At 46.8% G+C, this 258,155-nt stretch overlaps 4 protein-coding genes across 7 annotated transcripts in view; 3 read left to right on the plus strand and 1 right to left on the minus strand.

Annotated features, from left to right (window-relative positions):
- The first annotated feature begins 29,456 nt into the window (after positions 1 to 29,456).
- Positions 29,457 to 106,551, plus strand: limd1a (LIM domains containing 1a). Its single transcript, XM_078199715.1, has 8 exons — positions 29,457 to 31,380; positions 56,894 to 56,995; positions 75,380 to 75,447; positions 77,392 to 77,454; positions 80,381 to 80,511; positions 96,986 to 97,037; positions 99,626 to 99,694; positions 103,034 to 106,551. Exons 1-8 carry the CDS (start codon positions 30,432 to 30,434, stop codon positions 103,166 to 103,168), a joined length of 1,569 nt encoding a protein of 522 aa, XP_078055841.1. The 5' UTR covers positions 29,457 to 30,431; the 3' UTR covers positions 103,169 to 106,551.
- Positions 106,552 to 117,010: 10,459 nt separating this feature from the next.
- Positions 117,011 to 170,474, plus strand: sacm1lb (SAC1 like phosphatidylinositide phosphatase b). 2 transcript variants are annotated; one of them, XM_078199581.1, is made up of 21 exons: positions 117,013 to 117,090; positions 133,831 to 133,928; positions 139,990 to 140,064; positions 142,503 to 142,630; positions 144,353 to 144,502; positions 146,626 to 146,685; positions 147,964 to 147,997; positions 151,218 to 151,319; positions 153,263 to 153,348; positions 155,805 to 155,891; positions 156,595 to 156,627; positions 156,817 to 156,885; positions 156,982 to 157,061; positions 159,888 to 159,986; positions 160,132 to 160,270; positions 162,240 to 162,309; positions 162,857 to 162,929; positions 164,802 to 164,895; positions 165,873 to 165,965; positions 166,527 to 166,584; positions 168,969 to 170,474. In XM_078199581.1, exons 1-21 carry the CDS (start codon positions 117,059 to 117,061, stop codon positions 169,103 to 169,105), a joined length of 1,797 nt encoding a protein of 598 aa, XP_078055707.1. In that variant the 5' UTR covers positions 117,013 to 117,058; the 3' UTR covers positions 169,106 to 170,474. The 2 variants fall into 2 exon arrangements, with proteins under 2 accessions (XP_078055717.1, XP_078055707.1); XM_078199591.1 differs by lacking the exon at positions 156,595 to 156,627 and having other exon boundaries at positions 117,011 to 117,090.
- Positions 170,475 to 174,801: 4,327 nt separating this feature from the next.
- Positions 174,802 to 186,631, plus strand: snrpd1 (small nuclear ribonucleoprotein D1 polypeptide). Its single transcript, XM_078229312.1, has 4 exons — positions 174,802 to 174,903; positions 183,160 to 183,236; positions 184,622 to 184,813; positions 186,448 to 186,631. Exons 1-4 carry the CDS (start codon positions 174,890 to 174,892, stop codon positions 186,522 to 186,524), a joined length of 360 nt encoding a protein of 119 aa, XP_078085438.1. The 5' UTR covers positions 174,802 to 174,889; the 3' UTR covers positions 186,525 to 186,631.
- A 12,446-nt stretch (positions 186,632 to 199,077) lies between these two features.
- slc6a20 (solute carrier family 6 member 20) overlaps positions 199,078 to 258,155 on the minus strand; it is a 60,459-nt gene continuing 1,381 nt past the window's right edge. Inside the window, exons 2-12 of one of the 3 annotated variants that reach the window (XR_013495647.1) lie at positions 236,067 to 236,207; positions 235,873 to 235,964; positions 234,522 to 234,749; positions 232,245 to 232,355; positions 227,497 to 227,738; positions 220,197 to 220,359; positions 218,637 to 218,844; positions 210,588 to 210,747; positions 209,788 to 209,883; positions 203,208 to 203,373; positions 199,078 to 201,182 (exon numbers count right to left, since the gene is read on the minus strand). Coding sequence is in view for 1 of the 3 variants with exons in the window: in XM_078199698.1 (XP_078055824.1) it covers positions 201,045 to 201,182; positions 203,208 to 203,373; positions 210,588 to 210,747; positions 218,637 to 218,844; positions 220,197 to 220,359; positions 227,497 to 227,738; positions 232,245 to 232,355; positions 234,522 to 234,749; positions 235,873 to 235,964; positions 236,067 to 236,207 (1,649 nt within the window). In the remaining 2 variants the exon portion in view is untranslated. Of the gene's footprint in view, positions 201,183 to 203,207; positions 203,374 to 209,555; positions 209,690 to 209,787; positions 209,884 to 210,587; positions 210,748 to 218,636; positions 218,845 to 220,196; positions 220,360 to 227,496; positions 227,739 to 232,244; positions 232,356 to 234,521; positions 234,750 to 235,872; positions 235,965 to 236,066; positions 236,208 to 258,155 lie in introns of those variants that run through there. The other 2 variants (XR_013495650.1, XM_078199698.1) reach the window with 2 other exon arrangements.

Here is a 258,155-nt window from a genome sequence, read left to right on the forward strand (position 1 = left end):
CGGAATCGAACGCTTGGACGCAGTATCTGAGTGGAGAAGTGGCTGGTGCTCACAGAGTTTGGACGATGCTGTACGAGGTTTTTGCATCTTGCAACACAATCTTCAGAACATGCAATGGTCCCGTTTAGATGGGAGTGTTTGTGCTCATCACTCTCGGAGAATGAGACACCTACAATCCAGTGCAGTTTGCCATGCTGATTTGTTCTTCAAGGTTAACCAGCAGTGCTTTAAGTTGTCTATTTTTAGCATTTCCTCAGTGCGTATTCCTGGTAATTGAGTTGCAGTGTGCATTAATCGCTGTTAGAAATTTCTCATCACGAAAGCCCCTGTTTCATTTGCTTTCTTTATCCCTCCCTTCCCCCCACTCTATACCATATCTTCAACAATCTGGCTCCATGCTTAATTTAGTAAAACTGCAGAATTGCTGCAAAGCCTTGAATCCCCAATAACCCAAGCTGTGCACAAGTTAGAAACATAGAAACCCTGCAATGCAGAAGGAGGCCATTCAGCCCATTGAGTCTGCACCGACCACAATCCCACCCAGGTCCTATTCCCATAATCGCACACATTTACCCCACATTTACCCTCTAACCTCTGCCTCTAAGGGGCAATTTAGCATGACTAATGCATCTGACCAACATGTTTTTCGGACTGTGGGAGGAAACCAGAGCACCCGTAGGAAACCCATGCAGACACAGGGAGAACGTGCAGACTCCACACAGGCAGTGACCCGAGGCTGGAATTGAACCCGGGTCCCTGGAGCGGAGAGGCAGCAGTGCTAACCACTGTGCCACTGTGGGGTGGAGCTAAGTTTTTAATGAACGAATCTGCAAACTGGGATGAAATGTAAACGCTGAGTGAAGCAGTTTGAAGATGTGACAAATGTATGTAAACTTGGGGTAATTAATTTTACATTGGTGGAAATAAAGGATAGAACATAGCAGCTTCCACTGTTATTCAGTCAGACCACAGCTAAAATTCTACATCAACTCCTACACAATGTTACTTTAGCCCTTTACAGAGGAGCCTCCGACATGGCCTTTGTTGCAAGAACTGGACCGTGTATCAGTGACCGGTAACGCTAAAGAACTTCCAGCAGGAATTCCTCAGCCGCTTCCTCCCAACTCAGTGGCTAGACCATCAAACAAACGCTTGTGTCCTTCAAGCCAGCTCCACAAGTATTTGGGCATAACTCCTGCAAAGACAACTCTGATGGACTGCAGCACGGTGGTTAGCGCTGCTGCCTCACAGCACCAGAGACCTGGGTTCGATTCCCGGCTTGGGTCACTGTCTGTGTGGAGTCTGCATGTTCTCCCCGTGTCTGCGTGGGTTTCCTCCGGGTGCTCTGGTTTCCTCCCACACTCTGTGCAGGTTAAGTGCATTGGCCATGCTAAATTTCCCCTTCGTGTCCTGGGATGTGTACGTTAGAGGTATTAGCGGGGTAAATATGCTGGGTTACGGGGATAGGGCCTGGGTGGGATTGTTGTTAATGCAGACTCGATGGGCCAGTTGGCCTCCTGCACTGTGGGGTTTCTATGAGTTCTATGATTGGACACTGTCTCTACGGCCTTGTGTTCTCAACTTTCAAATGGCCGACAATGCGGGGAGAACAAAGAAAATATTTCAAAGACGTACTGGAGTTCTTGACGTGACAATGATTGTGTGGAGTTTTCTATCAACCCTTCAAAATGACAACAACTTGTTCATCAAGCTGCATCACGCTTTCAGTCAGTGCCTCCTAATGATGAGGCAGAGCAGCCACAGAGAAGGAAGGAAAAGAATGTTTTGTTTAAATGTTTATTAATCACAAGCTGTCTTACATTAACACTGCAATGAAGTTACTGTGAAAATCCCCTAGTCGCCACACTCCGGCGCCTGTTCGGGTACACCGAGGGAGAATTTAGCATAGCCAATGCACCTAACCACCACATCCTTCAGACTGTGGGAGGAAACCAGAGCACCCGCAGGAAACCCATGCAGACACGGGGAGAATGTGCAAACTCCACACAGACAGTGACCCAAGCCGGGAATCGAACCTGGGTCCCTGGCGCTGAGGCAGCACTGCTGGCAACTGTGCCACTGTGCTGATCCTGCATGCTGAATCCCATGACCTCCTGGGACATTGTGTCCAATGTACCCAAGGTGTCAAGAACCTTCAGTCACATGAAGAATTGAATAGTTGCAACTTTGCAATCTGCAGAAGCACATTCCAGATTGCAGGAAATTTTGAAAGATCAAAACAAATGCGTTATCTTCACAATTACTTATTTTGAAACCCTAAGGGTGCAGGTCAACCAATTCTCCAGTAATAATAACTAGGTTTCTCACTCTCTCTCTTGGTTCCCCACAATTTCCCAAATGTTCTTTGTATTTTTGACAGGAAGATCTTGGTCATTTCCTTATTTGCCAGTAATATTTCTCCCCTCTCTGCCTCGATCCATCAATAGGAAGTCTCACACCACCAGGTTAAAGTCCAACAGGTTTTATTTGGAATCACGAGCTTTCGGAGCGCTGCCCCTTCATCAGGTGCGTGGAGAGATAGGTTCGCAAACGCGGCATATATAGACAAAGACACAATTACAAGATAATTACATATTGGAATGTGATTATCTAATTATCTTGCAATTGTGTCTTTGTCTATATATGCCGTGTTTGTGAACCCACCTCTCCACTCACCTGATGAAGGAGCAGCGCTCCGAAAGCTCGTGATTCCAAATAAACCTGTTGGACTTTAACCTGGTGTTGTGAGACTTCTTATTCTGCCCAACCCAGTCCAACACCAGCATCTCCACATCATAGATCCATCAAGATAAATTAAGGCATTGATGAGGAAAAGCTTTCATCTTTGCCTAAATTAGGATTAAAGATATTTAAAAATTGCTTGGGTGTTGATCCCTGGAGTGGTTTTAATTTCTTCAGCCCTACAATAATTAAAGAAAACAATGATGTTTAAGGAAGCGGTTGCGGATGTGCAGTTGAATTTAATTATTTGAACAATGGAACTTTGCACGGTAGAAAGTGCTTGTTAGTTTTTGGGACAAGGCCAGAGGGCCCAGCCTTACAGCATAGGTGCGTTTTCTCTGTCAGAAGCAGATTTTATTGAATGCAGTGTCTGGAGTTTAATATTTGCATGTGCTGCTGAACCATTTAAAATACGTATTACCAGCACATGGAAGAATGTGCTAAACTGATGAGAATATTATACCTTCAACTAATGACTAGGGGTGCCACAAATAATGCAGAAGTATTGCATAACTACTTGTCTCTGTTTTACTAGTCCGATTACGCTAAATGCCATTTTAATGGGATGGCAGTGACATAGTGGTATTGTTGCTGGACTAATAATCCAGAGACCCAGGGTAGTGCTCTATGCGGGTTCGAATCCCGCCACGGCAGGTGATGAAATTTGAATTCAATAAAAATCTGGAATTAAAAGTCGAATGACGACCATGAAACCATTGTCGATTGTCATATAAACCCATCGCTAATGTCTTTTTAGGAAAGGAAATCTGCTGTCCTTACCTGGTCTGGACTACGTGTGACTCCAGAGCCACAGCAATATGGTTGACTCTCAACTACCCTCAGGCAACTAGGGATGGGCAATAAATGCTGGCGCAGCCAGCGACGCCCACATCCCACGAACGATTAAAAAAAAATGTTTAATTTGGTGTTAATATAACATGATGTTTTTACTAGTGTAAAATAAATAACACTTAGCTGGAAATGGTTATCACACCCTGCCACCTTAGGCTCACAGTGAGGGGCAATCTGTTCCTTGATGCAGAGCTTGATACATACACAGGAAAATCTGCTACCACCTTAGGCCAACTCACCAAACGCGAATGAGCTGACCCTTAGGATCAAAAGAAATGGTACCGGAGTGAGGTGACTTCTTGCGAGCTGTCCCGAGCATACCCGCTAATAGGAACATAGGAATTAGGAGCAGAAGTCGGTAAACTCAGCCCTTCGAGCCTGCTCCACCATTCAATCAGATCATGGCTGATCTCTCCCCGGTCTCAAATCCACCTCCCCACCTGTTTTCCATGTCCCTTTAATCCTTTTTTAAAATTAGAAATATATCTATCTCCTTCTTGAATCCATTCAATGATTCAGACTCCAACGCGCGATGGGGCAGTGAGTTCCACAAATTCACCACCCTCTGCGAGAAGTAGTTCCTCCTCATCTCAGTTTTAAATCTACCGCCTCTCAACCTATACCTGTGACCTCTTGTTCGAGATTGCCCCACAAGGGGAAACATTCGGTCTACATTTACTTTATCAATCCCTTTTAAAATTTTATATTCCATCTTTAAATTTATTTCCATCTTTACTCCTGTTCACCCTCCTTTCCTTCTCCCCATGTACTCTATGAAAGGTATGTTTTGTCCATGTAGCACGCAAGAAACAATACTTTTCACTGTATCTCAATACATGTGACCATAATAAATCAAATCAGGATGGTTTGTATGACTTGTGTACGCAGCATGTTGTTGTTTGGATGTGAGACTATAATTATCAGGAAAATAAGCGCAACAATTGCCATCGCTGTGGTATGCAGTGCATTCTGGGTATATCCTGACAGGACAATATTCCGAGTCTGGCAGTCCTTTCAGAGGCCGTGTTCCCAAGTGTGTTGGCACTAATCAAACATCGGCAGTTTCAGTGGCTCAGGCATGTCCGCAAGATAGAAAACGGTTGCGTATCCACGGACTTCCTGCAAGGTGAGTTAGCCGTCGTCAGTGGAGTGTCCAAGGTGCCACTTCAAGGATGCTTGCAAATGGGACAGGAAGGCCCTAACCATCGACCATCACACCGGGGAGTCACTGGTTGATAAAAAAGGGAAATGGCGACGCCTCCTGTGGTTGGATGTGTGTCACCCCAATGACCAGTGAGCGGTTCAGCGAATGATGCCAATGCTAAAAACAACTCACAATGGCACGCGGCAACTTCACTGGCACTTTTGGCAGAAGCTGCATCTCAAGGATTGATCTTGCAGCCATCAGCAAAGGTAGGCCACGTCAACACACCCCACCTGAATGGATGTGTTTGTGCCCATCATCTGTTGCTGACAGAGGAAGCCAGAACTGAATCACAGAATTGTTTCAACACAGAAGGAGATCATTTGGCCCATTGTGTGTACCAACTCTCTGAGCAATGGACCTCGTGCCATTCCCCCACTTCCTCCTTGTACCTCCTCCTCTAGCTCTATATATTCTTCCTTTTCCTAAACATTCAAGAGCAAGGTGAATTCAATCGAACCATTCTCCAGTACACTCTTATGCAGTACATTCCCGATCCAACAACTCACTGTGTGAAGAGGTTTCACCTCCTCTCCCCATCGCTCCTTTTGCCTCTGCTTTCTGGCTCTCAATCCCAATGGGAACAGTTTCTCCCCACCCACTCTGCCCAGAGAATCCCTCACGGTTTTAGAATCCTCTGTCATGCCTCCCATCAACTTTCTGTTCCTCAAGGAAAATAGCTCCAGCTTCTCCAATCTATCCACGTAATTGACGTTCCTCAGCCCTGGCACCATTCCCGTGAATCTTTTCTGCACTCTCTCCACGTCTTCACATCCTTCTGTGTGGGAGACTCAGAACTGGACACAATATTCCAGCTAAGGATAAACCAGTGTTTACACCAGTTTAGCTTATTAGCCTTGGAATTCTGTTTTAACTAAAGCAGATAATAAAAATGCAGCTTCACTGGAGGATGAGGTTAAAAAGAATGTCAATGTAGGTAAGGTAGAGTAACTGACAATTAGCGGCACGGTGGCACAGTGGTTAGCACTGCTGCCTCATAGCGCCAGGGTCCCGGGTTCGATTCCCGGCTTGGGTCACTGTCTGTGTGGAGTTTGCACGTTCTCCTAGTTTCTGCGTGGGTTTCCTCCGGATGCTCCGGTTTCCTCCCACAGTCTGAAAGACGTGCGGGTTAGGTTGATTGGTTATGGAAAATTGCCCCTTAGTGTCCAGGGAATGGGTCGGTTAGAGGAATTAAATATGTGGAATTATGGGGCCTGAGTGGGATTGTTGTCGATGCAGGCTCGATGGGCTGAATGGCCTCCTTCTGCACTATAGGGATTCTATGATTCTACTCTATGAATGAAAAAGAGAAAACTACATGGTCCAGATGGTACGCCTACTCAAAATAACTAGGGAGAAGGTGACAGAGGCACGAGTTTTTATATACAAGTTCCACAGAATGGGGGTAACGTCAAAGGGTTGGTGAACATCTATTGGTGGACCCATGTACAGAAAAGGAGTTGGAAGTATAGATTGATCAGTTTAATATGTCAGTAATAAATTCCAATATTTGTCCGATGCCAAACAAATGTGCAGCGAGAGACAGAAATGTATATTTTTAAATATCTTCACCAATTCTTTGACGAGGTAACGGGTAGAATGGACAAGTGTAATTCAGTCGTTGGGATGTACTTCAATGAGATGCGACAAAGCCAGCTTGTGAAGGTGGGAGACAAATTCCTGAGCGGATAGCAAATTGGCTAAAACGTGGGAGGGAGAGAGTAGGAGTAAAGGATAATTATTCAGATTGGAGAAAGGGAGAAAGTGCGACTGGACCCACTGTTTTTCATCATTTACAAAAATGATTTTGGGAGTAAGTACCTCGATATTAACTCTGAGTTAGAGTTAACACTGAGTGCAACATTATACAAGAACACAACACACACTGGGGGAACAACACCTCATCTTCTGATTAGGCACTTTGCAGCCTTTTGGAGTGAAGGTTGAGTTCAACAACTTCAGAGCTGGAACTCTCTCCTCCACCTTCACTCCATTTCCATTAATTTTATTTCATTTTGTTTCATCCTATTCACTCATTTTATCATCTCTCGTTCTCACCTCCATTTTTCCACTTTCCAATCCAGGTCTCCTACTTGCCCACTACCTTCCCGCCCCCCTCCTCTCTCTCTCTCTCTCTCTATCTCTCTCTCTCTCTCTCTCTCTCTCTCTCTCCCCCCCCCCCCCCCCCCCCCCCCCCCCGCTCCCTTAAAGGGCAACTGCCACATTCCTCAGGGAGTCCTTTAACAATCTGCAACTCTGTTCTGCAATTCACATCTTCTGATCTCTTAATGGACATTAAAGCACCTCTCTCAATCATCTTCATCCTAATTTACATTCCCCTTGTACCATTCCACCCCCCCCGCCCCCCACCCCCATCTCCACTGATTCTCTTTGCTCTCTGTTCTGACAAAGGGTCACCCAGACTCGAAATCTTGGCTCTACTCTCTCCCCACAGATGCTGTCAGATCTGCTGAGGTTTTCCAGCATTTTCTGTTTTTGTTTCAGATTCCAGCATCCGCAGTATTTTCCTTTTATACAAGAAGACATGAAAGAACCCGCGGACGGTGCAGTTCAGTGACATATGAACTTTGCCTGAGATAGACGTGATGGGAATACATTTCGATAAGAAAAACGGAAAATAAGGAACTGAAAGGGGCAGAAAAGCAAAGGAATCTAAGAATACAGGTGAATGAACCATTAAAAATAGTATCGCAGGTCAGTGAAGCAAGTAAAAATGGCAACACAGTATAGACTTCAAATAAGGAGGTCTTGTGGTGCGGTGGGTGGTGTCTCTGCCTCTGAACCAGAGCTCCAGGTTCAAGTTCCGCTCCAGGACTTAAAGCAGCCAAACACATTGATTATCCATCTGTAAATCCTTCCAAAACACACCAATGGGCAGGCGATAAGAATGGAAGAGATTCCTGGTCAGCCCTGTGGTGGGAAGAAAGTGCAACCTCCACCATCGCTATCCATTGCTCCCGGCTACAACATGCTTGTAAAAGTTTATGTTGCCACGGAAACCCGGACTCCTTGGGGGGTGGGGGGGAGAGGTGATTGGCTGGTTGGCTCAGTTGGCTGGAAGACCAGGATGGATTGGATTAGTGCCAACCGTGTAGGGATACAATCCCCGTTCTGGCCGGGATGGATTCAGGAGCTGCCTCCTTGCCCTAACTGTGGTGAAGGTTGTGGTGCTGTGGGTTGGACCTGCCTTTGGACAGAGAATGCAAGAAGAAGAACTCAAATGAGTGAGGATTAGCTGAGCTTGCATAGGATCCTATTCTATTTGAAAAGATCAGCCATAGTCTTATTGAATGGCGGAGCAGGCTTGAGGGGCCAGGTCCTTATGTTCTTATTCGACTCACCGTTTGGGCACTGTACAGATTTCTGCTCTCCATGGATGCTCTGGAGAAAGATTTACAACAGTGGAATCAGAACTGAGAGATTATAGCTATTGTGAAAGATTGATAAGATAGACTTGGAGGTGTGATGATACTGTGTTATTCTGATACATTTTATGTTTAAGGTGGGGTTGCTTTAACAGGTAGTCGAGTCAATTTGTCTGGTAAACATGCTGCTCGAATGCTGGATAATAACTGATTTTAGCTAGGAATGTGTTACTTTGTAGAGTTAATGGACATTTTGTTTACTTCTGTTCTTCTGGGATTTTAGACTAAGCATGTAGAGTCATGTGAGTTTTTGATTAGCTTGATTGACAGGGACAAAGTCATGTGGTTAATGGGAGGAGCTAAACTTGCAAGAAAAAGCAGTTTCATTTTTATTTTAAAGTAAAGAACAGTTGCTGCCTGGAGCTGATAGAATAAGTGTCTCTCTGTTTTCTCTCTCTCTCTTTCTCTCTCTCCAGAAGCTTTCTGAAAGCTTCAAGACCATTAACCTAAGTCACAAGCAAGAATGCCTGTGCTTTGCTAACTAATTTTAAAGAGGAGTTTAAGTCTATAAGAGAAATATTGCTTGATTGGAACCAATAGTGATAGGTTAGCAGTTATGAATTGTATCTTGCCATGTTTAAGCATTCTTCAATTGTCAAAAGTTAAACTGATTCATTTGTTATAGTTAAACGGTGTTGTTAAATAAAGTTTTATTTTGATTTTTAAAAACTCTAGTTTGTCAGTAGAAGCTGGTCTGGAGTGAAGCATCTTATCCTCACACTAATGCCAAAATGAAAAATTGTTTGGGTCTAGTCTGGCTTCATAATACACCTTGGGGGTTCTGATCTGGTCCCTCACAGAGGTGACCCAATGGAGGTCTTTGAAATAATGGAGTTGGGAAGGTTAGATGTGGAGGGAATGTTTCCTCAGGTGGAAAATCCCAAACTAGGGACCATAAACACAAGATCATTACTCATCTTTCCGATAGGGAATTGAGGAGAGATTTCTTTACTCGGAGAGTGGTTAGAAACTGGAATTCACTATTGTAGGAAGTGTCTGAGGCAAAAAGTTTAGATGTTTTCAAAAGGAAACTAGACAAGTATATGAAACAAAAGGAAATAGAAATATAATCTGATCAGCTGAGATGAGGCAGATGAAATGTGAGGAGAGTTGTGTGGAGTAGGGGCACTAGCTGGGCCGAATGGCCTGTTTCTGTGTCATCTATTCTATAACATAAACATAATATATTATTCACTTCTTAATATTTAGGTACCTGTCCCTCTAAGGGGAACAAAATCTAATTGCGGTTAAAAGATCTATTATTTTACCCAGTATTTATTTATAAGGCTTTAAATTTATACTATTTTTAAGTGTGATGTAGAAATTGGAGTATAAGCAACCTGGACCATCTGTCTTAGAATCCCTACAGTACAGAAGGAGGCTATTCGGCCCATCGAGTCTGCACTGACCACAATCCCACCCAGGCTCCACTCACGCAACCCATACATTTACCCTGCTGATCCCCTGGCACTAGGGACAATTTAGCAATGGCGAATCAACCTAACCCGCATCTTTGGACTGTGAGAGGAAACCGGAGCACCCGGAAGAAACCCACGCAGACACGGTGAGAAAGTGCAAACTCCACATAGACAGTCACCCGAGACTGGAATTGAATCTGGGTCCCTGGCGCTGTGAGGCAGCAGTGCTGACCACTCTCTGTGTGTGACATTCCATGATGTGGAGATGCTGGCGTTGGACTGGGGTAAACACAGTAAGAAGTTTAACAACACCAGGTTAAAGTCCAACAGGTTTATTTGGTAGCAAAAGCCACACAAGCTTTCGGAGCTCTAAGCCCCTTCAGGTGAGTGGGAATTCTGTTCACAAACAGAGCATATAAAGACACAAACTCAATTTACATGAATAATGGTTGGAACTTTAACCTGGTGTTGTTAACCAGGACTTTAACCTGGTGTTGTTAAACTTCTTACTGTGACATTCCACACATTGCAAAGAGAATTACAGGAAGAGTCAGTTTTGAGCTGATGCATACACGCTTCTCAATACACTGGGTCAATGAACAGATCATATGTGCAGAGACTGAGCCCCAGAACCACCCACAAGCGTTATTCCCTGATTTATTCAATCAAATGGAAACACACACATTAAAAGGAATCGCAGTTCAGCAGCCAGTGTTCATGATTGCATTCTCTGTCTCGAAACAAAACTGCTCTTTAATCTTGAACTGAATTCTTGTTTTTCTTTTAGTCCCATCTGATTGCAATGAGCACCACTCCCTATGAGCTGGCATGTGATGTACTGTGTTTAAAAAAATAGACTCTTACAGAGAAAAGGACATCTTGAGATCAGAATCCAGGATTTGACACAATAGGAATTAATCTCTGTTGAAGTTCTCCCATAAAGATAGCATCAGGACCACACAAATCCCCAATGTTATGGTGTAAATACCTACAACATTCATAGAAACATAAAAGCTAGAAGCAGGAATAGGCCATTCGGCCCTTCGAGTCTGCTCCACCATTCATTTTGATCATGGCTGATCATCGAATTCAATATCCTGATTTCCCCCCCTATCCCTTGATCCCTTTAGCCCCAAGAGCTATATCTAATTTCTTCTTGAAATCAGACAACATTTTGGCCTCAACTACATTCTATGGGAGTGAATTCCACACATTCACCACCCTCTGGGTGAAGAAATTTCTCCTCACCTCAGTTCTAAAAGGTTTACCCCTTATCCTCAAACTGTGACCCCTAGTTCTGGACTCCCCCACCATCGGGAACATTCTTTCTGAATCTACCCTGTCTAACCCTGTTAGAATTTTATAAGTTTCTATGAGATCCCCTCTCACTCTTCTAAACTCCAGTGAATATAATCCTAACTGTCTTTTCTCATATGGCAGTCCTGCCATCCCAGGAATCAGCCGGGTAAACCTGCACTGCACTCCCTCTATAACAAGGACATCCTTCCATCATATTTCTTGCTCCACTATTTTAATGTTTGAAAGACGTGCTGTTAGGGTATATTGGCCGTGCTAAATTCTCCCTCAGTGTACCCGAACAGGCACCGGAGTGTGGCGACTAGGGGAATTTCACAGTAACTTCATTGCAGCGTTAATGTAAGCCTACTTGTGACACTAATAAATAAACTTTAAACTAATGGAACAGTTCAAGATGGGGAGAAACTAGCTGCTCACATGTTAAATGTCCCTATTATAATATTGCCAATATTCATTTCTACTGCATAATTATTTACATCAGTAACTAGTAATAACAGCACTGGAGAAACTTGCTTGTAATAATTCAGTTTCTGTATCAAAATGCATGAGGTCTGTGTCATTTTTTGTGCACATGTAACTACAAGTTTAAAAGTTATTGTGCATACCAGGAGCGGCGGCGCAGTCAGACTTTCCAATATTCTAAACACTATTCATCAAATCAAACCCACATATTAACCGACTTGGCTCTTTCGACCTCTCTCTCTGTCTACTCTCTAAACATCTCCTGTTCGGAAGCTGAAGGCATGTCTAGTGTTCCCATGGCTGGAGACAGTGGGCGAGACAGCAGCATTGTGGTAATGTTGTTGGACGGACGAGTAATCCAGTGGCCCAGACGAATCTTCTGGAGGCAGGAGTTCAAATCCCGTCACAGCAATAAGTGTGTTTTAAATTCAATTAATTGACCTGGAATATAAAGCTAGTCTCAGTAATCGTAGCCATGTGACTATCATTGAATGTTGTAAAAGAAAAAACCCATCTGGTTCACTAATGCCCTTCAGGAAGGAAATCTGCCGTCCTTACCTGGTCTGGCCTACTGGTGAGTCCGATGGTTGACTTTTGGCTGCCCTCTGAAATGGCCGAGGAAGCCAATCGGGAAATTAGGGATGGGCAACAAATGCTGCCCTTGCTGGTGACGCCCACATCCCAGGGACAGAGGCACCCAGGAAGTTACCCAAGTGTGCTTCAAATATGACCCAACATTTTTTTGTTATTCAGTCATGGGTCGTGGGCGTCCCTGACTGGCCAGCATTTATCTATCTGTAACCCCCACAACTTGCCTGGGCAAAATCTCACTAACTGTCCTGGCTGGAGACAATACAGATCTCTTTAACTTGTGCTTAACCCTCTCTCCGCTCACATTGTCTGTACCTTTAAGACTTGATTACCTTCAAAGACTCACATTCCAACCATTATCTTGTAAATTGAGTCTGTGCCTGTATATGCCCTGTTTGTGAACTCAAGTCCTGACTCACCTGATAAAGGAGCAGCGCTCCGAAAGCTTGTGCTGCCAAATAAACCTGTTGGACGTTAACCTGGTGTTGTGAGACTTCTTACTGTGCCCACCCCAGTCCAACGCCGGCATCTCCACATCACGGCATTTATTGCCCATCCCTAGTTGCCCTTGTTCAGAGGGCAATTGAGAGTCATTGCTGTGGCTCTGGAGTCACATGTAGGCCAGACCGGGTAAGGACGGCAGATTTCCTTCCCTAAAGAATAGTAGTGAACCAGATGGGTTTTTCCGACAATCGACAATGGTTTCATGGTCATCAGTAAATTCTTAATTCCAGATTTTTTTATTGAATTCAAATCAGCTGCCGTGGCGGGATTTGAACCTGGGTCCCCCAGAACATGAGACGAGTTTCTGGTTTAATAGTCTAGTGATAATACCACTAGGCCATTGCCTACCCCAGGGTGAAAGGGCAGACTATATAAACCGAATGGGAATCGTGTCTCTAATTACAGTTGGGACGGTTGGATAGAATTGAGGAGTGAGAGCCTCGGTCGATGTTTGTTTTAGCCCCTCCCCTCCCAACCTCTGGAATTCTGGCGAGCAGTACCATTCCAACTTCCCAATATCCTGACATCAACTGTTCCAGCTGGATTAGAATGAGGAATCGTACAAACCTACACTGTGAACCACAGATGAGATTCTTTCCTGAGTGGGTTAGTGATTCGTGAACAAGTCTCCTGGAGTTTGTTTGACCACCACCGCAAAGTTTAACCCCTCCACTACCAACACTCCCTCCACTTTAACCCTCGTCACTTCTAGTCAGTAAGACCGGGACCTTTTACTCTGCTACTTCCCGCTCCCTTTGCCCAGAACCTGCATCCTTCTCCCAATTCTCTCCAAGTGCTTGCTCTCAACTCATCTTTAACCACGAGACTAGCCACCTAATCCCTTAATGTCACACCAAACCGCTGACCAGCCATCTTCCTCTCTCCGTTCCCATGTTGGCTGAATGGTTTGCCGGCATTATTCTGATATCCTCTTACCAAACCACTGCCATCTGCTCTCCCCAGGTGACTCCCCTTCCCCAACAAAATAACTCGCAATCCCGCCGTCCTTCCAACGTCACCCTCTCTGTATTCACCAATGTATCAACTGCTTGACTACGTTCTTGAGCATTGATGATGGTTTTGTTTCAATAGAAAGCATAAGACGATACTGCACAGCTGCAAAGTGACTCATACAAATATAATTACAGACAGATGTCAGACTGAGCACCGCCTCCTGGAATGTGCTATAACTTCTCAACTTGCACTTACACGTGTAAAAGAAAATTGACACAGACCTCACACATTTTGAACCATAATTGCTACAATCCGATTTCTCTGGTGCTCTTCGCACGGTGGCACAGTGGTTAGCACTGCTGCCTCACAGCGCCAGGGACCCGGGTTCAATTCCGGCCTCAGGTCACTGTCTGTGTGGAGTTTGCACATTCTCCCCGTGTCTACATGGGTTCCCTCCGGGTGCTCCGGTTTCCTCCCACAGTCCAAAGATGTGCGGGTTAGGTGGATTGGCCATGCTAAATTGACCCTAGTGTCAGAGGGATTAGCAGGGTAAATATGTGGGGTTACGGGAATAGGGATCTGGGTGGGATTGTGGTCGGTGCAGACTCGATGGGCCAAATGGCCTCCTTCTGCACTGTAGGGATTCTATGATTCTCAATGAAGAGTGCAGGTTGTCCGTGAAAGAGCAGATGGATTTTGCGACCTTATCCAAGCTTAGAATTTCAGTGGGGCAAGCAATAATCTTATGTAAAAGTTCTGCCATGAATGGAATTTCTGATCCTACACCCTCTGATGCTGTGAATAGATCAATGTTTCTGTAATCCGCTCTCTCTGTTTATATCTGTGTGTGTCTGGAACTTCATACTGTCACCAGGTGAAGTTTTGCAGTGGGAACTGAATTGTAAAAGTGATTGAATTTGCTTTACTTTGGCAGAGGGCAGATCTTTTAACATCTTAGTCTACATGTTGTGTAAATCCAGTTCTCCATGTGCAGGGTAGGTGCTCCCAATCTTGTCAGTTTGGCATTCCTTGATAATGTTCTGATCTTTCCTGAATGTATTAGCAAGAAAGCTTCAAAGGCACACATACAGAGTTCCCCTTAATATTTAAGCCATTGTTGGTTCTGCTGTCAGGTTATTAGAGTTACTTCAGCGTCTTCTTCTTAGGCAGTCCCCGGGGATCGAGGCTGACTCATTTCCATTCCCGTTCGCTGAGTTTGGAGATGGTCGATAAATCAAATGTAATCCGCAGACTCTGCCACATGTGGGGCAGGTTGTGCTGAAGGGTCGGGTGGATGAATTGTTTTGGAGGTTTGTGTGCACCCTCCATTGCCTCGATGTCACCTCTGCATATTCCCGACCAAGTCTCTCTGTGTGCTCAGTACCTTCTCCAATGAACCTTCTCCGGGCTGCTTGGTGACAACCAGGGGTCTCCCATGAGTCAGTGGGGCTTTTTGACTTCTACAGGGATGCTTTGAGGACATCCCTAAATCATTTCCGTTATTCTCCCAGGAGTCTTCTGCTGCGACCAAGTTCCAAAGAGAGCAATTGTTTCAAGGCTCAGGTATCGGACATACGAACAAGATGTCCCACCCTGCGATTTGATTTGATTTATTATTGTCACATGTATTGGGATGCAGTGAAAAGTGTTGTTTCTTGCGTGCTATACAGACAAAGCATACCGTTCATTGAGTACATAGGGGTGAAGGAAAGGAGAGTGTGCAGAATGTAGTGTTACAGATATAGCTAGGGTGTAGAGAAAGATCAACTTAATGCGAGGTAGGTCCGTTCAAAAGTCTGATGGCAGCAGGGAAGAAGCTGTTCTTGAATCGATTGGTATGTGATCTCAGACTTTTGTATCTTTTTCCCAATGGAAAAAGGTGGAAGAAAGAATGTTTGGAGTGCGTGGGGTCCTTAATTATGCTGGCTGCTTTGCCGAGGCAGCGGGAAGTGTAGACAAAGTCAATGGATGGGAGGCTGGTTTGTGTGATGGATTGGGCTACATTCACGACCCTTTGTAGTTTATTGCGGTCTTGGGCAGAGCAGGAGCCATACCAAGCTGTGATACAACCGGAAAGGATGCTTTCAATGGGGCATCTGTAAAAATTGATAAGAGTCGTAGCGGACATACTGGATTTGCGTGATTAATGCCTTGAAGCTGGACAAGTTAGCTCAGGAGAGGATGCTGTTGGAGCACCTTTCTTCCACTGGGTTTGGAGGATCTTTGTGAAGGTATCACTGGTGACATTCCCTCCAATGCTTTGAGTAAAGTGCGACTGTCTAAAAGCTCCAGTCAGTGTCAATTCTCATTTAGCTCCAACACAAGACTAGCGCGACAATCCAATACGAAATGTTCCCATGAAATATTATTGTAAAGATACACTTGAGTAGGGAACCTCTATCCACAGTCAAAACAATTCCCCTTCTGAAGTTGAGTTTTAATGAAGTGAAAGGAATAAAATAAACTAGTTTAACATTGTGTCTGCCTCCTCAAATTGCTGCATTTAATGGAGCAGCTAACACAACACTAACGATAAATTCACCAAGAACAATAAAAAAACACATTCTTAGATACAATAGGCCAACTTTATAGAGTGTCATGTTTGAAAGCTAACACCATAAGACGTAGGAGCAGATGCTCCGTCATTCAATTAGATCATGATTGACCTGATATGATAATAGAGTTACAGAGTCATAGAGCAATACAGCACGGAAACAGGCCCTTCGGCCCAACCGGTCCATGCCGCCCTCCCAGTTAGTCCCAATTGCTCGTGTTTGGCCCATATCTCTCTAATCCTATAGAGCCATTGAGCATCCTCGACTCCACTTCCCGCCTATCCCCATAATCCTGGAATTCCTTACTGATTAAAAATCTGTCTGTCTCAGCCTTGAACACACTTAGCAGCCCAGCCTCTACAGCCCTCTGTGGGAAAGAATTCCACAGATACCCTCTGAGAATAGAAATTCCTCCTCATCTCTATTAAATGGGTGACCCCCCCACTCGCCTTACTCTGAGATTATGCCCTCTGGTCCCAGAAAGAAAATTGACAACAATAGATAAATATAATAGGAACATTTAAAAAGCTTTTGGATAAGTACATGGATGGGAAGGGATTGGAGGGATATGGACCAATTGTGGGCAATTAAGTGGAGGCGATGCCCTAGTGGTATTGGTGCTAGATTATTAATCTAGAAACTCAACTAATGTTCTAGGGACCCGGGTTTTTTATTGAATTCAAATTCCACCAGCTGCCGTGGTGGGTTTTGAATTCAATAAAAAAATCTGGAATTAAGGATCTACTGATGACCATGAAACCATTGTCGATTGATAGAAAAACCCATCTGGTTCACGAATGTCCTTCAGGGAAGGAAATCTGCCACCCTTACCTGGTCTGGCCTACATGTGACTCCAGAGCCACAGCAATGTGGTTGACTCTCAACTGCCCTCCAAAGGCAACTAGGAATGGGCAATAAATGCTGTCCAGCCAGCGATGCCCATGTCCCACGAATGAATAAGAAAAATAGGGACTATCTGGGAGGGCAGCATGGACTGGATGGTCGGACGGCCTGTTTCTGTGCTCTATGACTCGATACCAAATATTAAAGCAAAAAAAAACGTTCCTATAGCTATATGAAAACATATGTCAGAGAGAGTCAACTTTAGAAATGCCAGGAATGTTTCTATGCAAATTGTTCTAGAGAGCGGTTTGTTATCTATTGAAGGTTTCTGAAAGTGTATCTGAAAGTTACTCACATAACAAAAAGAGTTACAATGTTCAACGCAAAAAGCTTTTCCATTTCCACATGATGACCACTGGACGTCTCAAAATGCCATACAGCCAATGAAGACATTTGGGAGCGTAGTCACTGTTTTAATCGAGGAAATACAGCAGCCAATTTGTGCACAGCAAGCTCCCACAAACAGCAATGTGACAATGACCCAGATAATCTGTATTTTTCAGTGATGTTGCTTGAAGGATAAGTATTGACCAGGACACCGGAGATAACTCCACTGCTCTGATTCGAAATGGTGCCTTGGGATCTTTTCCAACCAGCTGAGAGGACAGAGGGGGCCTGGGTTTAATGTCTCATCTGAAAGATGGCACCTATGACAGTGCCGCATTCCCCTCAGTACTGCACTGGAGTGTCAGCCCTGACACTCAGACCCTGGAGAAGGACATAAAAAAGGACCAATGGCGAGGTTTTCCAGCCCCTCCCACCAGCAGGATCTCCCAGTCCTGCCAAAGAAAATCCCCCATGGCGGGTTCTCCAGTGGCACAGCCAGCGAGAAACTCAAATGGCTCCCTTCAAGAGAAGCGGTGGGGGGGTGGGCGGGGGGGGCTGTGTGGGGGAGGGGGGTGGGGGGGCGGGAGGGGGGGGGGCAAGGGTGAAAATATATTTTAAGATTGGGGGATGTATTGTAAAAAGAAATAGACTGCTTGATCCAGAGGCACGATTGCGACCAACTGAGGTATGGCTGACCCACAATGCCATTAGACATGTCATTTACATAACGCAGGCTATAACTTGTGTGCTTCTAACTGGATCTGAGCTCAAATATGCAACTTTTGCTTTTAAGACCTGTCATTGGTTTCTTTGTTGATGTCAGGTTTGTCTCTATAGTTTAACTTTAAAGTTTATTTATTAGTGCCACAAGTAAGCTTACATTAACACTGCAATGAAATTACTGTGAAAATCTCCTAGTCACCCCACTCCGGCCTCTGTTCGGGTACACTAAGAGGCAATTTAACCTGGCCAATTCACCTAACCCGCACATCTTTGGAGTGTGGGAGGAAACCGGAGCACCCGAAGGAAACCCACGCAGACACGGGGAGAAGGTGCAAACTCCGCACAGACAGTGACCCAAGCCAGGAATCGAACCCGGACCCCTGGTGCTGTGAGGCAGCAGTGCTGACCACTGTGCCGCCGTGCCGCCCATGCAAACTGTGCATGGAAAATTAGGCCTTTTTTTCACAATTTTCAGTAGAAATTGAAAGAGTCTGCCCAAAATAAGCCTCGATTTCTCTTCTGGCATATTCTAAGTGGCATCTAATTTGCATCTTTTTTGTTGAGTGTGAGTTACTTTTTAGAAGTTATTTTTTGGCTGTTTGATTTTCAGGTTGGACATGTTTACATGTCTTCTTGCTGCTTTGTTGTGGAATTTGTCCTGCAGTTTGATTAGGTAAGTGTTCACTCCATCAGGGCCTTCACCCAATATTGCATTACCACTTCTTCCTATGGATAAAGTCACCATCAAATAAACACCACTGGACCATGTGCAGGGTTCGATTCCCACTCCAGCTGAGTTAGATTCAGGGCCTGTCTCCTCACCCTGCCCGATAGAAAAATTATCATTCTGGCTGTAGGATGGAAAATAATCGCCAAGAACTTGCCTTCTGGCGGAGAACTGAGGAAGAAAATGTCTGTTCGTCAATGTGGAATAACTGAAACCAGTTAAATTGGGAATATTGGGACAGGAGGAGGCCATTCTGGTCCTCAAAGCTGTTCTGCCATTCAGTGAGATTGTGGCCAACCTGTGACCCAACTCCATGTACCCACTTTGCCCCTTCGTACCCTTGGTGAACAAAAATCTATTAATCTCAGATTTTAAATTCTCGTATCAATTGGCAATTGTGGAAGAGAGTTCCTATCTCCCTTGTGTGTAGAAGTAATGTCTGGCTCTACACTTTAGACTATTGGCGAGGTTTTTCAGTCCCTCCCACCAGTGGGATCTTCCTGTCCTGCTGAAGACGATCTCCCATGGCACAGCCAGCAAGCCACACAAATGGCCCTTGACTTTGGTGGGTCCCTTCAAAAGAAACGTGGGAGAGGGAAAACTGTCAGGGTGAAATTAAATATTTTTTGAATTGGAGGATGCATTGTAGGAAGAAATAAACTGCCGCAGACATTCATAGGAATCATAGAATCCCTGCAGTGCAAAAGGAGGCCATTCAGCCTGCACTGACTCTCTGACAGAGTATCTTTATCCCAGCCCACCCCCTCACCCTATCCCCGTAACCGTATCAATTTATCTCACTAATCCCCCCTAAGCTACACATCTTTGGACAATAAGGGGCAATCCACCTAACCCGCACATCTTTGGACTGTGGGAGGAAACCGGAGCACCCGGAGGAAACCCACATAGACACAGGAAGAATGTGCAAACTCCGCACAGACAGTGACCCACACCGGGAATCGAACCCGGATCCCTGGCGCTGTGAGGCAGCAGCGCTAACCACTGTGCCACCGTGCCGCCCCCAATTCACACGTTGAATGTGAATTTTCTCTTCAGCCAATGAAACATAGAAAGGACTGGAATTGTTCTCCTTAAAGCAGACATGGCTAAGAGATTTGATGAGTTTCAAATCATGAAGGGTTTAGTTACCAAATGCACCATCTAATAGAGTGATAGCAACTGATCTAACCGTAGTTTTCACAAGGAACATAAGAAATAGAAGCAACAATAGACCAGACGGCCTGTCGAACCTGCTCCGACAATACAATCATGGCAGATCTTGGGCTTCATGTCCACTTTGCTGTCTGTTTCCCATATCCCTTAATTCCCTGAGAGACCAAAAACTTGTCTATCCCAGTCTTAAATACATTCAACCACGAAGCATCAACAACACTCTGGGGTAGGGAATTCCAAGGATTCGCAACCTGCTTGGCGAAGAAATTACTCCCCATCTCAGTCCTAGCTTGGGTCCCTTATCCTGAGACAGTGCTGCACCAACCCACCTCGCGCCCCCCCCCCCCCCCCAAGAGGTACAGAGGGAGTGGGTCTAACTGCACTGCCGTGCGAAAGAGCAGTACATACAGAATGTGTTCAGTGGCCACCTCTTGTCTGTACCATCCTCTGATTCTATGGAGCTGAGATCTATTTTTAAACAGAGAGCAAGTCAGATGGGCTGGAGATGGGAAGACAATGCAGTTCTTGTTGTGTTTTTTAAAAGCAGGTTTTGATCTGAGCTTGGAAGAGCCTCAGATTAAAAGAAGCTCCCGGATCATTTAGCATGAATGTTGCTGTTGTTTATTTTGAATGATATTACACACACATGACTGAGGGCAGAAATAGGCGTGTAGGGCTCGATGTGTCTTTTCTTCTCTGTTCTTCAAAGCATTTTTGGGTTGAATGCTGGAATGTCTTTAGAGCCTCTCGCTGGGGTGTAGTAATAGACAGCAGTGTCTGAGAAATCAGCCTGGCTCCCCCGATCTCTCATCCAGCCTGGCGTATAGCTATCGCACGCCTTCCTTTGGCTTTATAGAATGGGGCATGATACAGCTTTTCAGATCACGCCCAGGTCCATTTTTATAAATCACAGCTACAGCCCAGGTGTATTTCTAACCACAGTAAGAAGTTTAACAACACCAGGTTAAAGTCCAACAGGTTTATTTGGTAGCAAAAGCCACACAAGCTTTCGGAGCTCCAAGCCCCTTCTTCAGGTGAATGGGAATTCTGTTCACAAACAGAGCATATAAAGACACAGACTCAATTTACATGAATAATGGTTAGAATGCGAATACTTACAGCTAATCAAGTCTTTAAGTATTTCTAACCAAACAGAGTTCCCTTTGCCGGCTCTATGACCTTTCTTTTTATTCATGTCTGAGGAGAAATTGTGGACTCGCATTTATTTATACCCCCCCCCCCCCCATCCCTGTTCCAGTGGGGGTGATGATATGAAATCCTGTTCCATTTGTACCCTATTTACAGGGTGGCTGGTCATTCACCCCAGCTAGTCTCCCGCAAATTCTTATTAACGCTGCTTAAAGGAACAGCCTGACGTACTCTTCAACAACAAGAATGTTGATTTGATTCGATTTATTGTTGTCATGTGTATTGGGATACAGTGAAAAGTATTGTATCTCGCGCACTACACAAAGCATACCATTCATTGAGTACACAGGGGAGAAGGAAAGGAGAGAGTGCAGAATGTAGTGTTACACTCATAGCTAGGGTGTAGAGAAAGATCAACTTAATGCGAGGTAGGTCCATTCAAAAGTCTGGCAGCAGCAGGGAAGAAGCTGTTCTTGAGTCGGTTGGTACGTGACCTCAGGCTTTTGTATCTTTTTCCCGATGGAAGAAGGTGGAAGAGAGAATGTTTGGGGTGCGTGGGGTCAGTGATTATGCTGGCTGCTTTTTCGAGGCAACAGGAAGCGTAGATGGAAACACCTTTTACCGTAATGAAACGTGCCAACGTGCTTCACAGGAGTCTTATGCAGTAAAGTATGACACTGAACCATGTGAGGAGACATTAGGCCAAAGGGGTAGATTTTAAGTAGTGCCTTCAAGTAGGAAATCGAGGTAGTGAGTCAGGAGGGGATTCCAGAGGTTGGGACCCAGGTAACTGCAGAGCACGGCCATCAGTGGTGGGGTGATTAAAATCAGGAATGTGCGAGAGGCCAGAATTAGAGGAGCGCAGAGATCTCAGAAGATTGTGGGGTTGGAGGAAATGGCAGCGATCGGGAGCAGCGAGGCTGTGGAGTGATTTGAAAACACGGATGAGAATTTTAAAATCAAGATGTTGTTACAACACAAATTTCCTGCTTGCAGCACGTGGGTTTACTCCCCGTGAGAATCTTAGCTGCTTTGCTGACAATCAAACATCAGTCAATCAGTGTGGTGGCACAGTGGTTAGCACTGCTGCCTCACAGCGTCAGGGACCCAGGTTCGATTCCCGCCTCGGGTCACTTCTGTGCAGAGTCTGCATGTTTTTCTTGTGTCTGCGTGGGTTTCCTCCGGGTGCTCCGGTTTCCTCCCACAGTCCAAAGATGTGCAGGTTAGGTTGATTGGCCATGCAAATTAACCCTAGTGTCAGGGGAATTAGCAGGGTAAATATGAGGGGTTACGGGAATAGAATCTGGGTGGGATGGGCCGAATGGCCTCTTTCTGCGCTGTAGGGATTCTAAGATTCTAAGATGTTCAGTGCAGACTCGAAATAGATCATAGAATCATAGAAACCCTACAGTGCAGAAAGAGGCCATCTGGCCCATTGAGTCTGCACCGACCACAATCCCACCCAGGCCCTAACCCCATATCCCTACATATCTACCCACTAATCCCTCTAACCTACACATCTCAGGACACTAAGGGGCAATTTTAGCATGGCCAATCAACCTAACCTGCACATCTTTGGACTGTGGGAGGAAACCGGAGCTCCCGGAGGAAACCCACACAGACACAAGGAGAATGTGCAAACTCCACACAGACAGTGACCCAAGCCGGGAATCGAACCCAGGCCCCTGGAGCTGTGAAGCAGCAGTGCTAACCACTGTGCTACCGTGCCGCCCCGATGGGCCGAATGATGACCCTTCATCAGAGCAAATGACTCTGCTGACAAAGGGTCATGATGTGGACACAGGGTCATCCAGACTTGAAACTTTGGCTCTATTCTCTCTCCACAGACGCTGTCAGTCCTGCTGAGATTTTCCAGCATTTTCTGTTTTTGTTTCCGATTCCAGCATCTGTGGTGATTTGCTTTTTAACTGATGCGCCCGAACCCTGACTGACCTAATTAACACTGGCCTAACACTGATTGGCTTAATTAACACTGGTTAATTTAAGAGCGAATTGGCATTGGTTCTATTCTGAAGCTCCCCTGCGTGTTTCCCCTGCCTCAGCAGCGCCCATTTCTGCCAGCGGGGGTACGGCCTGCCCACTTTTCCAAGGCCCACGTACTGGACCTCCTGTGGCTGTGTCCCATTCACTGCCCAGAGGGGGGGTGGGGGGAGGGAGGGGGCAGGACCCTCAGGTGGTCCCGACGCCTGAAAACATGTCGAGTGGAGAACCCAACCCGTGAAACAAATGAGAGCGCAGCAGAAAATCAGGCTTAACCCCACCCCCCCCCCCCCCCCCCGTATAAAAATCATAGAATCCCTACAGTGCACAAGGAGACCATTCAGCCCATTGAACCTGCACCGGCAACAATTCCACCCAGCCTCTATCCACATAACCCTATGCATTTACCCTCCTAGTCCCCCTGGTAGTAAGGGGCAATTTAGCATAGTCAATTCACCTAATCCACACATCTTTGGACTGTGGGGAGAAACCAGAGCACCCGGAGGAACCTGTGATGACTTCAGCCAGGCTAATGAGGTTGGCTTGCTAGAGTATGAACTGCCTGATGAGTCCTAATTGATGGTTAAATCAGGGAGCCTCATGCTCCCTATTTAAAGCAGGTGTGTCAGACTCCCAGGTTGCATTCAGCAGGGAGCAACTGGAGAGCTGGTTTCTCTTTAACCTGTGCTTAATGCTCCCCCCACCGACATTGTCTGTATCTTTAAGACCTGGCTGGCTTTAGGGATTCGCATTCTAATCAGTATTCTGCAACTTGATTTTGTGTCTCTGTGCACTGTTTGAGAGCAGGTTTCCACTCCATCTGACGAAGGAGCAGCGCTCCGAAAGCTTATGGTATTTGCTACCAAATAAACCTGTTGGACTTTAACCTGGTGTTGTGAGACTTCTTACTGTGTTCACCCCAGTCCAACGCCGGCGCCTCCACATGTACAGATGTCTTGTGTAAATAAAGTAACTTGGTGATGGGACTTTCGCCTCCGTGGAGTTATTACAAAACACACACGGAGAGAACATGCAGACTCCACACAGACAGTGACCCAAGCCAGGAATTGAACCTGAGTCCCTGGTGCTGTGAGGCAGCAATGCTAATCACTGTGCCATTTTGCTGCCTCGGTTTATAATCCCAGGAGTATATCCAAATGCACCTGCTGGGATTGACTGCAGTCTTACAGCCAGTCCAGTCTGACTAGTCTCAATTGAACAGATCCCTCCAGCCTGTGGGTCTCCCACTCAGTGAGTTCAGTTAAAATTACAACCCTGTTTCCTCAGGTCTTAGCACAGTGCAACTGTAAGTGTACAATATAGAATATCTTATAACCTGAAGCATGCAGGCTACACAACGTGGTAATACACAGAATCGCAGAAGAGGCCCTTTGTCCCATTGAGTTTACACAGCAATGTGGTTGACTTTTAACTGCCCTCTGAAATAACCTAGCAAGACATTCAGTTTAGGGGCAATTAGGGATAGGTAACAATTGCTGGCCTTGCTCGTGACGCCCACATCTCCTGAAAGAATTAATGAAAAAAACATGACTGTTTGGCGGGGGAGAGGACACTGGATTTCAGTCCAAAATAAAACTACATGTACGTTAGGAAAAATACTGGAAATGGTCCCAGAAATACAGTTGGACCACATAAGCTCAGAGGATGTAATAAATAATGATCGTATAGACAGAGGTGCTTACAGATGTTACTTGATCCTCATCTAAATCCAAAATGATCTCAAGTGTGTTCCTCCCGATTATACTGAAAATCCTGTTCCGATATTTATATTCTATGCTTCATAAATACGCAAGCCGTCAGAACTGACCAAACTCATTGTGTTTCAAATTCTTTCCACTGAAATGGGAAATGGTAACGCGCTGGATTTAGATGAGCTCAAGTATGGGGAGGGAGGGAGACCGACCAGACTGCTACCTCCTTCACTGGGCTGCAAGAATACCGAGCAAGACAGTTCTCTTGTCCACATTTCAGGGATTTCTCACACTGTTACTATCCCAGTTTGCGTTAGGATGGTGGAATTTGAATTCAATAAAATATTAAATTTGAAATCAATAAAAATATCTGGAATTAGGAATGAATTAAGAATCTACCGCAGTCATTGTCAATTGTCGGGAAACCTATCTGGTTCACTAATGTCCTTTCGGGAAGGAAATCTGCCGCCCTTAACCGGTCTGGCCTACATGTGACTCCAGAGCCACAGCAATGTGGTTGACTCTCAACTGCCCTCTAAGGGCAACTAGGGATGGGCAATAAATGCTGGCCAGCGACGCCCATGTCCCACAAATGAATAAAAAAAATCAAATGCCTTTCTGCTTAAAGATATGGGAGTTTGAGATGAAACCTCTTGACTGTTGAATGTCATAACTTGTTCTCTCGCTGTGTGTATATAGGATATCGAAGGTCAGCAACAAGGGATGGGCAATAAATGCTGGCCAGCATTATCTCCCATCATTATTGCTCTGTGTCCTTGCATCTTCTGTGATTTACTCCTCTACCTCCACCCACTACAGTGGAGGTCTGTAACACGCATCCATTAGTGTAATAGCACCTCTATTGTTCCACAATTCTAACCCTTCCTTTGACCCCTTAACTACATCATCTCTCTGCAATGCTAGAATAATTTCATTGACCTGTACTACCACCCCCTCTTCTCTCTGTCCCGATCTTTCCTGAGCATCTTGTAACCAGAAATATTAAGTTCCCAACCCTCCCTGTCTTTAAGCTAAGTCTCTGTTATTGCCACTGTATCATCTTCTCATGTGAGCCCGTAGCTCACCAACTTTAATGATCATGTTCTGTGCAGTTGCACACATGTACTCTAAATGTATTGTATTCTGTTTCCGATTTGCCCCTGGTCTGATCTGTCCTATTGTAACAGAAAAGGACTGCAGATGGTGAACTGGATGATATGTGGTTTCATGAGCTTAATGACATACAATGCAAAGAATGTTAGTCTGTTGCCATGATGAAGCTGTGTCACTTTTAGGTCACAAACTCTAATTACTGTTCAGCAGATAAGAATATAAGAAATAGGAGCGGGAGTGGGCCGTTTGATTCCTTGGAACCTTCAACAAGATCAGCATCGGCCTGACTTGGCCACGTCTCCTGCTGCCTACTCCCAAAACCCCTCGACTCCCGAATAAATCAAAACAATCTGTCATAGCTTTGAGCAGATTCAGTGACCCAGCCGCCACTCAGCTGGCAAATTTCACAGATTCACAATACTCTGGGAGAAGAAATTCCTCCTCATCTCCGTCTTAAATGGGAGACCCCTTACTCTGAAACTGTGCCCCCCTAGGTCTGGACTCCCCGCAGGAAATGCAAAATGAAGTCAGTTAGAGTTTAATGATGGTTTAGAAGATGTTTGTTAACTTTAGACCCGGATCAATCACAACTTTGTTATTTTGAAAATTGCTTGACATCTGTGATAAAGTGTGACTTCTGTTGTGTGACATTTAGAGTATTCTGGACAGGTGAAGATAAACAGGTGTTCTATAAATACCTCCCACATATTTCTCACGTTGCTTTTCATAGTGAGTCATGAAGACTGTTCCTGCCAAAAATATCCAGGAAAGTTTCAAATTCGTGGCATCGTATCCTGGAATCTTTACCAGCACATTTCTGTTTGAATCCTGCTGCTATATTCATTATTATATCAAGATCATAGAATTCCTACAGTGCAGAAGAAGGCCATTCGGCCCATCGAGTCTGCACTGACTTTTCGAAAAAGCATTTTACCCAGGCCCTATCCCCGTAACCTCACATATTTACCCTGCTGATCCCCCTGACCTACACATCTTGGGACACTAAGGGGCAATTTAGCATGGCCAATCAACCTAACCCGCACATCTTTTGGACTGTGGGAGGAAACCGGAACACCCGGAGTAAACCCACGCAGACACAGGGAGAACACGCAAACTCCACACAGTTAGTGACCCAAGCCGGGAATCGAACCCAGGTCCCTGGCGCTGTGAGGCAGCTGTGCTAACCACTGTGACACCGTGCTGATAAGTGCAAGAGATATCTTGCATTTATCATGATTGGTGGAGGGGAGTTAGCTGCACTAACTGGATGAATCCTGGACTTTGACAGAATGGGAGTGGAGCGGGAGGGTGGGGGGTGGGGAGGGGGTAGATTTTACCTGTGTTGGAAAAATGGGGTTTTGTGATACATTTGGTCTGGCTTTGCAGTAGAGATGCAGCAGACAGACAGGAGAGGGGGAGCCAAGATTTGGCTGAACTGTGAGGGTAGTGTAGCCGGAAACTGCAAAATAAGACCATAAAACCATAAGACATAGGAGCAGAATTAGGCCAATCAGCCCATTCAATCATGGCTGATATTTTTCTCATCCCCATTCTCCTGCCTTTTCCCCATAACTCCTGATTCCCTTATTAATCAAGAACCTATCTATCCCTGTCTTAAAGACACTCAATGACTTACTATTTGTAATCATGAGGTGATCGTCCGACATCTGTAATCAGTCCTGGTATCTCTGTATACTTACTGACCGTTGACGAACTGTCTCTCGAGGGTTTTGGAGATCGGGGATTTTGGACTTGGGGACTTAATTTTGAGATTCGACTAGAAATCACACTTGACGCACTTTATCCTTCGCTCTAGATTGGCAATCCTGCCCAAAATAGCCACAAGGATGCGCATGAGTGGTTTAGAACACACTAGTAAAGTAAGGGATGTATGGCATTGACATTAAGACAAAATGTCGGAATGCTTTCAGCCATGGCTCAGGGGCTATCACTCTTACCTCCAAGGCAGAGGTTAACATTGCAAAGCAGAGACCCGAGCTGACACTCCAATGCGGTGCAGTGGGAGTGCTGCACTGTCAGAGTTACCAACTTCTGATTGAGAAGTTGTACAAAAGTACTCTCTCGGCTGGATGTAACAGATCCCAAGATGCTATTTTGAAAAAGAGCTGGGGAGTTCGAACCCAGTGTTCTGACCAATATTTACCCCTCAACCAACAACACATGAAAAAAAACGCAGATTACAGCACCTTTTATTTATATAGCACCTTTAACATGACAAAACATCTCGGGCATTTCACAGGAGCGATATAAAGTAAAAGTGAGGGTTTATCTGGTCGTGGGAGCTTGCTGGGTTCCACGTTTCCTACACTGCAACATTGATTCCACTTCAAAAGTACTTCATTGGTTTTAATCTACACTTCCTGCTGCCTTGGGCAAAGCAGCCAGCATAATTAAGGACCCCACGTACCCTGGACATTCTCTCTTCCACCTTCTTCCGTCAGGAAAAAGATACAAAAGTTTGAGGTCACGTACCGACCGACTCAAGAACAGCTTCTTCCCTGCTGCTGTCAGACTTTTGAATGGACCTACCTCGCATTAAGTTGATCTTTCTCTACACCCTAGCTATGACCGTAACACTACATTCTGCACTCTCTCCTTTCCTTCTCTACATACGATATGCTTTGTCTGTACAGCGCGCAAGAAACAAGACTTTTCACTGTATGTTAATACATCTGACAATAATAAATCAAATTAAAAATCAAATCAGGAGGTGGCCCTCAGTGGCACAGTGGTTAGCACTGGGTGGCATAGTGGTTAGGACTGGGTGGCACAGTGGTTAGGACTGGGTGGCACAGTGGTTAGGACTGGGCTGCATGGTGGCACAGTGGTTAGCATTGCTGCCTCATAGAGCCAGAGACTTGGGTTCAATTCTGACTTTGCATGATTGTCTGTGCGGAGTTTGCACGTTCTCCCCGTGTCTGCATGGGTTTCCTCTGGGTGCTCCAGTTCCCTCCCACACTCCACAGATGTGCAGGTTAGGTGGATGGGCCATGGTAAATTGTCCCGGGATGTGTAGGTTAGGGGGATTAGTGAAGTAAATATGTGTGGTTATGGTGGTAGGGGGTGGGCCTGGGTGAGATGCTCTGTCAGAGAGCGGGTGCAGACGCAATGGGCCAAATGGCCTCCTTCTGTACTATTGGTGTCCTATGATTAAAGTGCTTCGGAACATACTAAGGTTGTGAAAGGCACTATATAAACACAAGTCTTTACTGTGCACTGCATTTTACAGGCCACTGGAAGTGTGCCTGTTCTCACGTCATGAACAAATGAAGGAGGTAGTGAATGTGGGGCATGTACCCTTTGCAAAAATGTACAATTTCCATATCTACCTCCCATTTAATGTTAACTAAAGAAGGCTTCAGTAATAAAGCTTTAAGTCAGGACTTAACGACCTTGATGAAACAAGCGGTGCCCTTTTCTGATCCCCAACATGAGTGGTTTGTATCAGAAACCATTCAGACAGAGAGAGGGTGCCTGCGCCTTTAAGAGCTCCGGGTTCGGCGCATTGATCTCCGGCTGTTTCCCAGTGAAGCATCTCCCCGCCTCTGTGCCCCTCCGCCACAGTCTGAACTCTTTCCAGCGGAGTCCCGGCTGGGGTCTCGTCCCGGGAAATCGCTGCTCCCAGTCCCGGGGAATCGGCTGCGAGGGGCTGAGCCTCCAAACCGCGGCCGCAGCTCTGTCCGGACACCGGGACAGGGAGACGGAAAACTTCCTGCAAACTTTCTGAAAAGTTTTTGAAAAGTTGGAAAACTTCCGCATTGCGGATCGGTGGGAGCTGGGAGAGGCGAGGAAAGTGCTGGAGAGGATAGCCCGGAGGGACAGGAGAGGCAGCAGCCCCCCCTCGGCGGGACTGGAAAACCTGCAAAGGGATCTCCCTCTCTCTCTCTCATCCTGGATTCTGGGAATGAGCCAGTGTACAGTTGGACATGGATAAGTTTGGGATTGGATTTTGGGCTGGCGAACTCTGAATTAAATCCCTCTCTCCAGTGAGCAGCCACTGGGATCTTGCTGTGCAGGGGATTTCTGACATTGGGATCTTGCTGTGTGGGAGATTCTGACACTTAGATCTTGCTGTGCAGGGGATTCTGATACTTGGATCCTGCTGTGCGGGGGATTCTGACACTTGGATCCTGCTGTGCAGGGGATTCTGACACTTGGATCTTGCTGTGCAGGGGATTCTGACACTTGGATCTTGCTGTGCAGGGGATTCTGACACTTGGATCTTGCTGTGCGGGGGATTCTGACACTTGGATATTGCTGTGCGGGGGATTCTGACACTGGAATCTTGCTGTGCAGGAGATTCTGACACTGGGATCTTGCTGTGCGGGGGATTCTGACACTGGGATCTTGCTGTGTGGGGGATTCTGACACTGGGATCTTGCTGTGCGAGGGATTCTGACACTGGGGTCTTGCTGTGCGGGGGATTCTGACACTGGGGTCTTCCCGTGCAGGGATTCTGACACTGTGGGATCTTCCCGTGCAGGGATTCTGACACTGTGGGATCTTGCTCTGCTGGGATTCTGAGACGTGCTTGGCCATGGATAAGTACGAGGATCTGGGGCTCGAAGCCAGCAAGTTCATTGAGGATCTCAACATGTACGAGGCTTCCAGGGACGGGCTTTTCCGAGTGAACAGGGAGGCTTGCAAACCCGAATTCGAGGAGACCCGCCGGGTTTTCGCCTCCAAGATGAACAAGATCCACCTGCAGAGGCAGCAGGAGGAGATGCTGCTAATGGGGGGCGCGGGGGGCCGGCTGAACGGAGGCGGCGGGTTCCCCGTCCCGCCCCCCGACAGCCCCGAGCGGGGATCCCGCCCCCACAAGCGGCTGAGCGGCGAAGTGGCCGCCAAACCCCCTGAACCCCCCCGAGCCTCCCAGCATCGCTACTCTGGGCTGGAGCAACCCCCTGGGGCTAGCCCGCCGGCCGCTCAGCCCGTCTATCCGCAGACTAGCCCCAGGTCCAGCCCCTGTGATCACCCCTCTTACAGCCCCCCCAGGGCGAGTGGGGACCCCCAGCCAGGGTATGGGCAGTTCCCCACCAAGACCACCCCCCCAGACAGCCCCCTCCCCAGCCCTGCTGCTCCCCACCCCAACGGGTACCGCGTCCCGGCCACATTTCCTGCTGCCCCCTCCCCGCCGCCACCTCCCTCCGTCCCTGCTGCTGGTACAGAGCCAGTGAATTGGGCGGGATCGCTGCCTGCCCTGGGGGAGACCCAGGCCACCCAGAACCCCAGAGGCAGCGGGCAGCCAGTGCCCGACTCCCCCCGGCTCCCCACCAACCCGGGGCAAAGCCAGCAGCTCCCCCGGGCGGCCTTCCCGCACGATCCGGACTGCAACCCGCCGGAGACCTCCTCCAGGGTCCGCCTGCCCTGCCAGACCCTCCATGCACAGCCGGAGAGCGGAGCGTCCCGGGCAGAGTTAAAATTGGAAGCTCTCACCCAGAGACTGGAGCACGAGATGGAGGCCAAGCCAAAGGCCGAGTATTTTGGTAAGATTCTGCATTGATTATTTTATTATGTGAAACACTGCACCCCTTTGTCGTCCTGCCCCGCCCCCCCTTGCTGCCCCCCTTGCTGCCCTGCCCCGCCCCCTTGCTGTCCTGCCCCGCCCCCCTTGCTGCCCTGCCCCGCCCCCCTTGCTGCCCTGCCCCGCCCCCCTTGCTGCCCTGCCCCGCCCCCCTTGCTGCCCTGCCCCGCCCCCCTTGCTGCCCTGAACCGCCCCCCTTGCTGCCCTGCCCTGCCCCCCTTGCTGCCCTGCCCGCCCCCCCTTGCTGCCCTGCCCCGCCCCCCTTGCTGCCCTGCCCTGCGTCCCTTGCCTCGCCTCCCCATGCCCCCCTGCCCCGCCTCCCCTTGGCCCCTGCCCTTGCCCCCCTGCCCCGCCCCCCCTGCCCCACCCCCACTTGCCCCCTGCCCCACCCCCCTTGCCCCCTGCCATGCCCCCCTGCCCCACCCCCACTGCCCCGCCGCCCCTTGCCCCCTGCCCCGCCCCCCCTTGCCCCTCTGCCCTGCCCACCTTGCCGCCCTGCCCTGCCCCCCTTGCTGCCCTGCCCCGCCCCCTTACCCCCTGCCCCGCCCCCTTGCCCCCCGCCTTGCCCCCCTGCCCCGCCCCCTTGCCCCCCTGCCCCGCCCCCCCTTGCCGCCCTGCCCCGCCCCCCCCTTGCCGCCCTGCCCCGCCCCCCCTTGCCGCCCTGCCCCGCCCCCCCTTGCCGCCCTGCCCCGCCCCCCCTTGCCACCCTGCCCCGCCCCCCTTGCCGCCCTGCCCCGCCCCCCCTTGCCGCCCTGCCCCGCCCCCCCTTGCTGCCCAGCCCCGCCCCCCCTTGCCGCCCTGCCCCGCCCCCCCTTGCCTCCCTGCCCCGCCTCCCTTGCCACCCTACACAACCCCCCCTTGCCGCCCAGCCCCGCACCCCCTTGCCACCCTGCCCGCCCCCCCTTGCCGCCCTGCCCCGCCCCCCCCTTGCCGCCCTGCCCCGCCCCCCCTTGCCGCCCTGCCCCGCCCCCCCTTGCCGCCCTGCCCTGCCCCGTCCCCCTTGCCACCCTACACAACCCCCCCCTTGCCGCCCTGCCCCACCCCCCCTTCCCCCCTTGGTGCCCTGCCCCGCCCCTTGCCGCCCTGCCCCGCCCCCTTGCCGCCCTGCCCCGCCCCCTTGCCACCCTGACCCGCCCACCTTGCCACCCTGCCCCGCCCCCTTGCCGCCCTGCCCCGCCCTCCCTTGCCACCCTGCCCCGCCCCCCGGCCGCCCTGCCCTGCCCTCCCTTGCCACCCTGCCCCGCCCCCCCTTGCCGCCCTGCCCCACTCCCCCTTGCCGCCCTGCCCCGCCCTGTTGCCCCCTGTCCCCCCCTTGCCGCCCTGCCCCGCCCACCTTGCCACCCTGCCCCGCCCCCTCGCCACCCTGCCCCGCCGCCCCTTGCCACCCTGCCCCGCCCCTGGCCGCCCTGCCCTGCCCTCCCTTGCCACCCTGCCCCGCCCCCCCTTGCCGCCCTGCCCCGCCCACCTTGCCACCCTGCCCCGCCCACCTCGCCACCCTGCCCCGCCGCCCTGGCCGCCATGCCCGCCCCCCTTGCCACCCTGCACTGCCCCCTTGCCATCCTGCCCTGCCCCCCGCCCCCCCTTGCCGCCCTGCCCCGCCCCCCCTTGCCGCCCTGCCCCACCCCCTTTGCCGCCCTGCCCTGCCCCCCCCTTGCCGCCCTGCCCCGCCCCCCCTTGCCGCCCTGCCCCACCCCCTTTGCCGTCCTGCCCCGCCCCCCCTTGCCACCCTGCCCCACCCCCTTGCCGCCTTGCCCTGCCCCCCCTTGCTGCCCTTCCCCGCCCCCTTGCCGCCCTGCCCCGCTCCCCCTTGCCCCCCCTTGCTGCCCTGCCCCCGCTTGCCGCCATGCCCCGTCCCCCCTTGCCGCCCTGCCCCCGTTGCCCCCTGCCCCGCCCCCTTGCTCCCCTGCCCCGCCCCCCCATTGCCCCCCCTTGCTGCCCTGCCCCCCCTTGCCATCCTGCCCCGATCCTCCCATGCCGCCCTGCCCCGCCCCCCTTGCCGCCCTGCCCTGCCCCCCTTGCCGCCCTGCCCCGTCCCCCTTGCTGCCCTGGCCGCCCTGCCCTGCCCCCCCTAGCCGCCCTGCCCCGATCCTCCCATGCCGCCCTTCCCCGCCCCCCCTTGCCGCCCTTCCCCGCCCCCCTTGCCGCCCTGCCCCGCCCCCTTGCCCCCCTGCCCCCCTTGCCGCCATGCCCCGCCCCCTTGCTGCCCTGCCCCGCCCCGTTGCCCCCTGCCCCGCCCCCCTGCTCCCCTGCCCCACCCCCTTTGCCACCATGCCCCGCCCCCTTGCCATCCTGCCCCGATCCTCCAATGCCGCCCTGCCCCGCCCACCTCGCCACCCTGGCCGCCCTGGCCGCCCTGCCCGCCCCCCCTTGCCATCCTGCCCTGCCCCCCGTGCCCCCTTGCCGCCCTGCCCGCCCCCCCTTGCCATCCTGCCCTGCCCCCCGTGCCCCCTTGCCGCCCTGCCCCGCCCACCCTTGCCGCCCTGCCCCACCCCCTTTGCCGCCCTGCCCTGCCCCTCCCTTGCCGTCCTGCCCCGCCCCCTAGCCGTCCTGCCCCGCCCCCCCTTGCCACCCTGCCCCACCCCCTTGACGCCCTGCCCCGCCCCTCCTTGCTGCCCTTCCCCGCCCCCCCTTGCCGCCCTTCCCCGCCCCCCCTTGCCGCCCTTCCCCGCCCCCCCTTGCCGCCCTTCCCCGCCCCCCTTGCCCCCCCCTTGCTGCCCTGCCCCAGCTTGCCGCCCTGCCCCGCCCCCCTTGCTCCCCTGCCCCACCCCCTTGCTCCCCTGCCCCGCCCCCCTTTGCCGCCATGCCCCGCCCCCCTTGCCATCCTGCCCCGATCCGCCCATGCCGCCCTGCCCCGCCCTCCTTGCTCCCCTGCCCCACCCACCTCGCCACCCTGCCCCGCCCCCCTTGCCGCCCTGGCCGCCCTGGCCGCCCTGCCCGCGCCCCCTTGCCACCCTGCCCTGCAACCCTTGCCGCCCTGCCCCGCCCCCCCTTGCCACCCTGCCCCACCCCCTTTGCCGCCCTGCCCTGCCCCTCCCTTGCCGTCCTGCCCCGCCCCCTAGCCGTCCTGCCCCGCCCCCTAGCTGTCCTGCCCCGCCCCCTAGCCGTCCTGCCCCGCCCTCTTGCCATCCTGCCCCCCTTTAACGACCTGCCCCGCCCCCTTGCCACCCTGCCCCGCCCCCATTGCCACCCTGCCCCCCCTTGCCGCCCTGCCCCGCCCCTTTGCCCAGCTCCCAGTTTGCTTTGTACATGTGAATTTCAGCTTAGTTTTGGTAGTTGATTTATTCCCAGAAATACACGATGCCCTCAAGATTTGTCAAAATGCGCTGGAAAACATTTCAACATGAAACTTGCCGAAAGTGCAATCAGATTCGACTTTATCTGCGGGTAGTGTGTGTTCCATTTCTTGATGCTCTTTGAGCGAATTTGATTCTTAATTAGATTTGTTATTGTCACATGTACTAGTACGCAGTGAAAGTATTGTTTCTTGTGCGCTATACAGACAAAGCATACCGTTCATAGAGAAAGAAAGGAGAGAGTGCAGATCCACAGTACTTGCTGGAAGGCCCCACTGTTGACTGTGTGGCCAATCACCCCATTGAAACCAGTGCTGTACCTGTCTTTGATTTGATTTATTATTGTCACGTATTAATATACAGAGAAAAGTATTGTTTTTTGCACATTATACAGACAGAGCATACTGTTCATAGAGAAAGAAAGGAGAGGGTGCAGGATGTCGTGTTACAGTCATAGCGAGGGTGTAGAGAAAGATCAACTTAATAATTAAAGCATTGTTAGAGAGTTTAAGAGTTAGAGTAGAGATTTAACAGCATAGAACAAGAGTAACAGATAGAGTTAGTGGGTATGCTGGGCACAGCTCGTAAGAAGTTGCCACGTTCCGGCGCCATCTTGGATCGTCAATAAATGCGTTCTGAGTACCAGATTTTTTTAAGTGCAGTTGTCCCAGTGGAAGAGTATATTTACTAAGCCGATTTTGTTAAAATTGGCTGCTCTACAGGACTGTTGGGTAAAAGTCACCTGAATTTGGGGAACCCAGTTGTGAATGGACAGAGTGGATAGTCAGAAGCTTTTTCCCAGGGTGGAAGAGTCAATTATGCGGGGGCAAAGGTTTAAGGAGCGAGGGGCGAGGTTTACAGGAGATGTATGAGGCAGATCTTTTACACAGAGGGTGGTGGGTGGCTGGAACTCGCTGCCGGGGGAGGTAGTGGAAGCAGATACGGTAGTGAGTTTTAAGGGGCGTCTGGACAAATACATGAAAAGGATGGGAATAGAGGGATATGGTCCCCGGAAGGGCAGGAGGTTTTAGTTCAGTCGGGCAGCATGATCGGTGCAGGCTTGGAGGGCCGAAGGGCCTGTTCCTGTTCTGTAATTTTCTTTGTTCCTTGAAAGATCAAATGGACAGACACATGTAAACCTCATTCTCAGAGGCTTACACTATTTATTGATTCGAATATATTTCCATTTCCTTGCAATGTTAGGATCTGAGACCCACTCCAGGTCCGACCCTCTGATTAGGTCCAGACCATCGATTTTTGATTCCTCCGTAAGTGTTTCCTGGCTAAAGCGGCCAGTCAGAAACAACTGTCTTTTCCTCTTCCGCCATTATGAGGTTTCTCTCTTGCGTTAGGGGCCTAGCTACATCTGAGGAGTAATCCTGCACAACATGTTTTACTCTTGTGGCTCTGACCGTGACCTTTATGCTTTGAAAATGTTGCTCACGAGGGGATTGTGTGTCACGGAGTGTCCAGGTGTTTCTCAGTAAAACGAGAAAGGATCAGGTAAAAATGAAGAAACATATCCTTGATTTTTACCTTGTAGGTTTGCAGAGGTCCCTCAGTGGTCTTGTAAAGGAATTCCGGGCATTCCCACCACGTCCGTGCATAATGTGGAGCTTTGTAAATCCCATTTAAAGATCGACAGGTCCTGATGTTCTGATTTAGGATTCATCCACCAACCAGGCAACCACCCAGTTAGTGTCTGCGTGGGTTTCCTCCGGGTGCTCTGGTTTCCTCCCACAGTCCAAAGATAGGCGGCCCAGTGGTTATCACTGCTGCCTCACAGCGTCAGGGACCCGGGTTCAATTCCCGGCTTGGGGTGGCTGTCTGTGTGGAGTTTGCACATTCTACCCGTGTCTGCGTGGGTTTCCTCCGGGTGCTCCGGTTTCCTCCCACAATCTTTGGATTGTGGGAGGAAAGGGTTAGGTGGATTGGCCATGCTAAATTGTCCCTTACCGTCAGTTAGCTAGGGTGGGATTGTGGTCGGTGCAGGCTCGATGGGCTGAATGGCCTCCTTCTGCACTGTAGGATTCTGTGTGCGGGTTAGGTAGATTAGCCATGCTAAATTGACCCTTAGTGTTAGGGGGATTAACAGGGTGGATGTGTGGGGTTGCGGGAATAGGGCCTGGGTGGGATTGTGGTCGGTACAGACTCGACGGGCCGAATGGCCATCTTCTGTATTGTAGGAATTCTATGAACTCTGAAAACATACAAACATATGAATCAGAAGCAGGAGTAGGCCACTCAGCCCCTTGGTGCAGCCCTACAATTTGATTCTAACTGTAACTCCACATTCCTGTCTATCCTTATTAACCTTTCCCCCCCCCCTTTGCTGATCAAGAATCTATCTAGCTCTGCCTTAAAATCATTTCAATATTCCTGCTTCCACCACCTTTTGAGGAAGAGAGTTCCAAAGATTCATGACCCTCTGTGAGAGAGAGAATTTCTCTTCATCTCTGTTGTAAAGGATGGACCCCTTATTTTCAAATAGTCCTTTCAACAAGGGAGATTCCAAGCAGTACAAATCGGCAAATGGGAAGTAGCGGTCAGCTGGGACTGAACCTCCTAGGTTGGGTTGCGAGAGTTCAGGGACACATGGATCCTCCTCTTCTAACCTATTGCCACCTCTCACCTGGTTGCCAACCTGGCTTAGTGGAGAAACATACAGCCTTATTTTTTCATGGGATGTGGCCTTCACTGGCCAGACCAGCATTTGTGGCCATGCCCATTTGCCCTTGAGAAGATGATGGTGAGATTTGCCATCTTGAACCACTACAGTTCATCTGGTATCTGTAGTGGTTTGGTACATCTGAGTGTCTTGCCAGGCCATTTCAGAGGACAGTTAAGAGTCGTCCACATTTGATTTTGATTTATTATTGTCACATGTATTAACATACAGCGAAAAGTATTGTTTCTTGTGCGCTATACAGATAAAACACACCGTTCATAGAGAAGGAAAGGAGAGAGTGCAGAATGTAGTGTTACAGTCAAAGCTAGGGTCTAGAGAAAGATCAACTCAATGCAAGGTAAATCCATTCAGAAGTCTGACAGCAGCAGGAAAGAAGCTGTTCTTGAGTTGGTTGGTACGTGATCTCAGACTTTTGTATCTTTTTCCCGACGGAAGAAGGTGGAAGAGAGAATGTCCGGGTGTGTGGGGTCCTTAATTATGCTGGCTGTTTTTCCGAGGCAGCGGGAAGTGTAGACAGAGTCAATGGATGGGAGGCTGGTTTGCGTGATGGATTGGGCTACATTCACAGCCTTTTGTAGTTCCTTGCGGTCTTGGGCAGAGCAGGAGCCATACCAAGCTGTGATACAACCAGAAAGAATGCTTTCTATGGTGCATCTGTAAAAGTTGGTGGGAGTCGGAGCTGACATGCCAAATTTCCTTTGTCTTCTGAGAAAGTAGAGGCGTCGGTGGGTTTTCTTAACTATAGTGTCAGCATGAGGGGGACCAGGACAGGTTGTTGGTGATCTGGACACCTAAAAACCTGAAGCTCTCGACCCTTTCTACTTCGTCCCCATTGATGTAGACATTGCTGTGGGTCTGGAGTCACATGTAGGCCAGACCAGGTAAGAATGGCAGATCTCCTTCCCTAAAGGACATTAGTGAACCAGATGGGTTTTACTGACAATTAATGTTAGATTCATTGCACCATTACTCCGACTAGCTTCTAGGTTTATCAATTTGGAATTTGAGTTCTGTCAGCTGCCATGGTGGGATTTGAACCTTTGTCCCCAGAGCCAGGGTCTCTGCATTTAGTCCAGTGGCATTATCACTTTGATTTGATTTACTATTGTCACATGTATTAGTAGACAGTGAAAAGTATTGTTTCTTGCGTGCTATACAGACAAAACATACCATTCATAGAGTACATAGGGGAGAAGGAAAGGAGAGGGTGCAGAATGTAGCCTTACAGTCACAGGGTGTAGAGAAAGTTCAGCTTAATATAAGATAGGTCCATTCAAAAGTCTGATGGCAGCAGGGAAGAAGCTGTTCTTGAGTCGGTTGGTACGTGACCTCAGACTTTTGTATCTTTTTCATGACGGAAGAAGGTGGAAGAGAGAATGTCCGGGGTGCCTTTGATTATGCTGGCTGCTTTTCCGAGGCAGCGGGAAGTGTAGACAATGGATTGGACGCTGGTTTGCGTGATGGGCTGGGCTATGTTCACAACCTTTTGTAGTTTCTTGTGGTCTTGAGCAGGGCAGCAGCCATACCAAGCTGTGATACAACCAGAAAGAATGCTTTCTACGGTGCATCTGTAAAAGTTGGTGAGAGTCATAGCTAACGTGCCTTAGTCTTCTGAGAGAGTAGAGGCGTTGGTGGGGCTTTCATAACTATAGCGTTGGCATGGAGGGACCAGGACAGGTTGTTGCTGATCTGAACACCTAGAAACCTGAAGCTCCCGACCATTTCCGCTTCATCCCCGTTGATGTAGACGGGCATGTTCTCCACTATGCTGCCTGAAGTCGATGACTATCTCCTTCGTTTTACTGACATTGAGGGAGAGATTATTATCTCCTAGGTTGGGTTGCGAGAGATCGGGGGCACATGGATTATCCATGAGATGATTGGCCTGCTACAGCCATCAGTGCCTTCCTTTGTACGAGGTATGACGCTCGCCAGATCTCCCCCGATTCCCGTTGTTAAGGTTCCTGGATGTCACATTCGGTCACCTGCTGCCTTGACACCAAGACCAATGGATTGCAAGGGGAGGATCAGTTGATCTGGAACACAGTCATTCGGCAGAGGTTTGGATTTGGGTAGACCACTCGCACTCCTTTATATTAGAGTCAGTCCATTCATTGAATTTCATTTCATTGAGAGCTTAATTAAAGTATTAAACAGTAGCTTCTGGGTTTCCTGTTGGTCATCCCTCTAGATTATCCTATCTTCTGAAAGGCACTGATAAATAATGTAATCGTGTGCAATGGATATTGCATAAGTTCCAATTGCACTCAGCACTATGTGTCATTGTTAACTGTCCCAGTTATGCTGCTTTTTATCTAGCTATTGGATAATAAGGGTGCACTGATTGTTGTGGGCCTGATGTCAGAATGCTAGAGAGTCTCGTGATGTTGAATCTAGTACAGATGGAGAATTTCTAACACACTCTTTCTGCCTCTGGAATAGGTCACTGCTTCGTCCTGAGGTATATCCTCTGGTGTTTGGCTCTACAGAGACTAACATCTCTCCAGTGCCCATGGGTGGGTGGCACGGTGGCACAGTGGTTAGCACTGCTACCTCACAGCACCACGGACCCGGGTTCGATTCCAGCCTTGGGTGACTGTGCGGAGTCTGCACATTCTCCCCGTGTCTGCGTGGGTTTTCTGCGGGTGCTCCGGTCTCCTCCCACACTCCAAAGGTGTGCAGGTTAGGTGGATTAGCCATGCTAAATGTGTGAGGTTACAGGGACAGAGCAGGGGAGAGGGCCTGGATTAGATAGTCGGAGAGTGGGTGCAGACCCGATGGGCTGAATGGCCTCTTCTGCACTGTTGAGATTCTATGATCCTTTGTGACCATTGTTCGTACGTGAGCTTCAACAGTGGTTGTTTTGACTGGTTGGTTGGAGGGGGAACCCTAATCATACCTAACCCTGTCTTTGCTTGTGTTTACATTTATGCTACTTTTGCCCAAACAGCGATCAGTTATGTTAACCTAGCCTGGTGTTAAACCTGGGCTATCCTGCCTTGGTGCTCGCTGCTACACTGCCTGATTGTACTCTTAACACTGCCCTTTAACCTCAAGAAGACTGGAGCTTGAGCGTATTACCACAGCTGACACTGCAGTAATGAGGAAGTTCTATTGTGTTGGGTGTGCAGTTATCTCGGAATGGATACCTGTTTACTCGGGTGGGTGTTAAAGATCCCATGGTATGATTGAGGACGGACTATCGTATTCTTCCTTTTGATTTATTATTGTCACATGTATTAGTATAAAGTGAAAAGTATTGTTTCTTGCGCGATATACAGACAAAGCATACCGTTCATAGAGTACATAGGGAGAAGGAAACGAGAGAGTGCAGAATGCAGTGTTACAGTCATAGCTAGGGTGTAGAGAAAGATCAACCTAATGTGAGGTAGGTCTATTCTGGAGTCTGATGGCAGCAGGGAAGAAGCTGTTCTTCTATTGGCCAGCTTTCTGGTCTATATTTATCCAAAATCATGTGAACTTGCCATCCATTTTCTGTTTGTGAGACTTTGTTGTGCGAACCATTTTGTACAAGCTCATTTGAATGATTTTGACTAAAAGCCTATGCTAATAGTTGTATCAGTTGTCCTTTCATAACTTGGATTGGGTCTTGAGAGGATGTTTTGAGATTATAACATGAGGTAAAGGTTGAAGATCTGTCACTGGTGGTGGTTGTGGTGGTGGAGATATTGAATTAAGAATGTCCCACAATGACAATATTCAATATATGTTTGCATTGTGTGATTTTTCTTTCTACATCTTATCAGAACCCACTTCACCAAAATACAACTACTGGGGGCAGAGCAGTGTGGTGGGGAGAAACGCAAAATTTTCTTTCCATGCTCATAGAATCCCTACAGTACAGAAAGAGGCCATTTGGCCCATCGAGCCTGCACCAATAGGAATCCCACCCTATCCCTGTAACCCCACATATTTACCCTGCTAATCATCCCCAAAACTAGGGTCAATTTAGCATGGCCAACGCACCTCACCCGCACATCTTTGGACTGTGGGAGGAAACCGGAGCACTCGGAGGAAACCCACGCAGATACGGGGAGAACGTGCAAACTCCACACAGACAGTGACCCGAGACCGGAATTGAACCCAGGTCCCTGGCGCTGCGAGGCAGCAGTGCGAACCACTGTGCCACCACTGTTGCCACATGGGCTGTGATACTGATCACTGGCCATATGTTCCAAGGCTGGGACGGAGATTGAGCAACAGAAGAGATAAACTGTATAATCGATCAAAGCGCTCGGATCCTGATATAATTGAATTTTTGTGCACCCTTGGTTTAGTTTGATTGGGACTTTTGGAGGATGGTTTTGTTCATGTCGCTGTCCATAGATTGAAGAGGCGAATAGCGCTGATTTCTGTCTTGAGGACATTGGGGAAGCCTTAAATACCCAATTAAATCCACAACATTGTGCAATTTTTGTAGCGCCTTTAGCATCGCGGAATGTGCTTCACAGGACCATCGTTAAATTTAGACCCTGAGTCACAAAGAGATATGAGCACAGGGGACCAAAACCCTGGCCAAAGAGCGGATTTTAATGAGCATTTTGAAATGAGGTGAGAAGTAGAAATAGAATTGGCGTGTTTGTTGCTTTGTTGATGCAGGAGCACATTCATCAAGATTGTTGTTGACAGGAACTCGCTTTTAACCCAGTTTCTTGCTGGGCGAGTTTCCATCATTGGGCATGGTTCCATTATATTCATAGAATCATAGAATCCGACAGTGCAGAAGGAGGCCATTCGGCCCATCGAGTCTGCACTGACCACGATCCCACCCAGGCCCTCCCTATCCCCGTAACCCCACATATTTATCCCGCCAATCCCTCTAACCTACACATCCCGGGACACTAAGGGGCAATTTAGCATGCCCAATGCACCTAACCCGCATATCTTTTGGACTGTGGGAGGAAACCAGAGCACCCAGAGGAAACCCACACAGACACGGGGAGAATGTGCAGACTCCACACAGATACTGACCCAAACTGGGAATCGAACCCAGGTCCCTGGCGCTGAGAGGCAGCAATGCTGACCACTGTGCCACCGTGCCGCCCATGGCCAGCATTTGTTGCCCAGCCCTAATTGCTCTTAAATTGAATGCAGAGGGATGTTGCTGTGGGACTGGAACCGCATAGGGTCACATATAAACCATACCGGGTAAGGATGGCAGGTTTCCTTCCCTAAAGGGAACCAGGTGGGTTTTACTGAGGCTAGCGTTACATTCCAGATTTATACATTGAATTTAAATTCCGTCAGCTGTCGGGGTGGGAATTGAACCCACGTCTCCTGGGCATTAGCTAGTTTACTCGTCCAGTGACATTGCCACCATCTCCCCCGCAGCTATTGCATCGCTCAGCGAAAAGAAGTGAGAGGTATTTGCCTTTGGTGAGCATTTCCAATGGCGAGAATGGGAGTTGGTGCTTCACTGAAGTACACAACCATTGTAGACAGCCCCAAATCCAAGAATTTTGCTTCCTCCAAACTCCATTTGGGATTATTACCCCCACATTGATTGAAATAAAAAATGTTCCACCCACCCTGTTCCTTTAAGACCCTCCTTGGAAAAGAAAACTAGTTTCTCTGAATAATCGGTGCAATTATCCCCTGATTGGCTATAGTTTATTTGTTGTCTGTTATCTATCCGTGTGAAACGTCTCCGGTTGTATCGCTACGTAAACAGCTCTTTTTAAGTGAAAATTGTTCTGAGTCTGAGCCATGTTCCAGCCCAATCCTGTGGAGTTAAAGATCCGTGAGGTACGATGTCCGATTTGGAGTTTTGTTAAAACACATGTTTAAGAAAAGTGTAATGGTGCACCATACGCAGAGGGTGACCTCGTTAATTCAGCAATTAGCAGAGTTAATGCTGTGACCATAAGACGTAGGAGCAGAAATAAGCCTTTCGGCCCATTGAGTCTGTCCCACCATTCAATGAGATCATGATCGCTCTGATATTCCTCAACTCCACTTTCCCGCCTTATCCCCATAACCCTCGATTCCCTGACTGATTAAAAATCTGCCGATCTCGACCTTGAATATACTTAACGACCCAGCCTCTACAGCCCTCTGCGGTAACGAATTCCATAGATTCACTCCCCTCTGAGAGAAGAAATTCCTCCTCATCTCTGTGTTAAATGGATCCCCCCTTACTCTGGTCCTAGACTCTCCACAAGGAGAAACAACCTCTCAGCATTTATCCTGTCAAACCGCCTGAAAATCTTGGGAGCAATTCTCCCAAAAAAATTTCTGTGTTGAATTTGCATAAAAACCAGGAGTTCCAAACCGAATCTCCCACTCTGTGCATTGCAGAGGTCACTAGCGGGAATTGCAAAGAAAATGAGGGGACGGGGTCTATTCCCATTGGAGAGGCCGGCAGCACAGCGCTGAGCGCGTCACTATGCCGAGCTCAGTGCATGCGCAATAGCTCCGCACTGCTGGCCTCCCGATCGCTGCTCAGCCCCGCGACCCCCGCATCGCCAGCCATGTGAACCCCCCCTCCTCACATGGTCCAATCGCTAACGCCCCTGGATGTGTCTGGGCCAACCTCAATTGCCTGGTTGCCTGGTGGGCAGTGCCAAGGTGCCTCCTGGGCATTGGCACTTTGCCCCTTGGATAGTGCTAGGGGGCTAGGCTGGCAATGCCCAAGTGCCCAACCTTCTGGGGGGCCTTGATTGCACCCCCCCCCCCTCTTCACTCCAGTGGGATTGGGTCACCAGCTCCTATTTAGTGGGGTGCTATTGTAAAGCCCACTGGAGCGAACCACTCTTGGCAGGGGGAGGGGGTAGAGGGGAGGAGAGACACTGGCGGGCCCGGAGACTTCAGTCCCTGGCTCACGAGTAAGATTATAATTATATTATAATGAGAATTAACATAATTTATGCAGCTCTGCACGGGAAATCCGGCTGCCAGAGGCTCACGGAGGCCATGGCGCCCAGCGGGGAGTCCACGAAACGGCCTTTGTTTGAGTCTTCCGGCCTGCGGTGGTACAAAAACAGCACAGGAGGATGGGTGGAACCTCCCCCCCCCCCCCCCGTTTATATGTTTCAATAAGGTCGCCTCGTTCTTCTAAACTCCAATGAGTACAGGCTCAACCTCCTCCGAGAAGGTGGAGATGCCGGTGTTGGACTGGGGTGGGCACAGTAAGAAGTCTCACAACATCGGGTTAAAGTCCAGCAGGTTTATTTGGTAGCACGAGCTATCGGAGCGCTGAGTGGCACTCACCTGGTGAAGGAGCAGCGCTCCGAAAGCTCGTGATACCAAATAAACCTGTTGGACTTTAGCCTGATGTTGTGAGACTTCTTACTGTCCCCTCATAAGAAAATCCCTCCATACCCGGGATCACCCGAGCGAACCTTCACTGGATTGCTCCGATGCCAGGATATCTTTCCTTAGATAAGGGACCAAAACTGTTCACAGTATTCCAGGTGTGGTCTAATTAGTGCCTTGTATAGTTTTAGCAAGACTCTCCTATTTTTATACTTCATTCTCTTTAAGCTAAATGCCAACATGCCTTCGCTATGACCTGCTGAACTTGCATGCTAACTTTTTGTGGAACAATTGCTATCAATATGTCAGGTATTGGAATCCATATTGGGAAATGAAGAGTGAGATTGCGACACTGCACGCACCCACATTCGAATATGCAGCACCGTGCTCTGTACGTAGGGTATATGCAGCACCGTGCTCCGTACGTAGGGAATATGCAGCACCGTGCTCTGTACATAGGGAATATGCAGCACCGTGTTCTGTACATAGGGAATATGCAGCACCGTGCTCTGTACGTAGGGAATATGCAGCACCGTGCTCTGTACGTAGGGAATATGCAGCACTGTGCTCTGTACGTAGGGAATATGCAGCACCGTGTTGTGTACGTAGGGAATATGCAGCACCGTGCTCTGTACGTAGGGAATATGCAGCACCGTGTTCTGTACGTAGGGAATATGCAGCACCGTGTTCTGTACGTAGGGAATATGCAGCACCGTGTTCTGTACGTAGGGAATATGCAGCACCGTGTTCTGTACGTAGGGAATATGCAGCACCGTGTTCTGTACATAGGGAATATGCAGCACCGTGTTCTGTACGTAGGGTATATGCAGCACTGTGCTCTGTACGTAGGGAATATGCAGCACCGTGCTCTGTACGTAGGGTATATGCAGCACCGTGCTCTGTATGTAGGGTATATGCAGCACCGTGTTCTGTACGTAGGGAATATGCAGCACCGTGCTCTGTACGTAGGGTATATGCAGCACCGTGCTCTGCATGTAGGGAATATGCAGCACCGTGCTCTGTACATAGGGAATATGCAGCACCGTGCTCTGTACGTAGGGAATATGCAGCACCGTGTTCTGTACGTAGGGAATATGCAGCACCGTGCTCTGTACGTAGGGTATATGCAGCACCGTGCTCTGTACGTAGGGAATTTGCAGCACCGTGCTCGGTACGTAGGGAATATGCAGCACCGTGTTCTGTACATAGGGAATATGCAGCACCGTGCTCTGTACGTAGGGTATATGCAGCACCGTGCTCTGTACGTAGGGAATATGCAGCACCGTGCTCTGTACGTAGGGGTATATGCAGCACCGTGCTCTGTACGTAGGGAATCTGCAGCACCGTGCTCTGTACGTAGGGAATATGCAGCACCGTGTTCTGTACGTAGGGAATATGCAGCACCGTGCTCTGTACGTAGGGAATATGCAGCACCGTGCTCTGTACGTAGGGGTATATGCAGCACCGTGCTCTGTACGTAGGGAATATGCAGCACCGTGTTCTGTACGTAGGGCATATGCAGCACCGTGCTCTGTACGTAGGGAATATGCAGCACCGTGTTCTGTACGTAGGGAATATGCAGCACCGTGCTCCGTACGCAGGGTATATGCAGCACCGTGCTCTGTACGTAGGGTATATGCAGCACCGTGCTCTGTACATAGGGAATATGCAGCACCGTGCTCCGTACGCAGGGAATATGCAGCACCGTGCTCTGTACGTAGGGCATATGCAGCACAGTGTTCTGTACATAGAGAATATGCAGCACCGTGTTCTGTACATAGGGAATATGCAGCACCGTGTTCCGTACGTAGGGAATATGCAGCACCGTGTTCTGTACATAGGGAATATGCAGCACCGTGTTCTGTACGTAGGGAATATGCAGCACCGTGTTCTGTACGTAGGGAATATGCAGCACCGTGCTCTGTACGTAGGGAATATGCAGCACCGTGCTCTGTACGTAGGGGTATATGCAGCACCGTGCTCTGTACGTAGGGAATATGCAGCACCGTGTTCTGTACGTAGGGCATATGCAGCACCGTGCTCTGTACGTAGGGAATATGCAGCACCGTGTTCTGTACGTAGGGAATATGCAGCACCGTGCTCCGTACGCAGGGTATATGCAGCACCGTGCTCTGTACGTAGGGCATATGCAGCACCGTGCTCTGTACGTAGGGAATATGCAGCACCGTGTTCTGTACGTAGGGAATATGCAGCACCGTGCTCCGTACGCAGGGTATATGCAGCACCGTGCTCTGTACGTAGGGTATATGCAGCACCGTGCTCTGTACGTAGGGGAATATGCAGCACCGTGCTCTGTACATAGGGAATATGCAGCACCGTGTTCTGTACATAGGGAATATGCAGCACCGTGTTCTGTACATAGGGAATATGCAGCACCGTGTTCCGTACGTAGGGAATATGCAGCACCGTGTTCTGTACATAGGGAATATGCAGCACCGTGTTCTGTACGTAGGGAATATGCAGCACCGTGTTCTGTATGTAGGGAATATGCAGCACCGTGCTCTGTACGCAGGGTATATGCAGCACCGTGCTCCGTACGTAGGGAATATGCAGCACCGTGTTCTGTACATAGGGAATATGCAGCACCGTGCTCTGTACGTAGGGAATATGCAGCACCGTGTTCTGTACGTAGGGAATATGCAGCACCGTGTTCTGTACATAGGGAATATGCAGCACCGTGTTCTGTACGTAGGGAATATGCAGCACCGTGCTCTGTACATAGGGAATATGCAGCACCGTGTTCTGTACGTAGGGAATATGCAGCACCGTGCTCTGTACGTAGGGAATATGCAGCACCGTGTTCTGTACGTAGGGAATATGCAGCACCGTGTTCTGTACGTAGGGAATATGCAGCACCGTGCTCTGTACGTAGGGCATATGCAGCACAGTGTTCTGTACATAGGGAATATGCAGCACCGTGTTCTGTACATAGGGAATATGCAGCACCGTGTTCCGTACGTAGGGAATATGCAGCACCGTGTTCTGTACATAGGGAATATGCAGCACCGTGTTCTGTACGTAGGGAATATGCAGCACCGTGTTCTGTACATAGGGAATATGCAGCACCGTGCTCTGTACGTAGGGAATATGCAGCACCGTGCTCTGTACGTAGGGAATATGCAGCACCGTGTTCTGTACGTAGGGAATATGCAGCACCGTGTTCTGTACATAGGGAATATGCAGCACCGTGTTCTGTACGTAGGGAATATGCAGCACCGTGTTCTGTACGTAGGGCATATGCAGCACAGTGTTCTGTACATAGGGAATATGCAGCACCGTGTTCTGTACATAGGGAATATGCAGCACCGTGTTCCGTACGTAGGGAATATGCAGCACCGTGTTCTGTACATAGGGAATATGCAGCACCGTGTTCTGTACGTAGGGAATATGCAGCACCGTGTTCTGTATGTAGGGAATATGCAGCACCGTGCTCTGTGCGCAGGGTATATGCAGCACCGTGCTCCGTACGTAGGGAATATGCAGCACCGTGTTCTGTACATAGGGAATATGCAGCACCGTTCTCTGTACGTAGGGAATATGCAGCACCGTGTTCTGTACGTAGGGAATATGCAGCACCGTGTTCTGTACATAGGGAATATGCAGCACCGTGTTCTGTACGTAGGGAATATGCAGCACCGTGTTCTGTACGTAGGGAATATGCAGCACCGTGTTCTGTACGTAGGGAATATGCAGCACCGTGTTCTGTACATAGGGAATATGCAGCACCGTGTTCTGTACGTAGGGAATATGCAGCACCGTGTTCTGTACGTAGGGAATATGCAGCACCGTGCTCTGTACATAGGGAATATGCAGCACCGTGTTCTGTACGTAGGGAATATGCAGCACCGTGCTCTGTACGTAGGGAATATGCAGCACCGTGTTCTGTACGTAGGGAATATGCAGCACCGTGCTCTGTATGGAATTCGTACAGAATTGCAAGTACCAGTTAGACATGAGTTAACTTGGAAGGAATTTTGGCCACGCCATCAGCACAAGTTGCTCCTTTGGCTTTTACAGCCACCGGTGTCTGAAGTTGTTCCGTGGAGTGGAACCCGTGGTGAATTAGCAGTGGGAACAACAGCAAAGGGAAATCTTTCTTCAGGCGTTAGTTTTGCAGTGGGTTGGAATGTGACGCCTAGGTTATGATTCACTGAAACCAGACAGAACGTACAGGAGCAACATCACTGCAGGAGCCGGAAGGAATGTCTTGTTGTCTTCTGACTGACGAGATACATTTCTTCCTTGGTGTAGATGTGGAGGTGCCATAGGCCCAGCCAGGTGTTTGATTTGATTTGATTTGATTTATTATTGTCACATGGATTGGGATACAGTGAAAAGTATTGTTTCTTGCGCGCTATACAGACAAAGCATACCATTCATAGAGAAGGAAAGGAGAGAGTGCAGAATGTAGTGTTACATCATAGCTAGGGTGTAGAGAAAGATCAACTTAATGCAAGGTAGGTCCATTCAAAAGTCTGACGGCAGCAGGGAAGAAGCTGTTCTTGAGTCGGTTGGTGCGTGACCTCAGACTTTTGTATCTTTTTCCCGACGGAAGAAGGTGGAAGAGAGAATGTCCAGGGTGCGTGGAGTCCTTAATTATGCTGGCTGCTTTGTCGAGGCAGCGGGAAGTGTAGACAGAGTCAATGGATGGGAGGCTGGTTTGCGTGATGGATTGGGCTACACTCACGACCTTTTGTAGTTCCTTGCGGTCTCGGGCAGAGCGGAAGCCATACCAAGCTGTGATACAACCAGAAAGAATGCTTTCTATGGTGCATCCGTAAAATTGGTGAGAGTCATAGCTGACATGCCAAATTTCCTTAGTCTTCTGAGAAAGTAGAGGCATTGGTGGGTTTTCTTAACTATACGTCGGCATGGGGGGACCAGGACAGGTTGTAGATGATCTGGACACCTAAAAACTGAAGCTCTCCACCCTTTCTCATTGGCCAATGGTGTGACAGAGCTGCTATTATATCACAGTCAAAACTATGTGTAAAAATGATACAGTTACATCACTGATCACACAGTTAACTCTTCCGTCTTAATTATGGCCAAGTAAAAATATTTTGCAAGATATTTTAACTACATGCGCAAATGCTCCCAGATGCCAGACCCTCGAGAAAATCTCTGCCTGGGGAAGGGGACAGCCACGTCGAAGGAATGGGGATCATAGGATTTAAAAGACCAGAGCCCTGGTCCGGGAAATCCACTCTGACCATCCCCTTACATTTCTATCTGGATATTATATTATTTAAGGCCCATGCAGATTCTGTTGGAGGCTTTCTGGTATTAGGGTGTTCAGAACCCAAACGGTTAATGTGGGACTGGAGAAACAGTCCCACCCACATTATGATGTGGAGAGTCATCTGGGGGCAGGAGAGTGCAGTGGTGAGTCTGGTAGAAGTCAGCATGAAGATGGTACCTAGTCAGGATAAACAGTTATTGTTCAATCACACGCACTTCTCGACCTCTTCATGAGAAAAAATACAACCGTACAACATGGTGGCAGCAGGTGAAGGACCCCAAAATCCCCAAGAATGACGAGGTTAGCACTGCTGCCTCACCGCGCCAGGGTTCAATTCCTGCCTTGGGTCACTGTCTGAGTGGGTTTCCTCCGGGTGCTCCAGTTCCCTCCCACACTCCGAAGATGTGCGGGTTAGGTTGATTGGCCATGCAAACTTGCCCCTTAGTGTCCAAAGATAGATGAGTTAGGTGGATTATGGGGATAGGACGGGGTTAGGCCTGGGTAAGATGCCCTTTTGGAGAGTTGGTGCAGACTCGATGGGCTGAATGGCCTCCTTCTGCACTGTCAGGATTCAGTGATTCTAAGTAAAGATACTGCAGTCTGACCTAAGAGAAGAAGACCTCGAACAAACACACAGCTGGCGATTGCCTAACAAGCTCCATTGCAGGTGGGGAGGCGGAAAAAATATCCTTTGTGCAATGTCAAAGAACTCCTCCAGAGCTAGTGGAGGACCATTGCGAGACCTGATCAAAAGCAGAGTCAAAGGACCTTGCCAGATTGCAAACTCGTGAGCAAACTCCAAAGGAAAAGACTGAAAGACGCTGTTACTTGAGGTGCAGGCTTGGAGGGCCGAAGGGCCTGTTCCTGTACAGGCAGCCCTGGCAGACTTGATTGTTTTAAGGTGCGAGGCTTGAGGAACGCTCCAGTCTGGATCCAGAGTTTGTGCCATAACACACGGTGACCGTGTGTGAACAAAAAAAAAAAGATTTTTTTGAACGTGAGGTAGGAGCAAAAAATTGGCTTCAACTCAATTCTCCAAACAGCAACTAGCTGGCCGGAACAATTCATTCAAAAGATTTTCTCCAGAATCGTTGATGTTTAAAATGGCTCCATAAACGTGACAGGAACTCACCATTTAAAAAAAATTAAAGCCATACTCCCTGTGCTAAAAACAGCCTTGGATGATGAATTCACATTACCGGACTAATTAAGGCAGATGGAACGACCAGACCAGGCATAGAATTGGGCATCGTGGAGAAGAAGATTGTTAAAATATATGGTAGCATCAAGCTTGAATTAGAAAACAGACTGAACAAGTGAATACACTATTATATTCAGTAGGTCCAATAGTTGATAACATAACTGCCAGACAAGGAGTAAATGAATCTTCTGATAACTCTGAGGAGGTCATGAATCCCTTGGACATCAACTTTAACCAAAGAAGCAATAGCATTTGGGAGTGAGCAAAATGCAGCAAGTTCCAAAAGCTGAGGGACCCTGTTGCCTGTTGCATAAGTGAGTTATACAGATTGGCTGAAGGCTGTGACTATGGTGACCTTAAGTTGGAGCTCATAAGAAATAGTCTATGGTCATCTGGGACTATGGTGACTTTATTAGCACTGAGTCAGGACTGTATCCTGTCTATATGTATAGATGATGTGGAGATGCCGGCGTTGGACTGGGGTGGGCACAGTAAGAAGCCTCACAACACCAGGTTAAAGTCCAACAGGTTTATTTGGAGTCACTTCCTTTCGGAGCGCTGCTCCTTCATCAGGTGAGTGGACCTCACTCGTGATTCCAAATAAACCTGTTGGACTTTAACCTGGGGTTGTGAGATTTCTAACTATATGTGTAGAGTTATGTGTTATTAATCAATTATTGTCCAACCATATAAGACTCAGTCTTGGATAACATACAGAACAACCGTATAGCAGAAATGGGTCTTGAATGAGCTTTCATTTCCTGTCACTAAGCTGGTGCGTTCACAGTGAGACCTGGTTGACAGAACAAAGAATGAACTCGCATCTACATGGAGCCTTTCCCACGTTCAGCTTGTTCCACTTGGTGACCAACAAATTACCTACCGTCCCCAGTTCCTACTGGTGATTGGTCAGGTTATGTGGGTCCAGGTGCCAATTGTTTGAGAGTTCTTACAAACAGGGAAGGAGATGAAACAAAGCCTCCCATCATTGATGGCAGTGCCCTCGCCAGTCCAGCCTCTTCAATATCGGATTCCTCCTGTCTCTCTCTCCATCTTGAGCCCCGTTCCAAACCAACTCTTCGGCTTGGCCTTTCTTTGGTCACCTTTTTTGATAGCTCAATGCATTTTAGAACAAAGAACAGTACAGCACAGGAACAGGCTCTTCGGCCCTCCAAGCCTGCACCGATCGCGTTATCCTTTCGAGACTAACCGCTTATATCCCTCTATTCCCCGTTTGTTCATATGCCTATCAAGATAAGTCTTAAATGTCACAAACGTAACTGCCTCAACCACCTCACCTGGCAGTGCATTCCAGGCCCCCACCACCCTCTGTGTAAAAAAACTACCCCGCAAATCTCCATTACTTTTCCCCCCTTATCTTGAACTTGTACCCCTTTGTAATTGTCATTTCTGCCCTGGGGCAAAGCTTCCAACTGTTCACCCTATCCATACCCCTCATAATTTTATAAACTTCTGTCAGGTCTCCCCTCAGCCTCCGTCTTTCCAGGGAGAACAACCCCAGTTGATTCAATCTCTCCTCATAGCTAAATGTCAGATTTCTCAGTGTGAGGTGTCTTGGCATGTTGTCCTTAAAGGAGCTACAGGTTGCGAAAACCTTTCTCCTTGGCGCTCAGCAGTGAGTGACTCCAGCCATCCGGTTTAACTTCATGGTCAGATAAAACCGTAAGAAATGGGGGCAGGGGGGGACCAACTGATGGTGATGTGGGTGTGTGGAGGGTGGGTTGGATGTTGGCCTTTCGGTGGCTGGCCACGTCTGCCTATGCGGATTTGGCCCTGTTTCTTTATCCTTCCCTTCTTGGATGTGGCAGGGGTTCCTGTTCGTTTCCAGCTTCTCGACTTCAATCTCAAACTTTCTGCTTTCTTTTTATTTAAGATTGAACTTTTTATTAGATCTTTCATTTGACAGTTTCTCCAAATAATCTTGTGCATCCTGGATTTTAAGTGGCCATGACTTCGGATGCCCGGGCCCTGAGCTCCGGAATTGTCTCCCGAAACTCCTTACCCTCTCTATCTTCCCTTGTTTTAAAATACTTAACCCCCACCCAAAGGGGAAAGACAGTAAAGCGGGGCAATAAGAATACTGGTCCGAACTGGGTTTTTTTTCCCTTCTGGGTATCTCTCGCACAAAGTTTTTGGTCACCCTTATGTGGTTCAATATTGAATTCTATTTGAAAATGCTCCCATGGTGTCTTGAGATGATTACTACTCGAAAGGTGCTATATGAATGCAGGTTGTTGCAGTATACAAAGTGCAGTCACAGACCAATAGAGAAGCAATCGGTCGATGAAGGCTCAGTGTTTCTGCGGAGGAATTCTGGATTTCTGATCGGAAGGTGGTGGCCTTGTACAAACCCACTTTAAAAAAACCTCCACACCAAATTACTTGAGTTTCAATGAAAGTTACATCACAGTGGCAGTGGTTAGCACTGCTGCTTCACAGCGCCAGGGACCCGGGCTCGATTCCCGGCTTGGGTCACTGTCTGTGCGGAGTCTGCACGTTCTCCCCGTGTCAGCGTGGGTTCCTCCGGGTGCTCCGGTTTCCTCCCACAGTTCGAATGGCATGTTGGTTAGCTGCATTGGCCATGCTAAATTCTCCCTCAGTGTACCCGAACAGGCGCCAGAATGTGGCGACTAGGGGGATTTTCACAGTAACTTCATTGCAGTGTTAATGTAAGCCTACTTGTGACATTAATGAATAAACTTTACAACATTAAAAACTTTGTATTTCCTGGTCAAATGTTTGAGGATAAGATCACCATAGGGTTGTAAACTGAGAATATTCCCTTAAAAGTAAGAACATGGATTGTAAACTTTAAATTGGCAGTCAGGATGTTTGTCTTAACCTAAAGCTAGTGTAAATAACTCTTTGCGGGTTTGATTAGCTGTTTTATGAATTTCAAGCTTGCAGTCAGCAGACCCTTGCAGGCAGAGTGGGACAGTTGTGTGGAGTTCCTTCCAATTAAATCATTTTTATTGGTTTGTGATCTATTCTGGTTGATGTTTGTCACCTGTACCGGGGTCTTTGCTTTTTGAGCCGCGCTGTGTTTGAACAGATGAGTAAACACAGCAGGTTTGCTGGGATTAAGAACAAAGCCCTTTTTTGTGGACATATTAGGTAATGTGTGAGCAACACAGCACCCTCTGTGTCTCGGGATAGATTTATGCGCAAGGGTCTGATTTCCTCTGCCGTTGAACTATTTAACACGTTCCCATAAGGTTTAATTCTGCAACGTTACCAGTGAGTGTATTTTAAATTGGTTTGCGATGGATTTAAAAAGGTGCACAAAACAACTTTGCACAAACCCATTAACCATCAGAGCCCCGGAGGGAATTAAATCTCCAGAAGATCCAGTCCCTTCTGGGAGAATGTATGATCTAATTTAAATAAAATAATGCATGAAACATAGAAACCAGAAGCAGGAGTAGACCCTTCGAGCCTGCTCCGCCATTTATTCTCATCATGGCTGATCATCGAATTCAATATCCTGATCTCCCCCTCCCCCCCTCATATCCCTTAATCCTTTTAGGCCCAAGAGCTATATCTAATTTCTTCTTGAAATCAGACAACATTTTGGCCTCATCTACTTTCTGTGGGAGTGAATTCCACACATTCACCACTCTTTGTGTGAAGAAATTTCTCCTCACCTCAGTCCTAAAAGGTTTGTCTCTTACCCTCAAACTATGACCCCTGGGCTGCCTCACCATCGGGAACATTCTTTCTGAATCTACCCTGTTAGAATTTTATAAGTTTCTATGAGATCCTCCTCTAAGTTCCAGTGACTATAATCCTAACCGATTTAGTCTGTCCTCATAGAACAGACCTGCCATCCCAGGAATTAGCCTGGTAAACCTTCGCTGTACTCCCTCTGTAGCAAAGACTAATGTATCTGCCCTGAGCGGGAATAAATGAGAACATTTTATCGAGCGTTGTTTAGACAGGACTTGAATCATCCTTCAACTATTCGACCATGAATCAAACTCTGATCCATATGTGACCCTCTTTGTACCTAAAGGTCAGTTCATTTGGATGTTTGGCATTGGAGAGGTGTCTTGGGAAACCATGTTGAGCTGCATTATGGGGTCATGTTGAGCTGCATTATGGGGTCATGTTGAGCTGCATTATGGGGTCATGTTGAGCTGCATTATGGGGTCATGTTGAGCTGCATTATGGGGTCATGTTGAGCTGCGTTATGGGGTCATGTTGAGCTGCGTTATGCTGTTCCAATGTCTTGAGATTCACAACAGCGACTACTCCACAGCTATAAATGATAATGAGGATTTGCCCATATTTAACTAACTTATAGGTTAAAGTTTATTTATTATTGTCGCAAATAGACTTACATTAAGACGGCAATGAAGTTATTGTGAAATCCCCCAGTCGCCACACTCCAGCGCCTGTTCGGGTACACGGAGGGAGAATTTAGCATGACCAGTGCACCCAACCAGCACATCTTTCAGACTTTCGGATTTCAAACAATGACGAGACACAGTACAGGAATGAGATAGAGAATCTGATGAATTGGTGCGATGACCATAATCTCCCCTTCAATGTCATCAAAACGAAGGAGATTGTCATCGACTTCAGGAAGCGTAGTGGAGAACATGCCCCGTCTACATCAATGGGGATGAAATGGAAATGGTCGAGATCTCAAAGTTTTAGGTGTCCAGATCACCAACAACCTGTCCTGGTCCCTCTATACCGACACTATATTTAAGAAAGCCCACCAACGCCTCTACTTTCTCAGAAGACTTAGGAAATTTGACATGTAGCTACGACTCTCACCAACTTTTACAGATATACTTATCACAGCTTGGTGTGACTCCTGCTCTGCCCAAGACTGCAAGAAACTACAAAAGGTCATGAATGTAGCCCAATCCATCATGCAAACCAGCCTCCCATCCATTGACTCTGTCTACACTTCCTGTTGCCTCGGCAAAGCAGCCAGCATAATTAAGGACCCCACGCACCCCGGACATTCGCTCTTCCACCTTCTGTCGGGAAAAGATACAAAAGTCTGAGGTCACGTCCCAACTGACTCATGAACGGCTTCTTCCCTGCTGCTCTCAGACTTTTGAATGGACCTACCTTGTATTAAGTTGATCTTTCTCTAGCTATGACTGTAACACTACATTCTGCACTCTTTTCCTTCTCTATGAACGGTATGCTTTGTCTGTATAGTACGCAAGAAACAGTACTTTTCACTGTATACTAATACATGTGACAATAATAAATCAAATCGAATCTGTGGGAGGAAATTCCAAATAATCGCAGCCATATTTATGTATTTCTTTGTGTGAATTTTGTGCTGTTGGAGGTGAGGCGCATTGGAACTGGTGAATGGAACACATTATATTTTGGGTCTTGGTGTTGGGGGCTCCCTGTGGGGAGGTCTAGCCTTGTACTCGATCAAACTAATGGAATTCCGCCGTGCCTGGACTGAGCCAGATGTGTGCCAGAAGGGACGAGTGAATGAAGTTTTTAACAAATCTTTTTTTTCCCTCTAACCTGCTTGTGGAACACGCAAGCTGCTACTTGTTTTGAAATATTGTTGTAGAAAAGTATGTTGTCACTTCCCATGTGGTGCACATTCTCCGCTGCCCCCTTGAAGAGGAGCGTTTATTAAAGTTGGTTCTGCATAATGGATGGTTTTATGACTCCTCTACCTTCGTGGCGTTGACATTCCTGCCATTAACTGGGACAAGCGCAAACATTTCTGTCTTGTGTTTTTTGCAGGAACGTGTGTGAAGTGCAGCAAAGCGGTTTATGGAGCACAGCAGGCCTGTCAGGCCATGGGGAACCTGTACCACGATGCCTGCTTCACTTGTAGCGCCTGCAGTAAGTAATAACTCAGCACTGATATATTACTGGGAGTGAGCGCGCAGGCATGGGCAAAAAGACACGTTTGGAATCTGACCTTGGAATAACTGTCTCACAGCAGCATCTCGATTATGTGAACTTCTAAGAATCAGTGCAGTGCGGGGAAAGGCCATTTGGCCACACAAAGCTGTGCTGGATTTTTGGAGGATATACAAATATATTCAAATATCTGCCCAATTCCTTCTTGAAAGCTACTGTTGAATCTGAATCCACGGGCCTATCTGAATCCACGGGCCTATCTGAATCCACGGGCCTATCTGAATCCACGGGCCTGTCTGAATCCACGGGCCTGTCTGAATCCACGGGCCTGTCTGAATCCACGGGCCTGTCTGAATCCACGGGCCTGTCTGAATCCACGGGCCTGTCTGAATCCACGGGCCTGTCTGAATCCACGGGCCTGTCTGAATCCACGGGCCTGTCTGAATCCACGGGGCCTGTCTGAATCCACGGGCCTGTCTGAATCCACGGGCCTGTCTGAATCCACGGGCCTGTCTGAATCCACGGGCCTGTCTGAATCCACGGGCCTATCTGTATCCTATCAGGCCGCATGTTCCAAATCATAACTCCTCATGCACAAACCAACGTTTTCTCGTGTTGCCTCTGGTTCTTTTGCCAATCGCCTTAAATCTGTGCCCTCTGGTTCTCTTGTGCCAGTGGAAACGGTTCATCTTTCTTTACCTGAACCTTTCATGATTTTAAACACCTTTTGCTCGCATAGAATCACAGAGTGCAGAAGAGGCCCATCAGCCCATAGAGTCTGCACTGACACGTGAGAAACACCTGACCTCTCACCTAATTCCATTTACCAGCACTTGGCCCAATGCCCTGAATGTTATGATGCGCCAAGTGCTCATCCAGGTACTCCTTAAAGGATGTGAGGCAACCCGCCTCTCCCATCCTCTCAGGCAGCACATTCCAGACCATCACCACCCTCTGAGTAAGAATATTTTTCCTCACATCCCCGCTAAACCTCCTGCCCCTCACCTTGAACCTATGTCCCCTCATGACTGACTCTTCGCTTAGGGGGAACAGCTGCTCCTTATCTACCCGTCCATACCCCTCATAATCTTGAACACCTCGATCAGATCACCCCTCAGTCTTCTCTGCTCCAACGAAAACAACCCAAGCCTACTCAACCTCTCTTCATAACTTAAATGCTCCATCCCAGGCAGCATCCTGATGAATCTCCTCTGCACCTCCTCCAGTGCGTTCACATCCTTCTGATAATGTGGCGACCAGAACTGCACACAGTGCTCTAGCTGTGGCCTCATCAAAGTTCTATACAACTCCAACATGACTTTCCTGCTTTTGTAATCTATACCTTGATTGATAAAGGCAAGTGTCCCATATGCCTTTTTCACCACCCTGCTAACATGCCCTTGCGTCTTCAGAGATCTATGGACAAACTCGCCAGGGTCTCTTTGTTCCACAGAACTTCCTGGTGTCCTACCATTCATTGAATACTTCCTTGTCAAATTACTCCTTCCAAAGTGCATCACCTCACACTATTCAGTGTTAAATTCCATCTGCTACCTACTTGCCCATTTGACCATCCCGCCTATATCTTCCTTAAGCCCAAGAAACTCAGCCTCACTGTTAACCACCCGTCCAATCTTTGTGTCATCCGCAAACTTACTAATCCAACCCCCACATAGTCATCAATGTCATTTATATAAATGATGAATAATAGGCGTCCCAGCACAGATCCCTGTGGTACACCACTGGACACTGGCTTCCAGTCACTAACAAGAAGTCTCTCAACACCAGGTTAAAGTCCAACAGGTTTATTTGGTAGCACAAGCTTTCGGAGCACTGCCCCTTCATCAGGTGAGTGGGAGTTCTGTTCACAAACAGGGTATATCTATATATTTACAAGATAATGATTGGAATGCGAGTCTTTACAGGTAAAGACTCGCATTCCAATCATTATCTTGTAAATTGAGTTTGTGTCTTTATATGCCCAGTTTGCGAACACAACTCCCACTCACCTGATGAAGGAGCAGCGCTCCGAAAGCTCGTGCTACCAAATAAACCTGTTGGACTTTAACCTGGCGTTGTGAGACTTCTTACTGTGTTCACCCCAGTCCAACGCCGGCATCTCCACATCATTCCAGTCACTGAAGCAGCCTTCTGTCGGCACCTTTTGTCTCTTATAACCAAGCCAATTTTGAATCCACTTTATCAAACCATGTTCATTTGCCGCCTTTATAGGTCTCCCACGTGAAACCTTTCGTGTGCTGTCTCGCCTGCCTGCCCTTGCCCGCCCACACGTGTTTGCTCACCCACCCACTCACTTGGCCGAATATTTCCAGCACTTTCTGTGTTTATTTTTGATTTCCAACATCCAGAGAACTTTCCTCTTATTCTAGCTTTTTATGTTGGTCTAGCGTATCTTTCTGGCTGTTGTGCTTGATGCTTCTATTTATAAAACCCTGGATTCCAGATGCTGAGATTCTTCTGGTGGTAATACACACTCATCGAACACGGTGAATGTATCCACCGTGTGATATTGATGCAGAATTTGTACAGCTGCATAAGAAGGCCAAAGCATTGTTTAGCGTGCGGAAGGGATTTGCCAACCTGATACCCAGGATGAGGGCCTTCAGTTATGTGGGGAGGCTGGGATTAATGTCCATCGAACAGAGAAGGTAAAGAGGAGATTTAATGGAGGCGTTCAGAATCGTACAGGACTTGTGGACAGTAAATAAATAGAAATCTTTCTCGAGTCAGAGACACGGACACAGAAATAGAGAGATTGGCAAAAGCATCTGAGATAACGTGAATTCTCTTGATTCACTCAAGGGAGGGGGATGAAGATTTAAAAGTAACATTTAAAAGAGAAATACTTGAAGAGGAAAAAATCTTTGCGGGGCACTGGGGAAGGATCCAGGGAGTAGGATTACTTGGATAGCACCACCAAGGAGCCAGCATGGGGCACTACTGGCAGAATGGCCTCCCTTCGAGCTAGAAGTCCTATCCATATTGCCATATTCTCTCTAATATCATGTGTCTTCAGTTTTAAAGCTTATTTATTAATGTCACAAGTAACATTAACACTGCAGCGAAGTTTCTGTGAAAATCTCCTAGTTGCCACACTCCAGCACCTGTTCGGGTACACTGAGGGAGAATTCAGCATGGCCAGTGCACCCTAACCAGCACGTCTTTTGGACTGTGGGAGGAAACTGGAGCACCCAAAGGAAACCCCCGCACACACGGGGAGAACGTGCAAACTCTACACAGTGACCCAAGCCGGGAATCGAAACCGTGTCCCTGGTGCTGTGAAGCAGCAGTGCCAACCACTGTGCCACCGTGCTGCCGTCATCAAGTTTTGATGTGTTAAATACCTTTTGAAAATCTGTCAGCGCAACATCCACTGCGGTTCCTTTTGTCAACGCGTTCCACTGTTACCGCAAAAAAACTCTATTAGATTTCTCAGACACACCTTGTCTTTGCACATTTATGTTTAATGTCCTTAAATGATCCATGTCCTTTGCGATAATATTTTGCATTTATAGTGCCTGTAATCATAGAACCGCATGCCTTCTGAACATCGAATTCAACAACTTCAGATGATTAGCTCTACCCCACCTCCACCCCTTTTGTTTTAATTTGATTTAATTTTTTACTGTTCTCTACCTTTTATTTCTTTAGTGTCTTTCTTCATTTTTCTTCCCCTCCCCCCACTTTAACCCCCTTTCCTTACCTTTACTCCCCCTTTGCTTCCCCTTCCCCCCCTTTTCTAAATTTTACCTCTCCCCGCCCATTCCCTCCCTTCCCCCCACATCTTCATCTGTCACAGTTTACCCTCTGATTTCAGCTTCTCTGCCGTTTGGCCATTTACACCCTTTATTCTCTCTATGGGCTGCCATTAGCAGCCTTTCCCCTGGTTTCTGTGGCTATGACTAAATCTTTCATTCCCTCACCCTGCAGTATAAATATCTCCCACTTTCTCTGCCTTTTAGCTTTGACAAAGGGTCATCTGGACTCAAAACGTCAGCTCTTTTCTCTCATTACAGATGCTGCCAGACCTGCTGAGATTTTCCAGCATTTTCTCTTTTGGGGTTATAGAATCACAGAATTGTTACAGCACAGAAGGAGGCCATTTGGCCCATTGTGTCTGTGCTTGCTCTCTGAAGGAACAATTCCTTAGTGCCTTCTCCCTGTTATTTTCATTTTTGGATTACGATCCAATTCCCTTTTAAAAGCCTCGATTAATCCTGCCTCCACCACACTCTCAGGAAGCGCACTCCAATCCGAACCAGTTGCTCTGTGAAAAAGTTTCTCCTCATGTCTCCTTTTGTCAATTACCGTAAATCTGTAGCTTCTGATTCTCCATTCTTCCACCAATGGGAACAGCTTCTCCCTTTCTACTCTGTCCTGACCCCTCACGATTTTGCACACCTCCACCAAATCTCCTCCCTGTCTTCTCCTCTCCAATGAGAGCAGGTCCGGCTTCACGGACTTTTCTACCTAACTGAAGTTCCTCATCCCGGGAACCATTCTTGTGAATCCCGTCTCTCTAATGCCTTCACAGCCATCCTAAAGTGTCATGCTCAGAGCGGGATGCAATACTCCAGCTGAACCAGTGTTCTGTAGAGTTTAACATAACCTTCTTTCACATGTACCCTGAGCCCCTCCTGATAAAGCTCAGCACACTGTGTGCGTCGTCAGTCACTCCCTCAGCCTATCCTGCCACCTCCAATGATTTATATCAGGTCTCTCTGCTCCACAACTGAGAACAGAGAACGCTGGAACATCTCAGCAGGTCAGGCAGCATCTGTAGGGGGGAGAGAAACCGAGTTAATGTTTCGGTTCCACATGACTCTTCTTCAGAGCTGAAGAGAGGGAGAATTGAGTTGGATTATATACTGTGTAAGGGGGGCTGGAGCAAAGTTGAAGGTCAGTGGTTAGTGGGAGTTGGGAGAGAGTGCAACGTAGGTATAGCAAAACGTAAAAGCAAATGGCAGATGGCCAGGTGGGGAAGGGGGAAAGGATGGGGTTTGCATCGGGACAGAAAATGTTTGGGATATAAATATAATATCTATAATATAATATTTTATTATATTTTGGGATATAATATTTGGGCGGCACGGTAGCACAGCGGTTAGCACCGCTGCTTCACAGCATTCCCGGCTTGGGTCACTGTCTGTGTGGAGTTTGCACATTCTCCTCGTGTCTGCGTGGGTTTCCTCCGGGTGCTCCGGTTTCCTCCCACAGTCCAAAGATGTGCGGGTTAGGTTGATTGGCCATGCTAAATTGCCCCTTAGTGTCCTGAGATGCGTAGATTAGAAGGATTAGCGGGTAAATATGTAGGGCTATGGGGGTAGGGCCTGGGTGGGATTGTGGTCGGTGCAGACTCGATGGGCCTAATGGCCTCTTTCTGCACTGTAGGGTTTCTATGGTTTCTATGATTTCTAAACAAGATGGAGCAGATGGATCACTGTCTAAAATTGTTGAACTCGATCTGATGACCTGAGGGCTGTAAGGAAGTCTATTTATCGTATTCACTGCTCCCAATGCGGTCTCCTCTGCACTGTGAGACTAAATACAGACTGGGTGACCGCTTTGTGGAACACCTTCACTCAGTCTACAAGCATGACCCCAGCATTCCTATCACTTACCATTTCAGCTCAACATCTTGCACTTGTGTCTACATGTCCATCCTTGCCCTGCTGCAATGCTCCACTGAAACCCAACAGAAACTGGAGGAGCAATGGTGGTATGATGGTTAGCACTGCTGCCTCACAGCGCCCAGGACCCGTGTTCCATTCCGGCCTTGGGTCACCATCTGTGCAGAGTCTGCACGTTCTCCCCGTGTCTGCATGGGTTTCCTCCGGGTGCTCCTGTTTCCTCCCACAGTCTGAAAGACGTGCTGGTTAGATGCATTGGCCATCCTAAATTCTCCCTCAGTGTACCCGAACAGGCGCCGGAGTATGGCGACTAGGGGATTTTCATTGCAGTGTCAATGTAAGCCTACTTGTGACATAATAAATAAGTTTAAAAACACCTCATTTTCCGAGTAGGCACATAGCCACAACGGGAAATTGAAGTGGAGTTGCACACATAATGGTTACCATCAAATATATAGGGAGGAACTGTGGTGATGGGTGGTGTAGTGGTAATGTCACTGGGCTAGTAATCCAAAGGCCAAGGCTAGTGCTCTGGGTACAGGGGTTCAAATCCCACCAAGGCAGCTAGTGGAATTAAAATTCAATGAATAAAATCTGGATTGTGAAGCCGGTGTCAGGAATGGCGACCGTGCAACTGTCATTAGAATAAAAATCTAATCCTGCAGATGTTGGAAATCTGAAATAAAAGCAGAAAATGCTGGAAAAGCTGAGCAGGTCTGGAGAGGAAAGAAAACACAAGTTAATGTTTTGAATCCGTATGACTCTTCAGAGCTAAAGAGAAGGAGAAATGTAATGGATTTCAAACTATTTAGATGGGGGTGGAGCAATGTAGAAGGTCAGTGATTGGTGTGAGCTGGGAGAGTTTGGACAAAGATGTTTAGGGCACAAGATGAAGGAAGTGTTAATGGCAGTGTTGAGGACTAAAGAATGTGCTAATAGTGGCATAAAGATGGCAGAATATCTTCTCAGCAGAACAAAGGTCAGCGCTCTGTAAAAGCATCATCGATTGTTGTAAAAACCAATCCGAATCACTAAGGTCCTTTAGGGAAGGAAATCTGCCGTCCTTACCTGGTCTGGCCTACATATTTGATTTGATTTATTATTGTCACATGTATTGGTGTACAATAAGAAGTATTGTTTCTTGCGCGCTATACAGACAAAGCATACCGTTCATAGAGAAGGAAAGGAGAGAGTGCAGAATGTAGTGTTACAGTCATAGCTAGGGTCTAGAGAAAGATCAACTTAATGCGAGGTAGGTCCATTCAAAAGTCTGACAGCAGCAGGGAAGAAGCTGTTCTTAAGTTGGTTTGTACGTGACCTCAGACTTTTGTATCTTTTTTCCGATGGAAGAAGGTGGAAGAGAGAATGTCCGGGCGGCGTGGGGTCCTTAATTATGCTGGCTGCTTTTCCCGAGACAGCGGGAAGTGTAGACAGAGTCAATGGATGGGAGTCTGGTTTGTGTGATGGGTTGGGCTACATTCACGACCTTTTGTAGTTCCTTGCAGTCTTGGGCAGAGCAGGAGCCAAACCAAGCTGTGATACAACCAGAAAGAATGCTTTCTATGGTTTAAATGTGACTCCAGATTCACAGCAATGTAGCGGCTCTTAACTTCCCTCTGAAATAGCCGAGTAAGTTGCTCCATTCAAGGGCAATTGGGGATGGGCAACAGATACCAGCCTTGGCAGCGAAGTCCACGTCTCCATGAAAGAATAAAAAACATTGTCTCCAATTGCAGTAAGGTCGGTAACCAGAACACTCGGATTTCAGCTCATTTGAAAAAGAAGTAAGAAAGTAGATGATGAGGCTTTTTATAAATGCGAATGATCTAGAAATATGAATCCTATGTTCAAGAAACGTTGATTAATGTCTCTTGAACTTTTTGACCTTGTGACCTGAAAAGGCATTTGACAAGAGCGAATTGGGACAGTAGCACAGTGGTTAGCACTGCTGTCTCACAGCGACGGACCCGGGTTCGATTCCCGGCTTGGGTCACTGTCTGTGTGGAGTTCGCACATTTTCCCCGTGTCTGCATGGGTTTCCTCTGGGTGCTCTGGTTTCCTCCCACAGTCCGAAAGATGTGCGGGTTAGGTTGATTGGCCATGTTAAATTGCCCCTTAGTGTCAGGGAGATTAGCAGGGTAAATATGTGGGGTGACGGGGATAAGGCCTGGGTGGGATTGTTGTCAGTGCAGGCTCGATGGGCCGAATGGCCTCTTTCTGCACTGCAGGATTCTATGGTTCTGTGAAGGTCGCAGCAGATTTCTAGTTTAAACCAGTGGTGATTGGCTGCTAAGTCGTGTCATGCCAATAAAATCATGTCATGTTCGTAACTTTAAAACTATACTCAGTGTGGAATCTTTTAGAATGGATATATCTTTTTAAAAGGACATTGCTGGACAGATGGTCACTGAGAGCCATTTGATTCAATTGTGGATTCAAGCGCTGTCACACTGTCTGAAAAAGACAAAATGACACGCTCACTCCACTACCCATCTCCCGAAACCATCCAGAAGAGATCTGACCTTATTGGGTCTTTTCAGAAAGAATGGCAGTGATTGTCTCAGAGGTTTGGGGGTGAATGTCTGCAGATTCTACTGTTAATATTAAACGACAGCAAGAGCAGGTTGTGCTCTGGCCAAAGCACAGCTTTGATCAGTTCTGGTCATGAGATATACAGGAACTGTTCACTCACCATGAACGGTTTAGCAAAAGGGCATCGAAGAATTAACAAAAGTGCACTTTTCATTGTTCAAAAGAAGTGGTTCAGAAATGATCTTACTGGAGGATTCAGGATAGCAGCGAGTGGCATGCAAAAGATCGATTTGTTCTTGCGACTTTATTGTATTTAATCATATTTAAATGGTGGGCATTAACTAGGGATTCATCTGTGCCCCTATAAATAGGCATGATGTGGAGATGCCAGCGTTGGACTGGGGTGGGCACAGTTACAGATCTCAAGCACTGCTCCTTCATCAGATGAGTGATGAAGAACTCACCTGATGAAGGAGCAGCGCTCCGAAAGCTTGTGATTCCAAACAAACCTGTTGGACTTTAACCTGGTGTTGTGAGACCTCTATGAATAGGAGACAGGATCTACAGGCATTTAGAGAGGCAAGGACTAATTAGAGGCAGTCAGCATGGCTTTGTCAGTGGAAGATCGTGTCTCACAAATTTGATTGAGTTTTTTGAAGGGGTAAGCAAGAAGGCAGATGAGGGCAGTGCAATCGACGTTGCCTACATGGACTTTAGCAAGGCCTTTGACAAGGTACCGCATGGTAAGTTGTTGCATAAGATTAAATCTCACGGGATCCAGGGTGAGGTAGCTAAATGGATACAAAATTGGCTTGATGACAGAAGACAGAGGGTGGTTATAGAGGATTGTTTTTCAAACTGGAGGCCTGCGACCAGCGGTGTGCCTCAGTGATCGGTGCTGGATCCACTGTTATTTGTCATTTATATTAATTTGGATGAGAATTTAGGAGGCATGGTTAGTAAGTTTGCAGATGACACTAAGATTGGTGACATAGTGGACAGTGAAGGAGGTTATCTAAGATTGCAACGGGATCTTGATCAATTGGGCCAGTGGGCTGATGAATGGCAGATGGAGTTTAATTTAGATGAATGCAAGGTGATGCATTTTGGTCGATCAAATCAAGGCAGGAATTACTCAGTTAATGGTAGGGTGTTGGGGAGAGTTATAGAACAAAGCGATCTAGGGGCACAGGTTCATGGCTCCTTGAAAGTGGAGTCACAGGTGGACAGGGTGGTGAAGAAGGCATTCGGCATGCTTAGTTTCATTAGTCAGAACATTGAATACAGGAGTTGGGACGTCTTGTTGAAGTTGTACAAGACATTGGTAAGGGTACACTTGGAATTTCATGGAATCCCTACAGTACAGGAGGCCATTCAGCCCATTGAGTCTGTACCGACCACTACCTCACCCAGGCCCTATTCCCACAACCCCACGCATTTACCCTGCTAATCCCCCTGACACTAGGGTCAATTTAGCATGGCCAATAAAGCTAACCCACAGATCTTTGGAGTGTGGGAGGAAACTGGAGCACCCGGAGGAAACCCACGCAGACACGGGGAGAATGTGCAAACTCCACACAGACAGTGACCAAGACCTTAATTGAACCTGGGACCCTGGCACTGTGAGGCAGCAGTGCTAACCACTGTGCCACCGTGCCACCCGGAATACTGTGTACAGTTCTGGTCACCCTATTATTGAAAGGATATTATTAAACTAGAAAGAGTGCAGAAAAGATTTACTAGGATGCTACTGGGACTTGATGGTTTGAGTTATAAGGAAAGGCTGGATAGACTGGGACATTTTTCCCTGGAGCTTAGGGGTGATCTTATAGAGGTCTATAAAATAATGAGGGGCATAGATAAGGTAGATCTGCAACATCTTTACCCAACGGTAGGGGAGTCTAAAACTAGAGGGAATAGGTTTAAGGTGAGAGGGGAGAGATACAAAAGAGTCCAAAGGGGCAATTTTTTCACCTCCCCGATGGTGTAGTGGTATTAGCACTGGAATGTGATGGTTATTGGGCGAGCTGGTGTTGGCTGGGTTTTTTGTTTGGTGCGGGTTACAGGAGCTGGAGATTGCCAGAGGTTAATTTTTCCCAAACACTGGATGCATTGAACTACCCCTGTATGAGCAATCGAATACTGTTTATAAAGGTTTGCCAATGCAATTGAACACAACGTCTTTGTGAAGCAGCCGGGAGGGTTTGGTGTCATGAAAGATCTGGAACTAAAGACAGTCCACTGTTAGTTTTGGTCTCTCAGAAGCTATTTGTGTAACTGTGTCCCTGAGCTGACTCACTGAAGCAGCTTTGACTGGAGGGTTCAGACTTCCATTGGTGTTCTGATGTTCCTCGGGGTTTCTGTGACTCTTTATCACATACAGGAATGGGAATGACTGCGATAGTTAGGAATGCCAGAGCCTATCGATGTCTTCACTGACGGCCTGACTCCTTACCTCACTCCTCCTTGTTTACGCTCGGCTAATTACTGAGTTAAAACCTTGTCAATTATAAAGCAGCCTCTGCTGCTTGTCGTGAACTGCCCGAGGATTGAATAGTGCGAAATAATGTCATTGGGTGAGCGATCCAGCTGCCCAGGCTAATGCTGTGGGGGTCACAGGTTCAAATCCCACCATAGCAATTGGTGGAATTTAAATTCAATTTATAAATCTAGAATTTTGCAGCCAGTCAGAGTTATGATACAAGACCAGAATTTATTGCCCATCCCTAATTGTCCTTGAACCGAGTGTCCTGCTGGGCTATTTCAGAGGGCGGTTAACAGTCACCCACATTGCTGCGGCTCTGGAGTCACGTACAGGCCAGACCAGGTAAGGACGGCAGATTTCCTTCCCTAAAGGACATTAGTGAACCAGATGGGTCTTTACAGCAAGCCATACTGATTTTCAGTTCCAAATTTTATTAATTGAACTTAAAACTCCACCAGCTGGTGTGGTGGGATTTGAACCCATGTCCCCTAAAACGTTAGCCTGGGCCTCTCCGAGTTGGATGACATTGCTGCCACATCAGTTTCTCCCCTGAACCATATCTTGATGTATTTAATAGCGATAACCTGGTGAAGTCTTACTCTGTGGTAATGGGAGTCGTTACCCCTCTCTCATGCTAATCAACTGTGGACAGGGCCAGTGCAGTGTTCTGGGGTGACACAGTGGTTAGCACTGCTGCCTCACAACGCCAGGGACCTGGGTTCAATTCTGACCTTGGGTGACTGTGTGGAGTTTGCACGTTCTCCCCGTGTCTGCGTGAGTTTCCTCCGGGTGCTCCGGTTTCCTCCTACATTCCAAAGATGTGCAGATTAGGTTGATTGGCCATGCTAAATTGCTCCTTAGTAACCCAAGATGTGTAGGTTGGGATTAGTTGAGTAAATACATCAGGTTATCGCAATGTTAACCTGGGGGCAGTTCTGTTGGCCCAAATTAGGCAAATTGAGTTTAAAGTTTATTTATTAGTGTCACAATTAGGCTTACATTAACACTGCAATGAAGTTACTGTGAAAATCCCCTAGTCGCCACGCTCCGGCGCCTGATCGAATACACTGAGGGAGAATTTAGCTTGGCCAATGCACCTAACCAGCATGTCTTTCAGAGGAAACCCACGCAGACACAGGGAGAACATGCAGACTCTGCACAGACAGTGACCCCAAGCTGGGAATAGAACCCGGGTCCCTGGCGCTGTGAGGCAGCAGTGATAACCACTGTGCCGCCCTAGTCTTGAAGAGTTCGAGAATGGAACGTGAAAAGCACGAACGCGAATCGTTTTGGGCAGAACCCCAGAGTGTTTTTAAAATTCGTCGGTCTTTGACGCTGGGTCAGGTGATTGGTGCTGGAATCTGAGTGAAATCTAGCAGGAATTCCCCTCCCAGTCTGGGTCAGAGGGTTCGCACTATATTGACACTCTGAGCTGGTGTATGTTGGGAGTGCACTAGTGGACCTTAAGAAATTTGGGCTTCTGCCAGACAGACGAGGAAATTGTTTCAGTTTAGTTCAAGAATACAATGAATTAATCTCTTGAATCGTAGTGGAAGATTAACTCTATGGTCTGGAACAGAATGCGAGTAAAATAATCACAGCCAAGTTTGCTAGTCCACATATAAATTTGATATGTTTATCACACTTGCACGCTGAAACATGCTCTTTTACAAGTTTGGCAATGTTATGGTTTTACATTCCACACAGCTTGCATTTCTGCACTGTGTGTGTGTCTGTAGCCAGCTGTGCACTTTTTTTTTGAAACATCAACTCCCTCCCCCCAGCAAGTGTGGAATGTTCTGGAATGTTATCACAAAGGATGTGAAAGAGGTTGCTGCGGTTTGCTGCAACCGAGATTAGCGGTTCATTTTTTTGTGGTTTATAAATAGCAGTGACAGTTGGGAGCGAGATTTTGATGTGGAAAGCCTTGTTTGGGCTGAGTTTGGGGGAATGTATCATGTTTCTGTTGTAAAACATGTCCAGCATTTTCAGAATTGTGAGGTTATGAGCAATTGACTCCAGTGTTCAGATGGTGTTTAGCTGCACTGTTACAAACTGAAGAAAAACTCCCTTGCACTCTCTCTCTCTCTCACTCATACTCTCTCTCACACACTCTTTCTCTCGCACTCTCTCTCACACACTCTTTCTCTCGCACTCTTTCTCTCACACTCTCTCTCACACTCTTTCTCTCACACTCTTTCTCTCACACTCTTTCTCTCACACTCTTTCTCTCACACTCTTTCTCTCACACTCTTTCTCTCACATTCTTTCTCACACTCTTTCTCTCTCACACTCTCTTTCTCTCACACTCTTTCTCTCACACTCTCTTTCTCTCACACTCTCTTTCTCTCACACTCTCTTTCCCTCACACTCTCTCTCACTCTCTTTCTCTCACACTCTTTCTCTCACACTCTTTCTCTCACACTCTCTTTCTCTCACACTCTCTTTCCCTCACACACTCTTTCTCTCACACTCTCTCACACTCTCTCTCATACTCTCTCTCACTCTCTTTCTCTCACACTCTTTCTCTCACACTCTTTCTCTCACACTCTTTCACACTCTTTCTCACACACTCTTTCTCTCACACTCTCTTTCTCTCACACTCTCTCTCACACTCACTTTCTTTCACACTCTCTTTCTCTCTCACACTCTTTCACACACTCTTTCTCTCACACACTTTCTCTCACACACTCTTTCTCTCACACTCACTCTCTCATCCTCTGTCTCTCTCACTCTCTCTGTCTCTCTCTCACCCTCTCTGTGTCTCTCTCTCACCCTCTCTGTCTCTCTCTCACCCTCTCTGTCTCTCTCTCACCCTCTCTGTCTCTCTCTCACCCTCTCTGTCTCTCTCTCACCCTCTCTGTCTCTCTCTCTCCTTCTCACTCTCTCCCTCCCGTCCCCCCCCCCTCAAATTTGCTCCACACTTCTGTCTGTCTCACCCCTTGTGTACCCCTTGCCTGACCCACACTCCCAGTGTCCACATGTCACTTGTGCTCCCCATGCCCGCACGGCCCTCACTCCCTATGCGCCCCTCACTTGTACAGCCCTTGCCACTCACTCCCTGCACCCTTCACTACCCGTGTGTCGCCTGCATGCCCCTAGCTCCCCATGCCCATGTGTCCCCCCCCTCCCCCTGCGTGCTCTCCCCTCTCTCAGTATTGCTATCTGGTACAGCTGCAATGCAAGGAATTTGCTCTGGTGAATATTACCAAGCGTAAGCTGAGGCCTTGAAATAAAAACCCAAATTAAATTGTTAAAATACATACGCGATAGTTTGAGAGGGTCATTTTGATCAAGTGAGTGAGAATTGTTGAAGTCGAAGGTTCTGGTAACTGAGGACTCAAAAATGAAAACCTTTTGGTCTCACTGAGACCAATCTTCCATCACTATTAACCTTTATTATCAAAATGGGAATCCACATCTGCATCCACATCTTAAGTAAAGTTATTTATTAGTCACTAGTAAGGCTTACATTAACGCTGCAATGAAGTTACTGTGAAAATCCCCTAGTCGCCACACTCCGGCGCCTGTTCGGGTACACTGAAGGAGAATTTAGCACAGCCAATGCATCTAACCAGCACATTTTTCAGATTGTGGGAGGAAACTGGAGCACCCGGAGGAAACCCACACAGACCGTGCAAACTCCACACAGAGTGACCCAAGCTGGGAATCGAACCCGGGTCCCTGGCGCTGTGAGGCAGCAGTGCTAACCACTGTGCCACCGTGCCGCCCCAGTCTTACAGCGCACAGTCCCAACCCAGAAACCTCCAGATTCACTCCCTGGGTTGAGGCAGCGAGTTTTAAGCCCCCGCTGCTTGTTTCCCATTGGATAAATCCCCGTTTGCTCAGTTGGGGCGTTCACACTCCACGATGCCCACAGGACTTTTAATGATGATTTCCTGTGTCCTTCATGGTCGTAAAGCACCTTTTCACAAATCACTTTGAGCTGTGGGAGAGCCTGAGGGGTCAGATTGCCCAATCCCAGTTGTAAAGTAACAATGTAAAACCCCTCATGTACGTGGAAGTTTGTAGCAGAAAAAGTTAGCAAGAAGCATGACAAAAACAGAAGTCAAATTATATAGGTCGGAACTATTTTATTCATTCTTTGTGGTGTGGATGCCGCTGGTTGGGTCAGCATTTATTGCCCAGCCCCAATTGGGGTGGCACAGTGGTTAGCACTGCTGCCTCACAGCGCCAGGGTCCCGAGTTCAATTCCCGGCTTGGGTCACTGTCTGTGCGGAGTCTGTACATTCTCCCCGTGTCTGCATGGGTTTCCTCTGGGTGCTCTGGTTTCCTCCCACAGTCCGAAAGACGTGCTGGTTAGATGCATTGGCCATGCTAAATTCTCCCTCGGTGTACCCGAACAGGTGCCAGAGTGTGGCGATTAGGGGATCTTCACAGTAACTTCATTGCAGTGTTAATGTAAGCCGACTTGTGACACTAATAAATAAACTAATTGCCCTTGAACTGAGTGGCTTACTGGGCCATTTCAAAGTTAAGTTCACCCACATTGCTGTGGCTCTGGAGTCACGTGTAGGCCAGACCCGGTAAGGATGGCAGATTTCCTTCCCTCATGACAATTGATAGTTTCACGGTCACTGAGACCAGCTTTCAATTCCAGATTTATTAATTGAATTTATATTCTACCATCTGCACAAAGACACAAGATCTCTATTACCTGTCTATAAATTGAATCTGTTCGTGAATTTAACATAAATGTTTGGAAAAGTCCAGTTGGGAAAATTACAGAATATTTGGCACGGAACTAACATTTTCCGAGCCTTGTTTGCCATTGTGTGATGGATGCTTCTTTCAGAGAGAGTACTCTAATATTCACATTCCACATGTTCACAAGAATGATCTTAGTGGCATCTCATTTAACAATAATATATGATGGGTTTCTTGCAGCAAACATTTAATTCACTGATATTGACAGAATACTCTCTCGGCAGAAAGCTTTAGTTATAGTTGCTCGTGGAATGTCGGTGTCACTGTCTAGATCCAGCATTCATTGCTCTTGAGAAGGTGGGGGGGTAAGCTGTCTTCTCGAACCACTGCAGTCCACGTGGTGTAGGTGCACTGCGCTGTTAGGGAGGGAGTTCCAGGATTTTGACCCAGTGAAGGAACGGCTGATATATTTCCAAGTCAGCATGGTGTGTGGTTTGGAGGGGAACTCTCAGGTGGTGGTGTTCCCAGCTGACAATGAATCTGCGCTGCAATGAAAACTCTTAACTTAAAATAAAAGCAAGAATGAGACAAACTGCACAGAGTTTTTTGGAAGCGGTGACAAAGATAATTGATGAGGAAAGGGCTGTGGATGTAGTTTATATGGACTTTCGTAAGGCGTTTGACAGGGTCCCACGTGGCAGACTGGTACAAAAACTAAAATCGCATGGGATTTGGGGTGGGCTGGCTAGATGGATACGGAACTGGTTTGGTCACAGGAGACAGAGAGTAGCGGTGGAAGGGTGTTTTTCAGAACTGTAGCTAGTGGTGTTCCACAGGGATCGGTGCTGGGACCGCTGTTGTTTTTAGTATATATAAATGATCTGGAGGAAAGTGTGGGGGGTCTGATTAGTAAGTTTGCGGATGACACAAAAATTGGTGGAGTTGCTGATAGTGCCGGGGATTGTTGGAGGATACAACAGGATATAGATAAATTGGAGCCTTTGGCACAGAAACGGTAGATGGAGTTTAATCCGGACAAATTCAAGGTGATGCATTTTGGAGGATCAAATTTAGGTGTGAATTATACTGTAAATGGCAGAACCCTTAGGAACATTAACATACAGAGGGATCTGGGCATGCAGGTCCACAGTTCCCTATAGTGGCAACGCAGGTGGCCAAGGTGATTAAGAAGGCATATGGCATGCTTGCCTTCATCGACCGGGGTATTGAGTACAAAGGTTGGCAAATCATGTTGCAGCTATATAAAACCTTGTTTAGGCTGCATTTGGAGCATTGCGTGCAATTCTGGTCGCCACACTACCAGAAGGACGTGGAAGCTTTGGAGAGAGTGGAAAGGAGGTTCACCGGGATGTTGCCTGGCCTCGAGGCTGTTGACTACGAGGAGAGGTTGAATAAATTAGAATTGTTTTCACTGGAAACTTGGGGGCTGACGGGAGACCTGATAGAAATTATGAGAGACATAGACAGGGTGGTTAGTCAGAGGCTTTTTCCCAGGGTGGAAGTGTCAATTTACAGGGGGGCACAGGTTCGAGGTGAGAGGGAGAGTTTAAGGGAGATGTGCGGGGGAGGTTTTTCACTCAGAGAGTGGTGGGTGCCTGGAACGTGCTGCCAGAGGAGGTGATGGAAGCAGGTACATTAGCAACATTTAAGAGACATCTGGATTGGTGCATGAAGAGGGGAGGAATAGAAGGATATGACCTGAATAAGAGCAGCAGGTTTTATTTTGTTTAATTAGGGGCATCATGATTGGCACAGGCTTGAAGGGTAGAAGGGCCTATTCCTGTTCGGTTCTTTTTCCTTGCAGAGCCGGATATATTGATCATCAGTTGATTTCTTTCTAAAAAGGATGCCTAATCTGAAGGTTTTTAAATTAAATCAAGTTAAGATATGGTTGGCACTATCCTGATTTTCATCTCCACAAGCCACCAGTGTTACGTAGGAGAGCACATACTGCCAAAACCTGGATCAGATCCAAGCTCGGAGTAAACCCAACCCACCTCCTCCTTTCCCACCGATTTAGAAACCCGAATCTGCCATTTCTAATCAGGAGCCTGGTGTAGGGTGTTGGCTACAGTTTGGTGGGTTTGAAGAAGTCTTTGTGGTCATACGTTAAAGTTTTTTTAAAGTTCATTTATTAGTGTCACAAGTAAGGCTTACATTAACACTGCAATGAAGTTACTGTGAAAATCCCCTAGTCGCCACACTCCGGCGCCTGTTTGGATACACTGAGGGAGAATTTAGCACGGCCAATGCTCCTAACCAGCACGTCTTTCAGACTGTGGAGGAAACCAGAGAACCTGGAGGAAACCCACGCAGACACGGGGAGAATGTGCAGACTTGGCACAGATAGTCACGGTCAGCAGTCTCACAATACCAGGTTAAAGTCCAACAGGTTTATTTGGTAGCACGAGCTTTCGGAGCGCTGCTCCTTCACCTGATAAAGGGTCAGCGCTCCGAAAGCTTGCGCTACCAAATAAACCTGTTGGACTTCAACCTGGCGTTGTGAGACTACTTACTGTGCCCACCCCAGTCCAACGCCGGCAACTCCACATCACCCAGATAGTGACCCAATCTGGCCCATTGTGACCGAACCTGGGTCCCTGACGCTGTGAGGCAGCAGTGCTAACCACTGTGCCACCGCGCTGCCCGATCTACACAATCCAATCACTGTAGGTTAACTGTTAGTCTTCATTGGCTGTTGGAACTATTTACAAATATACAGTAAAGGGTACAAGCTAGGATTGGTCTCCGTGCTGGCTGGTACACAGGGCTCTGTCCAACGCTCAACTGACGCTGGGTCACATGCTCTCTTGCCTCACTACTGCACGCAGTCCCACATTAACCCTACATGTGCCAGACCCTGATACTGCAGAGCCCACCCTGGGAATGTTAGCCTATCTTTTCCTAACATGTTGGTGTGTCAACTGTATTTCCAGAACCTTCCATCTATTATATGCATGCGTGTTTTTTTTAAAATCACTGTTTTCTATTTTGCTGTTTCCATAGGTCGAAGATTGCGGGGGAAAGCTTTCTACTTTGTTAATGGAAGAGTTTACTGTGAGGAGGACTTTCTGGTGAGGCTCGTTTCCATGCAGTAGTTTTGGGGCTAACAGGGGTGTGCTGAATGGATCCCTCCCCAAGATGGACATTGAGGATCGGCGCATTGTACACCATGACCTCTGATTGACTTTTGAGAAAGTGTAGGACCCGGTGGTTCTGGGGAAAACAAAGGCTGAGTTTTAACTTGATTCACGGGTGATGGTGGGGTGGCACAGTGGTTAGCACTGCTGCCTCACAGCGCCAGGGACCCGGGTTCGATTCCAGGCTCGGGTCACTGTCTGTGCGGAGTCTGCACGTTCTCCCCCGTGTCTGTGTGGGTTTGCTCCGGTTTCCTCCCATAGTCTGAAAGACGTGCTGGTTAGGGTCCATTGACCATGTTAAATTCTCCCTCAGTGTATCCGAACAGGCCCCAAGTGTGGCGACTAGGGGATTTTCACAGTAACTTCATTGCAGTGTTAATGTAAGCCTACTTGTGACAATAATAAATCAGCTTTTAAAATTTAAACTTAAACTGGTTAGCACTGCTGCCTCACAGCGCCAGGGACCCGGGTTCAATTCCGGCCTCGGGTCACTGTCTGTGTGGAATTTGCATGTTCTCCCCATGTCTGCGTGGGTTCCCTCCGGGTGCTCCGCTTTCCTCCCACACTCCAAAGATGTGCGGGTTAGGGAGATTGATCATAGGAAATGTGTGGGGTTACAAGGATAAGGTGAGGGAGAGAGAGCCTGGGACCAGCACGTCTTTCAGACTATGGGAGGAAACCGGAGCACCCGGAGGAAACCCATGCAGACACGGGGAGAACGTGCAGACTCCCCACAGACAGTGACCCAAACCTGGAATCGAACCCGGGTCCCTGGCGCTGTGAGGCAGCAGTGCTAACCACACTTCTGTCCGAGGGCCGGTGCAGACTCGATAGGCCAAATGGCCTCCTACACTGCAGTGATTCTATTCTGTGGTGTCCAAACATGATGCTGGGTCACATTCCACCCACCGCCATCCTGGGTGAGGTCCTGAGATGGGTGGCTGGAGTATCTGCCTGCTTCAATGTGAAAATCCGTCAACATGCAGATGACCTTGATTGCATGTTTTAAATACAAACAGGCCAAGTGCTTGTATCCATTAGTGAGCCGTTTAAACCAGTGCCTCTTAAAGAAACCACTGGGGGTCAGTCAAAACAAGAAGAGAAGTCAGGGAATATGGAATTTTGGTCCTGGACTCTGGAATATCTGCGGAAAAGAGCCTGTCTGTCCAAGGGTCCGGCCTTCACCCAGACTTTGTCAGTCACTTTAACATTCAAACCATCCAATCTTCCCCCTCTGGCCCCCCCACCACCCCCTCAATTGGTGAGGTGCCTTAAGCTTGTTGCTGGCCCTTTAGATGAGGTGAACCCCCAGTAAAGGCTAGCTCTACCCACCCTATTGTGTTGTGTTCGGCTTGAGGTTAGAACTGGGTCGACGGGAGGAGATGGCCTCGTGGCATTATCGCTGGGCTATTAACCCAGAAACTCAGCCAATGTTCTGGGGACCCGGGTTCGAATCCCACCACGGCAGATGGTGGAATTTGAATTCAGTTAAAAAAATATATCTGGAATTAAGAATCTACTAATGACCATGAAACCATTGTTGATTGTCGGAAAAACCCATCTGGTTCACTGATGTCCTTTAGGGAAGGAAATCTGCCGTCCTTACCCGGTCTGGCCTACACGTGACTCCAGAGCCACAGCAATGTGGTTGACTCTCAACTGCCCTCGGGCAACTAGGGATGGGCAATAAATGATGGCCCAGCCAGCGACAGCCATGAATGAATAAAAAATATCTAATACCTTTCGATTAAAGAGATGGGAGTTTGAGATGAAACCTCTTGATTGTCTAATGTCATAGCTTGTTCTCTCGCTGTGTGGATATAGGATGTCGGAGGTCAGTAATTCCAACTCGTTTTCTCTCTCCATCCCACTCCACAGTACTCCGGCTTCCAGCAATCAGCTGACAAGTGTTTCACCTGTGGTCATCTCATAATGGACATGGTGAGTTGTGGACCATTGTTGTCTTCTGGGTAATATAATCCTGCTAACTCTGAGATGTGACAGTCCAGCTCTTGGAGACAATAGGCGGGACTTTCTGACCCAAAACCGGAAAATCCCGCCCAAGCTCAACGGACCTTTGCATGACCCGCGCCCCCACCCGCTGCAGTTCCCGTGGCGGGTGGGATGGGAAAATTCCACTTGTGTGTCTGAAAGTTGCAGTCTCAAGGTTGTAGCTACATTCCTTCCTCCGCTGCCTCCCTCCCACCCCCGCCCTGTGCTCCTTTATCTTGGGGCTGGGATATCTTGATGCGGAGCAGTTGTTACAGTGTGGCATTCCCTCCCCTTCTGCACCTCCTCACCCAGAAAACTGGCTCCGTTAACAAAGGAATTCTCTCGGGTGTTCCAAAATCATTTGTAAACAGAAAGCCGGGAGGATATTAACAAGGTCATCTTTCATTCCCAAGATCACTATGTGTTTTCTTTTCGGTTTTGAGTGTGGTTATTGGGATAAAGCAAGACTCGGCAACCTGCAGCTTTGGAGCTCAGCGTGACTCTTTAACAGCAGGGGTGGCACAGTGGTTAGCACTGTTGCCTCACCGCGCTAGGGACCTGGGTTCAATTCCAGCCGAGGGTGGCTGTCTGTGTGGAGTTTGCACATTCTCTTCGTGTCTGCATGGGTTTCCTCCAGGTGCCCCAGTTTCCTCCCACACTCCAAAGATGTGCAGGTTAGGTTGATTGGCCATGCTAAAATTGCCCTTAGTGTCCTGAGATGCGTAGGTTAGAGGGATTAGTGGGTAAATATATAGGGATATGGGGGTAGGGCCTGGGTGGGATTGTGGTTGGTGCAGAGTCGATGGGCCGAATGGCCTCTTTCTGTGCTGTAGGGTTTCTATGATTCTATGATACACTGAGGGAGAATTTAGCATGGCCAATGCACCTAACCAGCACATCTTTCAGACTGTGGGAGGAAACTGGTGCACCCAGAGGAAACCAAAGCAGACATGGGGAGTATGTGCAGACTCCACACAGACAATGATCCAAGCTGGGGATCGAACCTGGGTCCCTGGCACTGAGAGGCAGCAGTGCTAACCACTGTGCCACCGTGCCGTCCAATGCATGTATTTTATTTGTTTTGTTAGGGAATTATGCACTCTGTACCAGACACATCTGGCAAGTTGTCACATAAAGTCACAGACCAAAACAACTCTGACCCAGATCAGGAAGGCGGCATGGTGGCACAGTGATTAACACAGCTGCCTCACTGCGCCAGGGACTCGGGTTCGATTCCCGGCTTGGGTCACTGTGTGTGTGGAGTCTGCACATTCTCCCCGTGTCAGCGTGGGTTTCCTCCGGATGCTCTGGTTTCCTCTCTCAGTCCGAAAGACGTGCTGGTTAAGTGCATTGACCCGAACAGGCGCCAGATTGTGGTGACTAGGGGATTTTCACAGTAACTTCATTGCAGTGTTAATGTAAGCCTACTTGTGACTAATAATAAACCTTTCAGACCTCTCGGGTCCCTGTGCCTCCTCTGCTATTCAATAATCGTGGCTCCATTATCACCATGTACCCCAATTCCCTTGGTGCCCACAGATCTCGTGTTCTGTTGTTAATGTTCTCAATGGCCTGAGTTTACACAGCTTTCCGGGATAGAGGATCCCAAAGATTCACAACCCTCTGAAGAAATTTCACATCTTCAGAAAAAAGGACTGTCTGTCTAACTTTCTTTGAAACATACAATCCTCCCACACACTTTAATAAAAAGGCAAGGTAAATAGGTGATTAAATGCTGATGAGTTGGTCTGGATGCTCTCGTAGAGTAGATATAATTGCTTGCCTTGGCATTGATGAACATCTCACCCTCTTTGTGTTGGCTGCCTTTGTTCTTTTCTGGCTGTTAACAGAGAGATTTTTAAAAAATACATCAAAATCCACTTCCATATGCTAAAGGTACAAATATCTAACTTGGATCACTGAGGGGTATGATAGATCCCCATCCCCGACCTATAGGGCAGTGTGAAATCCCTGATAGAAAGGCTGACACCACTGTACCCAAGACGACCTCCAAATCATAGAATCCATATTGTGCAGAAGGAGGCCATTCAGCCCATCGAATCTGCACCGACCACAACCCCATCCAGGCCCTATCCCCACAACCCCACGCATTTACCCTAGCTAGTCTCCCTAACACTAAGGGGCAATTTAGCATGGCCAATCCACCTAACCAGCACATCTTTGGAGTGTGGGAGGAAACTGGGAGCACCCGGAGGAAACCCACGCAGACATGGGGGGGAAAACGTGCAGACTCTGCACAGACAATGACCCGAGGCCGGGAATCGAACCTGGGTCCCTGGCACTGTGAGGCAGCAGTGCTAACCACTGTGCCACCGTGAAATCTGTAATGTTTGGAAATTGTTTGCCTCCTGCCATCCTGTTCAGGATAAGGAGCCTGCGTAAAGTAAAGGGAGTTTAGACATGAACTGTGCTGCAGTCTGGTTGGTAGTAGATTTCCCAGTGTAGCCAAAGCCAGATCACTCGCCATATTCCCATAATGTGGAGATGCCGGCATTGGACTGGGGTAAACACAGTAAGAAGTCTCACAGCACCAGGTTAAAGTCCAACAGGTTTATTTGGAATCACGAGCTTTCGGAGCGCTGCTCCTTCATCAAGTGAGGTGTAGGCTGGGCCAGACATGATTGGGAGGCCAGCGATCGGGGGGCCAGCAGTGCGTGGCCACTGCGCACGTGCCAATCTCGGCACTGACAGATTGGTGCATGCGCAGTGCCCGCTCAGCGCTCTGCTGCCAGCTTGGATTCCCTTAAATTGAATTCATCATTGTAAAGGCTGCCTGCATCGGCCAGAATATGAAATGCCAGTTTTGGCACTGAGGGACTGCGCTCTGTTTCTCACCACGTGTTGTCTATGTTAGATTCTCCAGGCCTTGGGCAAGTCGTACCACCCTGGATGTTTCCGCTGTGTCATCTGCAATGAGTGTCTGGATGGGGTCCCATTCACAGTCGATACAGAGAACAAGATCTACTGCATCAGAGACTATCACAAGTAAGAGACGCACTGTTTCCCTGTGGAATAAATAACCTCTCTCGCCGTCTTGTCTTTCCTGCCCTCAGTGTTACACTAACAACAAATCAGTTAGTAAGGGGATGGGGGTTAGGTCTAAGTGGTACACTGGATATTTGCCCTTTCCATACACTTTAGGAAGTCTAGGATGGTTGCTGAAAACCAGCAGTTAACGCCAGGCTGTAGTAACTCTTTTTTCTTGATTCTTTCATTGGGATATGAGTATCACTGATGAAGCCCACATTTGTTGCCTGTAATGACTTCAATCAGGCCATTGAGGTTGGCCTATTGGAGTATGGACTCCCTGATTGAGGATCCAATTGATGGGTCAATCTTTGCCTTGTATTTAACCGGGAGTGTCAGTCCCTCTGGCACCCCCCGAGATAGGCTGCTAGCACCCTGTGTACTGCTGTTAGAGTTTGTAAATAAAGGGATTTTGGTGAAGGGACTTCTGCCTCTGCAGACTTATTACATTGCCCATTCTTAATTACCCTTGGGTATTTCAGAGGGCAGTTAAGAATCAACTGTATAGTTGTATGTCGAGAGTCACATGTAGGCCAGACCAAGATTTCCTCCCCTCAAGGGTCAATGGTGAACCAGATACGTTTTGTCTTACGACAGTCAATGATAGTTTCATGGTCACCCCTACTAAGACTAGCTTTATATTCCAGATTAATTAAATTTTAAATTTCACCAGTTGCCATGGTGGGATTTGAACCCATGTTCCCAGAGCTTTAGCCTAGCCTCTAGATGACTGCTCTGCTAACATTTCCCCCGATGTAAATTTGGATAAAACTTTAAGACCATAAGAAATAGGAACGGGTGTAGGCCATTCAGCCCTTTGAGCATGCTCTGTCATTCAATAAGATCATGGTTGAGTTGACACTCACCAAAGTCTAACTCCCTGCCTTCTCTCCATACCCGTAATTCCCCGACTGAATAAAAACCTCTCGATCTCAGCCTTGGGAATATTCAAGGACTGAGCCTCCACAGCTTCCTGGGGCAAAGAATTCCAAAAATTCACCATTCTGAGAGAAAGAATTCTTCCTCAAATCCGCCTTGAATGAGCCTCCCTTTTTTTCTGTTTTTGTTTTTCCCAGGAAGCTGAATTTTCCTTGGGGAAGATACAGCATTAACTCTGGGTGCTGTCTCTCAGGAAAGGAGTCTTTGTTTCAGCTTAATTATATAGATTAAAAATGATGGGCCAGAATTCTCCCAAAAAAATACGAAGTATCGAATTTGCGTGAAAACTGGAGTAAATCCCGCTGGTTATTTTCAGCAGGATTTTCAAACTGCATCACCCACACTCTGTGCATCACAGAGAGTCCTAGCGTGAATCACACTGGAAATCCGGGAGCGGGGCCTATTCCCGGTGGAGAGGCCGGCAGCATAGCGCTGAGCGAGCCACTGCACATGCACCGATCTGTCAGTGCTGAGATCGGCGCACATGCAGTGGCCCTGCACTGCTGGCCTCCGATCACTGGCCAACTCTGCGACCCTGCATCGCTGGCCACGTGATTACCGCCCCCCTCCCAAACCAAGTCCGGCCCAGCCTCCACCTCCCCCACAACCCCGATCAGCCCCGCCTACTGCACTCCCGATGGCTGGCATCCCTCCCTTCTCCACCAATCCCTTTGCAGACTGGCAGCGGGACCCACCACCCCCAATGATTAACCCATCTCCATGGCCCTGCCCCATGCCCGGTGGGCAGTGACAAGGTGCCTCCTAGGTATTGGCACTTTGCCCCTTGGGCAATGCCAGGGGGCCTAGGCTGGCGCTACCAAGATGGCAATGCCCAGGGAGCACCACAGCTCTCCGCCCGACCCCCTGGGAGGCCCTGAGGGCATTGGCACCTTGGCAGTGCCAGCCTGGACCCCCTGGCACTGCCCAAGTGGCAAAGTGCCAATACCCCCTTCAAGGGGTAAAGTGCTAATTGCTCCCCTTCATTACCCCCCTTCACTCCAGCGGGGTCAGGCTGCCAGCCCCCCAAAAGTAGGGAGCTACTGTAATCCCCACTGGAGTGAAACACTGTGGGGGGGAGGTGGAGGGGAGATGCTAGCGAACCCGGAGATTTCAGTCCTGGGTCCGCCAATCATATTTAAAATATAGGGTAATTAGTATTATCATAATTTATGCACCTCCCCGCTGATTTCTGGTGCAGATGTGACGCCGCCAGAAATCCGGCGTTGGGAGACGCTCGCGGGCTGGGACGCCTGGCGCGGACCCCGTGCATGGAGTACCGATTGAACCCCCCGGCCTGCTGCGCTAAGAGATTAGCGCTGTGTGATGGGAGAATCGCCCCCATGATTTGATTAAAAACAAACTTGTGGGTGAGATTGTGCTCGAGGTGTTTGTGGGTTCAGCCAGAGGCTCCCAGGTAATGGCAGTGTTGGGCAGGGTAGGTCAGGTGAAAACAATGTACAAAGTTCAGTCGTAGGGAGGGCTAGTCCGGAGCATAGAACAGTCACCCGAATAATCATTCAACCATCCTGTCAGTCGCTTTGAGCTCCTCTCTGTGTGTTCAGACTTGCAAATATCAACCCACACCTGAGCTGTGCTTGTTTTCTGTTTGTACTTTGCCAGTTTGACCCTTCAGCTTTTGAATGGTGCAGAGTCAGAAGAAAGACGCTCACTAAGTGACACAGTGGTTAGCACTGCTGCCTCACAGCGCCAGGGACCCGGGTTCAATTCCTGGCTTGGGTCACTGTGTGGAGTTTGCACATTCTCCCCATGTCTGCGTGGGTTTCCTCTGGTTTCCTCCCACTGTCTAAAAGATGTGCGGGTGAGGTGCATTGGCCATGATCAATGTGTGGAGTTACAGGGAAAGGGCCTGGGTAAGATACTCTGTCAGAATGCTGGGGCAGACTCGACGGGTTGAATGGCCTCCTCCTGCACTGTAGGGAGTCCGTGATTCTTAAAGAAGAAATCTCATGGCTTAGAGTCTCCATCTTGGGCACAGTTGGCCATCTGGGTGCGAATTAAACTGTTTCTCGGAAGTGAAGTTTTACTTCACGTATTTGCCTGAACGCGTATTTGCATAATGAGTAGACAGGAAATCATTTGCAAATCTGCTCAGCTGGCTAGTGTAATTAGAATGTATTCTTATCGAACATTGCAATGTATTGATTGACGTGTGTAAGAGTGGGTGACCTGGTGCCACTTCACCAATGCAGCTGAAATGGGTTTATAGCGTAAAGAGTAAGCATCTTTAGTAAATATTGAGTCCAACATGTGAATAATCTGATTTGAAGTCAATGAAAATGCATCTTTTAAAAAGGACTATATTTTTATTTGATTTATTATTGTCACACGTATTAGTATACAGTGAAAAGCATTGTTTCGTGCGCGCTACACAGACAAAGCATACCATTCATAGAGGAAGGAAGGCGAGAGTGCAGAATGTAATGTTACAGTCATAGCTAGGGTGTAGAGAAAGATCAACTTGATGCAAGGTAAGTCCATTCAAAAGTCTGACAGCAGCAGGGAAGAAGCTGTTCTTGACTCGGTTGGTACGTGACGTCAGACTTTTGTATCTTTTTCCTGACGGAAGAAGGTGGAAGCGAGAATGTTCGGGGTGCGTGGGGTCCTTAGTAATGCTGGCTGCTTTTCTGAGGCGGCAGTAAGTGTAGACAGAGTCAATGGATGGGAGACTGGTTTGTGTGATGGATTGGGCTACATTCACGACCTTTTGTAGTTCCTTGCGGTCTTGGGCAGAGCAGGAGCCATACCAAGCTCCATACAACCAGAAAGAATGCTTTCTATGGTGCATCTATAAAAGTTGGTGAGAGTCGTAGCTGACATGCCAAATTTCCTTAGTCTTTTGAGAAAGTAGAGGCGTTGGTGGGCTTTCTTAACTATAGTGTTGGCATGGGGGGGCCAGGACAGTTTGTTGGTGATCTGGACACCTAAAAACTTGATGATATATGGAACCATCTTGTAGGTGAATTGGTGTATGTTAGACAGCTCCTCACAAATTAAATATTTCTTTCATATCTTAAATTGTGCCAATTTTCTTAAAAAAACAAAAACTCCCGGCCTTGATTTAAAGAGCCCTGATCAGTGGGATGTTGCTACCTTGGGCTATTCTGATCTGGGTGTGTGGCCAGCTTTGTGGGTGGGGCTGGTCTTCCAGCATTGGAGATTGTGGAAATTCAGGTTTCCACTCAGCGTCTGCTGTGTTTAAAATTCTTTGCCCGCTGGTGGAGGCAGTGTTGATCTGTCCCCAAGTCGCGCACCCTGAACTGGGTCCAACTCACAAGTGAGCGTGCTGTGTGTGGAACGTTTTACCCGCATGGTGAATGACATTCCTCTGGACTCCTCGGAATGTCTAACTAATCATTGAATCCCTACAGTGCCAGAACAGGCCGTTTGGAGCATCGAGTCTGCACTGACTCTCGGACAGAGTATCTTACCCAGGCACTCACCCTATCCCCTAACCCCACACATTCACCATGGCTAATTCACCTGACCTACACATCTTGGGGGTCTAAGGGGCAATTTAGCGTGGCCAATCCACCTAACCAAAACTCCTGGAGGAAACCCACGAAGACACAGGGAGAACGTGCAGACTCCACACTGACAGTCACCTGAGGCCAGAATTGAACCCGGGTCCCTGGCGCTGTGAGGTGGCAGTGCTAACCACTGTGCTGCCCCTAAGAGGAACACATCAAAACATAGAAGCTAGAAGTGGGAGTATTCGGACCTTCCAGCCTGCTCTTCCATTCGTTTTACTCATGACTGACCATCAAATTTAATATCCTGATTTCCCCCCATATCCCTTGATCCCCTTAGCCCCAAGAGCTGTATCTAATTTCTTCTTGAAGTCAGACAATATTTTGGCCTCAACTACTTTCTGTGGGAGTGAATTCCACACATTCACCACCCTCTGGGTGAAAGAATTTCTCCTCACTTCAGTTCTAAAAGGTTCACCCCTTATCCTCAAACTATGACCCCTAGTTCTGGACTCCCCCACCATCGGGAACATTCTTTCTGAATCTATTCTCATTTCAAACCATCCCCCTTTCGGATGCCAATGTGGAATTCCTCTCCAGCATGTTCCATGGAGAAAAATAATCGGCTTTGCCTGCTGTGCATCATAGTTGTCAGGTTATGTTACGAGAGTTGGAGTTTCTATTCTACAGATCATTAACGAGAATCCTTGATGCCAGGCTCAGGACAGGGAGTGTGAATGATTTACCCTCCGAGCGAGTCCCAGCTTATTGCGCCTTTTCTTTTGTGCTGAGTTTAGTTTTAGGTTCTGCCATTAACGGAATCACTTCTTCCGTTTACTGCATTTCACAGAGAGTGGACTAGACAGTGGCGACAGCTCCTTACACAATTGCCTGCTTTCTAATACTAGTGTTTTTAAAATCGTTTGTGTGATGTTTGTGTCATCTGCATGTATACCCATCCCTAATTGCCCTTGAGAAGGTGGTGGTGAGCTGCCTTTCTGAACCGCTGCGGTCCCTGTGATGTAGGTACACCCACAGTGCTGTTAGGGAGGGAGCTCCAGGATTTTGACCCAGCGACAGTGAAGGAGTAGAGGGCTATGATGTTAGAATGTAACCGGTGACAACTTTATATTGGATGTAATGTGACCAATGATAACAAGCTGTAAGGCTCAGCTGACCCAGTAAACCATTAAACCAATTACAGAGTGATGTAATAGTCAGCTGACCAGCTGATTCGCTATAAATAAGGAACTATGTAGAATTGTGGGAAGCTTGGAGTGGCCCAGGGCGAGGCTCCAAGTTTGGAGTAATGATGTTTCTTTATTAAACCCTTTCTTTGATTTATAAGTTGGAGTAAGTTTTGTTGTATTTTCATTAGCTGCATTTTGAAGAGTTCCTTCTGAAGAAACATATGAGGAAATGGCGTGGAAAAGAAGTTGAGGCTGGCCTAGATCAGCCATGATGGTAGTGAATAGCGAGGCAGGCTTGAAGGGGCTGGTGGCCATTCCTGCTGCTATTCCTTGTGTTCTCGTCAGGATGGTGAGTGGCTTGGAGATGAACTTGCAGGCGATGGTGTTCCCATGAATCTGTTGCCCTTGTCCTTGAGGTCACAGGTTTGGAAGGTGTTGAAACAGCCTTGGTGAGCAGTGCATCTTGTAGATAGGACACACTGCTGCCACTGTGCATTAGTGATGGAGGGGGTGAATGTTGGAGTACTCATCAAGCAAGTTGCTTTGTCCTTTTTGGTGTCGCACTTCTTGAGTGTTGTTAGAACTGCATTCACTCAGGCAAGTGGAGAACATTGCACCACACTCCTGACTCGTGCCTTGCAGGTGGTTGACAGATCTTGGGAGGTCAGGAGGTGAATTACTCGCCACAGAATTCCCAGCCTCCAACCTGCTCTTGTAGCCACAGTATTTATATGGCTGGTCCAGTTCAATGTTTGGTCAATGGTAACCCCCAGGATGTTGACAGTGGGGGATTCAGTGAAGGTAATGCCATTGATTGTCCTGGGGAGATAGATATTCTGTTGTTGGAGATGGTCAGTGACTGGCATTGAGAATGTAACTTACAATTTGGGGCAGCATGGTAGCACAGTGGTCAGCACTGCTGCCTCACAGCGCCAGGGACCCGAGTTCGATTCCTGGCTTGGGTCACCGTCTGTGTGAAGTTTGCACTTTCTCCTCGTGTCTGTGTGGGTTTCCTCCGGGTGCACCGGTTTTCCTCACATTCTGAAAGATGTGCTGGTTAGGTGCATTGACCCGAATAGTGTGGTGAATAGGGGAATTTCACAATAACTTCATTGCAGTGTTAATGTAAGCCTTACTTGTGACTAATAAATAAACTTTACCTTATTTGTCAGCCCAAGCCTGGATATTGTCCAGGTATGCTGCATTTGGACATGCACTGTTCTATTCACTTTTTTAAAATTATAGAATCACACAATTCCCTCAAAAGTCTTCATTCTTCCACTTTTTCAGTTGAGTTAGGCAGCTGTGACTGTGCTGCTGCAGCTTGTGCCCAAGTCTAGCTGTTGACAACGTGGCAATCCGTAAAACTGATCAGAGAGGTGAGGTCAGGTCAGCCTCTCAAAGACGATTTATTTAAATACGTCCCAACTTTCAAATAAATTCAAGATGTGGAGATGCCGGTGTTGGACTGGGGTGGGCACAGTAAGAAATCTCACAACACCAGGTTAAAGTCCAACAGGTTTATTTGGAATCACGAGCTTTCGGAGCGCTGCCCCTTCAACAGGTGAGTGGAGAGTTGGATTCACAAACACGGCATATATAGACACAGAGCCAATTGCAAGATAATGGTTGGAATGCCAGTCTTTACAAGTAATCAAGTCTTTCCAGGTACAGACAATGTGAGTGGAGAGAGGGATAATCACAGGTTAAAGAGGTGTGAATTGTCTCAAGCCAGGGCAGTTAGTGAGATTTTGCAAACCCAGGCCTAACGGTGGGGGTTACAGATAGTGTGACATGAACCCAAGATCCCGGTTGAGGTCCTCCTCATGCGTGCGGAGTTTGGCTATCAGTTTCTGCTCGGTGATTCTGCGTTGTGTATCTTGAAGGCTGCCTCGGAGAACGCTTACCCGAAGATCAGAGGCTGAATGCCCGTGACTGCTGCAGTGTTCCCCGACTGGAAGGGAACACTCCTACCTGGTGATTGTTGCCATTTAACACTATTTAACATCCCTCTCTCCCTGACGATTTATTGAAAGTCACCCCATTCTTGAATTTAAAACAAAATGTTTTTGTTCTCTGTACATGCTGCCATTGGCTGTTCAGTTTATTGATTGCCCAACAGGAGTTGTTTGTTTTGCTGATCAGCCTCGGGTCCTCCCTCAGCATGTCTGCTGTCAGCAATTTGCAGCCAAGCTCAACGTGGCCCAAATATAATCCCAAAACTCCAGTGAGGCAAATCTCTCTCAAATTTATTCTCACTGACTACAGTGTGAGTACTGCAGTGTGCAGGGAGTGTTAAACATGTTTTACCTTGGAGTCTGAATGAGCTTCAGTACTCTAGACTGATTTACTCTTGAGCTGGAAGGAAGATATTTTTGTGCTTTGGTGTCTATCTCCTCTTTCAGTTCTCCATCCACCTGCCAGAGCTCCGAATTCTCTCTCCCCACCCTGTCACTCCCCACCCTGTCACTCCCCACCCTGTCACTCCCCACCCTGGCTCTCTTTCTTCCCCCCACCCCCCTTCCCCAATCATTCCATATTCCATACCCCACCCTGCTCTGTCTCTCTGGCTTTCTCTTTTTCCATTATGATCTCAATTTCTCTCTAGATATCTATCTCTCTCTCGTTTTCTCACGCTCTCTCCCACACGCTTGCTGTCTCCCACACGCTTGCTGTCTCCCACACGCCTGCTCTCTCCCGCACGCTTGCTCTCTCCCGCACGCTTGCTCTCTCCCGCACGCTCGCTCTCTCCCACACGCTCGCTCTCTCCCACACGCTCGCTCTCTCCCACGCGCTCGCTCTCTCCCACGCGCTCGCTCTCTCCCACGCGCTCGCTCTCTCCCACGCGCTCGCTCTCTCCCACGCGCTCGCTCTCTCCCACGCGCTCGCTCTCTCCCACGCGCTCGCTCTCTCCCACGCGCTCGCTCTCTCCCACGCGCTCGCTCTCTCCCACGCGCTCGCTCTCTCCCACGCGCTCGCTCTCTCCCACGCGCTCGCTCTCTCCCACGCGCTCGCTCTCTCCCACACGCTCGCTCTCTCCCACACGCTCGCTCTCTCCCACACGCTCGCTCTCTCCCACACGCTCGCTCTCTCCCACACGCTCGCTCTCTCACGCCCGCTCACTGTTTGTCTTCCACAGCCTCAGGACATCCAAATCCCATCATCGCCAGTGAACAATTTCTGGACTGTGGTCACTGTTGAAATGCAGGAAATATGGCAGCCAATCTTTGCACAGCAAGAACTCACAAAAAGTAGCCTGGCAGTGACTAACATCAGTAAGGTTGCTTGGGGTGTATCGATTGGCCTGGACGCTGGGGGGGGGGAGCACCCATCTCTTTCTCCAACAGGGCCTTGGGGCTTGGTTTAATGTCTAGTCTGAAAGTCAGGACAGGCGAAAGCAGCCTTTCCATCAGGGCTCTCCCTCCCTCCCCGCTCCCTCCCCGCTCCCTCCCTCCCCGCTCCCTCCCTCCCCGCTCCCTCCCTCCCCTCTCTCCCTCCTCCCCCGCTCCCTCCCCCCCGCTCCCTCCCCCCCCGCTCCCTCCCCCCCCGCTCCCTCCCTCCCCGCTCCCTCCCCGTTCCCTCCCTTCCTCCCCGCTCCCTCCCTCCCTCCCCGCTCCCTCCCTCCCTCCCCGCTCCCTCCCTCCCTCCCCGCTCCCTCCCTCCCCGCTCCCTCCCCCCCCCCCCCCCGCTCCCTCCCTCCCTCCCTCCCCGCTCCCTCCCCGCTCCCTCCCTCCCCGCTCCCTCCCTCCCCGCTCCCTCCCTCCCCGCTCCCACTCCAGTACAAGGTCTGGTTTATGATAAGCCACTGGGAGGAATGCAAGAACTGTCCAAGGTGCCTGTCTCGGAGCTGCTGTTGTTGATTTAAAACAGGGAACTGCTGATTTTAGTGTTTCTGTTCCCAGTTGCTCAACTGTGTGATTTATATTTTGCGAATTTGCTTCATGTTGTAAGTTGCTGCTGTGACTGTGCCATTAGTGAAGGAATTCTGCTAAACTCTGACTAAACTGGTGACCGTGGTTACGTGCTATTTGCTGGAAGTCTCGCCTTGCCTTCCCCACCATCTCCGAGTTTGGATTCTTCTCATGTTTTAGTTCCAAACTGATGGATTGCTTTTACTTGAGGGCGTTGGGATGTCAGTGACTTTCTGGGTCATTTTGCAGATACAAATAGACAGCTTTTTATTCCAGATTTATTTATTAATTGAATTTAGATTCCCCCAGCTGCCATGGTGGGATTTGAACTCCTGTCTTTGGAGCATTCGGTCCATGATTCTGGATTACTGGTGCAGTAACAATACTGCTAATGTCCCCTGTAATTTTTTAAAAATTCATTGTGGGACATGGGCGTCGCTGGCTGGCCAGCATTTATTGCCCATCCCTAGTTGCCCTTAGTGGGCAGTTAAGAATCAACCACATTGCTGTGGCTCTGGAGTCACATGTAGGCCAGACCGGGTAAGGATGGCAGATTTCCTTTCCTAAAGGACATTCGTGAACCAGATGGGTTTTTCTGACAATCGACAATGGTTTCAGGGTCATCAGTTGGTTTTTAATTCCAGGTATTTTTTATGGAATTCAAATTCCACCATCTGCCGTGGTGGGATTCGAACCCAGGTCCCCAGAACTTTAGCTGAGTTTCTGGGTTAATAGTCCAGTGATAATACCACTAGGCCATCACCTCCCCACAATGCAATAAGATTCAGGAAATCAGTCACCTCATCCAGTTAACCTCTCCCCTCTCCCTCCCTCCCCTCTCCCTCCCTCCCCTCTCCCTCCCCCCCTCTCTCTCCCTCCCCTCTCTCTCCCTCCCCTCTCTCTCCCTCCCCTCTCTCTCCCTCCCCTCTCCCTCCCTCCCCTCTCCCTCCCTCCCCTCTCCCTCCCTCCCCTCTCTCTCCCTCCCCTCTCCCTCCCTCCCCTCTCCCTCCCTCCCCTCTCTCTCCCTCCCCTCTCTCTCCCTCCCCTCTCTCTCCCTCCCCTCTCTCTCCCTCCCCTCTCTCTCCCTCCCCTCTCCCTCCCTCCCCTCTCCCTCCCTCCCCTCTCCCTCCCTCCCCTCTCTCTCCCTCCCCTCTCTCTCCCTCCCCTCTCTCTCCCTCCCCTCTCTCTCCCTCCCCTCTCTCTCCCTCCCCTCTCTCTCCCTCCCCTCTCCTCTTTCAGAAATCAGTCACCTCATCCAGACCCAAATGGCCAACAGCACCTCCCATACCTCCGAGCAGTGCTGTGGATACCCCCAAGGGAGGCATTGCTGTAATGGTTTTACCGCTGGACTCGCAATCCAAGAACCCCAGGATAGCTCTGGGACCCGGGTTCGAATCCCACCAGATGGTGAAATCTGAAGTCAATAAAAAAAATCTGTCAATTGTCATAAAAACCCATCTTGTTCACTCTTGTCCTTTGGGGAAGGAAATCTGCCATCCTTATCTGGTCTGCCCTACATGTGACTCCAGAGCCACAGCAATGTGGTTGACTCTTAAATGCCCCCTGAAATGGCCGAGCAAGCCACTCAGTTCAAGGGCAATTAGGGATGGGAAATAAATGCTGGCCCAGCCAGTGATGCCCACAGACCATGAATGAATAAAAAAACATCCAAACCATCTTGGTCCATCTTTGTTCATTACTGGGTCCATATTCTGGAATCCTTAATTTTATTCTTCTCATGTGGGCGTCGCTGAAATCTTGAACTGAATGAAACGGCCCAGCGAGCCAGAGGGCAGTTAAGAGTCAACCATCTAGAGATTTCTTTCCCTCAGTGATAACAAATGCCTTTTTGTGACAATTGATGATAATTTCATGGCCACCATTACTAGCTTTCAATTCCAGATTTTAATTATCGAATTTAAATTTCAAATTTATTTTCACTTGATTGAAACATCGAAGATCCTGAGTGGTGTTGACAGGGTGGATGTGGAGAGGATGTTGTTTGAGTTTTATACAGGGTGTTGGTGAGACCACATCTGGAGTATTGTGTCCAGTTTTAGTCTCCTTATTTGAGGAAGGATGTGGTGGCATTGGAGGCAGTTCAGAGGAGGTTCACCAGATTGATGCCGGGGATGGAAGGGTTGACATTTGAGGAGAGATTAAATGGTTTGGGCTTGTACTCGCTGGGGGTTAGAAGGATGAGAGGAGATCTGATCAAGATATATAAAATTTTAAAAGGGATTGATAAAGTAACTGTAGACCAGATGTTTCCTCTTATGGGGCAATCTTGAACAAGAGGTCACAGGTATAGGTTGAGAGGCGGTAGAGTTAAAACTGAGATGAGGAGGAACTTCTCACAGAGGGTGGTGAATTTGTGGAACTCGCTGCCCCATAGCACACTGGAGTCTGAATCATTGAATGTTTTCAAGAGGGAGATAGATATATTTCTAATAAATAAAAGGGATAAGTGGATATGGGGAATTGAGACCAGGAAGAAATCAGCCATAATCTGACGGAATGGCGGAGCAGGCTCGAAGGGATGAATTTGCCGACTTCTGCTCCTAATTCCTATGTTTCCTCTTGTGGGAGAATCTGGAACTGGGGGTCACTCTTCGAAAATAAGGGGTCACCCATTTGAGACAGAGATGAGGATGCTTTTTTTCTGAGTTGAGAGACTTGGGAATTCTCTTCCTCACAAGGTGGTTGAGGCAGAGTCTTTAAATATCTTGGTGGCAGAGGTAGACAGATTCTAGACGACTAAGGGGGTGAAAGGTTATCGGGGTCGGTAAGAATGTGGAGTTGGGGTTAGAATTGGATCAGCCACGATCTTATCGCGTGGCCTAACCCAGCTCCTAATGGGTAACTTCGTATTTGAACCCATGTCCGTGAGCATTAGCCTGGGCCTCTGGAGTGCTAACGCAGAGGTATTACCACCTAATATTACTGTGAAAGCGGAGAGTACTGTAACCTTATCGTCTTCCTCGGGCAGCTGTGGGTGGGCAACGTATGGGGTCTTGTCTCTTTCCCCAGAAAGGATTTAATCAAATGCCACCCACTTGGCAGCCACGAGCTCACTGCCAGGAATAGTCCCCAAGGCTGAATCCATCTGCTTTTACCTCCATCCATGTTTAATCTGGTACTCGAGGGAAGTTAAATCAATCTGGCCCCAGACCAGGAACCACAGTTTCTCCAGCTGATCCTACGTTCATTTTGATCAAAAGATTGGAAGATACACATTTTTTTAAAAACTAAAGAAGCCAGCAATGTCACCGATTGGTTGGAATTGGGATAATCTAGTTAAATAAAACCAAGTTTTCTCTCTGGTGGGAGCAGAACAAGATGGATAGGAAGTACTGGATTTTTGTTTGGTTAAATTAAACTGTTTTAAAATCTGACTCTGGGCCTGTTTGGGTGGTGTAACCGGGAGGGGTTTGGCCACATGGACAGAACTGGCCAGTGTGAAGCCAGGGGTTTGTGGGTCGGAGCTGTGAATGGACAGGAATAAAGTGTTTTTAATTAGTTACAAAGGCCAGGCCTGAACCAGAACACACGAGTCAGGAACAGGAGTAGACCCTTCGGCTCCTCGGGCCAATGTTTCAGCTCTGGATGACCCTTCATCAGAGTTGAAATCAAAAGAAAATAGGACAAGATTTATACTGTAAGGATGGTGGGTGGTGGGGGGCCGGGGAGGGGGAGTGAGGGGTTGGGGCAATTGATAAAGACGTCATGGACAAAAGGACAAAGGGAATGTAAATGGTGGTGATCATGGCTAGGAAGGGTGCTAATAGCGGCCATTAAGAGATCAGAATGTGTAAATAGCTGAACAAAGGTAAGCAGTGTGACAAAGGACAACCTGAGACGGGTAACAGATGGCCCCAGTGGATTGGGGGTGGTGGGGGGAGGGGGGGTGGTTGAGGGAGGAGACGAAGGGGGAGTGAAAAAGATGGAAGGTGAGATTTTTAAAAAGATGGAGAAAAGAAATGATGGAAGAAATGAAATTTTAAAAAAAATTAAAATGTAGAAATAAATAAGATAAAATGAATGGAAATGGGGTGAAGGTGGAGGAGAGAATTCATGCTCTGAAGTGGAATCTGAAACAAAAACGGAAAATGCTGGAAAATCTCAGCGACTGTGGCGAGAGAATGGAGTTTGTTCAGTTCTCTCTGAGCTCAGGAAGGGTCCGAGAGGCTGGAGTGAACCACAGGATTGGTGACCTTTGATGCCAATGTTATTCGGAATGAACAGAAGCCATTGCGGTGAGAGTATTTTACAACTTTCTCACCCCCAATGCTGCAACTTTGCAGCAAAGCGAAGGCTGGGTTATACCCCCAATGCACCAATCCCAGTGCTGCGTTTGTTCACCTCGATGCCAATATTTATCATTTGTAGCTCTAATCTAGGCTTTCACAGAGATTCTGCAGTGAGGGGCGTGGAACATCTAGTAACAGAATTCTAATTCACTCTGAGTCTGCATCAGGCAGAAATTAGTATTGCAAAGTTGTGAATAATATCTGACTCTTCCATGACAAAGCCACACCAACGCCCAACTTCAGCTGACTTTCTTGGGCTACGCTACATGTTTTAAGAACTAGGAGTAGGCCATCTGGCCCCCTCGAGCCTGTTCCACCATTCAATAAGATTATGGCTGATCTTTTCATGGACTCAGCTTCACTTACCCGCCCACTCACCATAACCCTTAATTCCTTTACGGCATGGTGGCACAGTGGTTAGCACTGCTGCTTCACAGCTCCAGGGACCTGGGTTCGATTCCCGGCTTGGGTCACTGTCTGTGTGGAGTTTGCACATTCTCCTCGTGTCTGCGTGGGTTTCCTCCGGGTGCTCCAGTTTCCTCCCACAGTCCAAAGATGTGCAGGTTAGGCTGATTGGCCAGGTTAAAAATTGCCCCTTAGAGTCCTGAGATGCGTAGGTTAGAGGGATTAGCGGGTAAATATGTGGGGATAGGGCCTGGGTGGGATTGTGGTCGGTGCAGACTCGATGGGCCGAATGGCCTCCTTCTGCACTGTAGGGTTTCTATGATTCTATGATTTACTGTTTTCTTGTTTTGTTAAACAGAAAATAAGCTTCAAATGTTTTATAAATCAATAGTGAATAGCGCGATAAACGTGAGGCTCAGTTTAACTGACTTGGACTTGGTGATAGGTGTTATGCCCGTTCTGGGTATTTATCGTGCTGGATTTGCTGATGCATCCTCTTTTAATCGAAGGAAAGTATTATAAATCAATTAAATTATAATTCTTTCCAAGATTAGCGCACGGTGGCACAATGGTTAGCGCTGCCATGGCAAAAAAAATTAGGTTAAGTTTTGAATATTTTGCCAGCATTTGCTAGCTGTGTGCAGTAGAATGGTCACTCCTGTGTCCGCCTCTCTGTCTCTCTAACTCTGGTGTGCTAATAGTATGTTAATTATATTGTTAGAATCATACAAGTACAGAAGGAGGCCATTCTGCCCATCGAGTCTGCACCGACCTCAATCCCGTGCACTTACCCTAGCTAATCCCCCTGACACTAAGGGGCAATTTACCATGGCCAATTCACCTAACCCGCACATCTTTCGGACTGTGGGAGGAAACTGGAGGAAACCCATGCAGACACGGGGAGAATGTGCAAACTCCACACAGACAGTGACCCAAGCCGGGAATTGAACCCGGGTTCCCTGGCGCTGTGAGGCAGCAGTGCTAACCACTGTGCCACCATGCCGCCCCACTTGTTTAGGATAAACAAGTGATGGGCATTGTTTAATTAGGTACCTGGGGCACACATTAACAGGGGACTGCCCCTCCAGGGGCTGTCACCAGCGCCCCCCCCCCCCCCCCCCCCCCCATTTAATTTGTGATTTATTGCTGTTCATTTACTCAAAAAGAGTGTAAATAGGGGATAGTTGGGACACTGAGTTTTAATTTGATTTATTATTGTCACATGTATTGGGATACAGTGAAAAGTATTGTTTCCTGCACGCTATACAGACAAAGCATACCGTTCATAGAATATATAGGGGAGAAGGAAAGGAGAGAGTGCAGAATGTAGTGTTATAGTCATAGGGTGTAGAGAAAGATCAGCTCACTGCGAGATAGGTCCATTCAAAAGTCTGACAGCAGCAGAGAAGATGTTGTTCTTGAGTCGGTTGGTGCGTGACCTCAGACTTTTGTATCTTTTTCCCGATGGAAGAAGGTGGAAGAGAGAATGTCCGGGGTGCGTGGGGTCCTTAATTATGCTGGCTGCTTTGCCAAGGCAGCGGGAAGCGTAGACAGAGTCAATGGATGGGAGCCAAAGAGAAAACACTGGAAAATCTCAGCCGGTCTGGCAGTATCTGTAAGGAGAGAAAAGAGCTGACGTTTTGAGTCCAGATGACCCTTTGTCAAAGCTAAAAGGCATAGAAAGTGGGAGATATTTATACTGCAGGGGGAGGGAATGAAAGATGAGTCATAGCCACAGAAACCAGAGGAAAGGCTGCTAATGGCAGCCCGTAGAGAGAATAAAGGGTGTGAATGGCCAAACGGCAGAGAAACTGAAATCAGAGGGTAAACTGTGACAGATGAAGATGTGGGGGGAGGGGGGAGATGGGGTCGGGGAGAGGTAAAATTGAGAAAAAGGGGGAGAAAAGATAAAGAAAGAGGGGATAAAATAGAGGAAAAGAGTGGTAGAGAACAGTAAAAAAAAATGAAAACAAAAGGGGTTGAGGTGGGGCCAATGAATGGTTTGAGTGCTGGGTGTGAGGAGAGGTGTGAGACTGAATGAACCCGCTCAGTAAAGCAAAGCTCTGTGTCTCGGTTTTGTCTTTGCCAATTGGTTTGGAATCTATGAATGTGGTTGTACTGTGGCTGTGTTTCATAGCCCAATGTGGATAAATATCTAACACCTTGTGTTTGTCTGCTTTCCCTTTCAGAGTGTTGGCCCCAAAATGTGCAGCGTGTGGTCAAGCCATCCTACCAGCAGAGGTCAGTACTGCACTGAAGAAGTGTTAAACTTGGTTTTGGCACAACGCGTAACTAAAGACAGTCAGTGAAGTTAGAGCAAGTTTATCGCCCCATTTCACTCACTATTCTTCCTCACTATAAAGGCGGCGCAGTGGTTAGCACTGCTGCCTCACAGCGCCAGGGACCTGGGTTCGATTCCCAGCTTGGGTCACTGTGCGGAGTCTGTACATTCTCCCCGTGTCTGCGTGGGTTTCCTCCGGGTGCTCCGGTTTCCTCCCACAGTCTGAAAGACGTGCTGGTTAGGTGGATTGGCCATGTTAAATTCTCCCTCAGTGTTACCCGAACAGGCGCCGGAGTGTGGCGACCAGGGGATTTTCACTGTAACTTCATTGCAGTGTTAATGTGAGCCTACTTGTGACACGAATAAATAAAGTAAACTGAAGCTTCATCTTCTCACCGTCTGCTGTAACCCCAAAATGGGCAAATACCTCAGTTGTCCGATACCAAGACAACACTTGGCTTGTCACACACTCTTATTGTAGGATGTTATCCTAATACGAGATCAAGCTGTTTGCAGACTTCACTTTGAGGCATTTTCCCACATTAACAGCAGCCATTTCTAATTCCTAACAACTGTTTGGCCCCTTGTTGAAGTGGCGACATTCCAGAGGTTCTCGAGCACAGGTTTGTGTGTTCCCAGAAATGTGTTGGGGAGGGGGGGGGGAGAATTAGCCCAATAATTCTGTGCGGGTCGAGCGTTAATTAAAATCCTGTTCCTGCGAATGACTGATGTTCCTCAGTTCCGTCTCTGAACTTCAAACCTTGGATCTGGCGCCTCTCAGTGGCTCGAGAGAGAAATGCACTGCTGAGCTCTGTGCATTTGAACACATTGGGATGTTTGTTGCATCCTTGCTTGGTGCAGTGCTGGCTAGCATCAGCAGAGAATATCACTAGCCATGATTATCCCACCAGAAAATAGTTCAAAAGGCTAATGGATGCTCAGAGACTAGAATATGGCTGCGGTGTGTGTAGGGTGGCGGGGTGGGGGGGGGGGGGGGAGGTATGGATATCCTGGTGAAACCACACCTGGAGTCACTATGGGAACCACAGCTTAAGAAAGCAATCTTGGCCTTTTAATTCAATTCTGGGATGTGGGCAAACATTGGCCAGGCCGACACTTATTTTCCATGCCGAATGGCCCTTGAGAGGGTGACAGAAGCTGCCTTCTTGAACTGCTGCAGCCCACGAGGAGTGTAGTTTACTTACTTTAGTTTAAAGTTTATTTATTAGTGTCACAAGTAGGCTGACATTAACACTGCAATGAAGTTACTGTGAAAATCCCCTAGTTGCCACACTCTGGCGCCTGTTCGGGTACACTGAGGGAGAATTTAGCACGGCCAATGCACCTAACGAGCACGTCTTTCGGACTATGGGAAGAAACCGGAGCATCCGGAGGAAACCCACGCAGACACGGGGAGAACGTGCAGACTCCGCACAGACAGTGACCCGAGCCGGGAATTGAACCCGGGTCCCTGGAGCTGTGAGGCGGCAGTGCTAACCACTGTGCCACCATGCCGCCCATAGTGTAGATTCACCAGAACAATACCTGGGCACCAAGTGTAACATCACGAGGAGGGATTACACAAATACAGGTTGTATTCTAGAAGATTAAAGAGAGATTTGGTTTAAGTTTTCAAGGTCTTGGGTAGATAGAGAGAAACTGTTCCTGCTCATTGGGGAGTCTAGGACCCGGGGTTGGGAGCAGGGGGCAGAATCTGAAAACTGGAGCCAGACCTTTCAGGAATGAAATGAGGAAACACTCCTACACAGACAGGGTGGGAGAAAGTTAGAACTCTCTTCCACATATTACAGTTCTTTTTTGTTCATTCGTGGGACGTGGGTGTCACTGACATTTATTGCCCATCCTTGGTTGCTCTTGAACTGAGTGGCTTGCTGGGATATTTCGGAGGGCAGTTGAGAGTCAACCACATTGCTGTGGCTCTGGAGTCACATGTAGGCCAGACCGGGTAAGGACGGCAGATTTCCTTCCCTAAAGGACATTAGTGAACCAGACGGGTTTTTCCGACAATCGACAATGGTTTCGTGGTCATCATTCGATTCTTAATTCCAGATACTGCTTTTATTTAATTCAAATTTCACCATCTGCCGTGGCGGGATTCGAACCCGGGTCCCCGGAGCATTAGCTGAGTTTCTAGATTAATCGTCTGGCGATAAGACCACGAGGCCATCGCCTGCCCAATTGATGCTGTTTCAATAGCTTATTTTAAACCTGAGATTGGTAGACTGATGTTAACTAAAGGGGATTCAGGATATGGGGCAAAGTTAAATTATATGGCGTTGGGTCACAGATCAGCCATGATTTCATTGCATGTTGGAACACTGAATGGCCTCCTGCTTTTCTTGTGCTTCCACTTTCCCCGGGATGTGAGCTCCAGGAGAGAGGACTGGGCATCCTGTCACAGAGCGCTGCCTAGAAGCTGATTCCCAATGCCTCCTTACTGGCCGGATTTGCTGTGTGATATAAGAAGTTTATAGAAGAGGAAATAATTGTTTGCAGATGTTTAACATCGATCCTTCTGTATCCACAGGGCTCTGACGAAACAATCCGTGTTGTTTCCATGGATAAAGATTACCATGTGGAATGCTATCAGTGTGAGGTATGTTCAGCAATTTAAAGTGGCGGGTAACTGGAGGATTAATTTAACTGTAAATCTAATATTAACAGATCCTAGCCTAGGAAGAACAGGTTTAACATAAAGGTATTTGAAGCTAGCAGTGCTTGCATAAAGCACAGCCCAGTCTTTCTGCCATTTCTTTGTGAGTTATGTGTCCGTGTGATTCCGGGGATTTGAATCTGAATGTTGTTACTGCCATCAGCTCCCATTGCAAACCATCTCCGTCCAATCCCAATCCTTCCTCACGATTTGATGCAAGGATTTGATTACTCTAGTCCAAATGCTCCGATCAGCTGAGGAACCAGTTGAGAGAAAGCGCTGGGCCACGTTTTCTGCGTTCCCTCATCCTAATCGATGGAAGTAGGAAGTGGGTAAAAACCAGGGGCTGAGTTCCACAATTCCGCAATCTCACGCTAAAGGAAGCAGCCTTTCTCCCACCAATTGCAGCAAGTGAATTGTTTGGATCCCAAATCCCATCAACGTCCATGGGAATTAGGTTGCTGGCATGTATGTTTGGAACATGGGAACAGGAGGAGACCATTCAGCCCTTCGAGTCCACTCTAGCATCCAGTTAGATCATGGCTGCCCCCCCCCCCCCCTACCTGAAACCTATTGAGTATTCCAGAGAACAGGGGTGTCTCGTACCCTTTGAGGAGGTAGTGGACCAAGTTTGATGAGCTTCACATCACATAGATGCCTGCTGTCAGCCAGGAAAATAGGGCCCTGCTCTTCACAGACAGAAAGAGCATATAGACACATTGAGCCTTTTTCAGATAAAGTAAATAAGTGACAACCATTTGCCACTCATTCCTCAGGGCAATGTCTTGATCAATCAGGGTCAAGCTGCCTGGTTTAAATTTCAAACAATGCATGGCAGTTAACTGTCAGTCAGCATCAACTGGTGCATTCTCCATACAACACCTCTACCAATCAGAGTCCACTTACCAACCAATCTGCACCCTCTTCTCAGACATTATAAATTGCTGTTTTCTCGCAAATTGTTCTGATGGGTGCAAGGCGGAAAGCTTCGACGTGCCTTTTTTTTCAGTAATACTCAGTGTTCTTTGTCAAACCAGTGCAGACTCTGGAACGGTCCTGGCAGATTGGAGGATGGAAAATGTAACCCCGCTATTTAAGAAAAGGAGGGAGGGAAAAAACAGGGAATTACAGACTGGTTAGCCCAGCAACAGTAGCAGAGAAAATGCTGGAGTCTATTATAAAGAATACAATAACAGGGCACTTAGAAAATATCAACAGAATTAGATAAAGTCAACATAGGTTTATGAAACCTCCTGGAGTTTTTTGAGGACGTAACTAGTCGAATAGATAAGGGTGAACCAGTAGATGTTGTAATATTTTGATTTTCAGAAAGCTTTTGATAAAGTTCCACATCAGAGGTTAGTGTGCAAAATTAAAGCACGGGGGTGGTAATATATGGGCATGGATTGAGAATTGGTTAGCAGACAGAAAACAAGAGAGTAGGGATAAATGGGTCTTTCAGAGTGTAAGGCTAGTGGGGTACCACAGGGACAAGTGCTTGGGCCCCAGCTATTCACAATCTTGTGTCAATGATTTGGATGAGGGAACCAAATATCATATTTCCCAAGCTTGCTGACGACACAAAGCCAAGTGCAGTTGTAAGTAGTGAGGAGCAAGTAAAAAGGTTTCAAGGTGATTTAGATGAGTTGAGTGAGTGGGATGCAGTATATCATGAATAAATGTGAAGTTATCCACTTTGATAGGAAAATCAGAATGGCAGAGTATTTTTTAAATGGTGATAGATTGGGGAATGTTGATGTACAAAGGGACCTGAGTGTCATTGTGCATCAGTCAGTGAAAGCAAGCATGCAGGCGCAGTCAGGAAGGCAAATAGTATGTTAACATCATTGCAAGAGGATTTGAGTACAGGAGCAAGGATGTCTTACTGCAGCCGTACAGGGCCTTGGTGAGACCACACCTGGAGTACTGTGCAGTTTTGGACTCCTTACCTAAGAAAGGATATACTTGCCAGCGAAGGTTCACCAGGCTGATTCCTGGGATGGCAGGATTGCCACATGAGGAGAGATTGGGCTTGTGTTCAGTGCAGTTTCACAGAAATCATAGAAACCCTACTGTGCAGAAGAAGGCCATTTGGCCCATCGAGTCTGCACCGACAACAATCCCACCCAGGCCCTTACCCCATAACCCCCACATATTTACCCTATTAATCCCTCTAACCTACACATCTTGGGACACTAAGGGGCAATTTAGCATAGCCAATCAACCTAACCTACATATCTTTGGAGTGAGGGAGGCACCCGGAGGAAACCCACACAGACATGGGGAGAATGTGCAGATTCTGCATAGACAGTGACCCGAGGTTGGAATTGAACTCAGATCCCTGGAGCTGTGAGGCAGCAGTGCTAACCACTGTGCCACCCCGAAAGAGAGGGGATCTCATTGAAAAGTATAACATTCTGATAGGGCTGGACAATTGCTACTTTCCTGCCCGCTCACAGACCCTTTAACTCCCTTGTTAGTCAACAATCTATCCACCTCTGTCTTAAAATGATTCAGTGACCCTGAGACGGCCTGGCAGGGGAGCTGAGGTTGAGTCTGTGTCTTTATAAGCTCTGTTTGTGAACAGAATTCCCACTCACCTGAAGAAGGGGCTTAGAGCTCCGAAAGCTTGTGTGGCTTTTGCTACCAAATAAACCTGTTGGACTTTAACCTGGTGTTGTTAAACTTCTTACTGTGTTCACCCCAGTCCAACGCCGGCATCTCCACATCAGGGGAGCTGAGAACAGAGGCATTTTCTCTGCAGAACTGGGCGCATCATCAGTGCCATTGACTGCGGCACGGTAGCACAGTGGTTAGCACTGCTGCTTCACAGCTCCAGGGTCCCGGGTTCGATTCCCGGCTCGGGTCACTGTCTGTGTGGAGTTTGCACATTCTCCTCGTGTCTGCGTGGGTTTCCTCCGGGTGCTCCGGTTTCCTCCCACAGTCCAAAGATGTGCGGGTCAGGTTGATTGGCCAGGTTAAAAAGAATTGCCCCTTAAAGTCCTGAGGTACGTATGTTAGAGGGATTAGCGGGTAAAATATGTGGGGGGAGGGCCTGGGTGGGATTGTGGTCGGTGCAGACTCGATGGGCCGAATGGCCTCCTTCTGCACTGTAGGGATTCTATGATTTCTATGACTGTTGAATTATTTCCCCCAGCAATCCATTTTGTTCTAATACATGAACGGTTCAGTTGGCCCCCTCCCCACATGAATTTCCTACCTGCTCCACTGTTTCTTCCCCCACAGTCTAACCTTGTGCTCATGTCCCCCCCTCGTTTCTAGGACTGTGGCATGGAGCTGAATGATGAAGAGGATCACCGTTGCTACCCACTGGATGGACACTTGCTCTGCCACGCTTGCCACCTGCAACACATTGACAGCGGGATCCCTGGCTCCGTCTACCAATCCAAATACTAGAGCCGGCAATAAGAGGCTCAATGCAAGTCTGCTTAGACTGACACTGAAGCATTGAAACTCCTAAGTGTGATCACTCGGAATGGCAGTGACGTTCTTACCCACTGAAGAGGAATAAATGAGAAGAGGACACCGGTTTTCAATAAGCAAAATCGCTCCAAATACACTTTGATAAGTTACAACATTAAAAAAAGAGACAGAAGAGTCTGGTCTGAGAACCCCCGTTTTATGGAACTTCAGTGTTACTAAAATGTAGACACCAAATTGTATTGAAGTTAGCTTTACATGAATGTTATAAAGGATGCACATTTTTTTTAAAAAGAGGTATCATGTATTGAAACAGGATTTGTCATGTAATTAGATTCCCGGAACAGGAAAGGGTCTATGTAGAATGCTCTGGTGCAGCATTAACATGATTTATGGGGAGATGGTGGTGCATTCGTGGTATTGTCACTGGGCTAGTTATCCAGAGACCCAGACGAGAGCTCTGGAGACGCGGGTTCAAACTCCAACACGGCAGCTGGTGGAATTTAATTGAATTAATTAAAAATCTGGAATTGAAACTTGGTTTCATGGGGCAACAGTCGTAACAACCCCACCTGGTTCACTAACGTCCTTTGGGGAAGGAAATCTGCCGTCCTTACCTGGTCTGGACTACATGTGACTCCAGAGCCACAGCAATGTGGTCGATTCTTAAACTGCCCTCTGAAATGGCTGAGTGAGGCACTCAGTTCAAGGGCAGTTAGGGATGGGCAATAAATCCTGGTCTTGCCTCTGATACCCATGTCCTACGAAATAATTTTTAAAAAGGCATGGTTGGTTGGCACATTGGTGATGTGTAACCCAGTTAGGGAAATGGATCTGCTCCAAGGATCCGCAGTTGTCCACACTGCTGTTTTCTGCTCTTTGACTAAGGTTGTTTGCCAGGCAAATGTATTTGTCACAAAAAAATTGTCAATCAGCTTTCCTGATTTTTTTGTGCCCCAATGTTGAAATCATAGAATCCCTACAGTGCAGAAGGAGGCCATTCGGCCCATCGAGTCTGCACTGACCACAATCCCACCTGTACCCGTAACCCCATGTATTTTACCCTTGCTAGTCCCCCCCCCTAACACTGCGGAGCAATTTAGCATGGTCAATCCACCTACCCTGCACACCTTTGGACTGCGGGAGGAAACTGGAGCACCCGGAGGAAACCCAGGCAGACACGGGGAGAACGTGCAAACTCCACGCAGTGACCCAAGCCGGGAAACGAACCCGGGTCCCTGGCGTTGTGAGTCAGCAGTGCTAACCATTGTGCCGCCGTGCCATCCCATATGGAGTCCAAACTTTAAAATCTGACTCCCGGTTTCCTCCCACCTTCCCCTGGAAATTTCTGTGGATTCCTTTAAGACTGTAACTGTGCATATAGCATAATAACTCACATTGTAGCTGATTTTAAATAAAAATATGACCGTTTTGGTCTTAGGAGAACTTTTTAAGTGTTGGGACAAACTCGAGAATGTGCCTCTTCTGGAATCACAGAACAGTTGCAGCACCGAAGGAGACCATTCGGCCCATTGTGACCATGACAGCCCTCTGCAAGAATTAGTTTATGATTGTCCATGGTTCTCAATGAGAAAGGTTTATCATAATTTGTGTTTTAATGTTCCATCATGTAAAATAAACTGACACATAATCTGAAATAAAGTAAACAAATTTCATTATAAATCACAAAAAAATTCTTAATTAAGAAACCATGTTGGAACGTACTTTAATTTTATTTTCACATATATCTCAATTGAATCAACAAACTAAAGCTAATCTGCCCCCAGTCCCTTCCAAAAGAATGTCTGACTTCAGATTTTTACCTTCTCTTCTGGTTGTGTACAAGAATGAGAAAATTGTGCTCTCGGAAACATCTTCCTTGTATCTATACAGTAAGAAGTCTCACAATAACAGGTTAAAGTCCAACAGGTTTATTTGGAATCACAAGCTTTTGGAGCACTGCTCCTTCATCGGGTGAAGTGAGTGACTCACCTGATGAAGGAGCAGCGCTCCGAAAGCTCGTGATGGGGTGGCACAGTGGTTAGCACCTCTGCCTCACAGCGCCAGGGACCCGGGTTCAATTCCGGCCTTGGGTGACTGTGTGGAGTTTGTACCTTCTGTCCAAGTTTGCGTGGGTTTCCTCCGGGTGCTCCGGTTTCCTCCCACAGTCCAAAGATGTGCAGGTTAGGTGGATTGGCCATGCTGAATTGCCTCTTCGTGTCAGGGGGACTAGCTAGGGTAAATGCATGGGTTATGGGGATAGGGCCTGGGTGGGATTGTGGTCGGTGCAGATTCAATGGGCTCCTTCTGCACTGTAGGATTCTATGATTCTTCCTCATAGCCCCTGCAAGTTTATTTCCCTCCAGTGCACATCCGGTTTCCTTTTGAAATCATTGATGGTCTCCCAGATCCTTATCAGTTGCTGGGTTTAAAAGACAAGTTCTTCATGGCGGAGACATTCATATTCGATGGAACCACAGCAAAATATTGAACTTGTGGGACACAGTATCAGGTAATCGATCAGGCAAAACTGCATATGAACAATGAGACCTAAGTAAATAAAGAAACTATAACATTGTTTAAATATTCATGGCACTAAATGTAATGGTTTTCCTGGTTGGGGGTTGGTGTTATAATATTTAGGAAGACATTCACAACCGGGGCTAGGCTGGAACTCCAGGACCTGAATTCAAATAGATATGGGACAAAGGTGTCTCTACGAGAAGGTTTCTGTGAGAGATTATTCCAGTGGACATAGAACTGCAGCACTAAACAGTGAATGTTGTGACCAGGAGGAGTGATTGTTAGGGTTACCAACCCTCTACGATTGGCCTGGAGTCTCCAGGAGTTGAAGCCCAATCTCCAAGACATTGCTGTGTGCGACCCTGGAAAAAAATAATCGGGGCGTTAAAAAAGGATTGTTCTTTTTTTGTCATTTTCTTTAAAAGTTTCTTTCTACCAGATATAAAAAGATTGAAAGAGGGTGTGGGGAAGGTTGTTTGGTTTATAATCAAGCATTATCCAATTGGGTAATAAATCTTTTTGGTTTCCAATTGGTGTTGGAAGGCAGTGCATTATGGGATGGATGTGTTGGCCGACTAATGGCTGGAATGTGGGGCTGGAGGTGGGGATAGGGGGGTGCAAGTCATGTGATGAAACCTCCGGGAGTACATTTAATCACAGTTGACAACTCTAGGGATTGTGCAAGTCACAACAATCCCAGTGGAGTTAGAAATGATTTTCTAAATTTGGCCAGCAGAGTGTTTGAGTCAAATTTACAATATCCCTGACTTGTTTCCTAATAATTCCCTGGTTTTAGGATTTACAATAAATGGCAAGGATAAACTGCAATAAAAATCTGTGCGTGTGTGTATTCCATTTGCTTACTAGTAATTTAAATGAAGGTTACATTAAATATATAAATATTACAGCACAAATTATATTGAGGATAAATGAAATCGGCTCAAAGGCTTGGATGAAGATCTTTTGGGCTTTCTGAAGTATTTTCTGATTTAAGCTTTTAAAAGATAAATTTTGGAACAGTTTTTTCTTCAATCTGTAATGACACAGAAGTGGAAAATCTGGACAACACAACACGAGCTTTCAAGTTATTGAAGAATGTTTGGTAAGCAGCTGCTCAGACTGAACAGTGGAGGTTGTTCGAACACAGGATCGGAGGCCCTGTGTTCAGACGCCGGCTGCAAAGTAGGGGTGGAGAAGCAATCACCTTGTAATGCATGGAACTCACTAGGACCAGAGTGATCCCCTGGACTAGTTTTCAGTTGCCTCTGGGGATCGGAGAGGAATTTACCCGCACACCTTTCTCCCAAATTAACCTTGTTTTTCAATCTGTTTATTCACCGACCCTGGTTGATAAAGCATCCTGGGTGAACCGGAGAACACAGTAAGAAGTTTAACAACACCAGGTTAAAGTCCAACAGGTTACCTGTTGGACTTTAACCTGGTGTTGTTAAACTTCTTACTGTGTTTACCCCAGTCCAACGCCGGCATCTCCACATCAGAACCGGAGAAGTCAATATATTGTGCTTCACAAGGCATTGCATTTGAGTGAGGCAGACTGGATGCACCAGAGTGTCTTTTTCCATATGTCATTTCCCATATGCTTTAAGCATCGTATTGTTTCAACAACTTAAATGTAAGAAGTTTAACTTCTGGAAATAATCATGGAAGGAAAATGAACTAACTGTTTTCTGATTTATACATGGGTCACAGCATTGAATTGAAATTCAGACACTCTCTGTGTGAGCAGCACTGAGTGTGGCTTTGGTCAGAGTGTGGAAGTTTGGTGAGAAGAGGGAGTTCAGTGAGGAGGGGAGGGCGCTACTCCTTTGCTTCTCTAACTTCTTCACCCTGTGGGAATTGGTTTCTGCTTTTCTACAGGGGAGGTGGCCAGCTGTTGGTGAATATCCAGTAAGTGGTCAAGATCTATTTTCCGAAGGTTGAAATTTGTCCTGCACTTTGTTATGAGATTAATTAATATCTCAAATAAATAACTGAATAAAATAATAAAGTAATTAAAGACCATAAGTATGGCAGGACAGGTGATATGTCATGCCTGCAATATGAGTGTGCTCATGGATACTGGTGTTATCCAGGGCAAGCATGTCCGCAGTAAGAGTCTGTGGCTTGAGGAGCTTCGGCTCAGAGTCACTGAGCTGGAGTTTGAGCTGCGGACACTGCGTCGCATCAGGGAGGGAGAGTTTTACCTGGAAGCTTTGTTTCAGGAGGCGGTCACAAACCTTCGGATATAATCTTCCAGTTTGGAAAGTGGTGAGGGACAGGAGGGTGTGACTGCTGCTGACGCAGGTAAAGGGACCCAGAGGGCAGGAGTGCAGAAGTGTCAGTCACTGCAATTGTCTGACAGGTTTGAGACTCTTCCAGCTGGTTTGGGTATGAGAGTGGGGAATGAAGGGTGGTGCAGTGGTACAAGAAATTATTCAGTGGGGTGGAGGGTGTGGGGGTTGGGGGCGGACTGACTGTATAAGAAGGTAGGGGTGGGTAGTAAGTGACAGTATAGTGAAAGGGATTGACAATGTTCTCTGTAACAAGGAGCCAGAGTCCAAATTGCTCTGTTGCCTGCCCCATGCCAAAGTTCGGGACATCTGCTCTGGGCTGGAAAGGAGCTTTTGCAGTTGGTGGGGATGGGGCGGGGTGTGTGGGGGGGGGGGGGGGGGGTGAGGGCGTTACAAGGAGGATCCCACTGTTGTGGACCATGTATGTACCAACGACATGGGTAGAATGAGGAAGCAGTTCCTGCACAGACATTTACAGGAGCTAGACACTAAATTAAACAACAGAACACACACGATTATAATCTCTTGATGATTACCTGAGCCACGTGCAAATTGGGATAGGCAACATTAAATTAGAGAAATGAATATGTGGCTGAAAGACTGGTGTGGCAGGTGAGTTTCAGTTTGTGGGGCATTGGCATCAGTACTGAAGAAAGTGGGGGCTGTACTGTTGGGATGGCCTACATCTGAACCATGCTGCGAGCAATGATCTTGTAAACTGCATAACTAGGGAAGGAGAGAGAGCTTTAAACTTTAAATCGAGGAAGAGATGGTTCTGAGGATATGATCACCATACCAGCCTAACACATCTTTTAATGAATTATTTATGGGGGGTAGGTACAGAGGAGATGTCAGGGGTAAGTTTTTCACTCAGAGGGTGGTGGGTGAGTGGAATCGGCTGACGTCGGTGGTGGTGGAGGCAAACTCGTTGGGGTCTTTTAAGAGACTTCTGGATGAGTACATGGGATTTAATGGGATTGAGGGCTATAGATAGGCCTAGAGGTAGGGATATGATCGGCGCAACTTGTGGGCCGAAGGGCCTGTTTGTGCTGTGGCTTTCTATGTTCTAAATAATCTTCATCTTGTACGGTTGCCTCTTTTTGTAAGGATTGTGGGGTCATGATGTTTCCCCCCCCCCGTCCATGTGGATTCTGCTTAATGACTAAAGCTTCAGGTTTTTAGGTGTCCAAATCACTAACAACCTGTCCTGGTCCCCCCCCCATGCCGACACTATGGTTAAGAAAGCCCACCCACACCTCTACATTCTCAGAAGACTAAGGAAATTTGGCATGTCAGCTACGACTCTCATCAACTTTTACAGATGCACCATAGAAAGCATTCTTTCTGGTTGTATCACAGCTTGGTATGGATCCTGCTCTGCCCAAGACCGCAAGGAACGACAAAAGATCATGAATGTAGCCCAATCCATCACGCAAACCAGCCCCCCATCCATTGACTCTGTCGACACTTCCCGCTGCCTCGGAAAAACAGCCAGCATAATTAAGGACCCCACACTCCCCAGGCATTCTCTCTTCCACCGTCTTCAATTGGGAAAAAGATACAAAAGTCTGAGGTCATGTACCAACCGACTCAAGAACAGCTTCTTCCCTGCTGCTGTCAGACTTTTGAATGGATCTACCTCGTATTAAGTTGATCTTTCTCTACACGCTGGCTATGACTATAACACTACATTCTGTACTCTCTCCTTTCCTTCTCTATGAATGGTATGCTTTGAAAAGCCCGCAAGAAACAATACTTTTCACTGTATATTAATACATGTGACAATAATGAATCAAATCAAATCAAATATGGAAGTGTCCACACACAAAATGCTGGGTGTATCTGTCACAAATATACTGTATGGAGTGTGATCGGGGGAAAGCGAATGGTCTCTTTCTCAAAGCATTGGACGTTCGACACACTGTCCAGGTTTGGTGATTAGAACGCATTGTGAAGATTAGCCCTTAAAATGACTATCATGTCCAAAGAAACGGAAGGACAGGGGCGAGGCAGAGCCTTCGGGCGCCGAGTTCAGCCATGGTTTAACATTGGTGGAAATGTTGAGCAACTTGTCATTTCATGGTTTGGCATCTCTTTACCACGTTGCCCCAATCACCATTTGATGCCTTTATTTTATTGGTTTATTCGAGCTTGTTTAAGCAAATACATTTGAGAGTTTAAACCACTCCATTACTAACAAGCACTATAGCAAAATACTTAACTTGAAATGACCACTTACATATTTAACTGTCAGATGTAGAGCTGTCAGATTTCTGCTGTTTGCCTTGAGTTGGTTAGCAAATCATTTCTAGTGATCCATCTTTGAGAGTGAGTAATCAGTCATATCTTCCTTACCATTTCCCTCTGCTACCAATCACAAAGCCAAAGAATTTGCCATTTTTGCCTCTAGTCCATTCCTTTGATTTGCCTTTGCAGGTTTTATTTTCTAGATGTTGGTATTTGGCTTCACTAAGACCCCCCGTTTCCACCTTTGTAACATCACCTAATTCTGTCCCTACCTCAGCTGCTGAAACACTTAACCATTCCTTTGTAACCTCTACACTTGCCGATTCGAATGAACTCCTGGCAGGTCTGTGTAGACTTGAGCTCATCCTAAACTCTGCTGCCACTGTCCGAACTCACACCGGGTACTGTTCCCCTATCACCCCCAGTGCTCTCTGACCTATGCTGGTTCTCAGTCAAGCAATGTAATGGTTTTAAAATTCCCATCGTTGTTTTCAAATCCTTCTGTAGCCTCATCTCTTCCAATCTCTGTAGGGTGACACAGTTGGTTAGCACTGCTGTCTCACAGCTCCAGGGACCCGGGTTTGATTTCCGGCTTGGGTGACCGTGCAGACTCCACACATTCTCCCCGTGTCTGCATGGGTTTCCTCCGGGTGCTCCGGTTTCCTCCCACAGTCCGAAAGACGTGCTGGTTAGGTGCATTGGCCATGCTAAATTCTCCTTCAGTGTACCCGAACAGGCACCGGAGTGTGGGGACTCAGGGATTTTCACAGTAACTTCATTGCAGTGTTAATGTAAGACTACTTATGACACTAATAAATAAACCAAAACTTAACCTCCTCCAGCCTCTGAGATATCTGTGCTCCTTTAATTCATGATTTGAATCAATCCACCATTGGAGCTGCCGAGGCTCCAAGCTCAGGAATTCTCTGTCCCTCTCTACCGCGCCTTCCGCCTTTCAGACACTCCTGAAAATCAACCTTTTTTGACAGCTTTTGGACATCTTACTGAATGTCTCCTTATGTGACTTGGTGTCGTACTTTGCTTTATGTCGCTCCTGTGAAGTGCATTGGGATTTTGTTTATGTTAAAGGTGCTCTATAAATGCAAGTTGTTGTTGTAATCACATCAAAACTTTTACTTTCTTTCTGGAATGTTGTCGGGTTTCCATCTTCCAGGATGGCAGCTTCTATACCTGGCGCTGCTGTCACAGTGGCAGAGATTAGACCCAGACTTCGCCCCATCCACCCAGAGTGAACTGTCATTGGTCTTTTCTCTACACCTCTCTCCGAGAGAGATGATGTGCGCACTGAACCACATGTCTTCCCAAAGTTTTCAGAATGCCTTGCAGCAGCAAGGAACAGCCTCCCCAACCGCCCCCCCCCCCCCCCCCCCCCCCAAAATCACCTCACCTTTCACTCTCTTTTGTTACAAAATCCCACTGATGTTGCATGTGACGGTGCCCCAAGGCCCGGAAGGATGATTTGCAATATCGGTTTGCAGTGATGTGTTTTCTTTAGTATTACGTGAGGAATGTCATCCAACCCAGTGAGGAACAGGCCAGTCATTGTGTGAACAATTAATAAAGAATATTTATTAACTTAAAAGAAAAATAAAGACACACACGACAAAGAATATAATACAATTTTTTTTTACAGTTTATTTATTAGTCACAAGTAGACTTACATTAACACAGCAATGAAGTTACTGTGAAAATCCCCTAGTCGCCACACTCTGGTGCCTGTTCGGGTTTGATTTGATTTATTATTGTCACATGTATTAGCATACAGTGAAAAGTATTGTTTCTTGAGCACTGTACAGACAATGCATACTGTTCATAGAGAAGGAAACAAGAGAGTGCAGTGAGGGAGAATTTAGCATGGCCAATGCACCCTAACCAGCACGTCTTTCAGACTGGGAGGAAATCAGAGCACCTGGAGGAAACCCACGCAGACACGGGGAGAACATGCAGACTCCGCACAGACAGTGACCCAAATCGGGAATTGAACCCGGGTCCCTGGCGCTGTGAGGCAGCAGTGCTAACCACTGTGCCACCGTGCCGCCCACGTATGACATGTAAGTATACTAATGTCTATACCCACACAATTTCACATGAAACTATCCCTTGGTCCCCGACTATCTATCTGAGACACCCTTTGTCCCAAACACCATCCAATATTAAGTGACTCTATGAGCTGAATCCCGCAAACAATTACCATAACCAGGTTAAGGTGGAACCATCTGGGAAATAGTCTTCAGGTTCAGCGAAAGCAAAAGATGGCTACTTCTTTGGGGAGACGATGGGCGGGATTCTCCGATCTCACCCACTGCATGTGAGAATGGAGAAATTGGCATTCTAGCCAAAACTCGAGAACAGCTTCTTCCCTGCTGCTGTCAGACTTTTGAATGGACTTACCTCATGTTAAGTTGATCTTTCTCTACACCCTAGCTATGACTGTAACACTACATTCTGCGTTCTCTCCTCTCCTTCTCTATGAACAGTATGCTTTGTCTGTATAGCGTGCAAGAAACAATACTTTTCACTGTATAATAATACATGTGACAATAATAAATCAAATCAAAGACATTGGCATCTCCACACCATGAGCAGATTGAATATGAAGCTGACTTTCAGTGAGGAAGTTGGGCCCTGATTGAACTGATGGGAATACAACAACTGATCCCCTCCTGCTGCCTGTCCCTCAGGGTGTGGAGATGCCGGCGTTGGACTAGGGTAAACACAGGAAGAAGTTTAACAACACCAGGTTAAAGTCCAACAGGTTTATTTGGTAGCAAAAGCCACAAGCTTTCGGAGCCTTAAGCCCCTTCCTCAGGTGAGTGGGAATTCTGTTCACAAAGAGGGCATATAAAGAACAAAGAACAAAGAACAGTACAGCACAGGAAACAGGCCCTTCGGCCCTCCAAGCCTGTGTCGCTCCTTGGTCTAACTAGACCAATCGTTTGTATCCCTCCATTCCCAGGCTGCTCATGTGACTATCCAGGTAAGTCTTAAACGATGTCAGCGTGCCTGCCTCCACCACCCTACTTGGCAGCGCATTCCAGGCCCCCACCACCCTCTGTGTAGAAAACATCCCTCTAATATCTGAGTTATACTTCGTCCCTCTCACCTTGAGCCCGTGACCCCTCGTGATCGTCACTTCTGATCTGGGAAAAAGCTTCCCACCGTTCACCCTATCTATCCCCTTCATAATCTTGTACACCTCTATTAGATCTCCCCTCATTCTCCGTCTTTCCAGGGAGAACAACCCCAGTTTACCCAATCTCTCCTCATAGCTAAGACCCTCCATACCAGGCAACATCCTGGTAAACCTGCACTCTCTCTAACGCCTCCACGTCCTTCTGGTAGGCGACGACCAGAACTGGACGCAGTACTCCAAATGTGGCCTAACCAGCGTTCTATACAGCTGCATCATCAGACTCCAGCTTTTATACTCTATACCCCGTCCTATAAAGGCAAGCATACCATATGCCTTCTTCACCACCTTCTCCACCTGTGTTGCCACCTTCAAGGATTTGTGGACTTGCACACCTAGGTCCCTCTGTGTTTCTATACTCTTGATGGCTCTGCCATTTATCGTATAACTCCTCCCTACATTATTTCTTGCAAAATGCATCACTTCACATTTATCCGGATTAAATTCCATCTGCCACCTCTCTGCCCAATTTTCCTGCCTATCTATATCCTGCTGTATTGCCCGACAATGCTCATCGCTATCCGCAAGTCCAGCCATCTTCGTGTCATCTGCAAACTTGCTGATAACACCAGTTACACCTTCTTCCAAATCATTTATATATATCACAAATAGCAGAGGTCCCAGTACAGAGCCCTGCGGAACACCACTGGTCACAGACCTCCAGCCGGAAAAAGAGCCTTCGACCGCTACCCTCTGTCTCCTATGGCCAAGCCAGTTCTCCACCCATCTAGCCACTTCTCCTTGTATCCCATGAGGCTTAACCTTTTTAACCAACCTGCCATGTGGGACTTTGTCAAATGCCTTACTGAAATCCATATAGACGACATCCACAGCCCTTCCTTCGTCAACCGTTTTTGTCACTTCCTCAAAAAACTCCACCAAATTTGTAAGGCACAACCTCCCTCTTACAAAACCATGCTGTCTGTCACTAATGAGATTGTTCCATTCTAAATGCACATACATCCTGTCTCTAAGAATCCTCTCCAACAACTTCCCTACCACGGACGCCAAGCTCACCGGCCTATAATTTCCCGGGTTATCCCTGCTACCCTTCTTAAACAACGGGACCACATTTGCTATCCTCCAATCCTCAGGGACCTCACCTGTGTCCAAAGAAGCAACAAAGATTTCTGTCAGAGGCCCAGCAATTTCATCTCTCGTCTCCCTGAGCAGTCGAGGATAGATGCCATCAGGTCCTGGGGCTTTGTCAGTTTTAATGTTCCCTAAAAAACCTAACACTTCCTCCCTTGTAATGGAGATTTTCTCTAACGGGTCAACACCTCCCTCCGAGACACGCCCAGTTAACACGTCCCTCTCCTTCGTGATTACCGATGCAAAGTATTCATTTAGGATCTCCCCTATTCCCTTGGGTTCTATAAAGACACAAACTCAATTTACAGAATAATGGTTGGAATGCGAATACTTACAGCTAATCAAGTCTTTAAGGTACAAACAATGTGAGTGGAGAGAGCATCAAGACAGGTTAAAGAGATGTGTATTGTCTCCAGACAGGACAGCCAGTGAGACCCTGCAGGTCCAGGCAAGCTGTGGGGATTACAGATAGTGTGACATGAACCCAATATCCCGGTTGAGGCCGTCCTCATGTGTGCGGAACTTGGCTATCAGTTTCTGCTCAGCGACTCTGCGCAGTCATGTGTCGTGAAGGCCGCCTTGGAGAACGCTTACCCGAATATCAGAGGCCGAATGCCTGTGACCGCTGAAGTGCTCCCCAACAGGAAGAGAACAGTCTTGCCTGGTGATTGTCGAGCGGTGTTCATTCATCCGTTGTCGCAGCGTCTGCATGGTTTCCCCAATGTACCATGCCTCGGGACATCCTTTCCTGCAGCGTATCAGGTAGACAACGTTGGCCGAGTTGCAAGAGTATGTACCGTGTACCTGGTGGATGGTGTTCTCACGTGAGATGATGGCATCTGTGTCGATGATCCGGCACGTCTTGCAGAGGTTGCAGTGGCAGGGTTGTGTGGTGTTTTCTTCCTTTGGACTCATGATGAACAATCACTGAAACAACTCTATGATGACATCAACAAGTTCCATCCCACCATCAGACTCACCATTGACTATTCTCCGGAATTAAGGGCGGTCACCTCAGCACCTCACTATACCGCAAGCCCACGGATAACCTCACGATGCTCCACTTCTCCAGCTTCCACCCTAAACACGTTAAAGAAGCCATCCCCTACGGACAAGCCCTCCGTATACACAGGATCTGCTCGGATGAGGAGGATCGCAACAGACACCTCCAGACGCTGAAAGATGCCCTCATAAGAACAGGATATGGCGCTCGACTCATCGATCGACAGTTCCGACACGCCACAGCGAAAAACCGCACCGACCTCCTCAGAAGACAAACACGGGACACGGTGGACAGAGTACCCTTTGTCATCCAGTACTTCCCCGGAGCGGAGAAGCTACGGCATCTCCTCCGGAGCCTTCAACATGTCATTTGATGATGACGAACATCTCGCCAAGGCCATCCCCACACCCCCACTTCTTGCCTTCAAACAACCGCACAACCTCAAACAGACCATTGTCCGCAGCAAACTGCCCAGTCTTCAGGAGAACAGTGACCACAACACCACACAACCCTGCCACAGCAACCTCTGCAAGACGTGCCGGATCATCGACACAGATGCCATCATCTCACGTGAGAACACCATCCACCAGGTACACGGTACCTACTCTTGCAACTCGGCCAACGTTGTCTACCTGATACGCTGTAGGAAAGGATGGCCCGAGGCATGGTACATTGGGGAAACCATGCAGACGCTGCAACAACGGATGAATGAACACCGCTCGACAATCACCAGGCAAGACTGTTCTCTTCCTGTTGGGGAGCACTTCAGCGGTCACGGGCATTCGGCCTCTGATCTTCAGGTAAGCGTTCTCCAAGGCGGCCTTCACGACACACGACAGCGCAGAGTCACTGAGCAGAAACTGATAGCCAAGTTCCGCACACATGAGGACGGCCTCAACCGGGATGTTGGGTTCATGTCACACTATCGGTAATCCCCACAGCTTGCCTCCTGGACTTGCAGAGTCTCACTGGCTGTCCTGTCTGGAGACAATACAAATCTCTTTAACCTGTGTTTAACTCTCTCTCCACTCACATTGTCTGTATCTTTAAGACTTGATTACCTGCAAAGACTCGCATTCCAACCATTATTTTGTAAATTGAGTTTGTGTCTTTATATGCCCTGTTTGTGAACAGAATTCCCACTCACCTGAAGGAGCTTAAGGCTCCGAAAGCTTGTGTGGCTTTTGCTACCAAATAAACCTGTTGGACTTTAACCTGGTGTTAAACTTCTTACTGTGTCCCTCAGGGGCCAGGGCTCGTTGCGCTTTCTCGCCACTCTTTCTGTCCCCAGCTGCGCGCCGTGGCGGCAGCGGCGTCCTGACGTCAGCCGTCCGAGGGAGCGTGTGCGTGCGTGCGTGGAGATCCGCGGGGAAAAGCCGGCGTCACGTGTCCGTGGGCGGAGCCTCAGGAGGGGTCAGAGGTGAAGGTCGGCGTCACGTGTCCGCGGGCGGAGCCTCGGAGGGGGTCAGAGGGCACGGACCGGCGGCGGAGACGGCAAGATGGCGGCGGCCGCGTACGAGAGTCTGAAGCTGTGAGTGCGGCGCCCAGGGCGCGGGGTTAAAGTGATTGCGGCTCCGGTGTTTCCTGTCTGATTTGGGGAGGGTGATTTACACGATGTCGGGGTTTGGTTCCCTGTGTGGTTTTGTTTCACTTTCCCCCCCCCCCTTGTTTTGAAGCAGAGGCGGGTGTGGGGAGCGAGCTCCAGTCAGGCAGCTCCTCTCTCCCTGAGCCCGGAGAGCCCGAGCCCAGCGGCCTGGGGACCGGGGGGGAATGGGGTAGTGTCCCTCCCCTATCCGGGGTGAGGGGAGCTCACCCACTGCCCTGCTTGTGGGGCGCAGAGAGTGAGTCCTCTGGAGTTGGGGCAAAGGCAAGTTTGTTTGGCGAGTGGTGGGGGGAGCTGGTTCTCTCCACTTGTCCCCTGGTCTTCGCCGCCCCACAGTCCCCAACAACCTGCATTTATTTATCTCCCTTCATCTTGATTTGATTTGTTATCAACCATTATCTTGCAATTGTGTCTTTGTACTACTTTAACCTGCGATTATTCCTCTCGCCACTCACATTGTCTGTACCCGTCAAGAGTTGGTTATCTGTAAAGACTCGCATTCCAACCATTATCTTGCAATTGTATCTGTATATGCCCTGTTTGTGGACACGGTTCCACTCCCCTGATAAAGCAACATCTCTGAAAGCTCATGATTCCAAATAAATCTGTTGGACTTTTAACCTGGTGCTGTGAGACTTCTCACTGTGCCCATCCCAGTCCAACGCTGGCATCTCCACATCATGATTTATTATTGTCGCATGTATTGGGATACAGTGAAAAGTATTGTTTCTTGTGTGCTATACTGACAAAGCATACTGAACATATAGTACATGAGGGAGAAGGAAAGCAGAGGGTGTGGAATGTAGTGTTACAGTCACAACTAGGGTGTAGAGAAAGGTTAGGTGGGTCTATTCAAAAATGATGACAGCACCTCATGTCATGGAAGACTCCAGGGAAATCCACAGGAGCATTCTCGAGCAAAACCTGACCTCAGGACAAAGCACCAGAAGGGTGGTGGAAGAAGCTTTAAGCAGCATCTGTGGGTGGGGAAGGTGGCACAGTTTCAAGGGGGGAGTTCTAACCCCCCCCTATTTAAGATGAGCTGGGAAGTTTTTTCTCTTGGATGATGGTCATTAGTCTTGGGAATTCTCATCCCTAATGGGAACTGGAGGCTGGCTGGGTCATTGAATATATTCAAGGCTGAGGTGGGCAGATTTTTGTTCTGTAAAGGAGTCAAGGGGCAGGCAGGTAAGTGGAGTCACAGCGATGTCAGATCAGCAATGACCTTATTGATTAGCGCTGGAGGAGCCGAGTGATTACTTCTATTTCTTACATTCTTGGAAGAGAGTGAGTGGGTGATGTTTAGGGAAGGAATTCCAGAGCTTACGCCCCAGGCAACTGAAGGCACGGCTGCTAATGGGCGATTCAAATGTGGAATTCTCAAAGGGCCAGAATAGAGGAGCACAGAATATCTTAAGGGTTATAGGACTGGGGGAGAATACAGATTTGGAGGGATGAGGTCACGGAGGGGTATTGAAAACAAGGATGTGAATTTTTTAATTGGGCGGCACGGTAGCACAGTGGTTAGCACTGCTGCTTCACAGCTCCAGGGACCTGGGTTTGAATCCTGGCTCAGGTCGCTGTCTGTGCGGAGTTTGCACATTCGCCCTGTGTCTGTGTAGGTTTTTTCCGGGTGCTCTGGTTTCCTCCCACAGTCCAAAGATGTGCGGGTTAGGTTGATTGGCCATTCTAAATTGCCCTTAGTGTCCCGGGATGCATAGGTTATAGAGGGATTGGTGGGTCGATATGGGGATAGGCCCTGGGTGGGATTGTGGTTGGTGCAGACTCGATGGGCCGAATGGCCTCTTTCTGCACTGTGATTTCTATGAGTAGTTAGTACTGCTGCCTCACAGCGCCAGGGCCCTGTGTTCAATTCCCGGCTTGGGTCACTGTCTGTGCGGAATCTGCACGTTCTCCCTGTGTCTGCATGGGTTTCCTCTGGGTGTTCCGGTTTCCTCCCGCAGTCTGAAAGACATGCTGGTTAGGTGCATTGGCCATGCTAACTTTTCCCTCCGCATATCCGAACAGGCGCCGGAGTGTGGTTACTCAGGGATTCTCACAGTAACTTCATTGAAGTGTTAATGTAAGCCTACTTGTGACACTAATAAATAAACTTTAAACTTTAAAACTGTTTAACTAGCAGCTGTGGTAGGTCAGTGAGCACAGGCATGGTGGGTGAACCAGGTTTGGTGCGAATTAGGACGAGGGCAGCAGAGTTTTGGTTGACCTCAAGTTTACAGTGGGTCGAATGCTGGAGACCAACCAGAGTGTGTTAGAACAGTAACATTTAGAGGCAACAAAGTCATGTAGAATACTTAGTTTTGTGATATACCTTATGGTGATGTGATGCAAGTATTCCTCTTTTCTACATTAATGTCCTGCAGGTTAAAGGTGAGGGGGAACTGAGAGGTTTGTTGATTGCTATATCTATGACCCCTTTTATAAAAAAAAAGATACTGGTGATTGTGATATGGGCCGAGTTTTTTGCCTTACTACTATTTAAATTTGTTTTTAGATGTAGGCAGTGTTGATTTGGAACATTTATTATTCTGCACTGTAGGGATTCGATTATTAAGAGCAGATTAGAGTCCAGGTTACTTGAGTCAGTTGAGTTTTATGAACTCTGGCAATTTTTATGGTCATTTTTTGCTCTCTGTTGTCAGGCCACAGATGTATTGAATTTGAGTTTGAAGCTCACTCGTGGACAGTGAACTCGTGCCCTCTGGGTTACCAGTTCAGTGTCACAAATGCTGCATGTATTATTTAGTTCTCCTGTCTCTGTGTGTCTAAGGAAGAAACTCTCAGTTAAAATCCTCAGTGCATTACTGCCATGTCATCAGACATTGTCTCTGTAACTATGCTGATTACCTCGCTCGTCGCAATGTAGTCAATTAAAAAAGGATATTATTTGGATGTACCATCCCTAATTACAATTGAGTGAATTGCTTGGCCATTGTGGAGGGAAGTTAAAGTATCTACCACATCCTTGAGAGGACTGGAGTCCCATGGGGTGGCAGAATGGTTGGCACTGCTGCCTCGGCGCCAGGGACTCTGGTTCGATTCCAGCTTTGGGCCATAGTCTGTGCAGAGTCTGCACGTTCTCCCAGGGTCTGCGAGGATTTCCTCCGGGTGCTCCGGTTTCTTCTGACAGTCCAAAGATGTATGGGTTAGGGAGAATGGTAAGAAGTCTCACAACACCAGGTTAAAGTCCAACAGGTTTATTTGGTAGCAAATACCATAAGCTTTCGGAGTTTGCTCCGAAAGCTTATGGTATTTGCTACCAAATAAACCTGTTGGACTTTAACCTGGTGTTGTGAGACTTCTTACTGTGCTTACCCCAGTCCAACGCCGGCATCTCCACATCTTAGGTAGAATGGCCATGCACAATTGTCCCTTGGGGTCAGGGGGATGCGGGGTTATGGGGATAGGGCCTGGGTGGGAATTATGTTGGTGCAGTCTCGATGGGCCGAATGGCCGCCTCCTGCATTGTAGGGATTCTATTCTATGTAGACCAGACTAGATGAGAATGGTAGGTTTCCTTCCCTAAACGGCACCGATGAAGCATTTGGATATATAGGGCAATCCAATAGCTTCATGGTAACTTTTAAACTGTTTGTGAACAGAATTCCCACTCACCTGAAGAAGGGGCTTAGAGCCTCGAAGGCTTGTGTGGCTTTTGCTACCAAATAAACCTGTTGGACTTTAACCTGGTGTTGTTAAACTTCTTACTACAACTTTTAAACTGCCATGGTGGGATTTGAACTTGCATTCTCTGGATTATTAGTCCAGTAAAATGACCACTATCCTGCTGCCAGTGAAGAGCTTTCTTGGCACTTTTTAATGACTGATTTTAAGCAAGTGGTGGACAACATGTGTCCCAGGGGCCACATGCGGTGTGGCGGGTCAGGGTTCAGAGTGTGGCCCAAAAGACATTTTGTTGACCGTTGCCCATGCGCAAGATTCCATATTCCACTGGTTTCCATTGTGTATTGCCTTTGCTACTGGTATGACTGAGAGACACGTGAAGTGAGGTGCATGGTGGCACATACTGATAGCCACACGCTCCCTCAGCATCCAAGCAAATCGTAAATATTTATTCTGCTTTTACTACTTGAAGTTGATGACAGTTCTATTAATAGATGAATGATTAAGCATTTCCTATTTCGTATGAAGTATTTGGCATGTATTAAATTTTTTTCAAGGGTCATGGTTAGTGAACATGCCCGATTTTAATCTTGTGGCCCACTGAGATGGAGGAGGGCCACTCGTGGCTCACTTACTAGCCTAGATTGTCCATCACTGCTTTAAGCCATGTTCACTCTGGGCACCACACCTCAGGGTGGATATCTCATCTTTGGAAATGCAGAATCACCCAAGTCTCTTCAAGCATTATCATATCAGAACAAGTTGAACACTTTTGGTTTGTATCCCTTTGAGTGGAAAACCAGAGGCCAAAACTAATAATGCTTTGGGGACATTGGTTCAAATCCCACCATGGCAGCTGGTGGAATTTAATTCAATTCATAAAATAAATCTGGAAATGAAAGCTAGTCTCAGTAATGGTGACTATGACAACTTCCATCGATTGTTATTAAAAACCTGTCTGGTTCGCTGAAGGAAATCTGCCGTGCTTACCTGGTCTGGCCTACATGTGACTCCGGATCCACAGCAATGTAGTTGATTCTCAACTGTCCTCTGAAATGGCCGAGCGAGACACTCAGTTCAAGGCTGATTAGGGATGGGCAACAAATACTGGCCTTGTTTGTGAAGCCCACATCCCACAAAAGAGAAAAATATCTATTTCTTCAAGTAGCGGAATGCAGAACTAGTGGATTCTAATTTTAAAATTGGGTCAGGCCAATCAAGAGGCACTTTACACATCAGGTTGTTGAAATCTGGAATTCCCCACCAAGACTTTGGAGACGAGGTCAGTTGAAACTTCCAAGACTGAGATGGATAAGATATTTATAGGTAAGGATACTGAGCAAAGGCAAATGGAGGTTTGATGCATATTAATTGTCTAATTGAATGGTGAAGTAGGCGCAATGGGCTGAATGGCCTGATATTTCTGTGTTGTTTTGCAAGAATGAATATGGTTTGTTACTTTATACGAAGTTGTTTGACATTGTAGTCAATTGAACAGTTGAATGAATGGTGACACTGATATGTTGTACTAATGCCTGCTGTTTAGATAACAATCATATCAGGAGAGGTTTGCAAAGGGCCATTTCTTCCTGCTGCAGTTCAGATTAATGAAAGAAAGTTGACCTTAGATTGGAGGGAAGCCCTTATAAATGAGAGAATGGAAGGCGAATGATATTCCACACAAACCAGCCTTAGCCTTTCAGTAAACATCTGTTGAATTTTTTAAACCGCTCAAGGTCATTGTTGTCTGTTTATTTCAGTGGCTTTAATACTGGCGATGTTATGTTACACCTTTGCTAGATATCAATACAACACAAGCTTTCAGGGCTGTGTATTGATTACACAATGTAAATCCAGATGGTAGTGCTATCCTCGACCAGGGATCAGCCTCGACTCAGTGGGTGGCATTCTTGTCTGAGTCGGAAGGTTGCGTGTTCAGGTCCTGCCCTGGATCTTTTGAGTACAAAAATCAAGGCTGATGTTCCAGTGCAGTACTGAGGAAGTGCTACTCTGTTGGAGATGTCATAGAATCCCACAGTGCAGAAGGAGGCCATTCGGCCCATTGAATTGGCCGTGCTAAATTGCCCCTTAGTGTAAGGGGGACTAGCTTGGGTAAATGCATGGGATATTGAGGGTAAGGCCTGGGTGGGAGGGGGGGCAGAGAGAAGGTATGTTGAGTTCTCCATGAGGCCAACATTTACCTCAACATCTCAAAAACGGATGATCACATTATCACGCTGCTGGTTGTGGGAGTTTGTTGTCTGCAAATTGGCTGCCACATTACAACAGTGACAACAATTCCAAGTACTTCATTGGCTGTGAAGCACTTTGGGACATGCTGTAGCTGTGAAAAGCGCTATATAAATGCCAGTCATTTTCTGGGCCAGCAAAGATTCAGTCGAGCCCTGGTGCATGATGAAGTCCTGATGCTATTTCATTGCCTACACATTACATCACACCTGAACGTTAATGTGTCATGCTAGTAAACTCCCTGAGCATGGTTGATTCACCAGAGAGTTAGAACTGTTATAAATTGCAAGGTGTTGTGACTTCCATTAACTTTGTCATAATTGATGGTTCAAAGCAAACCTTATCGAGTAGGAGGAGTGGGATTGTGGACCCGGATTTCCTCATGTTCTCTGACTGCGATTGTGTGGCATTATTGCATCACTTGCATGAAACCAGGCGCAGAACTCGAGAGGGACTCAGTGTATTGAACATGACTCACTGAATCATGAACGAGTTATGAGTAAGTTATTTGTTCAGCCCATACTTTGGACTCCAGGAATCTTTGTGCAGAGACTATCCCTCTCCAACATTAAATTGGGTGGCACCAGAGAGATTATGCCTGCTAGGAATGGTGTACTTTTATGATATTTCAATAATGTGACTGCTTTATTATTGATTTTAATGAGTAAAACAACTGGGATAATTTAACACAGACAGTGTTTAAAACTATCAATGCTCTGTTGTATATGAGCTCTTGTCTTTGTATCTTCCATTTAGCAAAGAACATGGACAGTAATCTGCTCCCGGTTCTTAATGACATTCTGCCATGGTGCTGAAGAGTGATCGGATGAGTTCCCAGAGCTCTGTTTTGATTTCTTGTCTATTCCTGTCAGTTAATTGGGACCGAGAACCCCTTGGAAGGCATTGTAGAACGTGCAAACTGTGTCTTATTGCCAACGCAGTAATGCTCGAGTGTGATTTATTGCTTTGTTGCCAATGCATCATGTTAGTCCCACTAGTGAACTTTCTGAGCATGGTTACAGAACTATTGTTTTAATTGCAAGATGCTCTAATTTCAGGTCAGCAACAGTATTCATTTTCTATAGATTTTCCTGCATTTATAAAAACACACACATGCTTCACGAGTGGAAATGGATGAAGAAATTGAGCCTGAATTGCAGAGTGAATGAGCAGGAAGGGAAGCTGAAAGCTCAATCCGAGAGATTGGTATTGAAATGGTTCGGAAGAGAAGTGGCAGAGTTCTGGGAGAGGGGCTGAAGTGATGAGGGTCCCGTCACTAATCGGCACATTTGCAGTCTCCTTGGGCAGCTTAATTTAAGAATCCTGATTTATATTTAGGCTGTTTGAATTCTTCCCCCGTTCCTTTCTTGAAGGCACTACCTCATTCTGGTTGGAATTCCATGGGCACAGAGCAAATCTGTTCTGGTCAGTCTTTTTGATCTCTGATCATCAGTCGTGCTGTGGCTGTAAGTTGGAGTTTGCACCTTTGGTGAATCGCAGAAGAGCTGAGTAACCTTTGGAGGACTCTGAGGCAGTATAACATTAAACACAGGTTTATGTGGTTCTTAGTGTCTCAATTACGATATCACTGATTGCCAGCAGGGAGGTCTGGAAATTATACAGAGAATGGATGTTATTAAAACATAGCATAGAAATCTGTCTAAATCTTAAATTTAACAGAAGTTGATGTGTCATGCTAAAGTCTGTTAGTCACAAGAAGGCTTATATTAAAACTGCAGTGAAGATACTATGAAAATCCCCTAGTCGCAACACTCTGGCGCCTGTTCGGGTACACTGAGGGAGAATTTAGCACGGCCAATGCACCTAACCAACACGTCTTTCAAACTGTGGGAGGAAACCCAGATGCAGACGCGGGGAGAACGTGCAGACTCCACACCGACAGTGAACCAGGCCGGGAATCGAACCCGGGTTCCTGGTGCTGTGAGGTAGCAGTGCTAACCACTGTGCCACCGTGCCGCCTTAAGTGATGATGTTCTAAAGTGGAAATGGACAAACTAATTAATTTAGTGTCGAATGTCCAATCGATTCCTGATATGGGACGATGACTTCAGTCATACAACTGCTATTGACAATGGAGGCTACCGCTCACAAAAGATAATGGGATTAAGATGAAGTAGCCAGTACCCAATTCAACAAAGACCTGCTATTATTTAAATGATATACTTCAGAAATGGACTTCAAAGCTGTCATCTAACTTTGGAATGTGGTCACTCGACATTCTTGGAGTTGGACTTCGTAAGAAATAGAAGCAAAGATAAGCCATTCAGTCCTTCCCACCATTCAATAGGGTCATGACTGATCATCGAGCTCAACTCCACCTTCCCGCACAACACCATATCCCTCCATTTCCTCTCGAGTCCAAAAATCAATTCCATCTCTGCCTTGAGTATATTGAATAACTGAGCATTCACTCATCATAGGCCATTTGTACCAACTCTCCGACAGAGCATTCCACTTAGACCCTATCCCCATAACCCTACGTATTTAATCCCCTAAACTACACATCTTGGGACACTAAGGGACAATATACTGTGGCCAATCCACCTAACCAGCACTGATTTTCAAGTTTGCTGACGACAAAGGGTCGGATCTCAAACAATGACGAGACAGAGTACAGGAATGAGATCGAGATTCTGGTGAACTGGTGCAATGACAATCTCTCACTCAATGTCAACTGAACTAAAGAGATTGTCATCGACTTCAGGAAGCATAGCGGAGAACATGCCCCTGTCTACATCAAAGGGGACGAAGTAGGAATGGTCAAGAGCTTCAAGTTTTTAGGTGTCCAGATCACCAACAACCTGTCCTGGTCCCTCCATGCCGACACTATAGTTAAGAAAGCCCACCAACGCCTCTACTTTCTCAGAAGACTAAGGAAATTTGGCATGTCAGCTACGACTCTCTCCAACATTTACAGATGCACCAGAGAAAGCATTCTTTCTGGTTGTATCACAGCTTGGTATGGCTCCTGCTCTGCCCAAGACCGCAAGAAACTACAAAAGGTCGTGAACGTAGCCCAATCCATCAGGCAAACCAGCCTCCCATCCATTGACTTGGTCTACACTTCCCGCTGTCTCAGAAAAGTAGCCAGCATAATCAAGGACCCCACGCACCCTGGACATTCTCTCTTCCACCTTCTTCCATTGGGGGAAAAGATACAAAAGTCTGAGGTCACGTACCAACCGACTGAAGAACAGCTTCTTCCCTGCTGCCGCCAGACTTTTGAATGGACCTACCTTGCATTAAGTTGATCTTTCTCTACACCCTAGTTATTACTGTAACGCTACATTCTGCACTCTCTCCTTTCCTTCTGTATGAATGGTATGCTTTGTATAGCCTGCAAGAAACAATACTGTTCACTGTATGCTAATGCATGTGACAAATCAAATCTTTGTGTCTGCATGGGTTTCCTCCCATACTCCAATGTGCAAACTCCACACAGTCACCCAAGGCCGGAATCGAACCCTGGCACTGTGAGGCAGCAGTGCTGTGCAACCGTGCCCCCTTCATGGAGCAGAGAATTCTACAGATTCAGATCCCTCCGAGTGAAGAAGTTTCTCATCATTTCAGTGTGAAATGGCCTACCCCTTATTCTGGGACTATGACCCTGTGTGCTAGATTCCCCAACCAGGGGAAATAACCTTCCAACATCAGATTTTTCAAGTCCCTTAAATGTTTATGTTTCGATGCAATCACCTCTCATTCTTTAAACTCCAGGGTTGTATAGCCCTAGTCTATTCAATCTTTCATAAAACAATCTGCTCATTTTAAACCCTTGGGGATTACTGCTTCATTTCCTTCATAAAGTGTTGAATATAAGACTTCATTCTGAGAGCTTTTTGTGATTGTCAGTTATGATGATATTGGAGGAGGTGTGAAGCTTTACTGCGAATAAATATTATGAAAGCACAAGAGATCTATCTAGACAGGTAAAGCAAAGGATTGGGGGACACAGTTAAGCTTTTGTGTGAGGATAAAGGTGGGAGGGGATGTGAGGAAGACATTTTTTTACACAGTGGGCGGTTATAACCTGGAACTCGCTGCCCATGAGGATGGTGGAAGCAGAGACGGTGAATGATTTCAAAAGGAAATTGGATGGGCATTTGAGGGAAATAAACTTTTAAGGGCTCGCTCCACAGAGAGCTGAATGGGTTTGATGGACCAAATAGCCTCCTGTGCCGTTATGGCTCTAAACGAGTCACTGTTCCACACATTTCCTGACTGGGAGCGGTTTATTATGTATGGTTTTGTAGTAATTACATATCCTGGAACCTGAATAAACCGACTCTTCCACACCCAAATAACTGCACTGCTAAATATTTGGGAGGCACGCACCAACAACAATGTACAGACAGCCTTCATTACACTCAGCTTAAAACTCGCAGCGCAGTCTGCTGCCACTCTTTCAAATCTTCAATGTATGATCTGAGCCTGAGGATCTTGGTGTCCAATTGTTCCTGCTTTCCTTTCTGTTTGTGCAACCCGCCTGCTGCTGCTGCACTTCCAACAACAACCTTGATGGACATCACAAACCCATCTTGACACAGAGCCCGGGGTCTGTGTCCGTGCCCGTCTCCACGTGGGGCCATAACCTTTGCATGCACCCATCCTCTGGTCCCACATGGACCCTGGACCGTTGTATAAACTCCTACCGCACATGTGGATTCTGAAGGTTAACAAGCAGCAAATCCAGAATCCGAGTGCAGACATGACCCCAGGCAATCAGCCTGTCCTTCATCTTGAGAATGTTGCGAGAAGCAGCTTTCACGATAGTTATTGGAGTTGGCGGATCAGTTTTGTGATATCTGCTTCCAATCTTAACTCTTCAGCATTGATGCAGCTGAATTGGTGCTGTTCAAAATCTCAGCTGCTGCTTCCAGCTTGTTGGGGAAAATGTTTTTGCCGTATGCCCATTTTGAAAATAAAAACAGCTGCAAAAATAAGACAGCTGATGCCAGCCTCTCGGGGGTTGTCACTTATAGGTTTCACTCTCAGTGCACTATTCAAAATCTTAAATGGTTTAAGAAGTTACAAACTGTGTTGCATCTGGCTGTGGTGGGTGTGTGCACAGGCCCAGGGACTTGAACAAAAATCTAGGTTGACACTCTGGTGCAGTACCGAGGGAGTGCTGCACAGTTAGAGATGCTGTCTTTTGGCTGAGATGCTGTCTCTGCTCACTCAGGAGGATGTAATAGATCCCACGGCCGTTATTTTGCAGAAGAGAAAGGGAGTTCCACCTGGTGTCCAGGTCAACATTTATCTCGCCCTCAACCTCACAATAGCAGATTGCCTGGTCATTATCGCACTGCTGTTTGTGGGAGCTTGCTGTGCATACAAATTGGTTGCCATGTTCTCTACATTCCAACAATCACCACACTTCAAAAGTGCTTCATTGTGCTTTGGGACATCTAGAGATTTTTTTAATGTGCTTTTAAAAAATATATATATATATTTTCATGGGATGTGGCCGTCACTGGCTAGACCAGCATTTATTGCCCATCCCTAATTGCCCTTGAGAAGGCGGTGGTGAGTTGCCTTCATAGAATCATAGAAACCCTACAGTGCAGAAGGAGGCCATTCGGCCCATCGAGTCTGCACCGACCACAATCCCACCCAGGCCCTACCCCCACATATTTACCCGCTAATCCCTCTAACCTATGCACCTCAGGACTCCAAGGGGCAATTTTTTTTTAACCTGGCCAATCAACCTAACCCGCACATCTTTGGACTGTGGGAGGAAACCGGAGCACCCGGAGGAAACCCACGCAGACACGAGGAGAATGTGCAAACTCCACACAGACAGTGACCCGAGCCGGGAATCGAACCCGGGACCCTGGAGCTGTGAAGCAGCAGTGCTAACCACTGTGCTACCGTGCCGCCTTCTAGAACTGCTGCAGTCCCTGTAGTGTAGGTACACCCACAGTGCTGATAGGGAAGGAATTCCAGGAATTTGACCCAGTGAAAGAACAGCAATATATTTCTAAATCGGGAAGGAGAGTGACTTGGTAGGCAGCTTGCAGGTGATGGTGTTTCGAAGCATCTGTTGTCCTTGTCTTTCTAGGTCACTGGTAAGGAAGATGCTGTGGAAGGAGTCTTGGGAAATTGCTGCAGTGCATCTTGTGGATGTACACACGGCTGTCATTGTGCGTTGATGCTGGAGGGAGTGTTCAAGGTGTTGAAATGGGGGTACCGACCAATCAGGGTGCTTTGTCCTGGATGGTGTCGAGCTTCTTGAGTGTTGTTGGAGCTGCACCCATCCAGGCAAGTGGAGAGTGTTCCATCGCAGTCTTGACTTGTGCCTTGTAGATGGTGGACAGGCTTTGCAGAGTCAGGAGGGGAGTTACTCGCCACAGAACTCCCAGCCTCTGACCTCTTGTAGTCACAGTATTTATATGGCTAGTCCAGTTTAGGTACTGGTCAATGGTAACCCTGATGTGGAGATGCCGGCGTTGGACTGGGGTAAGCAGAGTAAGAAGTCTCACAACACCAGGTTAAAGTCCAACAGGTTTATTTGGTAGCAAATGGTATGTGCTACCAAATAAACCTGTTGGACTTTAACCTGGTGTTGTGAGACTTCTTACAATGGTAACCCCCCAGGGTGTTGATAGTGGGGGATTCACTGATAGTGCTATTGAATGTCATGGGGAGATGGTTGGATTCTCTGTTCATGCAGTTTGATAGGTGTCATCCATAATGCTATCACTTTGCTGATGATTGAGAGTAGGTTGATGGAGGTGCCAAATGGCTGGGTTGGATTTGTCCTTTTTGTGTACAAGACATATGGGAAATTTTTCACATTACAGGGTCGATGTAGTGTTGTAACTGCACTGGAACAGCTTGACTAGGAGCGTGGCTTGTTCTGGAACGTAAGTTTTCAGTGCTATTGCTGTAATACCCATAGTCTTTGTAATCAGTCCCTTCAGCCCTTTCTTGATATCACATGGAGTGAATGGAACTGGCTGAAGAATTGCACCTGTAATGCCAGGGGCCTCAGGAGGAGGCTGCGATAGGTCATCCACTCAGTGCTTCCGGCTGAAGATGGTTGCAAAATAAATAAATTTTAAGCCTTTTTGAAAATTCAAACAGATTGTCTTAGAAGACCCCAAAGCTACTGGTCAGGAGCTGATAGCGTCAGCTGTCTAGCCCTGGATTAAACTTCCAGCAATGCTTCACTAATTAATTGTAATGTTGGTTTCATCCACTGAAAGGAAGTCAACAAGAATAAGGTATCGGATTGTCAACGGCCAATGCTAATTCTGGCCAATCTGCTGTTTGGATAAGGCATGAGGTTCTGCTGATTTAAGAGGCTCTGTTATCAGTGTTGGATTACTTTGTTCTTAAGTTGCTGCTTTTCCTTTGCTTGTTTATCTACTCCAGCATTTCAGTGTAACTCGATTTAACTAATGGGATGGAATTAGCTCAAAGGAAGTCATGTTGAAAGTATGGACCAGAAGCTATTGTTTGTCTTTCCTCTGCCCGCAGCAAGAGCTCACAGTGGGAGTATTGGGAAGAGGTGTGTGACAGTGAAAGATATTTGGGAGCTTGTACCTCACAGATAATTAATTAGAAAGTTTAGAAGAGGTGTTTCTTCCAATGAGGATTGTGTAGTATGGCCCAGAGTGTGAGGTTGCTTGTGTACAAAGGCATAACCAGTTGTCAAACAACCCAATTATATGAATTCCTACAAGCCAAACTCATTACCATTGGTTCTGGACATCTGCACATAATGGTACTCGCGACTCGCATTTAATCACTAAGGATGATTAAGGGGGCAGCATGGTAGCACAGTGGTTAGCACTGCTGCTTCACAGCTCCAGGGACCTGGGTTCGATTCCCGGCTTGGGTCACTATCTGTGTGGAGTTTGCATGTTCTCCTCGTGTCTGCGTGGGTTTCCTCTGGGTGCTCCGGTTTCCTCCCACAGTCCAAAGATATGCGGGTTAGGTCGATAGGCCATGCTAAAAATTGCCCCTTAGTGTCCTGAGACTCATAGGTTAGAGGGATTAGTGGATAAATGTGTAGGGGGGGGTAGGGCCTGGGTGGGATTGTGGTCGTTGCAGACTCGATGGGCCCAATGGCCTCTTTCTGCACTGTAGGGTTTCTATGATGTACATCAGATTCTGATTATTCGACTACTTGTCTAGAACAAATGTTAAGTGTTAATTCACAGCTAAGCGGCTTGTGATCACAATCTGTCTGATAAAAAGCTTTCTAGTTTATCTTTGCAGTGCCTGAGGAGGAAATAATCCTACCTGGATATTGCTGATATTTTGAGTTGAAACTCACGCCTTTAGATTTTGCCTCGATGCTTTTTTAAAAGCTTTGCTATTTCATTCTTTGAGTTAGGATAACGTTAGTGACTGACAGGTTTCCCTTTATTTTTAAATGTGTATTGTGTGTACACAGCTTGTTATCGGGAGTGTATGGTGTCAGATGTAATGCTATCAGTATCAAATCTCACTGGATGAAACCGATATTGCTGCTTCTCACACCTAACTTGTCTTTTCCAGCCATTTTACTCAAACCACTGCAGTAATCCCTGTGGCACTCGTAGTTGCAGGTCTTTCTACTGACCTGGTACAAGGAGTGACACACTGACACCCAGCAGACATGCATCTTTCTCCATCTTGCTGGTTGAAATATTTAGAAAAAGCACAGTGCACTTTCACGTAGAGGAGTACTAGGATAGACAACTCTGTATATATGTGCATCCTGTTCTGTTGATTCCAGTCACTGTCTTTGTTGTCTGATTGTTGGCGTGGTGATCCGACACCTTCTCAGGATTGGAGTTGCATTCAGGTCATAACCACGCGTGCGCACGTGCTTACTGCTTACACCGGAGGGACTCCTATAACACAGTAGAAATTGAATTTCCAAATGGGAAACTGATTCACCAGCCATTTCAGACAATGTGTGAGTGACCAGCATGATGCAAGTGTGAAGATTGGCATATGACAACGATCTCTCTCGGTTGTCATGTGAAGGGTCTGTATAGCTGTCACAGCCACTGACAGGAACAACCCTGTCCTGGACATGGCTCCTAGGTTTGGATACAGAAATCTCTCATTGCCTTCTTGGAGAATTGTAATATTTGCACACAAGTGTCTTCAAACATGTTCACCCCAGTCCAACGCCGGCATCTCCACATCATGTGCATGACTCCAGCCCTGTTTACATGGGTCAAGCACAGTAAGAAGTCTCACAACACCAGGGTAAAGTCCAACAGGTTTATTTGGCAGCACAAGCCGACGGAGTCTCAGACTCCTCCTTCAGGTGCGTGAGGAGTTGTGTTCACAAACAGGGCATATACAGACACACACTCAATTTACAAGATAATGGTTGGAATGCGAGTCTTTACAGGTAATCAAGTCTTAAAGGTACAGACTATGTGAGTGAAGAGAGAGTTAAGCACAGGTTAAAGAGATGTGTATTGTCTCCAGCCAGGACAGTTAGTGAGATTTTGCAAGCCCAGGCAAGTCGTGGGGGTTACAGATAGTGTGACATGAACCTAAGTACCCGTTTGAGGTCGTCCTCATGCGTGCGGAACTTGGCTATCAGTTTCTGCTCAGCGATTCTGCGTTGTCATGTGTCATGAAGGCCTCCTTGGAGAACGCTTACCGAAGGTCAGAGGCTGAATACCCGTGACTGCTGAAGTGTTCCCCGACTGGAAGGGAACACTCCTGCCTGGTGATTGTCAAGCGGTGTTCATTCATCTATTGTTGTAGCGTCTGCATGGTCTCCCCATGGTCTACATGGGTCAATGATGTGGAGATGCCGGCGTTGGACTGGGGTAAACACTAAGAAGTTTAACAACACCAGGTTAAAGTCCAACAGGTTTATTTGGTAGCAAAAGCCACACAAGCTTTCGGAGCTCCAAGCCCCTTCTTCAGGTGAGTCACCTGAAGAAGGGGCTTGGAGCTCTGAAAGCTTGTGTGGCTTTTGCTACCAAATAAACCTGTTGGACTTTAACCTGGTGTTGTTAAACTTCTTACAACATGGGTCAAAGCAGAGATGCAGTGGCTAATGGAGCAGCAGTGGTGGTGATATCATTACTGAATGAGCAGACATTGATGATGGATGCTGCACAACTTTAAGAAGCTATCAGAAACTCTGGCTGACGTTTCTCTAACTTCCTGTCATCAAGAACAGGAATGTAACAATTAACTGATGACTAACAAGCCAATATATCTTTAGCAGCAATGACCTAACTGTAGCCTCTCTTGCAGCACCAGGATTAATGTTCAGGAGTGTGAATTGTGTTATGGAGAGACTGCTCAATGCACGTGTGCCTGGACTTTGATGAACTTAACAAATGGCTGGAGTTCTTGGGTGCTTCCAGCCCGTAATGCCCAGCACTGTACACAGGGATGCTTTGTTGGCCTTGGTACCTCGAACCTCATAAGTTAGGCACCTAACTAACAACAGCAATAAAGTCTGGATCGTTGGGGTGAAAGTCTCTCCTTGGTGTTATATGTTTTGTATAAGTTTTATGTCCATAATCTGTTCCTAGTCCATGGTTCTAACCCTGATATACCTACAAAATACTCATGGGACTATAAGGAAAGGTACTGTGGAGATGGAATGATACATTGGTGTGATGACGCAAACTCGGGTAAAAATTGTATTTAAAGTGGAAAATAGTTCTTCATCTTTCTGAGGATATCTGTGCTTTCCAGAGTGCTTCGGATAGTAAGATTAAACTTTTGATTTTCTTTCACCTAATAGACATTCACGTAACTTAACTCTTTTTTTAGGCACACTACACCAGAGAAGTTCTACTTTGAAGCTTGTGATGATGGATCAAATGATGTGCTCACGATCGACCGTGTCTCAAATGAAATTACCCTTGGAGGTAAAACATGTGTTTGAGCTGTTTCAAAACTGGCATTTGTAATTCAAAAGCAACAAAGCTTTTTTTAAATTTCCAATTTAAAATGTTCTCATTACTGCAAGAAGATGCATTATAGGTTTTATTACTTGCATGTTGCCTCAGCTCACAATGCCAAAGGAAGAAGTCGTAATAATAGAATCATAGAATCCCTACAGTACAGAAGGAGTCTGTACCAGCCACAATCTGACCCAGGCCATAATGTAGATGTATTTAAGGAGAAGCTGGATAAGAATGAAGAAATAAAGGGGTGGGAGAAGGACTGAGTGGAGCATAAACATAGGAATGGATTAGTTGGCCAAATGGCCTGTTTTTGTGCTGCATGTTCTGTGTTGTGAGGGCTTGCAACAGGTTGGAAAGTGCATCTTTCAAATGGAGCGTTGCTTTGTTACGGAACCCCTGTTTGTTCAGTTGAATCAGATCCTACGTTAGTCCAACACACCCCACCAAGACGTGTTAGAGCTTTGAGGCTGAAACGTGAGAGACATTTGGTCAAAGTTTAGATAGCTTTTGTCAAGCAAAAAGACAAAACTGATGAAGCTTCTGTTGATATTGTGAGAATGTGTGAGCCTCAAGGTCAAATTTAAGAAAAAAGGAATCTAACAGGAATAGAACAAAGGGATCTCGAGTACAGATTCTCAAATCATTAAAAATAACCATGCATGTTACCAAGGTCATAAAAACTGCAAATAAAACGCAGGCGTTCCTTTTTTTTCCCAGAGAAGTAAAATTGCAAAGTAGAGAGGTTATGTTGAGCTTCAATACGACTTTGGTTAAACGACGCTTGGAGTAAGGTAACCTCTATTTTTGTAGTACACAGCTGATTAGTTTAGGTCTGTAGACCCTTCAGAAAGTTATTGTATAGTGCCCATTATCTTAACGCCATGGTGTATCCACAGCCTGCATGGGGACTAGGCAGGGGGCTGCACAGCTTATGCGGGAATATTGGCTAGGGGTGCTGTGCACCGTTCTGGTCTCTGTTATAAAAGGCATGTTGAGGCATTGCAGTGGTGCAAAAAAGCGTTGAGGATGATACCAGAACCAAGAGGTTCCAACTCTCAGGAAAGACTGAACAGTCTAGGAAAGAGAAACCTTGAGGCTGACTGCATAGAGTTCTTTAAAATGATGAAGGGGCTTGATGGGGTAAACAGAAATTTATGGGAAGTCTAAAACCACGGGGTATAAATGCAAGATGGTCACTAATAAATCCAATAAGAAATTCAAGAGAAACTTATTTATTCAGGGAATGGTTAGAATGTGGAAGTCACTGTCATATAAAGTAATGGAGGTGAATAACATGGCTGCTTTGAGGAAACTAGACAAGTAGCTGAGAGAGAAAGGAATTGAAGGGGGTTAGATGATGTAGAGTGGATCATTCGGACCGAGTAGCCTGATTCTGCACATCAAGTTCTATGCTCTCAACAGAGCAGGCAAGTTTCGCGAAACCCGGTGACGTGACTAATCATTCTTTCAGCAATTCGATATTGGAATATTCAGCATTGCTGAAGTTTAAGAAGTAACTATCTTCTTCATGAAATCTTAACCAACCTCCCAAGTTTATTTTTCCTGATACTGTATCTAGCATCTTTATGCACCTACTTATTTTTAACTCGGATGAGCAAATGTAGAATGATCTCCTGCTGTTGTGCTCCGGTTTCATTACTTTATAGACCAAAGTTTCTCCTTACTCAAAGTACAGACAAGGTGACGACACTTGGCTGTCAATGACATGGAGTAATTTTCCAAGCATTGAGCTTTGTATATGGGAAGTTCTGGTGCAGGATCAGGCAATCTGCTTTCTAATGATTTCACGTGGAACTTTGACCTTCAAAACACAAGGAAAGAACAAGGAAAATTACAGCACAGGAACAGGCCCTTCGGCCCTCCAAGCCTGCACTGACCGTGCTGCCGACTGAACTACAACCCCCTACCCTTCCGGGGACCATATCCCTCTATTCCCATCCTAATCATGTATTTGTCCAGACGCCCCTTAAAACTCACTATCATATCTGCTTCCACTACCTCCCCTGGCAGCGAGTTAACAAAACTTGTTACTATTTCTGTTTGTATTTTTTTTTTTAAAGTGAATATTTCCATTGACCTCTGCACCCAGATGGAAATTCCAGGCCAACAGTCATTCCAAGAGGCAGAACACCCTTCCTGTCTTTCTCATTCCAGTCATCATGTTGGTTTGCTGCTAATACCCCAGGGGCCTCTGCCACATCCAATGCTACAGCTCTCATACACTACGTCAGAAAGCTGCTCATATATGTTTCTGGCGATTGTTTTTATACTCGAGCCATGGTCTGGGTAAGGTTTTTGTTGGCAAATTTCGTTTTGTTCTCCTGGGATAAATTAATTTGATTGCAGATTAGTTTGGCTGAGCTGCTAATTAATTTGCTTCTACAGGTAACCCAGGGAGATTTGTCTCTAGTTGACTGTATCCTCATCAGATTACCTGAGGACATTGCATAATATGGGTTGACCTTTTTTTAAAATCTTGATCTATGTTTTCAGTGTGTTGGATAAACACACCTAGGCGTTCATGCCTGCTACAAATGCAAAGCATTTTTGTAAGTTTATTTTCTTTATGCGATCTGAATGTTTTTGGCAAGGCCCAAGGCCCATCCCTAATCCTCCTGAACTAAATAGCTAGCGAGGTCACTTCAGAGGGCGGCTAAAAGTCATCCACATTACTGTGAATCTGGAGCACTGGTTCCCAAACTTTTTTCACTGGGCCGCACTTTCAGAATAAAAATTTGCTCGTGCCACACCAAATTTTTTATTGATAAGAAATACATTCAAAAACAAAAAAACAACTCCTAGCAGTGCTTGATTCATAACATAGAACACAACTACTTTATAACATGATCATGGGACATCCAGAAAGTATAAAACAATGCTTGTTTAAACCATGTTTAAATGTTCCTTTGATTATCCTTGAATCTTCCCGCCACACTTGCCATCCTCTCTCGCTGCACCAGTGTGGTGCGCTGCACCCTTTGGGAACCACTGATCTAGAGTCATGTGTAGGCTAGACCAGGGAAGGGCGGCAGATGTTCTTCCCTAAAGAACATTAGTGAATCAAATGGTTTGGTGCAACAGTCAATTAGAGCTTCATGGTCCCCTTTTCTGAGACTAGTTTTCAATTCCAGATTTTATTAACTGAATTCAAATTCCACCAGCTGCTGTGGTAGGATTTGAACCTACATCCCCAGAGTATTAGCCTTGTTCTCTGGATTGTTGGACTGGTGACAATACCATTATACATCTGTCTGCCTTATTGACTCTGACTTTTCCATCAAGTCCCCAGCCAGAAACTGATCACATCTCCAACCTCCAAAATTGAACCCTGGATAGCCTTAACCTCTTTATCAATCAAGACACTTGGCCTTAAGAGGGAAGTGGGGTACTCAGCAGTGCATATGCTATTACCATGCTGTGTTAACTGGATGTTATTTGCGGTTGTGCAGCTCTTCCTTGAAGGTTTCTGCTCCTGGTGGATGCATTGTAGCTACAAAGCTGAAAAGGGAAATCTATTTATGGAGAGCTTCCATCTCACTGAGGAGGCCAATCCACATCCGACAACCTGCTCTGAAAACTCTGCTCACGTTTTGCCAGCTGTGACAAACTCCACCACAGTTACTGAGACAATCCGCAGCATTCTAAAACAATTCAACATTCTAACCAAAACATTCCTTTCAATTCACTCTATCTCCAAATGTCACATCCAACCTGTGAACCACACTTTCGATTTTCTTGACTTAACCCAGCATCGTAGCACAGATTATACACATCAGGATTGGATAATTATGGGTTGTGTATCAGGATAAAACATGGATTTAAAAGATGAGTAGTGCCAGAGCTCGCGAAAACGCAGCCAGCCGCATGCTTACATCATGTGACCCCCTACAAAGTTCATTTTTAAATAAAGTTTTGATTCTCACAGTTTCTGATCTTTTCCTTGTCTTATGGACATGACTCTCAAAGCATAGCATCCAACTTCCCTTAAACGGCACAATTTAAAAAATCTATTAGTTTGAACTATACAATATTAAAACTAGGGGCATGAGATCATTAAAAGCTTAGTTCCCCCATTTTGTGTGTGGGTGGTGCTGTGATAAGTATTGTCACTACTGATTCTGCCACACTTTACATTCGCTACCACACTGGTCCATAGTGACATAATATGGTACAAAAGCTGCTTTTAGCCTGCAGTTTAACTTTTTGAGCCTTCACCCATGTTGGTAAAAGTTAAAAAAAGTCGTAAGGACTAAATTTACATTGGAAATTTTGTGTCCGTAGAGATTTCCTGGTGCTCCCTGCAGATGAATCCAACCATCTCCTTCCCCTGTCGGCCCCGTGCCTCAGCTTGTATTTCTGCTTTGAGCCTTGGGGGGCCTGCTCTAAACTCCTCTCACTCATCTCCACGCTCTTCCATGATCTCAGTAAATCTGGCCAGCCCCTCTGCATGACCCACCCATTGTGAGGCAGTACCTGGGGGGGACTTGGTCACTGTAAACATAGCATGCTGTGGGTGTGAACTGTTCTTCAGGCTGCATTGCTGTTCCTGGTTTAACCCTGCTGTAGTGGCCAACAGCTTTTCCCCACCAGCTCAAACCGTTCTTTGAACTATTGGTATGTTTTCTCTTTAGTCTCTGGCCATTCTCTGGTGTTTAGCGCCCACCCTCCCTCCACCCACATCTGGCTATGATTCACCTTTCTTCCTGGGTTTCTTTACCTCAGATCCTGCTGTACCTTTCCAATTTTTCCCATGTCTCAGTCTCTAACCATGCTGTGTACCTCCTGCACCGCTCTATCCCCACGCACACTCTAACATTTGCCCTCCTCTGCCTCTCCCTCCACCACCTTCCTCCATCCCATCCCTCTCTGGCCCTTCAGCATTTGCCACCCTTCCTGAGTGCTGGTCCAGTTCACATCCAGCTTGACCTGAAGACTGGTCTTCGACTTGATTTTCCCAGGGAAACACCAAGGGAGAACCCTGATAATAGTTGGCATTGGTACGCCACAGTCCAAACATCATGCGTGCCAAAACAATCTCAAATAGCAGCATTTCAGACATTGAGCAGCGCTTTGAAATATGTTTGTCAATGCAGTTATACTTGAGCCTGTGTTTGCTTAACAATTCAGATTAAAATATTACTAAGAAATAATACGTTAAAGTCGCTATGGTCCCAGATGACCATCGGCTGCTTTGAGGGGGAGAGCTGACTGGTGGTGATTTAACCTGAGGGTCACCACCCCTCAGGCAAGGTTGAAAAGGCGGGGCCTTTATGAATAACCTCAGCCGATACGGGAATTGAAGCCATATTGTTGACGTCATTCAGCATCATGAACCAATCGTCCAGCCAGCTGAGCTAACTGCCTCCCCATACATGGCATGATGTTTAGGCCCCTATGAAGAGCAGATCTATCATAAAGATTTAAAAGTGGCAGAGTGATAGTGACACTGGGTTAGTAATCAAGAGGCCCAGGCTAATGTTCTGGCAATGTGACAGCTAGTACAATTTAAATTCAATTATTAAAGCTGGACGATGAAGTAATGGTGACCGTGACAGCTATCATTCTTTGTTTAAAAAAAAAAGAAGCCTATCAGGTTCACCAGTGCCCTTTAGGGAAGGAAATCTGCTATTCTTACCCAGTCTGACCTACACGTGACTCACTGAAATCAGACTCTGCCCTCTGAAATAGCCTCGGAAGCCCCTTAGTTCCTGGGCAATTGGGACTGTGCAGCAAATGCTGGCCGACCAGTGATGCCTACGTCCCATGTAAAAAATTTTAAAAATGTGTATCTAGTCTGTGAACTCTGCATTTGGGTCAGCCCAAGGTTAGGGTGGGAAAATAGCAGGTTGACTATGATATTGAATTACCAGTCCCTGAAGAATGCATGCTGCTTTGTACGCATTCAGTTTACTCTGGTTTCTCCTGGATGTATGTATGAATGCTTTTGATGTCTAAATTTGCAAATGCATATTGATGCATTTTCCTCTTTTCTGTTCGTCAGTTAAGAAAGACGTCCCTCCCTCTGCGGTTACCAGAACTGTTTATGGAATCATGGGAACAATCCGTCTGGTGGCAGGTGGGTTAACATAATTAATTAACGTACACATTTTTAGAAATGGGAGAGGTATGTTTGTGTTTTAATTAGTTTACGTAAGACACCGTTGCTGTGCTTTCACTATTGTTGTAGCAGAGCTCCGAGCTTTACCTCGCCTTCTATAAATCCACGCCTTCCTGGATTCCTGGTCACTGTGAAGCAAGTTCTTGGGCCGTACTTGGTTCAATATCTCGTGCACAGTTTGCTACTGCCACAGCTGTGCCTTTCGGCAGCACTGGCCTGCATGGTGTTAGTGGGATGTCTGCTGGCTGCAGCTGGGGCAATCAAACCATTCATTATTTTTGGTTCTTTGGGAGGTTCAATTCTGTTGAGGCAGAAAATCCAAATGCCAGTGTTAGTGTGTGCAACAGTCAGTTATCATGAATACTCCAATTGAGTCTAATCTGGGTGCAGGATATACACGCAAGCACGGTCTAGTTGGGTCACTTCCTGTTTTTGTATATTCCACGCAACTCAGTAAAGATCATAAAATGCTGCATGCTTTTCAATCGGTGCAGCGCATTTTCAATGAATTCTTTGCTGCCTAATTAATTTGTTTTAAAAAAGAGATGCCAATTAGTGTCCAAAGGTGACTCATAACTTGTTCTAGTCCCACTTGTAAAGAATGTCACATTGGTTACATTATTATTTTAATAAAATGATAGTTGATGTATTTAAGGAGAAACCAGATACTCACCTGAAAGAACAATAAATAGAAGTTTTAAAGTGTATTTGTTAGTGTCACAAGTAGGCTTACGTTAACACTGCAAATGAATGTGGGCAGCACGTGTGGCACAGTGGTTAGCACAGCTGCCTCACAGCGCCAGGGACCTGGGTTCAATTCCTGACTTGGGTCACTGTCTGTGTGGATTTTGTACTTTCTCCCCATGTCTGTGTGGGTTTCCTCCGGGTGCTCTGGTTTCCTCCCACAGTCAAAGATGTGTGGGTTAGGTTGATTGGCCGTGCTAAAGTGACCCTAGTGTCAGGGGGATTAGCAGGGTAAATAGGGGGGTTATGGGACTAGGGCCAGGGTGGGATTGTGGTCGATACAGACTTGATTCTGTACAGACTCTTTCTATACTGTAGAGATTCTATTTTAAGTCACTGTGAAAATCCCCTAGTCACCACACTCTGGTGCCTGTTCGGGTACACTGAGGGAGAATTTAGCACGGCCAATGCACGTAACCAGCACGGCCAATGCACGTAACCAGCACGTCTTTCGGACTGTGGGAGGAAACCGGAGCACCCGGAGGAAACCCACGCAGACACGGGGAAAACATGCAGACTCCACGCAGACAGTGACCCAAGCCGGGAATAGAATCCGGGTCTCTGGTGCAGTGAGGCAGCAGTGCTAACCACTGTGCCATCGGTATGTCCTAAGGATATGTGAAAGGGGTTTAGATGCAGAGGGATAGGAGGTGGCTTGTGTGGAGCTTAAACACCATGAGGACCAGTTGGACCAAATGGTCTCTCTTTGTGCTCCATATCCTATGAAATTCTATGCCAAATAATCAGTAATAGTTTCAAGAAAATTGTTTGTTGATGTGTTGCGAACTCACAAAGAGCTTTTTGTGCAGTACCAAGCATAGCGGTTACTTAGTAATTAAAGCAACACTACTTCCATTGAAAAGCAGCTGGCAATCTTTCCAGTTTCCAAAATACCATAAGGGAGTTTATGGTGCCAAGATAAAATGTGTCACATTACTCTCAACTGTCCCTCCCCACAAGGCCCTTTTTTAAAAAGAGAATAAAGTGAGCTTGTGACGGTTTCAGCAAGTTCACTTCATTTTCTGCTTTCAAATTTTGATCATTTTGCCCGTGGATTAAATTACGTTTAAAAACTCGACTCAATATTTTCCATCTCTGTCACTGAACTGGTGTTGGGCACCTACCAAGAACCGGCGGGTGCCAGCCAGGGGTGTCCTAATTTACCTTGCTGGCTTACTTTTTGTTGTTTATTTCTGCTGAAGTGCTTAAAAATCAGGTTTCTGACCCTGGGGGAAGCAGTAGGATGTTCCGGTCATATTTCCTGCTGCATTTTAGACGTTGTATTTCTTTGGAAACCCTGAACGAAAGAGGAAGATGAAGGAGAAAATAGCGAGGGCGAGAATTAGCTGTTGAATAAACCAGCAATTCGATGTTAGAGGGACCAGTGATATGCTGTAATTGTATAACAGCATGAGACACTAACACACACTTTACTTCAAGTGGGAAAAGTTCTAGTAAGATAAAATGCCGACAAAATCCACATTGTCTGGGGTTTGAAACAAACTCACTTGGGTGCAAAATTGAAAGACAGACTCCAGGTTTGTAAGATCTTCAAGGCTAACATCACTGGAATCCCAAGGCTGGTACAGGTCTGCTATGCACAATGTCGTACAGTTTGATTAAATACTTCTTTCCTCTTGCTGTCACTGCAGGCATGTACCTTATAGTTATTACTAAAAAGCAAAAGATGGGAGAATTGTTCAATCATGCTATTTGGAAAGCGACAGAATTCAACATCATTTCCTATAAGAAGACTGTGCTGCACCTAACTGAGACGCAGGTAACACATGCACCAAATTCTGTGTTTGAAGTACATACAGGAGCAATTGGGTTTCAGCTTCATTTTCCCTTATTGACTTGATTAAAAAATGCACTGTCCCATTCTCACTGCGTAGAATCATAGAATCCCTACAGTGCAGAAGGAGGCCATTCGGCCCATCGAGGCACCGACGACAATCCCATCCAGGCCCTATCCCCATAACCCCACGTATTTACCCTGCTAATCCCCCTGACACTAAGGGGCAATTTAGCATGGCCAATCAACTTAGCCTTTGGAGTGTGGGAAGAAACTGGAGCACCTGGAGGAAACCCGCACAGACATGGGGAGAATGTGCAAACTCCACACACACACACACACACACACACACACACACAATGGCCCAAGGCTGGAATTGAACCCAGGTCCCTGGCGCTGTGGCAGCAGTGCTAACCACTGTGCCACCGCACCGTTCCTGTAATACTTTCCGAAGGATTCAGTTCTCATGCATGAGCCACAAAGATTGGTGTGCAGGATTGAGATAAGGTCATATCATTAATCTTTCAGGCTAGCATTATTACATATTCATGCGATGGCAGGAGCTTGGGTTAATTGGATATACCTATCGAGGGCCCGTTGTTGCACTCCTATCTGAACTTTGGAAATTGAATCTCTGATCTTCCGACTAACAACCAGATGTTCAACTGAGAAGTCAAGTCTTTTGATATTTCTTGGGAGGGTAAAGGGCCACAAAGGAATGCTTGTTCCGTAGAAGTGTTGCCTTCGGAATGATGTTACAGCAGTTTGCCACATGGTGGCATGCTAAACTAAGGGGGGGAAGGTTGTACGTTACAGTTCCTTCTGAATTGTACATTTGTTTCACAAGTGTTTGAGAGTAATGTGCAACCATATTCCAGACTTCTAATTTGATCTGTTTGCTCTGCACTTGGCTCCTTCTTTGAACTGTGCAATGTTTTAGTGCTGGGTGAACAGCCTGCTGCCTCGTTCATCCAAATCGCAATTTAATTTCAGCCCAAACTAATGAAATCACCGATCTAGTCTCTCTGCAGGTTGTAAGGATACTGCATAAACGTGCCTAGAGTGGGTATATCTGTCCATACAAATGCTAATTCAAATGTTTAAACACATTATATCAGCTCGCTCGCACAGACATATCTGTTCCAGATGCAAAAATGATCTTAATACAGCTACAACCTGAAATGGGTGAATGTGTCCCAACCAGCAAAGTTCCCTGGTTGCGGAGTTGAACTCTGAGTGGCCTTGGATTCTGTTTACTTATCGCAATTAGACTTTCAGGCAGCGAAAATTAATCAGATCTCCACTTCAGCAGTAGATTAATATGTTGTGTACATCGTGTTGTACTCCAGTCAGCGTAAATGCAATTAAAATGCAAGGTAATCTTCATTGGGATCGCACATAAGCAGGTCTTAAACTCCTGACCTTTTGACTCAGAAGCCTGAATGCACTGAGCCAGATACAGAAAATCAGTTTGAATTCAGTTGCATTGGTTCCTCCGTTGCTTGATCTCAGTTGAAACACTAAAGCGAAGCAGTTTATTCAATGGTGCAACTCAGCTTGTCCTTATTCTATTTTGTGTTTGTATGGCTAAGATATTACGAAAGGCTGGGAGTAATGTGACATGAGTTCCACCCCACACTCTCCACTTCGTACAAAGATGGAAAAAGGTTGCCACCAAATGTTTGTTTGTTTGTTCTTGTCCAACAGATGCTTGATAACAAGACCTTCCTGGCAATGCTCAACAATGTTCTTAACACCGATGGTTTTTACTTCTCCACGACCTATGACATTACTCACACTTTGCAACGGTTAGCTAACACCAGTCCAGAGTTCCAGGAGATGACTCTGCTGGAAAGGGTAAGGTGGACACTGATCCCATATTCTTTATTATTCTGTCAATGTGTATGGTCCGCTCCACAGTTACAAAGTATGGTGGGAAATACATTTTGCACACCAGTGCTGCACAAACATTTCTAACATGGGTAGACAGGCATTTTTGAAAATTCATTCGTGGAATGTGCTTGTCATTTGTGAGGCCGGCATTTATTACACTCAAGGTGATGGTGAGCTGCTGCCTTTAACCCCTCCAGTCCGTGTAGAGAAGGTGTTTCTTCAATGCTGTTAGGTAGGGAGTTGCAGCAATGAAGAAGCAGTGGTATATTTCTTGGGCGGGGAGCCTTTAGTGCTGGTGTTCCCATACATCTACTGGCCTTGTCCCATAGGTAGCAGAGTTTGCGGGTTTGGAAGTTGTTGTTGAAGGAGGCTTGGTGAGTTACTGCAGTGCAGCTTGTTTAAGGCACACACCTTGCATCGTAGGTGAAGAGAGTGAATCTGTAAAGTGGGTGGAGTGCTGATCAAGGAGGCTGCTTCGTTCCGGATGACAGAGTTTCTCGAGGGTTATGGGACTGCACTCATTCAGACACGGGGGTGTGCACTCTCCCTCACTCCTGAATCGCGCCTTACAGGTGGCGGAAAGGCTTTAGGGAGTCGGGAGTTGAGTCGCTGCAAGATGCCCAACTTGTGACTTGGGCTTTTAGCACATTCTTTGTGGTTTTACAGTTAATGTTCCTGGTCAGTAGTGACATGGAAGTAGGCTGACGGGGCGGTAATTGGCTGATTGGATTTATCCTATGGACAGGGCATATCTGGGCAATTCTCCACATGCCAGTGTTGTAGCTGTACTGGAACAGCGTTCATGAGCGCAAGTCTTTGGCGTTATAAACCAGGGTGTCGCATAAAAGAAATTCAGTATTAATCAATTTTAAAAATAGAGAGTAACAAAAAAAGTATGATTACAGCATTCGGTAGTCTTCAGGCCCAGTGGGCAGCATCCCTGCCTGAGTCAGAAGCTCATGGTAGAAGTCCCACTCCAAGACATGATGACCAAGCAAGGTGCATTCATAATGCGGTCAAACAAGTTGAGAGCATCCTTGCAACACAGTGCAGGCGGTAGGAGTGGAAAGATTCCTGGTCAGCCATGTGATTGAAATAACGTTGGAGCCTCTACCATCAATATTCAGGCTGCAAACACACATGTAAAAAGTTCAAGTTGCCGCAGCACCATGGATTTTGAGTGAGCTGCGACACATCCCCATCACGTCAATACTTTACAATGTCTCTTTTTCCAGTGTGGCAATTTTCATTGTTTTATTACATTGCGTAAATGTTTCCTTTTTCGCATCTTGTTCTTTTCACCACATTCCCTGTGCTGCAAGTGTTTCGCACCAAACAGTAATTGAAAGTTTTGGAATGAAATTGAAGTTTTATGATCCAGAAAGTACCACAGCAGATGCATATAGTTCCAAACTATTCGCAAGTCAAGCGGCTTGTCAAAGGTCACCCCATAGCAATGGTGAAACTGAGAGGTGATCTGAGTTCTAACAATGTAAATGTGGCGGATTCGTTCTCAGATGTGTTTAGAATTGGCTGGATTTGATTGCCTGCCCTAACCTGGAGTGATTGGTAACACCAGCAGCACTGGTGTTTTGCGACTGACTTCAGCAGTAGATAATCTACCAAGCTCCGAGTTAAGAATGATCCAGCCCTCATTTTTACATTGTGCTTGGGAGTAAGACATGAAGCAATTTTGGCAGCTCGGAGAGGAACGGATTGACTAAATTGCCAGCCACACATCTGCTTTGCTTGTCTGTGTACCAGACTTGCACTTACATCAACAACAGCTATTTAACAGAAGATGATCCCATGGTGCTTGCATATTGGCTTTGTTAAGCCTCTCGAGCTGCCATTTAAGCAGCTGGATTTGTTCTGAGAAGTGTTGGTTTTAAGCAAGCTGCTTTTAACATGGGCTATTCTGCAATATCCATGTCAGGAAGCATATAGCAGGGGTAAGCTCATCTTGCTGAATGGTGGTATTGCAGCTTTGAACTTTTTACCATCAAGCCAATGTACCTAATGAAGCAGAGTGAGAGCTGTGGACGTTTACCTTGTTCTCCATGTTTACAATGACATTATCCCTGCAGGCAGATCAGCGCTTTGTATGGAATGGGCATCTCCTGCGGGAATTTGCTGCACAGCCAGAGGTAAGCCCTTTTGCAATGTCGTTGGCTTAGAATCGTAAAATGATACAACACAGAAGGAGGTCATGAAATCTTGCCCACCCTTATGCTGACAGGACAGAGGACTGGTGTGCAATTCATAGTTAGCTCCAGAAGCATTCCTGATAGATAATTCCCTACCTGCATTAATAGTTTAGCTAATACTGTTAAAGAATCAATTCAGCGTGCAAGTCTATATTGTTCAACAATCAATACATTGTATTTATGATCTTTTCACGTGTTAGGCCGGGACGATTGAGACACGTAGTGTATTGTTGAGCTAACACCTTGAGCTAACACTGTAGAAGTGGATATGGCAGTGAAATGATTTAGCCAGCATTAGAAATGGGAACTAAGTGAATCAAGATAAACTATTACACCCACTTTCCCTTAGTGTCATTCTCAACTTGTGGGCTTAGGACAGAGCTGTTAGCATTTATATCACTTCCACTATTCAAATCTGTGCATTCACTCTGGGGGTCCATTACTGAATCTTTGCAGGAGGCACACAGAGTGGCGGCAAAATGCTATGATTGAGTTGTGCAGTAAAATATCAAGTGTGACGCAGGGATCTCCTTGTGTTCCAATGAGCAATGAGTAACTAAATGTTTTTCTGACATACTTGTAAGAATGTAAATGTTGCTGTTACAACAGATTGGTTGGAAAATTACCTGAAGATCACAGCATCTGTATTATACACCTTAAATGATTGTCAGCAATTTAGTTCAAAGTTAAGGTTAATTGGCCATGTGAAATTGCCCCTTAGTGTTGGGGGGATTAGCAGGGTAAATATGTGAGGTTACGGGGATAGGGCCTGGGTGGGATTGTTGCCAGTGGAGGTTCAATGGACCGAAGGGCCTCCTTCTGCACTGTAGGGATTCTATGATTAAGTCTATAATACATTGAAGAAAGGATGTTGCTTTGTTGAGGCGTCCCATTTAGGGCATCATCCCTTGGCAGTGTTTCAATAATCGCATTATTTCTACTGGAATATTGTGCAGGACACATCAATTGTTTTGAGTGCCCACGGGCTCCTAGATTTTGGTCTAATTTCCAAGCATTTTACCTCCTTTATTTTACACAGAGAATGTGATTTAACAACTCCCCTTATTGAACACTGGCCACCATTTTTGTTTTTAAAATTACCATGCCGTGTTCAAAGTATTGTACTCCCAGTTGTCAGCTAACAGATATTGATATGATCTGTCCAGGCCTAACACATTCCCAGCTGAATTCATTTATTGTTGTTTTTCTCCCCAACAGCTTCATAGGTTTGCTGTTCCAGTGATTCATGGCTGTATCCTTTTCCAAGCTGGTATTGGAGTGGTGGTTATAGCAATTATAAATCAAAATGCCTGGTCAAAGCTTAAACTGGTGATTGTAGGCGATACGGCCTTGTTGGTAAAACAACTTCCATCTATATAAGCACTTCATAAACACTGGCTAGTACAGAATGTTTTTACAACCAATGAAGAAGGTGTAGTTGCAATGTCAGAAATGCGGCAGCCACTTTGCACACAGCAAGATCCCACAAACAGCAAGATAATGAATGGATCGTGTGTTTTTTGTGATGTTGATTGGAGATAAATATTGGCCAGGACACTGGGGATAAATTCCCTGCTCCTGTGCCATGGGATCTTTTACATCCATCCGAGCAACAAAGTTAATGGAGTGGTGGGGATGGAGGAACGTTCTAAAAATCAAATGAGATGCATCTTCCTGTTACATTACATCTGTGCCATAACAATAATTATGTTGTAATGTCTACATAACAGTATAATATTGATATATCTGTATCCAGTATTACTGCTTCTATCAGCAGTATATCAACCTCAGTTAACTTTTCTTCTTCGCTGTTGCTGTTCATCAGAGCTTCATTTCTTGTATCGTTTAGTGTAAGTTCTAAAATTTAAAATTAATGGTGCTTGCATTCCTAATGTTCCTAATGGGACAGCACGATGGCACAGTGGTTAGCACTGCTGCTTCACAGCACCAGGGACCTGGGTTTGAATCCCAGCTTGGGTCACTGTCTGTGCAGAGTTTGCATGTTCTCCCTGTGTCTGCGTGGGTTTCCTCCGGGTGCTCCAGTTTCCTCCCACAGTCCAAAGATGTGCAGGGTAGGTTGATTGGCCATGCTAAATTGCTCCTTAGTGTCCTGGGATGCGTAGGTTAGAGGGATTAGTGGGGTAAATATGTGAGGTGATGGGGATGGGGCCTGGGTGGGATTGTTGTCGGTGCAGGCTCGATGGGCCAAATGGTCACCTGTCGGGTTTCTATGATTCCTAACTGTCTCCCTTTCTGTCATTTCCCTTCAGATGGCTATTTTCTCTTAGCTGTCGTGTTTACTGTGTGTATTTATACGTTACTGATTTATACGCCTCCTAATTGGGGAAAGAAATTGCAGCTATTTCAGAATGTGAAGTGGCAGTCACTGCAGAGTCTGCGCTGACTTATTGGATGGAGATTTTATTGAAGAGCTGATTCCCTGTGAATGCCCTGAATTGATGTCACATCGGAGGAGACATCCTATTACTGCCACTTCACATACAGCTGCCTCCATTTGGCTGACAGATTGAAAATGACAATGGGTGCCTACACTCTTTTATCTTGCCTTTCTCTCTTTTGCAACTTGATTTAGAATCAAAGAATCCCTGCAGTGCAGAAGGAGGCCATTTGTCCCATGGCAACAATCCCTTTCTATCCCAGTATCCCCACATATTTACCCTACTAATCCCCCGACACTAAGGGTCAATTTAACATGGCCAATCCACCTAACCCACACACTATGGGAGGAAATCGGAGCACCCGGAGGAAACCCACGGAGAACGTGCAAACTCCACACAGACAGTGACCCAAGCCAGGAATCGAACCCGGGTCCCTGGCGCTGTGAGGCAGCTGTGCTAACCACTGCTGTGCTTTTTTTAATAAAATCATCATAATTTTTTTAGTCTAATGGTCATTGCAGATTTCTGTTGTCGCAAGTACCCTTCGTGGGACTGGAAACAAGGCAAAATTGGATCAATTTGTACAACTTTCTTTAACCATAGGCCAGTTAACAAAGTACTGTTAGTGGTTAATGCTTCCACGTTACATTTCTATCAACTAACTAATCTAATAGACCTATAATGGTCGTTAAAACAGAAAAAGGATTTTTAATCAAGTGGTAACTCCATGATTCTTAACAAGCCATGTTAACTGGGAAACTTATAAAAGCTTCTTATAACCCAGATTAGCTTCCTCACATGTTGTATGGTGCTTCAGGGATTTATTGGGTTACCCAGCATGTAATTTCAGAAGAGATTTACTTTTTAATTTTTGGTTTGAAGTGGGATATTGATCCCTGGAACATTTCAGTGACACCAGTATTCAAGAAGGGGAAACCTGACGGATTGATGTCTTCTGTCACCAGTTTTATTTGGAGAGGCGTATCATGAAGTCTCTTTGTTTGAAGTGCTGATAACTCACTTGAAGCTTTTTCATTTTGACAGTGTCCCAAAGAAATCATATCACGGTGAAAAAGCATAGCAATAAGAAATTGGGTAGACTGGTGCACTAAACCTTTCTCTCATCCCTTCTTTAATCAGAATGTTGAGGCTGTACCCTCTGCTCATTATCTGTGATTAATAGCAGCTGCACGTTAGAGACTTGAATGTTCCCAATGCTGACAGGAGTGCTTTCAGATATTGTCTTTTGTCACCACTTTGACTCTCACCAACTTTTACAGATGCACCCTAGAAGACATTCTTTCTGGTTGTATCACAGCTTGGTATGGCTCCTGCTCTGTCCAAGACTGCAAGAAACTACAAGCCCAATCCATCACGCAAACCAGCCTCCCATCCATTGACTCTGTCTACACTTCCCGCTGCCTCAGCAAGGCAGCCAGCATAATTAAGGACCCCACGCACCCCGGACATTCTCTCTTCCACCTTCTTCCGTCAGGAAAAAGATACAAAAGACTGAGGTCAGGTACCAACCGACTCAAGAACAGCTTCTTCCCTGCTGCTTGTCAGACTTTTGAATGGACCTACCTCGCATTAAGTTGATCTTTCTCTACACCCTGGCTATGACTGTAACATTACATTCTGCACTCTCTCCTTTCCTTCTCTATGAATGGTATGCTTTGTCTGTATAGCGTGCAAGAAACAATACTTTTCACTGTATGCTAATACATGTGACAATAATAAATCAAATCAAAGCTACCAGAGCTTACCCAGTAGGGGAATATGAACTGTGTGTGATGATGTAAAGTTGGGATTTTGCATTTCACTTGGAGGTCAGTGGTGGAGGTAATGTGTGCTCTTAGAGCAGTGCTGCAACGATTGAGTTAATGAGGTAACTGGGAGTTGGTACTGGGGTTAATGGGGTGCCTGGGGTTAATGGGAGACTTTAAATAAAAATGGAGGACAGAGTTCCTGGTCTGAAGTTGTTGAACTCAATGCTAAGTCCAGAAATCAGTGCCTAATCGGACGATGAAATGCTCAATTTAAATATCCTTAACCATCCATTTCTGAACTCAGTCTTGGCTGTGAAACGTTGCAGCATCAATGGAAAATATTTTGATTGGACGATCCTCTCCAGGAGGAGTTGTTTCAGGGCAGGAGTCCGGTACTACGTCAGAGGTAAGTAGACAGATCTTGCCGGTGATCAGTTAGCTAAGGGATATTGTATTTTCATCTGTATGATGTCGTTCAAAATACACCTCAATGTTTGTCTGTTTTTGGTCACCGAGACACGAGTAACATTCAGACTCTGGGACAAGTGCTGAAAGGACCATGATGTTGATCTTGATGTCACTGCATAGTGTTACAAGGAATAAATGGAGAAAATTGGGGTCTTTTGCCCCAAAAGGAAATTGGCTGAGGGAATCTTTTCTAAGGTTGGAAGATGTTCAGTGGTATTGATGAGGCACTTTAAAAGGTGCAGTGGAACAAAATGCATGGGCTGAAGCTGGTGAAGATTGATCTAGGTCTGGACGAGGAAACAAAATTTCTAAAATGACAACCTGGGTTTTAAAAATTATTTTACGGGATGTGGATGTCGCTGGCTCGGTTGACATTTATTTCCCATCCCTAATTCCCTATCCCTAATAATGGCCTAAATCCCATGCCTTGAAGGGGCATTTAAGAGTCAACCACATTGCTGTGGATCTGGAGTCACATGTAGACCAGGTAAGGATGGCTGCTTTCCTTCCCTAAAGGGACATTAGTGAACCAGATGGGTTTTTGCGATAATCGACATTGATTTCATGGTCATCGTTAGACTTTTAATTCCAGATTTGTGTTGAATTCCAAGTTCACCATCTGCCATGAAGGGATTCGAACCTGGGTCCCCAGAGCATTACCCTGGGTATCTTGAATACTAGTCCAATGACAATACCACTATGCCACTGCCTCCATTTGTGGAGGTGCTATTTTTTTGCTTCATTTAAGACCCACCCCTCTGGCTGAAGGGACGAAATCAGGGTCTAGATTTTTCTGTAGCAATCCCAGCAGTGCCCATTAATCTTAACCTGAGATATAGGCTCTATTATAAATTGGAAAGTAGAACATTTACATTTTGTTTTCTTGAATGGATGAGTTAAGTTGCACCATAAAGAATCCCTTGTATGTGTTTCATGATTCTTTTTTCCAAGCGAGTGTTGATGTACCACTGTACTGTGCAACATTAAGTTAGCATTGTAGGTTTGTGCTCTTGAGTTCCAATTTAAAGTTAAAGTTTATTTATTAGTCACAAGTAGGTTTACATTAACACTGCAATGAAGTCACTGTGAAAATCCCCTAGTTTGTTACAACCAAACGCAAGCAGTTGGTTAGTCCTAAGACCAGGTTTTCAGACCAGGAATCAGTGCATGTAGAGGGAAGGAAAGTCAACTACCGCTGGGGGGAAAAAAAAGAGGCATTTTCTATCGAAGCTTTTTGTCTTGCACTCATCAGGACATTTCGCAAAGTTACAAATCCAACAAATGTATACTGTATGAGAAAAGAGTGCTGATTGGTTGACAAGCGGACTCTGGTAGAGGTGTTGCCATGGAGAATGTTAATGAGTTTTGGTCATGTATTTCAGTGCAAATTGTGTATGGCCATCAAACAATTTTCTGTAAATCAGTCCTTTAATATGAACTTTGTGGTTTGTTCTCTGAATGGTGCTTAAGTTTATATCTACAGCTATGTTTGGGATTCTGATTTCTGGACAGCAAGATTCATTGACTGAAGATTTGTACCATTGTTGCTCAGTCTGTAGAGAGAGCTACATTTGCTACATGGATTACACTCCTATCTGTGTGACCAGTTATTACATTTGCATTTAAGTTCCTGGTTGTCAACTCGGTACTTTTTCCAATTGCTCTTGGACCAGCATAGGCTTTCCTATTCCTGTTTTGTTCTCCCCTTTTCAGGTCATTTAGCAAATTGAAATGAGATGCATTGGAGAAAATAAGAATTATTAGAGGTTAGATCTTCATGTAAGTTGTCACTTTAGTTGAGAAGCATAATTAGTAATTTAAACTGGATAATTAATTTTAAGCACAAGTTTGTAATAGAGTTTCATGTTTGAACTTTATCAGGTATTGACTCTGAAGGACATGCTGCCAACTTTGTAGAGACGGAGCAAATAGTACAATACAATGGTTATAAGGTATCATTTGTACAAGTAAGTGACTCCCACTGTCTATTGAGTTTGTTACATGACAGCAAAATTTAGATTTCATTAGTGTTTTAAAGTGAAAATCTTTCTATCAAACTTCCCAAATGGCAATGGAAAATTAACACTTGGCTATGAATGGAGAGATTGGGAGAGATGACCAAAGGTTTTGGCAAAAAGATGGGCTTTGAGGAGGCTTTAAAGGAGGGAAGCGAGGGCGACAGAGTGAGGGGAGTTCAGGAGATTGTAGCCACAGTCACAGCTTTACTACAAATGGTGAGGTATAATGAGACAGGACAACAATAGCTTGCATTTAATAAGCACCTTTTTAAAGGAGAAGGTTTTTTTTCCCCAAATTTATAATCATATGGCTGTCATTCCTAGAAAATACTAGGGATGGATGACTAAAATTGTGGTCTGAGAGATGGGTTTTAACAAAGAAGAGGGAATAGGCAAACTAGAGAGGTTTAGAGGGAAAATTCCAGAGTGTATGGCTTAGACCGCTCAAGTCACAGCCAGTGAAAGTGAAGTGAAGAGAGTGGGGAATACGTAAGGGGCCAGAGTTGTAGAATTGCAGAGTTCTAGGAAGGGTGCAGAGCAGAAGATAGGGAGGCCACAAAGGGATTTAAACAGCAGGGTGAGAATCTAACGTGTTGGGGACTGGGAAACCAGTGTATGTCAGCATACAGAGAGGTGTTGGGTGAAAGGGAACTCGGTGCAGAAATGGATGCAGGCAGTAGAGTTCAGGATGAGCTGATATTTTTGGAAGATGGGAAGCTGCCCGGGAGCATGTTAGAACTGTCAAATCTGGAGGTTACAGAAGTGTGAATGATGGCTTTGGCAGGCAGCAAGAATAGTGGTCGTGGGTTCAGGAGAGGGTGGTGGAGAGTTGGAACTTGGTTCATAGTATAAGTGTTGTGGGTACAGTACACAGTGCACAATTAAGCTGCTCCTTAAAATCTGCCTCTTTGACCAAGCTTTTAATATCTTGTGGCTGATGTCAAATTCTCTTTAGTTGCCTCTGTGAAGCACCTTTAAAGATACAATATAAATTTAATTTGTCGCTAATCTCCAGGTAACTAGTTTGTTCTGGTGACCTTTTAATTATATCTTTTAATGAACGTAAATAATGGGAAAAATTAGTGGTTTTTCTCAGTAAACAATCTTTCTTTCCTGGTCCACATCGACTCAATGTTCATTCTTAAGAGTTGACTCTGAACATTGAGTCGATGTGGACCAGGAAAGAAAGATTGTTTACTGAGAAAAACCACTAATTTTTCCCATTATTTACGTTCATTAAAAGGTATAATGGATGATGGGAAATAATTAAAGAAATATAGTTAATGATTGCGAGCTATCTTCATTTAAGACTATAAGCCATAGGAGCAGAATTAGGCCACTCAGCCCATCGAGTCTGCTCCGCCATTCAATCATGGCTGATATTTTTCTCATCCCCATTCTCCTGCCTTTTCCCCATTACCCCTGATCCCCTTATTAATCAAGAACCTATCTATCTGTCTTAAAGACACTCAATGACCTGGCCTCCCCAGCCTTCTGCGGCAAAGAGTTCCACAGATTCACCACTCTCTGGCTGAAGCAATTCCTCCTCATTTCTGTTTTAAAGGATCGTTCCTTTATAGAATAGAATAGAACAGTACAGCACAGAACAGGCCCTTCAGCCCACGATGTTGTGCCGAGCTTTATCTGAAACCAAGATCAAGCTATCCCACTCCCTATCATCCTGGTGTGCTCCATGTTCCTATCCAATAACCGCTTAAATGTTCCTAAAGTGTCTGACTCCACTATCACTGCAGGCAGTCCATTCCACACCCCAACCACTCTCTGCGTAAAGAACCTACCTCTGATATCCTTCCTGTATCTCCCACCACAAACCCTATAGTTATGCCCCCTTGTAATAGCTCCATCCGCCCGAGGAAATAGTCTTTGAACGTTCACTCTATCTATCCCCTTCATGAGGGGGATTTACTATCTATCCCCTTCATGAGGGGGATTTACTATCTATCCCCTTCATGAGGGGGATTTACTATCTATCCCCTTCATGAGGGGGATTTACTTCTGAGGTTGTGCCCTCTGGTTCTAGTTTTTCCTGCCAGTGGAAAATCCTCTCCATGTCCGCTCTATCCAGGCCTCGCAGTATCCTGTAAGTTTCAATAAGATCCCCCCTCATCCTTCTAAACTCCAACGAGTACAGACCCAGAGTCCTCAACCATTCCTCATACGACAAGCTCTTCATTCCAGGGAATCATTCTTGTCAACCTCCTCTGGACCCTTTCCAAGGCCAGCATATCCTTAGATATTTAAGATTTTTAATAAATCATTTTAGTTTGTTTACCAGTAAAATTACTTTAAGATCCCAAGTATTTTCAATACTGTAGAAGGGGATAGTTAAAGGCTGTCCAGATGTTGAATAAATTTCTCTTTTTCTTTCTCCCCTTGTTTTCAAGACACGAGGATCAATTCCCTTTTTCTGGTCACAAAGGCCAAACCTGAGATACAAACCAAAGCCTCAGATCAGTAAATCCATGAACCATGTGAGTACATTTGACAACACAAGTTTCCGTAAGGAGCCTGTTGACCAGTTAGAGAAGAGTTTACTGTGCTAGTGAGTGTGTCTCTGCAGGTTTCCTTTGTACCAATAAAAGCAAATTACTGCGGATGCTGGAATCTGAAAGCAAAAGGGAAAACGCTGGAAAATCTCAGCACGTCTGGCAGCATCTGTAAGGAGAGAAAAGAGCTGACGTTTCGAGTCCAGGTGACCCTTTGTCAAAGTTTGAGCTTTGACAAAGAGTCATCTGGACTCAAAACGTCAGCTCTTTTCTCTCCTCACAGACGCTGCCAGACCTGCTGAGATTTTCCAGCGTTTTCTCTTTTGGTTCCTTTTGTACCAATGTTCACTTTGAACACAATGAATGTGCCGATTATTTTGGCAGAGCTTCAGTTGCCAATTAAGTCTCAAATCCATTAGTTGCTTGGAAAAATCACAGAATTTGTGTAGCCAACCACACAGCTCAGGCTGTGCAAAAACCTGCTATTAAACCATACTATTTAAAGAAATTGAGTGTTGACTAAAGACTAGAATGTAACATGTTGGATGGTATTTTGTTTTCCAATTAGTGAGGTTACATGTGTAGAATTCTTCCTAGTTCTGATTTTAAGGTGTTAAAGAGATCGGATGTTAAAAATAGGGCAAGTGATTTCTTTTTGCTCAGAAACTGGCATTTTCACTCCCTCCAGAATGTACCTGGGCAGCAAGTTGTGCTCCACATGGTAAGTGTAGAAGTTTGCAGAATGTATTATTGTGCTGTGTCATATTGCTTGTCCTGTCAGTAACTACCTCAGCCCTAGAGAGCAGTTTTTTTAGCGCTTTAGTGCACGATGTAGATTATTGATGCTTTTGACTGGGTTTTTGTTTGTCAAAGTGGATTGTAAATGTCGTCTTTTTAATTTTGATTTCAGATGGATGGCTTTCAAAGGCATTTTGATTCGCAGCTTATTAGTTATGGGAAGCAAGTGATCGTTAACTTGGTATGTCTTATTTTTGACAAATGTGCCTTCATACTGTAATGTGAACTCTTATCTTTGACAATTGGACACACTGTTTTAATATTTTCACTTTTGCAGGTTGACCAGAAGGGCCCTGAAAAATCCCTTGAACAGGTTTTCTCCAAAATGGCTTCGAGCTTGGGCAATGGGATGGTTAAGTAAGTTTCCACGCTCCTGTATAATAGCTTCATGCTATCAACCGTTGCATCTATTTAACAAAATGGTTAGAATTGACTTGGACAACTGCAGTTTCCTAAAACAAAAGCAAAATGCTGCTGCCTCACAGCACCAGGGAACCGGGTTCAATCCTGGCCCCGGGTCACTGTCTGTGTGGTGTTTGCACATTCTCCCCGTGTCTGCGTGGGTTTCCTCCGGGTGCTCCGGTTTCCTCCCACAGTTCAAAGATGTGCCAGTTAGGTTTGATTGACCATGCTAAATTGACCCTTAGTGTCGGGGGATTGGCGGGTTAATACGTGGGGTTATGGGGATAGGGCCTGGGTGGGATCGTGATCGGTGCAGGCTCGATGGGCCGAATGGCCTCCTTCTGCACTGTAGGGATTCTATGGTTCTATGGGGCTGGAAGTCTGCAATAAAAATAAAGTGCTGGAAAGGGTGGCACAGTGGTTAGCACCGCTGCCTCACCGCCAGGGACCCGGGTTCGATTCCCAGCTTGGGTGACTCTGTGTGGAGTCTGCACGTTCTCCCCATGTCTACGCGAGTTTCCTCCGGGTGCTCCGGTTTCCTCCCACAGTCCGAAAGACGTGCTGGTTAGGTGCATTGGCCATGCTAAATTCTCCCTCAGTGTACCCGAACAGGGGCCAGAGTGTGGCGACAAGGGGGATTTTCACAGTAACTTCATTACAGTATTAATGTAAGCATGTGATGCTAATAAATAAACTTTAAAACTTTAAACTCAGCAGTTCTGGAAACACTTGTGAAGAGAGTAACAGAGTTAACGTTTTGAGTCTGTATGACTCTTCAGTACTGAAGAGGATGGAACCAGATGGATTAGATAGTTGGGGGAGGGGGCGTGTGGAGAAGGTGAGGCTATGGGTCCCACATGGGCCCCAGTTATGCCTAAAAATCAGAAGCAAGTTGGAAGCAAATTAAAATAACTGGATATAAATGTAAGCCAACACAACTATTTTGTAAATGAGTTCAATCCCTTCCTGTCAAAATCTCGTTCCCTCGCCACCAACTCCACCCCACTCCCAGGTAACTGAGAGGCTAAATCAGGCTGTTCCCAACCTTGGTGTCACAAATGATCACTGGATCATTTTTCCAACCACTGTCATTAAGACTGCCTATTTTAACCCATTTAAAATTGCTCCGTTCTGCCTCAGCTCATCAGCTGAAAGCCCCATCCGTACTTTGTTATCTCTTGAATTGACCCATCCGTGCTGGCTGCCGGTATTCTACCCTCTATAAATTTGAGCTCATCTAAAACTCTGATGCCCGTGTCCTTCCTTGAATCAAGTCCCTTTCATCCATCACCCCTGTGTTTGTTGACCTACATTGTCCCCTCCAGTTAAGCAATGTTTCGATTTTTAAAATTCTCATCCTTGTTTTCAAATCCCTCCATGGCCTGATCTCTGAAATTTCCTCCAGCCCTTCAACCCTATGAAATCATAGAATCATAGAAACTTGCAGTGCAGAAGGAGGCCATTCGGCCCATCAAGTCTGCACCGACCACAACCTCACCCAGGCCCTGTCCCCATAACCCCATATATTTACCCTAGCTAATCCCCCTGACCCTAAGGGGCAATTAGCATAGCCAATCCACCCTAATCAGCACCTGGATTTTGGAGGAAACCGGAGCACCTGGAGGAAGCCCACAGATATAGGGAGAATGTGCAAACTCCACACAAGACAGTGACCCAAGCCGGGAATTGAACTTGGGTCCCTGACGTTGTGAGGCAGCAGTGCCAGCCACTGTGCTGCCCCAGAATTATCTGCACTCTTCCAATTCTGACATTAACGTCCCTTATTTTAATCGCTCCATCATTGGAGGCCATGCCTTCAGCTGCCGAGGCCCAAATATCTGGAATTCCCTCCCTAAATATCTCTGCCTTTGTGGTTCTCTTTCCTCCTTTAAGTTGCCCCTTAAAACTTACTACTTTGGTCACTGTCTCATCTGTCTCGGTGTCAAATTTTGTTTTATAACGCTTCTGTGCAGCAACTAGGCACATTTAACAATATTAAATCTGTTATATAAATACAAGTTATTGCCAATGTTTATGTTCAGCTTGAGCCTCCTCCCACCTTTTTAGACCTATCAGCATAACTTTCTAATCCTTTCTGCTTCCTGTACTTGTTACTTAATGCATTTATACGAATTGCCTATTCTTCTACTTATGATGGGACGTTCCACGTCCTATCCGCGATGAAACTCTGTGAGGAGCTTTCCACTCGGTCTGTTTCACTCTATTCTAATTACTGGAAATTTATTATTATTTTGCTTAAGATGTGAAGATGCCGGCGTTGGACTGGGGTGGGCACAGTAAGAAGTCTCACAACATCAGGTTAAAGTCCAACAGGTTTATTTGGTATTGCGAGCTTTCGGAGTGCTGCTCCTTCATCAGGTGAGTGGAGAGTTGTGTTCACAAGCAGGGCATATATAGACAAAGAATCAATTGCAAGATAATGGTTGGAATGCGAGACTTTACAGGTACAGACAGTGCGAGTGGAGAGAGGGATAATCACAGGTTAGAGAGGTGTGAATTATCTCACCTGTTTGTGAACCCAACTCTCTACTCACCTGATGAAGGAGCAGTGCTCTGAAAGCTTGTGATACCAAATAAACCTATTGGACTTTAACCTGATATTGTGAGACTTCTTATTTTGCAAAGGTTATGCCAAAACATTGACAGCCTTCAGGTAGATAGAATTTCACAAAACTGTACACCGAGTCCTCCATTATGGTTGTAATGCTTATGAATTATTTCTTTAAAAGGTCACTGATCATTGTCCCCTCAATCCTGTAGATACTGTGCGTTTGATTTCCACAAGGAATGTAGCCGTATGAGATGGGACCGACTCCAAATCCTTTTGGATCGTGTAGCAGACCAACAAGATGAGTACGGGTGAGTAGTGTTCGTACTTTGAAGATTCTGTTCATTACCGAAAGCTATGAAAGTTATGAAACTTAGATTCAAGAGAAATTGTGACTTTCTGTTTACCTATTTTATTTTAAAAGGTAGTCACTGATGTTTTCTGTTTTAATAATAGTTATTTCTTGGTGGACTCTGAAGGGAAGATGGTGGTACAGCAGGAAGGAACTTTCCGGACCAATTGCATTGACTGTTTAGACCGAACAAACGTAGTGCAAAGTTTGTTAGCGCGCCGTTCTCTCCAGTCACAGCTTCAGGTTAGAAGCATTTTACCAGATCATCGGGTGGGGATTTAATGTTTGAACATGTTCTTTATCCAAGTACTCTGGTGAATCAAGTGGATTTTCTTAAGCCCCGTTGCAGACACTAACTTTATATTCCAGAACCATTCACTGAATTTAAATTCTACCAGCTGCCACGGTGGGATTTGAACTCCAGTCCCCACAGCATGAACCTGCGCCTCTAGATTATGAATCCGGTGACTTTACCACGAGGCCACTGTCTCCCCTGAATTTCAATAGGTGACGTGTTTCAGGATGAATGATTCTAGCAATCCATCGTGTTTGAGATATCATTGTTCGCAGGGAATAGTTCTATTGTTTTGAAACAGGATTCAGTACTCAAGGCAATGCTCCCAAAGCTATTTCCCAGTAGGTACCATCTACACGGTGCACTGCAGCAACTCACCACGGCTCTGTTGACAGCACTTTCCAAAGCTGCGACCTTTGCCACCTAGATGAACGAGGGCGAAAGGTGCGCCACCACCTGCAAATTCCCTTCCAAGCCCCACACCATTCTGACTTGGAACCATATTGCTGATCCTTCACTGTCACTGGATCAAAATCCTTGGACCCCCCGCCCTAATAGTACTGTGGGTATACCCCCCCGAGTGTCTTGCTAGGCCATTTCAGAGGGCGGTTAAGAGTCAACCACATTGCTGTGAAACTGCAGTCACGTACAGGTCAAATAAGGACAGCAAGCTTCCTTCCCTAAAGGACTCTGGTGAATCAGGTGGATTTTCTTAAGCCCCGTTACAGACACTAACTTTATATTCCAGAACCATTCACTGAATTTAAATTCCACCAGCTGCCACGGTGGGATTTGAACTCCAGTCCCCACAGCATGAACCTGCGCCTCTAGATTACGATTCCAGTGACGTTACCACGAGGCCACTGTCTCCCCTGAATTTCAGTCGGTGACGTGCTTCAGGATGAATGATGAGAGCAATCCATCGTGTTTGAGATATCATTGTTACCAGGGAATAGTCCCATTCTGTTATAAATCCATACTTTTCAACATTAAACCACACTTTACGGTTTATAATGCTAAGTGATGCTGTGGCACATCCTCAGCTGTTAGAATGGGCAGAGGTTGTATTTGGGTGCTGATTAAGCTGTGCGTATTACCTTGCCCCTCAAATTCTGCCCATCCAAGTGCAATTAATTGCACCGTGTGAAGGTTAATTAAACCTTAGGATGTTTAATTTGCGAGCAGAGATCCTAAGCATCTGACCAAATGACCCATTTTTATATGGGGGGGGCTCAGTGTCAGCAGCCAATTCAGCTGTGCAGCCATCACATCCCACACGAGCTGTTTATAGCATGTTGATCAGAGACATTCTTCCATCTTATTTCGATGCAAAATGGAGATTAATTGTGATGAGGCTCAAACAGACTTGTTCATGAAGACCGGAGAGTGTATGTAGGATACTGATCTGTATGGTTAAAAACTGTTGTTTGCAGTTTAAGATATTGTGAGCATGCCATTTAAAAGCAGAAAAATAATAGATGCAAATTGAACTGTAATTATCTATTGTATTCTAAATCATGGAATCCCGACAGTACAGAAGGAGGCCATTCAGTCCATCGAGTCTGCATCAACCACAATCCCACCCAGGTCCTATCCCCGTCACCCCTCACATTTACTCTGCTAATCCCCCTAACATTAGGGTTAATTTATCATGGCCAATCAACCTAGCCCACACATCTTTGGAGTGTGGGAGGAAACCGGAGCACCCGGAGGAAACCCACGCAGACATGGGGAGAATGTACAGACTCCACACAGACAGTGACGCGAGGCCGGAATTGAACCCTGGTCCTTGGTGCTGTGAGGCAGCAATGCTAACCACCGTGCCACCCAGTGTAGACAACCAGTGTAAAATGTTATATATACACACACCACCAGTTATATATGACATTATTAAACTCTCTTTTCTATTGGCTATAGAGGCTGGGCATTCTTCATGTTGGCCAAAGAATTGAAGAACAAGCAGAGTTTGAAAAGATTTACAAAAATGGTGAGTTTCAATTCAGTTATCAAAACCCATTTGGTGAAGTCTTTTGCTATGAAGCAGTGCGCTCCTTCAGTAGTCCAGTGAGTTTATCCAATGATTAGCTGAAGCATATGCCCCGGGGAGGTTTGATTTGCGCTGAGCTGACCCCAGCAGTAGCAACAGTGCAATTGGTTTCAGAATATCAATGTGAAAGGGTGGGAAGGTTCATGCTTCTAACTGCTGTCCATCGTTCCCTGCTCAATGCGTGTGCGCTTGGGACTGTTGGGTGAGAGTTCAGTGGGAATGGCTGCCGACTGCGATGCTCCCACGCTCGCTGCCAGGGACTGTGCAAGCATTGATTGTTTAGACTAGCAGAGAATGCCGAAGGAACCTTACACCAGTGTGGAGTCTGTGTCTTTGAGAAAGGAGAAAATTGGCAAGAGAAAAGTTGTGAGGAAAAAATCTACCCTGAAAATAAAATCTTAACGACTGTTACTTTTGCTGAATACTTTGAAGTTGTTACCTTTGACTGAAGTACTACAGCTTAGCAATTAATGTGGTTTGTTCACAGCATGGGCGGATAATGCGAATGCATGTGCCAAACAGTATGCTGGAACTGGGGCCTTAAAGACGGACTTTACAAGGTAATTATTCTCTGAGCGCTAACTCTGTGGTTAGTTTATGCCTTGCATGTTTTGTGGCAAATGGGTTAATGTTGCACGGGGAAGGGAGCAGGGAAAAGGGCCCTCGAGCTGTGGGACGCGAAGAAAAAAAGAATCCCATTGTGTGATTTGTGACACTGGTGGGTTTCCAAAGGTAATTGGATAATGACCCGAAGAGAAAAAACTTGCAATGCTCCGGGGGGAAAAGCAGGGGGCGTGGGTCTAGGTGAGTCGCCCTTTCCAGTGAGCTGGTACAGACACAACGAGCTGAATGGCCTCTCCTGTACTGTAGCCATTCTATGGTGATGAAGACAATGGCTATGTAAATGTTTTTTTACCTCAATTTATTCTGCTTAAACCATAGATTTTGTTTTTGCCTTTAGAAGTGTAGAATTAAAATTCTTGTTCCTAGGGCATCATAAAAGGTTTAAGATGACGCATTAAATCTATTTGTAGCAGGAAAATAAATCTCAGCCGTCATGTTTTACTAGTTGAACCAAACAAGGAACCCAAGCAAAATACTGTGGAAGCTGAAAATCTGAAATAAAAATCTCCAGAATTGTCTGCTTTTATTAAGGAGTCCAAGCATATGTGAAAGAAATGCATCCTGGAATTACATAGAATCTATAACACAGAATCATAGAATCCGTACAGAAGGAAGCCCATCAAGTCTGCACCAACTCTGACAGAGTATCTTGCCCAGGCCCTCTTCCCCTGCCCTCTCCTCGTAACCTCACATTTACCATGGCTAATCCATCTCACCTATACATCTTGGGACACCAAGGGGCAACTTAGCATGGCCAATCCGCCGAACCTGCACATCTTTGGACTGTGGGAGGAAACTGGAGCACCTGGAGGAAACCCACGCAGACACGGGGAGAATGTGCAAACTCCACGCAGACAGTCACCTGAGGCCAGAATTGAACCTGGGCCCCTGGCGCTGAGGCGGCAGTGCCCAGAATAAACAGGCTCTCGCTCTAATTGGTATGTGCTGGTGTTTAAGCTCCGTGTGAGTTTTGTCCCACTGCCCCTATATACTTCTATTCCCTTCTTCCTCAGGTGCTTCAAGACTCCCCCTTAAATGCAGAGGCACTGTTTGCTTCAGCCACTTTACGTGGCAGCATGTTCCATGTTCTTGTCAATTACAGCAAAGAAGTTTCACCTAAGTTATTTGATCTCTTGGTGCAGAGGTTTTCAATCTGTGGGTCATAGAATAGCCCCATTTTTGGGGGTTAAGATCCTACACGATCCTAGCTGAGTTTAAAAGTATTTCACAAAGCAGATACTGAAGATGAATAGTGACAGTATCTCACTATGAGAAACTTGTATGTTCTTTGCTCCAGAGTAGCATCTTCCTGAAGGGATATTTTAAACACCTGTGTGGAGATACAAGAACTGTATGTGCTCCAGTCAGCTGCATTGTATTCAATGACTCATATTAAATACAGTGCAGTTCATCAGATACAAATAATCTGGGCTAAAATACAAGCAACTAGCATTCAGAAAATCGGATCACTAAGTGGGAAAATTAAATACTGTTCAGGAATGTCTAGAATGGGTTTTTCAGAAGACAACAAGAGCTGTCATGCCACATTTTAAGATGTGCCTGAAGTTGACATGGGGCAGCTATATTGCCCAGATTATTTGAAAATGAAAGTAGCTAGAAAATGTAATTTCTCCAGATTTAAACCGCGCCCTGCTGCCAAATCCGTGGCACTTTGCCTTTTATTTTAATATCACTCTTGCCCAGCTCCTAATCTGGTATTTAGAGTCAGAGTTTTACAGCATGGAAACGGGCCCTTCAGCCCAACTTGTCCATTTCTGGCACAAGTATTCACCGTTTGTTTTCCTTAGGACTGGAAAGAGAACCAAATGGGGTCTTGTAATGGATGGATGGAACTCGATGTTAAGATACTACAAGAATAACTTTTCGGATGGGTTTAGACAGGTAAACCGTTCTGTTTCGCTTTCACCTGGATCTTTACCAGCAACCGCACGTGTTGGCTGTTTTAAGCATGTTGTTCATTCTTAATTCTTATTTGATTAATTATTTTGGAATGTGTTGTAAAGTCCAAAGAGAGCGACCCAAGAAAGGTGTGCCTTGCTGATGAGCAGTGTTTCTGTATTGCATGTTATTCCCCTTTGTTTCACGTGCAGTTGGGAACTATCATTGCTTACCCTCTAACGCTACCCTCATTATTCCTCCATCCATTCACGCCTTGGGACATGTATATTTCCGTAAACTGTCACTAAGGAGCATAGAATCCCTACACTACAGAAGGAGGCCATTTGACCCATCGAGTCTGCACCGACCACCATCTCATCCAGGCCCTATCCCATAACCTACGTAATTACCCTGCTAGTCCCCCTGACACTAAGGGACAAATTTACCATGGCCAATCCACCTAACCCGCGCATCTTTGGAGTGCGGGAGGAAACCGGAGCGTGCGGTTTCCACACAGACAGTGACCCGAGGCCAGAATTGAACCCAGGTCCCTGGTGCTTGCTGGCCACTGTGCCGCCCAGATTACTCCTCGGAACTGACATTTGCTTTCTTTTAATGCTCTATGGTGTTAATTCTGTCCAAAGACCGATCCCACATCTGCAATCTTCCCTAGCCCCTCCATTACTCTTCCAGATAAGGTATAAGAAAGAAAGTCCTGACAGGGAATCCTCCCTCTCCCAACACCCCCTGCCCCGCCTTTTCTCTCTTCCTCATCCCCTCCCCGCCCAGCCTCAATTTTGAAATGATCACGAGTCTAAGTCGTTGCGATTGTTTGAAATTTGGCATTCTTGCATTTGTCCTAATGAGTGCAAGATGAAAAGCTTCAGCAAAACGTCTTTCTTTCCAGCAAGATTCAAACTCTGTACTGTCTAGGCACTGTTTGAACTAGTAACGCATTCTGTCTGTTGTTATTGTTGCAGGATTCCATAGACCTATTCCTTGGAAACTATGTTGTGGATGAGGCTGATTCTTTAGCCTTTTTGCATGACCAGAAAGAGTGGCGATTCCTAGCCGTGAGTTTGAAGATGATCATTCATTTTGATAAACCATTTACAATTGAGCAGTACCCCGGTTACGATTCAAGTCTGTATAGCATTATTACATGGGCAAAATAAAACAGACGTTGCCTCTGTATCACGTTTGCTTCACCTGTGGCCTTTAGCACAGTTATCATGGTGTTTAATTGTCGTGGAAAGAATTTGACAGAGCTACTGGAGTGTCTCAAACTGCTGATGATTAGTTAATTACAGGTAGATGGCAGCCCTGACATCATGGTACAAGCTTAAGCAGTAGCCCAGGAGATACGGTGATCAGAAGCAAAGGTTGGGGGTGAAGAGGCATTAGCACAGGAAATTCTGTTCCAATTTTGATACAGATCTTGTGTAGCTTCAATAATCTCGCATTCAGACAGTGCTGCTTAAATGTCAATGTGAAGAAGCAGTCGTGCTGGGATTACTTGGCATAGAAATTGGAGATGTTGATAAAGCAATATAGTATATTTAGCATTGGTATTTGAACCAACCTAGGCAGGAACGCAGCTGACTCTGGTAAATGTTATTCTTCTCCTTTCACAGCTGCCTATTATCATGGTTGTGGCTTTCTCGATGTGTATCATCTGCTTACTGATGGCAGGTGAGTAAAAATGTTGAAATCAGAAGTAATAACCAACGCAAATGTTACTGTTTTCCTGCATTTTTGGATTCAACTTATTTTTCTGTTCATGGAATGGGGGCATTGCTGGAAAGACCAGCATTTTTGTCAATCGCATTGCCCCTGAGAAGATGGTGAGCTGCCCGGCTCGAACCACTGCTGTCCATGTGTAGGTGCACCTGCCGTGCCAATAGGGAGGGATTGCCAGGATTTTGATCCAGCGACAGTAAAGGGATGGTGGAGCAGTTCTGGGTCAGGATGGTGGTGTTCCCATGTGCCAGCTGCCCTTGTCCTTGGAGGTTGCAGGTTCGGAAGGTGCTGTTGAAGCAGCCTTGAAGAGTTAGTGCAGTGCATCTTGTAGATGGTACACATTGCTGCCATGCTATGCAAATGGTGGAAGGAGTGAATGTTTAAGGTGGCGGATGGGGTACCAGTGGGCTGCTTTGTCCTGGATGGTGTTGAGCTGCTTGAGCGTTGTTGGAGCTGCACTCACCCAGGCGAGTATTCCATCACATTCCTGACCTGTGCCTTGAAGATGGTAGACATGCTTTGGGAAGTCAGAAGGCCTTAGAATTCCTATCATCTAACTGTAAACACAATACTTGTGTGGTTGGTCCACTTCAGTTTCTGGCTAATGGTAACCTCCAGGATGTTGATGATGGGATGTTCAACATATTAATCCTGATGAATATCAAGTGGAAGTCTGTTAGATTCTCGCCTGTTCGAGGTGGTCTTTGCCTGGCACTTAAGTGGCAAGCAACATCCAAGCCACATATCAGTCCGGCCTGAATTTTGCTCAGCTCTTGCTGCTTTGTTATCTGAAGAGTTGCGAATGGCGCTGAACACTGGAATCATCAGCAAACATTCCTAGTTGACAGAGGGAAGGTTATTGATGAAGTAGCTGAAAATGGCTGGACCTCGCACACAGCCCTGAGGAGCTCCTGCCGCAACGTCCATGGAATGAGATGATTAAACAATTTAGGTGTAAAGAGTTTAAAATTCAGAGCTTTTATTTCCCCCTTGGGTTGCTGCTGTCAGGTCCCCGAATCTGTTCAAGAACTTTGTACTCCCTGGGTGTATCCCAGGAACATGTCCGTCAATCGATTCCCGGCTTGGGTGACAGTCTGTGTGGAGTTTGCACATTCTCCCCGTGTCTGCGTGGGTTTCCTCCGCGTGCTCCGGTTTCCTCCCACAGTCCAAAGATGTGCGGGTTAGGTTGATTAGCTGTACTAAATTGCCCCTTAGCGTCCCGGGATGCGTAAGTTAGAGGGATTAGTGGGGTAAATATGTGGAATTACGGGAAAAGGACCTGGGTGGGATTGTTGTCGGTGCAGACTCGATAGGTTGAATGGCCTCCTTCTGCATTGTAAGGTTTCTATGATTTCTATGAATTCACCTCTACTGAGGCAAAACCGCAGTGATTTATCGGATTAAAGATACAGCCATTAAAAACCATGTTTGTTTAGGCAGGATTGACTCTGAATGGCACCAGTTCCACTTTCAAAATGGATGATTTTCCGCTGGATCTTGTGTGGTGCTGGAGCAGGAGGAGGCTGGGGGAGGGGGCGGGTAAACCTCCTGCTCCCAACTGACTGAAATTTAAAAAGAAAAATGGAAAATATAAACAAAAATGATTTCCCAAAATAAATAATAGAGAAAAGGAGGAGGGTAAGGAAAATGAATGGCAGCCGATGGGTGGACTGGATTGATATTATGATTCTAATAGTTGTTTGCGAGTACAGGATGACGTTTTGTCAAAGCTTTTCATCTTGCACTTATCAGGACAATCGCAAGAATACCGATGTCAGGCTTGTTCGCCACACTGTCAAGGTTATTAGGGGACGTTGGAGAAGGTGCCCAAAAGGATGCCAGAACTGAGAATTTATTTTCTTCTTGAGTTCTCCGTCCAAAGACGGATCCAACTCAAAGCACCGTGACCATCTCCGGTTAGGGCAAAGAGGCAGGTCCCGGATCCACCCCAGCCAGAATGGTGATCGAACCCCATGCTATTAGCATCAATCCATTTCACACTGACTGGAGTTGAACCCGAGTCCCTGGCGCTGTGAGGCGGCAGTGCTGTGACGAGATGGTCGGTATTCTCAGCAGGAGGAGAAAGCTTTGTGCGGCACCCCGTTGCTATGTGATGACATTATTTCTAGGTTTCCTCAACTTCAATGTTAATTAAAGCATCCGTTGTTGGAGACTTAGTTAATCACATTTAATCAGACCCAGGCCCTAAAATTGAAAATTTGCCATTAAAATTTTCAATAATTACAGCCCCCGGTTCTCATGGTTAAAATCTGCTGCTGCTGTTTCGATTGTGACTGTTCTTCACACTTGAATTTTTTCTTTGGGCATGGCGTTAGGTGACACCTGGACGGAGACCTTGGCTTACGTGCTGTTCTGGGGGAGTGCGAGCTTCGGAACCGCTGCAGTCATTCTCTTCAACGGCAAGGAGTTTGTCGATGCACCAAAGCTGGTTCAGAAAGAAAAGATGGACTGAATTTGTACCTGTGGAAAGCAGCTTGGCCGCCAAGATTCTGTGCAAATGTGGAGGATCTTCTGACCTGTTTTCCACAACCCCAGGCGCTGGGTGTTTTTTTTCCTCTCAACTGTCGATTTCTAACGGTGGAACTAATGGGTGCGTTCTGCAGCCAGAGTTGGGTCATTCAGCCTTAGCCATGATAAACTTTCTCTTCCTCGGTCGTCCTGAACGATTTTAAGAATCACAGTGGTGAAATGTAAAGGAACAAAAAAAAAATCTCCTCCTCGTGCGATCTTCCTATTTGATATCCAAAAGAAAAGTGTATAAAAAAAAAACAAACTCGGGTGTTTCACACAGGGTAGCGGTTCAAATCCAGCAGGGCTTAATTCTTTTTTTTCTTCCAGTCAGCTTATTTGTGTTACATGTATCATGAGAGAGCGACACAGCGGTGCATCATCTTTGCGGAAATGAGTCATTGCTTCCACACTTCGAGCTTATTGAATTCAAAGTTTTGTGTAACAGTTTGGACATCAACGTGTTGCATGATCTCGGTTCTTTCAGTCCAGTGTTTAAAGCTAACGCTGCTGTCTCTCTCGTCCTTTGTGCAGAGGATGGAACTTTTAGGTAGGGACTGTAATTTACCTGCAAGACTGTACAGTGAGTTTTAGACAAATATGGAATTTGTATTATGTTTCCCAATCAACTGTATATCTTGTTTTCCCGAGTTGTGCATTATTCTCTTTTCATTTCAGTACAGTTATATCATAGTTGAAATCTGCTCCTTTTTTTTTACATTTGTTTGAGCCCCTCTTCTAATTGAAGTATTACGATGATATTTAAATGTTAACAAAACTGTTGAAATACTCAATGGAACAGTTTATGAATTTGTCGCTATTAGCAAAGTAATGCACTCAGATTCACCTTATAATTCCCCCATACAGTGCCTAGCTTATCAGTTCATTTATCTTTTCTTTTAACATATATTTAAATGTTGGTCTTTAAAATCATCCAGTAAATTGCTGTGGATGCCATCGACCATTTCACCCAGACACCTTCGGTGGTGATGTGTAAAGCAGGGTTGAAACTGTAGCAGAGTGGCAAATTTGCAAAATGCCTTTCGACTGTTATGCAATCATTGAGGTAGAAGGTGATTCAATCTGTGTATTTTGCAAATTGCGAGCACGAATTGTCCTTCAGAATTGGAACTGTGCAATGTGTCGTAAGCGATTAGGTCAGATATTGACATCCGGGACTGTGTTGGGAGCAACTTCTATTTATACAAGTGAATCTCCAATCAGTTTTTGAACTATTTCCATTCCATTGTCCTGCTATGTATTATGTTTTGCGTCCCCTTTTGGAGTAACAAATAAATTGAAGTAGGAATGAAGATTTTTATTGACTTTTTTTCTTTCAGTTTTATTCATAATACAATCATTGATACAGCCTTGAACTCAGCCACAAGAACAGGTCAGAGGCTGGGTAATTTTGTAGCGATAGACACATCTTCCAACTCACCAATGCTTTCGATAAACGCAAAATACTGCGGATACTGGAATCTGAAACGCAAACAGAATAATGCTGGAAAATCTCAGCAGTTCTGACAGCATCTGTGGAGAGAGAGAATGGAGCCAACGTTTCGAGTCTGGATGAGCTCTAACAATGGGTCATCGAGATTCACCATTTCTCTCCACAGATGCTGTCAGACCTGCTGAGATTCTCCAGCATTTTTCTGTTAGTGTGTCACCAATGCTTTCCACAATTTACAAGGCACAAGTCAGGGATACTCTCCAATTACTTTGATTGCTGATCAAACAACACCAAAGAATCATGACACTATACAAGAGCAAACAGCCTGCTTTATTGGCACTTTATCCACCAGCTTAAAATGTTCCAGTTGAGCCAAAAAAAACCTGATCATTCACCATTCTTTCTAAACTTAATTATTTTTTTTCTGAATAAGAATTAATTATAATAAACAAATAAATAAAAGTTATAGTAATTGTTACTGTAAGACACTGCAAACATTTTTGACCAGATAAAAGGCTCACAACTTCATGATGGGAGAATTCTCAACAAATAAATAATTTTGAATTTTACTGATAGTGAATGTTTTAACCTCGACGGGATAATGAAAATGAGATGAACCTACACAGAGCTAACACCCGCATTTGCAAGAGACCAGATTTGAAAGTGTAAAATTAGGAACTCCACCATTGAAATATTCAGAAATATCGGAATCCTCACCCATGCTTTTCATTGTTTTTAATTTATTTGTGGGATGTGGGCAGCACTTATTGCCCATCCCGGAGGGCATTTCAGAGTCAACCACATTGCTGTGGGTCTGGCAGGTAAGGATGGCAGATTTCCTTCCCTTTTACACTTGCACTTGTAATTCCAGATTTAAAAAAAATTGAATTCAAATTCTGCCTGCCATGGTGGGATTTGAACCTGGGACCCAAGAGCATTACTCTGGCTCTCTGCGTTACTAGTCCAGTGACAATACCCCTCTGCTGTTAAGAGAAAACCACATTGCTGAGAGTCTGGAAATCATAGAAATCATAGAAACCCTACAGTACAGAAAGAGGCCATTCGGCCCATCGAGTCTGCACTGACCACAATCCCACCCAGGCCCTACCCCCATATCCCTACATATTTACCCACTAATCCCTCTAACCTACACATCTCAGGACACGAAGGGCAATTTTTAGCATGGCCAATCAACCTAACCCGCACATCTTTGGACTGTGGGAGGAAACCGGAGCACCCGGAGGAAACCCACGCAGACACGAGGAGAATGTGCAAACTCCACACAGACAGTGACCCAAGCCAGGAATCGAACCCAGGTCCCTGGAGCTGTGAAGCAGCAGTGCTAACCACTGTGCTACCGTGCCGCCCGTATGCATAGAGTTGCATATTTGCCGGACTGAGTCTGGATGGCAGAATTTCGGGGATTTTTAGCTTTACAACAATGAAGACAACCATTTACACTTATAAAGGAGACTTAATGTTAAATGTAGGTCAGCGAGCAGTGGGATGTTGATGGGTGAATGGGTCTTGGTGGGTGGCATGGTGGCACAATGGTTAGCACTGCTGCCTCACAGCTCCAGGGTTCAATTCCAGCCATGGGTGACTGTAGAATTAGCACATTCTCCCCATGTCTGGGTGGATTTCCTCTGGGTGCTCTGGTTCCCTCCCACAGTCCAAAGATGTGCAGGTTAGGTGGATTGGCCATGTTAAATTGTCCTTTTGTGTCAGGGGATTAGCAGGGTACATATATGGGGTTACTGGGATAGGGCCTGGGTGGGATTGTTGTGGAAGCAGGCTTGATAGACCAAATGGCCTCTTTCTGTACTGTAGAGATTCTGTGATTTTAAGTTAGGTTATGGACAGCAGATTAATGTGTGACTGGATGGGGAGCTTGGAGCTGATTCTTTTATGTTGGTATTAGGGAAGAATTTTCAGGGTTATGGGGAATGACATGACGAAGGAGATTGTCATCGACTTCAGGAAGCGTAGAGGAGAACATGCCCCTGTCTACATCAATGGGAAAGAAGTAGAAAGAGCTTCAAGTTTTTAGGTGTCCAGATCACCAACAACGTGTCCTGGTCCTCCCATGGCGACACTACAGTGAAGAAATCCCACCAACGCCTCTACTTTCTCAGAAGACTAAGGAAATTTGGCACGTCAGCTACTACTACTCACCAATTTTTAGAGATGCACCATAGAAAGCATCCTTTCCAGATGTATCACAGCTTGGTATGGCTCCTGCTCTGCCCAAGACCGCAAGGAACTATAAAAGGTCGTGAATGTAGCCCAATCCATCACGCAAACCAGCCTCCCATTCATTGACTCTGTCTCTACTTCCCGCTGCCTTGGCAAAGCAGCCAGCATAATTAAGGGCCCCATGCACCCCGGACATTCCCTCTTCCACCTTCACAGAATTTCACAGTAACTTCATTGCAATGTTAATGTAAGCCTTGTGACTAATAAATAAACTCTTCCTTTGGGAAAAAGATACAAAAGTCTGAGGTCACGTACCAACCGACTCAAGAACAGCTTCTTCCCTGCTGCTGTCAGACTTTTGAATAGGCCGACCTTGCATTAAGTTGATCTTTCTCTACACCCTAGCTGTGACTGTAACACTACATTCTGCACTCTCTCGTTTCCTTCGCTATGAACGGTATGCTAATAGGATAATAAATCAAAAAGGACAGGTAGTTTGTTGTAAAATTCTATGAATCTTGTAACCAAAGACACATGCAACAAGCTCAAAAGTTTAAAAGTGCAAAGTGTGAATAAAACTTAAAATGGACAACTTATCCTTTGTGTAATTTGTTCAAATAAAAATATTTTTCAGCCAGCTGTGGACTAGTTAAGCCAGTTTGATTTGTGTGGATGTGTACATTTTATCAAACAGTTCTGGGGACATGTTTGACAGAAACTGCAATGATGAGACAGAGTACAGGAATGGGATAGAGAATCTGGTGAATTGGCGCAGCAACAATAATCTCTCCCTCAATGTCAACAAAACACAGGAGATAGTCATCGACTTCAGGAAGCATAGTGGAGAACATGCCCCTGTCTACATCAATGGGGACGAAGTAGAATTGGTTGAGAGCTTCAAGTTTTTAGGTGACCAGCTCACCGTCCTGGTCCCTCCACGTTGATGCTATAGTTAAGAAAGCCCACCAACGCCTCTACTTTCTCAGAAAACTAAGGAAATTTGGCATGTCAGTTACAACTCTCTCCAACTTTTACAGATGCACCATAGAAAGCATTCTTTCTGGTTGTATCTCAGCTTGGTATGCCCAAGACTGCAAGAAACTACAAAAGGTCATGAATGTAGCCCAATCCATCACGCAAACCAGCCTCCCATCCACTGACTCTGCCTTGGAAAAGCAGCCAGCATAATTAAGGATCCCACCCACCCCAGACATTCTCTCTTCCACCTTCTTCCTTCAGGAAAAAGATACAAAAGTCTGAGGTCACGCACCAACCGACTCAAGAACAGCTTCTTCCCTGCTGCTGACAGACTTCTGAATAGACCAACCTTGCATTAAGTTGATCTTTCTCTACACCCTAGCTATGACTGTAACACTACATTCTGCACTCTCTCGTTTCCTTCTCTATGAACAGTATGCTTTGTCTGTATAGCGCGCAAGAAATAATACTTTTCACTGTATACTAATACATGTGACACTCCAAAGATGTGTGTTACGTTGCTGGGACATGGTAAATTGTCCGTTAGCGTCAGGGAGATTAGTATGGTAAATGTGTGGGGTGGAGGGAATGGGGCCTGGGTGGGATTGTAGTTGGTGCAGACTTGATGGGCCAAATGGCCTCCTTCTGTACTTTAGGGATTCTATGAATAAATCAAATCAATTTACCATCCGGCAGTTTGCGCATGCTCTATTCGGAAAGGGCCGGCGGCCGGCATTCCACACATGCCCAATGTTGGGCGGGACTATAATCTGGCACCCTGCGCATGTTCAATGCTGGGTATACTGAGGCCGGCATCTCGCGCGTGCTCATTGCTGAGGCCGGTACTCCGCGCATGCTCAGTGCTAGGCATGTTGAGGCCGGCACTCCACGCATGCTCAGTGTTGGGCGGGCTGCCGGCATTTGCGCATGCTCAGTGCTGGGCGACCGGCATCCCGCGCATGCTCAGTGCTAGGCACGCTGAGGCCGGCACTCCACGCATGCTCAGTGTTGGGCGGGCTGCCGGCATTTGCGCATGCTCAGTGCTGGGCGGGCTAAGGCCGTCTCAATTCCGCGGCATCCCGGGGACAATCCGCCGCCATCATGAAGCTGGTCCGGTAAGCGGCGGCATCGGAGGCCGGGAAAGGGCGGCCCTGGGTGTACACTCACCGATCGGGGGGGGGGGGGGTATGAGGAAGGGGGGGAAGTCGCGACCGGAGTCTAGGCCTGGGGCCTCAGGCAGTAGCTGCAGCCGGCAGAAGCCTCGGGGAGCCGGGCCGCCGGCGCGGGGAGAGGCCGGTGCTCAGAGGCCTGGGCCTAGGGAGCGCTGCAGCCCAGGCCTAGGACCAGGGGCTGCTCCTGGTCTGATTGATGCTGCATGGCTGCTAGTGGATGGAGCTGGGCCGGGTTCTCTCTCTCCCTTTGTGTCCACAGCATTTCAATACCAACACACACTGCCCCCGTCTGCCTTTCAACTCCCCAATCCCACCAACTCTCAGCCTTGCTGTTCAACTGCAGGCTGCATCACTTACTCTGCTCCTTCCTCCTGGTACCCACACACACAGTCACTGACCCCTCCTTCTACAGCCATGGCTGGGCGGTCAGCAAGGGGCTGCAGCCATGGCCGAGCCATGCCCATGGTTGGGCAGTCAGCAAGGGATGCTCAATTCCTCACCATCTCAAGTGGTCAGCAAGGGGCTGCCCAACTCTGTGTCAACCACCGTACCCACAGCTGGGTGGGTGGGGGAACGGTCAGCAACACGTTACCCAGCTCCTTACCATCTCTCTGTGCAACATGCCTACAGCTGGCCAATAGGCTGAGCAAAGAAAGAACAAAGAACAATACAGCACAGGAACAGGCCCTTCGGCCCTCCAAGCCTGCGCCGCTCATGTGCCCAACTAGACCATTCTTTTGTATCCCTCTATTCCCAGTCTGTTCATGTGGTTATTTAGATAAGTCTTAAACGATCCCAGTGTGTCCGCCTCAATCACCTTGCTTGGCAGTGCATTCCAGGCCCCCACCACCCTCTGTGTAAAATATGCTGACATCTGTGTTGAACCTTGCCCCCCTCACCTTGAACCCGTGACCCATTGTGTTCGTCACCTCTGACCTGGGAAAAAGCTTCCCACTGTTCACTCTACCTATGCCCTTCATAATTTTATACACCTCTATTAGGTCGCCCCTCATCCTCCGTCTTTCCAGGGAGAACAGCCCCAGTTTACCCAATCTCTCCTCATAGCTAAGACCCTCCATACCAGGCAACATCCTGGTAAACCTTCTCTGTACTCTCTCCAAAGCCTCCACGTCCTTCTGGTAGTGTGGCGACCAGAACTGGACGCAGTATTCCAAATGTGGCCTAACCATCGTTCTATACAGCTGCAACATCATATGCCAACTTTTATATTCTATGCCCCGTCCAATAAAGGCAAGCATGCCATATGCCGCCTTCACCACCCTCTCCACCTGTGCTGCCACCTTTAAGGATCTGTGGACTTGTACACCCAGGTCCCTCTGTGTGTCTATACTCCTGATGGTTCTGCCATTTATTGTATAGCTCCCCCTTACATTAGATCTACCGAAATGCATCACTTCGCATTTATCTGGATTAAATTCCATCTGCCATTTCTCCGCCCAATGTTCCAGCCTATCTATATCCTGCTGTATTCTCTGACAATGTTCATCACTATCCGCAACTCCAGCAATCTTCGTGTTGTCCGCAAACTTACTGATCACACCAGTTACATCTTCCTCCAAATCATTTATATATATCACAAACAGGAGAGGTCCCAGTACAGAGCCCTGCGGAACACCACTAGTAAGAAGTTTAACAACACCAGGTTAAAGTCCAACAGGTTTATTTGGTAGCAAAAGCCACACAAGCTTTCGGAGCTCCAAGCCCCTTCTTCAGGTGAGTCCAGTCCTCAGTCTCTGAAGTTGAAGCAGACCGTCAGTAACCTCGCTGTTCTGTTTGGCCCTCAGCTGAGTTTTAGACCCACCAATCCAATCCCATCACCAAACCACCTCTGTAATGTTGCCCGGCTCTGCTTTCTGATGCTGCAAACATCATCCCTATCTTTTGTTATCAATGGCCATAATAATCTGCTCGCTGGGTTCTGTATATCTGAACCAGTTTGAATTAGCCACACCTATCCTGTATCCTCAATTCCAGCACTGTATCTATTATTCAACAATTTCACATTCAAAAACTGAATCAATATTCCACTCCATCTCTACAAACTCCTTCACTGCAGTTTCCACCATCCCCACATGCTCTACCTCTACCTTTATCCCCTGCTCCAGCATTGGTGAAGAAGCATTCAGCTGTCTCGCCCTATCCATTGGCACTGCCGGTCTAAGGCACCCCATCTCTTGACCTTTGAAGCTCTCTTTGAACAATTCTTTGGTCACTCTATCCTGTTTCCTGTCCACTTTTCCTTCAAAGCAGCTTGAGAAAGTTTAAGCTGTGTTAAAGACAGGTGTAAATGTGAGATGTCGTCAGAGGATAATGATCAGGGCCTGCCTGATATTGATAAACCTGGTGCGACTCAGTTTGCACACTGGGGTAAGAGAAGCAGTTAGATTCATGGGACCAAGATAGCCATTGAACCACTCTGAAGGCAGAGTGAATGATGATGTGTTGCAGCCTCACTTAGCTGTGAGATTTGACATATTGCAGAGTGCTTTAGGGGGGTCTTGGGCACTGCCATGAGAGCACAAGAAGTAGGAGCAGGAGTAGTCCATTCAGCCTGTCAAGACTACTCTGCCATTCAATACAATTGTGGCTGATTTCGGGCTTCAACTACTGCCTGCTCCCCACATTCTTCCATCCCAACACCAGAAATCTGTCCATCCCACTCTGAAATATATTTACAATGCAACTTCCACTCCCCTATGGGGTAGAGAAAACCGTCATTTTATGAAGCAGCACATTAATAGATCTGTTGCATTGCTATGCCTGTCTTGGTTCAGTAATTACTGCTAAGTCTACAATGCAAAGCTTTGGAACAGCAGTGTTGGATTGGCGCAGTTTTCGTTTCCCACTATGTTAAATCTTCAGTCTCGGTTGGTGCAATATTCTCTAATTTGTCCCATCCCTGTGTGGAATGCAGCAACATCGAGTAATTGTGGTTGATGTGTGCTACTAGTAGAAACACAAATAATATAATGTATGGTGGCACAGTGGTTAGTGCCGCTGCCTCACAGCGCCAGGGACCCGGGTTCAATTCCAGCCTTGGGTGACTGTGTGGAGTCTCCACATCTGCGCGGGTTTCCTCTGGGTGCCCAACCACACTCCAAAGATGTGTTGGGTTAGGTTGATTGGCCATGCTAAATTGCCCCTTAGTGTCAGCAGTTAGTGGGGTAAATGGTCAGGGTTAGGTGCAGACTCAATGGGCTGAATGGCCTCCTTCTGCACTGTAGGGATTCTATGATATATTTTTCAAAAGTTACCACCAGTATGGAAGAAGAAAGGCTCCCTCCCCCAGTCATGACACAGTAACAGGCTAGTTCACAAATAACCAGAGTCGGTGTTCCAAAACAGGGTCATATTGGATGTTAACTCTGTTTCTCTCTCCACAGCTGCTGCCAGACCTGCTGAGTTTTTCCAGCATTTTCTGTTTATTATTTCAGATTTACTGGATTCAATTCTAAATTTACTGTGGTGGCATTTGAATTCTCAACCTCTAGGTTGCAAGTTTAGTACCATAACCAGTGCACTGCTATACATGAGAGAGTCACTTGCTTGTTTTTATTATTGTAGCTTGCCTTTTAGTCATTTGACGGAGCAAAGTTGAATTGGCTCAAGACGAGAAAAGGAACTTTTGTTTCAATTTGAATGTGGAAAGGGCAGCTTTTATTTTTTCAGCGTTTTCTTTGTTTAAAACTGCCATGAATAGAGGGAAAATAGCTCAGTCACATCAACAAACATAGACAGAGATAAAGTGTCCGTGAATTTGCAGTGGGTTTGGTCTTGAGAACCAGAGGGTGAAAGTCAGAGACACAGTCTCCCTGTAGACTAAATGAATTTTGATTTGATTTAATATTGTCGCATGTATTGGGATACAGTGAAAAGTATTGTTTCTTGTGCGCTGTACAAACAAAGCATACCATTCATAGAGTACATAGGGGAGAAGGAAAGGAGAGGGTGCAGAATGTAGCGTTACAGTCACAGCTAGGGTGTAGAGAAAGATCAGTGTGAGGTAGGTCCATTCAAAATGGCAACAGGGAAGAAGCTGTTCTTGAGTCAGTTGGTACGTGTTGAAAACTACATTTGGGGAAGACACTGTTTTGGTGAAAAGAAAATGGGATCCCCATTTGACTTGACATTTTTGAGGAAACAGTGATATTTGGGCAGTATCTAGAACATAGAAAAGCTACAGCACAAACAGGCCCTTCGGCCCACAAGTTGCGCCGAACATGTCCCTACCTACTAGGCTTACCTATAACCCTCTATCTTACTAACTTCCATGAACTTATCCAAAAGTCTCTTAAAAGACCCTATCGAATCCGCCTCCACCACCACTACCAGCAGCCGATTCCACGCACCCACCACCTCCTGAGTGAAAAACTTACCCCTAACATCTCCTCTGTACCTACTCCTCAGCACCCTAAACCTGTGGCCTCTTGTGGCAACCATTTCAGCCCTGGGTAAAAGCCTCAGAATCCACTATAACAATACCCCTCAACATCTTATACACCTCTATCAGGTCACCTCTCATCCTTCGCCTCTCCAAGGAGAAAAGACCTAGCTTTCTCAACCTATCCTCATAAGGCATGCCACCTAATCCAGGCAACATCCTTGTAAATCTCCTCTGCGCCCTTTCTATGGCTTCCACATCCTTTCTGTAATGAGGCGACCAGAACTGGGCACAGTACTCCAGGTGGGGTCTGACCAGGGTCCTATACAGCTGCAGCATATCTCCCGATTTCTAAACTCAATTCCTCTATTGCAATTCTGTGCAAAGAGAAACAGAGTTAGTGTTTCAGGTTGATGAATTTTCAGTGTAACTGGATGTGAATGATTGCAGTCTCCCTGTTCCACTGGGAATGGAACAGATGGTGATGTGGGGAATATTAATGGCCTCTAATTAACTCAACACTGAAGAGTCCATTCTAACTTGCTATAACTTACCTCAATGTAGATTTGCCACCATTTCGTAGGCAGTAGATGTCAGCCAGATTTGATTTGATTTATTATTGTCACGTCTTAACATACAGTGAACAGTATTGTTTCTCATGCGCTGTACAGACAAAACATACCATTCATAGAGAAGGAAAGGAGAGAGTGCAGAATGTAGTGTTACAATCATAGCTAGGGTGTAGAGAAAGATCAACTTAACGCAAGGTAGATACACTCAAACGTCTGACAGCAGCAGGGAAGAAGCTGTTCTTGAGTCTTGGTACGTGACCTGAGACTTTTGTAACTTTTTCCCGATGGAAGAAGGTGGAAGAGAGAATGTCCAGGGTGCGTGGGGTCCTTAATTATACTGGCTGCTTTGCCGGGACAGCGGGAAGTGTAGACAGAGTCAACGGATGGGAGGCTGGTTTCGCGCAACATCATTTCAGAGCAGTTTTATAAACTTGGGTCTTTTCCCTTCTGCTCGGTAGCGATAGTAGTCCCTAGCTTGTGTGATTAGTGCTGGAACTTAGAAATATAAATAGTTTGTGTGCACATTGTCCTGAGGCCCAGTTGCTGGTGAGGCACTGCATCAGTAGATGGCTTGTTCTTGAAATCACTTACCCTGTGATGTGTAAGCCTGTTCCTGATAATTGAAGAAAATTAGTGAACAATCTACCAGCAATGTGTGCGGTCTGAATACTGACATTTTTACCACTTAAAACAGTTTCTCTTCTTTAAAACCATCTATGATCTTTAACGCACGCATTACCCCCTCAACTCTGCATAATCATAGAATCCTTACAGTGCAGAAGGAGGCCATTCGGCCCACCGAGTCTGCACCAACCACAATCCCACCCAGGACCTTTCCCTGAAACCTCACATATTTGCCCTGCTAATTCCTCTAACATACGCACCCTGGGTCACTGAGGGGCAATTTAGCAATGGCCAATCCACCTAACCTGCACATCTTAGGAGTGTGGGAGGAAACCGGAGCACCTGGAGGAAACCCACGCAGACATGGGGAGAACGTGCAAACTCCACACAGACCCAAGCTGGGAATCGAACCCTGGCCCCTAGAGCTGTGAGACAGCAGTGCTGACCACTGTGCCGCCTCCTTGAGCTTCCTCATCCCTGATATTTTCTCTACAGCCTTCTCTCCAGTGCCCTGACAACCTTCCTAAAATTTGGTGCCCAGAATTTGACACCATGCCATTCAGGCCCAAACATTGTTTTATAAGTTTACTGTAATTTTCATGCTTTTGCGCTCTCTGTAAAAGCACAAATCCCATTTCAAGCAGCCTTCTCATCCTGCCTTGCTCAGTCCTCCCATCTCAATCTGCCCGGCTCCCATCTCAATCTGCCCGGCAGTATTGGAGCAACAACCCAGATGGTGTAGATAAGCAGCATTTGGATAAAAACACCTGGGCCCAGATCTGGAGACTAGAGTCAACCCAAAAGATGTGCGTGAGGCCCACGGGAAGCCCAGGGTGAGCACCATCCCGTGGGAAGCCCAGGGTGAGCACCATCCCGTGGGAAGCCCAGGGTGAGCACCATCCCGTGGGAAGCCCAGGGTGAGCACCATCCCGTGGGAAGCCCAGGGTGAGCACCATCCCGTGGGAAGCCCAGGGTGAGCACCATCCCGTGGGAAGCCCAGGGTGAGCACCATCCCGAGTACCTAAGAGGGAAGTTTAAACATTCGATTGCCGGTTTTGTCCTGCCGGAACAGGCTTGCTCTGTGATTGGCCAGGACTCTCAGACTTGAGCTATTTGCCCCACACTTCACCTGGTTTTTACACTGACTACCCACCCCTGACCACCTTCCCCCCCCCCCCCCCCCTCTCTGCCCACTCCCCAACTGAGCACCTCATCCTGACACCCGTGCCCCAGTGGTGATCGCCATGCCACAGGAGGCTCAGCCTGCAATGAGATTGCAGAGACTAAAATTTCTGAACTCTCACCAACTTTGTCTAGCAACCAGCTGAGTTTCTTTGCAGCCTTGGTATTTTCTGATTGTGTGAGCCGAAAAACACGGTTTAATCTCTTAACATGTCACTCGTGTTCTGCCAGTCTGTAACAAAACATCCGTTCACCTCCCAGCTGGAGTATTGTCTTCAGTTCCAGGCAGCGCACATTAGGGACAGACACTTTTGAGAGGGTCCAGAAGATATTTACTAAAATCCCCCCCCCCACCCCCTCCCGCAGGGATAGAGTGGAGTGATGTACTATTCCAGAATTCATTTATATATCTTTCACGTAAACACAGCCACAAGTTGATTGACTCTCGAGTGTTTTAACGGGAGTGTCGAGTGTTTTAACGGGAGTGTCGAGTGTTTTAACGGGAGTGTCGAGTGTTTTAACGGGAGTGTCGAGTGTTTTAACGGGAGTGTCGAGTGTTTTAACGGGAATGTCGAGTGTTTTAACGGGAGTGTCGAGTGTTTTAACGGGAGTGTCGAGTGTTTTAACGGGAGTGTCGAGTGTTTTAACGGGAGTGTCGAGTGTTTTAACGGGAGTGTCGGGTGTTTTAACGGGAGTGTCGGGTGTTTTAACGGGAGTGTCGGGTGTTTTAACGGGAGTGTCGGGTGTTTTAACGCGGGAGTGTCGGTGTTTTAACGTGGGGTGTCGGGTGTTTTAACGGGAGTGTCGGGTGTTTTAACGGGAGTGTCGGGTGTTTTAACGGGAGTGTCGGGTGTTTTAACGGGAGTGTCGGGTGTTTTAACGGGAGTGTCGGGTGTTTTAACGGGAGTGTCGGGTGTTTTAACGGGAGTGTCGGGTGTTTTAACGGGAGTGTCGGGTGTTTTAACGGGAGTGTCGGGTGTTTTAACGGGAGGTGTCGGGTGTTTTAACGGGAGGTGTCGGGTGTTTTAACGGGAGGTGTCGGGTGTTTTAACGGGAGGTGTCGGGTGTTTTAACGGGAGTGTCGGGTGTTTTAACGGGAGTGTCGGGTGTTTTAACGGGAGGTGTCGGGTGTTTTAACGGGAGGTGTCGGGTGTTTTAACGGGAGGTGTCGGGTGTTTTAACGGGAGGTGTCGGGTGTTTTAACGGGAGGTGTCGGGTGTTTTAACGGGAGGTGTCGGGTGTTTTAACGGGAGGTGTCGGGTGTTTTAACGGGAGGTGTCGGGTGTTTTAACGGGAGGTGTCGGGTGTTTTAACGGGGGTGTCGGGTGTTTTAACGGGGGTGTCGGGTGTTTTAACGCGGGGTGTCGAGTGTTTTAACGCGGGGTGTCGAGTGTTTTAACGTGAGTGTCCTTTGCACAGATTTCTGATGAAACTGAGCCATGAGACTGTGACCATTGAGCTGAAGAATGGGACACAGGTGCACGGAACTATCACAGGTAAGGAGGAACATCACAACAGCTGTTGGTGGTTTGATATGGGACCCAGGAGTGACCCATTAAGGGGGCAGCACGGGGCGGCACAGTGGTTAGCACTGCTGCCTCACAGCGCCAGGGACCCGGGTTCAATTCCCGGCTTGGGTCACTGTCTGTGTGGAGTCTGCATGTTCTCCCCGTGTCTGCGTGGCTTTCCTTCGGGTGATTTTTGATTTGATTTATTATTGTCACATGTATTAACACACAGTGAAAAGTATTGTTTCTTGCGCGCTATACAGATAAAGCATACCATTCATAGAGAAGGAAAGGAGAGGGTGCAGAATGTAGTGAAGCATAGAACGAGAGTAAAAGATAGAATTAGAGGGTATGCTGGACACAGCTTGCCTCGCTCCGGCGCCATCTTGGAAACCTCCGGTCTCCTCCCACAAAGGTGTGCAAGTTAGGTGCATTGGCCATGCTAAATTGCCCCTTAGTGTCCCGGGATGGGTAGGTTAGAGGGAATAGCGGGGTAAATATGTGGGGTTACGGGGATAGGGCCTGGGTGGGATTGTTGTTGGTGCAGACTCGATGGGCCGAATGGCCTCCTTCTGCACTGTAGGGTTTCTGTGATTTATTTCCCCGTGCAATTGCGGGGAGCATTTACCCCAGTAAATGCAGGACACCAATACTAGAAGGGTGATGAAACCCACCCTAAGTTAGGGCTCCTGCAGGGACGTTTCATTCAACAGCAGGTGTACAGTCTAAAGACAAGAAACGGTGACTCGCCTTTCAGTTTGAAACAGCTTGGTACAAAGCATTTTTCAGCCATCAGCTTTCAGAATAAGAATTGTTCTGCAAATTAATTGGCTTTGGAACCTCTCCTGTCATTAACTGAATTATGAATAGTTTACTCAGAATTGGAGGCTCTTATTATTAAACGGTCTCAATTGTCTAACTGTGGGTGGCACAGTGGTTAGCACTGCTGCCTCACAGCAGCAGTGACCCGGGTTCAATTCCCGGCTTGGGTCTGTGTGGAGTTTGCACGTTCTCCCCGTGTCTGTGTAGGTTTCCTCTGGTTTCCTTCCACAGTCCGAAAGACATGCTGGTTAGGTGAATTGGCTGTGCCAAATTCTCCCTCAGTGTACCCGAACAGGCGCTGGAGTGTCCCGACTAGGGGAATTTCACAGTAACTTCATTTCAGTGTGAATGTAAGCCCACTTGTGACCAATAAATAAATAAACTTTAATTCGGGCGCTGTATCAATCTTAAACTGACTAATCGATTCTGTCTTCCCTTCATCTTTAATAGGTTCTGTCAGTTTTTCATTATCTATACTCTATTCACTAAATTTATTAATTAGTCAGCCTTATTGTTGCTAATAATCAGTTTACTCTTAAAACAATCTCCAGGTGTGGATGTCAGTATGAATACTCATCTGAAAGCTGTGAAGATGACATTAAAGAACAGGGAACCTGTGCAGTTGGAAACACTGAGTATCCGAGGAAACAACATCCGCTACTTTGTTCTCCCAGACAGCTTGCCCTTGGACACGCTGCTTGTTGATGTTGAGCCCAAAGTCAAATCAAAAAAGAGAGAAGCAGGTATGGTGTTTGTTGGGAATTCATTGGGATGTTTGGCTATAAATATTAAATCAGCCTTCAAGCCACACCTCATTTTGGACACTGGCCAACCGTGTTTGAGTGACAAATTCCTTTTGTCAGCGGCTGGATTTTAATCTGACTTAGTTTAATGGGCTTTTTTGCTTCTGGGTTTGGAGTCAGTGTGCGCTAACTTTAATCCCACCTCACAAATGGTTTCAAAGCACATTCTGTTGTCTGGCGGGGAATAATACTGGAACATTAAGGAATGGCACTCAGGTAGCCTTTAAAGCAGAGCTTCCTATCCACAGTTGAGATTTTGGTTAAGTATGTTCCCCATAACCCTTGATTCCCTTACTGATTAAGAATATGTCTACCTCAGCCTTGAACATACTTAACCAAAATCTCATCTGCCGATGGGAAGCTCTGCTTTAAACCCAACCTGAGGCGTAGCTTTAAACCCAACTCAGGTTGGGTTTAAAGCAGGGCTTCCTATTCGCATGTAAGTTGGTTAAGTATGTTCAAGGCTGAGATAGACATATTCTTAATCGTAAGGGAATCAAGGATTATGGGGATAAAATGGGAAAGTGGACTTGAGGATTATCACATCAGTCAAGATCGTCAAGCAAACTTGATGGGCCAAATAGCCTAATGGCTCCATAGAGCTAGCTGATTCCTCACACCCGGAGGCCCCTTTAATTGCTCACAGCTTTTATAGAATCTTCACTGCAGAAGATGCCCTTCGGTTCATTGAGCCTGTGCCAATAGGCGAGAAACACCTGGCCTCGCAGCAAATCCCATTAACCAGCATTTGGACCATTGCCTTGAACGTTGTGACATGCCAACTGCTCAGCCAGGTACTTTTTAAAGGATGCAAGGCAACCCGTCTTTACCACCTTCCAGACCGTTGTGGCCTAACAGACTGCTCTCTGAGGTCCGATTGCTGCTGCAAAGATAAGCCCTTTAATAGGTAGAATCTTGGGTTTTTTTTGGATAGAGCCTGACTTTTCATCAACAACCCAGCGCTCAAACCCTCGCTTCCCCACCCCGCCCATAGCAAACCCAAGCATTAGCCCAACCTAGTCTGGTCTTCTCACCAACAAGAACCCCTGCTCAACATCTGAAGCCTCTAACCCCCAACCCCATCTACTGAACAGCTCTCCTTATTCACTCTGGTCATGCTAAGTCTGAATCATTGAAATGGGGCCACACTGGGTAACAGTTTGAACAGCAGTGGTTTATGACATGTTTGAATCTTTATGTTGTATTTAATCTACACTCTATATGACTGGGATCGAACATTGGATTTCAGAGATGATGGAAAAGGATCGAGGAGTGAAATGGTTCACCCTGGTCCCTATGCTTAATCTTTAATAGTCTCCTTGTCCGTTCATTATGTAGTCAAGTTACCATCAATGTATAAATGGAAACTTACTGAAATAAAATCTGAATATTTTAGAGAAAAATAGCTATTAACATTCATACGGTCTTGAAGCGAGAGTTTCTGAAGGTGCTGCTGAGGTATTAATTCCAGTGCATTGCCTCCTTGCCATTTCAAAATGTCACTGTGCTCCTATCATATTGCTCCAGGTTTTGGTTCATTTTAACTAACTTCTTCTCCCCGTTTTATCTGACAGTTGCTGGCCGAGGCAGGGGGAGAGGTCGAGGCCGGGGGAGAGGACGCGGGAGAGGACGGGGAGGACCAAGGCGATAATGTTCTGTTCTGCTTTGTGGAGACATTTGCCGTTGATGTTTGTACAAGTTTTGTTTACCCAAGAATTTTTGCATTATTTTTGTTTTTAATAAACTTAATTCACATCATTTTGTTTCCCCACTGTTATGTTCTACTGATTGCACCATTAAAATACAGCAAAAGATAAAAAGCCACTTTCTTTTTAGCCTAATCTTTATATTTTAAGGTGTTAATAGCTCGGGTGGTCCTGTTATTTGGCAGCAAAACTAAATGGAACTAACTTAAGTTGGTCAGGAATTGATTGAAGCGACGCATTTATTGCAGAAGAGCGTAAGAATTGGGAACATGTGTAGATCACACGGCCAGGCGAATCTGCTCCACCTTTCCATGTGATCATGGCTGAGCTTTGGCTTTGACGCCATTTCCCCAATTCTCTTGAGACTCCAACAATCTATTTCAGTCTTAACTGAAAATGCCCAAAATTTATCTGAGGCAGTGGAAGTGGAAGCTGTTGGGCCACTTGGCTTGCATTAGTTGTCTAAGCCCCGCTGCTGTAAATAGGGTGATGTGAACACAGCTCTGATGAGGGTCATCCAGACTCAAAACGTTGGTTCTATTCACTCCCCACAGATGTTCATAGAAATCATAGAAACCCTACAGTGCGGAAGGAGGCCATTCGGCCCATCGAGTCTGCACCGACCACAATCCCACCCAGGCCCTACCCCCACATATTTACTTGCTAATCCCTCTAACCTACGCATCTCAGGACTCTAAGGGGCAATTTTTAACCTGGCCAATCAACCTAACCCGCACATCTTTGGACCGTGGGAGGAAACCGGAGCACCCGGAGGAAACCCACGCAGACATGAGGAGAATGTGCAAACTCCACACAGACAGTGACCCGAGCCGGGAATCGAACCCAGGACCCTGGAGCTGTGAAGCAGCAGTGCTAACCACTGTGCTACCATGCCGCCCATGTTGTCGGACCTGCTGAGATTTTCCAGCATTTTCAGTTTGTGTGTGATGTGAACACAAGCTGGTACACGGAGTTTTGTATTTTCGATTAGCTTGCTGTTGGTCCACACTTGACTTTGGCAGGACAGCTGTGACCGTGGCAAACTTGATGCTGATTTTGACATCAGGTTGCTGGTTATTCTTGACCTAAGGTACGTGAAGCTGTTTACCACCTTCACAGCGAGGTTGGCAGAGTTGATGGAGGGTGGCGTCTCTATGTCCTGGAGCATAACTTTGATGTACCTGACACTGTCGGTCCAAACTCCTTGCAGACCCAAGAGAGCCAAATCTATAAGCTGTAGCAAGTGTGGGATGCACGTGTGGCACCATTAGCAAACAGCTATTCGCAGAGCAGGACGTTACGTACTTTGACCTTGCCGAGTTGGGACAGCTTGCTGTTGGCTCGGAGATGCAGGTAGGCATCCTCATTTGAGTCTCCATTAGTATACAACAGCAGCATGAAGAAACATGCCAGAGTTGGTGCCAGGATGTAGCAGGGCTCCACCCTGCTGATTTTGTCTGACGTTGGTCCACGCGCATTCTTGTGGAGGGAAGAAATGACACCCAAGTCCAAGCTGTCGGCCGATTACCCGCGGCAGTTTCAAGAATCCACCTCTGCTGGCAAGATCAAAGACTGGTGAGGTTGGCATGGTGGCACAGTGGTTAGCACTGCTGCCTCGCAGCACCAGGGACCGATGTTCGATTCCCGGCTTGGGTCACTGTGCGGAGTCTGCACGTTGTCCCCGTGTCTGCGTGGGTTTCCACCGGGTGCTCCAGTTTCCTCCCACAGTCTGAAAGACATGCTGGTTAGGGTGCATTGGCCGTGCTAAATTCTCTCAATGTACCTGAACAGACGCCGGAGTGTGGCGACTAGGGGATTTTCACAGTAACTTCACTGCAGTGTTAATGTAAGCCTACTTGTGACACTAATAAATAAACTTTTTCTACGAAGCTCATGTGGAATGGCCAGCACTCTTCACGACACTGCTGTAACGTCCGAAATGAGAAAATCATGCCAACTGTTGATCTGCCAGCTCTGAAGCTGCAATGATATTTGGTCGATGCATGATGCCAGCGTCTACAATCTGCTCAGTGTAAAGACCTTCACTACAATACTTAACATGGAGATTCCTCGGTCATTGTTACAGTCACCGTGATCCCTTTAGTTTTTGTATAAGGTGACATTGTTGTATCTTACATCTTGAGGCACAAATCTTTCCTGCCAGCAGAGAGATAAATGTTCACGGGAGATGCTGCAGCAGAGTTGGTTTTCCACGTTTGATATCAGGTGAAATGCCATAATTTCCTGGTGCCCTGCCACTATGTGGAGATGCCGGCGTTGGACTGGGGTAAACACAGTAAGAAGTCTAACAACACCAGGTTAAAGTCCAACCTGCCACTGGCCAGACACTTAATGGCCTTGCTGAACTCTATGGAGTTCTCACTGTCCAGCTCCATGGCAGGAAGTTCTACAGTGACAATGTTCTCTGAGTAGAGTTTGAGATAGTTCTCCATCTATCTTTTCATCTGTTTGTGAGCTTCAGTGATGATCATCTTTGTCTTTATCTTCAAGGGGGCTAATTGGTAGCTGCTGCTGCTCCTGTCACTTCTTGATTCCTTCATCCAATCCCTTCATCCCTGATTCAGCTGATCATATGCCAATGCACTGTTTCAACCCACATTGATTGACGCAGTGCAGAGCAGTCTGCTGAGACTTAATTCTGGCATCAAGGTTTTGTTTGCTGGGGACTTGCCTGTAGTTCATGAGGGCTTTCCCCTTGGTTGCAGTAACTGATTCCATTTCAGTTCAATAAGTCTCAAACCAGAGAGCTTTCCTGCTTTGACAAAGGCTCATCTGGACTCGAAACGTCAGCTCTTTTCTCTCCTTACAGATGCTGCCAGACTTGCTGAGATTTTCCAGCATTTTCTATTTTGGCCAGCTTTCCTCTGATCTCTTTTCCTGCATTTTTAAAAATTAATTTGTGGGACATGGGGCATCGCTAGCTGGGCAGCATTTATTGCCCATCCCTAGTTTTGACACCACTTTCTGGCCTTGGGCACTGTGTTCCGAAAGAACCTGTTGGAGTATCTGAGGAACTCCTGGGTTATTTTTGGGCCAGAGGTATGGCAAGTGTTGATATGAGGATGACCTTCTAGAAATGGTGTAGTTTTCTTGGCTAAATCTTAACCTTGCTACATGTCAAGGAGCGGTCAGTGTCACAATGCTATGAGTGATAAAGGCGCTTGAGGATGGTACGTCTGCTGGTAACGAGGTCTCCACATCGTAACGAGGTCTAGCATGGTGCTTGTGGCATGATCTCGAATATCTCCAGGACACCTTGTGGCACAGCTTGGTATGGAAGTGGCTGGCAGGAGTCCATGGTAGCAGCATAGCTCCAGCAACCTCTGCCCATTTTCCTTCATCTTGCTGATGCCATAGTGCCCTCTGCATATTGGCCAACCTTTGTAGTCAGTACCAATCCTTGTGCTGAAGTCCCCTAGAAGATACAGCTTCTTGGTGCTGGGAATTTTGCTGATGGAAGTATCAAATGTCTATCGAATGGGAGAGTTTGATTTATGGGTGGCACGGTGGTATAGTGGTTAGCACAACTGCCTCAGTGCCAGAGACTCGGATTCGATTCCCGATTTGGGTCGCTGTCTGTGCGGAGTCTGCACATTCTCCCCGTGTCCGTGTAGGTTTCCTTGGGTGCTCAAATTTCCCCCCTCAGTCCGAAAGACATGCTGGTTAGGTGCATTGACCATGTTAAATTCTCACCTGAACGGGTGCCGGAGTGTGGCGACTAGGGGATTTTCACAGTAACTACTTCTGACACTAATAAAAAATCTTTGTTGTCTCTCCTCATGTTTGGTACTAAAATGTAGCATTCACCCTTCTCTGCTTTGATATCTATCTGCCACGTGCCCCCCCCCCCCCCCCCATTCCACCAGCCTGTGCCCTCTTGAAGTTTTTCACTCTCCCCCTCACAGTGCACAAAATTTCCAAGTTTTGTGTCATCTGCAGAATTTGACAGTGTGTCCTGCTCAGCCAAGCCTTGGTCATGAAAAGCAGCCGTACAAATACAAACCCTGGGTGATCCCCACTGTCCACCTTTCTCCAGAGCTAAACACAGCCGTTCATCATTCGCTCACACACCCTCTTTCCTGTCATTCAGCCAACTTCATATCCATGCTGCCATTGTCCCTTTGATTCCATGGGCTAAAGAAGGGAATTGATGCTGTCCATAGAAACCATAGAATCCTACGTGCAGAAGGAGGCCATTCGGCCCATCGAGTCTGCACTGACCACAATCCCACCCAGATCTTATTCCCGTAACCCCATGGATGTACCCTGCTAATTCCCCTGACACTATGGTCTATTTAGCATAGCCAATCAACCTAACCCGCACATAGACATAGAATCCTACAGTGCAAAAGGAGGCCATGCAGCCCATCGAATCTGCACCGACCACTATTCCACCCAGGCCCTATCCCCATATCCCCTTGTATTTACCCTGCTGATCCCCCTGGCACTGAAGGGCAATTTAGTATAGCCAATGCACCTAACCTGCACATCTTTGGACTGTGGGAAGAAACTGGAGCACCCGGAGGAAACCCACGCAGACATGGGGAGAATGTGCAGACTCCACACAGACAGTGGCCCAAGCTGGGAATCAAACCCAGGTTCCTGGTGCTGTGAGGCAGCAGTGTTATTCACTGTGCCACCATGCTACCCACTTGCTGATTCTTTCCCTACTTTTTAATCTTATATTTTGCGCCATTAATCGACCTCAGATTCCTCATTTGAACAAGTTTCTAACACTTGCACATTGAGCTTCAATTGGACATTTCCTATCTACCTGTATATACTTGGGAGATCTTTTGGAGATTTTTGCTTTTCCGTGGTTTGGAAAGCCATGTGAGTGCCTGATGAAGGAGCAGCGCTCCGAAAGCTCGTGCTGCCAAATGAACCTGTTGGACTTTAACCTGGTGTTGAGAAATATATTTCCAAGTCAGGATGGTGAATGACTTGTAGGGGAACTTGCAGGTGGTGGTGTTCCCATGTATCTGCTGCCTTTGTTAATGTTAGTCTACTTGTGACACTAATAAATTAACCTTAAACTTTATTCATTGCCCATCTCTAATTACTCTTTGAAGACAATTAAGAGGCAAACACATTGCTGTGGACCTGAAGTCACGTGTAGGCCAGACTGGGTAAAGATGGCAGATTTCCTCCCATTAGTGAATCAGGTTGAATTTTGCACCATTTGTGGTTTCATGGCCACCCTTGCTCAGGCTAGTTTGCGATTCCTGATTTTATTAGAGGAATTTAAATTCCAGGAACTGAGGTTTGAACCTCGAGCATCAGCCTGGGTCCCAGGATTACTAATCTAGTCACAATAACAGTACCCCAGCCCCAATACTCTCCCAAACCCGCCCCACAACAGGACGCTGTACGACGAGGAATCAACAGCCATGGCGAAAACAAAAACCAGAATTGCTGCTGGGTCCTTTAAAACCTATTTTTGTCTTTTCTGAATGCTGGATGCAGATGTTATTCAGATGAGATGCACATCACCGTACATCTCAAACTATTACACAAATCCCCTCATATTAGTTACTGAGTAACTGGAACGGCACGGTGGCACAGTGGTTAGCACTGCTGCCTCACAGCGCCAGGGACCTGGGTTCGATTCTCGGCTCGGGTCACTGTCTGTGTGGAGTTTGCACATTCTCCTCGTGTCTGTGTGGGTTTCCTCCGGGTGCTCTGGTTTCCTCCCACGGTCCAAAGATGTGTGGGTTAGGTTCATTGGCCATGCTAAAATTGCCCCTTAGTGTCCTGAGATGCGTAGGTTAGAGAGATTAAAGGGTAAATATGTAGAGATATGGTGTGGGATTGTGGTCGGTGCAGACTCGATGGGCCGAATGGCCTCCTTCTGCACTGTAGGGTTTCTATGAAGTCTTGCTGAAGCTGTACAGGGCATTGGTGAGACCACACCTAGAGCTCCGTGTACAGTTTTAGTCTACTTACTTAAGGATATAGGTGGCACAGAGGTTAGCACTGCTGCCTCACAGCGCCAGGGGCCCGGGTTCGATTCCCGGCTTGGGTCACCGTCTGTGTGGAGTCTGCACGTTCTCCCCGTGTCTGCGTGGGTTTCCTCCGGGTGCTCCGGTTTCCCCCCACAGTCCAAAGATGTGCGGGTTAGGTGGGTTGGCCATGCTAAATTGCCCCTTAGTGTCAGGGGATTAGCAGGGTAAATAAATGGGGTTGCGGGAATAGAGTCTGGTTGGGATTGTGATTGGTGCAGATTTGATGGGCCGAATGGCCTCCTTCTGCACTGTAGGGATTCACTCAGCTCATTTTATGAGGACAGGTTGAGCAGGTTGGGCCTATTTGCACTCTGGAGAATGGGAGAGGATCTGATTGGAATGTATAAGATCCTAAAGGGGCTTGACAGAGTAGACACTGAGAGGATGTTACTCCTCAAGGGTGAATCTGGAAAACGGGGACACAGTTTCAAACTAAGGCGTCTCCCATTTAAGGTGGAGATGAGGAGGAATTTCTTTTCAGAGGGTCTTGATGTTTGGAATTCTATCCCCCAGCGAGCAGTGTAGGCTGGGCCGTGGAATATATTCATGGCTGAGACAAAATTTGGGGGGTCAAAGGTTATGGGGCAGGGGCAACAGGGAAGTGGAGTTCAGGAATTATTCAGCCATGATCTTATTGAGTAGTGGGGCAGGCTTGAGGGGCTGAATGGCCTCTACCTACCTGCTGAATTTTTAAAGTTCAAATACCAGCGTTCCACCGAGCCCAAAAAATTCCATTTTATTCCTGCAAGTTTGTGATAGTACATCTCTCTGAAGCTGTAATTTACTGAACAGCAGAGAATTCAAGAGATTCAGCACCGACCTGAGAATTTTATAGCCCACCCCCTCCAATCAGGTTATCAGGCTCAGTACAATTTTGTCATGTCCTTCCGCCTACCCATATACCAGGAGCGGGGGGGGGGGGGGGGTTGTCTGCACTACCCAAGTATCCCCTCCAACTTTGGCCATGGTAGCCCACGCACCATCCCCCCTGCCCCCACCCCCCGCCAACCCCCATGACCTCTCACCCACACTCGGGGTCTTCTCTTCCGTGCTCTCCTTGGCAGAAGTAACAAGTTGAGGGAGTATTTAATGAATGGTAGAACACTAGGAAACTCACAGGGATCTTGGGCTACTTATTCACAGATCCCTGAAGTCTGCAAAAAGCATGTGAATTGGATAGTTGAAAAGCATATGGGACACTTGCTCTTATCAGTCATGGTAGGGAGTATAAGAGCAAAGAGGTTATGTTGGAGCTGTACAGAATGTTGGTTAAACCACAGCTGGGGTACTGGTCACCTCACTATAGGAAGGATGTGGTGGCACTAGAGTGGATACAGAGGTGATTTATCAGGATGTTGCCTGGGATGGAGCATTTGAGCTATAAGGAGAGGCTGGGGTTGTTTCCTTTAGAGCAGAGAAGGCTGAGGGAGGACATGATTGAGGTGTATAAGATTATGAGGGGTATGGACAGGGTGACTATGGAGCAGCTGTTCCCCTTGGTTGAGGGGTCAGTCGCGAGGGGGCAGTTTTAGGGTAAGGGGTGGGAGATTCAGAAGGGATTTGAAAAAAATAAATTTAACTCAGAGGGAATGGGAATCTGGAATGCACTGCCTGGAAAGGTATGGGTATTGGAGACCGGAAATCTTACAACCTTCAAATATTTGGATGAGCACTTGAAATATCACAACATTCAAGAGTATGGGACAAGTGCAGGAAAATGGGATTAGTGTGAATTTAGTGCTATTGTCGATGCAGGCTCGATGGGCCGAAGGGCCTTTTCTGTGCTGTGTGACTCTATGACCTCCCCACTCCCCAGCGCCTCATCCCAGTGGACTCACCTCCATCTTGGATTTTTGCACTTTGTTCGGTGGGACCAGATGCACTCCCGGCAGTGACCACCACGCCTGGTGTCGCCACTGGGGCTAGAGAGCTGCTGGCCAGATGGGGGCAGTTGGCCCTCCTCCAGCCAACTGATACTCCTTGGAACTGTCAGGAATTGGGGGGTGCGGTTTGCAATGAAGCTTTCAGTGTTGGGGCAGGAAACTCAACCATCTAGAAAAGTCTGCCCCCTGCACTTGTTAAACTGCACTGTTTTAAAAAGTGGCGACACCAGGCGTGGTGGTCACTGCTGGGAGTGCATCTAGTCCCACCGAACAAAGTGCAAAAATCCAAGATGGAGGTAAGTTTAAAAAAGGAGGTAGACAAAAGGCGGGTAACTACAGGCCGGTTAGCTTAACGTTCGTAGTTGGGAAATTGCTGGAATCCATCATTAAAGAAGAAATAGCAGGACACCTGGAAAAAAATGGATCGATCAAGCAGATGCAGCATGGATTCATGATGGGAAAGTCGTGTTTGATGAATTTACTGGATTTTTATGAAGATGTAACGTGTGCGGTTGGCAGAGGGGAACCGGTGGACGTGGTGTTTTTAGATTTCCAGAAGGCGTTCAATAAGGTGCCTCACAAAAGGTTGCTGCAGAATATTGGGGCACACGGAGTTGGGGGTAAGGTGTTGGCGTGGATTGGGGATTGGCTATCTAACAGGAAGCAGAGAATTGGAATAAATGGGTGCTTTTCTGGTTGGCAGTTGGTGACTAGTGGCGTGCCGCAGGGATCGGTGCTGGGGCCTCAACTATTTACCATATACATAGACGATCTGGAGGAGGGGACCGAGTGTAGGGTAACAAAGTTTGCGGATGATACAAAGATGAGTGGGAAAGCAAATTGCGTGGAGGATGCGAAAGGTCTGCAGAGAGATTTGGACAGGCTGAGCGAGTGGGCGAGGATCTGGCAGATGGAGTATAACGTTGACAAGTGTGAGGTTATCCACTTTGGAAGGAATAATAGTAAAATGTACTATTATTTAAATAGTGAAAAATTACAACATGCTACTGTGCAGAGGGACCTGGGGGTCCTTGTGCATGAATCACAAAAACTCAGTTTGCAGGTGCAGCAGGTGATCAAGAAGGCAAATGGAATGGTGGCCTTTATCGCGAAGGGGATGGAGTATAAAAGCAGGGAGGTCTTGCTGCAATTGTACAAGGTACTGGTGAGGCCGCAACTAGAGTACTGTGTGCAATTTTGGTCCCCTTGTTTGCGGAAGGATGTATTGGCCTTGGAGGGAGTACAGAGAAGGTTCACCAGGTTGATACCGGAGATGAGGGGGTTAGCTTATGGGGAGAGATTGAGTAGATTGGGCCTGTACTCGTTGGAGTTTAGAAGGCTGAGGGGAGATCTTATAGAGACATATAAGATAATGAAGGGGCTAGATAGGATAGAGGCAGAGAGATTCTTTCCACTTAGAAAGGAAGCAAGAACTAGAGGACACAGCCTCAAAATAAGGGGGAGTCAGTTTAGGACAGAGTTGAGGAGGAACTTCTTCTCTCAGAGGGTAGTGATTCTTTGCCCATTGAAGCAGTGGAGGCTACCTCGTTAAATATGTTTAAGTCACAGGTAGATAGATTTCTGATCAATAAGGGAATTAGGGGTTATGGGGAATGGGCGGGTAAGTGGAACTAAACCACTATCAGATCAGCTATGATCTTATTGAATGGCGGGGCAGGCTCGAGGGGCTCGATGGCCTACTCCTGCTATTATGTTCTTAAACACAAATTTGCTTCCCTTAGTTGCTGAGCAATCAGCTACCACTAGATGGAGCCTGGTCAAACTTAAATGTTTATTCATTAGTGTCACAAGCAGGCTTACATTAACACTGCAATGAAGTTACTGTGAAAATCCCCTAGTCGCCACACTCCGACGCCTGTTCGGATACACTGAGGGAGAATTCAGCATGGCCAATACACCTAACCAGCACGTCTTTCGGACTGTGGGAGGAAACTGGAGCGCCCGGAGGAAACCCACGCAGACACGGGGAGAACGTGCAGGCTCCGCCCAAGCCGGAAATCGAAGCCGAGTCCCTGGAGCTGTGAGGCAGCAGGCTAACCACCGTGCCACCCGATAACTCCCCAGAAGGACAGAAAACAAGACTGCAATTTAAATAAAAATGAACAGGTCCAGCCCAAAGAAGATAGCGTTTTATTTAAATCTGTTGATTGGACAAGATACAATAATTTTGCACAAATATGACATGTTGAGTTTTTTTGGTGGGGGGGGCGGTCTGTTACCTCGGGGAAAGAATAACCAGTGTCTAGGATGGCCCAAAGGAATTACACAAGAACACTATATTGATAAAGTGTGAAAGGTTTGAATTCTCTATTGCTTAACTTCCAACACAGAAACTCCCGTGCTCGGGTTGTTCACATTTGAAGTTCTCCTCAAGGGTTTCTGCTGAAACTTTAACTTCAGGACTTAACTTGAGGCCTTTTGCCTCACATGCAGTCTGCTGGTAACCGCCCCCCCCCCAACCCAAACCAGCAAGTGATTAGAAACAGAGTCAGGGTTGACATGGGAAAAATCTCTTGCACGTAACAGCGAGTGGTTAGGATCGGGAATGCACTTGCCTGAAGGGGTATTGGAGGCAGATTCAATTGTGGCTTTCAAAAGAGAATTGGCTAAGTTCCTCAAACAAAATATATTGCAGGAGGACCTTGTTTGGAGGTGGGGGGAAGTTATGTGGGACAAACTAAGCTACTCTTGCAGAGCTAGAACCTACCCAATGGGCTGAATGGCCTGCTCCTGTTCTGTAACCATTCTATGATTCTGTAGCTGTGCGTGCATGTGGATTCAGACATCCCTAAATTCTGACTCTTGAACAGGTGTTTGTAATTACTGGGGACCATTGCAAATATTCTGTTACAGGTTCTTGTGTTTTTTGATCTATAATATGATCCTTAATCCTGTGCAAGTGTGCATTTCAACTGGCTATGCTTGTTTGCAAAATAGCATAACCGAGTTAAAAGGTGAAGTTAAAAAAGACTATTTACCATTCTAAATATTAACAATTATTAATAGATACACAATAAGGATACACAATAGGTTAACATTCGATTAGAAAATCTATTCTGGGAGGTGAGAGGGGAAAGAGGAATGAGAACATTTTCTGCACTCAGTTTTGTTACCTGAATAACTACTTTAGTTGCCAAGAGTTCATAGGTCCTGAATGTTTATTATACACATGCTCAGTAACCTCTGCCACTCCTGGTATGTTTAACTAACGTGAGATCATATACACCGATTAGATCTTTGAATCCTAGCGGAGAATTACTGATTGTTACGACTCTTGAGCATTTGTCTTCATTGGACAAGATTTGTGAAGGATTCTTGCACGCACATTTTGATTTGAGACGCAGCCATTTTGCACAGATTCCAATGGCCACAACCAGAATTTGGATGATGGGCCCAGTTGTAAATGTGTCCGGTGTTATAAGGAATGTGTCAAAACTGCAGAAGCCATTTTGTGACATGTTACAGCACGGTCTACAATCAGGTCAAATAATCTCATCCCAATTTGTAACATACCACTCTGCTCTCCTGAAGAAATAAAGAATCGCACCTTAACTAATATCTAAAGGGTTGGGTGGGAGGAACATTCATGGCATTGATTCTCTCTTGTATAACCTCAGAATCAATAGAAACGTTAATCATGGTTTGTTAAAAATAGAAAGCACTCAGCCAATCTCTTCAAAGGAGGTGAACGCAATTGTATAAATAGTCGTTGTTATTTATTCATTCACAATCTCTGAGTACCAGGCACATTCTTATCCTTCTAGAGTATTCCAATAAGGTTTTAAATATAGCTTAAGCTATTCTATTTAAGTAACAATATATTTCACTGGGATTCTGCCCGATTGCTTCATGTTCTCCTGGGGCCTGATGTGTGACTGAGAATTCAACTAACTCACGCTGATGGCTGGAATCGGTGGTCAGTTACCCTGTGCAACCCCCTTTGGTTGCCTCTAGGTGACTAAAGCTGGGCTTTACCTGTGTTTTTGTGTGTGTGTATAATGCGGAGTTAGTTGGCAGCGACCAACACCGAGCTTTTATCATCAACAGAAACATTCCCCTCCCCCCGCTTACCTTTATGGTTATCCCCCCACCCCCCGTGGTCACAGTATCCCTTATTTTATTTTGTACGTTGGCCACCCTATTCTGTGTTCGGAATTTCAATTCACACACACACCCGTACACAGGTGAGTGGAAGGTTTTTGCACATCTCCCGGTCTTTCCGGAGTTGCTTTGACGCCGGGTCGCATCCCGTTCGGTGGCTCCTGATCTTTCCCCGGCTGCCGAATCCAACTTTCTTGTCCGTGCGGGTGAAAACCCGATTTTCCTACTCTGGCACGGCGGGCTTTGACAAACGTGGGCCAGCCGGGCTCAGGGAATGTCCGTCTCCCGGGATTCAACTTGGACAAAGCCCAGAGTGAAATGTCTGGTTCGATTTGCCGATTGGTGAGTGGTGGCCGAAATCCAGTGGCCTTTCGACGCATCCACTATCCTGGCGCTAGTGAAATGACCACGGCTAAAGCTCTACTATCAAAATCACAACACGTAGTTCGACAATGTCGTACCAGAGCTTGCATTTTCCCCATGGAGGAGGTGCTTTACTTCTATAAGTTTACACATTCCATCTCACAACGACATACAGAATTTCCAAAATATATTAAAATAAATCCATTTAAATGCCATTGCCACTTTGGAGACAACCAATGATATAAGTAAAAAGATATTACAAATTGCAAAGGATTGATGCATAGATTTTTCCAGTTATTAACAGTTCTATTTACAGTATATTATATTCTTTAATTCGGAGGCCCTCTTGTTAAGCACATGCATCAGTGTGTTATTATGCAAACTTAAGGGGGCTTTGCACATTGGGCTCCCTGTTTTAGTTGGCTTGGGGAACCAGAGTGAAAGGCAACAAAATACACTGCTGTCTTTTGAGTCCTTTCTCAATGGCCAATGACACTTGGGTCAGTGTCAACTTTCTGCTTGGATGAGTTGGAATTCCAACAATAGTACAGTCCCCACCACGTATGGCAGGAACACTGATGTTAAAAATAGGTTTCAGCATTGAAACATCATATCAAACTTGGTCAAACTTAACCAAGGCATTTACAAAAAAAAAAATACCGACTTGATTCTGATGCCCGAAAACTCCACGGAGCAACTGCATCGCAAGAACGATAGCCACTGCACCTCAATTTTTGAATTTGTTCTCAGTTTGGGAAGGTCACTGGCAAGGTCACCATTTATAGCGCAGCCTCGTTGCCCTTGAGAAGGTGGTGGTGAGTTGCCTTTCTGAACTGTTGCAGTCTGCGTGATGTAGGTACACCCACAGTGCTGTTGGTGAGTCTCAGGATTTTGACCCAGCGACAATGAAGTAACGGCAATTTACTTCCAAGTCAGAATGGTGAGAGGCTTGGAGGGGAATTTGCGTTCCCATGTGTCTTGTCCTTGTCCTTCTAGGTCATAGAGGTCGCGGGTTTGGAAGGTGCCGTTGAAGGAGTTGCCTCAGGGCATCTTATAGATGGTACACACTGCTGCCACTTTGCATTGGTGGTGGAGGGAGTGGATGGGGTGCCAATCAAAGGGGCTGCTTTGTCCTGGATGGTGTCGAGCTTCTTGAGTGTTGTTGGAGCTGGACTCATCCAGACAAGTGGAGAGTGTTCCATCACACTCCTGACTTATGTCTTGTAGATGGTGGACAGGCTCTGGAGAGGCAGGAGGGGAGTTACTCGTCACAGGATTGATCTGCTCTGGTAGCCGCAGTATTTATATGGCTGGTCCAGATCAGTTTCTGGTCAATGGTAACATCCAGGATATTGATGGTGGGCGATTCAGTGGTGGTAATGCCATTGAATGTCAAGGGGAGATGGTTCAAATCTCTCTTGGAAATGGTCATTACCTGGCTCCCATGGTGTGACCGTTAACATGCAACCTGTCAGGCCAGGCCCGAAGGTTGTCCAGGCCTCGCTGCATACAGACACAGACTGCTTCAGGTGCTGAGGAGCTGCAAATGGTGCAAGTTGCAAATCATTAGCAATGCAAAGTGTCACATCACCAAAGTTACTGTACTTGAACAAGGTGCAAACAACTGACTAAAGCCCCAACTTTGTCTGAAATCACCAGAGCTAATCAAGGTAAAAACAGGAGAACCAGTGGGATGTGGATATACTGAACCGCCCAAAGTAGGCAACACACAGTGGCGCCTATGTGACTAACTCCTAGGGTAATGACAAATGGTTGGTTCTATTTGTCTAACAGAGAGTGTCTCTACTACGTGTGAACAGGGGTAGGGAATGGGGACTGTTCGAAATTTTATTGATGATTTAAGGGTAATGCTTTAATTACCATTCTTTTTATAAAAAAATGCCGTCCTTCTTCAGAATTTGCATCCTTCATACCTTCTTGAACATATGCTGTATAAAAAAAATTCAAAATAGTGTGCATTAAAAAAAAATATTGGGATATCTGTCAAGGAGCCTAGAAGGAATGCTTCTAAAGTATGTTATTTTGGGACACCTAAATCAGCATTTTAAACCTAGTATTTCTCTCTCTTGAACTTCTTCTTGATGAATACTAAGATTGCCGCCAAAGGAATACACGCAGTGGAACTGGCCACCAGCAGTCCAATCACAGCCAAGGCATAAGGCGGATATTCCAACTTCACGGATCGCCCCTGGAAGATACAAGGTTACAGCAAAGGCCTAAAAATAGTGTCCAGATGATATCGCACAGTGAGCACTACAATGGAGCAGGATCATGCATTGTGGCTAATCTGTTGGCCATTTGATCACACCATATTGTGCAGACACAGAGTTAACCCCACGTGACTGCTCTGCCCGATCGGAAGCTACAGAGCCAGTTCCACACTCACAGCCCGTTTGAACATCATCTCCCGCCAGGGAGCGGTGCATTGCAGGAAATTCTCTGGGGGAACGCCCAGATTGCAGCCCCCAGTAAAGGTCCAGGGCACAGCATACACACACCTGGCACACAAAGGGAAGAGGAAGGTTGCAGAGCCCTTGCCCAGGCAGTAAACAAAACGCTGCTTTAAGACCTCGGTGGTCCTCTCCAGTTACCAAACTCGTGGAGGCCTCTATCTCGGTTGCTGCTAATCTTATCCACAAGGACAAGAGGACAGCCAAACGTGACTGGCACCATTTTCATCACTGAAGGTAACAATGAGGTCGGAATCTCAAAGCGTGAACTCAGTCTAATGAGGCGAGATCTTCTGCCCGTTGCTACTCACAGTCTGTAGATACAGGGAGTGGCAGCCATTTTGTGGAGAAGATTTGATGGGGGATGCAGGGTGGAGTGTGGGGCAGGGTTCTCTGTAGACATATAAAACAGATGGCCCTATCTCGATGCTGCCTTGTTCTCTGATGCCAAAGCAGATAAATCTGCCAGCTCTGCAGAAACACTCGCCAGTTGCCTGGTAACTTCTGACCATACTCTGGCCTGGTCAAAATTCCATGCCTGCTGGGAATGATCCGTGCCATAAAGGTCGAGTGTGCTCCTCCCGGGACAGTATGGCCAGATAACCATGCCACCCAGAACCTCACAGAATTGACGCTCTGCTTCCCTGTGGACACTTTGATGATACGCGCCCTTCTTTAAACACATCCACTCATCAAAGGCCTCGTTCTGCCCAAATATTCTTGGGGGGTGAATATCTGGCTGCCCAACTCTCTCTAAGCTTCATGGCATCACATCGCATTTACACAGAGACAGGCCATTCGGCCCATCTCGGCTGGGCTGGTATTCTGATTGGGAATGCTTAACGCTATACTAAACAGAAGGTTATCCAAATTGTTCACACCCCCGGTGGTGGGGTCTTCATTGGGAAATCAGGAGTGTGCCCCAGGGATCTCGAACACTGACAGCCCTCACCCCAGTAAATATAACCTCTATATAACTGACAGATTGGGAAATCCATTGTAATCTACACTGAGATTGTGCATGGATTATTCCTCGCTACACTGATTTATTTTATTTATTTACAGGATGTGGACGTCGCTGGCTGGCCAGCATTTATTGCCCATCCCTAACTGCCCTTGAGAAGGTGGTGGTGAGCTGCCTTCTTGAATCACTGCAGTCCCTGTGGTGTAGGTACACCCACCGTGCTATTCAGGAGGGAGTTCCCGGATTTTGGCCCAGCGGCAGTGCAGGAACGGTGATATATTTCCAAGTCAGGTTGGTGAGTGGCTTGGAGGCGAACCTCCAGGTGGTGGTGTTTCCCATGTATCTGCTGCCCTTGTCCCCCTAGATGGAACTGGTCATGGGTTTGGAAGATACTGCTTAAGGAACCTCTGCGTCTTAATGGTCCATTCAACTAACTTTGATGGAACAACGGCCTGCGAGATCATCCTAGTCCACATCACACCACATTCCTTGGCCAAGAGCACAAAGGGGTATGGTGTGTACCTAGATTTCTACAGCTATTACTCTCGAGTTCCCTGGGCCGTGGATGCACTGAACCCTTCCCGGATTTTCCCTCCGTCTCTGCGGAGAATCCCCAAAATTTTCCTTTGCACTCACTCGACAAGAAAGCATCAGCCAGAAGCCAAATGCTACCACCCTGCGCCAGAATCGGCCACTACTGTGCCCGCAACCTTCAATCGCCCAAATGTACTCAATCCCCAAGTGATATTAAAGGCTCAGAAGTGGGCACAGCTTAAAGTAAACCAGATGAAGCATATACCTCGGCTGCATTCCACGCAGTGTACGTCAGCGTTCCCGTCATGCTGTAGTCAACAATGTAAAAAATCACCAGGCTTATGATTAAAATCGGGCTTATGAAAACCCAGGTGATCACCCAATACCAGTTTGGTTTGCTTCCCATCATCTTTTCAATATCTCTCCGGAATCTGCAAGACATACTTTTCCTGATTAGTTACAGCCACACAAGCACAGATAAACATCGTTAAAAGTTCACAGCAGGGATTAATTATGGAAGGGAAAGGCCTGCATTTACGTAGCATCTTTCACGTCCCCAGGAGCTCTGAACACCTTGCGGCCAATGGAAGGAAACGCGGCAGCTGATTTGTGCACAGCAAGCTCCCACAAACAGCAATGCGATAACGGCCCGGGGATTCTGTATGACTGATATTGACCGAAGGGGAAATAATGACCAGAAAACCGGACATAAATGCCCAGCTCCTCTTTCAGATTATGGCTGGTGGCAGGGTGTGTGTGTCCCTCAAATCGCTCCAGGCACCAGGCAGGCCTCCTTTCAACATCTCACGAGAAAGACAACAATGCAGCAGACTCTGAAACTGGCACTGGGAGTGTGGGCCTAGATAATGTGTTTAGTCTGTTAGAGTGGGGACCTTGGAGTCCCTGTTGATGTCCACACACTCTTGACAGATTCAGGGTCAGATCTTGGGTCACTGGATCTGCCTGTCGCTGCAGCCTTCCACCGACACAGCCTGCGTCTGACCTAAACCCACAACCTTCTGACTAAAGTTGAGGTGATAATCTCACATGAAGTAAGTCTGGTGTGGAGGAGTGGCACAGTGGTTAGCACTGCTGCCTCACAGCGCCAGGGATCTGGGTTCGAATCCCGGCTTGGGTCACTGTCTGTGTGGAGTTTGCACGTTGTCTGCGTGGGTTTCCTCCGGGTGCTCCGGTTTCCTCCCACAGTCCGAATGATGTGCTGGTTAGGTGGATTGACCTGAACAGGTGCTGGAGTGTGGTGACTAGGAGAATTTCACAGTAACTCCATTGTAGTGTTAATGTAAGCCTTACTTGTGACTAATAAATAAGCTTTAACTTTAGTACCCTGAACGCAGGGGCCATGAAATATCTCGAAGTGCCACAGGTAATGATGGGTTTTTATATCACTGAATGTCATCGAGTACCACGCTTCCACAGCAGTTAACATCTATGCTAAAGGGCAGAACGTTTGTTTAAACTAAATCTGTCCATCTCGTCTAGTCCAGTGTGGAGCGTCACACTCGATGGATGCTGGAGATGGATTCTGAAGGACGAGAGAAAAGAGAATAGTTTTTGAAATGTGGGAATGGAGGAGGAGACTTGGATTAATGGGATGGATGGAAAGACAAAAGGAGTGGGTTCGATCAGCAGCGGAAGTTCGGGAATCAAAAGGGTTGCTAAGTATAGTTAGAGAGAGAGAGAGAGAGAGCGGTAGCCGAGTACAGAGATTGGAAATGAAGAGCCGACAGCCTTGGTCCCGGCAACAACTGAAGGAGAAACTGAGGGTGAGAAACAGAAGAGGGGGAAGAAAAATCAGATGGGTGGATAACATTGAGACGTGGATTGAGGGAGACTGGAATAAAGACAGAAGAAGGAGCAAGACGATGCCAGTGACCTCCCTAAAGGCGTGGTGAGAGCGGACGAACCACATGGTCTCAGTTTTAACCGCAGCAATCTCTAACCGTGATTATTCCCCCTCCCCGTTTTACTGGGAGTGACAGTGAGGGGTAAACACTTGACAGGACTATCAACAGCAGGGGATGGGAGCCTGACTGGACACTTTGGGTGGAAATCCTTCATCAAGTCACAATTCAGGAGCTTATGACCTGGCTGTGACCTTATCCTTCGAGGCCTTCCGTGCCCATTGGGCACCGCAGGGATTGGGGTGCATTATTCACCCCTTTCATCACATTTTGATTTAGTGTTTTAAGCTTCCTTTCTGCTTTGTCTTTTGTTTCGGGCAGTTCCCTTCTTTTTGGGGGGGGCGGGGCGGGGTGCTGCCCTTGCTTTATGGTGGGTGGCATGGTGGCACTGTGGTTAGCACTGCTGCCTCACAGCGCCAGGGACCCAGGTTCAATTCCGGCCTCAGATCACTGTCTGTGTGGAGTTTGCACATTCTCCCCGTGTCTGCGTGGGTTTCCTCCGGGTGCTCCGGTTTCCTCCCACACTCCAAAGATGTGCGAGTTAGGCTGATTGGCCGTGCTAAATTCTCCCTTAGTGTTGGGGGGGTTAGTGGGGTGAATGGGTGGGGTTTCGGGGGTAGGGCCTGGGTGGGATTGTGGTCGGTGCAGACTCGATGGGCCGAATGGCCTCCTTTTGCACTGTAGGGATTCTATGATTTTATTTATCCTCGAGTTTGTTTAATTTAGTCCATTTAATTTACCCAAAAGAAGGGTTTGAACTTAACCCTTTCTCTGTGAGTCTCCCTCATTTTCTGGTTTCATTTCAGTTTTCCCCAGAGCTGCAGCTTTCTGTTCGCCATTTGCTTTTCTCACATCAATGACTGGTTTTCGCATCTGTCCGGCTCTTGTCCCTGCGACTGGCCAGTTCACCCACAAACCCCTGCCTGGGACGAGAATCAGTATTCTTGTTTTTGCGATTTCTCTGTTGCCCCCGGCGGTGTGGACCACCTTACCCCCATCCGACCAAACGTTCGCCTATCCGGTCTCACAAGGTCATCACAGCAACAGCCATCTTTTATGCATTCCGTTCTGAGGGGCAAATCTGGAGATAAACCTGGTTCACCCCAACGATGGGAATCTCCAAGGCTTCGTTTGGAACGTGTGGGTCAGAGTGGGCACCAGGGTTATGGAGCCAGTCGCAGAGACACTTGGGCAACCTCCCCAATTTCTGTCCTTCCACCCACCTCGCTGCCCCCCCCCCCCGAATCAACCCATCCTTCAGTCTGCGTCAGTCGCGGCTCGGTAGATAGCACACTTGACTCCGAATCATTCCAGGGCTTGAGTGCAAATAAGGCTGCCATTCCATTCCAGCCCTGAGGGAGTGCTACACTGTCAGAGGCACTGATTGTCAAGTGAGATGTGATACCAAGGCCCCGGCTGCCTTCTTGGGTGGGTGTAAAAGGAAGATCTCAATGCACAAGGAGGAGTGGGGAGGTCTCCCCGATGACCTTTATCCCTCAAATCAACATCACAAGAAACATGGTCCTTATTACAATGCTGATTGTGGGATCTTGCTGTGCACAAATTGGCTGCTGTGTTTCCTACATTACAGCAGTGACTACACTGCAAGATGTACTTCAATGGCTGTAAAGTGCTTGGAGGTGTCCCCGGTGGCTGTGAAAGGTGCTATATAAATGCAAGCCTTTTTCCCCTTTCTCATGCGCAGTGGGATTTGACTACTTGCGGTAGTGAGCTCCACATTCAACCCGTTCTCTGGGTTAAGAGGTTTTTCCAGGCTGTTAGAACCTCTGCACATTTTCAAACTTCTCCATTTTTATTTCATGTTTCCAGTACGTGGGTTTTTATAAAAAAAACAAATTCATATCCATCTCTCCCCAACACACAGCCACCAATACAATCCTGGAGTCTTCAGGTTTCCCAAGCTGACCCCACCCCCTATCAGGAGTAAGGATGCTTTCACAGCAGAGAGAGAGAGAGAGAGAATGGAGGAGAGACAGGGGAGGGTGAGAAGAGATTTTTAAAAAATTCATTCCTGGGACATGGGCGTCGCTGGCTGGCCTGCATTTATTACCCATCTCTAGTTGCCCGAGGACAGTCGAGAGTCAACCACATTGCTGTGGCTCTGGAGTCACATGTAGGCCAGACCAGGTAAGGACAGCAGATTTCCTTCCCTAAAGGACATTAGTGAACCAGATGGGATTTTTTCCGACAATCGACAATGGTTTCATGGTCATCAGTAGATTCTTAATTCCAGATATTTTTATTGAATTCAAGTTCCACCAGCTGCTGTGGCGGGATTCAAACCCAGGTCCCCAGAACATTAGCTGAGTTTCTGGATTAATAGTCTAGCGATAATACCACTAGGCCATCACCTCCCTGGGAGGAGATAGGAGGAGATAGGGAGGAGGCCAAGTGTCATAACCGCCAGGACTTGCATGGGGAATCACTGATTGACCTTCCTGTCGGAGTCATTGAATACAAGCTCCCTGGGAATTGCTAATTAACTCACAAGGTGGCGCTCGTATACCCCTGTATAAAGCAGGCCCCTGAGCGGGTCCATTATTCCACTGTCGGGTTGGGACCTTTTTGTGTTCACCACAGGCTTGTGGTTTTTGCTTTACTTTGCGCAATAAAGCACTTACAACTGACTCCTGGAGTTATTCTACCGAGGAGAGCAGATGAGAACTGCGATCAGGGGAGTGGAGTGGAAAGAAAGTGGCGGGGGTCAAATGGAGAGAGAGCGAGAAAGAGGAAGGAGGGTTACGAGGGGTGGGAAGTCAGGATCATATTAGAGGGGACAGCAAATAGGAAGGGAAAGGAAGGTGACGGGCGTGGGGAGAGAGGAAAAGACAGGAGGGGAGGAATGAGAGGAAGGAAGAGATGGAGACGGGCAGATAGAACATAGAACATAGAAAGCCACAGCACAAACAGGCCCTTCGGCCCACAAGTTGCGCCGATCACATCCCCACCTCTAGGCCTATCTATAGCCCTCAATCCCATTAAATCCCATGTACTCATCCAGAAGTCTCTTAAAAGACCCCAACGAGTTTGCCTCCTCCACCACCGACGTCAGCCGATTCCACTCACCCACCACCCTCTGAGTGAAAAACTTACCCCTGACATCTCCTCTGTACCTACCCCCCAGCACCTTAAACCTGTGTCCTCTCGTAGCAACCATTTCAGCCCTTGGAAATAGCCTCTGAGAGTCTACCCTATCCAGACCTCTCAACATCTTGTAAACTTCTATCAGGTCACCTCTCATCCTTCGTCTCTCCAGGGAGAAGAGACCAAGCTCCCTCAACCTATCCTCATAAGGGAAAAAGAGAAGGGTCGGGAAGAAAGGAGTCGAGGGTAACGAGGAGCGGGGGAGAGATTGGATAAGGGGGAGCTCAGCAAGAACAGGAATTGGGAGATTTCCCCAAGAGCCTCCACTATCCACTCCTCAGTGAGATGTTGTTGGTGGCCACTTTTCCCAAAGCGTTCCTGTTGGAGAACTAGGCTCACCCCATCCCCTGTTGGCTCTTTAATGAATACACCTTAAAAAAAAACAGATTCATTTACGGGATGTGGGTGTCGCTGGCTAGGCCAGCATTTATTATCCGTTTCTAATCGCCCTGAGAAGGTGATGGTGAGCTGCCTTCTCGAATTCGCTGCAGTCCCTGTGGTGTAGGTACACCCACAGTGCTGTTAGGGAGGGAATTCCAGGATTTTGACTCCAGCGACAGCAAAGAAACGGGGACATATTTCCAAGTCAGGGTGGCGAGTGACTTGGAGGGGAAGCTAGGAGTGTGGGGGAGACCATGAGAGAGAGTGGGGAATGTATAGTGGAGGAGTCGCCAATAAACCTTCTGTCCTGCGGGAATGAAGTAGTCACTTCACCCGTGCCTCCCGAGTAAAACGACAAAGGATTGCTGTTCCCCGCCCTGAGAAATTAGAAAGAAATAGAAAGAAAACTAACAGCTCCCACGGGGTGATTTGAGAGACGTGGGTGCAGGTGGTGGGCAGGTTTGAATTGGTTAATTATTTACTTTTTGGAGTCTTCACCCACACCATCCCGACATGGAATTCACGCCATGAAATTATTTAGCAGAGCTTTTGTGATATTATCTGTGGCCCTCGGGACTGAAGGGAGGAGCCCTTTTCATAAAGACTTTTACAAAATGCCCCGGGGCAGCTTTTACACGGGGCGAGTGTAAAACCAAAATACCGCAGATACTGGAAATCTGAAATAACAACGGAAAGTTCTGGAAACACTCAGCAGGTCTGGCAGCGTCTGTGGAGAGAGGGACAGGAGTTAACGTTCCCAGCCCCTTCCGACTCTTCTTCAGAGGTCTGCTTTTCCGGGCTCTGTTCCGAGGTGGGGGGTGGGGGAGGGGACATATTTGGCGCAAGTTTAGCTTCCGGCCGGGATTTTACACCCGCCCCCCCCCCCCCCCCCAACGCCCCGTGGCGCGTCGTCCGGCGGCAGAGACTGTCCACGGAGGCTAAAGCGTATTGTGCGGCCTGTCCCGCCGGTGTGGGAGGGACGGGGGTTAGGGGGGTGCGGGGAATGACATTCCCCACCCCCCTCTTCCCCCCCTGCACCGTTTTTCTCTCTCTCTCTCTCAGGCCTGCTGAGTATTTCAAGTTCACCCTGTTCTGGTGACGGAAATCCAGGAGTTGTGCGCGTGCATTTTGCTGACATGTCCTACCCCGCTCTGGACTCTCATCCTGGCGCTGAGACTTGTATGAATTCTGTCAGCATTAAAATTAAACTCCACCTTCTGGATTCTTGGCAGGAGGCTACAGCTTGGCAGAGTGCCAAGCAGATCTCTAACAAAGGGCCCTGTAACACACAGGCAGTAGTTTTCCACAAGCTAAACTTCTGATATTTTTTTTTAAAAAAATCTTTCGCAAGGCAGGGCCGGGAAATAAACGGAATACCTTAGTGCAGTGATCCTTCATTCCTTTAAAAGATCAAAGAAAGACTGGAAGCCTTCTTATCAACAGGAAGGGAGCTAAACTGCGACTCATCATGACCTATGTTATGAAATAATAGTTATGAAAAGGGAAAAAACCGTTTATTAATTCCACATACGAAGTAAGGGCTTCATCATATGCACACGGCATGGGCTTTCAACAGGAAGTTGGATAAATATTTGACGGGAAAATATCACAGGGATGGGAAGCGGGTGCGTGCAGGGATTGGGATTGGCTCTTGTAATGGGGTGACACAGACACGAGGGTGGGGCCGAATGGCCTCCTTCTGTGCCCCAACCGTTTTCTGATTTTATTCTGTAACATTTTATTATATCTGGAGGACTGTGAGCGCTAAAATATATTTAGCACTTCACCCCTGCATGATAATGACGTGATCATGAACTTTGGTTCAGTTTCGTTTGTGGACAGAGGTCGCAGAGAAACATCTGTCTCTCGGGATTTGAAAGCGTCACCTGCCCCATCTTCTCAACTGATGACGGGCACAGGACACCCCCGGGAGGTGGGGGCCGGGGGAGGAGTGGGGGCCACTGCCTGAGAAGCTCTCTCAGTGAGACAGGGACAGTCTCCCAGTCTTTGGGAGGCAGAGTGAACCGTGGATCCCTGTCCGTAGAGCCTGAAACTGGAACAATTGCCCCAAATCTCCAGCCGCTCGATCCCATTTCACTGAGATTTGAGAAGATGGGGGTGAGGGTGGGGGTAGGGGCAGTGAAAGGTCATGGTCTAAAGAAACTTAATTCACTCACTTCCTGATCCCGTAGATGTAGCAGATACCAACGACTTCAATCAGGACGATTATCAGGAGGGCCAAAGTCGCTGCATAGTCATTGAATATAGAAAACCAATAATTTCCTGATCCAATGTTGAAAACCAGTCCAATAGCGCAAGCTACAAGGCACACGATTCCTGTGAGAGAAAGAAATACTGACTTCAGTGCATTGTAATCACAACAAGCCTCATTATAACTGGCATTTAGTCTAATCCATTGCAAGACCGCATGGAACATCCTCTCTTCACCAACAATTATCTGTACAAAGTTATAAAAATGAAACGATTCAATGAAACAGCTCATCACTCTTCCCATCGCCGGGTTCCCCATGTCACGTTCACTTCTTTTGCCAATTATTTACAACTGGCGCACTCTTGTGTTCGATTCTCTCCGGAGTGGGAAGTTTCTCCCCTTCTACTCCGTGCGGACCCCCTCATGATTTTGAACATCTCTATCAAATCTCCTCTCAGCCCCCTCTTCTGAAGTTCCTCGTCCCAGGACCCATCCTGATCCATACGCCATTATCTGGAAGGCGCTTTGGGCCAGCTTTGTGTGATGGACCTACGCTCATTAGGAAGTCCTCATAGAGAATCCCTATAATCAGAGACTTTGCTCCACCAAGTTATATCTACAAAGAACTAGGAGCAGTAATTCAGCCCCTCGAGCCTGCTCCGCCATTTAATATGGTCGTGGCTGATTTCATCTCGGCCTCAACTCTACTTTCCTGCCCGTTCATCACAACCCTTCAACCCATTATTAATTAATCTGTCTCTCTCCTCCTTAATGTCCCAGCATCCACCACACTCTGGGGATGTGGATTCCACAAAGTCACCACCCTTTGAGAGAAGTCATTCCTCCTCAGCTCTGTTTTCAATCTGCCATCCCTTTTCCTAAAATTATGACCTCTTGTTCTAGATTGCCCCACAAGAGGAAACATTCTCTCCACATCTACTTTGTCAATATCTTTTAGCATCTTATTTACCTCAATTCGATCTCCTCTAATTCTTCTAAACTCGAGAATATAGGGGCGGCACGGTAGCACAGTGGTTAGCACTGCTGCTTCACAGCTCCGGGGTCCTGGGTTCGATTCCCGGCTTGGGTCACTGTCTGTGTGGAGTTTGCACATTCTCCTTGTGTCTGCATGGGTTTCCTCCGGGTGCTCCGGTTTCCTCCCACAGTCCAAAGATGTGCGGGTTAGGTTGATTGGCCATGCTAAAATTGCCCCTTAGTGTCCTGAGATGTGTAGATTAGAGGGATTAGCGGGTAAAATATGTTGGGATATGGGGGTAGGGCCTGGGTGAGATTGTGGTCGGTGCAGACTCGATGGGCCGAATGGCCTCTTTCTGTACTGTAGGGTTTCTATGATTCTATGATTCTAATATAGGCCTGAACTACTCAATCTCCCTTCATAAGGCAAACCTCTCATCTCTGGAATCAATCTAGTGAACCTCCTCTGAACCGCCTCCAAATGCAACTAAATCCCTCAAGTAGGGTGACCAAAGCTGTGCACAGTACTCCAGGTCTCACGCATCACTGATTATCATAGAATCCCTACAGTGTGGAAGGAGGCCATTCGGCCCATCGAGTCTGCACCGACCACAATCCCACCCAGGCCCTATTTTCATAACCCCATACATTTACCCTGCTAATCCCCATACAATTTAGCACGGCCAATCAACCTAACCCTCACACCTTTGGACTGCGGGAGGAAAGCCACGCTGACAGTGAGCCAAGGCCGGAATTGAACCCGGGTCCCTGGCGCTGTAAGGCAGCAGTGTTAACCACTGCGCCACCCTTCATGCCGTATACGGCTGCAGCAACACTTCCTTACTTTTATAAGATCATAAGATATAGGAGCAGAATTAGGCCATTCGGCCCATCGAGTCTGCTCCGCCATTCAATCATGGCTGATATGTTTCCCAACCCCATTCTCCCACTTCTTTCCCGGTAACCTTTAATCCCGTTACCAACCAAGAGCCTATCTCTGTCTTGAATATACTCAATGACCTGGCCTCCACAGCCTTCTCTATTCCTACATTATCCTCTATTCCTTTAGCAATAAATTCCATTTGCTTTCCTTATTACCTGCTGTACCTGCACACTAGCTTTCTGTGACTCATGCACGAGGACACCCAGATCCCTCTGTACCAAAGCACCCTGCAGTTTATCTCCATTTAGAAAAGAAGTCTTCTATTTTCCCGACAAAAACCTCACACTTATCCACGTTAAACTCCATCTGCCACATTTTGGCCCACTCCCCTGACCTGTCCACATCCATTTGTAAATTGCTTACAATTGGCGCCTTTAATGCAATAAAACATCCCAAGGTTTTTTCACAGAGATGCTATCAGACAAAACTGGACTCTGCACCTCACAAGGCAGCACGATCACAGGTAGCCTAAAGCTCAGTCAAAAGAGGTTTCAAGGAGCGATTAAGAGAGGTTTTAGGGAGGGAATTCCAGAGCTTAGAATCCAGACAGCTGAGGACACGGCCACCCAATGGTTGGGTCGTGAAAACTGGGGGTAGTGAGGAGACCGGAGGTAGACGCAGAGATCTCGGAGGGTTGTGGGCTGGAGGAGGTTACAGGGATAGGGAGGGGCTGTAAAGAAAGAGAGCAGTAAAAGGCTGACATGTTCTCACGGGATATTGCTTTTAAAAGCAAAAAGGCTCTTAAACAGGATTTTCCACTTTTATGATCCGAGTTTTGTAGAAATTAACAAGTTACCGTGGCAACGGTTCACTTTATTGTGCCCTGCAGTTGAGAGAACATCTACACAGTAAATCTCTGCAATCTTTGGCACACTGAGCTTTCACTAACAAGAAACTCTGCTTCTCTCTGATGTGTTTGCAACGGTTACTTTATGTTGAAATGTCCTCTTATAACACACACCTCACTTGTTGCACAATTGTAATATTCCCAGTCTCAGCCCCACTTTATTAACCAATAAACCAGGCCAAAGTCAACCTCTTATCAGGAACTGGCTGTTATCTTATCATATCTTTCATCTGTGTCATTGTGCTTTAGAAACAGGCTATAAAACTCTGAAGTGAGAAAACCTGACATCAGCAGCATGCTCCTTCCTCAGCTCAGAAGTTGGAGCTGGAATGTTGGCAACCTAATGATATTACTCGCGGATTACGGACTCTGGAATGGAGATGTGACCATTTAAGCGTTGGGAGCGACCTAGTGTCAGCATGACTCGCCGCAGGAGAAATCCCGTCATCGCTAGGGGAGCTGTGTATCCGTGGTCGCTCTTTGGGGAATTGGAATAATTTGGAATAATCTGGAAAGGAATAATTTGATTAGGGATAGTCAGCATGGTTTTGTGAAGGGTAGGTCGTGCCTCACAAACCTTATTGAGTTCTTTGAGAAGGTGACCAAAGAGGTGGATGAGGGTAAAGGGGTTGATGTGGTGTATATGGATTTCAGCAAAGCGTTTGATAAGGTTCCCCATGGTAAGCTTTTGCAGAAAATCCGGACACATGGGATTGAGGGTGATTTAGTGGTTTGGATCAGGAATTGGCTAGCTGTAAGAAAACAGAGGGTGGTGGTTGATGGGAAATATTCATCCTGGAGTTCAGTTACTAGTGGTGTACCACAAGGATCTGTTTTAGGGCCACTGCTGTTTGTCATTTTTATTAATGACCTGGATGAGGGCGTAGAAGGATGGGTTAGTAAATTTGCGGATGACACTAAAGTCAGTGGAGTTGTAGACAGCGCGGAGGGAAGTGGCAGGTTACAGAGGGACATAGATAAGCTACAGAGCTGGGCTGAGAGGTGGCAAATGGAGTTTAATGCGGAAAAGTGCGAAGTGATTCACTTTGGAAGGAGTAACAGGAATACAGAGTACTGGGCTAATGGTAAGATACTTGGTAGTGTGGATGAACAGAGGGATCTGGGTGTCCATGTGCATAGATCCCTGAAAGTTGGCACCCAGGTTGATAGGGTTGTTAAGAAGGCGTACGGTGTGTTAGCTTTTATTGGTAGAGGGATTGAGTTTTGGAGCCAGGAGGTCATGTTGCAACTGTACAAAACTCTGGTGTGGCCGCACTTGGAGTATTGCGTACAGTTCTGGTCGCTGCATTATAGGAAGGATGTGGAAGTGTTGGAAAGGGTGCAGAGGAGAATTACCAGGATGTTGCCTGGTATGGTGGGAAAATCGTATGAGGAAAGCTGAGGGGCTTGAGGTTGTTTTCGTTAGAGAGAAGGTTAAGAGGTGACTTAATAGAGGCATACAAGATGATCAGAGTATTAGATAGGGTGGATAGTGAGAGCCTTTTTCCTCGGATGGTGATGGCTAACATGAGGGGACATAGCTTTAAATTGAGGGGTGATAGATATAGGACAGATGTTAGAGGTAGGTGCTTTACTCAGAGTAGTAAGGGCGTGGAATGCCCTGCCTGCAGCAGTAGTGGACTCGTCAACATTAAGAGCATTCAAATGGTTATTGGATAAACATATGGATGATATTGGAATAGTGTAGGTTAGATGGGCTTTAGATTGGTTTCACTGGTCGGTGCAACATCGAGGGCCGGAGGGCCTGTACTGCGCTGTAATGTTCTATGTTTTATGTTTAGCTCAGTCGGTTGTACGGCTGGTTCGTGATGCAGAATTATGCCAACAGCGCCAGTTCAATTCCCGTACCGGCTATTCATGAAGGCCCCGCCTTCTCAACCTTGCCCCCTTGCCCAAGGTGTGGTGACCCTCAGGTTAAATCACCACCAGTCAGCTCTCCCCCTCAATGGTCGCCTGGGGCTATGGTGACTTTCCTTACTCTATCCGCGTGGGAAAGGGAATCCGGAATCGTCAGTGCGGTATCTGAATTTGCTGGCTTATCCACCACCACCCCACAGGGGACAGTTGTAACAGACTTTGCAGCAACGCAGGAAGAAAAAGCCAAACAAAAGGGTGGGAAATAAATCCTTCATTGCTCTTCCATTGATTCAAATGGTTTAAATACATGAGAAACGGGATCTGGAGTAGACCATCTTAGGGGATCAGGGGTTATAGGGAAGCGGCAGGAGATTGGGGATGAGAAAAATATCAGCAATGATTGAATGGTGGAGCAGACTCGATGGGCCGAGGGGCCTAATTCTGCTCCTATGTCCAACGGTCTTATCTGGCTCTGCCATTCTAACTCAATCCTGGCCGATTTACCTCAGCTCCAAATTCCTGCACTATCCCCATTCCTTAATTCCCTTAGTACCCAGAAATCTCTCTTAAATATACTCACTGAGCATCAGTGGCACAGTGGTTAGCACTGCCGCCTCACAGCGCCAGGGAGCCGGGTTCGATTCCCGGCTTGGGTCACTGTCTGTGTGGAGTCTGCACGTTCTCCCCGTGTCTGCGTGGGTTTCCTCTGGGTGCTCCGATTTCCTCCCACACTCCAAAGATGTGCGGGTTAGGGGGGATTGGCCATGATCAATGTGTGGGTTTACGGGGACTGATTGGATGGGAGGGCCTAGGTAGTGTGTCCTTCTGAAGAGTCGGTGTAGACTCAACGGGCCGAATGGCCTCCTTCTGAAATGTAGGGATCTGATATACATGTTCCTTTGAATGCACACATTTCACAGTCTCTTACCATCCCAAAATATATTCTGCTTTTCTATTTTCTCCCCTAACAAAGCGGATAACTTCACCACATTCTTGCCCACTCCAAACACAGCCCTAACGCACACACAGCCCTATCGCATGTTGTCGGATGCCTAATCAGGAGCAGGTTCCCTACTCGTGAACCTGTTCATTAAATAACTTGTCAGAACCGGGGATGTTAAACAAGGAGGAAGGATTGCAGAATCAGAAAGATAAGCAAAGATTACAGTAAAATAGCAACTGAACATTCAGGTTATCATCTCCTTTCTGGATCACAGTAGGTCTATCAGCACATTCCAGATAACAGCTTATCTTGACTCTCAACCTATGGCAAAGCTCCCCAAGGAACTAACTCAAGCTTGTAAAAACAAACCAAAGGAAAACACTGGCTGCCAATATCCCAAATTAGTTTTAAAAAATTCCGGAATTGTTACTCTACACCCCGCTCTGCATTCCGGGATTGTTACTCTACACCCCGCTCCGCATTCCAGCATTGTTACTCTACACCCCGCTCTGCACCCGGGATTGTTACTCTACACCCGCTCCGCACCCGGGATTGTTACTCTACACCCCGCTCTGCATTCCAGGATTGTTACTCTACACCCCGCTCCGCATTCCAGGATTGTTACTCTACACCCCGCTCTGCATTCCAGGATTGTTACTCTACACCCCGCTCTGCATTCCAGGATTGTTACTCTACACCCCGCTCCGCACCCGGGATTGTTACTCTACACCCCGCTCCGCATTCCAGGATTGTTACTCTACACCCCGCTCTGCATTCCGGGATTGTTACTCTACACCCCGCTCTGCACCCGGGATTGTTACTCTACACCCCGCTCCGCACCCGGGATTGTTACTCTACAACCCGCTCCGCATTCCAGGATTGTTACTCTACACCCCGCTCTGCATTCCAGGATTGTTACTCTACACCCCGCTCTGCATTCCAGGATTGTTACTCTACACCCCGCTCCGCATTCCAGGATTGTTACTCTACACCCCGCTCTGCATTCCAGGATTGTTACTCTACACCCCGCTCTGCATTCCAGGATTGTTACTCTACACCCCGCTCCACATTCCAGGATTGTTACTCTACACCCCGCTCTGCACCCGGGATTGTTACTCTACACCCCGCTCCGCATTCCAGGATTGTTACTCTACACCCCGCTCTGCATTCCAGGATTGTTACTCTACACCCCGCTCTGCATTCCGGGATTGTTACTCTACACCCCGCTCTGCACCCGGGATTGTTACTCTACACCCCGCTCCGCACCCGGGATTGTTACTCTACAACCCGCTCCGCATTCCAGGATTGTTACTCTACACCCCGCTCTGCATTCCAGGATTGTTACTCTACACCCCGCTCTGCATTCCAGGATTGTTACTCTACACCCCGCTCCGCATTCCAGGATTGTTACTCTACACCCCGCTCTGCATTCCAGGATTGTTACTCTACACCCCGCTCTGCATTCCAGGATTGTTACTCTACACCCCGCTCCACATTCCAGGATTGTTACTCTACACCCCGCTCCACACCCGGGATTGTTACTCTACACCCCGCTCCGCATTCCAGGATTGTTACTCTACACCCCGCTCTGCATTCCAGGATTGTTACTCTTCACCCCGCTCTGCATCCCAGGATTGTTACTCTACACCCCGCTCCGCACCCGGGATTGTTACTCTACACCCCGCTCTGCATTCCAGGATTGTTACTCTACACCCCGCTCTGCATTCCAGGATTGTTACTCTACACCCCGCTCCGCACCCGGGATTGTTACTCTACACCCCGCTCCGCATTCCAGGATTGTTACTCTACACCCCGCTCCGCACCCGGGATTGTTACTCTACACCCCGCTCCGCATTCCAGGATTGTTACTCTACACCCCGCTCCGCACCCGGGATTGTTACTCTACACCCCGCTCTGCATTCCAGGATTGTTACTCTACACCCCGCTCCGCACCCAGGATTGTTACTCTACACCCCGCTCTGCATTCCAGCATTGTTACTCTACACCCCGCTCCGCACCCGGGATTGTTACTCTACACCCCGCTCTGCATTCCAGGATTGTTACTCTACACCCCGCTCTGCATCCCAGGATTGTTACTCTACACCCCGCTCCGCATTCCAGGATTGTTACTCTACACCCCGCTCCGCATTCCAGGATTGTTACTCTACACCCCGCTCTGCATTCCAGGATTGTTACTCTACACCCCGCTCTGCATCCCAGGATTGTTACTCTACACCCCACTCCGCAACTCAGGATTGTTACTCTACACCCCGCTCCGCAACCCGGGAGTGTTACTCTACGTCCCGCCTGCCTCTCTCCCGAGCTGAGAGTCGGTGATGCCAATGCCAACCGGAAAGATTTCCCTTCCTTCAGCACCATTATCCCCTGCTGCCGACGGGTAAAAGTGTAGAAAGCTCCGGAATCTTACCTATCATGACCTCCCTCGGTAAATACTTGGAGATGATCTTCATGTCACTGAGAGGAGTGATAACTCCCGCTGTATTTCCCAACATGCTTCCAATACCCAGCATCAATAACATTAGAAAGTATAATATTGACCAGATCTGAGACGGGCCTGGCATATTCACAATTGCTTCTGTGAAAACTATAAATGAAAGCCCAGTGCCTTCCGCAGCCTAGAGAGAAAAAAAGACAAACTCCGTAAATATTAAAAAATACACTATATGTATATATATAAAACCTTTGGTTCCAATCTGGGACCACAAACATACTGTGAACAGAGCTCTCTCAATCCAGAGCTCTCTCTGCATCCCATCCCAAACTTTGTAGCTTCCCCACTTTGAGTGCAGTTCTCCATGTAAGTACCTCCTTAAGATCTATTTTTATCCGATCCAATTTCTCTACTGTCACCTCCTTTCCTGTGACATTTGACAAGTCCACTTCTTTCTCGATGACATGTAAAAAAAGTACTTAGCACCACAGCCATGACCTTGCCCCTTTCCCTGGACACATTATTTTCTTATCCACAAAGGCTGTTGGGTTCCCTTTTGTGTTCACAGAATCGTCACGGTACAGTAGGGGGCTATTTGGCCCATCACATCCACACTGGCTCTCCGAATGAGCAATTAGTGCCTGGCCCCGGCCTTCTCCCCTGTGACCCTGCACATTCGCCCTTTCCAGATAACAGTCTAATTCCCTTTTAAATGCTTCAACTGAAGCTAATCTGATCTTTGACCTTATGAACATTTTCCGTTCTCCCCTGTGCTACCTTTAAGCTGCTATGTGATTCCAAACTAAGACATAATTTCTAATCTCAGAGCTCGTGACTTCCAGGGGCAGGATTGGAGCTGAAACGCTGAGGATAGCCTAACGTACTCCAGGATTTAGAGGGATCCATAGCGATCCTAAACCTCCCCTCCCTGCTGGCTCACTGGGGCGATGCAGCCCACCTGGTGTCACTGGGCTAAAGAAAACAAAATGGCCCCAGATCGAAATCGCTAAATACCCATCTAGTTCACCGATGTCATTTGGAGAAGGAAATCTGCCATCTTTACCTGGTCTGGCCTACATGTGACTCCAGAGCCAGAACAATGTGGTTGACGCTCAACTGCCCTTTGAAATGGCCCAGCAAGCCACTCAGTAAGCGCAGCTAGGGATGGGCAATAAATGTTGGCCCAGCCAGCGACGCCCATGTCCCACAAATGGATAAAGAAAAACACAGCTAGTGTTCGACCACCTCACCTGGGGTAAGGGGATAAGGATCAAAGCTGCATTAAGTTTCACCATCTGAGGGCTAGAAATGGGGATGGGGCGGGGGGATCAAAAACACTGTAGCACGGTCAGAAATCTCTCTCTGAAAAAGTATTTCAGCAATCTCTGCAGTGTCTGGCAAGGACAAAGTCAGATGCAGTTGTGACGTATCACACAGTTGAACAGCTGCAACCAATTCCTCCCCGGGCCTTTACAGATATCAGCTTCCGTTTGTTATAAAGGGGTCTCCCACCTTAAAAGGGCGGAACTTATTTACCGTGTCCAAGTGCGACTGTAGGTCACAGGATTCAATCTGTGCAGCAATTGTTGAAAATTTGTCGTATTGTGTTGTATTCAGGAATGACATCCAATGCTGAAGAGTGTCCTTTGTTATCGCGGTTTCCTTGAGGTCAAAAGTGTTTGTTAGCAGTAGCATCATCCTGTCAACGAGACACACCAATAGTGAGTTCCAAAGGTAAGCAATCCACAATCAGCACAAATAGTCAACCAATAACTAGGAGTGGCTACTAAACTTTAACATACTGTTAAAGACAAGATAATGTCAAAGTCTTCTTCTAACTGGCCTCTTGATTAGATTACACACTCAAAACACTCTTATATCTACTCTGGACTGTCATTTTTATTTCAACTTTATTCAGGTGGAGTGGATTTACACTTGATCTCTATGTTTCTCAGCATGGACTTAGCCATAAGACATAAGAGTAGAATTAGGCCACTCGGCCCATCGAGTCTGCTCTGCCATTCAATCATGGCTGATATTTTTCTCATTCCCATTCTCCTGCCTTTTCCCCAAAAGGCCTGATCCCCTTACTAATCAAGAACCTATCTATCTCTGTCTCAAAGACACTCAATGACCTGGCCTCCCCAGCCTTCTGCGGCAAAGAGTTCCACAGATTCACCACTTGTGCTAAAGGATTAATGGGTTTACAACAGAGGAATGGGCTATTTTCCTAATCCTATCAGTTTTATCTTTCTATTCCTTCCTGCCTTACGTACAGAATGACTGCTTACTATTTTAGATTCATTGCCGAGTAGTCTGCAGTTTGTGTATGTGTGACATCTTGTAACAAAGCCCAGATGGCAGGGACTAGATTCTCTGGATAGCTTCAGGATTTGTGGCATCCGTCTACTCAATGGGCTCAAGTGGCTGCATTTGTTTTGTTAATCGCTGGTATTTGGATTTCTGCCCAGTCAACTTCTGTCTAATGACCCACAAGAACCTTGGGTTACGGGCAAATGTACAGGAAACTGTGGCGGGGTGGGTGGCTGTTGCCATAACAACATTTAAAGTGGATACAAAGATTGTGGACGCTCTTTGCTTAAGTAAAATGCAGACAAATAATTTTGTGGGGTGGGCCTTAAGAGGCACCCATGGAATGTGGGAACTGGAGTCACATGTAGGTCAGGTCATGTAGCGACACAGGTAGTTTCTGACTGAGAGGCAGGATTGGGATTTACTAGTTCCATCTCAGGGATGAACAATTTTGGTATTGCCACAGTGGCTTTAGATCCAGCCCAGGGTCAACCCAACTCCATATTTCATTATGCTGCTCTGTAGTTCATTGAATCATAGAATTCCTAAGTGCAGAAGGAGGCCATTTGGCCCATCGAATCTGCACCGACCACAATCCCACCCAGGCTCTATCCCCACAACCCCATATATTTACCCTACTAATCCCCCTGATACTAAGGGGCAATTTAGCATGGCCAATGCACCTAACCAGCACATCTTTGGACTGTGGGAGGAAACCGGAGCACCCGGAGGAAACCCACGCAGACACTGGGAGAACGTGCAAACTCCACACAGACAGTGACCCAAGCCGGGAATCGAACTCGCGTCCCTGGCGCTGAGGCAGCAATGCTAACCACTGTGCCACCATGCCGCCAACCGTGCCGCTCCCAGAAGTTGTGAGAATTGGGCCGTAAGCGGAAGGAAAGTCTAGATCTCAATCTGTCTTTCCTACTTCCTCTAAGCTGAACACACTCAAGCTGCCCCCCCACTCTCTCTCTCTGTCTCCAGGACTTCCATGGCTGAACCCGCAGGAAGTTGAGTTATTCTCCTAAAGAGTCATCGTACCCACCCTTTTATCGCCACCCAGCAACACCCATTCAAAACAAATTTGAAAGCCCCCATTTTCTTTGTCGTTGCAAGAGGGCTCTGTGCTGTAAGACACTGAGCACTCATTGGTCACTACAAGCCACTCACCATCTCTTTCCTGTCAGCTTGGCCAACACCTTACGTACGTGAAAACATTGAATAACATTGTCATCAAGCACAAGATAAAAATATAGAACGCTCTAACAAAACATCTCAATCATGTTAGGATCTCACAAGACATTGACAACTTATCCACCTTCGCACTATTACCAATGATTGCATAGGATGTATGGTACAGAAACAGGCCATTCAACCCAACCTGTCCATCCTGGGCGCTTATGCTCTACTTGAGCCTCCCTCTCACCTCTTCTCATCTCAATTTATCATCATAACCCTCCGTTCCCTTCTCCCCATTTGCGTGCCTGATGCCCCTTAACAGCATCGATATTCAACCAACTCCCTGTGGGAGTGAGCTCCACCTTCTCCCCGCTCTCTGGGTAAAGAAGCTTCTTCTGAATTCCTTATTGGATTTCTTGGTGACTATCTGATATTAGCGGCCTCTAGCTAGGCTTCTCCCCAAAGCAGAAAACATGCTTACTTTTGGTTCTGTAAACCATTTGCAATTTTTAAAGACCTTCAATAGGTCACCCCAACGCCTCCCCCCAACCCCCACCCTCCCCTAGGCCCCACCCTTTGTTCTTTGAGAGAAGAGGCCCAACTCATCAATCCATTAATAGCGTGTACGTCCACATTTCCAGTATCACCCCTGTAAATATTCTCTGCAGCCTCTCTCCAGTGTATCAATATCCTTTTAATAACAGTGCGACCAGAACTGTATTCCCAAGATTTGATAAAGATTTAGCTTAACTTTGCTATTTTTCAATTTTGTCCTTCTAGAAATAAATCCTAGTGCTTGATTTGTTTTTGTACAGCTTTACTGGGCCGTGGTACAACTTTTAGTGATTGATGTATTTGTATTCTGAGATCTCTTTGTTCCTCTGCTCCACCTACACTTGACCCTTCCAAGTAATAAGTGATCTGCATATTTGTCCTGCAAAGAATGTACGAGCTCGCATTCGTCTGTGCCTGAACTTCATTTGTCAATTGTGCGCTCATTCTGCCAGCTGCCCTCCTGCAGTTTATTGCTGCCCTCCTCAGCAGTGACCTATCACCTCCCCTCCCCAATCTGATGGCATTCGCAAATTTAGAAATTGAGCTTTTGGTTCCAAAGTCCAAATCGCTGATGCAAATTGTGAACAGTGGTGGTTCCAGCACTGATCCTTGTCGAACACCACTTCCAACACTGAATAACTACCATGTATTCCCACTCGCTAGCAATCCATTTTGCCACATGTCCCCCGACTCCCCATCAAAGAACAAAGAACAAGGAACAAAGAAAATTACAGCACAGAAACAGGCCCTCCAAGCCTGCACCGACCATGCTGCCAACCTGAACTACAACCCCCTACCCTTCCGGGGACCATATCCCTCTATTCCCATCCTATTCATTTGTCCAGACGCCCCTTAAAACTCACTATCGTATCTGCTTCCACTACGTCCCCCAGCAGCGAGTTCCAGGCACCCACCACCCTCTGTGTAAAAAACTTGCCTCGTGCATCTCCTTTAAACCTTGCCCCTTGCATCTTAAACCTATGCCCTCTGGTAATTGAATCTTCCACCCTGGGAAAAAGTTTCTGACTATCCGCTCTGTCCATGCCCCTCATAATCTTGTAGACTTCTTTCAAGTCGCCCCTTAACCTCCGTCGTTCCAGTGAGAACTCCATCCAGTGAGTTCCTTTGAGCTTATTCCAGAGTTGATTATGGGGCACCTTAATAAGGGCATTTAGCAAATCCAGATGGATTATTTTAAGTTTATTTATTGGTATCACTACTAAGTTTATATCAACACTGCACTTAAGTTACTGTGAAAATCCCCTGGTCGTTACACTCCGGCGCCTGTTCGGGTACACTGAGGGAGAATTTAGCATGGCCAATGCACCTAACCAGCACGTCTTCCGGACTGTGGGAGGAAACCGGAGCACCCGGAGGAAACCCACGCAGACACGGGGCGAATGTGCAGACGCCGCACAGGCAGTGACCCAAGCCGGGAATCGAACCCTAGTCCCTGGCTCTTTGAGGCAGCAGTGCTAACCACAGTGCCACCGTACAGAAGATCAGGTCTACTGCATTAGTGTTGTGTAATCTTCTCCAGTATCTCCCTGCAAAATTGAGTAAGGTTGGTCAAAAAAGATTTTCTCTTATTCCTTCTTATATTTCTGGGTTAGAGGAACATCTCTGGTATTCTCCTCCTATCCAGCTAACTCCCACTCACTATCACCAAGCTTCCCAAATACATTTCCTGTTAATATCAATAGAATTAGAATGTCAGTTCAACAGTCTTGCAATCATTTTACAATTCATTTCCGTACATTTTTATATAGCAGTTAAAAACAAACCTCAGTTCTCAGGTTTCTCAAGACATGTTATGTAATAGAGGCACTCAGTCTATTGACTGCGATGAGATCAAACTACAAAGATAATGCTTTTTAAAAACAATTAAAATGGTACATAGAAACACAGAAACAAGAGGAAGCCATTGAGTCTGTTTCACCCTCGTTCAATGAGACCACGGCTGCTCAGTGACCTAATCCCATTTTCCTGTCTTTGCTCTGTGTCCCTTCATACCTTTGGTTAACAAAAATTTATCAGCCGCAGTTTTCAAATTAATAATTATTTGAGCATCGATCGCTGTTTGCGCCCGAGTGCTCCAAACCCCCGCCATCTTGTTGAGTGGCTCCAAATTTCACTCCAGGAAGATTTAGCTCTGGTGCTTTGGCTATACCCCCTAGTCAAAGGCTCCCCAACCACTGCAAATGGCTTCTCCCAATCAGCCTCGTCTGTTCCCCTTAATATCTTAAGAAGTTTTGATCAAATTACCCTTTAGCTTTCTCAATTCCGGGGAATATAACCCCAGGTATACTTAATCCCTCCTCATAGCTTACCCCTTGGAGTTCAGTTTACCATCAACGATTTCTTGATTCTATGACATTGAAGGGGTGTCCCAAGTGACATCTTTTCTAATTTGTTTCTGGGACGTGGGTAATTATGGGTACGGGGGGGGGCATTTATTGCCCCATCCTTAGGTGCTCGGAGAAGGTGATGCTCAACCTCTCTGAACCCCTCCACTGAGGAGACGTCCACTGTGGTGTTGGCCCTGCAATTACGAAGGAAGAATGGTGTATGTCCAATTCAGGATGGTGGCCGTTAACCATGTTAATGTGAAAGGCTTCAACCCGCGGACAGCCCACAGAATCACCCACATGTTCCTCGGCTCCACCAAGAACAACGAGACCTAAATAAAACCGACAGCGGGTTCCACTGTAATCCCAGCAGGAGGGTAGCTGGAAAACAGCAGTGAACCCGTTGGGCCGATTCTCTGCCTGCCCCGCGCGAGGTTACGTGTTACCGATGGGTGAGAGCGAGATGCAGGGTCTCCGAGCATCAGCAGTTTCTTCTTGTCCGACTTGAGGACCGGTATATAATACTGGAGACCAGTGCGTCAAGCGGACCGAGATGGGTGAGAATGGGCATTCCCCTGGCTGTGGTCGTCCAAACTAGAGGAGAAAGCGAGATAATATTTGCGTAAAAATTCCCCAGTTGGCCCCGGGCCTCTCTCCTACAGTGGTAGGCGGGCAGAGTTGCAGTGTGCCACCCTCGCACCATTCTGCGCCATAGCGATCCCTCTGGCCCCACAGATGGAGGGTTTTATGGCTGGGATCATGCCCCCCAACGATACCCTGAGAAACTGAGGTTTTTGGCCATATTAGGATGGGTTTAATTAAACAGTGGGAGTCTGTGTGTCTATTCCATCAGTTCTCCCCAGGACACTTCATAATTAAGTGCCTTCAAGAATGCTACATCATGGAGTGTGCGAGATGCTACACAATTCATCTTTATACGTCCAAGGCTTAATGAAGAAATGTTCACTTGTTAATCACATCTCCCCTGTATTGAGATACTTATTTATATCACATAGGTTTGGGCCACTTGTATAAATGTCATGATATGCTACCAAATTGGGATATACTCATTTCTTTAATGCACTTCAGTGACATTAGTATATTTATTAGCCCCTCCAGAACAGCAACCAGCCATCCCACTGGAAAACCAGATGAGTAAATCATCACAGCTCCAGGTTGCTAACTGGTTTTCCTTGGAGTTTCCCGGGTGCTGCCGAATGCAGAATCGATCATTCCCAATGGGTTTGCAAGGAGGGACTGGACCAGGGCAATGAGGAGGCGTGTCCGCCTCGCCCTTGGGCTGATGGGAATTTAGGACATAGGAACACAAGAACAGAGAGGAGGCCATTTGGCCCCTCAAGCCTGTTCCGCCATTCAATGAAATCATGGCTGATCAGCAACCTAACTCCATATACCACCCCCCTCACCCCCACCATTGCCCCATATCCTTTAATCCCTCTAGTCAACAACATCTAGCAATCCATTAACATTAACAATCCAACAATTGCCACTTATGCAAGAGTTCCAAACTTTTACCATTCTGTGTGTGTAGAAAAAGTGTTTCCTAATTTTGCTCCTGACAGGTCAGGCTCCAATTGTTCGACCCCCCAGTCCATTAACCATTAAAATCTCAGAAAACTTTAATCTACTCGCCCCTTAACCTGCCATAAAGCAGGGGAAAAAAAACAAACCCAACTTCTGTATGTGTCCTCAGAGTTTAAACTTTGGAGTCTTCCCGGTAAATCCACACTAGATCCCTCCAAGGCTAATATCTCCTTCCCAAGGTGTGGTGCCCACAACCGCCCTCAGTGACTCCAAGTGTGGGTCAGCTTTGTAAAGCTGACACAGGGCTTTTACCACTCCATCCCACCCCCATTCTCCACCTGCTCCCCCAAATCCCACCCCTCCCGCACCCCCGTATTCTAGTCCCCGAGATATAAAGGCCATTAATCCTTTAATCTCAATGACTTATTTACTGTACTTGTTCATGACAGTTTAATGAACTGTGTACCTGGCACCACACCACTCTCAGCTCCCCCCAGACCCACCCACCCTCACCATTTAGAAAGTTCCCGCCTCTAAAGCCCCTTCCCGATCCAAAGACTGGCTAGGCTGAAATCCATCTGCCACAGCTGTGAGTGAGTGAGTGTGTGTGCGCACTTGCCTGGCTGGGTGTAGTGGGTCATGTATTGCTGCTACTTACACTGCTTTTAAACGGTTTTGAGATTCGCTCCGGTATAGCGAGGAAGGCTAGACTGCCAAGCAATGTGGAAGGGAAGAGACACAAAGAGAGAGAAAAAGAGTGCAAGAGACAGCACAGGAAAAGGGCAAAATAAAAAGCAAGAAAGGAGAGATAGAGAACAAAATAAAAATAATGAGGAGAGAGGGGGAAAGAGCTAGGGTGTGAGAGCGAGATTCTGCCTATTACATACTCTTACCTTTCAAGACAGCTTTCATAATTATATGTAGCTTTGAAACCATATATGGCAAAAGTGACAACGCTGGCAAATACGGATGTCAGACTGTTAATTAAAGCAATCATAACTGCTTGTTTCTCACAGTTGTTGTTTTTCTGGTTGTAACTTGCAAACGCGATCAGACTCCCAAATCCCAGGCCAAGAGAGAAGAAGATCTGTGTGGCTGCGTCAATCCAAGATTTCGGGTCCATCAACTGCTCAACCTGAGGATCAGCGCACAACAAGGTTCAGCTAGACTTGCGGCAAGAACGGCACATACCACAGAGGGCCACACTCTACGCTACAGGCTGCACCAGAGATTCAAAGTTTAGTTTCCGGAACAGCTAAACGTTCTTAGAATTGATCAGAGTTTCTTAAACTGGCTTCTCCTTTTTCAAAGGATACTGAGAATAAGAATTGATCAGAATTCTTAAACTGGCCTCTTCATTTTGAAAAGATACTGGGAATAAGGCGTCCTGGGAAATCAGGAAATAAAAGGCATGCACAAAACACAAAATGGGAAGATGTTTCCATCAGTAGGAGAGGCTAGGATCCAAGGACACAGCCTCAGAGTTTGGAACCGAGATGAGGAGGAATTTCTTCAGCCAGAGGGTGGTGAATCTGTGGGATTCATTGCCACAGAAGGCTGTGGAGGCCGGGTCATTGAGTGTATTTAAATCAGAGATAGATAGGTTCTTGATTGGTATGGGGACCAAAGGCTAGGAAAAAAAGGATTGAGAAACTTATCAGCTATGATTGAATGGCGGAGCAGACTCGATGGGCCAAATGGCCTATTTCTGCTCCTATAACTTATGGGCTAAAACGGAATAAACTCCACGTTGTGAAACCCTTATCCGAAATCCCTGGGGCCCTTTGCATTTCAAACTTGCATTAGGATAGCTGAAGCCAGCTCAAGTCTTCAGGAAATAAAATGGCTGGAAAATTAAGATGCATGACTGGATAATAAATAGAGGGTTCCGGGAATAAGATTCCTTTTGGACAGGCTCACCAAAAAAAAAAAAATCACACGGTAAACAGCGTGGGCGAAGAACTAGACTTTCCGCGTGAAAGGTGGAGGAAGTCTCTAGGGGCGTTCCAATTTATGCTGAGAAAATGTGATCTGGAGAATAGAATTCGACACAATTCTATAAAACTGGATATTAAGAGGTCAGTGTAATTGACCAAAGAACTTATTCTCCCCCCATATTAAAACTGCCTTTGACTCTGCGATTAGCTGGGAGGTGTCGGATATCTTTCCACGGTTTTAAGGTACATTTAGATATGGTCCTTTCCTCAAGCCAAATGTTTTCATTCTGTAATTTTCCAGAACATTCCTTCAGCTTCATGTTTTTTTTTGTAAAGGGCAGATTGAATTCACTAATGGGAGTGGAAGCGACTGATTGGGCCGTCTATTGAATCCAGGCCAGGATTAAATTCCTACAATCCCACCAGAACATGTGACAACTTGGCTCGAGGTGCAGGTTTCCATTAAGCTCTTCAGAGCTGGGTTTTTTTTTTCCCTCTTCACAATTCCACTGGACTCCATCCCGAGGCTGTTGGATCGGACTAGGCTCAGGCCAAGGTCCCTGTACCTCGCACGTCAGGCTGTGGAAATATCACCCCAAAGCCAAGTTGATTAAACACCAGTCCTGCTGCCTAAAACCTACAAGCAAGGCAAACCTGAGAGGCTGGATTGAAAAATAACCAATAACGATACCAGAAAAGACTGCTGAAATTTGATGGCCGGAAACCTGAATCCTGCGGGAAAAGAGTTGCCGAAGTTTTTCATCTTGCACTCATCAGGACAAATGCAAGAATCAAACAATCACAACAATTTATACTACAGACCTGCGAACACTCAAGCATTCCACGATAATATAAAACAATGTCCTGCTACTACAGCAATGTTTCCACAGTGCGCCTTCACACAAACTCGTAATATATTGTCTTCTGTTATTGATTGGAAGTGGAGGAGGTCCCAGTACCCCACACAGCCCTGTACCATCCACTCCCAGTGGCAAACACCAGCAGATACCTCCATTCTGGGCTGGAGGGGATTAGAATTTCAAAGGGGAGCTTTCGGTGAAATATACAGCACAATGCAGAGAAGCGGTTGCTGCTGGAACTGCAGGAACCACATCCTGATAACCACAAGGTCAGCTGGAAGCTATCCATGGGAGTCATTGTTCGCATAGACCAAGCTACCCATAGGATTTGTGCCTCAGGCCCAAGCTCCTGATCTGGGGTGGTGGGGGCAGGTCAGGGGACTGACCCCCTGCTTATCCTGCATCTGGACCTGGCCAAAGTGACCATAAACAGATCCAGGCATCTGGGTGACCCTGGAGAGGGAGCACATGGTGTCACCATCGCTTCAGGCCTTCTGTGAACTGGAGTGCATTATCACGCAGCCAGCGTAATCAAGGACCCCACGCACCCCGGACATTCTCTCTTCCACCTTCTTCCGTTGGGAAAAAGATACAAAAGTCTGAGGTCACGTATCAACCAACTCAAGAACAGCTTCTTCCCTGCTGCTGTCAGACTTTTGAATGGACCCACCTCGCATTAAGTTGATCTTTCGCTACACCCTAACTGTAACTGTAACACTAGATTCTGCACGCTCTCCTTTCCTTCTCTATGAACAGTATGCTTTGTCTGTATAGCGCACAAGAAACAATACTTTTCACTGTATCCCTATACATGTGACAATAATAAATCAAATCAAATCAAATCAAATCAAATCAGAAGGACAAGGGCAGCAGGCACATGGGAACACCACCCCCTGCATCTTCCCCTTCAACTCGCACACCATCCTGACTTGGAAATATATCGTCCATTCCTTCACTGGGTCAAAATCCTGGAACTCACTCCCAAACAGCACTGTGGGAGAACCTACACCCCAGGGACAGCAGAAGTTCAAGAAGGCAGCTCACCTCTCAAAGGGCAACTGGGGAAGGGCAATAAAGGCTGGCCAGTCCACATCTCATGAATGAATTTTTTAAAAACATCAACCCCCCCGGGAATGGTAAATTAACCTGAATAGGTTTTCTTAATATCTTATAGAATATACATAGAATCCCGACAGTGCAGAAGAGGCCATTCAGCCCATTGTGTCTGCACTGACTCTCTCATAAAGTAACATACCCAGGCCTCTCCCCTGCCCTATCCCAGTAACCCCACACATTTATCATGGCTAATCCACTTGACCTGCATGTCTCGGGACACTAAGGGGCAACTTAGCATGGTCAATCCATCTAAGCTGCACATCTTTGGACTGTGGGAGGAAACCGGAGCACCCGGAGGAAACCCACGCAGACACGGGGAGAACGTGCAAATTCCACACAGACAGTGACTCGAGCTGGGAATCGAACCCCGGTTCCTGGAGCTGTGAGGCAGCGGTGCTAATCACTGTGCCAGCCAGTGATGCAACTTTCAGGACAGAAACTCAGCTCCTTGTTGTTGCCCAGCTTGCGGTTTAATCGAAAGAGGTAGAGGATTGGGGGAACAGCCTCAGGGAAATATACATCCTGTCGAGTGTCTTTACCGAGTTGGAGAATGTGGGCACTCCAGGGCACTCGGAGTCAGGGTATTAGTCCATCCCTTCAGCATAGACACAATCCAAATCGTAAGTGCTACGGCTGGGAGCTGAGAGACTTTGGGCTGGGACTTTCATAGCTTGGTGCCTTGTTGGATTCTCCAATGTCAGGAGACTGGGGCCCTTTGTCTTTTTGAATGGTGAGGCACCGCGGGGGGGGGGGGGGGGGGGGGGGGTTGGGACACAATTATCACACCAGTAGTCAATTGTGACCTGGACTCATTGGAATTCCTGACACTCGGGTAGTAACAAGAGATGTCCTCTTGCTTGCCAGAGGCTGCATTCCATCATTAAAATAAATAAATAAAATCACTGATCGTGCCAAACAGGTCGATGAATAATCCGTCTGTTTGACTGCACTGCCTAATGCCTGGTTGGGAGCCACAATGGGAAGTGAGCCATCCACAGTTGAAAAGAATTAAACTCCTTTGCCATTCCTGCTGTATGTGGGACTCTCACCGAGAGTCTGAAGGTTGCGGATTCAAGTCTCAAGCGCCAGGGCTTGTTCACCAAGGGGTGACACTCCCAGGAAGTACAGAGGGAGTGCAACCCTACTGGACGCGCTGCATTTTAAATGAGGCGTCACACCCAGGCCTTGGCAGGTGAATATAAAGACTCCCTGGCGCTATTGTGAAGAGGGCAGGAGTGATGGGAGTTATCTATGGTGTCCTAGTCAGCATTTATTACCCCAAAAGACATCAGGCAAAACAGACTGAGCATTCTCACAGTGCTGTGCATGGGAGCTTGCTGTGCACAAATTGGCTGCTACCTTTTCTACAGTGACCCACCCTTCAAAAGTGTTTGATTGGCTAACAAAATCATTTGGAACTGAGGCAGCGAGTGGCACTATATAAATGCAAGTCTTTCTTTTCACTGCAGGACAGTATCAATATTAACGGTCGCTTGGCAACACACATTCTGAAACGCTGCAGTAATGAGAGATTTGTTGGTGAAGATTCTCATCTTGCAACCCCTCTGGTCAAACACAAGAATATCAAATTGCAGCAAAGTGTCTCTCACTTCAGCACTGATATGGATATTGGTTTTATTGATGGCTTTGGTGTGACAGTTCGAAGGGTAAGAATTATTGAACTGGAGTATAAACCGCAAACTAATATTATCAAAGACAATACAATACCTTTGGAGTGAACATGTATGCCAGCCCATTCCCCGCTCCATGCAGTGTTACTCCTCGAATCAGAAATATTATCAACACCACATATGGAAAGCAAGCTGTCACATAGACCACCTGTATCAAAGAGGAAGAGGTTAGAATCTGCCTTTCATAAATCACATTTCAACTTAAGCTTTTGTTCCGTGTTGCCCATTACAAAATGGTTAACCATTCTGGAGTTTTATTATTAACGGAGCCCTGAGTGCTTTCAGGGGCTGCTGGGGAGGAGGATGCAAAAAACTACTGCCCAACTCACACAATCCCCTCGCGAGTGCTGCCCCTCCGCGGGGAATCAACCCCAAGACTCTTCAGCTTCTGCTCAGATCTGCATCTGTTGCACTAACTTGAAGGGCCAAATGGCCTCCTTACGCTCTTAATGGAGTGGTACATTTGGGAAAGGGCGGGGGTTTTGTGGGTCAGGAATGAGATCATAATGGATAACTCGCCCTCTCTTTGTGCCCTTTCCCAAATCAAAAAAAAGTTTATTTATTTGTCGCAAGTGGGCTTACAATAAAATTACTGTGAAAATCCCCTAGTCGCTACAATCTGACGGCTGTTCGGATACACTGAGGGAGAATTTAGCACAGCCAATGCACCCTAACCAGCATGTCTTTTGGACTGTGGAAGGAAACCGGAGGACCCAGAGGAAACCCACGCAGACACGTGGAGAACGTGCAGACTCCACACAGACAGTGACCCAAGCCAGGAATTGGATTCCTGGCGCTGTGAGGCCGCAGTGCTAACCACTGTGCCACCCTTGGAGAAACTGCAGCTCGGCCAGCATCTCTCTTGGGAATGTTAAAACAAATGTCATCTCCCTTTGTGTCAGCCTGCTGCTTGGTCCGGCTAGGTGGCAGACGGAACACTGCCGCTGTGCTGACAGCTTCTCGTCACTCACGGGGGAGGTCCCACAGGGGACACTTGCCCCGCACTGCGAACGCAGCTGGGCTGGGCATGGTCGGATTGTCAACCCTCCAGGACTGCTCGGAACAAGCAACGGCCAATCTCTTCGACACAGTTGCCAGCAAGATCAGGGAGGAAATCGCTCGCCAGCCGCTTTCCTCAGAATACTTTTGTTTGGCTACTTAAAATAAAACGTTGCTGATCGGAAAACGCGGCTGTTTTCTCCATTGAGAGGATGTTGCACGGCAGACAGACGTGTCACCTGATCAGTGTGGGAAACGCAGGCATTGGGAGGATTGAGATTGCATGATGAAAGCTCCAGGAATATTCCCAACCAGGATTGCCAACTCTGCAGTGGAGCCATGCTGAGGGCCAGGCCAGTTCGCAAAGTCGTACAGTGTCACAAGAGTGAGGCGCTGGGGCACGGGGTACGATTAGGCACAAGTTACAAGCTAACTGTCTTCAACTGAGGAAAAGTAACTTGTGCTGATTATACTGGCAAAATGCACGATGCACCACCTCCACCCACTCCCCAACCGGGCTCCAAACCGCCGGACCAAGCAGCAGGCTGACACAAAGGGAGATGACATTTGTTTTAACATTCCCAAGAGAGACTCTGTCTGAGCTGCAGTTTCTCCAAGGGTGGCACAGTGGTTAGCACTGTGGTTTCACAGCGCCAGGGACCCGGGTTTGATTCCCGGCTTGGGTCTGTGCGGAGTCTGCGCGTTCTCCCCGTGTCTGCGTGGGTTTCCTCCGGGTGCTCCGGTTTCCTCCCACAGTCTGAAAGACGTGCTGGTTAGGGTGCATTGGCCGTGCTAAATTCTCTCTCAGTGTACCCGAACAGCCAGAGTGTGGCAACTGGGGGGTTTTCACAGTAACCCTCATTACAGTGTGAATGTGATAAATAAACGGAAAAACGTAAACCACTTCCTTCAAAACAAGAATCCAGCTGACTCGGCCGTGTTTATTTGGGACATGTTTAAGTGCAGATGGAGCAAATCTGCAAACCTTGTGGTTCATAAGCATTGAAGTGGAGCGACTGGACTATTCAAACCGTTACTAGATTAACTTCTCTGTTACCTGACAGGAATCACCACTCGGAACAGTGACCCTGCCTGTCAGGCTGAAGTGCGTACTCTGGAGAAAACACAGCCCTCAGCGCGACATGTCCATCAACACAGAAGCTGAACGATCATCTTTAAAAGACATACTGGGCACCCGTTTCATTACGGGGTGGCTTTGCAAAGTTTCCCGAGCCACAGGTCTCTTTGGAAAAGTATTCTCCTCTGTTTTATCTGTGTCAGCTGCAGAGACGTCTAAAGTCCGATAGTCACGTACCTTGCCAGTGGATTCCGTTCCTCTAATGATACAAAGATAAACTATCAGCCAGGAAAGGATGAGGCACAGAATCAAGCCCCAATGTAATGAGCCACTATCACTGATTGTGGGAGAGATGTTTAGTGTCTCCCTGTACCAGAAATATTCGGTGGCTGAACTCTTTGCACATTCTTCCACGATGCCAGTATTGTTGCTGTTTGGAGGACAACTGGCCCAAGGTAAAGGATTCTGCACAAACAAAAAGGCTAAATATTAATGCAAATAAAACCATGTGGATAAATAAACTTCACCCCCTTGTGCGAGTTTTTATTTTTACACAAAGCAGCATTTTATTTAATTGGAATGGAATGAGTATCAATTGGACAGGTTATTACTATTGGTCGGCTGAATGTACTGGATCCCACGCTCCCCGGACATTCTCTCTTCCACCTTCTTCCGTTGGGAAAAAGATACAAAAGTCTTAGGATCTTAGAATCCCTACAGCACAGAAAGAGGCCATTCGGCCCATCGAGTCTGCACCGACCACAATCCCACCCAGGCCCTACCCCCATATCCCTACATATTTACCCACTAATCCCTCTAACCTACGCATCCCAGGACACTAAGGGGCACTAAGTGTCTGAGGACACAAAGGGTCGTGAACGTAGCCCAATCCATCACGCAAACCAGCCTCCCATCCATTGACTCTGTCTACACTTCCCGCTGCCTCGGTAAAGCAGCCAGCATAATTAAGGACCCCACGCACCCCGGACATTCTCTCTTCCACCTTCTTCCATCGGGAAAAAGATACAAAAGCCTGAGGTCATGTACCAACCAACTCAAGAACAGCTTCTTCCCTGCTGCTGTCAGACTTTTGAATGGACCTACCTTAATATAAGTGTAGCAAAAGGTCAACTTGATCTTTCGCTACACTTATATTAAGTTGATCTTTCGCTACTTATATTAAGTTGATCTTTCGCTATACTCTAGCTGTGACTGTAACACTACATTCTGCACCCTCTCATTTCCTTCTCCCCTAGGTACTCTATGAATGGTATGCTTTGTCTGTATAGCACGCAAAAAACAATACTTTTCATTGTATCCCAATACATGTGACAATAATAAATCACAACACCAGGTTAAAGCCCAAGAGGTTTATTTGGAATCACGAGCTTTCACAGCGCTGCTCCTTCCTCAGGTGAGTGATGAACCTGATAAAGGAGCAGTGCTCTGAAAGCTCATGATTCCAGATAAACCTATTGGACTTTAACCAGGTGTTGTGAGACTTCTTAAAGTGCCCATCCCAGTCCAACGCCGGCATCTCCACATCAATAATAAATCAAATAATGCAACAATTTGTGGTTCTACGTACCTCAAACGAATGGAACAGGTACCAAAGACTCCATGATACAATAGCGTTGTAGTACACACAGACCAGGAATGATATCACCACACTTCCTGCACCTGTGGACGGGGAACAGGGAAAAGATTGTGACTTGGCAAAATTACTGGCTCACCTCGCCGGGTCAAAGTTCAAGAAAGAGAACCAAAGGTGAAGTTACTTACCGACACCAACCAAATATGGGTTCACCCCCTTCCAGGCTCCAATGCTTCCTTTCCTCATCAACTGGCCTAACGTCAGCTCCAGATAAAACAAAGGAAGTCCTTCCACAATTAACATAATCGCGTAAGGAATTAAAAATCCACCTGAAAGAGACAAATACAAGATTAGCTGTGGAAATTGAAGGGGTTTTACAAACATTACTCTGGTTCTATATGGTTCAGTTGCCTATTAATTGCATGCAGATGGTGGGCATTAACTGGGAGTTCTCCTGTGCCCCCTATAAATTGGACCAGATTGAAACTGTGGTTATTGGGTTAGGAGATCTATGTTTGCAATGTGCATCACTGTAAATAAATGCTAACAATACTGTATAATAATTGGTTCACGTTCTATCCTGTAATAAGTCTTCGGAGACAGAAGTTCCTTCATTTTCGATTCCAACAGCAGCACACAGAGTGTTCTCAGTCAGCTGTCTACCTCCGGGAGTGCCAGAGGAACTGACACTCCCGGCTAAATACAAGGAAAAGACTCCCTGATTGGCCCATCAATTGACTCCTTAATCTGCTGTCCAACCAAATAAACAAAATCAAATTAATTTAGGGATAACTCAAGAGTGGCAGTTCCCTAAAAGGAGGGGAACCGCCCGAAACAAAAGACAAAGCGGAAAGGAAACATAAAACATCAAATTAAAACGTGATTAAAGAGGTTAATAATACACCCCAGTCCCTGTGGTGCCCAACTCCTTAATCAGGGAGTTCATATTCCAATAGGCCAACTTCAATGTCCTGATTGAAGTCATTGCAATCCATCACCACTGGGCTTTCAGGACTAAAATATTCACCAACGTTCATCAATATTTGCCTCCATTTTCCCTTCGAGTCCTCTCTCCACCAACAGCAACTTGCATTTATATAGTGCCTTGTCACAAGAGCAACTTAATCAAAATGTGATATATGGGGATAATGGGATAAATTCCCAGAGGTTTGGCTAAAGAGGGAGGCTTTAAGGAGGAGAAGTGTGCAGAGGGATGGAGAGAGTGAATTCCAGAGCAGAGATGGGCAGAAAGGTGGAAGGAGTGAATTCTAGCACATAGAACCTTGGCAGCTGAAGCCATTAAAATAAAGGATGCTGAGCAGGCCAGAATTGGAGCAAAGCAGAAATCTCCGAGGGTGGCGAGGCTGGAGGAGGTTACACAGATCGGGAGCAGTGTAGGGGCTGGAGGAGGTTATAGAGATAGGGAGGAGGTTACAGAGATAGGGAGGAGGTTACAGAGATAGGGAGGAGGTTACAGAGATAGGGAGGAGGTTACAGAGATAGGGAGGGGTGTAGGGGCTGGAGGAGGTTATAGAGATAGGGAGGAGGTTACAGAGATAGGGAGGAGGTTACAGAGATAGGGAGGGGTGTAGAGGCTGGAGGAGGTTATAGAGATAGGGAGGAGGTTAGAGATAGGGAGGGGTGTAGAGGCTGGAGGAGGTTACAGAGGTAGGGAAGGACAAGGCCCTGGGAGGGATTTAAAAACAAAGATGCAACATTTAAAATAGAGGCATTGGACTGGGAGTCACTGGAGGTCAACAGGCACACAGGTGATTGGGATGAGTTTGGAAATGGGAGGCATAGCTTTGGAAAGAGATGGGATTATGCAGGGTAGCTTCCTTATTCTGTGCAAGAAGATAGGATTGGAAAGCTGCCCCCCCCTCCCCCCCCCCCCCCCCCAACCAAAGTTCCTCCCCTCCTCTTCCCCTGTCAACTACTCGGAGATCTATGATAGTTGGGGAAACACACTGATCCCTCCTTCTCTGGGGTAAAAGATCAGCCCCGCGCTCTGACTCTGTACAATGACAGGGATGAAAATCAGAAACATGCCCAGTGGTGCGAGACACGTGTGTTGCACTCCACAGCAGAGCGGCTGAACCGTTTCACAAACACATCATTTTTGGAATAAAACCCAGAATGCTGCAGCCAATGATTAAATCACAATTAATCTTTTAACTAACATCTTGTGTCAAACTCTGCTTTGTCCGTGACACAGAACATCAGTGAAACTGTGAACACAGTGTTCTTTCCAGTAGATGATAGCTGCGGGCAGAATAACTCATGTACCTTCACGGTGAAGCATTTTACTTCATCATGTGCACATAAGCTGCAAAATTTTAACAGCATCCTTTTGCTACGCAGGGTTCCGTTGTCCTAGTCACTGCCATCAGGCCTGCATGCAATATTAATTCATACACGAAGCAAGCTCACTCCACTGACGTCAAGCCGAGTGACGCAGGCATAAGAAATAGGACAGACAGGAGCAGGAGTGGGCTATTTGTCTCCGAGACTACACTCCGCCACTCAGGACTGATCAATCTCAGCTCCGCTTCCCCACCTGCTCCCCATGCCAGTCCAATTCCTCAAAGATCTGCCGACCTCCAACCTGAATCTCCGCAATGATTAAGTACCCACAGTGCCCGCGGTAAAGAATTCCAAAGATTCACACCCCTTTAAATGAGGAACTATCTCCTCATCTCTGTTCAAACCCCTTATCCTGAAATTATGCCACCCCCAAGTTCCAAACTCTTGAGGCAGAGGATGGGGTGGGGAAGGGGGGAGGGTCTGACCCTCTGAAAATCTATTCTATCAAGTCAAATAAGAATTTAACACATTTTAATGAGATCACCTTCCATTCTTCAGAACTCCAGAGAATAGAAACCCAACCTCTCTCATTCGTTTGCCCTCTGGGGAATCAATCTCACATCAGCTAGATGAGAACGGGTAGGATTTTATGGCCTTGCTCAATTGAGACCGGAAAATCCCACCCAAGATCGATGGGCATTTCTGTTGCCCGCCCCTTGCTCACTCCAATTCTATGATGGGCGGGGCAGTAGAATTCCAACGGATGTCTAAGGAGTAGACTGTTTAAAAATAAAATGACATCTTTGAACTACAGTCCCCATCAATGTTGGCTGTGTTCTCCTGAAAGGTAACCATACCATTCGACTACAAGAAGTAGGAGCAGAGGTAGGCCTTTCAGTCCATCAAATCCGCTGCACCATTATAGATCATGACTGATCTGATGTAACAATCCTCAACTCCACTTTCCCGCTTTATCCCCATAACCCTCGATTCCCATACTGATTAAAAATCTGTCCATCTCGGACTTGATGTGGAGATGCCGGCGTTGGACTGGGGTAAACTGGGGGATATCTCGGCCTTGAACAGACTTAATGACCCAGCCTCTACAGCCCTCTGCGGTAAAGAATTCCACAGATTCACTCCCCTCAGAGAAGAAATTCCTCCTCATCTCTGTGTTAAATGGGCGACCTCTGTTGAGAAGTCGTGAATGTAGCCCAAAAGGTCATGAATGTAGCCCAATCCATCACGCAAACCAGCCTCCCATCCATTGACTCTGTCTACACTTCCCGCTGCCTCGGCAAAGCAGCCAGCATAATTAAGGACCCCACGCACCCCGGACATTCACTTTTCCACCTTCTTCCGTCGGGAAAAAGATACAAAAAAGTCTGAGGTCATGCACCAACCGACTCAAGAACAGCTTCTTCCCTGCTGCCATCAGACTTTTGAATGGACCTACCTTGCATTAAGTTGATCTTTCTCTACACCCTAGCTATGACTGTAACACTACATTCTGCACTCTCTCATTTCCTTCTCTATGAACGGTATGCTTGTCTGTATAGCGCGCAAGAAACAATACTTTTCACTGTATGTTAATACATGTGACAATAATAAATCAAATCAAATCCAAAAGGATTAACCAGACGATGGATGGTGAGTACCCAATCTTCCAAACTTTTATTACTTGCTAGAATAATAATTTTAGGGGCTGACACCTTTCTGGGAATAAATAAGCTATCCTCATTTATTCCATTCTCATTCCTGTGACCACGAAACGGCATTTCTAGTTTTAGGTTTTCACTTGTCACATGATGATAAGATAATTAAGGACGTGGAAGAATTTGGATCACATTAGCTCATTGGGCCAGATGCAATCTCTCAATTATCATGTTCCCTGAAAGATTCAAGGGGTTTGCTTCCAACAGTTTACCTGTGCACTCACCCCCAAGTGTTGGTAGCACCCAATGCTTTCTGACTTAACCTTTATTGCTCTGTTTGACCTCCGAGTATCCCATTGCCGTTCTGGCCATCTTTTTCAATATATCTTGGCATTTTCTTACATTCTGTCCTGTTTGTAGGAATCATATCTTTCGCCAGTTTTCATTTGTTTGTGAATCCAGTTTGGGTCACACGTGTTTCTGTTGCGAGTTTCCTGCCTTTCCGTTTGTAATTACCCGGAATGTTCAGCTTCAGAGATTTTAAAAGATCTTCCCCTTGTCCTTTGCTGGAATATCGTCAAATAAACGGTGACAAAGCATTTGCTTTCTCGCTGCATAAATCTGGGCTCCTGGGTTTTGTCGAAATCTCAGATCAGGGTAAACACCTCTTTGAAATTCAACAGCCTGCGCTTAGAATAGAATAGAATCCAGGAGGAGGCCATTCAGCCCATCGAGTCTGCACTGACAACAATCCCAGTCAGGTCCTATCCCTGTAACCCCATATATTTACCCTGCTAGACCCCCTGACAGTAAGGGTCAATTTGTCATGGCCAATCCACCTAACCGGCACATCTTTGGACTGTGGGAGGAAACCGGAGCACCCGGAGGAAACCCACGTAGACACGGGGAGAACGTGCAGACTCTGCACCGTCAGTGACCCGAGGCTGGAATTGAACCCGGGTACCTGGCGCTGTGAGGCACCTGGCCAGTAAATATGGCAAAATGGGCCTCATGCTACCTGCCAGCGCAAGTTAAAATTGGACCGTGGGTATTTTCCCTGAACATCAGTTTTACCCAATCACAGGAGGCGTCATGATGTGGAGATGCCGGTGTTGGACTGAGGTGGGCACAGTAAGAAGTCTCACAACACCAGGTTAAAGTCCAACAGGTTTATTTGGAATCACGAGCTTTCGGGGCACCGCTCCTTCATCAGGTGTATGAGTCACTCACCTGACGAAGGAGCAGCACTCCGAAAGCTCGTGATACCAAATAAACCAGTTGGACTTTAACCTGGTGTTGTGAGACTTCTTACAAGAGGAGTCAACAGACCGGCAACTGTGAGAATCTGGCTTCAATATTTAACAGTTCCGTGTGGTGATTGGAGCACATTAGAACAAAGAACAAAGAAAATTACAGCACAGGAACAGGCCCTTCGGCGCTCCAAGCCTGTACCGAGCATGCTGCCCGACGGAACTAAAACCCCCTACCCTTCTGGGCTCCATATCCCTCCATTCCCATCCTATTCATGTATTTGTCCAGATGCCCCTTAAAAGTCACTATCGTATCCACCCCCATTACGTCTCCGAGTTCCAGGCACCCACCATCCTCTGTGTAAAAAACTTGCTTCATACATCTCCTTTAAACCTTGCCCCTTAAATGTATGCCCCCTAGTAATTGACTCTTCCACCCTGGGGAAAAGCTTCTGACTATCCACTCTGTCCATGCCCCTCAATCTTGTCGACTTCTATCAGGTCTCCCCTCAACCTCAGTCATTCCAGTGAGAACAAACCCAAGTTTCTCCAACCTCTCCTCATAGCTAATGCCCTCCATACCAGGCAACATCCTGGTAGATCTTTTCTGCACCCTCTCCAAAGCCTCCATATCTTTCTGGTAGTGTGGCGACCAGAATTGAACACTATATTCCAAGTGCGGCCTAACTAAGGTTCTATAAAGCTGCAACATGACTTGCCAATTAATGCTCCCATACCGCTTTCCCACCATTCACCAATTTAACTAGCTTCAGGAAGACCTGGTCTCACTGGCCTTTCTACCGTACACCTGTGGCAATTTGTAAGCTTGTACTCACCGTGCAACAGACACACGTTTCTATAATTGCAAAATGAGATTGATAATTGGAAGGGACTGCCATCCCAGAAGACCAAACGCCTAAACTGGGGAGTCCCCAGAACCCAGGCACGGGGGTTGCTGTGTAACTATATCGGACCCAGGCTGCACACCAACTTCACCCTGCTCCCTCAATAGAATTCCTGCCACATGCAGCCAGCATTGACCACCATTATTCATTGGCTGCGACCGTCAGCAGAGGGCCCATCATCACCTCAAGCCAGTTTCGAGCTCTAAAGGGAAGGTGCGTTGTGGCTGGAGCAGGCGCCGAGATTACATGCACAGAGAAAGTTTCCCCGGAAAGCCATGAGAAATGGCACAGACCGGGAGAGAGCAGGCTCCAAGGTATTCGGACACTGAATGGGAGCTCTGGGTGGTCTTGCCTCTCATCCACTGACTCGTGTCTACACTTCCCGCTGCCTCGGCAAAGCAGCCAGTATAATTAAAGACTCCACACACCCCAGACTCTCTTCCACCTTCGTCCATCAGGAAAAAGATACAAAAGTCTGAGGTCACGCACCAACCGACTCAAGAACAGCTTCTCCCCTGCTACCATCAGACATTTGAATGGACTTACCTTGCATTAAGTTGATCTTTCTCTACACCCTAGCTATGGCTGTAACACTACATTCTGCACTCTCTCGTTTCCTTCTCTATGAACGGTATGCTTTGTCATACCGCGTAAGAAACAATACTTTTCACTGTATGTTAATACATGTGACAATAATAAATCAAATCGAGATGGAAAGGAGGAGAGATGACATCCTGCAGCTCGATCGGTCTAGGGGGCTCTCCAGACACATGGACGGGAATGGGAGCAGTGAGGTGTGAAGGACAATGCCAGGAGTCAAGCCTCAAGGAGCTGCAAGAGGTTCAATGACCTGACATGAATGATCAAGGTCAGTGAATGCCTTTTGAATGAGCACAGCCGACCAACCGCACCACTATCCTCACACAATTTCACCCGCTTGTCCCCACCAAGAGAAGGAAAGGCATCCAGCTCATTGAATGGAGAGTTTCATTGACCTCCCATACTCAACAGTGGACAGCAAGCTGAAAGGTATTTCAAATATCTTCCAACAAAGCTGTTTGAGAGGTAAAGTAGTCACCTGCAGAGCCACGGGAAATGTGGCAATTGGCCCGCTTTGGTGCTGGAGTTGTGGGTGCAGCGGGCGGAAGATCTCAGTGAGGAGATCCTGACTGAAGCTGGGACAGCTCACACATTAGCCAGAATTTTACCGCCTCGCTTGCCCGAGGATCGTAAGATCCCGCCCGAGGCCCATGGAGAATGCCGTTCTGCGATTCTGGGATGGGCGTGGCGGTAATATTCCGGCCATTGTCCCTCGCTGAGGTTCAGAGAGGAACATTGCTCCCTGGGCGGACAAGGCCTCCGATTCCTTCTCCTCTTCCAGCAGCTTGTCCTGCTCTGCATGGCCACTGCTCATTGTTGGGCTGTTCAAGGTTAATAGGGGGGGCACCGACTGAAGCTTTGAGCTCCGAAATGGCAGCATTAGCATCACAGGGAGGCAATGGTCTAGTGGTATTATCATAGAATCATAGAATCCCTACAGTGCAGAAGGAGGCCATTCGGCCCATCGAGTCTGCACCGGCCACAATCCCACCCAGGTCCTACCCCCACATATTTTACCCGCCAATCCCTCTAACCTACGCATCTCAGGACTCTAAGGGGCAATTTTTTTTTTAAAACTGGCCAATCAACCTAATCCGCACATCTTTGGACTGTGGGAGGAAACCGGAGCACCCGGAGGAAACCCACGCAGACACGAGGAGAATGTGCAAACTCCACACAGACAGTGACCCGAGCCGGGAATCGAACCCGGGACCCTGGAGCTGTGAAGCAGCAGTGCTAACCACTGTGCTACCGTGCCGCCCTTATTATTATCGCGAGACTATTAATCCAGAAACTCAGCTCATGTTCTGAGGACCTGGGTTCAAATCCCGCCATGGCAGATGGTGGAATTTGAATTCAATCAAAAATACCTAGACTTAAGAATCTACTGATAAACCATTGTCGATTGTCAGATAAACCCATCCGGTTCGCTAATGTCCTTTAGGGAAGGAAATCTGCCGTCCTTCTCTGGTCTGGCCTACATGTGACTCCAGAGCCACAGCAATGTGGTTGACTCTTAACTGCCCTCCAAGGGCAACTAGGGATGGGCAATAAATGCTGGCCAGCCAGCGACGCCCATGTCCCACGAATGAATTAAAAATAAAGTGTTGTACACTGACTGATGGCACCATCTGCCTGTTCCAGACACTTACAGCAGATGCGCCCACTAATGCCCTCACCAACATATCTCACTGCCAAAGCATGTGAAGGCAAAGAAGATGCGACACTGATCCCCTAACAACACCTGCCACGCGCAAACAAGGGGGCTACCGGGTCTAATTTCACACCCAGGTTGTCTTACGAAACCCTTTAAGGAGCCGTGCCGAAACACGAGAATCCTTGAACCGGCCATGTTTAACTTGTTTGAATTTACCATTGGTGTGACATAATAAAATTTAAAGGGGCCTAGACTTTAAAGGGGCCCACGCATTCCAAGAACATTGCTTAAATGCGATAAGAATTCACTGGTCAGATAATTACTGTTCAAATGTAACAAAATGCACATTACCTTAAAATCACGAGCAATTTATATCTTATTAGTAATGCCTGAGAGGAGGTGGAGAGGCCTGGAGTGGTTTGTATCTACTGCCGGGCTGTTAGCTAATGTTTACAACATGCAGACCAATGAAAAACACATTTGTGAAGGATTAACTTTTGAAATGCGCTGAGCAATTATCTGTGAAAGCTGCAGTCTAAACTGGTATTGAAGCTAAGTGTGTCTTAAAGTTTAAAGTTTATTTATTATTAGTTACAACACCGCAATGAAGTTACTGTGAAATTCCCCTAGTCGCCACAGTCCGGCGCCTGTTCAGGTCAGTGCACCTAACCAGCACGTCTTTCAGACTGTGGGAGGAAACCCACACAGACACGAGGAGAATGTGCAAACTCTGCACAGACAGTAATCCAAGCCAGGAATCGAACCTGGGTCCCTGGCACTGTGAGGCAGCAGTGCTAACCACTGTGCCGCCCTTCAATGAAAGGGAATTATTTTTGGTAAATTAGAATTTCCCCCTCATTGCCCCATCCCCACCCCCTAACCCCCAAATGATGAACTGGCAATGTCCATTCCCCCCCCCACCCCAGAACCACCACAATCCACCCCCACACTATCCATTTCCCCCAGCCCCCAATCCATTTCCCCCTCACCATCCATTCCCCCCTACAATCCATTCCCTTCTCCTCCATTCGCCCCCACAATCCATTCCCCCTCCCCCATTCGCCCCCACAATCCATTCCCCCCCCCCCTTCCCCACCCTCAGCATTTTCACTCTGTTGCTAAGCTACTGTTTCCCTAGGAACCTCCTCACTGCTTCCACCTGCAATGAACACAACAGCTCTCTGGAAAGCTGACACATCGAGGTGGTGAATCTTTCCTTCGTAAGGGATTAACTTACACCCCCCCCCCCCCCCCCCACCCCCCACCTTGACAGTGACTCATTCACTGACTCACAAATTGAATCAAAAGCGGAAGGGAACCAGTTTCTGCAGCGAGTGGTTAGGATTTGGAATTTACCACCAGAGGGTGCGGTGCGGTGCTGGCAGAATCAATTGCAGCTTTTAGAAAGAGAGCTGAGTATTCGCTGAAGAGAAAAATAAAAAATTGCAGGAGCATGGGGAAAGGAGAAGGGAAGTGGGACCAGGTGAGCAGAGAGGCAGCACAGACAGACAGGCCTCCTCCTCTGCTGTAACCAAATCTATTATTTACTTTGTCTCATCCGACTAACAAATCCTTTCTTCCTCTTCCTCTGTACTCACCCTGTTGAGGTGCTATTCAACCAGTTCCTGTGGCAGCAGGGCTTACACCCCCACCATGCACTAAATACAGAAACTTCCCCTCAAATGGCTGATTGGATTTGATGACCATCTACACATCTATTGCACTTTCCCCCAAAAGGCAGTGGAGTGGAAACTATTAAGAACGCCATCTACTTTGTAGAATCCCTACAGTACAGAAGGAGGCCATTCGGCCCATCGAGTCTGTACTGACCACAATCCCGCCCAGGCCCTATCCCCATGCATACTTGTCCAGAGAGGCGGAGGGAGCAGATTCTGGACTTAGTGCATGAGGTGGGCTCGGAGAAGACAGGAAGCCAGTGAAGAGAGGACCTCCAATGCCAGGATCACTACCATGGGGGGGCGCCAGCCAGCTTGGCAGAGAAAGATTGGAATAGTCTTGTACTATCTAGACAGCATTGCCCAAGCGGAGGAGGGCAAGCTGCTTCATTGACTCCCGGAGCCTCTCTTGCAAATGGGAGAGATATGGCCAGGAGTGCAGGAACAAAACTTTTCCAGCAACATCCCTACAGAAGAAAACCTGAGACACCATCTGGTGGGGGAACCATGTTTAAGGATGACACCTTTGTGGCCCCCAGCCCACCATTTCTTAGTTATGTCAGTGAGTGGACATTCTGCTTTCAGCTCCAGACTGAGCTTAGGGAAGAAAGTACCATTGTTAATTCTGTTTGCCGGACATACATTGTGCGCAATGGGCAGGACATTGTCAACAGTTCAAATTTCCAATGTCCACAAGGTTCAGTGCTGGTGTTAAGTTCGTTTTTCACGAGACTCTTCCATCCTTGATACAAAGGCAAACACCAACCGTTGTCAGAAGCAAAGTTCTTTATTTGTCCTACATATATAGGCTGGCTTAACCTTTACTACTTAACCTCCACTCAGTGCTGGAAGTCAGTTAGTAAAAAGCACACGAAGCAACAAGGCTGACCCCTTTTATATAGTTTACAATCCCATCAGGTAGATGTGATTCCAAACAAGACTTAAGCACACATCACCCGATTCAATCAAAAATGAGTAGTTACAGGAATTCATAGAATCCCTGCAGTGCAGAAGGAGGCCATTCGGCCCATCAAGTCTGCACCGACCACAATCCCACCCAGGCCCTACCCCCACATATTTTACCCGCTAATCCCTCTAACCTACGCATCTCAGGACACTAAGGGGCAATTTTTAACCTGGCCAATCAACCTAACCCGCACATCTTTGGAACTGCTGTATAAGAAAGAGCATCCTATTAAAATACGCATTTACTACTTACAACTCCCACCCATCAGAACATAAGCATAATGTCTTTAGGATACGCCATTTGTTAGCACAAGAGAGAACATTATCACGTACTCAGCAAGACTCGCACCCCAGCCGGGCTCAGCAAGCTGGAGCCTGTAGTTAACCTGTTTTGTCAGTTTGCTCCCATGAGCTGTTTCTCTGCCGTTCTTGCAAGCCCAATAGTTCACCTTGACCTCTACAGTGGACATTAACTCTTTAATATCTCACTGGTAGCAAGGACTTTGTAAAATTATTGGCCACATTCAGCTGCTGCTTGCTGTTTGGCAATGGATTCACCAATCCACAGCGTTACATTAACCCAAGGCAAGAACACATTTCACTTTTCATGAGTTGCATGCGCTTCAATTCAGAGTTCGTGTACAATGGGTTGGTATACATTTAATTGTGTTTTTTGAAATTCATTTACAGGATGTGGGCACTGACTAGACCAACATTAATGGCCCATCCCTAGTTGCCCTTGACAAGGTGGTGATGAGCTGCCTTCTTGAACCGCTGCAACCCCTGAGGAATAGGTCCACCCACAGTGCTGTTAATGAGGGACTTCCAGGATTTTGACCCAGCGACAGTGAAGCAACGTCGATATATTTCCAAGTCAGGATGGTGAGGGACTTGGAGGGGACCCTCCAGGTGGTGGTGTTCCCATGTGTCTGCTGCTCTTGTCCTTCTAGATGGAAGTGATCATGGGTTTGGAAGGTCCTGTCTAAGGAGGCTTGGTGAATTGCTGCAGTGCTACTTGTAGATGGTACACACGGCTGCCTCTGCTCGACAGTGGCGGAGGGATTGCATGTTTGTGGAAGGGGTTGCAACCCAAACGGGCTGCTTTGCTCTGGATGATTTTGAGCCGTGTGAGTGTTGTTGGAGCTGCACTCATCTAGGCAAGTGGAAAGTGTTCCATTACCCTCTTGACTGGTGCCTTGTAGATGGTGGACAGGTTTGGGGGGGGGGGGGGGGGGAGAACACCTCTAACTTGTCACAGGCTAATTGTAAATACTATTGTCACTGATATTATGCAACTTTGAACACAATAATAAATAATATTAATCAATGATTCACTACAACATAATCCATTTCAACAGACCCAGTTTTTCTTTAGAATGTCCACAATGTTAAGCTGTCCATTTGTTACTGTTTCCTCTTGGAAAATAAGGAAACAAAAGTTAACGAACAGCACATTGTTCACATTCATTGCGTGCTTATCAGAGTACAATACTAAATGAGTAGTCAGGGGCATAGGAACAGGAGGAGGCCATTCATACCCTTGAACCTGTTCCAACATTCAATGAGATCATGACTGATTTGCGACCCAACTCCATATATTTGCCTTTGCTCCACAGCACTTAATACATTTGGTTAACAAAAAAAATCAATCTCAAATTTAAAGTCAACTATTGATTTAGCATCAATTGCAATTGGCGGAAGAGAGCTCTGAACTTCTACCACTGTGTGTGTGTGGAGCTGCCGGCGTTGGACTGGGGCATTAAGAAGTCTCACAGCACCAGGTGAAAGTCCAACAGGTTTATTTGGAATCATAAGCATTTGGAGCGCTGCCCCTTCATCAAGTGATCACCTCACCTGATGAAGGGGCAGCGCTCCAAAAGCTTGTGATTCCAAATAAACCTGTTGGACTTTCACCTGGTGTTGTAAGACTTATAACACCATAAGATACAGGAGCAGAATTAGGCCATTCGGCCCATCGAGTCTGCTCCGCTATTCAATCGTGGGTTATATGATTTTCATCTCCATTCTCCTGCCTTCTTCCCCTAACTCCTGATCCCCTTATTGATCAAGAACCTATCTATCTCTGTCTTAAAGACACTCAATGAGCTGAATTCCACATGACTCGATTTTTCAGACCCTGCTCCCGAGTCCTAGACACCCACAAACAGTGAAAATAGTTTCTATCGAGGCGAGTGTTGGCGGTTCGGGTAACAGAAAAAAATAACGTGGAAACTGATTTTCATTTTCAAAATGTGAGGCAATCTCTGAGTTCAGAAACATTCACAAATTGGGTAAAGTTTGAGAGTCCGTTTTGGAGAATGGTGGTCCGTGTGGGTCTGAATCTGACTACAGAAGCTCCCTGTCAGCAGAGTGGTCTTGTACAATAGTGCCATAATATTACAATAAATCATATCAGATTCAATGATGATTGCCCATTCATTGCCCATATTTCCAAGTCAGGATGTTGAGCGAGTCGAAGGGAAAACTGCAGGTGGTGTTCCCATGTGCCTGCTCCCCTTGTCCTTCTGATTTGATTTATTATTGTCACATGTATTAGTATACAGTGAAAAGTATTGTTTCTTGCGCACTATACAAGACAAAGCATACCGTTCATAAGGAAGGAAAGGAGAGAGTGCAGGATGTAGTGTTACAGTCATCGCTCGGGTGTAGAGAAAGATCAACTTAATGTGGGGTAGATCCATTCAAAAGTCTAATGGCAGCAGGGAAGAAGCTGTTTTTGAGTCAGTTGGTACGTGACCTCAGACTTTTGTATCTTTTTCCGGATGGAAGAAGGTGGAAGAGAGAATGTCTGGGGTGCGTGGGGTCCTTGATTATGCTGGCTGCTTTGCTGAGGCAGCGGGGAGTGTAGACAGTGTCAGTGGGTGGAAGGCTGGTTTGAGTGATGGATCGGGCTTTGTTCATGACCCTTTGTAATTTTTTGCAGTCTTGGACAGAGCAGGAGCCATACCAAGCTGTGATACAACCAGAAAGAATGCTTTCTACAGTGCATCTGTAGAAGTTGGTGAAAGTTGTAGCAGACATGCCAAATTTCCTTAGCCTCCTGAGAAAGCAACAATCGTGCCAATACCACTATCTACAGCTTGACAATTGAGTTAATGATGGCAATGCTGCCTATTCAAATACATGGAAAAATACATGTTCATTTAGTTCGAGTTGTATAATCTTTGAATGTTTGATTTGAATAATGTTCCAAAAAAGGTTTGTACAGCTTTAAGAAATTGTCAATCAGGGGGCAAGGTGGTCTCAAGTTCTCCACCTTGGAAAGTCTCAGATGAAGAAATGAAGGAAGCCGCACGCAATAGGCTGCATAATTTAGGAGTGAAGAACAAATAAAAACTCTTAAGGGCATTTATCCTACTCCAAACAAACAATGTACAATTTGCATGGCCACTCCCAATTTACCGACTGTCCAAACATAAATCAACAACAAGCTGGAATGTTCAAGAAATGAGGTACGACTCAGCCAAAGCTGAGACATCAAGCTGATGATACAATCTACATTATCCAAAATTAATTATGCTTCCTACACAAGCATGCACTGCATGTAATGCATTTAGCCCACAGCTAGATATATTCTTAGAGTCTCAGTTCTATGTTTAACCAGGTATCTGGCCTGCTTCTTTTTAAAGGGAGTTTTTGATGGGACTCTATTGCATATTTAGCCGTTCAGGTGTTTAACAGGAAGGTAGAACTTGGAAATATGGATATTGACAGCGATGGAGGTAAATCTTTGGAGAACACAGTGTGAAGTGGATCTGCTCCCGTGCACCCGGTTCTCCAGTTTGTTCTCCCACTCCCAGTGATTTATATTAACCACCTGGACTTGGGTGTGCAGGTCACAATTCCAAACTTTGGAGATGGCACAGAACTTGGAACTACGAGGAGGAGAGTGATGGACTTCAAAGGGATATATACAGGCGGTAGAAGGGCTGTAAACATGGCAGGTGAAACTTAATGCCAATGAGTGACATTTTGATTGGAGAGACAATACAAAATGGAGTGTATAATCTAACAGGGGAGCATGAGTAGAGGGACCTGGGGGTATATGAGCAGAGCCTGCTGAAGGTGAAAGGGCAGGTTGAGAAAGTGGTTAATAAGGATCCTGTGGTTCAGAAATACAGGCAGAGCATACAAATGACGGTGAAACTTTATAAATCACCGGTTTCGCCCTAATTGGAATACTGGGTCCAATTCTGGGCTTTAGGAAGGATCAGAATGCATTGGAGAGGATGCAGAAATGGTTTAGGAGAATCGTATGTGTGCAAAGGCTCGAATGACAAGAATGTTTGGAGCACAGGAACTCCTAGTACATGCCATCTGTCTGCAAGAGCACGTTAAAACAGTCCCTGACCTTTCGCACATTCTCTGCCCCCCCCCCAAACCCCCACAATCCTCCAGCACCCTCTCAGGCAGTGTATCGCAGACCCCAAGCACTGGATCAATTGGAGAAGCTGTTCTCTCTCATTGGAGAATGTTGAGAGGGGATTTGATAAGAGGTGTTCAAAATGATGAGTGTTACGGGGGGGGGAGGCAGGTAGGGGGGAGAGACCTATTGAAGATGAACTGTAAAAAGAACTGAAGACGTGAGGAAAAACATTTTATTAATAATCCCAGAATGTGGTTAGGATGTGGAATGCAGTGTGTCTGGAATGCAGTGTAGGGGAGGCGGAATAACTACTTTCTCAATAGGGAATTGAATAATAATCTGAAGGCAAAAGAAATACTGCAGTATGGGGCCAAGGTCAGAGGAGTGGGACTGGCTGAGCTGTTTTTGCAGAGGGCTAGCACACACACACACGATGGGCCGAACTTCCTCTTTCTATGCTGCAACCATTTGATATCATTGTTACCATAACGACAAGAGCAGTGGGGATGGAAAAAGGGCTACTCTGTTGGTGCCATGTTGGAAATGAATCTTCTAATCTCGACTGAGGCTCATGAATGACCCAGTCAGGTTCAAAGAGCACCGCTTCAGTTGTGTTTTTTTCCTTGTTAAAAAGTGGAACGGTAAAGAGAATGGAAAGTGAGATCAGACCAGGTAGCTCAGATTGAGAAAAATCCTAAAGGGAACTGCATTGATCCATTTTTTTAAAGCACATCCACACACCACATTCCTTTACCCTTTAGGGAATAGTGAGGGGCGGGGCGGTGAGGGGGGAGAGGATTCCCGAACAGATTATCAGCCCGTTGAAATGCATGATGAACGCTCCTTCCGTGGCGTTGGACTTGAACCCAGAGGTAGGGGCACTACCCACTGCACGGGCGGCACGGTGGCACAGTGGTTAGCACTGCTGCCTCACAGGGCCAGGAACCCGGGTTCAATTCCGGCCTTGGGTGACTCTCTGTGTGGAGTTTGCACGTTCTCCCCGTGTCTACGTGGGTTTCCTCCGGGTGCTCCGGTTTCCTCCCACAGTCCAAAGATGTGTGGGTTAGGTGGAATGGCCATGCTAAATGGCCCCTTAGTGTCCCAAGATGTGGAGGTTAGAGGGATTAGCCATGTTAAATATGTGGGGCTACAGGAATAGGGCAGGGAAGAGGACCTGGGTAAGGTAATCTGTCAGAGAGTCAGAGCAGGCTTGATGGGCTGAATGGCCTCTTCTGCACTGTAAGGTTTCTATTTGTATGATCCACCACAAGAGCTCCTTGATCAAAGTGGAGAATATGGGCACAATCCCACTACCTCCCACACGCAGAGAGTTGAGTTCATTCCCCCAGCTGGGCAAAGAATGTGCAAAAGAACCTGCCCTACCTGAGGACTGAACTCAGGACCTTCTGGTCATGAGACTGATGCACTGTCTACTCTGCTAGGAAGAGATGCTTTAAATACTGGCGGCCAGATGGGGGATGCAGCAGATGTGAAACTGATAAGAACATGTGCTACAATTGATCTTTGCCAGAAAGCTGGAACCGCGCCACAATCGGCTTCAAGTTAGTAACTGGGTGGGGCAGTTCCCCGATTGGGGAAAGATTAGGGAATCATTGAGAGAGTATACAAAACCTTGGGGTGGGGGGAGGGGGAGGGGGGGGGGAAATAAACCAGAATTAAGGAAAATTCCCTTTCTCATTAATATTTTTTTTAACTGCGGTGTCATTCCTATGACAATGTTTCCCGTGGACATTTGATGAATGTATTGTGATTAAATATATGCAGATCTGTGGAGACACTGCAGAAACCCACTCTAGAGCAACCTCGTTGACACCACAAAGTGACAAGGGAAATGTTGACATTACAATTTAGAATGCTGCTTCAAAAAGAAAACAAGAGAGGAGTTGGAATTTCACAACTAGCACATTGTTTTTAATTTATTTAAAAACACACAAGTGCAACTTTTTTGCATGCTTTTCAAATTTCCACAATGTCACGCACCGTTCCTCAAGAAACATTCTCAGCTCTTCACCTTGTTCCTCCAGAGTTGGTGCAAAAACATAGTAACAATGGTTCTACATATTTTCTTTTCTCCTTTTAGTGAACCAACTATTCCTACTTAACGCTGCTTACTGGGTGGTCCAGCTCATATCTGGCAGCGTCCACATGGAGATCACGGAAGCACGTTCATGCTCTGCTATCCCAGACATACATTTATCTCATCTGTCATTCATAAGAGTGAACATCAAGAGCTGGCATTTATAAAGTATGCCAAACCCAGAAAAAACATTGCCTGAGGCATTACAATGTAAAAGGAAAATTGAATGACTGCAGAGGCGCAAAGAGAAAGCAGGTTAGGAGGTAACAAAGACCAATTGTTGAAATATTTATATTGGGGTGTAGCCCCCAATCCTGGCAAGACCAGCATTTATTGCCAAACTCTAAATTACTTTGAATGGACATAACCCGAGTGGCTTTCTAAAATATTTCAGAGGGCAATTAAGAGTCAACCACAATTAAAACAGAAAATGCTGGAAAATCTCAGCAGGTCTGACAGCATCTGTGGAGAAAGCATCTGGGTCAACCAGACTCAAAACGTTGGCTCTATTCTCTCTCCACAGGTGTCGTCAGACCCGCTGAGCTTTTCCAGCATTTTCGGTTTTAGTTTCAGATTCCAGCACGTGCAATTATTTTGCCTTGATCTAAAAGTCAACCACACTGCCTGTGGATCTTCTCTAATAGTCATTGGTGAACCGGAATGGATTTTCTTTTGAGGACAATTCGGTACTTTCAGGATCATAAGACCATAAGACATAGGAGCAGAATTAGGCCACTCGGCCCATCGAGTCTGCTCCGCCACTCAATCATGGCTGATATTTTTTTCTCATCCCCATATCTCCTGCCTTTTCCCCATAACCCCTGATCCCCTTACTAATCAAGAATCTAGCTATCTCTGTCTTAAAGACACTCAATGACCTGGCCTCCACAGCCTTCTGCAGCAAAGAGTTCCACAGATTCACCACTCTCTGGATGAAAAAATTCCTCCTCATCTCTGTTTTAAAGGATCATCCCTTTAGCCTGAGGTTTTGCCCTCTGGTTCTAATTCTTCCTACTACTGGAAACATCCTCTCCACGTTCACTCTATCCAGGTCTCTCAGTATCCTGTAAGTTTCAATAAGATCCCCCCTCATCCTTCTAAACTCCAATGAGTACAGCCCCAGAGTCCTCAACTGTTCCTCAGATGACAAGCTCTTCATTCCAGGGATCATTCTTGTGAACCTCCTCTGGACCCTTTCCAAGGATCACCGTTATTGATACCAAAACTTGTTATTTCAGACTTGTTTAATTGGAATTTGAATTCCCCAGTTGCTGCCGCGGTGTTTGAGGTCAAGGCCAAAACTTTCCAGCCAAATCTTCCAGTCCCACCGGCGTAGCACCCTTGCAGCGGGTTCCTGGCAAAGAGCTGCGCATTCAATGGGAAACTCCTTTGACAAAGGCGGGAACAGAAGATCCCATCGCTGGCCAATAGCGGGCTCCCTCCCGCCGCAAAATATAGAATCCCTGCAGTGCAGAAGGAAGCCATTCAGCCCCTCGAGCCTGCACTAAGAACAATCCCACCCAGATCCTATCCCCGTAACCCCATGTATTTACCCTGCTAATCCCCCGACACGGGCATGGCCAATCCACCTAACCTGCACATCATTCATTGCGTAATAAATCCTGCTCCCTGTCTCAAAATCTATTAGATGCTTAGATTAACTCCAGAAGATGTCACATTGTTAAGAAAGAGTAAGTCTTTCACACTAATCTGTAAAACATCAAACCAACTCTTGCTCTGTATCCATTTCTCTACCATTGGAAATTCCTGAGGGATGATTATATAATATGAACAGCCAGCATATTATACCAACATGTAGATAAATACCAATGGTATACTGTCCCATCTGGCATTTATACCCTAGCAATGCCCGGTGTCACCCAAAATTGTTAAAGATCGGGGGAGGAATTTAAACATAAAACAATGGTTCCAGGCATTCATGCGATCACAAAACCAAAACTATCAATTTTTTTTTTAAAGTCCTCATCTTCCCCAGACCAATTATATCAAATCTGATCCTCCAATCTCAGCTGGGCACCACAGTGGTGGCAGTGTCGCTATCCATTATATTTAATGCCTTTGGCCTCAGGAATTGGGCTGGGTCAGAGTTGCAAACAAGGGACACAAGCCTCCTGTCACTGAGATGGCATTGCCACAGCTGAATGTGTGGCACGCTCACCTCCGAGTCACAAGGTTCTGGGTTCTAGTTCCGCTCATGATGACAAACACAAAAATGGCTATGGGCCAAGCGCTGGTAAATGGGATTAGATGGGAGGTCATGTTGGTGCAGACTCCATGGGCCATGTGCACTGACTGTAAGGCTGGAATTTTACCACCACGCCCGCCTGCCTGGAATCGGAGTGGGCGCAGCTCACAGAACGGAATTCTCCGTTGGCCTCAGGCCGGATTTTACGAGTCTTGCCCGAGTGAGGTCATAAAATACCGACCTATGATACAACAAAAAATAAAACTGACACCCTGGTGCAGTACTGCGGGAGTGATGCATTGGTGAAGGTGCCGTCTTTCGAACAGGATGGTAAATGGCGGCCCTGACTGCCCTCTGGGGCGGGTGTAACGGATCCCACCGCAGCAGGGGGAGTTATCTCTGGCAGCCTGGCCAATAGTTTTTCCCCTCAATCAACAACAAAAACATATCAAATCATTGTTATCTGGGATCTTGCTGTGCACAAATTGGCTGCCACATTTTTTACATTACAACAGTGACTACACTTCAAAAGGTGCTTGCGTATGGTACCATATAAATGCAAATCTCTCTCTCCTGTTGTCAGAGAAGCCTGGGAAATTCAGGCCCACCATTTCTGCTGGCCACAATGAGTGGGGACTCCAAGCAACTTCCCAACCACAGGAACCTGCTCTAGAGTTGTCACTCAAAGAGCCAACTCAAATTCATAGAATCCTACAGTGCAGAAGGAGACCATTCGGCCCATTGAGTCTGCACTGATCACAATTCCACCCAGACCCTATCCCCTAACCCCATGCATTTACCCTAGTTAGTCCCCCTGACACTTAGGGGCAATTTAGCATGGCCAATTTTAATGTGGCCAATCCATCTAACCCACACATCTTTGGATTGTGGGAGGAAGCTGAAGCACCCGGAGGAAGCCCACGCAGACGTGGGGAGAACATGCAAACTCCACATAACCCCATGCATTTGCTCTGCTATCCCCCTGACGCTAAGGGGCATTTTAGCATGGCCAATCCCCCTAACCCACCCATATTTGGACATTTCACATTTCAGAGGCCTCAAACGTGAGAAGGTTAAGGGGGAGCAGCACCTGGTGCAGGCCCGGCTGTTCTCTCTGAACATTGGAACCCAAGCCTAATGCTCGGGAAAATTCACATGTGTTCACAGCTGCGCCGCAGTTTACATCGGACTGTCTCCAACTGGCAATGGGTGCCTGGGGCTGGCACATGTTCCACTCACCCCTGGGCACAAGAAGCCACGTAAAAGGGTCATTAAACAAATTGGAATTCCTCACTTGTTCTGCAGTCTTGAACATGAGTCACTTTCCTTTGTCTAAGTATGATCAAATCCCATAACTTTCTGTGATTACCCAGTTTCAATTGATACCCTGGATTCAAGTCCTGTGGGATATTTTGCGATACATAGGCACATTTTCTTTATTTTTTGGCTACCAGTAAATCAAATAAGTGTCACCAATATTCTGACTCTTACTGACATGATTGGTTTCGCTTTGTAAATTTCCCCTTTCACAGTGAGCCAGGTTGCTTTATCCCACTGCACCAGGTTACAATGGTAACCAGGCTGTCAACTCCTACTCAATATTGGGGAATATTTAAGATCCTTTGCTAGAAGTCAGCTCAAACTATTGGGAGGTTGGGAGGGGGCTGACAGTCTGTCAACAATCCCTCTTAGAGAAGCATATAAAAAACATCTTGGGAGTCTTAATAAGGCCTCTGTCTGTATTTCCCCCTGTCTTTCACATGGGATTATTCAAAGAATCTACCGCAGATGCAATCAGCACCAGATTCAGGGTGAGAAAAAAAGGCATCTTCTGGAACTGCGTGAACAATATCCGTTTTGTAATGTCGCTAGTTCCGTAGGTACTAAAAAAAAACACCCATTTCAGAGGATTTTAAAATGTCACAAGGAACACGATAAAATACCCCTCCAGATACTTTTTTTTGTGGGGGGGGGGGGGGGAGGAATTTAAGAAAAAAAATCTGGAAGAGGAGTTTTACAAGAATCCGTTCAGTTAAAAGGATTTACATGATTAAAAATAGTGGCTCCCACCCCCCCCCCCCCCCCCGCCCCCCGCCCTCTCCCCCGGTCTAGCAGAGTGAAAGCCATAATGTCTGTTCATTGTATTACAAACACGTGGAACCAGTCAGCCAGAATCCCACTAGAAATCCGTTTTATATTTTAACACAAAAAAACACACAAAGGCCATTCCTGCTGACATTAAACAATTTTGTGGACCAATTTAGCGAAAGCTACCAATTAAAAGGCCAACATCAGACTGTTGTTTAAAACGTGCCGGGCTGGCAAGCAAAAGGCGAGACACATACAAAAAACCCCAGCCCAGCATTGGACTGAGGAGGGAGGTTAAAGCGGGCAGGGTTAGTCTGGAAAAGGGGGAGAGTTTGTACACAGCGAGCGGCTCTCCTGCTTGCTTTGATACAGTTACACTGCCGGGATACATTGCGAGAGCCGCTTTGTTTAAGGTCTTTGCTGCTTCCCAGGTTCCGACACGTTGGGAGACAATGGAGTGAGGAAGGGAGACTAAACCCAGACAC

The sequence above is a fragment of the Mustelus asterias genome, chromosome 2, assembly GCF_964213995.1.
Source record: "Mustelus asterias chromosome 2, sMusAst1.hap1.1, whole genome shotgun sequence".
In the NCBI taxonomy this organism is placed as follows: Eukaryota; Metazoa; Chordata; class Chondrichthyes; order Carcharhiniformes; family Triakidae; genus Mustelus; species Mustelus asterias.

Bases quoted from the DNA above. Each gene is read 5' to 3' on its own strand.
- limd1a (XM_078199715.1), top strand. From the start codon at position 30,432: ATGGATAAGTACGAGGATCTGGGGCTCGAAGCCAGCAAGTTCATTGAG. The intron at 56,996-75,379 runs GTAAGTAATAAC...CTGTTTCCATAG, and splicing joins CTTCACTTGTAGCGCCTGCA to GTCGAAGATTGCGGGGGAAA. The intron at 77,455-80,380 runs GTGAGTTGTGGA...TGTCTATGTTAG, and splicing joins GTCATCTCATAATGGACATG to ATTCTCCAGGCCTTGGGCAA.
- sacm1lb (XM_078199581.1), top strand. From the start codon at position 117,059: ATGGCGGCGGCCGCGTACGAGAGTCTGAAGCT. The intron at 140,065-142,502 runs GTGGGTTAACAT...CTGTCACTGCAG, and splicing joins AACAATCCGTCTGGTGGCAG to GCATGTACCTTATAGTTATT. The intron at 164,896-165,872 runs GTAAACCGTTCT...TTATTGTTGCAG, and splicing joins TTTCGGATGGGTTTAGACAG to GATTCCATAGACCTATTCCT.
- snrpd1 (XM_078229312.1), top strand. The intron at 183,237-184,621 runs GTAAGGAGGAAC...AACAATCTCCAG, and splicing joins GGTGCACGGAACTATCACAG to GTGTGGATGTCAGTATGAAT. The intron at 184,814-186,447 runs GTATGGTGTTTG...TTTATCTGACAG, and splicing joins ATCAAAAAAGAGAGAAGCAG to TTGCTGGCCGAGGCAGGGGG.